The following is a 288358-nucleotide window of genomic DNA, read 5'->3' as shown; positions in this document are numbered from 1 at the left end:
TATCTATGGATAGGTCTTCAAAAATGATATTTAGGTTCCTAACATCATTTTTTTCTAAACTGAATAGTTTGCGCGAGAGACAGTTCCAAAGTGGTAAAATGTGTGTCCAAAGTGGTAAAATGTTGAACAAGATCTAGCAAGTAGATTTTTTTTTAATACGTCTTAAATGGTACGGAACCCTTCATGCGCGAGTCCGACTCGCACTTGGCCGCTTTTTAACTTAAATTGATGGTACCGACGTACAGTCAGCGTCAAAAGCCAGACTGCCATCTTCAGATACTTTTCCAACCAGAGATATATCTCGACAGTTTCCGTTCAAAAGAATCTGCTACAGTTTGATTATTCTTCATATATCACTTTTTGTTAAGTTTTTAGAAAATGGTAGATACTTTTGGTACATAGTCGGATACGCTACACTACCTACTTTTGATGTTGATTGTACCTCACCATTATTTGATTTCGAGACTTAATTGAACTCTTAATATATTTTACAGTACATATGGTGCAATTTTACCGCACTAGTGCGAGAATTAGCATATTACGTTACTATGCCGAACATTTAAAGGGCCATAAGTACTGTAGAACGTTGTACGATACATGTGCGAATAGGTAATTCGCAGCTCATGTCGATTTAAAACACTGCCTTCAACACGACCGTGTTTTAATTTATCGCCACTCGTTTCGAATTTCCTATTTTTCGCACTTGTATCGTAATGTACTATTAACCTAAATGTAGCTTTCGGCCCGATTCGAAGAATGAAATCCGATAACGATAAGTTCTGGTTTAGATAAGTTCTCTTTTGTATGACGTATAAATGACAGAAGCAGCTCGATTCGGGCAACCAATGTCACTTTGACGTTAGAATAATCGTAAATAAATCTTATTGGGATCACAGCGGAATCAGAATAAATGTCAATTTTGACACGCCGTTTAGTTATCGATCTTTTAGAGATCTTTCCAAGATCTTAAACGTGTCTTAATCATTCTTCGAAACGGGCCGTGTATTTGAATATGCACTTGAAATAATTTGAAAAAGTTCTAATTACAGCACCATCCTCCCACGTCGTAAATAAAAATATTTTTGACGAAGAAGGGTGTTGTTAAATTAATAGTATTTTTCTATTGTTAATAATTTTTCATATTTTTCACGTACGAAAACATTTGTTATGTACGAATTCATTGATTTATGAATTAAGTACAAAAAATACAGTCAGTGATATGGAAAAGCAGCACATTTAATAATTAATCCTTGATCCCTTGGAAAATATTTTTTGTATGATCATATTTTTTAGACAATTTTATTGCAAAATAAGTGTTATTTTATACCATTTAAAGAATACCCGTGGAATACAATAATCGTATACATTTGCGTACTTAAATAAATAAATATAAATTTTAAAATTACATAATAAATACCCAAATTCATAACGTAGGTTACGTTGTGTGAATTGTGTCGTATTTGAACAATTTGTCGTAAAAGGAAATACATCGTTTGTTGCGCAATTACTTTTTCTAATGTAAATCAAAAACGTAACGAAGCACATTCCGGATGTGACGGTGGGGTGAACACTCCGTTGATTGCCATTGTCTCTGCCACATTAGCATTAAATAACGTTTAAAGTTTGACAATACAATTCGAAACTGTTGCGTTACAAATCTATTGACTTTGAATGTTGTATAGCGTTTTTGTTTCAGTTCAATGCAATTACATTTTCACGCCTATTATTGAATCAAACGTGAAACGCTTTTTTTTATGATAGGTATCTACATTATTCTTTCTTATGTGACCAAACATAAGAGCGTATTTCCAATATATGTTATAGTTAAAAGTGCATTGGGAGACTATAATTAGAGATTTGCAACTTATTTTGTTATTTTGTTATCACTTACTAATAAATTTGTGGATATTGTTGTCTGAATAAATAAACGTTTATTACTATTATTCAGACACTTTTAACCAATAAGTACACCAATTGTTTGCTATAATGGTTAGTGATGGGTTGCGAAAACATTCCCGCTACCGGTAAGTTCCCATTTGGGAATATTACTAGTAAGTTACCAATGTTACCAGTAACATTCCCAAAAGATGGCAAGTTACGAAACTGATGATTTATATGAGATAAAATAACGTACAGAAGTTATTTTCTTAGTAGAACAAGTTATGTACAGTTACGGACTTTAATCTTTGAGCCATTTAGGGTGTACTTTACATTGGAGATGACATAGCGATAGTATTGACACCCAAATTAGCTTGAACCGTAAATGGGTCAACAATTAAAGTCTGTTTTAAAGTGTGCCTATATTCTATTTTATTAACACAATTAAGCATTATTTTCATCATTATTTCCAGATAATATTGTTCCCAGTAACTTTGGAAAAATACCTGGCTACTGTTTGGGAATATTACCGGTAACATTGAGGGTTTGAAGGTCCAATTTTTTTTCTATAGTATCTCTAATTTAGTCAAGTTTTTCGATATCCTGTATAGTTTTTGAGATATCCGCTCTTGAGTTTATTTAGAGCTCTCAATTTAATCTTGATATCTACATCAGTGAAGCTGCTAAGCCGTGTATGGTATCGTTTTGGTATAAATCGGGGGTGCTGATTGAAGTTACGGAGTCAAAAATTGTGTTCCAAGCATTTCCCTCTATATAATATACCTTCTTATTGCTTGTCCTAAAAGTTGAAGGTATTCGGGATCTCTCGGTCTTATGACTGTCTATGCACGTGTAGCCTCTAATACACGTGGTGCTAACGCATCGGTCTCAGCTCGTCAGTATCTTCAGTTAAGACTTTTAAACGTTATTCTCATTTTCTTGCTTTACAGACCACAATACGACATCGCTTTTGCTAATTTGAGCCGTTTTCTATGCTCTTGCGCCACAAATCTCTCAGCGTTTTAGTCTTTTTCGCGTCAGTTGATTGCGACCCTAACTAGCGATTGTATGGTGAGTAGGCGGCCACTTAACACCTTCCTTCATCCATTTTACTGTCTACTTTTCACCTGCCACGACACTTAAATTACAGTAAGTAGACTTCATAAAATCAGTGGCCGTAAATAAGCCTTTCGCAAAAGTCTTAGTATAACTTTCCGAAAAGGATTTTAGTAGCACTAGCATGTATGTGTTTAATATAGGTTAGTGTCGTGTAATATCCCATCGTAGCTTCAAAACCATTTAGTTGATTTTGATGGATGCAGTATCAATCCATTCGGAAGAATTTCAATGCAAAGGGAACCGTAATCCGATTGACGTTTTAGAAGTTTTCAGTAAGTTTAATAAGCACTTCCGGTGATGTTTTCATACTCATTTAGGAAAAATAATGTGTTTGTGGACGGTTTATTTTACAATGTTCATTTTCTCAGTGTATTGGCTTGTCTGTAATGGTGTGTGTTATATATATATATATATATATATATATATTTTTTTTTTTATACCACGTCGATGGCAAACAAGCATACGGCCTGCATGATGGTAAGCAGTAACCTAGTTGAAAATATAAATACTAGATGTATGAAAATATGTGCATAGAAAAATATAACTGAAATTTTGATACTTTTACAAGATAACCTGTTTTTTGTTATTTATCCGATCCTACAAAAATCCAATTTGAAAATGTCTTTCGGGTGGTTTGTCCATTCCTATTATTACTATGTTATACATTCTTATTTTTGTTGTAGTTACAGTGTGTTTTGCATATAAGTACATTGTGTATGAAATAATGTTCACTTCATTTTAACCGCTTGGACCATACTTACTAAATAATTATGAAACAAGACCTTAAAAATTACTGTAATCTCATACAAAAAAAGGATTTTTTCTAGGTGATAGTCAGCAAACGAACAGACAAGCCGCCGACCGCTAGGAAGCGATCACCGTTGCTCACGGACATCAGCAACAACGGAAGAACCACTTATTCGTTGCCGACCCTTGAAAACCCTGAATACCCGCTTCTTGAAGAACCCCAAGTCCTAGCGCAAAGGTATACCTCATGAGGTAATTTGCATAGCTATTCTCTAATGAAGTATTTACATAGTTAGGCATATTTTTTGTAATTACTTCCTTTATAGCAGATAGTTTCATTAGTTTCAAGATCATAAATCAATTGAAACGGTAGTGAAGAGTATTCGTGCCGAACGGGTGATGTTTAGCTTTAGACATTGACGGTTCCGGGATGCGCCTGTCATCGGCAGCTCATGACAGCTTCAGTAAAACTGTGCCACAGAGCAAATACAAACAGCTAGCTCTCTAGCTTCAATAATGCTTGGTGCTATTATATTCAATAATAAATGGCCAATGATTTATATAAAAGAGGTAACAATTATATGCCTAATTGGCATCCTTTCTTTGTTTTGCTTTTGCTTTTAATTAAATGTGAACATAAAAAAAATTAACCGCAAAATAAACCTGATGAGTACCCTGATGAGTGTGATGAGTGACCTGGTGAGTGATGTAGGTATTTTTATCAGATTTATATTTATAACAGGTGGGTTTCAAGATATTCTTGATATGATTGCTTTTATATGTAATGACCTCACAATGTTCAGGTAAAAGTATTGGATAGCTAATTAAAAATAAATAACTGCCAGATAAAACTACATTTTTATCTATCAGTTAAGCTTACTTGAGGGTTATGAAACGCCAACTATAACTTTATTCGCCAGAAAAGTGGCAAGTTACTTATATATTAGTGTATAAAAAAACCGTCTGTTAATTATGATCAATATTTTCTTAATAATCCCGGTAATTTGTTTTACATATTATTATTATTTTTTACATATTTTACTACCCTGTGTCTGTTCTATTCTGTGATTTTGTTTAGAGGAAATGACCAGTCTGTTTGTTTTGTTTTAATTAACGTTAGTCGAACGTCGGTTAAACAGCCGCTTCCAATGCCCCTGTCTCCGCAGGGAATGCCCAATGGGTTTACCTTACGAGTGGGCAACATTGGCACAATACAAATTAATGACGTATTGACGTAATGATGTATTTGTGGACCTTACCTACTTTATAATAGGGTTTAGGTTTGTGGACAATTCTACGCTAGGGATGGGAAAAGAAGCAGCAGAGCAGTTAATTTTAGTTTTCCGGTCAATGTTGTGATAGACTTGTCTAGCTGGTATAATTATAGTAATTCTTTTCTATTATTTTGAACAATCTAAGAGGTTATAGTTTGTTTTAGCTGCGTCATATTTGTTGATTGTGATTGTGGCGATAATGGATGATTATTTTTTCAGATTCTTAACAAAGAAATTGTAGCAATAGATTATACATTAACAGGTGTACCTAGTCTAATTATATAGCGTTTGTGTAGATAGCAGTCTAATTAGAAAACCTATTGTTATTGATACAATCACTAAATCTGTCTGTCTGTATGTTCGCCATAAAAAAATACTGAACGGATTTTCAAGCGGGTTTCACCTACCGATAGGTGTATAGTTTGTTAAGGTATTGTGTAACCGGTGCGAAGCCGGGGCCGGTCGCTAGTAGTTCATATAAACTAAAAACAAGGCTATAATTTCGTCCTTACAAACGAACTTTATTTACTTTGCTTTATTTTTAACAATTGGTAATTACAGAGCGATCGTGTTTCGGCCGGAAGGCGAAGCGCGTGCGCGGAAACCAAAACCTGCCACTGCGCAGTTGACTCACAATTATCGGAGGGCGCAAGTCACCAGAGCAGGCGACCTTTGCCTATGGGTAAATTATAAAAAATGAACGTAAACATACCATAAGTATATATTGCATTATATTGTTTCGTATTATATTTATTTAACTTTATTCGTTTTTATATCGCAATGGAATTAATTACCTTAAGAGTACTAGTATGCGATAAGTTTTTTGCAAGTTACTCCTATAGTACTTGTTCATGATCTGTTCCTACCAACGTCCACTTTCCTACATGCACAGCCGTGATGCTACCGGGCGGGGCCTGTAACAGGAGCGATAAATTAAACTGCATGCTGTACTCTTCAAACTGACCAACATTTGTTTAGCGACTTTTAAAAATAACTTGTGTTTTGATTTTTAGCACACTTTAAGACGCAACGTACATATTTTGTTATGTTTAAAGCGTGACAAACAACATCATTTCGTGTTACAGGCTCCACCCAGTATTATATTATTTACTTTTGGCAAATTAGAAGGGCCGAAATTTTATCCCTGATTGTAATAAATAAAACAATCATTATTGTTGATTGCAATAAAGTGACAGCATATAAGTATGAATTTAAAAAGATTTGTGCAACAACAGATAAAAGCATAGGAAGTAGTTGATAGGTATGTATTATGTTTTAATGCAAATTCTAAAACTATTAACCGCTTTGCTCTTCTACATGGAAAAACGAAACTGAACTTATGTTACTCGTAAAACGGTGGCTAGTATTTCAATAAAAAAATTAAAAACAGTTTCCGAACAGGGTCGGTGTTTTTAAACAACTCCCCAATGTGCAGATACCCGATAGGATAGGCAACGGGGCGGGAAGTCATGAAAACCGTGGAGTCGACTATAAAAAATGAATCTTGGCGTAGGAGCGTGTTCTCTCACTCTTACGTCTCTTACTGAGCGTAATGGATGTGCGTGCTCGAGACCGCGGATATCATGTTTTTTAAGTTTCAACCAAAAAATTAATGAGTTCCCTCAAAAATGAAATAGGGCATTTAAAAGCAGTTTTTCTATTTTTAGATTTGCGAATAAATTATTACATAAAGTGTGTTTTAGATGTTCGTGTGTTTTTTTTTTGCAATTCGGAGGTCGCGGGTTCAAACTTCAAACCCCAGCTCGTATGTACCAATGAATTTTTCGGAACTTATGTACGAAATATCATTTGATACTCGTATTTACCAGTCGCTTTTCGGTGAAGGAAAACATCGTGAGGAAACTGGACTAATCCCGACAAGGCCTAGTTTACCCTCTGGGTTGGAAGGTCAGATGGCAGTCGCTTTCGCAAAAAATAGTGTCTACGCCAAATCTTGGGATTAGTTGTCAAGCGGACCCCAGGCTGGCAAAATGCCGGGACAACGGGAGGAAGAAGTTCGTGTTTTTTTTCTACCAGGAGAAAGTCTAAAAGTCAGGATTAGAATCAATGAAGTCGTTAGAGAAAATCCTCAAGTTTACTAATTCATTTTTTGGCAAACTTATTGTGATCTACGCGTGGTACGATTTTGCAAATACTCCGCTCTCTGAACTGAACCTAATACGGCACCTTAATCTTTGTAAAACAGATATTTTAACATACCTAATAAGATGCATTGGTTCTGACTGACTTCGAAAACGGGGTACTTAATTCTGATAATCGCTAATACATATATTTACCTGCCTACCTGCATACTAAACAACAAGCAGTTCATATCACTTAGGTAAGAGTTACTCTAGTCTAGTACATTGCTTACCAAAGCATCTTGCTTACTGTTTTTTTTTTATATACTACGTCGGTGGCAAACTAGCATACGGCCCGCCTGATGGTAAGCAGTCTCCGTAGCCTATGTACGCCTGCAACTCCAGAGGAGTTACATGCGCGTTGCCGACCCTAAACCCGCCCCCCCTCGTTGAGCTCTGGTAACCTTACTCACTTACTGTTGGTACGGTAGAAAGAAAGTGCTTAATAGTTAAAAGTTAAAATATATTTCACAACGTATTTTATACGTAATTTATATTTCACAATTACTTTATTTTCAACGTTACCTTTTCTAACAAAATATTGTTGTTTTTTCAAATTTTTTTTGTTTTATCAAAATCAATCGGTTTCCGAAGTTAATCCAACACTGCACCCTAAGTAGGATTTAGGGTAAAAAGTATAATAGAAGTTTATGTATTGACGTATCCTATCTAAAACAGTAACTCGTAATATCAACATATTTTACTCTCATATTATTCGACTATAATTACGATTTTTGGAAATCTTGAAACATATTAAATTTTCTAAAATGCGAAAATACATTATTTCAAGGACTATTCCTTAGTTTCCCTGTTCTATACAACAAGTCGCGTCAAGCCCTAACAAGGCCTCTTTGTATTGTAATTACGGATTATTCAGACGCAATTAAAACATGCTTTAGAGCCGGTGGTCTCCTGACTCAATTGAGCTTATGTAATTTATTTTTAAATTAGGAACTAAATTTACCTTAAAGCAATTAGGTGTATCGGCTAAGAGGCAAATACTACCTGCCTATACCTATAGTTAGTCGAAAGAAATAAGTAGTGTCTGAAGTATATACATTATATAATGCATATGAGTATGTATCGTGACTTTAATTATAAGTTAACGTCCTACATTTAAAAGATGAATATACACAAAAGTTTGTAGTTCACTGTACCTCAATACGAAAAACATCTTCAGTTCTTTTTTCCAAAATATAACTGTTCAGTAAGTAAGTAACTAGGTAGGTATATACTCGTACAAAAATATGCGTAGTTTTATTCGTATAGGCGGCAATTATGAGTATATTATCAATATTCTTTCTTGCAACAAAATCCCCATCATTAATCACAACGCCGTTTTTTATCTAATATAAAATAGCGGAGAAAACGAAACACAAGACAACGTACCAAATTAAATTAACCACTTTTTCATTACACAGTCCCGAGTTGATAGAAGGCAATCTAACAGCTTAAATTTCAATTTTTTTTTTTTCGAATTTTAATTCATAAGGCAAGTGGAATCTAGGGGAAATGAATAAGTCTTTATTTTACTTTATCGCTTCCATTCATAGAAGTCGCTTAGGACGGTTAGGACCATATGTAGTAATGTATGTTATATTACTGTCTATCTATAGTACTTACTTATACTATCCATTAAAAGTGCAACGACCCACAACAAAACGCTGTTGCGGGCTTATTTTGCAATTTTTTGTCGAACACAAACCTTCAAGCTTCAAGACCATTGTTAAGCTTAGATGAGACGTTAGCTTCTCCTTTTATATCGCACTATATTTTTTTTCATGGATTAACTCGCAATAATTAGGTTTCTGTTTTTATTAAAAAGCTTTTCTCTTTTACGTTCTTTTGTATCTTTATTCTTAGAATTAAGTAACTGAATTTGGCTGTAAGTATTTAGCCGCGCTACGTGAACCTCGTAAAATATAAAGTGAAAAATATTAGAGGCTGACATTCATTTTCTCTTTCATTGAATATTTTGATTTTATTTAATTTACACTTGAGATTATTTCACCATTCCTCTCAAATATTCGCCAAATACATTCTTACCATAAATTTTCCATTATCATCATACTATGGAGATTTTCTAGAAGTAAAGCTTAAATATAATACAAAGTATCTAAATTATCGCTGAGAAAAATCCCTGAAACGTACGAGGAGAGATGCAGATTTCATAACATTATCCCACTTAGTATTCGCCGCACTGTAGCTGACATTATGTTCCTCCACGACATTCTCAGCGGCCATTTAGACTGCGTTGGATTGCTATCATAGTTAGGGCTCCGCGCTCCTTCGCTCCATACTCGTCACATCACTCTATTCCATATTCCCTTTCATCGTACCAATTATGACCAAAATTCTATCCTCACTAGAATCGCACGTACAATAATAAATCGTTTCAAAACATTGACTCTTTCTCCTCCTCCAGATGTGGTTTCAAATCTCAAATTGCAAAGCAACTTTCCTGGTAGTAGGTACGCACAGACAAACCCACTCACACACTCACTCACTCACATATTTATGCACACACAACGCAAGCAAAATAATAGGCTCGCTCGCTTATGTACTGCATGTATTCTTATTGAAACTTTTACGAAATAAATACAAATTAAAATATTTTAATTCATAAGACAAGTGGCATCTCGGGGAAATGAATAAGTCTTTATTTTACTTTATCGCTTCCATTCATAGAAGTCGCTTAGGACGGTTAGGACCATATGTAGTAGTTTATGTTATATTACTGTCTATCTATAGTACTTACTTATACTATCCATTAAAAGTGCAACAACACAGACAAACCCACTCACACACCCACTCACTCACATACACATGCACACACAACGCAAGCAAAATAATAGGCTCGCTCGCTTATGTACTGCATGTATTCTTATTGAAACTTTTACGAAATAAATACAAATTAAAATATTTTAATTCATAAGACAAGTGGCATCTCGGGGAAATGAATAAGTCTTTATTTTACTTTATCGCTTCCATTCATAGAAGTCGCTTAGGACGGTTAGGACCATATGTAGTAGTTTATGTTATATTACTGTCTATCTATAGTACTTACTTATACTATCCATTAAAAGTGCAACAACACAGACAAACCCACTCACACACCCACTCACTCACATACACATGCACACACAACGCAAGCAAAATAATAGGCTCGCTCGCTTATGTACTGCATGTATTCTTATTGATACTTTTACGAAATAAATACAAATTAAAATATTTTCATAGGAAATTTAATTTGTTCTTAGTGATACTCGCAAAATTAAAACTTTATCTACACATTTTAGGAAATTTCCCAGGTTTCAGTTACTATTTTTCTTTTCTTATTCTCTTTTTCTTTGTATCTTAAACATCTACAATTTAATTTATATTTACAAATTCTTGTACAGCACAAGTCACAAGTCTACTCATCATCATCATCATCATTTAAGAGCATGGCTCTTGTCGGTGGAGTAGACGCCAGTTTTCGCGGTCCTCGGTCTTAGTCTACTCACAAATGATTATTTATTTTCTGTAAATTCCAGGGAGTTCTGTTATTGCCTATGCTTATAAGTACTCATGTTTTTTGTATATTATAAAAAAAATAAAAATAACATATGCCAACCGCGAGATAGACTGACCTTTCTTTTTTGATTAATACAGCTAGAAAAAGCGGGTAGTATTTCGCGGGAGAGACACTAGTCACGCTTCTCCTGTACTAGGCTTACATACATGTACATTGTCCTTAAAAAGATTTTAATTAGTTTGGGACCGCTATTAAAAGGCCAACTTTATTTGCGGTTTTATGTAGAGTACGTTCACTATCCCATGGCGACAGTTTTATGGGCGGTAAAGTACCAAATTATGTTGTAACTTTTTTATATCCCTTCACCCCTTTCTACTTTTAATCATTTTTGAACTTACCAGTCAGAGATGTGTAGAAAAGTAGTAGGTTAGGTTAAGTACTTTTTAAGTAGGTAATCATGTTTTTAAGTTTTAGAAAACTGATAAAATAAAAAACATACAACGCACACCGTACACCGCAACCGCAGATCTGTAAAATATAACCCTTTTCACTTCGTTAATCGCGTAACAAAAACTAAATCTCTAAATCTGGTCTTTATAGTAATGTATGTATCTGGGGTTAGCTAAATATGAATAAAAGTCGATGTTAATTGATAGAGGCAAATGGATGGATTGTTTATAAGCACAGAATGAGATGGCGAATGAAATGGGAAATTAATTTCATTCATTCTCATCGCTTAAGGGGAATTACTCATCCCACCCATGTTCTTATTTATTTTATTAGTTGATAATTTATTATTTTTTCCCAGAGTTACTACACAACAGAGTACTAACTGTGTTGCCAGTTCTGTAACCGGTATAATATGACTCCGTGTAAGACTCCGTTTCCATAAGAGATGTGCGAGGATGTGTTGTGAGGGATGTATTGGTTAAGAACCAATCTTAACAAACACATTCCTCGCTACGCACATTCTTCGCACATCTCCGGGGGAAACTCAGTCTTAAAATTATAATTGACGACTTGTTTAAGTCAATAATGACAGTTAGTTGACCTGAGAACTTATTCCATCTAGCTTAAGAAAGTAAACGGCAAATCTTACTAACTAGGCAGCTAAATACATTTGCTAATATATAGGTTTGTTCATTCGGCCAGTCTGTGTTCCCCATTCGTACCTACTTCTAAACTCCAACTCCAAACCAAACTAAAATGCCGAATTTGAGGCTAGCTGCAGGTAAAATGTTTGAGAATTAACAACTTTGCCTAAACAAGATAGCTAACCCAAATTATATTATTTGTCCAAACAACATATTAGTGAAATTTAGTCGTAATGTTCAAGAAATCCATCCCCTTAATAAACCAATCTATCAATTGCAAAAAACGGTCCTCTGGTCTGCGAGCGCAAATCGTTGGATGTCTGCTTTCCATTCACCGTGTTCTACACGCATTGATTCAACGCCTGTTCTTTTTTTTGCTTAAATCACGTGGGTGGGGTTTGCAGCTTTTATTGTGCATTGATAGAGTTCCGTACAAAGATATGAAAGGCTTAAGAATCTACATAGCATAGCTTCGTTTTTGTGTGTCTAGAACTGTTATGGGACTTTCGATAAATATGGCCTAAAAATATAAAAGTTTTCGCGTAATATCTGATTTAGAAGCCGAAGAGCTGGTTGCACCAAACAACCTGTCACCAATGAAGCGTTCGCAAAATTAACTGATCAGTCTGTCAAAATGTCGTTGGTCCAACTGTGCCTAAGTATTAAATAATATATGAGAAAACCTAAAAGTGTCTGAAGTGGAAGTATGGGTTCATGTATAAATTTCAGTTCTAATTTGTCTTTTCTATTACCGAAAGTTATCGTAACAAAGGCCAACAATTTGTTTTCATAGGTGCAATTTTTCGGCAATTAAAGACTCAAACAAAAATTGTTGAAAGGATAAGTAAGGATACTTACTTGGCATAGAACGTGTAAAAAGCACACCCCGACAGTTTTAGTTAGAGCTAAGTATAAATGAAAAACATACTAAACTTAATCAACCCCATTTTACTCGCGGCTTTCTTCCAAGTAGGTATAACTCAGGAATCCAAGTCCCATACAAATTTCCATCTTTGCCTTCATCACATTTTGGAATGTAACATTTAACCCCGATTACATACAATACCATCTATACTTGGCTAGTTATTATGTTATTCATTTAATTAGAAGTTTGAAGCATCCATTTATCTATATTAAACTTAGGTGTAAAACAGCTCATACGTAATTTTCATTTGCATACCCACTAACTTCACCGTATCACCGCCCAGCACTTTTCAAGAACCTATCCCGCTCATTTCGGTATTATAATCCAACAGAGACCCGGGATTATTCTAATAATATCAACGATCAATCGAACTGGTGGACCGCATTATCCGAGAAACGGTTACCAAGCCTTCATTTCGCCTGCCAACATACATGCGACTCCGACCAGTTACTAAAGTCCAAAGGAATCTGTAGCGCGCATCTTTACAAATGTAAACACCCGTAAACATAAAAAGTGAGAGTGGAGTCATAATTCCCTGCCATCCACTTTTGCGGTTGTCTTTAGGTGCGCGTCGGCATCTACTGAATCTATGTTAATTATACCTAATACTTAATCGAGTTTGCGGTCTCGATTCATTAGCGAGGAATTATTGTCAGTACGAATGATAACGAATTGGCATAAACAAATGAGATTTGACTGGAATTGATTGAGTTTCGTCATATATCCGCTATAGAGCAATTAAAAATATAGACATTCAATTAATAAAATATATCTTGTTGCCATCAGATATATTCAGATACGATCTGAGCGACTAAGTTGCTCAATAAACACGACTAGCCTCTATATATAATGTAGGTATTTAGGTATTTTGGTTGTCAATTAAGTAGAATGTGTGGGTCTTTTTGAAAGGAAAGGAATGAAAATAAACGTAAGGAAGACGAAAGTAATGGTATTTGAAAAGGGACAAAGTATGACAAACTGTGAAATAGAAAGAGTGGAACAAGTGAAAGAGTTTGTGTATATGGGAACTTTGTTCGCTAGGGACAGTAAGCATGATAAAGATATTGAAAGGAGAGTGAATGCTGGAAATCGTGTGAATGGGGCATTTAACACATTTATGAATAGCCAGAAAGTGTCACAAAAAGCACGGTTGGCTGTACATAGAGGGATATTATTATTATTATTGGGGTTTCGGGCCTTTGAAGAAGAGGGATATTGGTGTTTACACTTATGTATGGTAGCGAAAGTTGGGTATGGCAGAAGACGCATCAAAGCCAAGTGAATGCAGTGGAATTGAGAGCGTTAAGAAGTGTGTGTCATGTGAGATAGAATTAGTAACAGTGTGATAAGGGAAAAGTTAAGACTGAACGAAGATGTAGTAACAAAATTTTAAAAAGGCATGTTGAGATGTTTTGGACACGCAGGAAGAATGAGCATAAGAAGGCTAACAAAGACAGTGTAGGGAGAAGTAGAAGAGGGAGCTGGAAAGGGGTAGACCTCGGCTGACTTTCTCTGATCAAATTGCGGAAATCCTGAAGAAAGGCCAGGTCAAAAGCACCCTAAACCGCGAACGTGTATGAGGAATATTATGAAAGTGAAGGAAGCGACGTATGTCAGGATCGTAGCAAGTGGAAATCCGTGGTCTCTGCCTACCCCTCCGGGAAATAGGCGTGGTTATATGTATGTATGTAATTGACTAATTCGAGCAACTTTATAGGATGTCAATAACAACGATTTCTATATGCAAGTAGCTAGTAGTAGTAACAGTAGCTATTGACGAATGCTTGTACGATAAAAGTGTATGGTGTGAAATATAACGTAAAAAAGAATTTATTATATTCTTGATTTCCGAATGATTTTTTAGTGTTGCGCCTAGGCCTCTCACGGACGACGCAGGGATAGGAATAAATAAATAATAATAATAAATAAATAAATATTATAGGACATTATTACACAAATTGACTAAGTCCCACAGTAAGCTCAATAAGGCTTGTGTTGAGGGTACTTAGACAACGATATATATAATATATAAATATTTATAAATACTTAAATACATAGAAAACACCCATGACTCAGGAACAAATATCCATGTTCATCACACGAATAAATGCCCTTACCAGGATTTGAACCCGGAACCATCTGCTTCGTAGGCAGGGTCACTACCCACTAGGCCAGACTGGTCGTCATAAAACAACAATATAAACAAATACAATATTAATACGCGTATTGAATAACTGAACCATGCGCCAGATGTCGTTGGTCAAGAATCAGCGGATAATTCCATAGAAAGTCAGCAAAATTAATCTACTAGAAATTGGTAGATGAATGGATAAATAACTTGTCCGGTGATCATCTCAGGCTGTCTCGTGATACGAGTTAAACTTAAGATTTATTGCCACTAAGTTTCTTTTGATTATAATCTCGCTATTAAAATGATGTAAAATTATATTTTTGATAACAATATTAATTTACATTTTAGAGTCGCAGGTGGTCACAAAATTATTGGAAAGATTTTGTCCGGTTTCTTGTGATAATTTGATCACATTTGATCAGTCGTTGTGGTTGTGTTTTAGTACCCATTATTGTAAAAATGCAAGTGAAATCAGCATCAATAGTAGCAGATAAGGCAACGCGCCAAAAGTATCTGCCACCCTGGAATAATTTTCCAAATAGAGATATATCTCTAGATTTCCCGTTCAATAGAATCTGTAACAGTCAAATTGTTATCTATTTGTAGACTCTATATTATAGAGACAATATGTCTTTTTGTTAAGTTATTATAGCAGGTATATTTTTGACGCGTAGTCTGATTTTGATGCTGACTGTACCTAATAGTTTACAAAAAACCTTACTGTGCTATATAATCCACACCCCTTTTGCAGGTACCTATGCAAAAAAGTTGTATGAGGATGTCCCGGGGACCTAGCAAATTGACAATCGTTTTTAGGAATAGGAAACGCCATCGCCAATTGAAATTTAATTAGTGTAGGTACGGAAATGACCTATTGTTTGGATCTGTCATCCCGATATATTCTTACTTTTCGATTAACTATTGTGATCTTGTCTACGGCTGACGGCCCCTCACATTTCAGCGGCAACCTTGTCTAGGATCCCTGTTAACACCACAACATAACACGTTTTCCCGGGTCATTTGCACGAACAGTCATTACCGTTGGAGGTGTCACGTAGTATGACACGTTAAAAGGCTCACAGTAGAATGGTTAGCCGTATTTGCTGTTGTTCTGAGAAAGCAGGAGGTAACTGAGATATTTTGTGTTTTTTTTTTTAACATTACTTACATGCTAAGTTTTGTGGGGATAGTGGATGTATAATCGATACCTCATGGATTTTTGGCACTTTTTCACTAAACATAATTTGGTGACTTTCTGAACACGCAATAGTTTACAAACTTAAATACATTAATCCCTTCAAAAAAGTTTAAATAAATACACAATTCAAGCCACATTGATAGTTCATACTCGTAGTAATCACAGTCCTAAAAATTCTGCATAGGCACAGTCAGCAAAACTATTAGCTTAGCACCCCTGCATATAAAAATGTAGTTACGGAAAAGTGCTAAGCTAATAGTATTACGGACTGTACATCCTATACAAATATGTTTTTTAGGGAATTACGTGCCTTAAGAGGAAAAGGACGATTACTTCTCCATACAAACGTAGTTTTAATTTTCCTCCCTAAATATTGACACAATGGGAAATATTTTTTTCAGTACATATTTGAATTATTTTGAACACAGCTATGCCCACCTGTTGTTTTTTTGTTGCTTTAATAATTATTATAAGAATTAGAAACAAAAAACTACTCCCATACAATTTATTAAAAGCTCCTAACTGATAATAATTTAAAAAAAAAGGTAGAGCCGGGCATACATGTGGTTGATATACATCAAATTATGTAAAATATTTTCAATAATATTAATATTCATAGAGGAAAATTGGGACTACATTTGTATGGAAAGGCAGTTTCGGGACGGTTGTCTACTTTCATCTTAAAATATAGTTGAATTGTGCTCTATAAAGGATTCAATAAGTTTAATTCAAGAAATTATCTCCTGAGAGGGTGATATGGGACGTAGCAATTTATACTGTTTACGAGTTCTACGCGGATGACTTCTTGTACAAAATCCATTCGCACCGATAATTTTAAGGGACTCGTATCAACCATAACTGTCATTTCAAATTACCCAGATGCTGTAAACGAGTAATTATCACAAGCCATGGCAATGACCTCAGCGGTAACCCTAAAGTTAACTGGCTGGAGTTACAATGTGAACAAATAAAGTTCTGTTAGTTAATTAAACATACACACAGTTTAAGTTCTCGTTAAATACGATGTCATACACTCCCTTCGTAAAAATGTTAACAATTTTTTACTTGTCGCGACTTTTTCAACGTATTATCAGTTTTTGTCTTTTAATATTTTCCTTGTTTTTTAATACCTATTTGTCTACTGTCATTGATCTGTACACCTTCGAATTTCTTTCACGATGTTTACCTTGATCGAAAGGCTAGTGGTAAATATCGAAGGATATTTCTTTTATGTGTACTTAAGTTTCCGAAAAGTCATTAATACGAGCCAGGATTACAACCCGCGATCTCCGGATTGAAAGTCGGAGTTTTATTATACCTACCACTCGGCCACCACGGCTCTTGCATTGTTCGAGACGAAGCAACCCTCAACTTTCCATGGTTAAAATGCACCTACATACCTACGTCAACCAATAAGTGATGTAACTAACGTGCTAATGACCCTGCTAAAATGGCATATCTTTAACAATCCACAACACTATAGTAATTGCCATCATCTCGCATGTTGCTCACGTAACTTCCTTAAGGCACTCCAACAACTCCTTCCCGGCGACGACTTACAAGTGAACTATTTCTATAACGTTACAAGCGACTTTTACTTCATATGCAGTTACTACGACTTTACACTGTCTATGTCAGTTGTAATGATGCCGAAATGACACAAAACATCTATCTTTTTACTGACTTAGGCTTTTATAACATTGGCTGTGTATTCTGTATAATTACCATACAATACATGCATGTGTCTGCACATCAATGTTGGACGGTCTCCATGTTTTTGTTTATTTTTTGTTCTTTGAGTGACCTGTGACTTATCGGAGGGTTTGGGTTGAACCCTAAAAAACAACTTGAATTAACAAACAATGCTACACTTCTTTTTGCCATTGTGTTCCTAAGGATAAGATAAAAAATGATAAAATAAGCAAAACCTCCCTGTTCATCATCAAACAACCGAGAAAGAAAAAAGCTTGTCGACGTTTCATGTTATAATTTATCAAAGTTGGCTAGACTGGAGTATAGCGAGCGGATTAGTCTGTTGATTTTTATTTACGATGTCGCGATGGGTATTGAATACTCATATATGTAGGTAATTACAATAATCACTTACAAAAATATTTGATTGAACAACTAACTTAACATGTTAAATATATTTTAGTGTCGTTCGCAAATATTATTCGTATCGTTTTATTCATATGTAGTTAATAGCAAATCTTGCGTAGATAAATATATTTTACTATTTTTTACTATTTAAGTTATATATTTTGTGCCAAATATTAATCTAGGCCAGAGGTCGGCAGTAGAAATTACTAGTTTAAGGAACCTCAATAAGCCGCAAACCTTTATTAACCTTGATCTAGGAACTCCAAGTGTTTATATTTTTGGAGACTTGAAGAGTCGTAACTATTCCTCCAAAAAGCCGCATGCGGGCCGCGACCCGCAGTTTGCCGACCCCTGTTACTCGTATAGGCCATGTATAAAACTTGAGTAATTAAATATGTCATCAAGAATATTAGGTGTCTACTTAAAAAGCCGCTAAGACAAGCTAATCAAAACAGTTTAATTAAAATAATATCATCACATCTTATCTCCATATCTCTATCTGGCCAGATCGCGTGGCCACCCACCGCCCGAGGGTGTATTCAGATATGTATTTTATTAAAATATTAGTGCGTTGCCTTTGTACACCATACAGATATCGAAAGATCAATATTTCACATATTTATTTAATATAATTTAACAATTATTCAATATTCATTGGTGAATAGGAATCAGCGCTTTCCATTCAAGTTTCAATTTCACAATTTAAAATTCCTTACAGCAAGCAAGCAGCTAATTAATTTACAATGTAATTATAATATAAATTATCGCATCAAGATTTGAGTGAATGTTCAAAGGCAGTTACCTATTTAGAGTAGGTATACTATGTAGAGGGGTAGCCCCGCCAGCGTCATGGGGTTGTTCATGCCGCAGACCGACGGGTTGTTCTTCATATGATTGGGATTTTAACACATTGTTACTAATAATAACAACAATGTAACTAATTACATTCTAAGTTTTCATCAACATAAATAAAAAAATAAAGGATCAGTAAAGGGCGTCGGGGAGAAAACATGACGAAAATAGTTAAACGACTTTTTTTGTAAGTAGGCACCTACACAAAAAATCTGAATCAAATTTGAAGCTTCCCAGTATCATTTCAAGAATAAGGCCCGGTCTTTCACCCTACAGTTTACTCCAAACGTAGTTCTGGGCGCCAGATGACGTTTATGACTACCTAGTCATACTTACTGAACGGCAGTTAATTCTGAGTGAAACTTACTCAATGAATAATTAGCACTTGCACAGGCAATGCATTCACTGTATGTTTGTAATGTGTATCTTAGATGTCGATATCAAGAGTTCAAGACTGCTATTTCATATTATCACAGGTAGGTTCACATGATACTTTTATAGTCTGCAAACTAATTTGTTAGAAGTAGGTAAAAAACGCGATTCCAATTGTGTGGCATGTGAGAGCGAACCTTCACACCTACATTTTGCAAATTCGTCGCCATTTTCTTCTGATATAATTGGTTTGCCTGACTATATTTTAATTACGATTGACAAATGTAGGTACATTGATTCTGATTGTGTGGGCGACTTGAAAGAATTTCGTGATGGGACTCGAAAGTTACAATTTATGATTTTTCCTAATATGAACTAAATTAAAAACTTCGTCATAGCCAGTGATCTTTTAGGAATATAAAATGATTGTCGAGCAAGTACAGTAATTACTTGTAATGATTATTTATGATTTAGGTCATGTCATGCATGAGGTCCACACACTCATTGCAGGTCGGACAAAAATACAGTGGTTGTTGACAGAATGCTTGTCTTTCCATCGACTTGCCTAACTTGAAACATTATGCCATCTTATCCTTACAGGTTTCGGAATAAAGTAAGCCGTGTAGCCCCTGGCTTTCCCGACGGATAAAGGAAGTTTCACGTTAGGTGTGTGTGGCAAAGGGTTTCGTCGCAGATCTACAAGTCAAAACATCGTTATCGCCATAAGGCTTCTGTTTATTAGCATAAAGCGACACCTATGTTATTTATCAAGACAGCGGCGTCCGCAAGTATGGCTTTTACTAATAGTTGTTTACAAAAACACATTAAAAAATAATTACTTGTCCAACAACTATTTAATCTTCATGAAATTTAAATTATAGGTGAACAGGATTGATCAAACTTCTTGGCTATAAGTAATTAAAGAGACTGCAAGCATAGGTATTGTGAATTACGACTATTCAAACACTTCTTACACATACATACAAACTGGTTTTCAGCTAATTTTTTACCTACTCGTGACAGTCTGCGATCAAAAAACACTAGCATGTTGTTTTGTTATTAAGAGCATGAAATATGTTTGTGTAAGTCTATATTTTTACTGTCTAGAAAATATTGTAGGTACCTAAATATTGGACGAAATCGACTGTTTAAGATAAATTATTCACGTACGGTAGCACATATGTTTCATATAAAATAAAATACATAGGTAAGCAAGCATTCGCATTATAAATAAACAACCGAAAAAAATACTGCAGATGAATAATAAAGTACTCAACCTCACTAACGCGACAACAAAGCAATTCACTAAACGAGCATGATTGCAGATTTTTTGTCGCAGGCGTTAATGTTCTTGCTGAATAAATAAATGTCATTTGCACTTTATCGCGTGAAGAGCTATTTTCTCGTTAGTAACTGTCGTGAGCTGGCAGGGTGCCAGAACATTTACGACCTAAAACAGCGCACAAAATATACCTATCGGGCTCAAAACACACTTAAATATAAAAATGTTAAAGAAAAACAATTCAAAGAACACATCAATTTATAATAGGTAAGGACGTAATTTAGATGAAACTTTATTTCTATATCTTTTTGCAAATATTGGCAGTCGAATGCAATTGTCTTTCCGTAGAATCAGTGCAATTTCTTAAAGGCATATGGCGCCCTCAACTCAACCCACAACATGGTTCTGGTTTTTATTTTTACCCTATCCGAATCAACTCAGGTGATGGTCTGGAGCCATTCGCTTAGCAATTTTCTTTCGTAAGTTTATGACATTTATTCAGTTTATATCTTTCCGATACCTAAAAAACGAGTACCTACTTACAAACATCAAACGCAAAGATTATTTAAATTTAGAACATCTTCATTTAAGGTATAAATTACAAAATACGTAGGTAGATACTTACTTAATTTAGAAAATGTCTCTCCGCGGAACCATTCACTTCAAAGTATACCTTTTACGTAAATCTTCCTGATTTCAAGCTTCAATTGTTTTAAATACGCAAGGTTCAGTTCACACGGTATCCTTTCTTGTGGCAGGCGGATTTTTTGACGTATTTAATCGGCATTGTATAATTTTATAACCCAATAATACAATTATATTAGCAAAACCCTACCTACCTACTTATTTATTGAAATACTTAGAACAGTGTCAAGAATTTTGAGAGTTACGCATTTTGGCTCTAAATCATTGCTTTGCTTTGTTATACCTACTCGTAATTGGATCACAAATAGTCACAAAGTCACAATACAAAAAGAGGGAACTGGTAGCGGTCTCTGATGGGTATATTGATATTTTCAGTTTGGTGTAAATCTTGTTTCAATTTTTTTTAAATAGATCTGTATATTATAAATTATAAACCTTTGACCTTTTTCTGACTTATCAGTACCCAAACATTATGTTCCCAAACAAAGACGTTTTCCCTTTAAAAAGGTTTAATTTTAGGTATTTTTTATAAATATAAACACAGTTAATTATTAACTTCCAAACAACGATGATATTTACGGAATATAGGAAAGGGCAATAGTTTCTAAAAAACCTTGAAACAGGCAACAAAATAGGCAAAGTCAAAAACACTATCAATATTTAACAACCCACTGGCTGGCCACTCGTGTTTTGAAATAAAACCACCCATTCATCACTAGATTGTCGCTTTTACAGGCCATTTGGTAAAGTATAACATTTACGGCGTCTCTTTATCTGTTTTAGTATATTTTGGTTTACGGCACCCGATCTAATCTTCTGGGATAGGAGTTTAAGTTATTAAACTTTCCAAGTCGTTCTGTAGTATTTTTAACGGATTAAGTAGATACTCGTAAGTACATAAAAATTGAAGATTTTTTTTCAAACTCATTCATATTCAATATTTTGTATAATACGTTGGTGGCAAACAAGCATACAACCTGCCTAATAGCAAGCAGTCTCCACAGCCTATGTACGCCTGCAATTCCAAAGAAGTTACATGCGCGTTGCCGACACTCGGGTGACTCCGCAGCTTCGATTAGCTCTGGCAACCATACTCACCGGCAAGAACTAGGAACACAACCATAGATATAAAACACAACACATGATTATGGTAGACCCTAATCATGTGTTGTGTTCCTAGTTGTAACACTAGTGTTATTTGGCTGCGGTTTTCTGTAAGGTGAAGTACTTCCCCAATTGGGCTCTGCTCTAGCTCTGGAATGACATCCGCTGTGCTGTGCCCTACCACACAAAGCGAGATGACATTCACAGCAGTGCCCATTCCTCTATTTAGGACGTAGTTAAAACCCGGGTCCAATTCAATTTTTTATTGCAGATAATAAATGCTCCATATTACATTAAAATTACGTACACAGTTAAAATAACAATAAACAAAAACACTTAAAAAATATTCAGTTTAAAATTAAATTTTCAGAACTTAATAAAATATTAAAATTGAAATTTCAGTCTTTAAAAAATAAAAAGGTACTTACATTTTAAAATTACAAACAATCACAAAATATTAAGTATTCATAATAGTTAAAATTCAGTCAATTTCTAGTTAAAATTCATTGTGTTGTTCCGAATAATACACAGAGGCTAAACAAAACTGGAAAATTTTATAGTAAAGTCAATATCTCCTTAATCAATATTATGAGTAAGAAACAAGAAGACTGACAATCGTAATCGACTATTTTAAGTGTGCCTGACCCGTCAAGCAGGTATCGATTTCTATGATGATATATTTCAATCTATGCCAAATAAATTCCCAGATTTCATCTATATTCACCCTGCTATCCCTCTTCACCCTGGTTGATGATATCAAAATTAGATCGAATTGGTAGCTTGGTTAGCATCTAGAAATGTACGCAAGTGCCACGCACTGTAGTCCTTGTTATATTGTCCGTTTGATTTTCTATTGGGGGACTTCATACAGTCGTGTAGGTGAACTTTAGTAATGTCACTAGTTAAAGGCCTAAATTAGCGATAATATTAAATGATTAATCTTACTCTATAGAAAATCAATTTGAAGATACAACAAATCGGCTTTCTCATAGCCTTAAATTGTTGTCGCAGAATTTAAGCCTGGGGCGTTCAGTTTGATTAATTACCATATAAGCATACACGGTAAACACCAGCTGGGACCTACGATGAAATCTATCTGGGCCCTACTACCGTGCACGATTCAATTTCGTACTTATACTATAATAACATGTTAAGGTTTTATTCTTCTGATAATTCAAATGTCTTTATAACATTTTTATCTACCAAGTATGAAAATAGTCTGCCGTTTGACTGCTATAACCTTATAAAGGCTATTCTAAATCCCTTTCTTTAGTGTTTCGCGTTATCTAGGCTGAGATCATAACTCCGTGGGTTTTAATTTCACACACAGCGGAGTCTCCAGGATCGCATCGCATCACATAAAGCTGCGCTCATGAGAGCTTTATTAAAGCACGAGCTCGCTTAAGAAATTCAATATAATTTTAGGTCAAACATTATCATCATACATAGCTATTTTCGACTCAAAGCCTGATTTTAAAGGTTGATAAATTAAAAAATAAATATAATAAAAAGATAGACATGTGCCTCATTTCCATTATAATATGTAATGTTTATAATTAACGTGATAACCCCTTATCATTGATTGGTTTCACTTATTCATTTGTACAGGTATTTACAGTATAAAACGTTGGTTTTCGAAAGGTGTAGCAAAAACTATATGATTAAAGCCACTTATATTGTGACCGAATTAATGCAGATCACATAAATTACATTGAATGAAACCCATTCCAAACCCTTCGCCTAATCAAATCATGACTTAAACGGCCTTCTCGGGTAGGCAATCTGGACAACATATATAGCCTGACCTAGCCTATCCTCAGTAAGTACTGAAGGCTGACTACATATTTAGTTTATTCATGTAATATCTGCCTCGAGTGAAGGAAATCCCAAATCGTAAGTCATCAACTAGATAGTTGCAACTTGCATGATTACCTACCAAAAACTAAATGTACATGGTGAGCATTTTCATTTTAACTTATACTTTAAATCGCGACTTAAGTCGTGTCTCAGTAACGTCTAACCGTCACATTCCTGACAAAATGTATGTGATTTGACACTGACCGTCAGTTTTGTGATGATTGCTAACCAACTGGCTGTAAATGGTACACAGTTGAGAGGGAAGTATACCACGTGACCGTCCATACAAAATGAGAAAACGTTTTTCTACATCTAAATATTAGAGGTTGTATCAAATAATATTTCCAATGTTTGTTCTTTCTAGTCACGCGAAAACCGCCGAATAGAAACCCTACCGCGAAAAACGAAAATTTATATTTCTTTATCTGTACTCGCACTCTATCGCTCTCTTTACCTACAGTTATGTATCTAATGGGCTGAAGCTGGCGAAGGGCTGTTAATAAAATTAAAATCTTAAATAATTACAAATAGGTAGCATATTGAAGTACCTGTCAACTAAGCAAATACCAACTGAACTAATTAACACGGTTGTACCAAGGACTGCAATTCAATAGAAGAAAATGCTGTTAACTAGAAATAGATGTTCATTAGCGATGAGAATCAAGCCCGAGGGTGACGTAGACTTACTTAGATACTGTATAAAGTCTGTAAGTCGATGTTTATCCATAAGATAAAGACACAAGCGATGTTTATCCATAAGATAAAGACAAACCTTTAAAATAAAGACAAATCGACTTCATAAAGGATATAATAAAATTATATTATTTTATTCTATCCTCTTTATATGCGTTTTGGATTCGGTGCAAATCTTAAAAGCATAAACACACTGTCAAACCGAATGCCCATCCTGGTCCGCTTCTATAAGGACAAAAAGCTGTCTATTAGTTGATTATATTACTATAGTATTGTATATATTATTGTCAATTATTGCAGCTTGGCATCGACTTCAACCATATAATTGCAATCTCATATAAAAAGGCAAGGTGTCCTTTTTGAATTCGATTTTATTTTTTAAGGTTGATTATAACGTCTGCAGGACTCCTCCCTGTCTGGCCAAACAGCCATGTTACTAAATATTTCGCGCTTCGGGTGCGTTTCAAGTTTCAAACTTTTCAAAGTCTGGATCTAAATCCATTAAGATTTCATGAGTTCCCTCAATTACTCATGGAACTCATCATCAGAACTGGACCATGTCCAAAATCTTTCTTAGAACCTTACTAGCTTAACAAACTTAACGAAGAAGACAAATGACCAAACGTGAAATACGCGTCGTTGAAGTGTTCCGTTCTGGTCTTCATTTGCAGTTCCACTTCACTAAATGGCACTTTTTGAATGAAATTGTTTGATTTGTTGATGAAAATGTAAAAATCGCTATACGTATGACTATCATTTGAGGAGTTCCCTCAATTCTTCATGGATAGGTACCTACCATGATCAGAACGGGATTTGACAAAAATAGGATGAACTAGAAACTATATACTTTGAACGAAAAAAATATTTTCCAAATCGGTTTTCACATGGCGGAGTTCAGAGGTAACTAACGTACAAAAAAAAACAGGTCGAATTAATAACCTCCTCCTTTATTGAAGTCGGTTAAAAAGAGCGGAAGAATAAGGCATGACAAAGCCTTGATAATGCTTTTGTGACGTTTTAATGACATGGATTAAGTGGGCGAAAGAGGATTGCAAAGCGCTCTTGGGTCCATGGCAATGCGAAAATCTTAATACCTAAATGTTCGGTTTTCCTGCGAAGTTGTTTGTGTAGGTATAACTTGTTAATGGCAGTCCCATACTTACACACTTCAAAATTGCACGTTAAAATAAAAATTCATGCCCGAGTCAGAAAATAAGACTCCTAGTTCAGTCTCTGTATATCAAATCAACTCATTGAAATCCAATCAAAACAATAAAGTTTACACAGACAGAGTTTCTTCGCATTTATTATATTAGTAGGGATATCAGGGGCCCATATCTCGAACGGTATTAGTCTAATATTATTAGTGTGTTGCCATGGTAACCTTGACAGTTCGTGGACTAATAATATTAGTCTTATACCGTTTGAGAAATGGGTATATATATATATATATATTATAAAATGGTAATACATATTTAAGGTTCCTCCTCCCGCAAAATACCGTAAGACTAAGTTACTCTGAACCATTTTTTAGGGTTCCGTACCCAAAGGGTCAAACGGGACCCTATTACTGAGACTTCGCTGTCCGTTCATCCGTCTGTCACCAGGCTGTATCTCATGAACCGTGATAGCTAGACCGTTGAAATTTTTACAGATGATGTATTTCTGTTGCCGCTATAACAACAAATACTAAAAACCGAATAAAATGAATATTTAAGGGGGGCTCCCATACAACAAACATAATTTTTTTGCCGTTTTTAGGGTTCCGTACCCAAAAGGTAAAACGGGACCCTATTACTGAGACTCCGCTGTCCGTCCGTCTGTTACCAGGCTGTATCTCATGAACCGTGATAGTTAGCCAGTTGTAGTATAAACGTAAAATGGAGTCGCTTTATGTTTACAAATTATTTTAATATTATTGTCTTTAAATAAAATTATAAAATCAGAAATAGAATTTTTTTTTTTTTTAAATAACGATTGAGATGACTAGATTGAGATAGTTGTATGAATGGTCTTTGTTTTGAATGACAACATGCAGTCTGCTATTGCCCTGCAAGAATATACTACTTTATAAGAACATTTTACTACGTACATAAATATAAAATAAAACGACTTAATAACACCTAGTTTCCTTGAAATAAATTCAATTTGTTGTATAATTGTTTTTTTGATATACATTTACTTTTGAATTTTTCTTTTTTTGCAATGTAATGTAAACGTAAGTACAGTTACATACAGCTAGGTTGGTTATTGACTTTATTACAACAATTCTATGATTGTTGTTACGTTCTTCTTCTGGTGGACATGACATAAAATGTTTACGTGCATGAATGTTTTTAATACATTAGGTGCTATTATAGAATTGTCATGGCCTATTCCCCTTCGCATGTAAAGTCTTTCTCTTAAAATATCAATAGAACCGGTAGCGGCCCGCTTTAAGGAGCGCTTGTGCAGTGCACTCCCATAAATATCATAATGAAATTATAGTACCTAATCAATGTAATAAATACTACTTAATCATAATTAATGTTTGTATCGTAAACAAGTCAATAATAGTTAAATAAGTAATTATTGTTCATTAGCATATAACTACTCGCCTACTGTTATAATTTCATACGTAACACGCGAAGCGGAGTGCTTTGGATTGCGCTCCTATGAAAAAAGATTTAGTAGATTGAATCAATAGGAAATTCCATAAGTGTAAGGCCTGAGTGGACGCTCGAGTCGGGCGTGCAGCGGGGCGGGGCGTGCGGCGTGCATGTTAAACAAATGAAACTCATACTGGTGTCCTGAGTCGACGCTGCTCAAAGCGAATGCCGAGCGGGCAAGTTTGCGGGCAATGTAGCGTCGAGCGGGGCGTCGCGGAGAGGTTCAAACCTGTTTGTGATTTGCAGCGGCGATAAGAGCGTGCAGTCATAATAGTTATTGAAATACAATATAAACCAGCATTTTGGCTATCATTACAAAAATAGACTGTTTAAATAAATGGAAGGTAAATTAAAGTATTTATTTTCACTTTTAATCCATTGCTAGGTTTCGTATAAAGTGGGAAATTCTCCAAACCGTCTTCTTTGCTTCACTACGACACTAGGACCTTGCTTTGTAGAAAAACGAAACATTTTGAGCCATGAAGTCTCTTCTAAAAAGAAATCAAGAATGTCGTCCGACGTCGATGCCATGGTGAATGCGACCGATTCACACGAGCGGTGAGCGTGCACTGAGGCCACTCGCTGGACGCTCTATCTCCCGCTCGCCCGCCCCGCTGCACGCCCCGCCGAACGCTCCGCTCCGAGCGTCCACTCAGGCCTTACACTAAGAGCGAAAGAGAAATTTCGCCACAGTTTCGCACGTGAAACAGAAGATGTTCTATGAAGAAAGACGTAAAATTGGAGCGGCGCGCCTAGCGCCTAGCCCGCTCGACGAATGCGCGCGCACTACGCGCGCCATGTTGTGTATTTTTGAAACACGCGCGGGAATGCAATTTTGACTGTTTTCATTCTAGATAATTAGACAAGAATTCAAAAAGTGAGTGTACATAATTTGTTTGTGGTAAAGTGCTTAAAAATTAATGAATATAACGTGACATTCATATAAGAATGTGAAAAAACTTTGCAAAATTGACTCGAGTTAGATACAAAAGGACGACCTTCAACTTTCGTAAAAATGTTTGGTCCGAAACTGGTGTGTTAACAATTTAGCACTTATTTCCATAAAATAAAAAAAACATTCATATATTCATTCAAGATATTCGTAAAGCATTATATTCCATTGCACATAGTAGTTACTAGTTAGAGTTAAATGACCGGGTGGACGAAAACCGATATCTATATAGGTATTTTGCGACGGTGAATAGATTTTGTAGTTTTAGTTTTTCTTTAATGTAAGTGAACACCCGTAATTTTTAGTCGCCAGCCGCCCCTGAATAGAACTCACTGAAATAAATATATGTCATCCTTTTTTCTTGCTACTATAAGCGCATTTTGTCACAGAACATTTCGTCATGTTTGACAGTTGTCGTTGTCGACGGCCGAAACGAGACTGGGAGCAAAACTTATGCTCAAGCCATTCGAGCATTACTTTTGTGGGGCCATTTTTTCGGTTGATTGTGAATCCAGTTAATTATACTTACATCAACGTTAATAATCACAAAATTAAACAGATTAGATTAATATCTAGTAGTTTTATTAAACCTGAAACTAACCTTCTCTAAACCTCAAGCGTCGAAGTGAATTAAGTCAAACAGCAGTGCACGTGTTATTTTAAAAAGCATTTTGCATTTTCTTTCTCCGAGATTTCCATTATTATCTTAATCAAGTGGAACTTATCCAGTAAAAGAAAGGCATGACTCGGGTTTGCAAATAATAAGTCTGATCACGTTTATCATTTAGTTTGAAACATGGTTTTAATTTGTATTTTTATGTGCCTGTTGTATTCATCGTTCATTTTAAGAATAATTAAAACTTTCTATAGTTAGACTATTGTACTTTCAGCATTTGACATATAATTTTATAATGTAAATAAAAAAAATCCAGACCTTAACGCCATCTATCGCAACTCCTTTAAATCGCCCAAGTATCTACATTAGATCAAATTAGATGATGTACTAACGCCTTGACAATAGATGCGTGTTCAGATATTTTTGAACACCTTGGCCGCTCCAATATTTTTGATGGCGCCTGTACATAATTGTATTATTTGTGTTAAGCTAAATAATTTCATAAAACATGTTTAATGTCCGTTTTTTGTGAGGAGCATAATATGTAGACATAGTTTAATACCTATTACTAAACTTGCACGTACAGTCAGCAAAACTTCCAAAGGGTTCCGTACCATTATCTAAAAATCACTTTTTTGTATGGGAGCCTTCAATAGTTATTTTATTCTGTTTTTAGTATTTTTTGTTATAGCCATGCAACCATATAGTCTTACCATGGCAACACACTAATATATTAGGCTAATACCGTTCGAGAAATGGGCCCCTGTACCTATTGAATTTAATAGTACCTCTGCCCTGTACATGGTAACTTATGTGCGAGTACCATACGGCTCGATTCGAATCTTAAGATACGTCAAATATTACGTTTGACGTTTGACGACACTGACATATCGTCATAAATTCATGAATGTCCAAACGAACTAAATGACTACCTACACGACGTCAGCCATCTGGTTAAACGTTGCGCTCAATGACTTGGTTGTTCTTCAGCTATTTAATTAAATGCCGGCGTTTATTGAACGGGCTAGGTGACTAATTAGATGGCTAATTTTACCAGTTGGCCACAGTTCCTATAGTATAGTTTAAACTGCGTAATTTCAACATATTACCATCAGCCCGGCTAGCTCAGTCGGTAGAGCATGAGACTCTTAATCTCAGGGTCGTGGGTTCGAGCCCCACGTTGGGCGCATCTTTTTAATTTTTTTGCATATAAAATATATTATTCTATTTTACTAAAATAAAATAATAGTGATAGTATTTTGATACATACCTGCAATTTTTCGCTCCCTCATCTTCCGCCATAGTTGTTCTGCTTTTCTCATCGGCCAGTTCTCCACTTTCGCACTGAAGCTTCTAAAGAATTTATATTCTTTGAAATGAGACATTCTTCGTTCCATTTTACTGGGAGTATGTCCCGGTGGTGGCGGGGACGGCGCCTTTGGCGTGTTTGAAGGAGACGCCATATTGGATTCCAAAATCAAATAAGAACACTAAAGTTGAACGTTTTTGACGTTGTTATTTTTTTTAATTTTGGACCCGAATTTCAAATTTGAATTCATATTTAAGACACAATTTCCTTTCTATTTTTACTTGATACATTTTTACTTCTATTGTTATATTACACGTAGATAATATTGATTTATAATGACTTTAAATTTAATTTCTAGATGTCACTAACATTTATAATAAATTCTTTCTTGTTACTTTTTAAGTTGATACTTATTTAACACCAGCAATGTAACTGTTGATATTTAACCTGAAATAAAAAAAAGTTGTTATTGAATTTACAACTGTGGCTGCATTCTTGTATAACTAATTGGATTGGTATTGGTAATGGCGCACTCGCTCCCACCATTCTCACTATTATCATAATCAAAAATCTATGCGTAAGAGCGGGATGCAAGTTATGAATTTTGACACTTTACAAATGATACAGTATAGTCACGGTAAAAAGAAAAAGTAAAAAAATCGCACTACGTCTTTGACATGTTTGTTAGCTGCTTACATTAAGAGGGGAGTATACCGCGTGATCGTCCATACAAAAAGAGAAAACGTTTTTCCACTTCTAAATATTTTCCATTCTCCATGATGTTTTAGTATGTTATTGACGCAATAAAAAACTAGGGTTACACCTATTTTGTTAGATTTGAAAAGCTATTATCCCCCCTTAAGGTCTATAGATGTTAAAACGGCAACGACATAAACCAGTTTTAATTTGGGATCGCAACGTAATTAAGCACACAGAGAAAATAACTATGGACAAAGCTATGGGTTAGCTTATACAAGTTAAACATAGAAACTTGTCTGTCTGTTTATTTGATTGAATGCAATAATAAACTTGTGGAATCCAGTCCAAATGGCAATCCGCCTATACTATTTACAATTATATTGATGGCTTCAAAAACGGAAAATTACTCACTATCTTCGCTATACCCTTAATGCTTATTTTTGTATGTTCTATCGCTAAACCGAAATTTCATTTAAATTTAATACTTGGTATAATTTATGAACGGTTGGCGATGACGGACGGCTCCGTAAACAAACGGTTTTGATACAAATAGACTGAGTTCAAAGGAATCGTGGATTGGTTTTGACATACCTAGTTACCATGAAATACTTACAGGGTAGACAAGTCAGTTAACATTTAAAATGTCACTTTGAATAACAAAACATTTGAACAGCACAAAAATATTTATTTGTAAAGAAAATGACAAAATGAGATTTTATTTTTCAAAAGCAATTAATCTAAAATATATTCTTGGTCCTCATGCAACATAAACCTGGAAATTTCGTGCACATATTCACATCTTTTTTAAATGACTTCTATGGAAATTAGATGACTAACAAAAAAAAAATATCCCCGATACGAAAAATGCATTGGGGATAAATCTGGGTCGTTAGAGGGCCAGTTAAGGTTACTTCTTTTAGAAATAAGATTTCGAGCGTTTTCGAGCGATTAGTCTGATTAGACTAGAGTAAGTGAAGGTCTTTAAATATAAAAAAAAACGATATTTATTTTTACGTCTTTCGTCAAGTAATTTATATTATTATAAGAAAGTATTCGTATTAAACCAGAAAAATATATTTCAGTGACGAATTTTGAGGTATTAGAAAAACACGTGATGATATAATTATCCCCAGGCACTCGACAACACTTAACAGGAAAGGTCACGCTTGCCGAAAATAATATATTATATTAATTTTAAATATTACGATTGCAGAGACTGCCAACAAACAACAAGTGTTAGTTATAGACCATTCTTGGTAATATATACCACAATTTCCACATTGTCTAAGGGCGATTCCTAATGGCAATTTGACGATAGACAATAAGTTAGTTGCTTTTTGCATGAAAACTGCATAGATCATTATTATGTTTCTCATTGGAAAATGAGAACAAACTATTTTTTTTATTAAATTAGATAGAACGGGCCTTAATCGCGTATTAAGTTTTAAATTGTGAATGTTTAAATCAGTGTTTTTTAATAATAATATTCAGCCTATATACGTCCCACTGCTGGGCACAGGCCTCCTCTCATGTGCGAGAGTACTCGGGCTATAGTCCCCACGCTAGCCCAATGCAGATTGGCGACTTCACATACACCTTTGAATTTCTTCGCAGATGTATGCAGGTTTCCTCACGATGTTTTCCTTCACCGAAAAGCTGGTGGTAAATATCAAATGACATTTCGTACATAAGTTCTGAAAAACTCATTGGTACGAGCGAGTATTTGTTTTTTTTTTTAATCAAATATTTTGATTTGTTTTTGAAGTAATCACTACTACATACAGATTATATACTGAAATATATGTCCTATATTAAAGAAAAAGTGACGAAGCCCTCCAGAGGTGAAGGCTTGATTTGAACGCCGGTCTTTAGCTATCCTATATAATGTACATCTATTTAGTTTATACATTTGCTACTAAACGCAAGTACTATCTCCGATGATCGACATTCGAAATGTAAAGATAACGTCTGTGTTACAACAACGCTATTAATTACTTGTTACAAAAAAAAAACCATGTTATTCAGTTTCCTTAAATGTAGTACCCCAAAGTTAACGGAGTTTAAAAAAACACCGCCTATAAAACTGCGCTTCGACAAACGGCCTCGTATGAAAATAAAATACTTAAAACAGTTTATGTATTTTTGCTTTTAAAGGGGCTTTTTTGACGAATAAGTCAATTAAAGTTGCGCATCGACCGTGAGTGATCGTACAAATACAAACGCGAATATCGGGACGGAGGCTGGAGTGGCCGAATAATTCCATACTCTGTTGCTTTTTTGTGCTGCTTTATAGAATAAACGCGTACGTATAATCTATTAAATCTTTGTAAATAATTGAAATCGCAAACGTACCTAACCACTAAATTAATGCACTTTATTTTATTTTTATTTTTTTGTCGTTGGCCACTGTCGAACTCACAATTGGTCACGTTCTCTCAATTGTAGTCTGCCTATTTTGCATTCATATGGGCTGTTCATATACGTGATGGCTTCTCTTACGAACACTGAAGTGCTAATTTTCAGCGCAAGCGAAAATCCTTGATCTATGATCCACACTGCCAGTTAACTTTTGTGGAGCAATACGTATGTACTGTATAGTGTGGATACACCTTAACAAAAACTTGCAAAACAAGATGATTCAATAAGAGGAGTTGAAAAGAGACTGCAACTAGTTAAAGTAGATAAATACTTCAACCTCTTCAGTTAGCTGCAAGAAAGAAGCTTTTTCAATTAGGCCACTGGAGGTATTAACCCATTCACTGTTAATCATGACACGTTGTCGTTTTACCTCCCCGAAGCATTTCCTCTACATACCGGGAAAGCCATGTTATCGGCTACGACGCGCTACGGCCGAGCTCAGCGGTGACTGTGTTAATACCTGGTCAAAGATTGCTCAAAACCGGGACAAGTGCACACCTAGATAGAGCGCGATTTATACTTGTTGCACGGTAATATAATCATAATTAGCATAACTACAACCCCTATTTAGGACAGAAAGCAGAATTTAATCTACATACGGATACGTAGGTATCTCAGGATTCTACGAGGCAAGGTAGGAAGCTTTGTAGAATGTAGGTAAATATTTATAGTCTCCATAAACCTGGTAAGCGGATACGGAATATTGAAATGATAAGGACTTTCCCGCATTATGAGATTTCATTAAATGAGTTTGATAAAGAGAAACTGTATTAATCAAATTAATTAATTTGATTTGACGACCGGTCTAGCCTAGTGGGTAGTGACCCTGCCTACGAAGCTGATGGTCCCGGGTTCAAATCCTGGTAAGGGCATTTATTCGTGTGATGAGCATGGATATTTGTTTCTGAGTCATGGGTGTTTTCTATGTATTTACGTATTTATATATTATATATATCGTTGTCTAAGTACCCTCAACACAAGCCTTATTGAGCTTACTGTGGGACTTAGTCAATTTGTGTAATAATGTCCTATAATATTTATTAAAAAAAAAAAATTAACGAGGGGTTTTTTTTCATTATTTTATCGTGAATATAAGCCTTTGGAAATACCAATTTATTTTAATTAGCATAATTTTTACATTATAATCAATAAGATTAAGATACAAATTCAAAAATTTTAGGGTAGAAAAGCGAGTTTCAATCCATTTGTAGAAGGGCGGCACCGTCGTCGAACCCAAGCCACCTGGCAGCTGGCATAAAGCGGTGGCGCGTGCCTCGGATGCACATGCTGGTGGCGCGTATAACGGCGATCCTACATCTCAGCCAGCCCAGTATGGTGCTTAGTGAGCGGTTCCATCGTTGAGATATTGTTTCTGTCATATGTTTGATAAAGGAGCACATTTGTGGTGCATAGACGCTGTCATATAAGTTAAGTAGTGAGGGTTGATGTTAGGTCAGTAGTCAGTTGTCTCGATATACTTAGGTCCTACTTTTGCCGGCGCTGTTAATTTTGCAAGCTCTTTGGCGCCTTCTGGATCTCAATAACGTTGTTAGACCATCGCTATGCACAATGACGTTAGCAGTGCTGGTCAACTCTACCTGGTAAAAGGATGTGATAGGGTAAGGTAGGTTAGGTCACGTTATGTTAACCTTTGGTGTGCTTTAGCACTGACCATACATTCAACTTAAGCATGTCAAAATTAAATTCATATTTTGAACAGCCATAATTTTACATTTTGCATCGGAAAGGTTAAAGCAAAGTAATCGCTTTTGCAGGCTTTTATTATCAGATTGCAGGTACGTGTATAAGCACCCTGCAATAAGAAATATTATAGTAACCTATTTGAGGAATTATGAGATATGTTATATCTATATGTTGGCGGCCAATAGTAAGATTAGGCAGATCCTGATATTTCTAGACATATCGTAAAACGTGAAAATCTTTGTTTCGTTCCCTGAGTCCTATTTCTGGACAGTTTTCTCTTCGGGCATCTGAAGCAACCTAACGAACCTATCCTACTCTATTGGATTAATGTGACTACCGTCAAAACATTACACAGGAACATTACGATCGGCCGCTGACATACATACTTATGACTAAATAGACTTTTTCTAGTCACTTCTCGAATAGAATCACGCGTTACATAGCGGAAATCCATATTAATTCCTTAATATGGATTTCCTAAAAACTAAAAAATATGACTTAGCTAATCCGCGAAAAGATAACGTGCTAGTCAATCAGTGCTAACCCGTTATACTTACTTGCATGTAAAAATACGCAAGTAAGTATAGTTAACATTGATTGACTAGCACGTTATCTTTTCGCGGATTAGCACAGTAATATTTTTTGTTTTAATTAGTCACTCCTCGCCTTGATTACATAAGATCACTTATTAAACCCAGGTTTTATGTCATTAAAATTAATCGAACAATCATTTTGTGGTAGTGGTTTGTGGTGTTTGTAGTGGTCAAATATATCGGAGCACAGTTATGCTTATTTGATGGTAGCAAGGGTGTGTTACAATATATTTGGCCACTTTGGCCGTCAGGCCGTTACTTTCTATTTGACGCTGATTATACAACAGTTATTTTAACAAATATGCTACTCTTGTCCTTGTAAATAGATTGTATTTGAGTGCTTATTTATTATTCAGTCGTCCACTTTACAATGTAAGATGTCAACGGTAAAGATTTGAGTCACATAGTTTATGATGACCCCTATGCTACTGCAGGGGTCTGTTGACATAAGCGTCCTAATCTTATGGGCACTTATTTGCAATCTTAATGGTATAAAAATATAAAAACATATTTTTTATTGAGTGCGAGTAAATACTTGTACCTATTTTTTTCTTCAGCTACCTACACGATGTTTAATTTGTTTTTAACTAATAAACAAAAAAGCGAAACAAAAAATATGTGTCCAGCTAAAGGTGAAATCTATCACACATGATACTTGCCTACAAAAATAGGCGGCACTGATTGCTAGTTTTCAGTGTCAATTATTGGGTAGTAAAGTACTTGGGTACTTAATAAATTTATAGATATTTGCGTTAAATATATAAATAAACAAATTTAGTTACTTCCGTCAAATATCCATTTATAAATGTTTTGAATAATTTTAATGTATAATTATAATAGTGGATAAATATAATCTACGAGTATTACAATTAATCAACATAATCTTACTTGAATAAACCAACCCATCAAAAACATACTATTTTTAACTAACTTACGCTACTATATCTTACCTCACTATGACGTCTTTCAGTATTTACATACACTTATCAACCTAATTACAACTATGTTATAAAACACTTAACCACTCACTACACAGCACAATTTCAAATTCGGAACACAATCTTTACAAATTCAAAAAGAGAACGACATCCGTTGCGAAAAAAAGTTACGTGCCGAGAAAATTTTCAGTAGCGTGCGAAACGTCCCAACGGTTTGCGCGAATCTACAGGTCTGCCTGCAATGCCTCACAGTTTCCCGCGCCAATGTGCGAGGGAAACGGGAAAATGAACAACATGCATGCGAGAACGGGATAGTTAGACCTTTCGCAATGCGCACGTGGGGTCGGAAAAGCGCTATAGATTATGGAAGTTGTGTAAAAAATGTATTTAGTATGGTATTGTTGCAATATTACTGCGAAGGCTTTTGAAAGGTTACATTTTATATTTAATGGTATGAGAGTGCTGTGTGGAATGACGATTAGGCACAGAAAAATGAAAATAATAGTTGTTACGGTATTCTTGATTAAGAGCATTTATATAAAATCGTGCGAAAACGGTTACGTCGGTTACCTATAATAATAAGTGCATCCCAATTTTAAACTCTGTTTTTAGTCTGTATGTTTAGATGGATTAAGATACTCTATTAGGCAAGAAAACACGTGTAGGGAAAATAAACTATAACTAAAACTTAGGTATGAATCTAAATGTAATTAACTTAAAAATAAGAATTAATTATGTAGAAGGACTTTCCTCATACGGTGTCTCTTGCCCCGAGCAGAATAAAATATGATTTTCTTATTTTTCTCGACTTCATTTAAACTGAACATCATGTGCAGTTCTGGATTTATACACATTGCCAAAATGACAATTTATTATGTATGTACCTATATCCTTGCGCATTTGACTATTTATACGCTTATTTTTGTATGCTTGTCCGAATGTACATTTTAGAACTTGACAATACTTACGCAACGTTTTTAAAGTACCCCATAATATTTAGTCTCTAGAGGAAACCTCAGCCGGGAATTCATTCCACAGCTGAGGCGTGCGCGGAGGGAAATTCCTTTGAAACCGCACAATACAGGGTGTGAGCATGAACTCCATGCCGACAGCGAGCGGTGTGACGGAAGAAATCTAACATTTTGCTTAAACACAATCCATTATACATAACAAACAAATAAAGGGTACCTAACCCTTTACCAGGCTGACAGTTCAAAAATGACAATCGAATGTCAGTCTTACTCATCGAAAATAGAACACATGTTTGAAGAGCCGCATGTGGGAAATATATATCCCTTAGCCTGGTAAAGGGCTAATAACAAATACTTAAAAAGTATAGTGTGTAAAAAATACATACCTATTTTTTTGGAGGTATGTTTTTTCTAGATTGGCCTCGAGAAGATTTAATTCTATACACAAATGAAATTGACATCCAAAAAATTTAACAAAGTACCAAATGCCAATGGCACACTGATATTATTTCCACGAAGTGGTTCGACATCTTGTAGTTCATCGCTGTGCCTACAAAAGTCGTTTGTGATTTTTAGGTTTTAATGCCATTTTGAACCTTATTTCCATGCGCATAACAAAGTGACAATAAGACACTTGGAGGTTATCTATGACTCAAACAAAAATCTAATATTTATGAAAAAGATTTTTTTCCATAATTAAAACTTAAATATATTTCAGGCAGGTATATATCCTAAATGTATCTTAAAATGCTTACTTTTGTCACAAAAATATTGATTTATGTATTTATATTCAATAATTATCGAAATAAACGGTTTTTTATGTCTCCTTTAAAGTAGGTTAAAAACACATAGCGACTTTTTACGCACATCGACGAGTCACCCTTAATAACTCATTTAAAAACCGCCCATGTAGAGATTAAATATTCACACAGGTACCTACACAACTGTGTCATGGACGGAGGGTAACTGAACGAAACAGGACAATATTAATTGTATTTTATACAATAGTTATATAATAGAGAGCTTTTCAGTCGAGTACCGTTTTTAGGCAACGAAGCTTGCTGAGTTGCCTAAGTAAGGTACGAGATTGAAAAGTTTGATTATATCACTATTGTATACAATACTTTCTCTAGCAGTCATCTAATATAGTACTTTTTTACTACAAAACCTAAATAATTCATGAAAATTGGTATCTCAGTAGACAAAAATGTAGACAAAAGACATAATAGTGCGACTCCGCGCCTCGCGCCCGTTTGTCTTATCTATGGGATGGGAGCACAGTGGCACGTTATTGGTAAAAAAAAATAGTTTTCTACAGTGTACCGAAATGATTCTTATAGTTGAGTTGGGAGCCCATACATGAAAAGTACGCAATTATAGTTTGGTATACGAAATCTTGATTCCCTACCCTACCTTTCGCGTTTGAAAAAGACTGTACTGTTGAACCGTCAAAGGCATGAAATGAAAAAAAAATAAATGTCACCCTACCCTTCGCGTTTGAAAAAGACTATGCTGTAGGTAGAGTTACGTTACGTATAGACATTTAATGTACTCTGACTGTTATACAGAATTTTGACTCTTGGAGACCCTGTACGTCTCTAAGGATAATTTGATAAACTATATAATCTTTTAGTTCTGACACTTAGAGACATTTGCACCCCTAAATAATTTTAGTGGTTTTTTATCTGTTTGTGTTTTTTCTTTATATTATTGTTTAAGTTTTTTGTAATTCGACATTAAGAGATCTTATACATCTCTAAGTAAAAACAATACTTTAGTTTACATTTATATTTTCAGTTAATTGTATTTTATAATTGTTGATATGTTTTTTTTTTCTTGTATGTAAATTCCATGTTGACGCTAAAAGTGCCCTTGCGGCCTATTTGCAGAATAAATGTTGAAGTTGAAGAAATTGACTCTTTTTCAATGACTCAAAACATGAAATACTTTAAATCTAAAAATAATAAAAACCAGCAGGAGCAGCATGCCAACCAGCAACCCTACCCCTACTACCCTATTACTGTAGGTACTGTACTGTAGCTGTAACCCCAAGATTTGTCATTTGTCAGTATACCTGTCACTTTCTAACAAGTATGTAAGTGCGAAAGTGACAGGCATAATAACAGGTGATAAAAATGGAACCATGCTGCCACCGCAGGTTGGTTGCCTGAGGTTGTGTTTAAAATTGTCAGTGCTAAATTTACCTACATCATTTAGAACCTCGTCACATGCATGGTATTAAAATAGTTGATTGTATAAATCACACATGTATTACTACATTTACCCCAGTACGTATTTCTTTTTTTTATGTAATAGGCTGCAAACGAGCAGACGAGCCGCCTGATGGGAAGCAGTCATCGCCGCCCATGGACATAAGCAACATCGGAGGAGCCACTTATGCGTTGCCAACCTTTGAGAACCCTAAATATCTTTAAATGTCTACTAATATTTATAAAATCATGGATTTTGCTTTGCCGAAGTTGATCAAAAAATTTCCCCCGGTCTATATGTATACTTCGCTCCATTATAATTTGAATAGGAACAAGCTTTTACCCGCAGCTCCACCCTCGTCGCAGCGTTTATGGCTTATCCCTCGGCAACTGTGATTTTCTGTCTGAAAGCCTCTCTCCGACCCATAATCTAACTCTCTACAAAGGTTCGAAATTTATAAAACGTATCATGATTTGACGTTATTCTTAGTGCATAAATACAAACCCCGCAACGGAGCTGGCGAACCGTGGCGTCCGTGGCATGTGATAGTTTTATGTCAGGGTTGGTAATTATGATAAACCATTTTGCTTAAACTTTATTGTACGTGGAATTAATCAAGTGAACGAGAAACTTATTGACCCTCTACTGATATATTTCGGTTTAATTTGGTATCAAAGAAAATAAATTAGCATGTCAGTATCAATTTTCAATACGTTTCAAATGTTTCAATGTGTCTGTCATTTTGTTTATTTGTGTATTCTTTTTATACATTAATATTGAATTTTTAGTGCTTGAAAACAAAAAAATAAAGTATTCTATGTACTTTAATTTGTTTGTAGTGGCGTAGGCTTGTACCTTATGTAACCTTGACGTACTACTTCTGCCACAGATTTGCCGGCTCGGTTGCGGGGTATTTGCATAATATATGTGTCAGAAGTTCGAGCGATCATTGTAAGTAATACCAAAGATCGGTTTTTAAAGTTAGGATATCACTGCTGTTGCCTAGCGGCGCCGTGAAATAACAAAAGCCACTCTTATTTAAAGTGCAAATAATGTAATTATGTATCTATATAGTCAATGTTGTTTACTAGACAATAAGAAAATTAAAGGTGTCCTAATATTTTACGTCGCATAATAATAAGGTAAACGTTGAAAATAAATGATTTTGATTTGATAATTTGGTGTGCTAGAATGGTCGGTATAGTGGTATAATTTTGGGACTAAAAAAAAAATCATTCAAATCATTTATTTCAGAATACATTAGGTTCTATATTATGGTTACTAACACTTAATAACTATGTTAGGTGTATGTGTGTAAAAAGGAGGCAAAAAAACAGTACATTACATTAACCACTCACGTGTTTTTGGCAACTGTAGTTACCAGCTGTCATCCTTATTTTATTATAATAATAGAAGTCACTAAAACATATCAAGCACGTGAGTGATTAATAAAATTAAAATACTTATAAAATTGCAGACCCCCGCCCCCCTCCACAACCTCATGAATCCCTTGACATCCTTATGACATGCAGATCCATGAAAAGGCCGAGGACGGCCCAGTCCAACCTGTCCACGATCATTTGCAAGATACTATTGCCGCTCTCTCGCACATATCGAATAACGGACGCCGACTTTTTGCGTATTATCGCATAAAAATCGTCGACGGCCGCGTCGGCTAACATGCCCTACGAGCTGCAATAGCGAGGGAGCCGCAACAGTTCCCTGAACGCGTTATTGTATTGCACTCTTAGTGCACCGTACGCCCGCTGAGTAAAACTGACCCATAGACCACTCGTGTATAAACTTTAGCAGTAAGCTCTTAAAAGTAATAGCTTTACAGGTACACTACAGCGAGAGAATCTATGAGCCAGCATATTGACAATGACCTCCGCTCACATTCCATATCCTTATCATCTTTAAGGTCTTCGGTTAGGACATGGCCCAGATATTTAAATTATGGTACACGCTTTAAACGCATACTGTTTAAAAGAAGTGGTGGAACGTGTAATGGCAACTTTTTCTTACCTTTGAAAATCAGGAACTCACTTTTTTTCTAATTATACCTTAAGGCATGCGTATCCGCATACCTTTCACATATTTTTATTAGCTAACTAAGTGTGATAAATTACACTACCGGAAACCTCGAGAATGACCTACACATTTAACCCCAAAATTATCGGCAAGTAATTTGTTTACGCTTTGTATATGTTTAATCTGATTATAATATAAATTAATGATAGTAGATTGTTAACCAAGATTTGAAATGGTGCTTTCATTCGAGTTAAATACTCGACTCGACTTGCGGTCTGCAGATAGCGAAAAACATTTATATTTCAATATATATGAAAACACACATATTTTAGGAAACTGCAGTAATTTTAAGATTATTTGTTCATTAAAGTATGAAAATCAAGGGGATTCCCTCATACTTGTTATTTCAATGTTTTGGAAAATCGTGGCATATGATATTTTATGTCAGGGTTGGTACCTAATTATAGTACTATTTTGCTCAAACTTTTATCGTATGTCGAATTAATTAAAGTGAACGAGAACCTTATTGAGACTCTACTGATATGTTTTGGTTTAATTTGCAATAAAAAAAATGCATGTCAATTTTAATGCGTCTGTTATTTTGTTTATAAAATCACATTTTTCTGTATTTATTTTAAGCATATTAAATATTAATATGTATGTGTGATATATTAAATATTAAATATTAATGTGCTTAGCAAATATAGCAACTCGGCAGCATAGCAATTCAGTGGTCCTTGATTGTCTCCCGATTTGTATAAAAATAAGGCATTGACCACTGCGTTACCACCTTTTTACTTTAATCAATATTAATATATGAATTCTGGTCAACCCATTCTCATTATATGGTTCAGGTACAATTAGAGAATACAATTTTTAAACACGAATTCAATATCTATCATATTTTTTTCTAGCAAGAGTAATATACTGTTTGAATTTGGTGCATATATACAGAGGGCCTACCGCGTAAATCGAAATTTTATAATCTGCCTATCTGCACTCTTGCGTTTTCGATCGATAGAGAGACAAATAGACGAACGAAATAAATGATTAGCAGTAGGCCCTTAGAAATGAAATGATTTGCCCAAAGAGAATGTAGGTCCCTGGATCAAGTAAGGGCCATGTACATATATAAACAAGATAATTGTTTATTTTGTTCATAAGTTTTGGATGTTTTCTCTACATAATTTTAGCTATTATATATATCGAGTCTAGTACATAACACAAGCCTTATTAAGCTTAGTATGGGACTCGATTTTTGTGTAAGAGTGTTTTATAAGTAATATTTTTTTTTATGTCCAGATGTTCTCCTGTACGAATTCTCCGACTCTCATAAAATTTGGTGACCAGATTTTATAGTCGATCCATATTTCAGAAATTATTTAAAATGCGAAATTTGCATAAAGGGCTTAAGCGTCATTAGAATCTATGGCGCTTAAGACCATTGTGAGTTCACTGTGATGATGAACGAACAAGTGTTTTTCACTTTTACAGTTTCTAAACTTATCGCGAGGTCTACAGCTCACATAGCCACTAGTTTCTTTATTTTCTTAATAGAAAGACTAACTACTTTCATTAAAGTAAGATAGAATAGAATGTTCGGTATCTATTTTTATTATACATGGTACCTAATAACTCCAAAGAGCCTTTTATAAACCATTTTCGCTGCACCTAATATCCACACTTCCTGTAAACGCAAGCGATTGTTTTTCATTGGCAATAAAATAACATTTTTCACAACGTTTGTTTTGTTTGGGTACTTTATAGTTCTGACGTAATCCGATAAAAATTAATAGGCATTCTAAAATAGAGATGAATTCTAGATATTTTATAGGATTTGAGTGGGTGTGGTGAGAAGCTAGTTGAGCGGGTACTTTTGTTTTGCAGGTAACATTGGCAGTGCGTCGAATACGTTAATTGGGCATGCCGGCGCGTATTTGAAATGTTTTTTTTTTAAACCTAAAGCTATGCTCATTAACAATGCTTGGAAATAACACGTCACTTGCAGACCTCAATACATTTATTTATGTTTTGTCAATTAAGCAAATTGGAAACTAAGTTCCTTCAAAGATTCATCGAAGTATAAAATGTGTAAAGTCTAAGAAAACCTCTTGAGAAGATGGCAATGTACGGCATTAGTAACTGATTTGATAGGTACCTAACTATAATTACCGCATAATAACTATAATTAACTAACTAACTATAATTTGCGCTATAAGCTGTCAAATTCAAAGAGCGTATTTGTCAAAGACTTAACACATTTTAGATATCCTTGCCCGTTATATGTTATATATATCGGGCATAATATCATCATATCATATCTTAAAGCAGTACTATAGGTCGTGTCATTCATGACGACGCGTGCTTTGACTCGTATTGTCATGTTATTAAAGGTTAGATTGGACAAATCTGCGCATCATCGTGGATGACACGAACTGTAAATAATTAACTATTATTAAAATTCGTTTAGTGTAAGTTTAAAATAATTCTCATGTCGTTTTATATATAGTTCACATTTCCCTGATAATTTGACATTTGAAATGGCTCCTCCACTATCACTGTTAAGTCTTAAAGTCAGTGTATAATTAGCTTAGGGCCACTTGCACCATTCCACTAACCCGGGTTAACCGGTTAAACCTGGAGTTACCATACTTACCATAGTACAATTTGACATTGGGTTAACGGTTTAACCGCTTAACCTTAACCCGGGTTATTGGGATGGTGCAAGTGGCCCGTAGAAAGCCTCTAATGGTCTCTATTCCTTAAAATGTTATAAAAAGAACTTCCTTAACTTGCATCAAACTTACAAGAACGATTACTTACAGGAAACTTATTGAACTGAAAATCAAAGCGCTTGTATTTTTTAACTTGAGTGAAATTAATTTTATATTTCAAGTGTCTTGTTACAAACTGGCTTATAAAGTAATAAAAAAACTTTACGGGGCTTTGTGAAAGTGAAGTTTTCAAAGCACTCCAATTACACTCTGTTTTAATAACCATTTGAAATTATGAGTATCTGAAATATTCCCCAGTAAGTTTTTTATTTATTGATGTTATCCGTCTTTGTAAGTTTTGAGTATAAAATCCTATAATATATATTATATAAAATATGATTATTTGTTATGTTAATCTACATTGTACACGTAATACTACATGGTTCTGGTATAGGCAAAGAAAACTTAATTTTATTTTATAGCAAATCAGATGTAACATGTTTTTTATTATTTTATCATTTAGGGAATTGCGTTTAAGTTATATTTTCAATCCTATACGCGAATTTGTAGTTGTCTATATTTGTTTTTTAGGTTAGAAACAACTCCGCAACAGTTGTTACCTAAGCACAAAGTACATCGCGTGAGTACCTAATGTCGTAAATTTAAAAAGTTTAGTTATTCAGGCTATTTGAGATTCTATGTAATTAGTATAGCGCATGAAGTACCCGATAAATACATATACTCATTCTTACTGTTCCGCAGTTTTTTCCTTTTTTTCTTTGCGTTTTTTCGGGTTGAACCCGGTTTGATAATTTTTAATGCAAACAAAATCTAGTGATCAATAATTTCATACTGAGACAATTTAGAGACAACTTTCGAATATACAAGAACGTCAAATGACATAAAAAAGTCAAACCGTCAGTTCCCACGGAACTGAGTTGTATCAGACGTCTTACCAGCGCATTTCACCGTGGGAGAGCGCAAGACTCGCCTTTTTTATAACGCATAAAAACTTCGTGCCCGTTAACAATAAGTATTGCAAATGGTTTACACTTGTTGGTTTATGTCTAATTGGCGATTGTGTGTGGGGTGTGGGATTTATATTTTGATTTTCTACCTGATTATAATAACCTAAAGTCTATATTACGGACATATTATTTAAAATAGAAATGAAATCCATAAATGCCATCTGTCTATCATCGCTATGGGGGAGTTTCATCTATCAAAATTAAATAATGAATCGTGGGTTTTTATGTTTTGATTTCCTACCTTATTATAATAACCTAAAGTCTATTTATTATATCCATACTACGATATATTATGAATATCAACTTTAGCCCGTTTATGTTAAGATAAATATTGAATCTATAAAATACATCTGTCTATCATCAGAATGGCGGAGTTTCATCTATCTAAATTAAATAATGAAAGTATGGTATGAATTTTGTTATTTAAATATGAGATTAATTTTCATTTCAAAATTTAAATCGTACTTTTATTATCTGTATGTCACGTGACCGAACCGCAGATCACTTTTTTTTCTCGTGACTATAGCAGAATCAAGTGTGTGGTAGTGTGAAAGAGCGTTTACATTATCATACAAAGATATTGCATTTAAAACTAGTCTATATTGCACGAAACCGTCTACCTAGAGTTGGTTTGCATTGACATGTATTTTCAAGTGACAACGCTACAGCCAGTCACAGCGCCTCATTTTCTAATAGACCAATCGCAGTTCGGGTGGTTTAAATTGACTAATCATGGTCAAATGAAGTTTCGTCGAAGAAAACAAGACCTGAACTTTGACGATTTGCAATTGGTCCGTTATTAGTATTGCGTGTTATAATAGTGAGGCCACTTTTACGCTGATATTTTGTTTGACGTTAGTCTTCTATGTTTTTTTCGTTCGCTGTTGGCAGGGTATTCATCCTATAGACTTACTTTACTCTTTGGTATTCATCCTAACACTCTAGAACCTATATCGTACTGTACGGTTTATTTAAAATAATAAAATTTCAGTTACTTAATATAATAAAATGCCTGGGTCCTTAATCTCCAAGTTCATCCAAACATGAACCATGAACGAAATACGATAATGTACGTTCTATGATTCACCCCTTGAACTATTTATAGCTAACGATAACCAATTGAAATCAAGTGATTATGACTAGGCCAAATGTATTTATAACTGCGTGATTCGAGTATTATTTAGACGCTTCTTTAAAACACTGGCCATCATAACCATTAGGCATGAGAAGGATTGCAAACTAAATGTTCTTTTACCTAAGTGTTTACAAATCCGAAATTCATACCTACGTTTTTTCATAAAAGTTTTTATTTTGCATTGTGTCTATGTCGGCGGCCGATCGTAAAATCAGGCCCATTGTATAGTTCCTGTGTAATGTTTTGAGGGTGGTCTCGTTCAACCAATAGATATAAGGTAGGTTCTCGGTAGGTTAGGTTCGTTAGGTCGCTTCAGATGCTCGAAGGGCAAACTGTCCAGGAATATTAGCCCCGCGGGGCTCCGTCGACTCAGAGAACGAGGCAATGATTTTCACGATTCACGATATTCTTAGGAATTTCATGATCTGCCTGATGTTATGATCGGCCGCCGATATCTATTTATACTGATTACTGAGCCAATTTATAACAATGGGCACACGGCAAGAGCAGAAATTGTCTGATGAAAGATATATGCAGAGTGTTATTAGGACTTATAGTAAAGGGAAGAAAGTATGTACCTACTACAAAAAAGGTAACGCGTTACCTACCAAAAGTTACTGCAGCACTAAATTTCTCGGTAGGGTTTATATGCGCACCGAGGTACACTTTTCAGAGATTTTTTACAAACTTTAATTAACATTACCCCCAATCCCCACTATGCTAGAGAACCAATGAATAAACACACCGATCGACGATTATTTATATCATTATTGCACACGAAAATAGTCTGTTTTGATCTATGGCCGCGGGAATACGAAACTGAGCTATTTTCATGCGAATGATATCGGAAGTTCTATTCTAAATCTATTTTAAAATCAAAGAGTTAACAAAAAGAGAATGGAAGGGCTTCTATTTAATCGTTCAGAATCAAATAACTCAAGGTAAGTACCTCTCTTTTACCTATATCAATACTTTAAATACTTTGTTCACTAGTGTTTTAATATTTTTAAGTTTTGTGCTTATTATATGGTCGAGTTCATTAATATTTTTACAAGCCAACGTTCAAAACGGGGGTTTGTATATATCTTCGTTTATTTTTTTCTGGTGAGTATCTGTAATTGGTTTTTTGTATAATATGTGTAAAACCTCTAGCAACAATAACAGCTATTGGATCTCCGAATAATAATTAGTTATTTGTTTTACAAGGGGGCAAAGTTGTTGTTTAACCGCTCGTGCTAATATTGATACTATTGCGAGGGTTAAACTAACTTTGCCTCCGAGTGAAACACAAAATTTTTCACCACACCAACGCGAGGAAAATACTAACTATGAAATACCAAACAAATCAAACCAAATCAAATCCAAATGAATATAATATAAAAAAATTACATTCAAAATCATTATTTAAAAGTAAATTCCACCAGCTAACATAAGGAAACAACTCAAAATTTGCATCTGATTATTTTGCCCCACATGTGGATAAAATGCAACTTTCTCATTAGTTTTTGAACAATCAAGAGGGCCTTTACACTTACACTTTACACAGTTGGTGTGGTGAAATAATAGTTTCCATATTTAGTAAGCATTATCTCCCTAGACGATTCTAATGTAGTTACGTGAATGTTCTAAACTATATACAATCGTCATTAAAACTAATTGTGTAGAACATTAGTCAAACATTTGCCAAACAATACGTTTGATATGAATATTAAACCTGTAACACAAAATATTGATACATTATAAAACGTAATTTTCGTCTTCCAATTACTACGCGACCTTTCCATCTACCGCCTGGAGGTACAACAATACGAGAAGTCTGGGCGGTGCCATGCTCTTATACCGCCGCGAACTGCGCAATGTCATTACCGGAAAACACATAGGAATACCGGCGAGGGGAGGCTGGGGCAACGTGAGAGGAAAAAAAATCTAAGAAAATTTATACGGCTTAGAAACCTGTTGCTTGGGAAAATTGACGCTGCTTACGAAATTGTGTTTGGAACACGTGACATGATTTCTTACAGAGTTCTAATGTATTTGTGAGAAGCAATACATATGTTGAGTTTGGGTCGAAAAGTACTTGAGGGTTGAAGAGATCACAGAGAGACGCTTTAGAGATAAGACCGCCTTTTTGTTACTTATGTTTTTTTTCTTTGCTCGCTATTTAAGCTCTGTATGAAGTGCGCAATAAAAGGAACCGTCAAACTAGCCAACTACACTAGCTATGCATCCTGGGGGTATCTCTGCCGAAAAACACATTTTAAAATATTTTTATAAAGGCTTTGTATGAAGTAATGAGCGAAGTTCGTGGTGGTGGAAATATAAGCGACTGCACCAATGCATAAACTTCCGTGAGAAGACATCATTGTAATATTTGGCTGCCAAAAGGTAGCTGCCAAGTGTCAATTAAGCTATATGTCCCACACCCGCTAGGGCAGCGCTACGCAGTCATACACGGAGCGAATAACTGTGTACCCAGTAATTTTAAGACTTATTAATGACAACATTGCCCACCTCAAAAAAACGGCTTAAGGTTATCACTTGTCACTTGCGGGTGATGGTTGCGTAACTACGTAAGTAAATGAAAGTAATGTTTGTACCTGTACAATCAAATAAAAAAATACATTGAAAACGCTACACAAAATATGGATACTATATTTATAGACTGATGATAGTATATTTCGCCGTTAAACGTAAGTTTGGCAAACCTAATATAAGTTTAAAATGTGACCCATGGACCCGGGTACGTCCTTAAACTACGTCCAAAAGAGAGGTATGGGCATTGTGAATGTCATCTCGCTTTATGTGGTAGGGCACAGCACAGCGGATGTTATCACAGATCTAGAGCAGAGCCCAACTGGGGAAGTACCTCCACCTAACAGAAAACCGCAGCCAAATAACACTAGACCCTACTCATAGTGTTGTGTTCCTGCCGGTAAGTAAGGTTGCCAGAGCTCAACGAGGGGGAGGGGGGTTCAGGGTCGGCAACGCGCATGTAACTCCCCTGGAGTTGCAGGCGTACATAGGCTACGGAAACTGCTTACCATCAGGCGGGCCGTATGCTTGTTTGCCACCGACGTAGTTTAAAAAAAATGTACCATACATTTTTGAAAATAAATGAAAAAAATAATATATATATATATATATATATATATATATATATATATATATATATATATATACGCTGCATTTCGGTTTTTATGTAATTGTCAACGATCACGACAAAAATAAAAGGTGAAAAAATAGCGAAGTATAAAATGTCATTTCAATTAGATGAGATTGAGATATGTCAAAACCCTTTACCTATAACCACCCCTATGTTTACGTCAATTATTCTAGAGAAATATCGAAGACTCCTTTCACAACAAATGCCAATCATTTTAGCTACCTACTTCGCTAAAGCTTGTTGGAAACGTGTGAATATTAATTTTGCATCGATACAGCGGTGAATTCTTGCTAAGCCGCAGACACGTTTCAATTTCAGTCTCGACGAAGGTGTAGGTATGTATGTATTGTCTTCGCAAGATAATAGACACAATGTGTAGACACACGCAACTCATATGTAGGTACTATATATTTAAGTATATCATATAAATTAGTACGATTTCAAATAGCTATTCAAAAAATTCAAAAAAAATTTCAAAATTTAATCTGTTTATTTCAATTTTTTGTTGAGGTACAGTCAGCACTCAGTTATAATCTCTATATTTGGAGATTGTGTTAACTAAGTTTAGCCTTAACTAAGTATATAATTAGTCCTGTTGGCAGTTAGTGTTTACATGTTATTATAATACTATTTGTAACAAAATTAATTCAATTAATCAGTGCTTTCTTAAGTGTACTCTTTATTTTATCAGGATGTTTTTCTAAAGCTTCTACTACTTGTTTGGGTAAGCTGTTCAGGATATTAGGCAGGTATGTTGGCCAGAGCCTTTTCCCATATTCATTGTTACTTTTAGTTATTTTAAAGTATGGTTCATTGGTTAAGGTCCGGAGGTGGGATGGTCTCCTATACCTGTCCAGCTGCCCCAGCAAGTGTTTATATTCTAATATTACAGCAAGTTTTACTTTGTCATATACACTAGATATTCTACAGTATTTAAACAATTTGTGATAATTATTTTTATATTGAAGTTTTATTTTCAAGGGAACTATAGTTTTTAGTAATCTTATTTGAATATCATATATTTTTTGTAAGTATGTTTTATATGTTCTCCCATAGCTAGAGATACCATAGTTAATTACAGAGTCTGCAAGTGCCATGTACAATAGGCGTAGTACGGAGTATGGCATTTTATGTTTCAATATACTAAGGTTACTTAAAATTGCCCTGAGTTTGTTGCACACATGTTCAACATGTGGACCCCAGTTAAATTTGGTGTCTATTTTAAGGCCTAGGTAGGTATGTTGATCAACTACTTCTAGTTTTTCACAGTTACAATATGTTGGCCCTGTGTGCATACATACATGGTCATGGGCTACAATTCTAGGGGTATATGTGGTTTTGACATAGGGTGAGTGAATATACATTATCTTGGTTTTTTTATAGTTTAAGGATAATCCTGCATCGTGTGCCCATTTACATAGAGCATCAAATTCAGTTTGCATCGGACTCTCCGCCACCTTGATATCTTTATTGGCCGTTATTAGGCATGTGTCATCTGCAAACTGGTACACAGAGGCGGTTCTGAATATATTGCACATATCATTCACATATATTAAGTATTCTGTTGGGCCAATTATTGAGCCCTGTGCGGTGCCATAATTAGATTTTTTTAGGTCGCTCAAGTCCCCGGCAATACTGACTGTGTTGTATCTATTATGGTGGTAATCTTTGAACCAGTTTAAGAATGGCCCCTGTATACCATTTTGCTCAAGTTTTTTAAATAGGGTGTCATGGTTCAAAGTGTCAAACGCCTTACTGAAATCAATCATAACCACTATAACATGATTTCTATTGTTTAAGTGTCCATTCACTTCATCTGTAAATTGAGCCAACAGCTGTGAAGTATTTTTTCCTTTTTGGAATCCAAACTGTCTTTCATGAATTATACCATTTCTCGATAAGAATCCATTTATTTGATTACCTAAGTATTTTTCTATAATTTTGTCTAAGCTTGAAAGAATTGTTATAGGTCGGTAATTGTTAGTATCAGAATAGTTACCTTTTTTATGTATAGGTCGAATTAATCCTATTTTAAGCTTGTCTGGGTATGATGAGTAGGCTATGCATTGATTTGTCAAATGGGTGAGAACCGGGGTTATTTCCTGGGTAATACATTTTATATCTTTGGCTCTTAGGTTATCATATCCAGCACTTTTATTTTCATTAATGTTTTTAATTATTGTTGACATAGACCTTTCGCTTATTTTGTTAAGCTTTAGTGTTACATTAGGAGTGTTTATGTAGGAATTTTCATCGAGCAAGGTTTAACATCGGTATGTCGATGGGTACTGATAGTAAATTCAAAATGAGACTTTTTTTCGTATGACTTCTAAAAATACTTATACGGTATTAAATAACGACACTTCATATCTTATTGCTCAGTTATGTGGGTTTATTTTTCACATAGTTATTTTGACAGATTTATCAGGGACCATAAATTTATATCCGTAACGCAGGCTTCGTCAAGTTTTGACAGATATGAGTGAATATATTTTTACTCAGTCTCCCGTTGACCTCGAACGCTGTAATTAAAGGGTTCCTAAAGTCGGGATACATTTTAAATTCATTATACGCGACATAATCCGTTAAAATAGTTTTATAATGAATAACAATCGCGGTAATCTCAGACAATATAACAATGAGATTAATGTTTACCTCTGTCAGAAAATAAATGAACATTGCTCTTTTTATTATTTATTAATTTTGATATCCCAGGTAGCGTTGCCTACGTTATATGGTTATACTTTCTGCGTGGCATGTTGTAGCGTGTAGCATCATTATTAGTTATTTCACATATTCAATTGGTTAGACATTTTTTATATTGTTTTTATACTATACACAGTTCTGAACAAATATTGTATATTCCTGTACCAACCAACCCTGCGTACCCCAGCCTCCTGTTTGAGTTGTAATCACGACCGACGGACAGACGTCAAGTGACCGCCGGAGGCATATGGCTGACTCAAGTAGCTTCACTCGGATTTTCTTGAAATAAACTGTTTGTATTCTTATAGATAATGTAATATCAATGGTGTAGTAAGTTTGGAACGATGATGATTCACGTATAAGTGAATACATATGTTCACGCCCGTACTTCCGTAGAGTACTTTCTTATAAAACATGTTTACCAAATATCACGTGAGATGGCGCTGTATAATATAAGAGTTTGGGATTATACTTTTTATATTGACTTTTTCATGACTGGTTATTAACTAAATACGTTCACAGTCAGTCCTTCGTTCGTAAAGTGCCCCCTTTTTGAACGAGTTAGGGATTACATTTATCATAGTTGAAAGCTTTTGGACTATTATTGTTAGGTGGTCATACGGTACCAGTTAATAGGTACTCTGAATTTGTTACATTACGGTTGTAATAATTTTGTAATATAAATAGTTTACAGTACATATGGCGCTACTTTACCGCACTAGTGCTATAATTAGCACATTACGTAACTATGGCGAAAATTTAAAGGGCCATATGTACTGTAAAATGTACGATACATGAACGAATAGGCAATTCGCAACTCGTGTCGATTTAAAAGACTCCCTTCGGCCGTGTTTTAACTTATCCCCACTCGTTGCGAATTTCCTATTTTTCGCACTTGTATGTACTATTATGAATGTATGTCTGTAAACCCTTTATTGTACATAAGCCAGATTACAAACACAATAAAGACAAAATATATACAATGATCAAAGGCGAACTTATCCCTATATGGGGGCCTCCTTGAGTTTATTTTTGTTTTGCCTATTTTTCACAGTATTCTTGAATAGTTTTAATTCAATTTGTCTGTTAGTGATGATATCGAGATGATCAGTGTGGCTACCACCAGTTCGGCACTGACATAAACGCTATCAAGAACGTAACCTACTTTCTATGCATCTCGCTCGTACTCGCATATAAGTTCAAGAGAGATGTATAGAAAGTAAATTACGTTATGTATGCGTTTATGTCAGTTTTGACATTGTCAGTGATACAGGTACTGATGATTGATACCTATTAATGCCAAGGCTTACTTTGAACTTACAGTCAAGTGTCTGTTAAGCCATGCATAATAATAATGTTCAAAACAATTTTTATTGAAAGTCTTAATTGAGCCATAACATCTATATATTAGGTAAATAATCAAATAATCTCGTTAAGGGGAAAGAGGACGGCCGCTTATCCATAAAAAATCTATGGCCCTACGTTTGAATTTTTTTTCGTCGTTTTGATTATCGTAAAAATTAGGAGCCAAAAACGTTTTAATACAAATTTTTAAAAGCTCTTAACTCTTCTACTTAATAATTAAAAATTACAAAAAAAAAAAAAAGTACGAGGCATAGCTGTGGTCGATAACAAATTGTGTCCAAATATTTTCAATAATGTTGATATCCAGAGAGGAAAATGAGGGCTACGTTGATATGAAAAGGCGATTTCGCGGGGGTCCTCCACTTTCGTCTTAACTGTCGAAATAAAAGTATATTCACCAATAAAACCTTTTATCAAAAAACTAATTGTCAAGAGATGTTACCACCCTAAATGTGTCCACTTAATTCGTGTCCACAGTTTAAATACAAGTTTAAGGGTCTGTCCGTGCAACTACTATAGACCAGTATCATTTCTGAGCTTGGTCGCTAAAAGTTAAACCTTAATAAACAAGAAAATAACAAATATCAAGATTAACTTTTGGAAAACTATAAAGCCTGCTACGGTATTTTTTCGCATAAAAAAAACGCCCTTCTTTTTGAAGTTGATCAAACATTTTACCTGATTCCTAATACATCAAAACGGGGCTAAACACGACTCGATAAAATTAAGCCAATTTAACTCTTTCCTTGAGCTTTCCAGTAGACGAGAAAAGGCCCAACACACATTATTCTTACTTGCCTTTGGTATTCAATCTGATGGCAGAGATCTATCAACTCTAAAAATATAAGTGCCCCTTCTCCTTTCCTTTCCTTTCCTTTGTATGGTAGTCAAAAAATTTAAATATGGAGTAGATAACTGCTTAACTACTTGACAAAATCAATAAAATTATTACATCATAATTATAAGGCTCCATACCAATACGAGTAAAGCCCCATTTACTCGGCGCGGCAGGACAAATCAGAATACACCGCGTCGATATCTTTTATTGCATTCTATTTTCCTGGCTTATCCACATATTCACACACGTGTAAAATAAAAATAAAATAGGTAACAATTATTATTAGTAGTGGTAAAAGACCATCCTACCACAATAAGAAACATTGTTATCATCTGCAACACTAACTTGAGTGCAGGGAACCCACTCGGCGGGTTCTCTGCTCGTAGTCGCTTAACAACGCGGGAAAACGCTGAGGATAGCGCTATAGAAACATTCGCAATAAATGTGTTCATATATTTAAAAAGTTTATCGTTTAATTCAAAATATCAAGGCAAAACCTTATTCATACTCATTCATTCATATTCTTACCTAAAAAATCCTAATAATATCGAACCCGCATCTTCAGCGAGGAACCCAACTTTGCTACCCACGTATGTCCAGTCCAATGTAAGAAACGTTGTTTTAATTTAATAACGGTCACACGCTCTCTTGAGAAATCCAGTGGAAAACAGAACAAATGAGATCCGCCGTGACAGCCCTCTGGGCGGCTGACTGCCCACCCCTTATAAAAGCAGCGGAGTTACCGCTGGCCCACAGAAGCACAACCCTGCTGCCAGCTACTGGACGTGGCTATGGTCCTGATTTGACGAAGTTCAAAAAATTGTAAGTACTCCCTCTTTTCGCCAACTAGTTCTAATTGAATGTCGTTTTTTAACACGCCTCACATACTAGCTATTACACACATTTAGAATTAAATTGACGAATAGATGCGCTAGTTTGATTTTATGTTACTATAATTGTTATTATAAATGCTAAAAAATGGTTAAAGTAATCGCCAAGACAGTAATGAAGGCACTTTTGGACGATTTATTTACTTTAATTGTGATATTTATAGTCAGTTTTCAAGAGAATTGGCAGATCAGACAAACAGATTACTTCAATATCCTCTTGAGTCCCAAAGGCCCTTCTAAAGCCTCTTCCTAAAATTTAATTTTAACTTTTATTAAATAAGTCAAGATTCCGAATTTTCAAATATAAAACTAAAGCATAGGGGGCTATATTATCTTCTGTTTCTTTTTTGTACATCTGGACAGTCATATAAATAATAAGTATAAAGAGCAGTTTTTAATAAAATATATTTAGGTAATGTATCAATTGACTAGAAAAAAAAGTTTTCAAGAATTTTTTTGTGGAATTTCCTAAAAACACTACTACATATACTTTCTCAATTATATTGTAAAGAGGTTATAATTTAAAATAGTTGTCTTTAAGATTGTAGGTGTGTTTAATAAATCAACAGCTTACGAGCAAGCTGCAAATGATTATAATTCATCTAACATCCGCAGATACTTAGAATGGGAATTTAGCTTTTTATATATATTTTTTTATGTTATAGAAAAGTTTATCAAAATTTGTTAAGACTTAACTACCGGTAAATTTGGTTAATATGCTATAGCATATTCAAATATGCTATAGCATATTCAAATATGCTATAGCATATTAAAAAATATATATTTTTAATTTATGGGTACATATTTTTAGAAATAACATATTCAGGAAGTACCTATATGTAATATTTTGTCTGCAAATTTATGTAAGTCACACACACAGTCAGCCAGTTTACAGTCTCAGTATATAGTTCCATGTTAATAACCAGGCCTTGGAGTATTTTTTATCACGGTAAGACTAAAGTGAACTATGGAGTCGTTGTTAACTTTAAAATTAAAGTTATACTCATACCTCATGAAATAACTCATAAAATAAATAATAACTATAAAAAATTACTAATAATACACCACCATCTTCATTGACGAATAACAAATAATATGCAGGTACTTTAATAAATCCATAGAACAATCAATATCCATAGAACACGTAGCTATAGGCATGAGTTCTTCATCTAATTTATCTTTAATTGTGTCAGGGCTAAAACATGTTAAAAATTTAGTAATGTCGTCTATTATTTGAAATACTTGCTATATTGGAATACTAATAAACTGTTATTTTGTAATAGATTCAACAATAACTTGATAATTGTCTTTAATATAAAACTAAACTCGTTTGGCATGTTCATATCCAACAATGCGGTTTGAGCGTTTGCTCTTGCGATGGCTTCTTTTCTTGGAGATTTAATATATTTTTATAATGTACAATTTAATTACATATACATAAACAGTATAACATATAAGTAGTCAGAATATTTTTAAACGATCCGGACGAACTTAATGAGGATGAGTATGAGTATGACTTTCATTTTAATACTCCATAGCTCACTTTAGTCTTACCATGCTAAAAATACTCCGAAGCCTGTTAGTAACCATTTACTCAAAACATGGAAAGTTAATTGTTTTAAGGCAAATTAAATGTGTAATAAAAATAAAGAAAATATTTTTCAGTTGCAAGCACAATGCGAAAACGGCTGCACATATCAGCCTTGATCCTGCTCATCCTGTCCAGTAATGCATTTGGCGGCGGGAATAAAACAAAAACTGCACAGAAAATACTATTTAAGGAAAAAGCAACTGATCGCATTAAAAGATTTGCCGATTATGACGAAAACGATGGGCAATTTTGGGCTAATAGGGGAAAGAGACAAGTTACTCATAAAGATTTAACTAAAGATGATATTGATCAACAAGTGAATAGAAAGTTTCCAAACATAAAAAATAAACTATATAATGAACCACCTTTTTGGGGTAACCGAGGCAGGCGTTCATCTGAAGAAAATTACAATGATCAATCGTATTTCGATCTTGTTTTTGGTGATAATGATTACTACAGTTTTAGAACAAAACAAAAGCTCAACGGACATCCAAGTTTAAAAGACAGAAGGGAAAATACGATTCCCTTTTGGGGCAATCGAGGGAGGCGGAATTCAGATGAAATACCAGTTGACAATGAAGTTAGTCCATTCTGGAGTAGCAGGGGCAGACGACAAGAAGAAGAACCATTTTGGGGTACGAGAGGACGAAGAGAAAATAATTTACCATTTTGGGGTAACAGGGGAAGACGAGACAATGAGCCATTTTGGGGAAGCCGGGGTAGAAGGGAAGAAAATGAGCCGTTTTGGGGTAACCGTGGAAGAAGACAAGATGAGGAGCCTTTTTGGGGCAACCGAGGAAAAAAAGAAGACGAAGAACCATTTTGGGGAAATCGTGGTAAAAAAGAACTTGACAGTACTGAACCTTTCTGGGGAAATAGAGGCAGGCGTAAGGATGATCTCAAAGAATCTATAATGGAAGCTATTAATAAAGTTGAAAGTGATATAGACTATTTATCAAGACTTAAAAAAGATGCAACTGAATACAACGGGCGTTTCTGGAAGAATAGAGGAAGAGAAAGCCAGTTAAAGGGTTTGTTTGATGGTAATAGATTGAAAAATCAGCATGGCGTTGAACGAATTCCTTTTGAGTTGACTGTGAAGCCGTCAGTCTCCAGTACTCTGTTAGATGATAGAATATATGCTGATCAACCACATTATATTTTAGTAGAAAGAAGCAGTCGATCATCAGCTGAATCCCTAGATCCCTATTTTATATCGAGAGGCAAAAAGAAGTACTTTAAAACATCAAGGGATAGACGCAACGCTATCGAAGAGATAGTTAAATCGGTACGAAACGATCCTTTTTATATAGCACGAGGCAAGAAGGATTCTCATAACATGAATTTAACAAATTCAAAAACTCGTGATGGGTTTTTAAAGGCTAAAGAACTCATCTGTGCGACTATTGAACTAACATTAATGAATAATGAAAACAAAGTTGTGAAAAGAGAAATAAATGAAGACAGAGACAGACGAAACATTCTGAAGAAGTTAGCAGCTCAGTTACAAAATGATCCGTATTTTGTTAGCAGAGGCAAGAAAAATGAAACCAATGAAAATGAAGTCGACGAATTCATTAGTCAAATAGCTGTTATGTGTAATTGAAATATTTTAATAGTATTTTAATAGTAGGCTCTTATTGACATAAGTGTATTATACAAAAAAGAAAAAAAAATCGAAGTGTAATGTAAAAAAAAGTAATGTTATTAATTTTCACAAAGATATACTTATGTATGTAACGGAAAGTAATTACAAAAATTTATTGTGACACGATAGTTTGAATAAAAAAAAATTAATTCTTTATTAAATTTCATCCCTTATCCTCAAAAAATAATATTACATAAATATCATCAGTCTCTTTTCTCTTTCTAATATAGTAAATTTACAGTAATTGCCCATAACGAATCATTTTAAAAAATCGGCCTAGACCATGTCGGGCCATGCTCAGTTTAGCTACCATTCTGTCAGAACATGCCAAACGGGGGCTATTATTAAGTATCATATTTACAAGCATAAGGGACTGACGGAGTTACTTCGCAGCGCTTTGGACGTCTTTTACTAAGAAGAGAAAATTTTATGCAATAACTCAAAAACGGCTGGACCGATCATGTTCGCTATAGTTTTAATTGAAATTAAGTATTTATTAAGTTTTTGTTTCATGAACTTTTTTAAATTTTACGGTCCCATTGTTCAAAAGTTAGAGCTGGGGAGTACATATTTATTTTAGGAGCGATTATTTTTGAAAATATTAACTTTGTGTTTGTGTTTGAAAATGTTTTTTGGAGAAGCTTATTCGTTTTGAAAGACCTATCCAACGATACCCCAGCACACTAAATATTGGGTCAAAACGAAGAAAAATACAATTAAAGAAATCATTTTGTATAGTGGATACCTTAATTTTGTAGTTTTTATTTTACTGTCGCCATGCATGATTAATGTATTCATGCCAAATTGCAGCTTTCTAGCACTAACGATCACGGAGCAAATCCGCGGACGGACGGACGGATATGGCGAAACTATAAGGGCTACCATCATAATTATATATCATCGACACTCAATATATGATTGTCCAGACAGATCATCTGATCTCATCTCCGGTCGTATCGGTTCTCCATTCCACTGGGTTAAGATGGGTGAAGACGAGTAAGTGCACGTTTGTGCCCTGGAATATTTCCTGCTCCCCTGCTGCTTCCGAATCTGATAGCGGTAGCATCCGTATCGGCCGTGGGGTTATTATTATATTATTATGCATCTCGCTCGTAGGTACTCGCATATAAGTGTTAACGAGATGTATACAATTTTACATTCTACAGATGCCGGGGCGAAAGGGGTTGCCGGCCGAAGCCATATAGATAGGTCTGAGGCGGGCAACCCCATATTTCCCGCCGATGTATGTATAGTGCTTTTCTCAAACATGCAATGAAATAATAATAAAAATAGGATGATGTCCTAATGTGATAGGTTATTCAGTGCGTGGGGTATTGAAGGGGAACAAACATGTGGTTATTTTGGCGCTACGACGCACGCCATGACGCTTTTTTTATTTTTTGTTTTTTTATTATTACGTTAGGATTTCCTAAACGGGATCAAACATTTGATTATTTTTGCGCTACGACGTACAGTTTAGGAGATGCCACCCTGGAAACCCTGAAATAATAATAATAAAACGCAAAAAAATAAAAGAGGACTTTGCCAGCCTAGGCTTGCAAGATTTGTATGAAATTTCATTAACGACCTCTTGTGTTCTTCTTATTATGGCAGATAAGTGCTTATGGCACACTTTCGTTTATTATCAGATCGAATTACATTGTATTTGTTTCCCCATTTTATCTAGTAACCGGTCGTAAAGGCACGTCCCTAGATCGGCTTCACCTATGTATTTGAAGTATGCCTAAATTAGGTAGGTTCTTATTATCATACACACATTTAACGCCTCTAAAATCCGTTACATCCTTGAATTTAAAAATTGCCGACACGCCGAATGTATGATGATTTCGATTATTCTTTCTAAAAATTGTAATACCATAAAGTCATAACTTCATTAACAAAAGTTGTTGGTATTGATTTGCGAATCTAAATAGGCACTGAAAATTGCTCACTGAAGCGGGTACCTATTCAAAACAGGGGTTTTATCTGTAGTTTATGGTTCATCTTCTCGCCAGCTTCAACGTGTTAACACCATAAACGAGATATTGTTTTTTTAAGTCATAATCTGGAATTCGAACTCATTGAACTTCATTTGTCAACCGGAACCTAAACGATTTCAGCGCCTGCGTTGCGTTTGTCGTATTTAACTTCATTGTATCTATCGTTTTTGTTTAACATAACTACTTAGTAGGTACAGTAACTTAGGGAGATCATAATCTGAACTATTTTACAGGAAATTAAAGACCATATTTAGTGTGGCTTTTTTATTACTGCAATATAATAATATGTGATACATCCAAACATCCTATTTTATTTAAATCTGCTCTGCAAGTAGATCCGGTAAAGTCCAAATATGTTGAGCAATCACCTCAAAATAATATCAATTCGTACTCTAAATATTTTAGAATTCCATTTGCTCACTTTTCATGAAAACAAGTAACGTTTCAAAATGGCCGGCTATCCACATTTACTATAGATAATTATTTATTTCTTGGTTCATTATGGCCGCATTTAAGGGACACTTAACACTCGTCTGATATGGCTATTACCATGTAAATAACTCTAAAAGACCTTTTTAATAACTATTATAAAATGTCTATAATAAGGTACTTAGGTCATCATTTTAAAACGATGTACGAACATAACAAATCAGATTTTTTAAATAATACTGTTAAAAATGTTAAATTACCATTGAAAATTTCGATTATTTGGTAATAAAATTTTGTATACATTTTATGGCCGCGGGATGACGGTGACATTTAATGCCTTAACTAAACGTTAATAATCTCATAATACTACATTTACCCACGCTCACAAGCGCAACACATTTTTTAACGTTTATTTATTATTTAATTTAATTAGATTAGCGTACATCAATCTAAATTATAAGCTGGAATAATAACATTCATCCGAAAACATTTTTAACATCATTAGGCTCCTTATTACGTGTCTTCAAGACTTTACGTTAAATCACATTCGAAAAACATTTGAAAACGTCAATTCCGAATTCTCCGTGACGCCATCTCGTGGGCGCACGGGTCCAAGTACAACGCCCTCTTTTAGTAGGCCTTGGAAATAATTGTAAACCCTGTAGGCCTTGAAATTCGTTCAGACTCTCCACAACAGGAGATGATTGGTTGAGTCTTCCCTGCCCGCGTCTTCGGTCATGCTCGAACTCCTGAAGTCCTCATAACCGTCACCTCCCGAAATTATTAAAGTTTCTTTGTTACTCTGTGTAGTCTCCGCCTGTTTGTGTAGTTTTTCCGCGTTGGCTGACCGCCTGGTCAAGGCTTTCGTCTTAAGGCTTGCCTGCGCGGGTTTCGCTGGTTGTTTCTGAGCTGCTGGATTTTCAACGATGGTCAGGAATCTTACATGGCCAGTATGACCGTAGGTTACACCTGTGATTAAAGAAAACATTAGGTCTAATTAATTGTAGTGTTCCGTTAGAATAAAATAGCTATGAGGGTGTATAACGTACATAAAATATTTTGAGCGTACTATTTAGGCAGCGTACGTGTAGGTTTGAGATGATGTCGCAGTCTACAGTTTGTAACATGGCAAACCTGCATGGTGCAGCCACCGCGCGCGCTGGCCGGTGACAACAAAAATGCCTATTACGCTAGTCTTTTGTTTTTCTATACCATTTTTCTCAGCATTTAAAGCGCGACTTGATTATTATTGTAATATTAGATTATAGTTATTGAATGTTCATTCCATGTTTATGGTTTTAATAATATTGCTAAATATTACTAACTAAATAAATATATGGACTGCCTTTAAAATTAGTACACTTGTACTCGTACCTGTGAGCGTAGGCACAGTGAATTGTCCAGTGCGGGCGTTGGGCGAGTTGTGCAGCGGCGCCGTCAGCAGCACCCCGGCGCTCGTGCCCACCCACAGCGTGTCTCGGTGCGCCAGCAACGCCGTCACGCGCAGGCACGCCGCCTTGTGTTGCCGGATGATGTCGTCGCAACCTGCAAATTGTGTAACAATCATCAGTAGGCCGTTTCTGGGTATATTAACCGCTCTTCAGACCATCAGATTCGGAGGAAATTCTACCATCTGGTCTCTACATACGTTTCTACAATCAGGTAACTGTAACTGCTTCCGTTCAGCTTGTGTACATATCACACACAATCTATTTATTACCCCCAAATAAATAAACAGGATAGTTCTGTGTTTTTTTTTCTACTTACATAGTCAATAATACACATACAAGAAGATAAAAACAGAAAAAAATATATACATAAAAAATAAACAGGGTTTCCTAAAACAAGGCAAGAAAATAACAAGCAGTGTGACAAAAGAGATGATCTCCGCATCCGTGATGTTCAGTGTAGACTGGCAGCCACAGCGCATTTTCAAAAAAAGGAGACAATGTCAATTCCAAACACTTTTCTATTAATTAATAACTAGTTTAACTGGCGTCGTTTTAAGCTATCTGTGATGATGATCATGCACTCACCTTGCAACATTTTGGTAACTTGTGGCGTGATATTGATCTCAGCGAGCATCTCTCTCGTGGTGGCATTGTAACACCTGAGCTGGGCGGCGTTGTCCAGCGACAGCCAGATTGAGCCGCCGGCCACCGCCATGTGACTGATCGGCTTCGTTTCAGAACTTATTTGGAATGTTTCATCGACCTGGAATGTTTTACATTAATTAAGCGTTGTAAATTGCATAAATTAAAAATTGCAAATAAACATTGTGTACAAGCCTTCTGTGACGAGTGTTTGGGCAAGACAGCTCGCCCACTGCTAGTTTGAGGATTAACACTCATTTGAATTGCTTAACACAATTACGCAAGTTTTACGCGTAGTTAAGTACGTACAGTCAGCATCGAAATGTCATTCTGAAACTTCCCCAAGGGCGTCATCTGTGTATAATTATGTACGTAATTTTATTATTACCTAATTATAAACTTTAAAAGACATCGATTTTTCCTTGTGGTCGCATCGAAAATCTAATGCAACGTTACTGCATCAACTTGATAAAATTCTACTAAATTTTAATTTGTATTAATAATAAATAAAGTAAAAAAAGTATAATGTATAATTTTATTTTTAAAAATAAATTAGATACATTTACATAAATTTTGTGGGTCACACTAGGCTAAGCACGTTTCATTCATTTTTTTCATTTCATTTATTTATTTCTTTAACAATAATATATTGTGTTAGAAAACTTACGAACTAATTACATACTTATAATTTAATTAAACTAAGTAGTGAGTGGACATGTCAGCAAATAAATAAATTTTCTATGATTAAATTAAACAATTAATTCATAAGTGAAATGTAAAAATGAAATAAAATAATGTCAAAATAAAATAATAAGTTAAAAATTCAAAATTTGTAGTAATTACAATTAAATTAATATTTGATAACATGTCAATTCATACAAAAACAAATACTTAAATAAAAAAAAAACAAATATAACTTAATTCATTAAATAATTTACAACGCACATGTCAGAATTAAATAGATTCATTATTGTATTGGAAAAACTCTTCAACTGAATAAAAACATTTTGCTAGCAGAAATGACCTCAATTTATTTTTAAATGTGAATGGGTTCGAAACAGCTTTGAGTTCTGTGGGTAGCATATTAAAAACTTTGATAGCCTGGTACCGAGCACAGTATTCGGTGACTTTTAGCCTTGGTGTAAAGGGGCGGTTCAGGTTTTTGGTCCTTGTTGCCAGTCTTATCGCCTGAGCCTCTACAGTTTCACTACTTGCCAGGGATTTTACTAAGTCCGTACAAAGTATCATAATATAAAGGCATGGTACAGTTTGCGCATTCTGTTAGATTAGAAGCGAAATGAACGTCAGGAGCTACAAACCTAATATGTATTTCTTAACTGACAGACAACAAGATCTAAATGTGAATACTTATTACTTTCAATCAAGAGATTTCCCAAAAACAAACCTGCAACGATTGCGGGTTTATGATCTTGATGGAGGAGTGCGTCGCGCACCACAGCTTGCCGCCGGACAGCAGCATGCTGGTCACCGACGTGCTACCCGTGCCCACGGGGATCGTGGAGCGCTCGGTCCAGGAACCGTCTGGAAACCAGTGATAAATCAAATCCAAAAAATATTTTTTATCAGGTTACACTATTCTGGTGGAGGATTCAGCACTTTTTCACGGAACCGAAGAAATACCACACAATTCAATCAGAAGTCCGCGCTATATACAAAATATATAATAATAATAATAATAAAATGCTTAATGCTTTTAATGCTTTAATATATAGCACATAGATACCTGTAGGGCTAAGATGGTCGGCTCAATTATCATTTGTCACTATGCCTGCCACGTTCTAACAAGTATGGAAGTGCGAAAGTGACAGGCATAGTGACAAGTGATAAAAATGGAACCATGCTGCCACCGCTGACTATTTTCACGATAAGATTTTCTGGTAAATAATAAACAACTTATTAGGACTTACCTAATTATATGGACCGAGGGCGGAACCTTGATGTATTCCATAGATAAATACTATTTTAACATTGGCATCTATAACTACAGGATATTTTTGTGTGAGTTCGTAATTTAAAGATTTTAATGTTGATTTAAATTGAGTACATGTTTTTACCTATATCTCTGCAGTATACCACGAGGTCACCGTTGCCAAGGGCAACGAACACCTTTCCCTCCATGTACCTGAAATTGTTAACATTGTTTTGATTAAAATCCTCGATTTTTTTGTACCGTTACCGTTATGAAAAACCAAGGTTATTTAAATGCTAATAAATACTGGGTATTTTTAATGTCAAAGAAAATTATTAAACATGAAATCAACCTAACTGAGGAACATTTCAACAAAACACGAGCTATGGTGTATTTAGTTACTGTAAATGATGGAATACACAGTTGTGCTGTAACTTGACTTTCTTTCTTGATGCGTTTTTTTATTTAGGCAGTTGGACTTGGATTCTGGCTGACCATGCTGAGCCGGTAGGCTATTCTCTCCAAGGATATTTAAAGAACCAGAACAAGTACACTTACACTATAGAATGCACCCCCGAGTTGTGCTGCAGCTTCACTTTGTTCTTCTTGATCCGAATATTATCTAGGCAGTTGTAGACGTGTATGCAGCCGTCCTCTGTGCCAAGCCACATAGTAGGCTGATTGGCGGTCGTGGCGCTGTCTTCTGAGGATTGGCGACTGGCGGGCGTTGACAGGGTACCTGGTTCAAACAACCAGTTGAATTACTTAATTCGTGTACTTTCGATTTGGAGTTGATGTTTGACATTTAGGTACGTTAGCGTCTACGTGAACTCGATCGCATTCCCTCTTTATCGCACCACATCAGTGCGAGCGAGATGGACGGATGGCTACTTCTAAATAAAAAATAAGTAAGCAGCAGGTAGAAATATTTCGATACCGCGGTGCAACAGATAATACCTATTTATAGTCGACTGTCTATAAGGTCGATTTGTTATTGCATCTTTATGATAATGGTGGCCTTTTGACAACGGATAAAGTAAACAATTTAGCTCTGCATTATAACAAAGTAGTGCATATTTCTAATAAGTGTCAATAACTACTAAAGCGGACGGTACTAATTAGGTTCTGGAATTAAATATTGTGCATGCAAAAGGTTTGGAAATATCATACCCAGAATGGAACGTCCTGAAACTGAGAGCCGATGTGGGGAGGTTAAAGTTACGTCAATACGATTATATCATACAATTAATACAGGTATGGTACTGGTAAATAAGGTAATACAGGTAGGGCTATAAACATTTTTGGACCAACATACACTACTACAATTGATGTGCATGTCAGTAAGTAATGTTTGTCTATCTTCAATATCATCATATCAGAATGAAATATCCACGCGAATAATCGAAAAAAAAAGCGATAATATACAATTCTAGCTGATAGAGAATGAATACTTACCTACTAATATTATTACTTACTGATATTTTATAGAATTTAAAGAGGCCAAAAGGGTAACAATTAAAAGTTTTTGGCAAAATTTTCATTTTTGGTACAAGCTTTATTTTTATCGCTGACTGTACTTTTTTTTATACAGGCAACTAATACTCATCGAGACAATTCTAAAAACCCCAAACACAATTAGGTTGCGTTGTTTTATCACAGAGTTCCTATGGCTACCTTCTGTATCCATCATCAGATCAGCTTGATGGTACCATAATATTGCACTGTCATACGACTTACGTATGTATGCAAATTTTCAGCTTCACCGAAAACCGGGAAGTGGGTCAAATTTAACTTGCAAGATTTCCCCATACATAATAAGAGGGCAAGTTAAATAATAAAATAAAAGCTTGTAAAAACATTAATTTAAACTATACAGAGTATTATTATAAGTAGCCAGGACAAAGGTGAAATTAGGCAAGGAGACTAACTATTGGTGTCATTCCATTTAAAAGGTTTTTAATAGATACATATATTGGATGTACTATTTAATTTTGGAAATCCTAAAGTACGAACCCTAAACCCATGCTTAGCGTCCGAGCTTTACCTTCCACTTACCGCATTCACTGTCAGTGTGAGCTTCGCACTATGCTTGCAGCGTTAGCGTTTTTCCGCTTTGTAGATAAAAGCGCCTACGAACGGAAAACCCGCCTACTGGGTCGCTGGCAGTGAATGTATTTCAATTCAGATGGTTGGTTAAAATGGATAAGTAGTTTAGATGGTAACTTAGTTTATATATATATATATATATATATATATTTTAATGATTACGGGCTAAACAATGATTAATATATCAATCATCAACTATAATATTTTTCTTCACTCGTCTGAATTAAGCGGAAGCTGCCCTACCTTTTTTAATTCAAATACTATTAGGCTCTCAACTCACATGTCGTGATCCCCATAGCCTGCTTGTCCACCGCTGGATTCGAATTGGACTTCATCACAGGATGCACCGGCATGTTCTGCCCCGTGTAGGGCGTGCTCAGGCTCTTGCTGTGGTTGGGGGTGAGCGTGGATCTGTGGTTGAGGGATGCTGTGAGGCTCCCGTGCAGTCGGAGGCTGGCGGATTCCTGACTTCGCTCTGATACGGCGTCTTGGTTCTCGCTGGTCGATGAACCGTCGTCATCGTCTTCGCTTGATGATGAGCTTAAAACATATTTTAATTTTTTTAATAGCTAAATTAGTACATAGCACAGTTTAAGAAATAAAATATTTGATAAAAGAGATGATGCTTTGAGTTCAGATTACGTACTAAGGTAGCAATTGTATACCTATACTTTCTATTCATTATTTTTGATTATTTAAGATAAGAGATTATAATCTTAAATATACAACCGACACTGAATATTTTTTACTGATTTATTAAACATCCACCCCTTAGTTATTCATACAATTTTACAAACCTCAATTAGTTCATTCGTGTTTTATCCTTACTTAAACATACATAAGTCAAAATGACAGATTAAGACAATCGATTAAAAGCTTATTGAGGCTTGTAGCGCGATTATGAATAACGCCGACAGTGTATGGGTTAAATATGTGTCCGTCTTTGGACCTAAGTAAAATCTGTGATGTGGAATGGCATAAGTACCTACAATTTGAATATTTTATGGGCATACCTGTCTAATCGTATGTTTTTGCAGCTGTCATCAGGGTCGGATATGCTAATGCCTGGCTTCACTGAACTCGTGCTGTTCAGGGAGCTCGAAGTTCTAAAATAATAATTCGGAATTAAGTTTAATATGAGCAAATAATGTATCAAATGCATTCATTTGATACATTACCGCATTTTCTGTACCATTGTACAGAAATAAAATCCCACCTAAATGAAAGCTACAGAAATAAAATCCAAAGAGGGATTTGAAGTCGGTATATTTGGGACAATATCTGACTAAAATATATTTATTTAATGCGACGTCTTCGATTTTGTTTTAAGTGTCAACTAGTAAAAATGATACTTAAGGTTAAATAATATAACTCACAAAATCCAATCAAATTAGCCACATACAGTATACCAACTGTCTCGTCCACAATAAGGTATGCACTCGACGTATATAAGCTCGCGATGCATACGCCATTGCCAAGACGATACTTGCAGCTTTGCACAAAGGTCAGCACGCATAAACTTGACTGAAGTTTAGGCACCAATTAATAATATGAGAAAGATACTTACGGTATTCCGATAGTCAAACAGTCATATGCCCGACAATAGGGTTGTTTCCAATTTTTTTTTTAACGCTTGTATTTGGTTCTATATTAACTAAAAGTTGCCCTAAACTTCTATACTAAAAACGGCTTTAAATATGTTAAATTAACAAAATATATTTTGACAGATGCTTTCGCGCCCAAAACGCTCATTGAAAATTGTGTGACGTCACAGTTTACGGTTTGACACATAACTACATACACACGTAGAAGATACGAACTGTCAACTGACATTTGTCATTTTTTGTTTATCGCCTAACTGTCAACAGTGTCAATCCGAGAGTTGTGACGTCATCAGAATCTTCAAAGACGTTTCGAGTTTGGTCACGTGACGTGTGCCAAAAGATATTTTAAATTCAATATTTACAAAAATATGGTTATTACAGGTCCCCTAAAAGTAGTTTAACATGTTCTTATAATCCCAAAGAATTTATTGGGATACAATTCTGCCCTAAGATTTGTAGACGGAAACAACCCTATTAGCCTCATGCATGATTTTTAAAAATCATTATTTATATCGGTTGAACATCGAAAAAAATTAAAATAATTTTATAAATCGTCAATTTTTTTTTAAATATAATAATGTTGAAAAATATTGAGCGGTTGAAACGCTCATCATTTTTGGCGTACATTCTACAGAGTCGATGACGTCACTCATCAGACACAATTATGTTCGTGTATTTCAGCTACTTGACACTAATTATTCGTTTTATTATTTTTAAATAAGTGCAGCTCACAATGTACAATAGCACTCAATATTTTTTCTAATAAAAATTAAATCAAAGTATACAAGAATAAACCAACTTTGTTTCTACAAATCAAATCTGTTAAGTTCAAATAACTCAGTAAATCATGTCTTAAAAAAGGCTAGGCGCCAATTCAAAGAAATCTTCCTAAGAAAAATCATTTTTAAGACATGATTTTCTGAGCTATTAGAACTTAACAGATTAAACATTAAAGGTACTAAATCCTGGCGTAATAAAATTATTGTACCTTAGCGTTAAAAAAGGCTAGGCGCCAATTCAAAGAAATCTTCCTAAGAAAAATCATTTTTAAGACATGATTTTCTGAGTTATTTGAACTTAACAGATGAAACATTAAAGGTACTAAATCCTGGCGTAATAAAAATAATTGTACCTTAGCGTTTTTTCTTAAAAATTAAATCGATAACTTGAAAAATTATAACGCCTGCAAAATTGTAATAGCAAGCAAAATATAAAATGAGCAAAACTTGGAAAGCACAAATAAAATGACTCATATTATAATTGAATATGAAGGTACAAAAAAGGTACAAAAATTTGGCTTTTATAGAATTTATCAATAACCACGGGAACATAGCGTAATAAAGTACACCCGCCATTCTGACTGTCAGGATGGCGGGTGACCTGTTTTTTGATGATAACTTTACGTACCGTGAGGTACAAATTATTTTAAACGAGGTACTAAATAGTACAAATTAGGTACAAAAATATGGTATGCTTTTCATTTGATTTTATTTAGGTACACCCGCCATTCTGACTCTCACATTCTGAAGTTAGCACTGTTGGCGGGTCTTTGCCTATTGGCGGGAATGCGAAAGTTAAAAAAAAGCGAAACAAAAAACCTGGGTGAAACAGAGATTGGGTGGAGAGGAAAATACTTGGATGTATTGTTATGGAATTGTAATTATTAACAATAAGTTAACTGAAGTTTTACTGATGATAGATATCTACAATAATACATGCATCTACAAACCTACAATAATGCAATAATATCCGTAATTTATCGTGTTACTAACTGCAAGCTAGTGTGTAGCTGGCGTTAAACTTTTGATCGACTTGTTATATCTATGTAAGTACGTGCAAATTTAAATAATAAGTGTATTGAAACTTGAAACTCCACCAAGTGTTTATCTTTAATTAGTCGACAATAACCGATATTTGAGATATAACTATTTTGAATTGCTAAATCGCGAGGAAAATACATTTATATACTAGATTTCTTTCAAAATCAGTGCGACGCAGAACAAAATAACAAATCTGTCTGAAGAGTGACGTCACGTGACGTTTCGACCAATGTCATTGCGTTTCGCTCATTAGCATTTCGCGTGCAATTTTTGTACCTACTTTTTATTTGTTTTAAGCAATAAAATGATAATTTGATAACTTAAATGCATTTGTTACAGGCTATAAGGGTACAATACAAATCACCCGAATAAATAATATTTAGTTCAAATTCAAACTTCATGCATGAGGCTAATTACATAGGCGACACCATGTACAAACTTGCTTGACTGAAGTTTAGCTTGGGCATTAGATTACTTATATGAGATAAATACCTACGGTATATCGACAGTCTATACTTATAGCCGGGCGCAGGTGCGACGAACAAAATATGTGCATTGCATAACGTCACGTGCGGTTTCGTTGACAGCGTTACCAAGTTCCGTGTTGTTTATATCGGCCAGTAAATTAAGCACTTACGGTATACCGAGAGTTTGTTGCCGGGTGAGCTCATGCGGTGTGCAGGCTACACAAACTTGATTAAAGTTTAAATTGAAAGACACTTAGGGAATACCGACAGCCTGTTGCCTAGTGAGCGCGGCCGCGGGTTGTATGCACGCGACGAACAAGATGCGCGCGCTGCACACGCCATTGAATGACGTCATTTATGCATTTGGCAATAGTTCTAACACGCTTAAAGTTGCGTATTGTTTATATCGGCCAAAAGAAATTGCAACACTTACGGTATATCGACAGTCTGTTGCCTGGTGAGCGCAGGCGCTGGAGGTATGCACGCCACGCACAAGATGCGCGCGTTGCACACGCCGTTGCACGACGTTACTTGCGGTTTTGGAGTTAGCGTCAGCACGCACACTTGCCCCACGTAGCCGTCGCTGTTGCATACCTGGAATCGAGAGTGAAAGATGAAGTTTTAGGCTACACACTTATATCACAAAAAAATACATTGAAATGATAAAAAAAATTTTACTTCCAAAATATAAAAAGCTTTTTCTCGTTTTCCATACTTCAAGACGCCTCAACTCAAGCGTGATGTATCATTGACGTGTAGTCTAAGTATCGATTAAAAAACTATGAACATCTGACTTTTGTATTGCTTTGATACAATGGGTCCCACATCGACATTTGATCCCCAAAACAAGCCGGATCGACGGGTACCTACCATTAATAAAAAGTTGTGACCTGCCCTATTACTAACCTATCAGTTCAAAAGCTTCGAGAGCGCACAAAGATATGACGTAATCCAAATTCACAACTTTTTTGTCGCGTTAAATGGTTCCCGGTTCATAGCTTAAAACACGTACGTCCGCATGAATCGGCTCTGCCCAATGAGAAGGAGGAGGTAAGTTTGCATTCAAAGTAAAAATTGTAGACCTACCATTCGCATAAGTCGCGTATATACGTATAAAGGTATAAACGGTGGCATCTATCCCCCTTAGACGTCTATCCCACTTTTACACTAGACAATATCATTCGTCTACAGATGGCAGTTTCTCGGTCTCGCAATAATGTACTTGTACAATAGATTACCCAAACATCAGGTGCCTGCCCTTTAGGCGGTAGAGTAGGCGCAGCGCACGTGAACTGCAGTCCTGCGCGAGTTTTCCTGATCGGCACGGGAGACAGGAACTCTGGCGCAGTTCTCTCCTGACCATATATACCTGAAAATACATTATATTTCATAATAAATTACTTACATTTACTTAAGCACATTTATTACGGACGGATTCAGAAATAGAGGCGGAAAAGAAACCAGAAAGACTACGAGTAAGGCACAGGTACAATTGAAACAAAAATGGAACGGACGTCAGAAAATTACTGCTATGTGAAACTAAAGATACACCAGATTAAAAAATACGTAGGATGTCGAGGAACAAAACAAGGGAAGAAGTATAGTTAGTAAAGACTACGTAACCTAAAAAGCGAAACGGAAATATTGACATATATTTAAAGTGACATAATGTGTTATTATTTTTATCCAGTGATCTAAGGACAGGACTAACAATCAAGACTAATTGTTGTGCAAAATACGCCGTAGGTCAGTTACTCGTACACAGTACCGTTGGTTTCCGTTAGTTGTGAATCAACCGCGAGTGAACTCATTGCTTTCCAATCAACATCCGGCTTATTGTGTTTGTTCACTTATTTCCGTTCACCCTTTTAATTTAATTACTTATAATCTGTACGCGGATTTAAGTTCGATATCGTTAACGATAAAATAAAATTGTGATATGAAATATCTGACCTAATATATACATGGTGTGGCTTGTGACAGGAGTGAATAATGAAAAGGTTTATTTGCAAAATTATCATGAATTTATTAGTTACGTATGAAATATTAAAAGAAAGTGAAAACAATGTTTTCATAGTTTTTGTTTTTATAACATTAAAAATAAAAATAAATAAATAAATATTATAGGACAGTATTACACAAATTTGACGACCGGTTTGGCCTAGTGGGTAGTGACCCTGCCTACGAAGCTGATGGTCCCGGGTTCAAATCCTGGTAAGGGCATTGTTCGTGTGATGAGCATGGATATTTGTTCCTGAGTCATGGGTGTTTTCTATGTATTTAAGTATTTACAAATAATTATATATATCGTTGTCTAAGTACCCTCAACACAAGCCTTATTGAGCTTACTGTGGGACTTAGTCAATTTGTGTAATAATGTCCTATGAATATTTATTTTATATTTATTTTTATTTAAATTGACTAAGTCCCGCACTAAGCTCAATAAGGCTTGTGTTGAGGGTACTTAGACAACGATATATATAATATATAAACATTTATAAATACTTAAATGTTTTAATTTTATACCTAGTTGGTTTTTAAAACAGTGTTTAATTAATACTGCATTTTATGAATAAAATAATTAAATGTACGCAAATTTAATGCTAAATACTTAAATACATAGAAAACACCCATGACTCAGGAACAAATATCCATGCTCATCACACGAATAAATGCCCTTACCAGGATTTGAACCCGGGACCATCAGCTTCGTGGGCAGGGTCACTTCACTACCCACTAGGCCAAACCGGTCGAATAATCTGAATTTGAAAAAAATGCAAACGAGAAATCTTGTAAAGTCTCTGAAAAAGCAACACGCATCTTAGCTGCTCAAATTGATAGACGTATTGAAAGAACATCCACTTCTTATGGATTGCCACTTTTAGGTTTACTACAAATGTACATTTGATAGAACGAAAGAAAATTTTAGAGTCTAGATGATAACTATGGATATTCTAAGGAGATAATATATTTAATTATTCTCTCCTGTTACACTTCACACCACGTATATCTACGACTACATTACTTACTTCCAACAGACTTTATAGAAAACCTAAGTGTCCGTCCTGGAAAAATGTAAAACGTTTCAAAACATCACACATTTGTCAAAAATATTATCACTACCATCCCTTCCTCATCAGTCGGGTAAAAAGAGACGAAAATTTTATAGATTTATAAAACATCCGATTCTTTCGAGACTAATGTGGTCATTTTACACCAGAGACTTGAGAAAAAAAAAATACTTACATAACTTTTGTTTGGTTTCGTTTATTAGTTCCTCCCAATTGCTTCTCTTTTCCGTCTTTGGAAATATTAAAGTAAGATTCTCTGGTCCGTTTCTGAAATTTTGCAAAATCTCATTAATATTGCGTCCAACGCAAAGTGTATCCCAGTAATTTGTCTTCATCAGCAGTAGCTTATTTGTTAAAAAAATACTCCTAATGCGTTTCGAATTTATGAAGATTTAGTTTTAATTCTGTATTATTTACAATAGGTTACATGATTTGTGCTTCTATTAAGGAGTCAAAATTTGTCGGGCTTTATTTTATTTTTATTTGACTTCTTGTGACGTATTTGTGCAGTTTTTAAGACTAGTTTCGTTAAATAAACTGCCTGATGAAATACAACAAGATACTTACGAAGTATTTAAACTAATCTCCATATAACACAGCTGCGTATCACTATTTTGTCGCTCCGACAACTGCCTGTTCATCGTGTGAAGCATATCCCTCACTATTTCCTCTAAGTGCGAGTGAGACATATGCAACGCAGCCACTTGTTCAGATATTTGTGTCAGCGTCTTTACGTCTTCTGTCAGCGTTTCCACTTCGTGCATTACCCTTCGGAGGTTTTCGTCCTTTGCTGTAATTTTCGAGGAAAAAAATTACTGAGTAAAACTTATATGTCACATTTATCGCATTTTAATTAATACTATATGATTTATGATTTCTGTAGGTTCGGATAATCAATAAGTAAATGAATGCAGGGTGCACAAACCTATAAACTTAATTTAAGAAAATCTACAATGTTTTAATTTTTTTTACGAGGTTGATATTTACTAGAAAATACCCATTATTTTAAATAAAATATAATGTTACTCACCTTTAACGATTTCGAGATCGGCTAATGGTATCCTCATCAAAAGTTTGTACTTATTACCTTCCATCTGACTTGCTATATTACTTTGGTATGTTCTGTAATATTAAATGAAACAATATAACAATATAACTTATTCAAAGTATAAAAACAATTAAACTTCAAATATGTGTTCGGGTAGAAAACTCATTGCAATATTTGTTCATGGATTCTGTCTTTTTTAAATTTAATTAATTAATTGCTCATTAACAATATAATTAATATGTAATATTTTACTCACGGAATGGGTTTCTTCATAGTCCCTGTCCTTCTCTTCACGCTCGTTATTAACAGAGTATCATTGAAAAGGAACAGGGCTCTATCTTTAATGGTCCCTTGTGCAGACAGCATCGACACCGTCTCGTGCCTCAGAAACGTCCGCTCTGCTGCTGCCAGATTATTGAGACCCTCGATCATTTGTTCCAGGTCCCTTAGAGTTTGTTGTTGTTGTTCTAACTCTAAACTTTCTCGTTCTGTACAGTTTATCAGTTCTAGCAGTTCGTGGATTTCTTTTTGAGCCTCTAGTAGCAGTTTGTGGTCGGGGTGGGACTGGTCTGTAACATTAAACATAGGCGTCATGTAAAACCTTCTTAACCCTTTGACGCGCGCGGCTACAACGTAATATCAACCATCGTGCATTTTGACAAGGTTCACGATGAGTGCGCCTTCGCACGATAGGCGTGTGGCTTTAAAAGGGGTTATTCGTGTTAAGTGTTGTTGTGTTGTGTAAGGGTTATTGGGTTGTTGTTATGTGTTGGGTTGTTACTTGGCTAAATTTTAAGCAATCTGGACTCGACTTAGTTGTTGCTCAGAGATATATTATTATACTTCGTATCCAAATCCAAGACAACAAATATAATTTACTAGCAGCAGTACACGTTATCGTGCAGTCCAAGTCACACATTTTAGAGATTATAGTATTTAAAAAACAAGTTCGCGCTGTCCCTCTCACTCGCTACGCTGCGTTCCTGCTTCGACATCGCTCTTCCAGTACTCATTACATGTTTTTGTGTTAGTCCGAGTCACACGTATTTTCGCCAAAATAGTGTTCCTCTAAATATGTGTACCTAATTGTGTTTCGATTAATGTTTATTGTGCGCTGAATAAGAAGTATAGAATCAAAACATTATTTGAACTGCCGACCGCCGTACCCTCGAACGAAAAATTGATGTTTATTCAGCTCGGCAAGTCTAGTCTCGTTTGCCATACTTACAGGGCAGTTAAACTTTCAATTTGAAATTGTAGGAATATTCGTTTAGCGTAATAAACTTATTACCTAAGAAATCAAGTAAGTAATTTTTACGTTCATACGAAATCACTTACTACAACTACCTTCTTTTTTGAATAAATAAATTACGGAAAAAATAAGTATGGGGCTACAAATAGATTACAATTTGAACTTTAAATAATTGTAATACGTACTATTATAGTATTATTTACTAATATAATATTATTTAGATTTCATTTTATGATTGCATAAAATGCAATGTTCACGACATGGTACTATATTTGCCCCACTTTAATAGTGAAGAGGCTATCATTACTCCACAATCATTGTGTCGAGGGCTCCGCTTTCACAGCGTCGAGGTTATATTTGCCCCACTTTAATAGTGAAGAGGCTATCATTACTCCACAACCATTGTGTCGAGGGCTCCGCTTTCACAGCGTCGAAGCTATATTTGCCCCACTTTAATAGTGATGAGGCTATCATTACTCCACAATCATTGTGTCGAGGGCTCCGCTTTAACAGCGTTGAAGCTATATTTGCCCCACTTTAATAGTGATGAGGCTATCATTACTCCACAATCATTGTGTCGAGGGCTCCGCTTTAACAGCGTCGAAGCTATATTTGCCCCACTTTAATAGTGATGAGGCTATCATTACTCCACAACCATTGTGTCGAGGGCTCCGCTTTAACAGCGTCGAAGCTATATTTGCCCCACTTTAATAGTGAAGAGGCTATCATTTCTCCACAATCATTGTATCGAGGGCTCCGCTTTAACAGCGTTGAAGCTATATTTGCCCCACTTTAATAGTGATGAGGCTATCATTACTCCACAACCATTGTGTCGAGGGCTCCGCTTTAACAGCGTCGAAGCTATATTTGCCCCACTTTAATAGTGATGAGGCTATCATTACTCCACAATCACTGTGTCGAGGGCTCCGCTTTAACAGCGTTGAAGCTATATTTGCCCCACTTTAATAGTGATGAGGCTATCATTACTCCACAACCATTGTGTCGAGTGCTCCGCTTTCACAGCGTCGAAGCTATATTTGCCCCACTTTAATAGTGAAGAGGCTATCATTACTCCACAGTCATTGTGTCGAGGGCTCCGCTTTCACAGCGTTGAAGCCATATTTGCCCCACTTTAATAGTGAAGAGGATATCATTACTCCACAATATTGTGTCGAGGGCTCCGCTTTCACAGCGTCGAGGCTATATGTACCCCACTTTAATAGTGAGGAGGCTATCATTACTCCACAATCATTGTGTCGTGGGCTCTGCTGTCGTAGTGTTGAGGCTAAGTTTGCCCCACGTCATAGTGAGGATGCTATCATTACTCCACGATAATTGTGTCAAGGGGTCCGCTGTCGCAGCTGTCGCAGTGACGAAGATATATGCCGCACTTTAAGTTATATGTACTATACAATTCCACAATAATCGTATCGAGGCCTCCATTTTCGCAGCGTCGAGGCTATATGTGCTTCATTTTAAGTGTCGAGGTTATAATGCTTCGGTCATTTGGTTCTTCGGTTGCTTTGCTCCTTTTGGTCGCTTCGCTCTTCGGTCGCTTCGCACTTCGGTCGCTACGCTCTTCGGTCACTTCGCTCTTCGGTCTACAGTCGGTCATTATACATATCTCAAAATGATATCGTCAAAGATATATAACGTTGCTCTACTATAACAGTGTTGATGCCAATGTAATGATTGAAGACTTTAATAGTATTGGAAGTAGCTTTACGCATGTAAATATAAGGGACTAAAGAGCAAAAATATTTAAGGTTGAGCTAAAGTTTACTGGACTTGTAAAAATAATGAAATATAAAGGAGGTTCTTGTTACGCTGAGGTAATTTAATAGGTGTTAATGCGGCCTAAAATACCTTAAACAAAATGTACGCAATGTCATTGCCCTTACAGACAAAGAAATGCTGTATGTAAACAACATATAGGAAAAAATATATCTGTAAACCCTTTAACCCAAATTTATGATTCGTACTCATATCACGCTGTTATATACTCCTAATAACTTCAAACGTCAGCTTTGATATGCTGTCAAGAATATACCATATCAACGAGCCTAATGTAATAAATCCGGTACAATTTACTTACGGATTCTCAGCTCCAAACTTCAGGGGAACATCGCCGCATCAAACAAGAGGTGAACCGCCGTTGATGCACTATCCCGCGACGCGAAATAAGTGCTGTAAATTGTGCAACCATGCAACTAGAGTTATGCTGCCACGTGTTGCAGTCGCTTGCGCTAAGTAGCTAGATTAATAATCGCAATAAAGGGTTGAAATCCTTTAACAATAACATTATTATTGTCTGAAATGTAAATGCTCGGGTTGTCATATTGTCTTGCTGTAAAAGAAAGCTTAAATAGTTTTCATTTTTCGTCGCAATGCACACTGTACAGTTTTATTGTAGGTAACGTTAAAAAATGTTACTCCTTAAAATGAAGTACAAGTTACAAGTCATGCCAGATATTTTGTTCACAAATATATCATAACTCAACACATAATCTACCTAAGTTCCTTGCCACTTGTTAGCGTAGTAGCCATCATCGTTCAGATACGCATAAGCAGATGAGATTAGCTATTTAGTTATAAATAATATCATATTACTATTTCTTGATCTGTGGTAATAACTAAAATTAGTCCATCTATATTTTCAAAGTGATAAGTTTCAAATACTTAATACCTACAGGATACTCTACTAGTAATTGTCCAGACTTAGTTTTAAAGTACTTACATATAGCCTTGATATTTATGGTAGCTTTACAATTAAGAAAATTCTCCTTTATCTACCTCACTCAAAGGCTATTTACCGAGGAAAGTATTGATTGCTGTATTCAAAATTAACTTTAAAGTGTCGTAACATAAAATTAGATTATATTTTAGGGTCAGTAACGCGCATGTAATATACCTCTGCAGTAGCGGGCATTCATAGGCTACGGTGATTGTTTACCATCAGGCAGGCCGTAAGCTTGTTTGTCTCCGTTGTAATTACATCCAGAGAATGGTTGGTAAATTCTAAATTATACAAAATGGTTTGTTTATATGGTTACAGATAGAAAATGCCCATCTAAAACTTATTTAGAGCCAACGAAAGCTTGAAAACACATTTACACTTAATGGCGTCCTGGCTTGTAAATGACATAAAAATAGTTGTACCTTGTGAATATTAAGATATATACAACTTTATCAATATGCTACAGTGAAATCAAAGAAAGTTTTATACTTTTTTAATATTAACGAAATGAAATACCAAGAGCAATTTCACTCCTTAATTTTATTATGCTATACATACATCTGACAACTGAAGACGCGGTCACTGATATTTCTTCACTTATAATAAATAAAGTAGATGCAAATAAAAAATGTATTGCAGTGTTCTTAGATCTCAAAAAGGCATTTGATACCGTTTCTGTTCCTATTCTTACTGACACGCTGGAAAGTATTGGTATAAGGGGTACCCCTCTAAACTTATTTCGCAGCTACCTCTTAAATAGAACACAAAAGGTTAAATTAGGAAATTATATAAGTGAAGAGCGCACTATTTCCTACGGTGTCCCACAAGGCAGCGTCCTAGGTCCTACTCTGTTTCTAATTTACATAAACAAACTGTGCAATATGGATATTAAAGCTGGCACAATATTTACCTATGCTGACGACACTGCCATTGTATTCTCCGGAAACACGTGGGAAGAGGTGCGCTCGTTCACAGAACAGGGACTAACAAAGGTTGCTGGGTGGCTCCACAATAACTTACTCACCCTAAACACAAGTAAGACCAACTATATCTGTTTTACAAAATACAACCGCACACAGCCAGGCATCGACTTCACAATAAGGATCCACACTTATCAAAATAGCACTCAAACTGAGTGCTCCTGTACCGCCATAGATAAAGTCGAGCGCACAAAATATTTAGGTATAATGCTGGATCAACGTTTAACTTGGTACTCTCACACAGAATGTATTATGACGAGAATAAGAAAACTTATCTGGACTTTTAAAAATTTAAGGCATGTAACTACTAAGGACATGCTAAATAAAATATACGTTTCTCTGGTTCAATCAGTTATAACATACTGTATTACTGTATGGGGTGGTGCCACAAAAACAAAATTCTTAGAACTAGAGAGAGCACAAAGGTCATTGCTTAAAGTCATGTACTTTAAACCGTACCGATTTCCTACCACTGACCTATACTTATCTTGCGATTTGTTGTCTGTCAGAAAACTCTATATCTTAAAACTAATTATAAAAACTCATAAGAAAACCCCTTACAAACCAATAATAGATTCTCGGCGTAAAAAAACAAACCAAAATAATTAACCCCCCTATTTTCAAAACAGTATTTGCAAGGAGACAGCAGTCAGCACAATCTGCTAATCTGTACAATGCGATAAACCAAAATATTGACATTTACTCTACCACTACCCACGACTGTAAAATTAAGGTTGTTAAATGGTTGAAAACAAAAAGCTATTTTGAGATAGAAAACTTGTTGCTAAATACTTAACTACCTAATCCATGCGGGTTTCAAACACTTACACGTGTAACATACGTGCACACACAAACACAAACACACGCACACTCATAAACACACAAACACACACACACACACACACACACACACACACACATACATACACAGTCGCTCACTCACGCGTTCATGCATATTTATAAGAGTATCTACTTATAGGTTAATTATAAGAAGCAATAACTCTCTGTAAGCTATGCCTTTTAGAACCAGCAAAATTGTAACAACTTAGTGAGTACCTAACTAATTTAATTTAAATTTTATATAACTTAATAGAATATTATTTTTATGGCCTGTATATGTAATGTACACACCAAAATTGTAAGCTACCACTACGGGAGAGCGGTGCTTCTTAATACAAGTATATTCATTACTTAAAAAGAGGCATCGGCACAGATGTAAAAAGCTACTTATAAGTTACGAAATAAATATTTTTCATTTTCATTTTTCATTTTTTCATACATTTTACATTTATACTATGTGGATACATAAATAATTATTTAAATTGGATATAAATTAATAACTTCTAGGTGGTACGTTGTTCTCTTTAGTCAAAATCAATAATATCAGTATGTTCGTAACATACTGATTTGATATCGATATTTTATTTTATTTTCGCATTCAGGATTTGAATTTAAATACAAAGCTCTGAACATCTGCTAGTAAATTATATTTGTTGTCTTGGATTTGGATACGAAGTATAATTAATAATCAAACGAACTTACCTGTGAAGTTTGATTACAATTATGCGAGTATCCAAATCCAAGACAACAAAGACCCGCCCCCCATCCCCAAAAATGAAAATAAAATAGTCTCTGTTAATAACACAAAAATAACTCTGAAATAATGAGTACTGGAAGAGCGATGTCGAAGCAGGAACGCAGCGTAGCGAGTGAGAGGGACAGCGCGAACTTGTTTTTTAAATACTATAATCTCTAAAATGTGTGACTTGGACTGCACTATAACGTGTACTGCTGCTAGTAAATTATATTTGTTGTCTTGGATTTGGATACTCGCATAATTGTAATCAAACTTCACAGGTAAGTTCGTTTGATTATTAATTATAAATACTCGTAGTATAGGCAAGAAATATGTTTTTATTACATTTGAGAACATATATATTTATATTAGTTAACCCATTCAGCGCTAAGCACGACACGTTGTCGTTTTGCCTTTACGAAGCATTTCCTCTATATACCGGAAAACTTATGCTATCGGCTACGACGTAGCGCTACGACCGTAGCTTAGCGGTGAACATGTTAACAGTTTTGATTTTTTTACATTGACATAATAAGCTTTTATCAATATCATACCATACGAACCTTAACTGGAAGGTATTAGGAAGTCTTGGATAATGATTGCTTTTTCGTTAATGAATACAATTTAACCAGAATATTTCAATCCATAACCAGGCAATAAGTATATCCCAATAAAACATTTGCACTTCTATTATATTAACAACAATAAATAATAATAATTTAAAATAATAATTTTAGAAATCAGCCCCCATTCGGCCCTCGTTATTCTTAAGTTTTGCCTTTTTGTTCCAAAGTTAACGTATATGCTTCGCTGCAGCCCATTTTGGAAACAACCAAATTTGTTGCTGCCTGTAGACTCCTTAGTCAAGATTAACATAGAGCGCATTCTTAATTTAAAGCTCTCCGATCAATCATGGGTACAAGCGTCTCTACCCGTTCGGTATGGCGGATTGGGGTTACGCAGAATTTCTAGCGTATCACTGCCGGCATTTCTATCATCTGTTCACAGCTCTGCTGATCTCATAGGAAAAATCCTAAGGGCTTTACCCACAAACTTTAAGATCTCAGACCTGGACGATGCTAGAAATGCCTGGCTGTCTGCCTGCCCGGGACATGACCCTCCATATAATCCAAAATCACAGAGGAGCTGGGACGATGCTTTATCGAAAATAACATATACCACATGTCTAGATAACAGTGAAGGAGCTGAACGAGCTCGTTTGATAGCAGTTGGTTGTAGGGAGGCTGGCCACTGGCTCAACGCATATCCCTCTCCCAAAACTGGCACTCATCTAGATGGAAACACCCTCCGTGTTGCAGTTGGGTTGCGCCTGGGGGTATCAATCTGTGCACCGCATAAATGCCACTGTGGGAGTGACGTGGACGAGCGGGGGCGTCATGGTCTGTCTTGCCAGCGAAGCGCGGGGCGATTGTCACGTCACGCCGCGCTCAACGACATTATCCGCAGGTCTCTTAGTCACCGTCAACGTGCCTGCGATACTTGAGCCGGCCGGTATAGCCCGGGACGATGGCAAGAGACCTGATGGTATGTCACTGATACCGTGGAGGATGGGACGAGTGTTGGTGTGGGACGCGACCTGCGTGGACACACTGGCACCGTCTCACCTTCACGGTACTACAAAGAAAGCGGGTGCGGCTGCCGAGGCTGCCGAGACCCTCAAAAGGAGGAAATACAGGGATCTCGACGCCAATTATAACTTTGCTCCTTTCGGTGTCGAGACCCTCGGTCCGTGGGGCCCGGGAGCTCAGAGCATTTTTAATGATTTGGCCAAACGGCTGGTTGACGTTACAGGGGACAAAAGAGCTGGCAGCTTCCTCGCTCAACGAATAAGCGTTGCGATTCAGCGAGGAAATGCTGCCAGTATCTTTGGCACTATGCCCCAGCGGCCCTCTTTAGATATAGATTTTTAGTTTTTAATTAGTTTAAGTTTCTATTGTACTTTTATTCACATTTTATTATCGTTATTGCTAAATTGTGTTATTTAAAGATATTTTAAATAGTCACCTGTATGTTTGATCAACCTCTGTATCAGCAGCTTATAGCTCGGAAACTTCTGCACGGGCTTGATCAGCAGGTTGTCCAACGACCACTTCCCCTTATGGTCCCTCGCCATCGCGTCCAGGAACTTGGCGAACGCTGGCCGTGACGCTGCAGCAGTCTTTATCGTCTCCTTCGCCTTCTTCAGGTTGTTGATAAAGGACATGTAGGTGTCCATGACAGTGGGTTTAGTGAACTGAAAGAAAATTTACATGTTATGTGCTGAGACTGACGTATAATACCAAAGAGAATTTGAAATAGAGGTAGATTGTATGAGGCCAAAGGTATGGCGCCATCGCTCGATAAGATGCCGCCATACCTTAGGCCTATGCTCGGTAAGATGGCGCCACTTTTTGATATTTAACAAATTTAACACATATCAGTGAAAGAATAAGGATTAAAGTCAAATGGCGTCCTAAAAGTTTTAATAATGTGTCGGAAGATGGCAGTAAATTTACTGTGGCTAAGAGAGAGATAGCAGTAAGTTTACTTTGACAATCCACCTGTATTTCAATTTCTCTTTGATAATATTTAGTGTCTTTTCTAATGACTGGTGGATTTCACAGGTTTATTGTAGATGGAGTATATCTTGGTATATATAATGTCGACTCCTGAACCTGGAGATTAATTCATAGGAACGAAAGGAAAGAGCGGTGTGACTGAGTCTCATCCTATAGAATGATTTTATTTATTATTATTGGTGTTTGTGGGCCTTTGAGTGGCCACGTCGACCAGGCAGTGGTCTATTGTAACAGCCCTTTAAAGTTCATTACTAATGCCCGTTGAATCCAGGAAATTCCAGATTATTTGGGCCGTAATGTTCTGTACCTCATAGGGTTGCAATACGTGCCGCCCTAAGTGGGTACTTCTTTTTGACATTAGTGGTCCATCAGAGCAGAGAATGTGCATTGCAGTCTCCTCTGACTCCTAGCAGAGCCTGCATGTGGCATCTTGTTTCTTTCCAATTTCAAACATTTGTTTGTTCAACATACAGTGTCCAGTCAATATTCTGGTCACCGCGCAGGCTTTATGTCTTTTGAGCCCTAGAAGCTCCTTAGCAGTTTTGCTGTTGAACCCTTTGATTAGAGCTTTCGAGTGTTCTTGTCTTTTGACGAACTTCCACCAATCTGTTTTTTCTAAGTTGCTGAGCAGAGAATATGCATCCCGTTTTGTAATTCCACAGAACGGTTCTGGGCTGACCAGAGGTGTGTCTGCGCGCTTTCTAGCAAGTTCATCCGCTTCTTCGTTTCCTTTAATGTCGGAGTGCCCTGGTACTTATCTAAGTATAACTTTGTTGGAGTTAGCCAGTGTATTTAGGTTTGTTTTACAGTTCTGGACTAGTTTTAAGTTTGACTTAAGGGATTCTAGTGCCAGCAGAGTAGCCTGGATGTCTGAGATGATGTAGATATGTTGGTGTCTTAGGTTTCTATCCAGGTTAATTTCCGCACATTTGTTGATGGCGTAGACTTCTGCCTGGAAGATTGAGGCCTGTGTGCTCATGCTGACGCTAGCTCTGAGCTTAGGTCTCTCACCATAGATCCCACATGCTACATCAATGTCTTTCTTGGAACCATCCGTGTACCAAATATGGCCTCCCTCTTCGACGTACATTTGGTCGTTGGCCCATGTGTCTCTAGGAGGTATTTCTATTGTGTACAATTTAGTAAAATGACATTCAGTGTGCGTGTGCGAAAAAAAGCGCTGGTGGCCTAACGGTAAGAGCGTGCGACTTGCAATCCGGAGGTCGAGGGTTCAAATCCCGGCTCGTTCCAATGAGTTTTTCGGAACTTATGTATCATTCACCATTTTCCAGTCGCTTTTCGGTGAAGGAAAACATTGTGAGGAAACCGGACTAATCCCAAAAAAGCCTAGTTTACCCTCTGGGTAGGAATAACAGATGGCAGTCGCTTTCGTAAAAAATAGTGCCTACGCCAAATCTTGGGATTAGTTGTCAAGCGCACCCCAGGCTCCCATGAGCCGTCGCAAAATGCCGGGACAACGCGAGGAAGAAGACATTCAGTGTGCGTGTCATCAGTGGGCATGCTAAGGATTCCATTTGCAAAAACCCAGGCCTGTAGTTTGGTTAATGCTTGAGAGCGCCATTTTGGCCTATTTAGCGTACATATTCTGTAGACGCACTGCTTGGCCTCCTTTTGCACTTGCAAGTGGTATAATGTCCAGCAGTGAGTCTAGGGCCGCTCCCGGTGTCGAGAAGGCGCCCCTGTTGCTGTTAAACAAGCCGTGCGTTGCAGGCTGTTTAGAGTTTCTATTGCCGTCTTTTGGCTGGTTTTGTTACACCAGACTGCGGAGGCGTAGGTGATAATGGGCCTCACTACCGCTGTATATGTATGTATAACCACATAGCAATTTTGGGTCTTATGCCTCATCTTGCTCCTGCCATTCGACAGCATGACCACATGGTCATTTCCGCTTTTTGTACAATATTTCTCAGGTGAGGGTTCCAAGTTAACTTTTGGTCGAAAGTGACCCCTAGATCCTTGATCTCATCTACGAATGGTATTATTTGTCCATTAAGTCTTGGTTCTGTGAGTTTTTCGAGCTTTCGTTTCCTTGTGAATGCAAACGGTATTATTACAGTCTTGCTCGGATTAATGGACAAGGCGTTTTCTCTACACCATTTGAATATTGTGTTTAGAGCTCTTTGCATTAGATTGGATATCGTGTGGAGGCAAGGGCCTTTGATAATGACTACAAGGTCGTCGGCATATCCTTGTGTGTCTTGGCCTGACATAATTGCAAGAAGTTGGTCCACTGCTACTAGCCACTCACTTGCTTCATATTTTTCAGTGACTTCTATTATTATAATAAAATAAGGGTGACAGCTGGTAACCACAGTTACCAAAAGCAAGTGAGTGGCTAGGGATAGAATGTTTTGCCACTGCATCTTATTTTTCTACGGTAATTGCCTTCATGTCACGATGACTTGTTATTTAAACGAGTGAACCATTCCAAAAGCCACCCGAGATAACACAGAAACCGAGAAACCACAGCCGTATATAGCCCATACAATCAAAAATAAAATACAATCCTTCTCTATAAACCCTAACATTAATGTTACACGTGCAAAAGTCGTTGCGAATGGGTTAAGACACAATAAAGGAGTCGTCGACCGCATATTGTCCCCGATAACAGGAACTTAGGGCTGAAGTAGTACAATTATTCTTAGATTTACGGCGATGATGTTATTAGGAAGTAGAGGAAAGGGTAGTTTGTCGTTTTGTAGGTTATCTCAGCCGCGCAGCGGTCATTGACTCTACCCCGATTTTGAAAAAGTAATTAGATGGATCTATGCGATTACTTGGGCTCCATTCATTTATTATTTAAGATGATTTAGGAGAGGGGGCAGAGGGGGGGGTCTAACATGACTTATTTTTTTCTTACAAGGGGCTGGGAGAGGGGGTTTTCAAAATTCATACGTAAGAACACAAAGAAGTGATTTTTTTAATATCTCTCTAGCTTGGACGGACGGTTTGTAGGTACAAATAAACGTCCCATTTTTTTATATAAACACTTAAACAAAACAAATGTAAATTCATATTTTCCTTTAGATTCTTAATTACGTAATATAGGAGGCAGGGGGTCAAAAACTGACAAAGATCGTGGGATGTAATAAATGAATGGCGCCTTGGCAGAATAACTATGTAAATCCTGAAATCTAAATGTTGAGATAAACTATTTTTAAACTGCGCGGCCCTCGAAACACACCTAAAGTAACCTTTTAGCATCCGATCACGCTAAATTCCCACGCCAAATGCTCACGTCAAATATGGCGCTCCCTTACTAGGTGCGCTCCCGTACTTACCCTAGTCGATGCAAACATAGCATAGATGGACCCTAGACATCAGCATACAAACATTGCGTCTTTAGATGTGACTGTAGGTGCCTTAGAGGGCGCGCAAATTACAAATGGTTTATCACTAAGAAAACCTCATTTAAAGACGCGGTATCTGTACAACAACAAATGCTTATCTGTCGCCGTTATATAATACGTACCACTTCAAGAAACACATCTCCAATTTTTTGCTGCAGGTCCCATGTCTCGAGCCGCCGCCGGAGCTGCTCCAGGAAGACCTGGTGCACGTTGAGGATGCTTGGCACTTGGTAGAAGATCTCGTCTACCAGGAACGCGTCCAGGAGCGCGGCATTCTCCGGGCTCTTGAGTGGTTGGAAATATTTCTGAAAATTAAAAATGTTTTAAAGAAAATTAAAAAAGAATCAAAGGTGCATTTTCCTACCTTTTATAAACTTAATTCATTTTACGGGATATGTAGAAATTTCAATCCTAAAGATGGACATTCTGGACTAAATTATGTATTTAAAATTATCCTCAAGAAAAATCCCTGAGGGAAATATTTAGAAACTAGTAGATAGTAGTAGAAGATGAAGTCGGAAGCCCCGACAGCCTGACTTATGACAACTAAAAACAGTGACAAAGTAACATAACACAACGATAATCGAGTCAGTGAACAAAGGCTAATTGGATTGGATTGGAGATGAAGTCAATTGAATTAATAAAAATAATTATGAATAATCTACTCATTTAATGGGCAAGAACAATCGTATGTGACATAGGTAAGCAAACTTGTGAGAAAATATGGTACATAATTTAATAGTTAGAATGAAAGATTTTCAACCTGCCATTTAATTTAAAAATTGCCGTTAAAAGCCACATGCATGATAAAAAAACGGAACTAAAAACAAAAGCTATAAATATCTATTAACACTCCACTACGTAATATGTGCTTTAATTCAGTTGTCTTACTCAGCAATAAATCATAACTTTTGGTCCGAAGACAAACTCGAAGTAAACATAACAAGATGGAAAGTAACCAAGTCGAGTTCGGGGACTGGGACACGATGGACTCCGCGCGGAACTTAGACAGTTTGGCAACCCTACTCATAAAGAAAATTGAGTTCGTGAGGAAATGTCTACGAACTTGTTTTTCAGGATTATGCGTACTTATATTTTATGGATATGAGGTGGAATAGCTTTGCCTGTCAAGCGATTTTTTCTTTTTTTTTTTCTTTTTTTTATACCTATTTTTATATAGAGCATTGAGGTCTTATAGTGCTCTCACATTTGCTATTATAAATTGTTACATAGCATTGTGTAATCTGTGTAACAGGGACAACATAATAAAACATGTTCGATACTATTATGCCGTCCCTGTCACAGGATGTTATATAACATTTTATAACAGCCAATGTGGGAGCACCATTCGTAATTATTGTACTTATAATTATTTGTGCGCTTTCTGAAAATCGTAATATTAAAACTTACAATTTATAAAATGAACAAAATTTTATCGATGGTTATCAACAGTTGATTAAAACTTAGCAATAATAAAAGGGCAATTTACTTGATTAATTTAGGAGATATACACAAACTAATGCAAAAATGACTCAACATCAAATCAAATCTTATTTTGCAATTTCCCAAATAGGTGAGTTCGTTTTCTCGCACAGATGGGTCAGTTTCTCATTAACTAAGCGGTAGAATACTATGTGTTGAGTAGTTCGGCGATATTAAATCAATTTCATGATTTTTAAGTTACGCTGGTTTCATTTATTTATCGACGACAAATTATGAAATGGTCCATGAGCAGAATTCGAGTTTTGAAAACCCAAATTTCGGACCACAAACCTCTTAAGCAAGATCACTGATTAGACTATATCAGTCGTCAATATAATATCAAAAAGATTTTCGTACGTACATGAGGAAATTAATTAAATTAATCATGATGATCGAGATAGGCATATTTTCATAATGAACAAGTATCAGACTATTTAAACTATTCACGCGGGCATTTTGTCATGAATTTAAAAGCGAACGTGCCAGACGGGCGAGGGGTGGGAGATTTATTGTCGCCCTGTGGGGGGAGTGGAAAATTTGCAAGGAAATCAGGGCTGGCGACGGAAAATTGTGGAAATTGCGGAGGTCGACGAGATGGAGATGACATCTAGTTGACGGTTCTAGGTGAACATTTATTTTTTACACTCTTATGCAAAGGACTAACGGTCCGATTCTTTTAAGATACGTCAAAAATTTCCTAAAGATACGATATGGATTGGATATGTCAGTGTCAAAAGTGACGTTTTTGTTTGAAGAAACGTTACTTTTGACACTAACCTAACTCATCCATATCGTATCTTTAGCAAATGTTTGACGTATTTCAAAGTTCGAATCGGGCCGTTTGATTAAAGTTGTGAAGTTTTGCAACTAAACCTATGTTAGTTTATTTGTGCAAATAGAGCGAAAATTGTTTTACTAATGGCTAATGATAAAATTACCGTTTGCAGGATCCCTAAACAAATAAGAAAACGTTAGGTAACGTTATTTGAACGACTAAGGCCGCGGACTAGACGCAAGCGGCGAGCGGCAAATCGAGGCCGTTCATATGCGTGCGCTCGGCCAATTGTCGTCTTATGATCATTTTTATCAAGTCCGCGATATTACCATTCAGTACGTTTAATGTCTTACGACTTACAACCTGTAATTTTAAGGGTTCCGTAGTCAACTAGAAAGCTTTATAGATTCGCCATGTCCGTTCGTGATCGTTAGTGCTAGAAGGCTGCAATTTGGCATGGATACATAAATCAATCATGACAACAAAATGATAAAATAAAAATTACAAAAAAAAATTGGAGTACCTAAGTCCCATACAATGTTTTTTTTACTTGTTTCACTTTAATTCTAATACAGAACATTTTCGGAAATATTCGCTTCAAAAGAAAAATAAAATTGAGTCCCCCACGCCCCCACCTCCTTCTACCTTTTGAGCTATTGGTCCAAAAATAATGAAAAAAAAAGAAAAACTTTTTTTCAATTAAAGCTATAGCGAACGTGATCGGTTGAGCCGTTATTTTTTTTAAATTAAGTAAGTAAATATTCTTTATTGTGCACCATACAGTTAAAAATAGACAGGAAATGAAAAAAACACGTAAAAGTTAGGTAACAACAGGCGGTATTATCGCTAAGAAGCGATCTCTTCCAGACAACCTTTGGGTAGCAGGAAACTATGAACTTACAACATTGAACGGGTAGTGCCGATATACATATTCGTATAATTCAACAAAATGAAGACGCAAACAATATAATACATACCTACATACTAATAAAATAAATACATAAATACATTATATATTATACAATCATAAATAAAGGCAAGTTAAGGCAGCGAAAGCATTTTTAAAAACGGGAAGGGATTTAGCACGTCTAATGTCTAATGGCAAAGCATTCCACAACCGAACAGCACGAAAAGAAAAGGAGTTGCTATAAAATTTTGATGATGAAGGTGGTGGAGCAAGGAGATGCTTCTCCGCACAGCGGACCGAGAGGGGTTGAAAAGAATGTTATAAAGAAGTACAAGAATATGAGAGTTACGGCGATGACGAATAGGGAGCCACTTGAGCTGGGTACGAAATTCAGAATTAAATTTTCAAAATTCAATCAAATTTATTTATACAAAACCCTTAATGTGCAATACTTTCTTTAAAGCTTCGCCAAACTGCATGACAGTTTGTAGGCGAAAAGTTACACTCTTTATATTTATTTTTTATCTTACATACTAAACTTAATTATGTTATGTTATTAACACTAAATTATCCTAGAAAAAACACCATTTGCGAGGCAATAACTGAACGAGACATATTTCTCTTTAATTAATTACATTTAGGTATTGAAGAATACATTTGTTTATGTGACCACGGCGATAACAATAGCTGCCCGATAAGCAATGAATACACGACGAGTACGTCCCGTTTAGTTTTTGCACCATTTTTTAGCACTATTGTTGACCCCGTTACCTTAAGATTATGCAAAAAGTCTTCCCTTCTTAGTAAAAGTGCTGCAAAGGCCCTTTTGCTTGTTATACACAGGATACTACCTAATAGCCCCCGTTCAAGGCAGCCTTTTTTAACAATTGGGTAACTAGTAACTACTAACGGAACACTTCACTGAGCATGGCCCAACATGATTTTGGCCGTTTTACCTTTTTAATAGGGCACACGATTTCGCGTCAAAACCTTTCTGTCTGGCTCGATTCTTGATTCATAAGAAATTTCTCGTAAAACTAAACTGGATATCAAGATAAGGGCTATAATAAACCTGAATTAAGGTTTAGATATCCAATATTATGCAGACAAACTGCTGATGACAGTGAAGTTATAACCTTATGCAAAAATGGAAAATTACCAGCAAATAAGGGTTGCCAATACTGAACATTTACACTTGAAACTTATTTATTATTACAGATCTTTACCTGTAATAATAAGTTTACTAACCTGGTACCTGGTACTATGTCCTTGACTTTTCAAGGTACCTAGTTTAGAAAAAAATGATATTAGGAACCTAAATATCATTTTTGAAGACCTATCCATAGATACCCCACACGTATGGGTTTGATGAAAAAAAAAAATTATGACATATTAAAAAAAACTACTGACTAGATCTCGTTCAAACCAATTTTCGGTGGAAGTTTGCATGGTAATGTTTATCATATATTTTTTTAGATTTTTCATTCTGTCATTTTAGAAGTTACAGGGGGGGGGGACACATTTTTTCACACAAATTTTTTTGAGTATCAGTTCTAAGTATGGGGAACCCCCATAATTTATTGTTTTTTTTTTTCTATTTTTGTGTGAACATCTTAATGCGGTACATAGAATACATCTACTTACCAAGTTTGAACAGTATAGCTCTTATAGTTTCAGAAAAAAGTGGCTGTGACATAATCGGACAGACAGACGGATATGACGAATCTATAAGGGTTCCGTTTTTTGCCATTTGGCTACGGAACCCTAAAAATGTATAAATAATAATAATTCAGCCTATATACGTCCCACTGCTGGGCACAGGCCTCCTCTCATGTGCGAGAGGGCTCGGGCTATAGTCCCCACGCTAGCCCAATGCGGATTGGGGACTTCACATACACCTTTGAATTTCTTCGCAGATGTGTGCAGGTTTCCTCACGATGTTTTCCTTCACCGAAAAGCTAGTGGTAAATATCAAATAACATAAATAACACAATATAATATGACTTTTCATTTGTATGCGCAATGATGATTATGACACAAGTTGTTATGCGTATCAAAGATATGACCTAAACTTTTATGCAACCCAATATGGACCCATCTCTTTCACTCCAATTAAGGCATAATTAGAGTGACAGCAATTGGCGAACTTCGGTGTTCGCGGTAGGCCCCCAGAAAGTAACCAACAGATGAACGAATTAATTTGATATCTAGATCATGGAATTCACGAAGACGCGTGCCGTTCGTATTGTCATGCTAATAAAGGTTAGATTTCACAGATCTGCGTGTCATCGTGGATGTCACGAACTATACAAGTCATCTATTTCACTTTCCACCGAGTCATTACAAAGTGCTTTTTAGTTGTACGGGAAACGACGATTTCATATTCTTACCAACCTTAAATTAAAATTCAAAACAACTGGTTGGTTTAAGAGTAATCAGTTGTAACAGTCATTTGCATTTTTAGAATTATTCGATTTTACAACTAATCTTATAAGTACCTATATCGAGTCAACATAATACAAGTCATCGTAACATCCCGCGCATTTGTATTTTTATTAATTAAAAAAATATTCAGTAAAAGCTTTTATATCCGTAGCCTATCTATGTCTGTCTATCCGTATGCCACCGCCATTTTTCTCTGAAACTATAAGATATATTATTTTAACAAAATTTGGAACGTAGGTGTATTTTGTGAGCCGCTCCTTAGTTTAGAATTAAAAATTAAAAAATAATTTTTTCCAATATGATTTTATCGTCAAAACGAGTGGTCAATACCACTAGATTCCTCATTTCTGTCGCTTGTATTCCAAAAATAGCATTTCGCCATTTTCAGCCAGTCATTCGTTTTGGAATAATCAAGAGAGCACGAAAACGTGCTGGTGTGGTAAAAAAATATTTTTTCACCTGAAAAATCGTTTTCTAAGCAATAAGTGGAGTTTTGTATAGAATATGGAATAAAGAAAAATTTAGTGCTTTACAATTTAATGTGGAAACACCACAACTTTACTGAACATTATGTATACAATAATATCAGACTGCAAAGAAACACCAATATTGTAGGCGATACCAACCCTAATTCCCACCTTGTTGGCTCAAGGAGAAAGTTTGCCCAGAAGCAGTAAACAACACGTACTCGTAACCTCCAGCTTATACTCCAGTGTGGTAATATTCATGTATGTTTTCAAAGGAATGCGGTCTTGTACAGTAGTAAGTAGCAAATTCGACTTCAATTAAGAGTGTAGAATAGCTTTGCGATGCTAACGAAATAAGGGTACTTTTTCTATGACATTCTATTTCGATAGAAAACAGTTTCCACTAACTAAATCTTAACAAACCATTTTGATTTTGATGTCCGCTGTATAAATTTCGCTTGAAAAAAAAGGTGGATTGAAAATTAAAAAAAAGGAAAACCTATAAACCTAGTTTTTCCAAACGTTTTCTCCTTTTCTATGGACAATCATGTGGTATACTTTCCTCCTAATGGCCAACCACGTTTGATTGTTTGGGGGCTTTAATCATTTACCCCCTTAGTCATAAACGTGTACTAAAGTTACGATGCCGCTAATCATCGTTTGTCCCTTTCCGACGTATTAGTATGATGGAAAGGGACAAACGATGATTAGCGGCATCGTAACTTTAGTACACGTTTATGAATAAGGGGGTTAAAATCCTTCTTTAAATAGTCGTTCTGCACGACCCCGCGTGACCCCTTTAGTAGAATAATATTTTTATGTTAAATATAGAGCAGGAGGCCTATTCTGATTACCATAACGGGTTATGAGTTAGATCCGGATTTCTTATGGATATGATCTATCAGTGCCAAATGCATAACCTATACTTACAAACGGAATATGCTTCCAGATAGAAAATTAAGGCCTAACGCTATTTAGAAAGATCTATGAAAAAAATATCTATGGGAATAAATACCAAAAGCTTGCTTTCAATTTGTTTGCATGTATTCTGCGATAAATTAGTCAATTTATATTGAATCTACTTATTTATAAGCGGCTTACGATGTTACATCTGACGAAAGCGAAATTAATACTTATGACATTTCAATTCGATTTCACCAGTGCGAGAATTGAATCCCAAAAATTATTATGATTTTTTTATAGGTATTTTGCATCTTGTTATTTCAGTTAAGGGTTTTTGCTAAATTTGGATATGGATCGTGTCATTCACGAAGACGCGTGTCTTGACTGGCACTGTCATGATATTAAAGGTTTGACAAATCTGCGCGTCATCTCGTGGATGACACGAACTATAATTTGTAAAGAGTGCACCTTCTGTAGGTACTATCGTACTGTGGCAAGTTTTCAACAAAGTAGTTTCAACAACATAAAGTTGTGATGCACTTCAATTAAGCTAGGCTTCGCTGTGCATTCCACTTCCTTGAAGTATCCTATTAAGTGCAAAAATGTGAAAGGTTTCTAGAGCTTTTATTGACCGTATTTTTTTTTCTTAATTCAAAAGTAATGATCTGCGAAATAAATTATTATTACCATTAACTGCCGTGCTTTTCTTCATGGTTTTTATTCGTTGTCTCTAGTCAAATTTAGTGATTTATATGGTTTTAGGAAATATTATAGCAAATCATAATATTTTGATTTGTTAATTTTGTTTTTATAAAATTTTACGTTTAAATCACGTTCAACGTTTTCTTTAAGTTTTTAAGGAAAATAGACAATAAGGAAGTAAAACTCGATATAAATATAAACCTTACAAGTGCACACTGTAAGTACAGTCATGCTATACTTCATCATATTTATCATAGCAATATTAATGGAAAAGTTATTATAACAGGACAGGAATAACTAGAAAACAGTCGAACAAAAGAGTCAACGATCCAAAATTCCAGGATTGTCAACCCTATAATCTCGCCACATGATCCAACCACAAACATAATGAATTTGTCACTCGACAGTTAATTTAGATCAGATGAACGGCCGAGCTGAGTTATTAACATAATTACAATAAATTAAGGACGTGAGCGAGTTTGTGGAAGCGGCGCCAATGAGGAAAATTAGGAGAAAAGTAACGTTATAAAGGAGCTGTAGGAACAAAAGGTTGACTCTTGCTGGATGAATGAATGAAGATCAGAAAGATTTCGTATAAAAATAATTAAGGTGTCATTAGAACAAAAGGTTTACTTTTCCGGACCATTTAAAAGAAAAGGGCCGTGATTTAAAAGATGAGTATAAAAAAGAGTTGAAAGTTTAACAAAAATAGATGACTGTCCTTTTGTTATTCAGAATTATATCAGCCGTTGCATAAAAAAGTGCTGGAGGGCGAATTACGAGATCCTTTTCAATTGTTATTGGGCACTTACACAGTCTGTTTAGAACAACTTTTTTCTTTATGTCAGGGGATCGCTTTTAAATTACTTCTGCCGTACATAAATAGCGGATCAAAAGGGATATATGAAGCAAAACTTTGTACAACATAATCAGTTAGATAAGAAAATCAGACAAGAGTATGCATGTCGGACATCCTCTGTTTAGGGTTATTACAAAAAAATAAAAATAAGTTCCCACTCTTTTGAATCCCGATTGGTTTCAATATATAGGTACCTACATATAATCATTTTGCTAAGTTCTGCCGTGCTTTTTTCACGGATTTGATAATAAGTGAACTATGGGAGTAAAACTTTAACAAAACTTGTTATGCGGACATAAAATAGTGCATACAGCCCTAAAAATATTCATGTCCATAGGGATAGGAATAGTATAGTACTTACAGCCATAAAAATATTTACATTCATAGATATTCGAATATTTTTAAGGCTATAAGCACTCTTTTTACGTCCGCTTGATAAGTTTTGTTAAAGTTTTACTCCCATAGTTCCGATCACTGATAATAACCATTGATTTTGTAGCAGGGGCTTGAGGAAAATTTACTCAAAAAGTAAATGGTGTATCTATTCGGTCTGGCGTTCCTATGTATTTTGAATTTTACACTTACGCACCCTTTCGCTATCGCGCTTAGCTTCAAAAAGTTTATGAAACTAATGCATACAACTAAAGTCTGCCAGTAACATCGTCGATTACAAAAGTAAGCTGGAGTAAGCAGAGTTAAAAAAAAAACCGGTAAATTCTATGTTTATTTTTTCTTAACACAGTGATTTGTATTAACTTGTGCAAGCCATACCTTTTATGGAAAAGATTGAAGCACTTTCAACCAAGCCCCATATAAAAACAAACCGACAAAACGAACCTTTACAACACGATTATGAACCCTTTGAAACTGTGCATACTCTTAATATCACAACGATTACCATAACAGCGTATGTAAGTATCAGATTCAGTAACATTCAGCCATTATCGGTTAACATGGGGCCTGGGTCAGTACCCTTATCAAACCTTCCTTAATTGCCCTCGGGCCACATCTTAATTAGTAACATGCCCTCGAGATGATGAACAGTAATGGTATTAATATATTCACGACGGTTTTGTATCCTTTTGGAATTACGAAAGGTGTGATATCATGTTAGTTTGAAAAGCCAAAAGAGTACGTGTCATGCATATGTCTTGGTGGGATGTAAGGACATGATTAGAAAATCTTTAAATCTGTTGAAAAAGCGGGCTTTTTGCACGTTAATATAATTCAGCGTTGATTACAATTTCGCCAGAAATATGACCACCTGATCATCGATACAAAAAGAAGAAACGTTACTCACACAATGAAAAACTAGGTTTATAGATTTTCCTTTTTTTTTAAATTAGCAAACAAATTAAAAAAAAAGTGAAACCTGTAAATCTAGAATATATTATGCTGAAGCAAAGTGATTTTGTAGTTAGTGGAAAACGTTTTCTCCCGAAATGCAATTTCATAGAAAAATCGCACAGCTATTCTTCCCTATTAAAACACCTGCCACCACGTGTTAAGGCTTGGCGATTAAAGCAAGGCTTATGCGGAAAATGAGGAGAGACAGAGACTTGTAAGGCATCGTAGTGTTTGTGTATCCTAGATATACATATACATTGTCTCATGTACACCAGTGACGAAGTAGCTGTCAGCCGTTAGTCTATGATCTGTGGCGGAAGGAGCTGGACGCGTACTTGCGTACTGGGTGTGTCCATGAGCCAGTGGTTCTCTTAGTGACTAATATACAGGAGGTATTCGTGGATAGATACTACAGCATCAAACGAAAATATGATGTAAATGTGATTTAACGCACTGACATTGAAATCAAATTAGTATCATACGTATTTTCTTTTCTGGGCATTCGATATCAATAAGAAAGCAGGGTATCGTATAAAATATAATATAATCATAAGATCTCACCTTAACTAGAATCTCCAAGGCCTCAACGTAGGATTTCTCAGTGTCGTACAACTCGACGACGACGTGTGTCCGCGTGTCCTGAAACAACATAAACCACTATTACAATCATAATAATATATGACTATTACAACTTCGTTCTTAATCATTAACATCATAAAAAATGGACTGCCACATGAAAAGTAATGCAAAATACTGGACACGCAAATTTAACAGCAGGGCCGAAGATTCGGTTGTCAAAAGGGCTATTTCCATAATTCTTCAATTTGAAATCAACCTTATCGACAGCCGACAATGTGGTACATTTTAGTTGAAAACGTCACAATTGCTTACGGTACAGCGCTCTCTACTTCAACTATGAAACTGCGACTATAATATTTTACAGTTTATATAAACAGTAATCCTGGGCTTGTACAGTTAGCATCAAATTGATAATGACGCCCAAAGTAGCCAAAGGTAGTCCGTCCTTATTTTTACAGTAACAAAAGTATGTTACGATATATTTGGCCACTTTCACCAATCAGTAATATAATACTGACTGTACTTTAAGAAGGAAAAGATATATAGGTACACATTAACTGACTAACGAAATACGTAAAAAAAAGTTTTTCTCTTCTGTTGTACCTAACTAATTTCAATTTAATTATTTTACTTTCTTCTCTCAAGAATTAGGTATGTCGATTGTTTTTAAATTTATCCCTAAATATTTATTGAACTTTTTCATTAAGTAGGTTAGTACTGCTCAGAGTTCAGCATCGCGTTTTATAAAAGGTGTAACCTGAAACCATATTAAATTTGCTAGAAACAATGGCAAAGAACGATTACAGGTTGCAAACCATTTATAAAACACGTAGATAGCAATATTCGCAGTCATTTTGGAGCTTTGGAAAGTACGTTAAACCGTTAATTAACTTGAGGGCTTTAGCCGTGAAGTCACTCATTTACACAGCCGAAGCCTAACTCATTACTGAAGAAACAAACCGAATTGGTAAGTAAATTGGCTGTTGCTTCCCCAAAGAACCAACGCTGATTGAAAACCTCGAATGACTGCCAAACAAGTAGCCACCACGTACTCGTACACCCAGCCGCAATTGCATGGCCACTTTGTGAGTTCATTCATAATGAGCCTATGCAATTGTGCACCTTGTTGTACAATTCTTCTAGGTAGGCGCCTATAATTATACAGGGCGTCCCACGGCTTTGCCACATGGAGGGGAAGTACCTTAAATACTGCAGATAGGAAAGTATACTGAAAGAAACTTCATTTTTATTTTTAAAACAATACGATCTGCATTCATAGAATTAAAAAAAAATGCCTGTCTGAACCGGGAATAGAACCCGCTAAACGTAACAAAAAACCTGTATCGCTTTTATATAGATATACAGCGATATTATCGCTGAATGTACTTTTCGCAGGCAACTAGTGTTCATCGAGACAATAGGTAATATTACGCGAAACTCTGCGTAGGGGGTGCCACTACCACAATCCATCACAATCGGCGGGTCTACCGCGAAACAAGAAAATCGAAATTTATTTATCTATCCTCTTTATCACTCTTGCAAATTCGAGCAATTCCTTTTTCGCGTTTCCCGGTAGGCCCTTTGTAAGCAAACCACCTTGATGCGTCAATGTCATATTTTATTCTCTTTGAAAACGTGTCAAAAAACAGTTTACATCAGGCACGGTATGTATAAGTTACTCTATGGTTTACGAAAGGTGCTAGTGCCGCACTCTGGCGGCAGAACATTGCAATAATACCGTAATACTCTCTATTCTAAAAACCCCAAATAAAATAGTTGTGTTGTTTTATTACAGAATTCCTAAGGCCACCTCCTGTCTTCATCGTCATGGTATGGATGGTATTATAATATTGCATTGTCATTCGACTTACATATGTGGGTATACAAATTTTCAGCTTCATTTGAAGTCGGGAAGTGGGTCAAATTTAATTTGCAAGGTTTGGCCCGTACAAACATACATAGGTACATTGCAAGTTAAATAAAAGCTTGCAAATACATAATTGCAATAATCAGCATGAAACTGATAGACACAGCCTAAACCGTTTAAGGTAGGACCTTAAAATTATTAGCATAATCTTCAAATGTTGTAATGTAATGGTTCACTATAAAAGGATATTATAAAATTAAATCAATGGGTGAACATGTTTAAGGCTTCTACGCAAAAAGTAGCGCGTGGAGGCTAGTTTAATACATATTACTATCTAGTCGTATGCAACCAAACAGGTAGTACAATTTTATTAATATCTTAATTTCCCAAATTAGTACCCAATCATTGATTAGAGTGCCTGGAACGTACTCGTTTATCGTACCTTATTTCAAGAAATTAGACGATCGATGTAGCGTGTCTAAGAATACTAACTTAATTGTCTGTGTTGGTATTTCAGAACTGGGTTGACCTTTTCTATAGTTGTGACCTAAATGTTATAATGACCAGGGCATCCAAATGTAGTAAAGTGAAGTTCAATAGAAATTTCAAATAATGTATACAAATCACTTTGGACTCATTTCTTCGTAATCGCGCACTTTTTATGGACAACCATGATTTTATCAACAGTTTATACACTTACATTTTTTATTTATATCAATTACTAGTTAAAATAAATGTTCATAATTAATATTGCATTGAAAATAACCAACGTAAAACTTTTTGGTTATACTTGTCAAATGCTAACAAAATCTGTCATATTTGTTTACATTATTTGCCATTTCTATTGACCTCCACTTTACTTAGTTTTTAGTATTCCTAGTCTTGGCACACTACGCTAAAAACGTCTGTCTCATATTTTTTTTTATTTTACGTTTTGGCACAGAATAACTAATAGCATTATTTGATAGTCTGTGTGGAAAGAGAAGAGTCGTGGAATGTAAGGGAACCCATACATTATACGACTCTTCACTTTCCGCACAGGCTCTAGTTAATTGTCGAGCTCAGTCATTCAGACAAAAATCGTCGATGCGGAACCATAGTCATGCGATATTTTTGTACTTATCAAAATCAATTGATAGTAAACATTCTACTCACAAATTCACAATCTTGACTTCTGAACAAACCTTTAAAGTAGAAAAACACAAATCCCTATTTTGGAGATCTAATGTGCTTCCAAGGCACGTGGGAAAATCATGTTATGATCGACTGCCGGTTATCAGCGGCCTCGTGCCGGATCGATAACAACTCATTACGGCTACTGGCCAGAGCTTACTATTTATTATATTTATACAATTATATACATATCGTTATGGAGTTTCTTTAAAAAAAAAATTAAGAAAATCTATGAGATTCATATCTTAGGTAAACCTACGCGTTAAGTGTTAATATTATAACTTTTCCCCAAATGATTCAGTCTGGACAGACAATCGTCATAGAAAAGGCTCTCCATACATAGCAATTCAACGCAAGAATATCGCTAGCGTTATGGGCACCTTTGCATCGTGAGCTACCAGAAGTTATATATTTGTTTTTAACATGTGTTTAAGTTGTAATGTTTTTGGATATTTTATGTGCTTAATCAGTGTTTTTCAATCAATAAAAAGTCTTCATAATAGAGTATTCAAAATGTGGTGGTGATTAATAAATGGACTACTAAACAAGTCCACTCATGTAATAATATTAATTACAGTCTTGGAAAGAATTGCGGGTAGCTGCGGGGATAAAGCTTTTATACGAAGGACGTAAATAATCGCAGGGAATTGACTAAACACAGTATATTTAATAAACACCACGTATTGACGTTTTACTAACGTCGGCCAACGTTGAACATATCTGTATCTGTATACTTCGTATCTATTTATGCACTTAACAGTACCCCTAGTGTAAATAAATTCGATTTCGAAACGTGACGTACGCGTTTGCGTTTAGTCTCATTTTGTATTGGATTTAGAAAGAGCGCGCCAAGCGGGACGTTTTGGAAACTCAAAATCCTATACAAAATGAGACTTAACGCAAACGCGTTCGTCACGTTATGATGTCGATCAAATTTATACTAGGGGTACAGATCATGACACGGGTCACACTCTTAGACATCAAGAAAGTATGGCCTTTTTTACAAGGAAGTTTCAAATATTTTTGATGTGTCGTGTATGGGTATAGATTTTTTTTAGTTTCTTTTAATGTATAGTAATAAAATCAGTTGATATTTGTGTAAGATCTAACGAGATAAAATACTGGCGTGAATAATTTATTTTGTAAGGGTGACAATGGAACTGGGTCAAGTTTTTGCCCAAATAGGGATAAATGAATATTGTTTTAGCCAAAACGATTTGGAAGTACTCGGTCCTTGTGAAAAATAATGTTTGTTTATGGCTTACGATGAAAAACGATTTATTGAAAACTTTTTAAACAGCAGCTTTATCAAAGTAATTAAATTATACCTACAGCTTACAAAATATACCAATGTTTAAAGTCCCATATAATACACCTTATAATTTTGAGTAAAATGGTTGCTACAAACGGACAGATGGACACGACGAACTATAAGGATCTCATTTTTGCCATGTTTTGAATACGGAATCCTAAAACTCAACATTGATATAACAACCTATGTTGCTTTCCCAGTAACTTAAAATCATGAAATATGACAAGAAAATGTCTTATAGCGCAAGCAAAGGAAAAAATAGAAAACGGTACATTGACATACCTGGTTTTTTTTTATATCAAAGTTATATTTGCAATTAGTAGTCATGCCGGTGTATGTGGCAGTGTGCCAGGACAACTGCAAAGTTAAGTTAGTACATTAATCGTAGCCACAATTCGCATTAGTAAATTTCAGAAAGTGCTATTTGTATTCGTATATTCGTATTCGTAAAAGTACTATTCGTTTCTTTACTAGTCTAGTCTTCTATCTACCCTCTTATAAAACGGAAGGGCTCCTCTTTTCAAATAACATACATACCAAATTCCGTACCTCAGTTTTTGATATGTCATGTCGGATGAAAAAAAGCGCACTGCTTGACTGATGGTAAGCAGATTGCGTAGCTAATGATGCAGCTTCTGCGGTGCCAAGTAGCTTTGTTTGACGTTCATAAGCGCATTGTAATATGCCTACTTAAAAAATAAACTAGGTATCTTATCTTTATCACTGGCATTTCCGGACTCTTAAAAATCTATAAAGAGCCCTTTTTTAAAGAACCCATAAAATATTTCCTCAAGAAAACCCCAGCAAAGAGTTCATTCAACTTACGTTAAGCTTATTAGTCCAGTTAGCTGTCCCTTTCACTCTTTATCACCGTCTGTCATGAGATATTATTATAAGCCATTAAAGAGAGATGAATACATTTAGTATAAAAAAAATCCATTATTTTCAATATTTCTTTCCTTTTATTTCACTTGAACAAATAAGTTAAAATGTTGACCTCGTACGAAATGTTAAAAGAAAGCTTGTGAAAAAGGTCAGTCGCTTAATTTAAGCGTTGGTAAATCCGCAATGCGAGTCTCAACATTTCCGTAAGCCTACTGAAGGTCGCATGTTTACATAAGGATCACAATTCTACCGTAACCCGAAAACTAGGCGGTGGATTAAGACTTATTTCAGGTTCTTGTCGAAATGTATTTGGGTACAGAGACGTACCGAGAGTAATATTATTTATATATAGATTGTATTCCTTGTATCTAAATATGCCTCCCAGTGACTAACCACCTGTGCCACAACCTTGTAGAGATGAAAGATTTCAAAGATTCGGTAATTTTTTACTTTTTTGCCAGTACATATGATATTGAGAACAAATATGTCAATCTATTTCGGGAATTATATAGGCGTAGATATGTTTTCGGGCAGGTTAACCAAACATAAAATTGTGCAGTGTGGTTAGTTTCGCCTTAGTAGTCTGAGTAGTAGAGTTTTAAGGATTTTACCTTTAAGTGCCTCTTGTCGTAAATCCTAAAAGTTATAGCTTTGTTGTTAATGATAATAATGGTGCAAGTGCGGTAATGTCATTTTTCACGCGAAGCGTCTCGAGAGATTCTTCACGAGCCATTAGGCGGCTGAAAACCCTCCGGGACGAATAAAACACACTTCCGCACATATATCAAACTTCATATATGTATGTAGCTATGTCATAAATATCAAATGGCATAATAAAAAACATCATCATTATTTACACTCTTCGGTATGGCTAAAAAATAAATTAACCCATTGCATTACTTGACTATTTTTATGTACATATTAATTAAAAGGCTGCCTCAAGTAGGTATCTTTTATACAAGCTGGATATCCCGTTTAACCCATACTCTTCAGGAGCAAGATTTGACAAGTGACTCGTTATCTTAGGTCCGCTTCTTTTTGCGGGTGATTCTGTTGCGAGTGACTGATAGAACGTTGTATTCCCTCGAAAGCAGCTGTTGAGGTACTTTCAGGAGAAACAATCCGTAGAAGGAGATGCAAAATAAAACAATGACATAACCGTAGCCACGAAATGGTTACGCCTCAGCTCTCAGCATGGTGCTGGAATATTTTTCCGCCGGAGCCACAGACTGTGACTGACGCACAGGCTAGGATATAGAATAAAATAATCATTCAAGGTTTTATTATTACGGCTGAGAGCAACCTAGACATATCATATCATAGACGGAAAATAAAAGCTGCTTGGTTTATCTTAAATTAAATATTTCTCCGTCATTTCCACGTTCCGGGTTATGGGTTTCGTTTATACGAATGGGTAACGACCAGGCCAAATGGTGGAACCATACTTTCCCGGACCCGTAAATGCCTCGAGGGCGCGTTTTATATAAGGGACACTGATGACAGCCGAAAGGAACCAATCCTTGCCTTGTGAATCATCGAGTTATACAAAGGGGTTTATTAAAATAGATGGAAACATTACGATGAAATATATTTTATTCATTTATTATTCACTCATATGTGGGGATTTAGCATCATGCGTTTTTTAGTTTCCATAGCAGCAATAGTAATACGAGTAAGTAGTCAATTTAAGAGTCCCCGGCAAGCTCGGCCGAATTTCACCTTCCCGTATAAACAGAGTTTCGTTCTCATTTTAAAACTACTTGTTGAATTGTAAACAAACTTTGCACATACAATGACATGAGGAGTGACATCTAGTACTGTAATTAGTTTATATAGCTCCAGTTTATAAAACAAACGAAATAGAGCAAAAATAAGTTTTGTATATAAAATATAATTTCGCTGTTTTTTTTTTAACTATGGTATCTGAAGCTACATAAACTAATTATAGGTCTAGATATGCCTTATCCTATTGTAAGTACAAAGTTTCAGAGGCAACTAGCTATTCGTTTTGTAATGAGAGCTTAACTACCTTTGTATGGTGAAACGAGCCTGCTTAAACTTTCAATCTACGTTGGATGATAGATAAAGCTCACTAAAAAATGGTGCATGGAATCGTAAAACGCTCATCCTTATCAGAAGGTCCACCCGAAGGGACATTACAATTATAACGTTAGGGTTTTTTATTTTTCACATTTGAAAATCGGTGAATGCTGGTTTCCCCGATCAATATGATTATTCTACGACGTATTTCCCACAATACAAAAGTAATGCGCATCGGTTAGTCGATGAAAGATGTACTAAGAACGAGCAATGAACCCAATACACATTGGTAACTTTAGCAAAATCTTATTTCTTGTGACATATTTATACTGAAATCCACCTTATTATAACTACGCAAGCTTTGAACTCCCAAAGATTCGTAGGAAGAGAATAGGAGGTGTAACAAAATGTTTTTGTATAACTATCGCATACTCGTATTTGATGCAGACATAATAATCCAAAAAGCACTTTATGACGATTACGTAAAGTCTTTGTTTTAGATGTGCAAATCATTATCATGCGAGTACGTGAGTGTTGCAGGCACATAATTGTATATTGTTTAGTTAGTATGGCGAAAGCTGTAGGTATTTTTGATTCAAGGGCATTGAGCAATGTTTTCAACCTTAACCGGGTTTTAAATTGACGGCTTGTTTTCTGGGTACTGTCAGTTTTTGACTAAATATGTTATTTATAGTAGAACTTCTTAACAGTATTTAGAAGTCCCTACATAACCTTTCAAAAGCCCCCAAGTGTCATGGACTTACCCAATGTACTCCTAAAGAGACTTCTGAAGTGGACTTGTTTTGACTGAAATAATCATCATCTTATTCAACCCGTTACCCGCCACTACTAAGAATTATGTTATATTGCTGGACTCCTGTTAGGTACCCACAAACGTCATCCCGAGCCGCCGCGAGCAGTCCCGCTGACAAAAGTGACCCGCACTTTTCCAAATGCCGTCAACTTCGCTGGCTGATAAATATGAGGGTGGGAGAGCAATGATATTATATAAGAATATAACTATAGATAGGTTATACTCATACATATGGAGCACAAAAAAAAACTTCCATAATTATATATATACGTACGAAAAAAAACGGCCTTTTTTCATTAATTCATCTTTGCCATACTCGTTGTTAAACATAAGCGTGTCTCTTTCTCTTTCGGTGTGCGGGGGCTTCGTAGCACGCACACATTTCCTAAGCGCGACTAAAAGCAACTTGTACAATTTGTACAAGGTAAGCACTTCAATTTTGGAACGCCTATCCTTTAGGTGTTCACTCGGACTGATTTCTTTTAAATTTGTCAAAATACCGACTAAAAACGCGCGAAGCGATAATCAATAAATCCGGTAATTTCCAGAGACATGATGACCGTTACCAACTTTACGAGTAAGTGCACCCTTGGCCTGGTTACGAAGAATTTATGCTCACACGCACATTTAAAATATTATTTCCTTTTAATCGGAATTCGTACTTGAGGAAGACTTTATGATTTTTTCTCTCTGATCGACGTTGTATGTATGTCTGTTTCTAGTTAGGCTTTGCAGCTCAACAGGCTTGTCAAATAATGGTACCTAATATACAAGATCTAACAAAAATAATAGGTATTTAATTTTAATTATTTAATAATTTTAGACGCGAAAAATTTTTTGGCCTTTGTATGAAGGGTCTGCCTTGTCAACCTGCCCCATAGATCTTGTTTTGCGTAAAAAAATGTTTTCTTTTACTTTTTCCTAATCAAAGCACGATACTGAATATGCCCCTAAATGGATCCCCACTATTTTTGTTACACCCTGTAAGTGCTGTAAGATTTATCTGAATTAGAGAAGTGACGTAACTGTATTAACATATATCGCCACTTGTCAATTTTATTGTACCTTAAAGTTTCATTAATTCTTAATCTTAAATGACATTAAAATAAAGATTCACTGACAGAAAATCGCTGCCCCTAACCTTAAGATTAATAAAACTGTATTTACCTGTTATTCTTATAGTTTACTTACATATTTCCTTTTCCAAAATGGTACCTAAATTCAATCCCAAACAACAACGGACAACGCACTGTCGGGTTCTGTGTATTCAGGACATCCTACGACATATGTTATTTATATGTCAAAGGGATCTCCATTTTTGAGAAAAGCATTACATTTAATCTTAGACGGCTTACTCGTACTTCGGTACAATCTCTGTACATTATTCACGGGTCGCATTCTCCTAAACCACCATTTGGTGCGTTTACATGAGCTTAATGCCTACTTTTAGTACTAAGCACAATCACTAATGCTACTCGTAGGTAAACAGCTAATACCTTAACTTAAGTAGTGTTTATTAGCAGTGTAACTGCTAGGGCAAGCAAGCGTCAGATGGCAAGAGGTGCTAAACTTAATACAAGTATCTATTTACTGCCATCATATTGATATATGTACTTTGTCCCAAGTATAGTAGTCTGAATTGGCTCATCAAATGTTATTAATTACAAAAGACATGTTACTAGTGTGTGAATTGCTGATTATGATTTGTAAATGTGGCCAAGTACCTACCTAAATGCCAAATGTGTAATAATCACACCAGACAAAGTGCGGCAAAATTTAAGCTAAGTAAGTAATATGACATCGACTGTGAAAACTATTGATGTGATCGACAAGGAGGGAGGTAGCACATATTAAACACTAAATATTATTAACACCAGTTTTAGAGTATGGTGCACCTTGCATTATAGTTTAATGGCGTTATAATATTAATCAGACATACTCATCTGGTGTAAACCTAGCATTAATGAAGGGATATCTGCTCATCAGCATTGGGGTCGAGCGGAACTACCGAACTGTGTAGCCCGATAGGCCTATGCTACGTGGATCGGAACATATTTAAATCCGGATGGCAAACCTCTGCACTCTGTTAAACAAAATGTGTTCGTGTCATTCATGATGACGCGCAGATTAGTCAAATCTAACAATCTAACCTTTAATAACATGACAAATCGAGTCAAGGCACGCGTCTTCGTCAATGACACGATCTTATATCTAAGCATTCACCATTGAATAAATAATGTCAGTTTCATGACATATAATTAAGTCATCCTTTACCAAGTACATGCCTGGAAACGAAATCGCAGCTCACAGCGATTCGAACGGGAATCATACCAATGGAATTTGGACGTCGGCGTTTAGGGTAATAATAAAATATTGGCAATTTTTGGAGCGTGTCGATAACCGAGCTATACGAAAAAAATCTATAAACAGCTTTTTAACGCCATATCCTCAGTTCATCTAAAGGATCGCATTCATAATTTATGGAATTCATTATCGCGGTTCTTTCTTCCACTCTGTAAATATGTAAAACAAAATTGAACTGAAATTCTGACATTATATTGATAACCAAATTAAAAAGGTTCTTATTAAAATAGGACTGAATAATAATCCCTCAAGACAGTAATTATCATGTTTAAGCGGAGTTCTGCTATAGTATTTTATGCTACAGTTGTATAAGAAGGGTCAAAAAAGGCGAGTGGCGTGAGTTACAATGTGAGCCGGAGCCGAAGGCGTAGGCGAACATTGTAAAGGAATACGCCACGAGAATTTTTTGACCTACTTATACAACGTTGCATACAATATTTTTCCTACGAGTCAACAAAAATAAATGAAATAAATCTTAATTTATGTAAACAAATTACAGCAAAAGTATATAGCCAAAACGCGCGAGCATACCTTGTTACGCGCCCGGCCCGCCCCGGGCCGCGGCCGGCCGGTCGGCGACACCTCCTCGTAACTCATGAGGCCCTGGTACTTGCTACTTGCTAAATTAATTTTTTGGACAGTTTTTTCTCAATTTTGGCCACCATAGCCTACGCAGACTAACAAGCAACGCTAAGCGGTCTTCGTAGTCTATGGGTGTTGCTATATTACGGGTGTCACATGCGTGTTTCTGACTTATGAAGTAATTATTTTTACAATGCAACCAAATGAATATTTTGTAAGTTGGCATCAATGCACTTAGTTTAAAACTGTATTCGTTTTGGTTTTGTTAGGTTGGTAGCCATTAATCGCAGTAACATTATAGCTTATAAAAGCACAAGAGCTTTTATGAGGAATAGACAATATAGACTTTTCTTGAAATCTTTTATGTATGTTCTTATATTCGTGTTAATGAATGCATAAATGACAGATAACAGTAGAGGAGTAGGAAAAAGGACTAAAAACTTACTTACTTACTTAAAAGTTACTTAAAAAAGCGGCCAAGTGCGAGTCGATATTTCTTTTAGATTTTTCATTCTGTTTCACTCGCCCATGAAGGGTTCTGTACCATTTATGACGTATTAAAAAAACTACTTACTAGGTCTCGTTCAAACCAATTTTCGGTGGAAGTTTGCATGGTAATGTACATCATATATTTTTTTTAGGTTTATCATTCTTTTATTTTAGAAGTCACAGGGGGGGGACACACACATTTTACCACTTTGGAAGTGTCTCTCGCGCAAACTATTCAGTTTAGAATAAAATGATATTAGAAACCTCAATATCATTTTTGAAGACCTATCCACAGATACCCCACACGTATGGGTTTGATGAAAAAAGATTTTTTGAGTTTCAGTTCTAAGTATGGGGAACCCCCAAAATTTATTGTTTTTTTTTTTTCTATTTTTGTGTGAAAATCTTAATGCGGTTCATAGAATACATCATCATCACATAGTTTCGGAAAAAAGTGGCTGTGACATAATCGGACAGACAGACGGACATGACGAATCTATAAGGGTTCCGTTTTTTGCCATTTGGCTACGGAACCCTAAAATACACTACACTAATATGCGAGTATGAGCAATATTCATAGAAAGTAAGTTACGCACAAGCTAGTGAATATAAAATATCAGTGTCAAACTGGTGGTAGCCGTACTTGTAATAGCAGGTAAATGATTAACGAGTGGTCTTCACAGATATCTGGAGGCATGGTAGTGCCCCCGCCAAGACGAGTCAAGTGACTACATATCTTTTCTCGAAGCTCATCGTCGTTTTTTTGAACCCTCATAACTTGGGGTTGGTTGTCCCAGATAAACAAGATTCCAACATGTCAATAGTGGACCTATTAAACTTAAAAAGTTTTAATTGCAAAGTTCTTATACTTTAGATTTTATTGATATCTAAAAAACGATTTCGTCATTGGCTCACCCACTCATTCACTGATGATCATCAAAACTCTTAAGGTATTTCCTGAAGACCCAGAAAGCTGAAATTTGGTATGTAAGTTAATATTAGTATACAAACAACAAAAAAATTCTAGAACTTAAAACTTTTACCCCCCAACCGCGGACCCCCCAAATTTGTATGAGGACTCCGCAAATTTTGATGCTAGAAGCCTGAAAATTGATATATGGACTCCTTGCTATAAATAATATAATAAATATTTCAGGATTTTTAGTAAACCACCCCTACCCTTTAAATTAGAGGCTGGAAGATTATCATAAGCAACTTACATAGAGAAGTGAAATCCCACAAAAAACATTTTCATGTAAAATGTTGCCAAGTCGAAACCATAAAGGCTCGCACTTTCAAAAAGTTATCGGTACCCCTAGTGTAACTAAATTCGATTTTGAAACTTGACGTACGCGTTTGCGTTTAGTCTCATTTTGTATTGGATTTAGGAAGAGCGCGCCAAGCGGGACGTTTTGGAACCTCAAAATCCTATACAAAATGAGACTTAACGCAAACGCGTTCGTCACGTTATGATGTCGATCAAAGTTACACTAGGGGTACAGATCTCATTTCGCTACCATCACACGGGAGTTACGTGAAAAATGTATTCACTGTTCATTACTTTTCTGTTATATTACAATAATAGTTCTTGTAGTAATGAAATGACCTAGCCACATATTTTGACTAAGGTGTAGAGTTTGTGAAGTAAGGGCTTGTAGAGTTAGAAGCTTGGCTCTACATGAGATCTGATAACTTTTTGACAGTGCAAGCCTTGTGGTTTCGACTTGGCAACATTTTACATGTTTTTGGTGGGATTAACTTTACATTAATGCAATAAAGTTAAGATAAATAATGGACACGTAGGAGATTAAGGCAAAGTGCGAAGCGTTAAGGGAAACCTTTGGCCTAACTTCGTTACTTTGTAACATTGAACCAGTTGTATAAGTATATCACCTAAGCATCGGAAGGGTCGAAAAAGATCAACGATCTGTAATACCGTTGTTGTGAATATAATTAAGACAGGACTTCGTCTGTGTTTGTAGACTTCTAGCGAATGAATCGCACTTTCACCAATATTGCGCGTTAATAGTACATGGTGCAACGAGGGGGGTAAGTGAAATTTTGGATACGAGAATTACAGACCCGAGTTTGCAATATTCTTACCCCCAAAGTTACACACAATGTTTTTCATCACACTTGGCAAGAAAAATAATAATTTTAAGCGAAATAATTCTTAAATACGGTGATATATCAAACATTCGTCCGCCATTTTGTAATTTCTTGATTGGTTAGGCATCGAAGGCACAGACCTATTCCGCATTCAGCCACGACTGAAAATTATGTAAAAAAAAATTAAACGGCTGTTAAATTACATAATTAAATAATTTTAAACATAAACAAAATTATTAAATTATAAACGTCAGTATTTTAAAAATAAACTCATTTATGCTACTTGTTTTGTATGAATAAATGACATAATTAAAATAAAAAAGCTAGAACTCCCTAGGGAGTTATAGCTTTTTTTTCACAATCCATAACTCCCGCGGGAACAAAATAGGCCTTTGTCCTTCAGTACACCTGCATGAAATAAGATCTTTTTCGAGCAAGTGTGATGAAAAGAACTTTATGTATAAAATACAGAGCATGGCAGTGTCACATCCAAAGTTAAAGTAAGCATTAATATAGGTAAGAACACGACTTAACATTATATCAATAAGGTCCTTTACACATAATAACGGGGCTTCTATCGATATCTTAAACTGTCCATTTTAATATAAATTAATATTTACCAACATAAACACTTAAAATTAAGCCTGATTGAGCGGACGCGCGCGCCCAGGTATTTTCAGGGGAACACAGGAAAACGCAGTACATGCGCTGTCTGTACAGATTTTAAATCTATGGTAACATTGTAAGTACGCTGAAACAATGTTGGCGACAAAGCGGAACTCTCATTTACGACGCCGTAATCGATCCTTTATTTTATTACAACTGTAAAATTCAGCGTCGAACGATCCGAATGAGCTCGCCGTTATTAGAGTTGTTTTGGCATAATTGGATTGTTTGTTTTGTTCTACAATATGGTTGAAAGACCTTTTCTCCTTAAATTCACACAAAGATGAATAATTGTTTTGTGGGAGAGTATCTTTTAAGGATAGCTATAGCGATTATTGTTTTACCCTTTAGCCATTAAACATATTTTGTACAAGTATGTCTTATACCTTTAAACGAGCAATTCTTGTATATATATTATATAAATATATATATTTCTGTGATCCCGGAAACGGCTCTAACGATTTCGCTGAAATTTGGTATATGGGGGTTTTTGGGGGTATACAATCTATCTAGATTAGTCTTATGTTTGGGAAAACGCGTGTTTTCGAGTTTTCATGCGTTTTTCTTTCGACGCAGAATATGGTCGCTAATTTCGTGTTGCCGGCCACTGTCCGTCTGGTCCAGCGGGTTAAGACGCGGACTGCTAAACGAGTGTTACGGGTTCGAATCTCGCCCGGTGACTAACTTTTGTTTTTTTTTTTACATGTTCAAGTTTATATATAGACAAGTTTAATTTAGTAAAAAAATGTAGTTAAGATTATCACCTATTGACCACCATATTACAATAAATAGTTATAACCGAGCAAAGCTCGGTCGCCCAGGTACTATTATTTATATTTCTTTCCTATTACGGAACAATGGTATTCCAGACCTTTGGGAGGCGTGGGAGAAACCTAAGCCAACATGTGTTTTGACATTATTGACACTTTAATGAGATACACTGAGCTTTAATGACATGATGAGGTACACTGAGCGCGGATGCTGTCGTTGCCCGTGGGTTGGGACGCACGCAGAGATAGCACCCGCCACCGCTAGGATGGAAAGACTATTGGAAGTTGATGAAATATAAAATTAACTGGGCTATTGGGTGAAAGCGATGGACTAAGTACTAGGCTATGGGATAAAGAACCGGACGCCAGCCTAAAAAAACGGTATACAATTTTAGATACTCGTAATATAATATTGTTGATAAAGTATTCGGTGAAATTATACGCGGTATAAAATGTCAAATATAATTATTACTAATAATACAATGTATTGTAGCAGATACTTTTGGTACAGGACACAAAATTGGCAAACAGAGAGACAACCTGATTAGAATATACCTATCTCGACGAGGTGAATAAATTTTCAAATCCATGCAAATAATAAATATTTTTATACATTATTTAGGTGAGTTTGCAATATTTAATGCGGGTATAACCGAGACGGGGAAAAAGCATGATTTATGAACAAACGTCAGCGGCATCGAAATAATATTAGGTATCAGCTATTTATTATTCGATGAGGAAAAGAAATACGCGTAGGGACTTTCACAAGATCGCATTTGCTCGAGTGAATTTTTGCAAAATCAGCCTTACTCTGTGCGAAATACCGACCATTTTCCAATATAAATAAATGTCGAAATGGTGAGCATCAATTTGCTCGTGCCACACCATCTTTATTAGCCATCTCAATTACGCTTTTTGTTCATGATTGTTTCTTTCGGGTACTATATATGTCCACGTGTCTTCTTTAAGGTGCAGTAGTTTCAGAAAACGGATTTTATAAAAGGTCGTAGCGGTTTTTTGGGTCAAAATACGGCTTCCATAAATTTAATTAGCGATTTTGAGGCCTTTCTCGAGTTTTTGACTTGCGCTCTATAGAAAAAAAATCACGAAAATAGGTCTAAAATGCTATTTTAGAATTTGTAAGAAATTATGCATAAAAGCTAAAAATATGAAAACTGCTTCTAAATATCTACAAAATCATGTTTAAAGGAATATATTGAATACTGTTTTTTTTATTTAAACGAACAAAAAATTCAATTAAAAACATGATATCTGCGCTTCCGGGCACGCACTTCCATCTCGCGCAAGCTTACGATCAGTCAGAGTGAAAGAACACAAACTCACTAGGCCTTAATAACGATCTCAAACTGAGGGTTACTTGCCAATGGTTGCTTTATCAAGTCCGAGTCATTTCGCTTGCTTGGGGCTTGAGTCAAGTTTTAGTGGAAATTTATGGCGTTATTGGTGGTGGTGGTGGTTACAGGTGTAAGCTCCATCCAATGTACATATAACCTAGCCCTTTAACGGTCAGACAAGTATCAGAAATTACGGAAAATTGAACCCTGTTATATTGAAATGAAGTTTAAAATCATTGTTAGGGGGTGGTCATTTTTGCCATATAAAATCGAAGCTTGCCCGTTAAAGGGTTTGTCATTAATCTGTTATTAACCGACTTCATTTTGTAACTTAAGTATTTGTAAAAATGGATTTAAAATAATTAACTAATTTAAATATGTAAAATTGTATGAATATGAAGGTTAGGCATTCAAATGCGAGATTAGTCTCTTTCCGAGACAAAGATGTCAAGTTCGGAGACAACTTGGATTTTCCGGTCACTTGGCAACCCTACTCAACGTAAAGTTTTATCTAGGTACGTGTCAAGCTCGTCTTTGTTATATTCGTGGGCGCGTGTAGACTAAAAAAGTATGCATCGCAACTGACTGGTTCTTTTATTGTTATCACCAGGCCTCGGAGTATTTTTAGCACGGTAAGACTAAGGAGAGCTATGGAGTCTTTGTTAACATTAAAATTAAATTCATACTCATACTCATCCTCATTAATTAAGTTCGTCCGAATCGTTTTATAAATACTTAGACTACTTATATGTAATTAATTCTGTTTACATATATTTAATTAAATGTTATATTATAAAAAAGTAATAATATGTATGTGTGTATGTTAATATTATTATATTACCCATATTGCAGTGTCATCGCTCCAATATTTTATTTAAGTACTTAACGTACCTACATACTATAATTACTGTTAAGATAAGGAACTATACGTTGTCACTAGCCGCTTTAGATAATGCACTTAATGACATCATATGTCATGTATCAACATATTAAGACGTATGATTTGTTACTTCAATATATTCATTTAAGGCAAATTTCGGAATAAATTGCTGATTCTATGGATATTGATTGTTAATTCTATGGGGTTGTTTACCTTCATATTATTTGTTACTCGTCAATGAAGATGGTGGTGTATTTTTTATAGCTATTATTTATTTTATGAACTAAATTAATGAGGATGAGTATGAGTATGAACTTAATTTTAATGTTAACAAAGACTCCATAGCTCTCTTTAGTCTTACCGTGCTAAAAATACTCCGAGGCCTGGTTATCACTTCGTACGTACATAAAAAAGATACTTGTCTAAAAATGTTCTAAAATACAGAAAACTATCGTTATCTATAGTAGGTCCACGGATACCTACGGAAATTGATACACAAAATAATCCTTTTCATTGCTCAGGAGTGTTTTATGTCCCGATTAATTTTCTTAAAAAATTGATTTGATGGTATGGCGTAACTTTCAAGATCATTTGAGAAGGACCGAACATTATTATTTTAACGAGTTAGAAGGGATGTAAAATCAAATCTACTGAATTCATTGATAGTAGATATTGGTTCTTAATCTATTTTTGATTTCGAAATACCTACTAAAATGTTTCTTAACTTCAGTCTCGGTAGCGACAAACATCGCTCCGGTTTCATATTTACCTTCTAAGAAACATCTGGGTTTTATAAACAGAGTTTAGTGGCACGAGTGCTGCGACATAAACATCTGTGCCCGTGACAATAAAAAGTTCTCTGATGACCTTGACACAGTGACCTATTTGGAGGTGACCGCCACTGCTGTCTATCTCTGAGCCAAATGTTGCGCGTACGCTACGAGCTTTACTGCAGTAGGTCCAGAAAAAGGATTTTCTAAAAGTCAGAGCGCTTTTTTAGATTTTAATACGGCTGTCATAAATTAATCAATTAGCAATCTTGGGGCTTTTTTGAGGGAATCCTTTTTGACGTGAGTTTTTGACTTTCGCTTGATAGAAAAAAGTCACGACCATAGGTCAAAAATGCACTTAGAAAATTTGTAACAAATTATGCACAACAGCTAAACATTTAAAAAAATTGCTTCTCAAAAGCGGCAATATCATATATATCATTTGAGGGAACATATCGATTACTTTTTATTTATTTAAATGAACAAACAATTAAAATTATAAAACATCTTGCTCACGCTTAAGCTCAGTGAGAATGAGAGAAGAACACGAACTTACTGGGCCTTAAGAAGATAGGCGATCTTCGAGCATTTAAAAATCTAGGTATGAGGTAAGGTAGTTGTAAGGTAGTGCTCGTCAGTGTCCGATCAGTAAATGAGTACATGTCATCTTTAAACTTACGTCACTGCCAATAGACGTTACAACAGGGTGTCAACAACTGGGTATTAGTATGTCGATCACTACGTTAACCTTATTTATTGATTCCAACGAGGGTGTGGGGTGTTAGGGTCGGCAACGCGCATGTAACATCTCTACGGTAACTGCTTATCATCAAGCGGGCCGTATACTTGTTTGCCACCACGTTGTATAAAAAAAATTAACTCCCTTGGCAAGGCTGGCTTCTTTACAGTACCTAACTAAGGGAAATAAAGGGAAAGATGTACTTATAGACAGACAAAGTTTGTGTGCGTTAGTGTGTACATCTATCACTCCTAAACAATGTGATCAGGTAACAGGGGATAATTTCTATATATAACAGAGGACACACATGCATTTGAAATTATATTTAGATCAAGTTCTTATATACCTATATCTCTACTAGTTACGGGAGCCACGTTGGGGCCACGAAATTTAGGGCTACGAGAGAAGATACGAAACTAAAGTACTGACATGTTTAGAGATAACCGATGCAGGTAGCTCTCTGTGGTATTTCTTTGACCACTCCGAGCTCTCGCCGTCCGAATCCAACACGTGGAAGGACGAGCTGAAGGACCCTGGACTCGAGTCGTTCAGCCTGTTTCAGACAGTCGCGTCTGATCAGATTCCTGATACCTTGTCATGGAATTCTACCGGGGAAGAAACGAAATCGATGTACAAAATACTGACCTGTTTAGAGGTAATCGCCGCAGATAGCTTCCTGTGTCTTTCCTTGACCTCTCCGAGCTTTTATAGTCCGAGTCCGACGCGTGGAACGACGAGCTGATGGAACCTGGGCTTGGGTCACTCAGCTTCAATTAAGGCAGTCGCGTCTGATCAGATTCCTGATGCTTTCTCAAGGTCTACTAGGGAAGAAACGAAATTGCAGAACAAAATACTAACCTGTTTAGAGGTAACCGCCGCAGGTAGCTCCCTGTGGTCTTTCCTTGACCGCTCCGAGCTCTCGTCGTCCGAATCCGATGCATGGAAGGACGAACTGATGGACCCTGGGCTCGGGTCGCTCAGCCTCAGTTTTAGGCAGTCTCGCCTCATTTTTACACTTCTACCACTTTTGTCGACTTGCATGGTTTCACTTTTGTACTCGAATCATAATAATATTTGGTACTTATTTGGTTAGGAATGTTATGACTAGGTTTTTGTACTTTAATTTTATTTGGTTTTAGTTGTCATAGCTGCTGGAGTAAGTGATTTTGTATTAGATATTATGGCATGGCTTGGGTTGTTTAGTTTATATGCCCTATGCATTCAGTTTAAATCGATTTTTAGAAATCCCATCGGTTTTTATGTTGTACTTAGTTAAATAAAATATTTTGCTAAAAATTTCGTTAAAGTTTCGACCAATTTCGAAACAATTTTGGAATTAAGAACCTGGATTTTGGATCATAAAGAATTTAAAACGACTTATTATAATAAAATTCATCAATCGTGTTATCAACCCTATCACCTTGTTTTCATATTTATAACTAAATTAAACAATATACTAGCATTTAAACTAGATATCTAAAATATAGAATTTCCCAGAATTGATAGCCTACCAAATTATAAATACAGTTAGTTGAGGCGCCACTCTAATAACTTTGAATAAAATTTGTATGAAGTAACAGTAGTTCCTGTTTTGACCGCCAGCAGAGATAACTTTGTTGCGTACTTGGAGCTGATCGATGCGATCCATTTAGAGATAACAGACGAAATATTGCTCAGTGTATCTTAAGTTCAATGACCGGACTTACGGCCGGATTTGTAAGTACTGATTCAGCGAGTAGGTTGTGTCACGTCTGAAAACATCGACACAATCGAAGTGCCAAAAATATGTAAACACGACCTTAGTGTATACATATTTTTGGCACTTTGTCCGTATCGATATTTTCAGACGTGACCGTACAATCAAGTTTAAGAGCCCTATTTGCCAAATATAGGTAGGTACGAGTAAACACGACGTTAATAATATGTTAATTAGGTTGTGAACTTATATTTATGTTAAATTGGTCGCATATAGTTGATGTACTGTGACAAGTGCAGGTGATTTTAATTGGATATGTAATGCACTTTGCATCCCTGTCGTATTCATTCATGAGTGCGAGGCGCGAGAAAGATTCAATGCTAGAAGAAGTCAATAGTATAATAAGTTCTCTAGTTCTGACCTCTCTGCCTCTATGGCATACAATATAAAAGAGTAGGTACAGTTCCGAGTAATTGTGAAATACTTTTTTGCAAAGTACCATTGTAGTGTTGTGCGTGAATTGTGTGCGTTATCTATAATTACTTGCGTTCAATCATGATTAAACGGAAGATGTATTTTTAATTCAAAAAAATTTTACGTATTTAACACAGGCTACTACTCTGTCTGCTTTCATAAATTGGGTAAACAGGAACACTCCAGTTTATTAACTTGGACAATTCGCAAGAGCTCACGACATGTAATAACTACTTCCGGTCTTCACCTTAACCAGAACCGCAGAATAATAGGTCTATCGTTTAACGGAGACGGTTAGTAAGAAGTTATTGTTGTTACCTACGGATTGAAAGGCATGGCTGCATGAAATGAAGCGGAATTTGTTAAGTTGTATTTTGTTAAGTGAGTAATAATGTTCTTTTGGGGTTCCTCAAGAAAGGAGTGGATAGGTTTTTAAAGGGTCGGTAATGCGCTTATAATATATCTGTTGTTGCAGGAGCTCATAGGCTACCGCGGGCGGGTCGTATCATTGTTTGCCACCGTATAAAAAATGTACCTAATAAATAAACTAGTTTTAGTCTTGAATGTAGTCAGGTGAGATTGTGCTCAAATGCTTACCTTTTTCCAATAAAAAAAAAAAACGAAAACTCAAGTACCTTCTAGTAGAAAATGATAGTGCAATTTCTTTACCAACCACCTGAGGCAAATAGTGGCCCTATCATAAAATTCTAAACAAGCAGAAACAGGAAAAAATAAAGTTTAATTTGTTCATGACCCAGATATCGAATTTGTAATACTATACATTCTGATTATTAAGAGGACTTTCAATTGTGCTGACGCATGTACGTACGAGCGGAGCCTACATTGACGTCACATTGCTGTGTCATTACATCAGGCATCACACTACAGAGTCCATATAAACAGTCTGTAGCTACGTAAAAGGTTTATATGGAAACTAGCACAACACGACGCTCTCAAGGCCTCTCCTATTCCTTACCGCACAAGAGCGAGTAGAACGCCGGGCCGGGAATATTTAGTTATACCTACATCTCGGCGGTCGATCGTAAAATCACGCAGAATGTAGGGTTCCTGTGTAATGTTTTGACGGTAGTCACATTAAACCAATAGATACGAGTAATTAGGATGGGTTCGTTAGGTTTCTTCAAATGTCCGAAGGGCAAACTATCCAGAAATAGGATCCCCGCGTAGCGGGGCTCCGTCGACTCAGGGAACGAGACAAAGATTTTCACGTTCACGATATGCCTAAGAATTTCACTTTCTGCCTGATCTTCCGATCGGCCGCCGACATACATATAATTACAAAATTAAATAATAAGCCTGCCTACACTGCCTCATTATGTGATATTTTAGAACCTAAATTCAAAATTTTATTTAGGTATGTAGGCCTCAAGGGCTCTTTTATAAGTGAATACAGGTCTACTTAAGGTCATGTTTCAGTTCACGCAGGTCCTCCCTACCCTTAATGTAACAGTGTTTCAGCAATGAATATTAAATTTACTCATAGTGCTCTCGCTCTGTATTTAATTGTTAAATGGTTTACAACGCTCGAGCTTATTGGTGGGCGCACTGAGTCTTGCATGAGGCATCTCCTTTGAACTTATTAGTGCGCGCAAGATGTATTGAGAATCGTGTCAATGTCATCAACACAACAAAATACGTTGCGATATTAAACTTAGAATCGGCTTCATAGCCACGGTCTGAAAGACAAAGATACCCAATAAATACCCGATAGAATGATATATAAGTACTCATTCAAACTGATTCGCCTGAGCATTAGATTCAGTAAGCAATTGCAATAACAGTAAAGGAGTCACGGGCACTTGACAGGTAGCCGTGTACGTGACGACCGGTCCCTGACAATGGGGGGTGTACAATGACAGCACAGGGCCGCCTCGGGTTACGTCTATGGCTGGTAAGGTTGGAGCGTAACTGAATCGTGGTTTAGATAATATGCATGTTCTGTTAGCATTTTCAGATAACTTATAAGTGTTTTTGCACCACACCAGCTGGAAAAGGCTCTATTGATTGTTCTAAAACGGATGAGAAAGTTCCATTTTATAGTTGCAAATTTTAAGTCGTTTCCTCATTTAGCAGGTAGAATTGACTTTTAAATGATGATTCTGAAAGATAAATATTTATTATCGTCTATTTGGATTTGATTTGTAATATTTTACAGTCAGTATTTTGCTCGCGTTGGTGTGGTAAAAAGTTGTGTGTTTTACTCAGTAGCAAAGTTTGCTTAACCCTCGCACTCAAGATTTTAGAATCTTTCTCTCGCTCAGGTATCAATATTAGCACGAAGTGTTGAACAAAGATTTTGCCGATCTGTAAACCAAATAACATTTTTTATTTATTTAATAAAATCGTCATCGATGATATTGTCGATATTTTTTTGCAACCGTGTGATAAGCAGGTAAAGGTACACCTACTTTATATGCAAACCTACGATCGCTTTGCGTTTTGGAACTTTGTCAAATGGTCACTCCTAAATTTAATTGTATTATCTTTATTCAAATGCAACATTTGATTAAAAACATAGGAGAGCAAGAATAGGGGTCTGCCTACACTTTTTTTTACGTTAAGTCAACCCAACGTTTTGTGCGTCTAATTACAATAAATCGCGACCATAATTATCAGTTATTTTAATAGTAACTTCATTCCTTCTATATCGTTAATGAGTCAAGTTAAAACGACACAGTTGTAAAACGTGCTAAAGTTTACTGCTGATCGAAAATAAAAGGCGACGGAGGTAAAGAGGAGTACCAAAACAAATTGCTTTGTAATGCAGAAAATAAGGATTATACGATAAGATGAGGAAGATGTTATGATTGTTATTATCCCAGGTAATTGGTTTAAAAGGAAACTGGAACAAACTCGTTATTAGGAAATTTCCCCTTTCGTAACTGCTTTATTTGAAGCTATTTCGCGTATGTCGATTAAACAAAACCAAAGTAAGAATAAAACAACAGGAAATTGTATATTAAGCTCTTTAGAATCTCTGAAAATAAATAAACTCGCTCTTTGCTGTCGCGCAACCGGGTAAAAAGCTTCCGACTGTTAATATTAGGTATTCACTTAATTTATTGTACTGCAAAGTCGAAGCTGTGACATGTTTTAATTTATGCCACATTTTTTTATAACAATTATTTTCCGATTACAATACGCGTACAGCTCGTCGAGTTGCGGAAAATCGCCCGTACTACAATACAAGCTACTATGCAATATTCGCTAAAACTAGAGCCGAATAGTGAAAACTCATCGGAGCAACAAGCAGAAACATCAAACACGTAGTTTCCGAGAATTCCTCATTACATCGTGGATCAATACGTCATTAGACAGCCAATAAACAGGGTTATGGGAATTGGGAAATTGAGGAGTTCCGGTATTGTGCACATGAATATGCGCACATGCATACATATCAAAATATGGCTAATATGGATGCAGAGCACGTTTTACAGTAGGACGATGTTACAAAGAGTTTATAATGCAGTTTAATACAGACAAGGGCCCACGAACTGGTTGTCGGCTTATAAGTCCATAATTTAGCATTTTAAAGGTTTAATTAGTCTAAAAAAATAATATAAATTCTAATTTATTGTGGTTCTATATTTATAACTCAGAAATGTTTAAAAAATAGAAAAATCACTCTATTTCTACGTTTAAATAGCATTTTAAATCGCTAGAATTTTTCATTAAAGGTTTGGTTTTTTCCAATTGCTACTTTCGCTGAGGCGGCGGAAATTGAAAAACTAAGTATACTTACTCTAAGAATAGCATCTCAATAAACCCAGTCAGCCACTCACAAAAGCTAAAGCTTTTGTAATGACCCGCACCTTTTTACATTTTATATTTAATTGCATTATTACCTTAGGAAACTTTATAGAATTCTATTATTGTGAGGTTTAAAAAAAAAATCTTAACACTCGTAACACTGGTTAGTAAACCCTGTACTATGGCAACGAGGAGCTGAAGTCCTAATCCCGCATCTGGTTATAATCTTCAGAGCTAGTTATGCCTGGGGATACCTACCAGAGCAGTGGAACAAGGTTAAGGTATTATTTATACCGAAGGCTGGGAAGAAGGATTATGCTCTGGCCAAGTCCTTCAGACAGCCTTGCTGGAGCTGGTCGACAGAGTGGAAAGGGCCTTGGAAGACAAGGAAATAGCCCTGTCGGCCTTCCTCGATATTGAGGGCGCTTTCGATAATACACTCATTCGGACACTGGTGGAGGGGCTTAGGGCCAAGGAGGTGGACCCCACCACTATCCGCTGGGAGCAAAACATGCTCTCAGGCAGAGTGGTTAGGCTAGACTTGCTTAACATCACAATCGAAGTGACCACTGTGAGAGGCTGCCCGCAAGTGGGTGTCCTATCTCCCTTGCTCTGGACTCTTGCAGTGGATGGACTTCTGCTTAAGATGGCGGAGCTCCGAATCGACACTCAGGGGTACGCAGACGACCTTGTTGTGACGGTGAGGGGCAACTGCCAAAGTACTGTATCAGACCTTATGCAGAGGGCTCTCAACCCCATAAATACATGGTGCGGTGAGAATTAATTGTCTATCAATGCAGAGAATACAACTATAGTTCCATTCACGAACAAGCGGAAACTAGATAAACTTAACCCGCTTGTCATGAATGGAAAAACTATTCTGTTCTCAACAGAGGTCAAATATCTAGGGGTATTAATGGACCAGAAACTGACCTGGAACAATCATGTGGACGGAATCATACAAAAGGCTAGATCGGCCTTGGCAATATGCTGTCGTTTAGCAGGCAATCGATGGGGTCTAAAACCCAAAATTGCCTTATGGCTGTACACATCTATAGTGAGGCCGATAGTGACTTACGCCTCTGTAGCATGGTACAGGAAAACGACGCAAACGGTAACGGTGGCGAAGCTTAGCAGTCTGCAAAGAACTGCCTGTGTTATCGTCACTGGAGCCATGTCATCCTCCCCGACGGCAGCCCTAGAGGCCATACTAAATCTGCCGCCCCTTCATCTGCATTTGGAATTGGAGGCGAAATCTAGTATGCTTAGAATAGCGGGCGCGAGGAGAGGTAACTGGTTATCGTCTGAGACTGCTAAGGTAATCAGTACACGATATTCCTGTTCTTGGAATGCCTTCCGACACGATGGCACCCAAATTGTGTCCACACAAACTTTACTCAGTGGAACTCCCCAAAAGGGAGGACTGGTCAAATAGTTAAATCAAGTGGAAAGAAGGAAACCTGAGGTGGTACACTGATGGCTCCAAATCCGGATCTGAAGTAGGCTGCGGAGTGAATGGCGAAGCGCCTAGGAAGGGCATTAGCTTAAACCTAGAACGTTACTGCTCTATATTTCAGGCAGAGGGATACGCAATCCTAGAATGTGCGTCGATCAACTTGCAATGCAACTACGGCAAAAATACAATATATATCCATCCGGAAAGCCAGGCGGCACTCTTGGCCCTAACCTCTGATGTTACTACATCAAGGCTGGTCGAGAACTGCAGGCAGCTACTGAACAACCTTGGAGCCAGGAACAAGGTTGTTCTACTTTGGGTCCCGGGGCACGCGGGTATCGCAGGAAACAAAAAGGCCGACGAACTCGCGCAAGCAGGGGCTAAGGGGAAGAATTTCAGTCCTGAGCCTTTTTGTGGTATTTCCAAAAGCCTAACGCGGCTGACCCTAAAGACCTACTGTCACTACAAAACCATTCAACTCTGGAGAGACACTACAAGCTTGAATCATTCCAAGGCGCTTATCACGGCCTTCAGCAAAAAGGCGACCTCGAACGCCTTAGTGCTGTCTAGGAACCAACTCCGAAACTTGGTAAGGGTGCTTATTGGGCAATGCGGCCTAAATAAGCACATGCTCACTATAGGGAAACGTAACATGGGGCGGTGTAGACTCTGCATGGAGGCAGAGGAGACGCCTTTGCACATCCTCGCAGAGTGCCCTTGCCTAATGCGCACTCGTGACTCAATCCTGGGCAGACACATATTACGTCCGGAGGAGTTAAGGCCTCTCGATATCAAGAAGATCCTGCAGCTGTTTGAAGTTGCAGGTTCGGATCGAGAGTTGTAGTAGGTGGCGATCACAATAGATACACAGTAGAGGCTCACATAGCCCCTGACAAAGAAGAAGAAGAAGAACACTGGTCCCGGATCTTGGACTGTCAAATCAATATCGAATCAAGATAACATGTTTTAATGTGGCAAACGTAAGAACTAAAACTAACATTATTTGCATTGGCCGACTAAAAAGCGAACCTTACCGTTTGACAATCGGACTGGCAGGTAACTATTTCCAATGGCCAAACTATCGATCAGCTGTCAGCGTGACTGAGAGGGTCCTCCGGTAGGACACCGCGGCCCGGCTAACCCAGTTTACGATGGGCAATATGAAACTTGTATCCAATATTATTTTTATCACTCTGTGAAATATAAAGTGAAAAATATCTTACAGAAATCAGGCGTCCTTATTTTTCTTTATTTTATGGTTACAACTACAAAAGCTGATGTCGATCTTTGGCGCCAGTATGTGGCGCTAGTAGGTATTTACTTTTAAGCGCTAGTAGCATAAGCATCGTTAAAATCACCGTTTTTAAACGAAAACTAATACGCCAGCGAGCGTTATTATTACATCCATAATATCATCCATCAATATATAGCTCCAGCGCCTGATTTAAATTCGATGAATAATTTTAGATATGTCGCAGTATTTAAGTTTATTTCGAGCTTCGGTATAAATAAACACAGCTAACTCAACGACACAATAACATTCTAGATATTGTCTAAAGCCAGGCTACGCTGATTGCAATTCACGAATTTAAGCTTTCCATTAAATAAAACATTTGAAAAGATTTGCAAATGCGACCGACCCTTAGTCGCCTGGACATTTAACTTATAGATTATTCTAATAACTTTTATCCATACTTTGACTGATAATTTATTAAAATATTGTTTACAAAAATTAAGTAGCCTTCTACCTAATACGAACACCAAAGAACTACATTATCAAATAGAAAATAGGTTAATCATATTATTAACAATCCTTTAATCAACAAAGCGGAGCCGCAATAATGCGAGTCAGCTACAATTAATTACCGATGAATCAATCGCAGACGTAATTAATTGGTTTGTATCGAGCTCAATTTGATTAGTAAACAAATGTAATCTCTGTTTATACTGCAGTAATTAATGACGTGCTATAAATGCAGTCAATATACAATTTAGTGGCAATCAAGATAAAGTTTATTCAAAGACTATTACATCTGTCAAGAAAGCATACAATTGCCTTACTCATTGTCCTGGTATATCTACGCAAATCAACATTGACAGCTGTCCTTTCAACCATGGGTGACATAATTATTAAATATAATGTGTAACTATGTGGTCTTCATTACTTTTTAATAAGCAGAAACGTCTGCGAACGATGCTATCTCTGGATCCAGAGGCCGTGAGTTCAAGTCTCACCCAAGACAGTAATTTTTCCACTTTTAAATTTTTTCTAAGCTTATGTGGTCTTCGTTGAGTTACGATATTACATTACCTAAGTTAATTGTTATATATTTATGTATACATAATTAGTTGCGAAACTAGTTTTGACTAAAAAACCCCCAGTTAAAACTAGTTTTCACCGAGGCCTTACGGAAAACTAGTTTTAAATAGTGAAAACGCGTTTTTACTGAGGTGATACGGAAAACTAATTTTTACTGAGGGGAACGCGTTTTCACTAAAAACGGGTTTTTACGGTAATGTTACCGTAAAAACGTTGAGTTAAAAATGTTGAGTGTAAGAAGTATATATGTATATACTTCATACACTCAAGCGCCATAAGAGGAATATTAATGAGCCGCTTTGTGTGGGAATTACCACAGAAACAAATCTGGGGGCACGGCAGTGCCCGCGCCAAGACGAGCCAAGCGTCGCGAAAGGGCACTACCTTTTCTCTAAACGCTTCGTCTTTTTTTTAACTCTCATTACTTAGGTTTGGATTATATCAGGTAAACTAAATTCTAGAGATATGATGTCAATAATGGACTCATTACACGTAACAAGTTTCGGTTTCATAACTCTTATACTTTATATTTTATTGATATCATAAAACCCTGATTTTGTCACTCACTCACTGATAATTATCTAAATTCTAGGGTACTTCCTGAAGTCATAGAAAGCTAAAATTTGGTATGTAAACTGGTACGACTATTAGGGAAACACACACAAAAAAATATTTCTAAATCTTGGCACTTTTACCCCCAGACTCCTTAAACTAGAGGATGAAAGTTTGTATGAGAGTTCCGCAAATATTGACGCTAGAGGTCTAAAAATTGCGGATCCCTTTTTTTTGGCATAATTATTTAAAGTCATAGTCATGATAGTCATATAATCATTAGTCATAACTCTGAAACCTTTAACTTTTCAGGAATTTCCTTAGGTTATCCTATAGCTAGGTTAGGTTAGGTTTGAATTAGAAATAGAAATATATTTATTTGCCATTAAATGTGGTATACAAAGGTGTGTTACATTTTTTTAGAGCCATACATACACATTTAATTGTTTTATACAAATTTAAGATTAGAGCCATACTTACACATTTAATTGTTTTATACAAATTTAAGATTAATCGACATAATTATTTTCGTCTATTACTAGCCGACAAACCAGTCTGTCCACCTAGGTGGACGGTTAGTATTTTCTTTTCGTAACCAACAACCTAGTTGGTTCGTTGTTAATTTTTTTTCCTTACTGTCTACCTGGTTGGTTGTTGATATTTTTTTTTTCTTGACTAACTACCTAGTTAGTTTTTTTAAACACTTACAAAAAACCGTTAAATTGAACATAAAAAATTAAAAAAAAAAGTTCTTAACACGTTTACAGTGACATACAAGTACATGACGTACATGATGAAGTACATCAAGACGAACTGTCTTCACAAGTCTGGGCAACATGGGTACTATAGCCGTTGTTGGGTCACTATGGAAGCAATTTGCTTGGACGTACGAGGAAATCGGAACATTTTGTATGAGGACTGTGAACTGTGAACGTGTTAAAACAAATTGAATAGAATCCCAATTTTTATGTCTTTTATGTGAGGTCTAAACGCTGATTTTTAGGAGTCTGTACTACCACTAATATGGTCACATACACATACTGAAATTAACAATTGGACTAGTGAAATTTCCAGATCATTTTGTATGTTGGTTGGTATATGCAGATTACCAACCAATCATATAAAGTTGGTCGGCTGGTACTAAAAGTTCATATTACTAACCAACCAACTAGGCAGATTGTTGGTTAAGAAAAAAAAAATACTAACCGTCCACCTAGGTGGACAGACTGGTTTGTCGGCTAGTAATAGACGATTATTTTCAACAATACATGCATTATTAAACTTGTCATAAAGCCGTTAATTCATAAACGTGGACTGTTACTGATACAAACAAATTATAAAATTTACAGTCAATTAATATAAAATGTACAGTCCGTTATCGAAAAATTCCTTCAGACTGTAGTAACACTTGTCAACAAGAAAAGAGTACAGTTTGTTTTTAAATTTATTGAAGGGTAGTTGTTTAACCTCATCAGGCAGTCTGTTAAATATTTTAACGCACATTGCGTAACAGCTTTTGTTTTTCATGACTGTATGCATTTTAGGGAGTACTAGCCTGTCAGGATATCTAGTATTAAAATTGATTATATCTCTTTTCATGACGAATATATCGGGGTGTAATTTAACAAATACACAGACTTCGTATATATAAATCGAGTGAATCGTTAACAATTTCAGTTTAATAAACGAACTTACACAAGATGTTCTTCTAGGCATGTTGCATATTGCTCTAATGCATTGTTTTTGTGCTATAAGGGCATGATTTACATATGATGAATTTCCCCAAATCAAAATACCCTACCTTCAATTGGATACAACAAAAGCATGATACGACATTATAGCGGTTTTCATATCAGTTATGCGTGTCAATCGCCATAAAACATATACAAATCTATTAATTTTTGAGCATACTTTATCCACATGCATTTTCCAAGTACATCATCCAGGGCAAACCCTAAGAACGTGTAGTGGTATCACATTCTACGAAAGTCTGTCCGTTATAAGCTATATACAATTTCTCCTTCTTACCTCTTCTATTAATAAATTGGATGTACTTTGTTTTATCAACATTAACTTATAAATTATTATGATTTAACCATTTAATTATGTCAGTAATAGCATTATTAATAACATTCTCATAATTTTGATTGTCCACAAATAAGGTACAACGGCGATTTGTAATTAGAGGCAAATCGTTACTATATAAAAGGAACAATAAAGGTCCAAGTATAGTCCCTTGAGGTACACCGACCCTATTATATAACATAGTTGATCTATAATTCTGTTGCTTTATAGCAATCCTGAAAAGTTACGCGTTTCTAAGAAAAACCAAATTATGGCTAACGAAAATGCGGACAAACAATACATTATGACTTAAAACTTTATGGGAAACAATAGAGACCCCTAAAAATTTACATAGGGACTCCTTGTTATAAATAATAAGATACATATTTCAGGATTTTTATATACCTTTAAATTAGGCGATGGAAGATTATCATAAGAAACAAAAAGAAATTAAATCTAATAAATTAAAATGGGAAAAATTCACAAAAAAACCGGTCATAAATGACGGTAGCCATGACGGTGAGATAAAAATCCCATGGGCGTAAGATAAAAAGTGTATTCACTGTTCATTATTTTTTTGTTATAAGTAGGTTTAATAGCTCTTGTAATAACGAAACGGCCAAGCCACATATTTTGACTAAGGTAGAGTTTGTGAAGTTAGGGCTTGTAGAGTTTGAAGCTTGGCTCTACATGAGATCTGATAACTTTTTTACTGTGCGAGCCTTATGGTTTCGTCTTGGCAACATTTTACATGAAAATGTTTTTAGTGGGATATAATTTTGAAGGAGTTTAATGTTATGTTGGTACTCTTTCGAGATGTGTAATATGTAATATATACCTTATATATGTATATACAATAATTAAGAAATTTATTGATAATAAACATAATGGATATATACAGATGATTACTATAACTAGCTTATTATATCTAAAATAGGCCCTTGAGGCATTGTACCAAGGATGCTGGTGGCATTTCCTCGTTGTATCGCGATACTGATACGATGTGCGAGGAAGCCGCCAGCTCTTCGGTCACCAGTTACATCAACCAGACGTTTCGAGATTTCTCCAAAAAACTTGTGCGCGCTGGGACCCCATGGACCTAGAGTTTCAACGCCAACGTTTATTATGTATATTAAGTACGTGATTTACAGCTATGTAATATTACACACGAAGAGTTAATTTCCCATTACATTAAGTGGGTAGGTGGTAGGTCATATGAAAACTGTTTGGTAAAAGGTGTCAGTAATGACAGAGTTAATCAATGATGTTCGCCATCAAAGGCACTGTTTAGAAGCCGCACACCACAGCTTCAGCTAATAATAGCAGGCTTTGACCACGAATACTTATCATCAATCTGAGCAAATCAATTCAAGTGCAACATAACCATAAACCTTCCTAACGTATAAAACATTCACTATTTGAATCACTGATAATTATGTTAAAATCGACAGAGATATGAGTGAGGATATAGAAGCAAACAAGATTTTTGTGTGGCGTAGAATAGAGATCGCAACTCTCTATCGACACGAAAGAAAAGAAAAGTTTGGACTGTAATTGGTCACGTGATACGTGTACGTACGTGTGATGTGATTTCAATACCTAGAAATACATATATACGGGTCCTAGCTGCGAGATAGACTACCCGCCTATTTTAAAGTTACAGTTAGAAAATGACGGATATCTGCTTCCGCTCCGCAATCGTACTAATACCGCTGGGGCGGCAGAAGTATCAATCGCATATGTTTTGCCGAAATCCCTTCGCCTTGACCTATTTATATGAGCTATTCTATTTCATTATATTTTAGAGTATATATGTATATACCACAGACAGTTAAAAAACTCATACGGAAAGATGAATCCGATTTTTATTGAAATTACCTGCAACGGATTGCTTCCTTTGAAACCTTTTGCGATAAATTACTTTCTTTCCCAACATTTGTATCCTACTACGTGATTTTACTGCTCTCTAGGGTCTAATACCGACACTTTAATGCTCTGTAACTGACTGTATCCATATATTTTATCAGAACAAGCAATATTTATTTGTTGGTTTGTCTGGCAAATCGATAGTGAAGTTGGTAGTGACTCCTCTACTCTGTCCAGAATGTGACATATCTGTGTTAAAATTCCTCATACATTTGAGTAATGAATGAGCACTATTATTGGTCCTTGGTTGTTTTGCTATATGTCCTTTTCTAGGTTATACATACATAACATACACATATCTATGAGAATTATATAAGAAATAATTTCCATAATTTTTGACATTTATAGTATTAGGATTTGTTTACTGTAATACCCCTATCGAATAAATGAAAATTTATCGAGAGAAGGAACTTTATATCAGTAAGTTTGAGTGCACCAATAATCAAGTAAATGTGTTGTTGTAAGAGAGCACAACTTTTAACTAACCTTGTTAAATCGATTATTTATTTATTATGCTCGAGTACTTTCTGTAAATATTAGGTGGAGGATAACAGCTATCTGGTACGAATATAGTATACCACTCTGTAACTACGACGTAATGAATAATTAAACAGTTAATTAACTACTCTTACGGTTGCTACTAAAAGCATTATTTGGGCCCAATTATAGACCAGCGGTTGAACAAAAATGGGTTTCGATAATATTAAAGTTTTTTCTTTTTTGATATGTCATTGGGAGTATGTTAAATAATACTTTGGTAAAAAGTTAGAAATTTTAAGGTTGAGCTTTCGGTTATATTTAAATATTTTAATTTTTGCTAATAACTAAGTAAATATAGAATTAAAGTTACAGAAAACTTTAGCATATCGAATAACACTTCAATTTATGTACAATTTTCAGTTTTTAGAAATCTGGAACAGCTGCTTTCTGGTAAACGTAAAAACACGAGTTATTTTGTAAATATAGAATTAGAGTTGCTGATATTGCAAAATTACGATATTATCGATCAACTTAGTATTCTAGTAAAAAGTTAGACATGTAGACAATGTGCTTGTCTAGATATTGATTTCAGGTTAAGCAGTATAGCTGATATTGAATTAAAGTTTGTAGAGTTAATAATAATCGATCATCAACAATGATCTCAGTTACTAAGCAAAAATTTAGAAATATAAAATCACGGCGACACTCATTACTGATATGTATGCATTCCTTGCTTATATAAATACGTTACGTTTCAAACGCGCGGCAAGTTTGCGCGCGCCGCGCGCTGTGGCAGGAGGCAGCGAACAACGGTAGTGGGGAGCGGGGTGCCCTTGACTGCGTCTACGGTCCATCAAAAAAATTCCTAAAGCGTGTTTTAAATTAATAGCAATGGAAAATTGTTATTTTGTTGTTACTATAATAGGTATTGCCCGCGGTTTCATTCACGTAGAATTCGTTATCGCGTTACATGAATATTATTTATTTATTTAAACTTTATTGCACAAACAAAAAAAAAAACACAAATGGCGGACTTAATGCCAAAAGGCATTCTCTACCAGTCAACCATTGGGTCAAATAGAGACAAAAAAACACATTCTCATACAGATGACCACCCTTCCTTGTACCATTTTAAAAGCCAGTTGCAGCTTTTCTTTCCCGATTTTTTTCAGATGTTTGGACTTGGTATTTTCCTCGCGATAGTTATTTGTTTTAAGGGGAATGTTGTTGTTAACCGCTAATGCTAATATTGATAACCGATAGTTATATAGAGATACGTTATAAGGTATATGCACCCTCAAGTTATTTATTTCTGATAAGAAACAAATGTGAGACAAAATTCACAGTGATACATTTCAAATAGGTTGCCTTGTAAGATTGCGTACGGATAGTTTTTTTGTTTGTTATTTCATCGTATGATATATCAAATGAAAGCTTATTTGAAAGTTGCCGTATTAAAAAAGTTGGTCCAGTTAATGGTCGCCTAGATTAACCGATTTTTATATAAAATGTAGGCAACCATGGACTGGACCAACTTGTTAAAAAGGCAACCTAGTACAGTTAGTAATATAGTACCTGGGCGACCGAGCTTTGCTCGGTTATAACTATTTATTGTAATATGGTGGTGATAATCTACATAAACTTAAAAAGTAAAATGTGAACTGACAATTATTATTATTTACAATCGATTTTAACCTTACAGCACTTGTCACAGAGTAACGCCATCTATTGTCGATTTCTCTTAATACATAGGTCATTTTTTTTTTACTAAATTAAACTTGTGTAAAACAATAAAAATTAAAAAATTATATATAAACTTGAACATATAAAAAAAAACAAAAGTTAGTCACCGGGCGAGATTCGAACCCGTAACACTCGTTTAGCAGTCCGCGTCTTAACCCGCTGGACCAGACGGACAGTGGCCGGCAACACGAAATTAGTCACCATATTCTGCGTCGAAAGAAAAACGCATGAAAACTCGAAAACACGCGTTTTCCCAAACATAAGACTAATCTAGATAGATTGTATACCCACAAAAACCCCTATATACCAAATTTCAGCGAAATCGTTAGAGCCGTTTCCGAGATCACAGAAATATATATACAAGAATTGCTCGTTTAAAGGTATAAGATAAAATAACTTTTCTTTTGATATATCATGTGACGTTTTCGTTTACACAGTAAAAGCACAGTGTAAAAAGTAACAGTGGGCCGACGCCTTTGATGTTTGCGTAAATGCCGACACCGCTCAAGGTCTCCGTACCTACCTAGGGTTATCACAGACTTACACAACTGCCCAAAAGAGGATGGAAATGTTTTTAGTTTTCATGTTGTATGATGTATGGTACTAATTTTACAAATGACGTCCATTTTGGAAATAAAGATGGCGGACGTCACTTTTTTGAAAAAGTCGTCATGGGTGTTGTTTTCTGGGTTTTTAGGGGTGTGGATTTCAAAAATGGCATCTATTTTGAAAATAAATATGGAGGACGCTACTTTTTGAAATGGGTGTCGATGTGTGTAGCCGTGATATCAACCACCTTTAATACTAAAATGGTCTCTATTTTTGAAATCTGCACCAACAAGAACCGCCAAAATTGACGTCATTTTTGTAATTGGAACCCCGAGGAACCTCGGAGATGACACCCATATCGATTTTTAAGAAAAATTAATGTCCGCCATCTTGGATTTCAAAATAGACGTCATTTTCGTAATCGGAATCCTGAGGAACCTCGGATATGACACCCATATCGACTTTTAAGAAAAAATAATTTCCGCCATCTTGGATTTCAAAATGAACGTCATTTTCGTAATCGGATCCACGAGGAACCTCGGAGATGACACCCATATCGATTTTTAAGAAAAATTAATGTCCGCCATCTTGGATTTCAAAATAGACGTCATTTTCGTAATCGGAATCCCGAGGAACCTCGGATATGACACCCATATCGACTTAAGAAAAAATAATTTCCGCCATCTTGGATTTCAAAATGAACGTCATTTTCGTAATCGGATCCCCGAGGAACCTCGGAGATGACACCCATATTGATTTTTAAGAAAAAATAATGTTCGCCATCTTGGATTGCAAAATGGACGTCATTTTCGTAATCGGTACCTCGAAGAACCTCGGAGATGACACCCATACCGATTTTTAAGAAAAATGAATGTCCGCCATCTTGGGTTCCATAATGGATGTCATTTTCGTAATCGGCACCCTGAGGACTTTCAAAAATAATGAAAACATCAAATACTACATGATACAAATACAAACAGAAGCAAGAAACAATTTCTTGCTTTTTAAAGTCTTAAACTACTCATAATTTCTTAAAATAAGTTATAAAACATGTCCGCCATTTTGAATTTGAAAATTGATATCATAATTATGTTATATTTTTGTTTACACTGAGACAAATAATTAGCACATGTCATATGAAATATTTTAATTGTGTGTGTTTTTTTTATTTATTTTTATACTACGTCGGTGGCAAACAAGCATACGGCCTGCCTGATGGTAAGCAGTATCCGTAGCCTATGTACGCCTGCAACTCCAGAGGAGTTACATGCGCGTTGCCGACCCTAACACCCTCCCACCCCTCGTTGAGCTCTGGCAACCTTACTCACCGGCAGGAACACAACACTATGAGTAGGGTCTAGTGTTATTTGGCTGCGATTTTCTGTAAGGTGGAGGTACTTCCCCAGTTGGGTTCTGCTCTAGATCTGGAATGACATCCGCTGTGCTGTGCCCTACCACACAGAGCCAGATGACATTTACAATGCCCATACCTCTCTTATAATGCCTGTGCTAAAAATGTGATTGCGAACTACCTGCAATAACTATACAGTACCTGGGCGACCGAGCTTTGCTCGGTTATAATTAACTATTTATTGTAATATGGTGGTGTATAGGTGATAATCTTAACTACATTCTTTTACTAAATTAAACTTGTCTAAAACAATAAAAATTAAAAAATTATATATAAAATTGAACATATAAAAAAAAACAAAAGTTAGTCACCAGGCGAGATTCGAACCCGTAACACTCGTTTAGCAGTCCGCATCTTAACCCGCTGGACCAGACGGACAGTGGCCGGCAACACGAAATTAGCCACCATATTCTGCGTCGAAAGAAAAACGCATGAAAACTCGAAAACACGCGTTTTCCCAAACATAAGACTAATCTAGATCGATTGTTTACCCCCAAAAACCCTCATATACCAAATTTCAGCAAAATCGTTAGAGCCGTTTCCGAGATCCCGGAAATATATCTGTGGCCCTAGTGAAAAAGAGTACAAGTCTCTGGCAGCGCAGGTGTAAAGGGGTGTAAGTTCCACGTAACACTTATGCCCTTATACACCTAAACTGCCAGAGACTTGTACCCTTTTTCACTAGGGCCACAGATATATATACAAGAATTGCTCGTTTAAAGGTATAAGATAATTAGGCATTAAAACACTCGTGTGATCTTTTTAAGAAACTCACTTCGTTCGTTTCCTAAGCCCACACTCGTGTATTTTAATGCCTTTTATTATGTAGCAGTAACATAAACTACTAATATATGTTGAAAGTAAGTACAGGCGGCTAACACAATGGTACCAAAAGACAAAAGTTTTGAAAATGTAATTTTCATCATCGTCACTTGGCTGTACATTTGAGGGCCTATCGCGAACCACGTTCGACGTGTTACCTCTCTGTCGCACTTGTAAATTCGTACGTAAGTATGACAGGGAGGCAACACGTCGAACGTGGTACGCGGTAAGCCCTCTGATGCCACCTCCATTAGTCTTTTGTACGCCGGTATAGCCTTCGACTCAATGTATAATCTACACTTTTTATGGAAACGTAGTTCCTCCTTCCCGTAGAAATATTTAACTTTCCCATCACCAAGAAAGATTATTTGCTCGCAGTTATTAACTGCTCAATTCCTCGTTTTTTCTCTGTTACTAAGTCAGTACAGTACACATATCAAACATTTTTCACTCATTTTGAAGTCATAATAACTTTTATTCTATAATTAAATTCATGTAATGTCCGCATCTAATTTATGTGCACGATAAACAAACAAATGAATGATTTTAAAGAAAAGACAAACAGCGCTTGCGAAGCTGAGCGGGGGGCGCGGGCGGGGCGAGGTATCTATCGCTCACTAGGTCGGCTACGATAGGCTCCCGCGCGCCGAGCCGACATGTTGACGGACCAGCGCGGCGTGGTTATGAATTTCGCGCCTTTTTAAGTTGATTTTACTATTACAATGCAAGCTACACACAGATATTTCTACCTTTCCATAAAATGGCTGCATATATTATTTTATAGGAATAGACTTATCTCTACGGACTTTAATTCAATATTAGATCTTACAGGACAAAAAACGCATATTAATTGTAAAGCACATATCCTACTCTTCTAATTTTTTGCCTTGCCTATTAACTTAAGAATTTAGATATGATATTGTGGATTTTTCAAACTTTAATTCAATATTGACAAAATAATAAGCTAATTTGAGTTTGACAAAGTAGCACGTTGATTTTTTTTCTAAAAATTTGATAGCATAAAGCCTCATACATATTATAAAAGACGATGCTTAAATTTTGTACTTTAATTCAATATTCAAAATTCATCAATAAAAATACATAAATACCTTATTTATATCTAACGCTCGTTCTAAATTTTCTTCATATATTACAAATATGCTTAAAAATATGTCCCATACCAGATAAACATCACTTTTCACTCTTTAGAATTATCGAAACTTATAGGGCAAAAATCCGGTCCCACTATTGGTCTATTAAACTTGTTTTAGAATAGAGATGATGACACATGCTGAATTTAATATGTAGTAAAATAGAAAGCAAATGAACAATTTATCACAATAATGTAGATAATTAAATAATACATACATATGTGCAAATCGTAAAAAAAAACCGGTCCTGAAAGTATAAAAATTTAAGATCTTTTAACTTCCAAAAAGGAATAAAGTAAGGGTACCATTCAATTCCTTACATTTTATCCAAACAAGATTGTATAGCAACTATATACATACACGCAATATTTAGGTTTAACTTTATTTCTCAAAGAAATATACACTTCACTTAATGAAAAAATTTACATAGAATACCTACGAGTATATTTATCTTGAGTTACAAGAGCATCACATATTTCACCGACAAAATCGCAATTTTCTTGTTTTCAATACTTCATGATATGGACGTCACGATCACTTTTCGTTTCGTTACGAGCATTTCGCGAGTAAAGTACGACTGTGGGACTTTGACCATCATTTCTGACTTTTGCATTGTCCCATATATGTTAACGGCACCAATCATGGGACATTTAAGAGAAAATTTGGAGTATTTTTGATATTTTACCGACTCCTGTAAAATTTATACCGCTTTAAAAGTTGTATGGCCATTTTGTCCTTTATTTTTTCTATACGAGTATATTTAATGAAAGCTACTGCAATTGGTTTCAATATTGTTAACCAATTAAAACGTGTTAAAAAGTGTTTTTTTGCTCCAGTCACGAAATGTATGGCCCCATTCATTTTCAAACGAATTAATATTATTATTAAAGAAAAATTAAACTTAATGAGCTCTTTGGCTCTTATTTATGGTAAAATGTTACCAGAGATTAAAAACTGAAGGTAAATATTTGTTTTACAGGATTTGTCTATACCATCCCATTACTGGTGCCTGTTGCATTATATGGGTGTTTACTATATACATTTAATCCTAAAAACAAACCTGATCAATTGATACTAATAAAAAATTATCATCTACATCTAGTGACATGGTATGGCCACTTTACAAAAAGAGAAGAATAATTTATTGGTATCAAATAAAATTAATAAATATTATATAAGATTTAACAAGAAATTTCATGTCCTTATTACACTACCGTTAGGGATTGCAATCCGGTCCGGCGGATCCGATAATCCGGCCGGATCCGGCACTTTTCAGGAGCTACCGGATCCGGTAAAAAAGCACCGGATCTGGACCGGATCCGATAAAATTAAAATAATGCCTAAATACGGCATGCGCTGTGCGTTTTAGAAGAAGAAAAGGCGACGGATGAGAGGTATGAAGTTGAACAGAACAGTACCCCTAGTGTAAATTTGATGGGCATCATAACGTGACGAACGCGTTTGCGTTAAGTCTCATTTTGTATAGGATTTTGAGTTTCCAAAACGTCCCGCTTCGCGCGCTCTTTCTAAATCCAATACAAAATGAGACTAAACGCAAACGCGTACGTCACGTTTCGAAATCGAATTTATTTACACTAGGGGTACATAAAACGAATGAAAAAGTTTAAATTTAGTGAGATAAAAATATATTTATTATGACGATGACTGGGAACAGGAGAGGATTTCTTCTTCTTTCATATTGGTGGCACGATATGACGATTACATAAATACTGTAATAGAAAGAAAAATTAAAGGATGGAGATGCCATGGAAGGCATTTTTAATTTATGCTAAAGAGAAGGTTAATGTTCAAAAAGATTATCTTTTGTCTTTGCAATTTCATCCAATCTTATGTAGTTTCCTTCATCTCCTGGTACGTGCTACTCTACGTCTAGCCAATTCTTTATTTGATCCATGTAACTTTTCTTAGGAAGTCCCTTTCCGCGATGGTTTTTAATCCTACACTCTATCATTTTTCGCATGAGATCGTCGTATCGCGTTTCGTTCCCTATAATTTGACCAATATACTTTTCTGTAAATTATTTTTTTTTAAATCATACAGTTTACTACTTTCTCGGACAAAAAAATTAGAACTAAGTAATATTGGAGCGCATTAAAAGTAAAATATCTTCTTTTGTTACTAGAATGGATGTCAACGATACAAAGAATTCAATCAGAGAACAGTTACGAAAACTTGTCCTTTCAAGAAGTTACATTTCCCACCCCACATCCCATCACCAGGCTTTAGAAACTAATCAAATTTATAATTGTAAACGGAAATTTGAGCACTTGCAAATAGTTAAATATAATAAAAAACCGACTTCAAATTTTATTTTTAAAGTAATATTCACATTGTAACACTTTTTACTACTCAGTTCTATTTTATTGTTAAGAAGTTATTTATTAACTTCAAATTATAGATATAGGAATACTAATTACGCAAAAAACTATAAAAATATGTTATTTAATTAACTTGAATATTCCTATACCAATCCGGATCCGGTCCGGTCGGAATCAATCCGGTTTGCAATCCCTAACTACCGTACATCAGCTACTCAATAACAATGAAACCGATTCCTTTGGTGTGAAAATCCTCAAAAACATCTTACCTTATTTAGAGTGTATTATATAATCCCTATCCAAAACACACAAAAGATAAAGGCATAAACTCTAAAAGAAAATAAATGTGAAAGGATGAGCTAAGTAAAATCCATCACCATTATCAATTTATCAGTTAGCTACGAGAGATGATTCGATCCTTCCAAAAACGCTTTTTAAAGCATCAAGTACATTACGGTAAGCAGTAAACGAAATGAAGGGCCATCACCCACCAACCCCCAAAGTGGGTATATAAAGAAGGACCTAGGGATCAGCAAAAAAATTAAAGTATCGATACTCGATGGCGCGAAGCATCGTATCTTATTTTGAAACAAAAGTATCAATTCCTACTCTGACAAAACATTACTTCTGTTACGTTTTGGGGTAATTATCCTATCGAAAGGTAAGAAACGAAACAAAACGGTGATATTGTACATAGGTCACTATAGTTCGTTTTTATTTTTGCGTTACAAAAAAGATAAACAATATTGACGTGTTTTTTTATTGAACATTATTGAAATCACTTTTTCAAGATTTGTTTATATTACTTATGAAAGCAAAAGAATGTAAATGATCGTAAATGATTGTATATGATTTATATTGTTCCATATTTGCTGTAACTTATTTTTCAAATGTGTTATTTAATAAAAATACACATGAAGATCGCTTACCTTCTTTCTAATACTAAAACAAAACGAACTATAGCTAAGTTCTGCAACAGAGAAATATGCAACAAAGAGGTGGCCTATAAAGAGAATAAGAATAAGATTTGTTTATTTAAAAGAAAACAAATCTTATTAACATTTAAAAGATATCCTGCGGCCCACACTAGGCTATGCCTGTCTCGTGGCAGCCAGATTCGGTTTGAAAAAAGAAGTTTCATAAAAAAGCTCCGGTAAAATACAGCCAAAGATAAGGTTAATTAAGAACATTATATATTACTGGTACAAAAACATGTCAGAAACAATAAATAAAAACTTAAAATTACAATGAATCTATCTAATCTATACAGACTATACAAAAATAAAACTACACTAAACTAAACAACATCTAAAAAATCGGCCAAGAGCATGTCGGGCCACGCTCAGTGTAGGGTTCAGTAGTTACTCTTCCGTCACAATAAGCTAAACTGGAGCTTAGAGTATAGTAAATTGTTAACCAAGGGATGAAACGGTACGTTTCACGCGAGTTAAACAAATAGGCTGCATAATCAGTACCTAATTAAAGTAAGTCTTTTTACTATGGGAGAAACTTTTTGCGATAACTCAAAAACAGCTAAACTGATCATGTCTGCTATAGTTTTTATTTAATGTCTTTCTTAAGCTCTACTTCCACGATTTTTTTCATATTTTTTGGACGGTTCAAAAGTTAGAGGGGGGGGGGGGGGGACACATTTTTTTCTCTTTCGGAGCGATTATCTCCGAATATATTCACTTTATCAAAAAATGTTTGTTGCAGACCCCTATTAATTTTGAAAGACCTTTCCAACGATACCCCACACTGTAGGGTTGAAGCAAAAAAAAAATTCACCCCCACCTTACGTGTAGGGGAGGTACCCTCAAAAAAATTAAATTTTTATATTTTATTGTACGACTTTTTCGGCTTTATTGATTTATATATCCGCGCCGAATTTCAGCTTTCTAGCACTAACGACCACGGAGCAAAGCCTCGGACAGACAGACAGACAGACAGACAGACAGACAGACAGACGGACATGGCGAAACTATAAGGGTTCCTAGTTGACTACGGAACCCTAAAAAGGCCCCTGCGGCAAGGTCCCTCAAGGTCTGCTGGCTGCGTTACCCCGCTGAACTGCCAGACTGATGCGTTGAGCGAGGTAACTGCCAGCTCTCCGGTCCCCAGTTGCGTCCCTGAGTCTCTTTGAAAGGTCTCTAAAGAGCCTCAGAGCGCCAGGACCCCACGGACCCAGGGTCTCGACACCGAACGGAACAAAACTGTATTCGGCACCGAGATCGCGGTATTTCCCCACCTTTGCATTTTCAGCCGCCTCCGCAGCAGCTGCCGCCCTTACCGAGGTTCCGTGGAGATGCGACGGGGCTAGCGTGTCCACGCAGGTTGCATCCCACACCAGCACCCGCCCCATACTCCTCGGAATCAAGGACATCCCGTCCCGTCAATATTTGATAATAGAGAGTGCATAATGGGGACTAATTTCGAGTAACCGGTGTGAATGATCTTAGAATTTTGATTCAGAATTTTGGATATAATCAGGAAAACTTTCCTCGAATATTGCGGATCCTAGAAGGCAAAGTGTACGTCTATCGAGAATTTTAATATTGGGTACCAGTTGATTGAACCTCTGTATCATTGATTGAACCTCTGTATCAAACTATTGATATCGACACAGGTATCTGGAAATTAAAGTTTGCATTTATCAAAATTTAACGTTAGACCGATGGATCTGAATTTGTCATTTATCAGCGAAAGGTCGGCCAGTACTGAGTCCAGGTTACCTCCTAGAGTCCCATCGTCCAAATACCACACATTGAATTTTGATGACAATTTTTGAACTAAAAATTGCCGGCCCCTGGGGATCTCCCTGCTGGCAACCGACTTCAGATGACAATTCGTTCGAACGATACATCAGCTTCGATGGATCCCCATAACAATGTAGTAAGTAATTGTATATTTCAGGAATGTGAGATTTAACCTCAGAAAGCAAAGTATCCCGGTTTAAAGAATTGAACGCATTCTTCACATCGATTTTCAGTAAAACCTCACACTGACCGGCCTCCAGATAAGACCGAAGGGCATGCACAGCAGCCTCACAACCTCCTCTGACCCCGAAACCTAATTGAACAGGTTCAAAAGCTTTTTGCAACTTTGCCAAAATGTACCGAACTGCAATTTTAGACGCAAAATGGCGGAGCGTTGAACCAACAGCGATTAGCCGTACACCTCCGTCTTTTTTAGTAAGTGCAATTAAATTTTCTCCGTATATAATGGGTACAATATCCGGGTGGATGCCGCCCGAGTACATAAAATTTATTAATTTAACAATACATGCGATGAGTTGCACGCCTGCATCTCCCACAGACGGGCCCGTCAAATCTTTTAAATGTTGAGGAGCCAGGCCGTCCAAGCCAGCTGCCGAACCAGTTTTAAAAGAAAGGATGGCGTTGTAAACATCCACGTCTTTGATGTGCAGGCATGACTCGGTCGGTACCGGAGGATCAAAGAAAAAGGGGGTTACCGGAGCAGTAGGATGCTTAGCCTGTAGGGCCAATAGAGTGTCAGGGTTTTCCGGAGACAACACATCACTAGAGAAAAGAAGGCGAGCGGTTCCCTGAAGATCACCGTCGCTGATCTTATTTTCAATATTTTTTTTCCAATTTAGGGTTGACGGACGGCCTTCTTGTACAACTGGCGGGACAGAATGGGGTGAACAATTATTTTGAATTTTTTGCGTCAATGATAGATTCTGATCGTCCTCCTCTTTGTTTCATATTTGTCTATTGCAAAACTTATCTAGTGACCTATGTAAGTACACATATATTCATAGTGCGATATATAGCTATATATGCGACATACGAAAAATACCTGCACTATGTCGGTTAATTTCTTTAACATTGTCATTGTCACTATTCTCTGGTATAAAACAACCGCTATTTAAACGGCGGATATTGGCGATCGTTATACTGGCTTGTCATTCTTTTGCAGGTTTAACTGCAATGAAATGAAATGCGGGGAAACCAGAGAGGGTTGACCAAATCACATTTACTAAAAACTGTTACTGATTTCACCAGCTAATAAAAATGATGGAGTCCATCGATAAGTATCGATACCGCTAACAGTACCTAAAAATATCGATACTTGTTGCGAATCTTAGCTTCGGGCCCTTTCGTGAAGCACGTATTGTGTTACCGGTTAATTATGTAGTTATTACTGAAAGAAACCTTCATAAATGCTTCGCAGAGCCTATCTTTCTAAGTATGCTTATTAATATAGGAAATGTGATAAGCTTGTTTTGTTTTTCGTCAAATGATATTCCCAAGAATCCGAAAATATAATAGCCGAGGTCACCTTGAAGTTAAAGTGTTATGTATTGGTAATTAAATAATTTGATGCTCGAGCAGGTTTTCGCAGTATATCAATATTCATATGATCTGATATCAATGTGTTTACAATACATATACCTAGTGTTATGTCGAATTTATACACATGACACATCTGTTCAATGACATTTTGCTATTAGTGTTGTTAAAAGACTAGTCTTGAAGACTTTGAAACCTTAAAGACTCGCAAACCTTGAAGGTTCAAGCGTTGAAGGTTTGAGCTCAAAAACGGTTCAGAACCTTAACGACTCAAGCTTTTTATGACCTTTTAAGAGTAAGTTTTTAAGACTCGGGCTTCATAGAGAGCTCAACCTTTAAAAACTCGGGCCTATTGAAAGCTCATGCCCCCCGAATGTCGAAGGCCTGAGTCGAGCGTTAAGAGCCCAAACAATGAGCGTTCTAGGCAGAAAGTATTATTGTGTTTTTTTTTTAAAGAATATAATGAACCTAACTACGTTACCAATTTGTGTAGTGATTAACAGATCGGAAAAAGACTGATGTCACTAATAAAATTGATCGCAGTCGTACTGTTTATCCACTGCGATAAAGTCCAAATATTTTTTTCTTTTTTCCCCTATTTCACAAAAAAATATATATTATTTTTTAAATTCTAATGACCTCAGGGTTACGCTGTTAAAATCGCTCGGGTCCCTCACGGGCACCCTGTATTACTATCAAATATGGCATAGTTTGATCTAATTTGTTAGAAACTTTTAAGACTTAAATGCTTCAAACCTTATAGACTTAAACCTTCAAACCTTAAGAGGCTTTAAAGCTTGAGGCCTAAAGACTCGAGGTTTCTGTGATCGTAAGCAGCAACGCGAACTTATTAATTTGAGGCTTATACGCTCGAAGCTATAAGGTTCAAGGCTTCTAGACTCAACAGTCGCGACTCGAGTCTTGTAGTTTACGCCTCGAAGCTTAAATTCACAACACTTCGCAACACATTTTGCTTATAATTTCAGAAATAAAGCCTCAAAACTATTACGATGCATATCCTCCTCCTCCTTCTCGGGTGTAAAGTGCGTTGGCGTAATTTGAAAACACAGGAAAACAAAGAATCCTCCGTAACCGTAATCCAAATCACGCGTAATATTTTTAGTGCTAGCAACTTGTTCCCACTCTGATTAATTGTGTCCCGTCGTTCAGAGGTCAATCCTCACTGGAAGTGCGAAGTCGTGTACTACGATCAATTTTGTTACTGGTCATATTATTATGATTGTTATCTTCTTGAGGATTTTCAATATTACCCCATCTCCTATAACTTCTTTTAGAAAAAGATACTATAGAAGAAGATAAGTGTTATAACTACAGATGGGTAGGAATGAGCAAAATATTATTAATATTGAGTATTTTAATTTATAAAAAAAGGTAATAATCAGTGAGGGGCAATTTGTGATAATGCGTAGTTAACAATTTTGTCTTAAATAAGAAGGTATTTACTTTAAACATATGGAACTCAAGTTCTATCGATGTTCTAGATAACTTAATTTCGCGCAAAAATGTGTGTTTACGCTGCACTTGCGAGCTTTTATTTAGGGTCTTCAAAGAAAATCCAAAAATTGCTCAACCGATCATGTTCAAAGTATTTTTAGTACTCTATTCTACGGATAATGTCCTAATATTTTTTCATATTTTTTTTACATTGGTTCCAAAGTTAAAGAGGGATTAAAGGCAAAAGCCTTTAGAAACGGTTTTTTTCCAAAAGTATTTAACCCATTTATGATGTGCAACACGTTCGTGTTTTCAGATTTTTTTTGTGACACATAGTTATATGTATAAAGTGCCCTCTCAAAATATATTTCTTACAATTTTTGTACTTAATCCAAATTTATATGCCCCTTTACTTTAACTAAATAATTTATACCCACCAATTCGTATGACGAGTAAAAACGGGTATATTGAGTAAATACTGAGTATAATACTCAGTATACCGGTGTTTATTTACTCACTACCCATCTCTAGTTATAACCGACAACAAACGTATTAATTTCAAATTTTATTTCGTTTATTTAATCAAAGTAGGACTGTTTTTCTCGCCTTAGGATTTACAACACGTTTCCATTCCATCTTACCCCAACGCACACATTATGCATTATGTTTATATAGATTAACATAATAAATAATAAGTTTAAAATTCTCAAAGTTTCTAAATCCTAATTTTAATCATAACAAAAAAACTGGTCATGATAAAAATTGACTTAAAAATATTTTCAAAAAAAGGACCTTAAATTTTTGCAAGGGCTCTTTTTATGTTTTTTTTTAAGTTGACGCTCCTCCGCTTGTATTTTTTTAATAATTAACGTAATGTTACAGTGAGTGGTTAATGAAGGTCTGATTTCTCTGGATGTCACGGGGTCAGTAAGGTCGGGCAGTTCACGTTAAAATGTAATTTTCCTCGGTTCAAATTGGGTTTAGCGACGGCCGTTCCTGTGTCATTTTACTACCCTCGCCTCGGTCTATTTACACTGTCATCCGTGCTAATTCAGAACATATTAAATCAATTCAGAAAAGGGTTTTGGTTTGGTGTGTAAATCACATAATACAATGAGTTTCTGGGATTTCGATGGAATGGAGGATTTTTCTACTTTGATCTTTTGATTAATTTTTGCATTTTTTAGAAACAAAATATTCCTATCTTCACCACCATGTAAACTGTCACTAAAACTGTTGAATTGAGCATCAAAATTACTTTAACCTAAACACTCTTATGTTCGATACTCTTGTTTACAGCTTGTGTGATGCACACACTTCAAAGTAGATAATACTTTCAATTTCAAAAGAAGTCAGAATATGCTAAAATCCAAAATAAAATGCATCATAAAGGTATAGTGTGTAACGTCAATTTGTATTAAATAGAACTTCTATATTACCAACATACATGTTTTAACTCTTCTCTGTCACAACGTTGCCGTTAAAGGAGTAGCGGGTGTCATTAAAATAACACTTTCAGTACAATCTTCACTAATCTACGTCAAGGTTCAGAATTAGACCGGCCGTGCCGATTAATTACCTTTTATTTCTAGAAGTCCGCGTTTTAACAACGTCGGGACAAGTAACTGAAGTTTGAAACTAAATTTAAGCGTGTTTAAGATGACAATGCAATGATTGGCATGCCGAACCACCTCCCAATATAATCGTGATGAGAGATCGTAGCACCATTAGAGCGTAGCTATTAAACCGTAGGCATCGTAGCGTCGTAGCAGTAAATTCGCAAGGTTGGGCTAAATTTATCCAGTCACATCTGCTACAATTTCGTTTAAATAGTGAATCTATTGTTTTAAAATTAGAAAACAACAAGTAACATAATGACTTGTCTCCATTGTAGTCTTTATGCAGTTTAATTTATGGGCGGAATTCGAATAAACTATCAGTTGAGTATAGTACACTTTTGTTTTAGACTTGTGTTATTGGCTATTCGATCGTCTCGTGTTGCCAGAATTTGCAACGTTTGTTTGTATGTAAACAAAAAGACAAGTTAAATGAATAAAAGATACAGAGCCAATAGCAACATAAAGCTTGTCAAACGTATTTTCGTCAGCAAGAGGTATTTTTGTTCTTTTTCTTTTGTGTTTATTATTTAGTACTACGGTGTAGGTGCTGACCACCTACATTAGTTTGTTAAATTTTCTTCTACATTTTGCGTGGGCACAAAATAATCTGCCACACTTTAATTCTTTTGCAAATAAACACATATCTTAAGTGTAAATCTAAACGATGCTTGGTCTTATCCAAATAAGACCACGCGTCAGTATCTTCACTCTTACTACTACTATACTCGATTCTAGGTACTATTGTAGCTGACTGTACTTTGTACAATATCTAAAATAAACTCACGATGCGGCTATCGGGAAGATTTACATGAAACTAAACAATGCAATGCAATGTAAGCAAGTTCCACTCAGTATCTCGGCGCAAGCGCATAACATAATACTCATATAAATAATTTTAAGATAGTTTCGAACACCTCTCGCTTCACTACGTTATCAAAATACTAATATGTTCAGTCGCTTCTGAATTTGACCATTCGTCCAAATCTTGATAAAACATAAAATCGAACGCCGTTGTTGTACAGTCAAGGTAATAAATATCGACACGGACTAAGTACCAAAAATATGTATACACGACCTCATTGCCTATACATTAGTGTGTACATATTTTTGGCACTTTGTCCATGTGGATATTTAATTCCTTGACTGTACTGAAGAATGATTCAAAAGAGATGTCGGCGAATGACTAACGAATCAGTACAAATAGCTACATATATGTTACGCCACACTGAAATAATTGTTTGCATATTATTAATAAAATTGTAACTATTTACCTACACAAAACTTGGGACATATAAACTAGTATTACACGTTACACCAAAATATCGCTATACAAAATACAACAACTAGGTAACATCAAAATTGGTTTTCAGATATTGATCATATTTATTTATTAGGTTCAGTCGTTTTTTGAATTGCTCAATGAGTTCGGCTAATTGTTTCTTTACTTATTATTACTCATACCTTAATTAAAAAACAACAAACAACTATTGTTCTTGAGTGAGACTAAATTGAAATCTTTTTGGGTTTCGTTTTATAAGTTTACCCAAAAACTTTTCTAAATAATATAAAACTTATTCCGATATTCTATTATTGGAGTCCATGGCATTTGGCGTGTAGAAAATTTCAGCCGTTCTGCTCGTAAATGTCGTATTTTGCACGCGATTTCTACACCTGAAAATCTGGAGAATTCGCACGCAATATTAGAATTTCAAATATGACTGTGCTCCATATGTTTAAGGCTTTCATTCATTCATTATTATGTTTTAGTCTTTACATCTTCCGCTCCTTAAAATAAAATATTTTTGTAAGCGAGTTCTAAGTATCACTTTAAGAGAAAGTGTACCTAATTATGTGATGATGCAAGTATTAAGAGAGTATTTTTTTTAAATGATGTTGATTTGTGGGTTCTAGAAATAAACACATAAAATAATGGGATGCAAATTACCTTTCAAAACAAAATATCTGTTATTCCGAAACGATAAGGTAGTATCGTTTCAACATACCTGACCTTCAACTAAAAATAAAACGAGGGTATTTTTTATTATTATTTTTATCCTGTAAAAGTTTTAAACACAATTAATTCAAATTCCCCGCTTTCAAATGTATGAAACAGTATATTTTCTGGCGGCAATAATTCTCAATACTTCAAATACTCTCCAAGTAAACACGCAACCATTCTACCTACATCAAAAGTAAGAATTCGGCGAAAAGCATTATTAAACAAAATACAGATCCGCTAAATCTGACTTCCAATTACGGCAAACCCATTGAAAAACAAACGTACCGGTATACCTAACAATTTTCAGTGTAAGAACCCGCCACGCCATACCGTAAAATACATATTAACACTATTTTTGTATCATTATTTGTAAACGCAACACCACAAATCACAAATAGACCTTTGTATTTTTAAATCCATCACGCACTTTTAGAATCGAAATAAATTCGAATTTGGAACACGGCATTCAAATTATGAATGGTTTTTTTTTTATTGTGTAAAAAAAGACGCGGAGGTTTTCCTTGGTAGCGTCACGACGCCCACCGTGCACAGTGGCGCCGTGCGCGGCACTGACTGAAAACCAATGCTACGGGCTTTCGCTACAGGAACGTTCCACATGGATGTACAAAGTTAAATGTTCGAGTCGCTACACCCTTATTATTTGTTAAGAAGATTGATTTTAGCTTGTTGCCAACTCTTTTTACAGAAGCGTCGCGTCTGGATTTACAAAGTTACAGGTTCGTTTTCCATCAGCCGTATTGTTTGCATATTATGGTTTGTTTTTGTTTGTTTTATAATATGTGGGTCGTCGTAAATAGCTGCCTATGGATTGATGTCCCTTTTGTTCGGGCAGTTCGAGTGGATTCCTTCATTAGGTTTTGATCGGCTCTGGTAATTACTAAATAGTAACTGTTGCTATTCAAGCATATTTCGAGCTTTAATAAAATAATATCTTCTAGTAATAAGTGAGGCGAATTTATTTCGATATAATATCAAATCGTAAAGGTCAAATCTTTGTAACATAATAATAAAAGAGACAAAAGTTCATGATTGGAAAACTAAGATAAATCATGTAAATTATTCTTAAGGATGAACTTATAGCATGCCTTACGGTGTATGGTTTGAAGGCTTCTGAGAAAAATGCCTCATCTATTTTGTTTTCAATAATCTAATATATTTTGCAAAGTGTAGATACTATCTAGTTAAGTAACTAACGTAGGTATAAATATCAAATAATAATTGTATGGATCTGAAACAAACGATTATTAATAATAATGAAACAAAGTGAACGTCTGTTTCATGTATTCTCAATATCGGGTCGGGCTGCAACCATCGAAATGACGATCGATAAAAGAGAAAAATCATTCTATCAATATAAGTATTTCTTAAAATATCTACTATTTTTAATAAGCGGAGAAATTTAAATGGCAAAGTTAAAGACAATTCTGGTATAAAATTCAGCAAGACATGTGGCGCGAACGCGGATGTAAAGATATCTAGAACTCTGTTGAGTATATCGAATATAACGTCATTAAACGAACTCTTAATTAATACATTCAATGCATTTCATTTAGTAACATGCAGTTAAAATAGTCTAATGGGCGTTTAACAAGGAAAAAAACACGGATCAAATAAATAAGTCGGGCAAATAACGGTAAATATCACTAAAATTGAAAATTTCAACACCGGATCCTGGGCCCTGTTCAGTTTGTCAAATCAGTCGCCAGTCCCCTCACACAAAACAAAATATTATTATACTACGGTTTGGTAAATGTTGCTTGCCGTCATCCAAGCCTGCTACGGAAACATTTGAAGTTTTTACAAGTAGCGCCAGGCCACGGTGACCCATACCGTGCGCCATGTCAATAACTTCTAATATGGATTTTTCTGTTTGCTTTTTTTTATACCACGTCGATAGCAAACAAGCATACGGCCCGCCTGATAGTAAGCAATCACCGTAGCCTATGGACGCCTGCAACACCAGAGGTATTCAATGCGCGTTGCCGACCCTCTAAAAACCTGTACATTCCTTTTTTGAAGAACCCCATACTGTAGCCCCTCGGGAAAAGCTCGGCAGGAAGCTCATTCCACAGCCGAAGCGTTCGCGGTTGGAAATCCTCTTAAACCGCACAGTACGTGACCATTTAGGTTCTAGGGTGTGAGGATGAACACCCTGCCGACGGCGAGCGGTAACACGTATGTATCTAGAATTTCAGTATAATTGCTATATTGCACTGATCCATGAGGCACTGTTTTAATTAAAAATACTTCTTTATATTTTTTTTATCGTAATATACCCTATATAAATGTTTGATACGTACGTTATTACGTCAAATTATGTTTCGTTTATGTTTAAATCAGAATTTCTTCAGGACTCACATGTAAGTCACTATTAGGCCTGCGGAAATGTTGGAGCATGACCCATAAGCTGAGTTGCTGGCCCTGAATGGGTTAAATATGACTCGTAAAAGTTCTAGTTCTTGATTATATAGTTAAAATCACTTATCAAATAGAAGAATGAGTATGAATATGACTTGAATTTTATTGCTAATGACTACTCCATAGCTCTACTGTTACATCCTGTATGTAACAGTCGAGTGTTTTGTTTTTATAATAAATTTACTTTTTTAATTGCTTAGATCGATTTTGCATACGTACCTACAATTACTTCATAACATTTGAAGGGCAGCATATTTACGGCACCGTAATGATTACCGTCAGTCTGATGTCTTCAAACATCTGTACCTATATGTATTGAACATCATTAGTGTCACGCACAGTTTTTACTGCGTACATAGGTATAAATTATATTATATTAATATATGTTGCCACGGGTCACGGTATGCTACGCTATAACGGCGCTGATTTTTAAAGTCCATTAGTAAAAAAATAACAGTTGCCCACGAAAATATACAGTAGTCCACAGTTGGATTTTTTTTTGGATTAAGCACAGTAAATAATGTAAATAACATTACTTAAATAAAATAAATATTACGTGACTATCGCACTGCTAGCCGGTTTCCGCGGATTAACCCTCAATGCAAAGTAAGCTTTAACCATAATTAATATATATCTTGCAGTAAATCCATTTCATACTAACTACAGTTTAAATTGACTGCAAGATAAATGCAGGATTTATGTTTGAAACATTTAGCGATATAAGACCGCCGGTTGTCTGGTTGTACTTTTAATACGTACTATATTATTTTATTAAGGTGTGGGAGGAACAACTAGTGGATTTATTACCTACTTAGTAACAATAGTACAAATATTAATAAAACATAAAACACATTTATATTGTATTAAAATTTTGCGGTAAATATATCGGTGTAGATTTTCAACATTTTGCCGTATATTGGTGATTGTTAAGAACTTGAGTTTTGCACAAAATCAATTTACTGTTTGTAATACTAGCACTGTGGTGTCATAATCTTTGAATACCCTGTCTTATAACGGTATTCATTATTACGATAAATAGGGCTCAAGCCGAACTGAATTTAATAAAATACCCAGTTCTGGATTAAGCCAACAATAATCTGTTTCATGAACAGATTGTTTTGAATAGCTCATTTAACTACACATATTTTAATACTAGTAGTCATTGTTGTGGTAAATGAAGTTTAAGGCCAGCTAAGTTTTTTATTCGATTTCCGATTTCCTAAGGAATATAATGCATTTAAAAGCAAATTGTTCTAAATGCTGCTAGATTACTTAAGTTTTGTACTAAAATAGTGAAACCTAGCTATTTCGACTCTGATGACTATCAGATGACTAATATTGTAACGTGACTGTCTATCTATACAATAATGCGGAGTTAGAAGATTCAATGTAAGACGGCATAAACAAACAACAAACTTACATATATGTGAAACTGAGCGGAACATGTATGCAGACAAAGTGAACTTCTTGCTGATAACTAATTAAATTAAGTAAAGTTTTTTATGTAAGATAGATCGATATCTCTAATTTAGTTAGGATATAGCTGTTGACCAAGTTAATATCAGTACCTAAAAGTAGTGCAGCTAGACCTAAATGTAGGGCTTCCCAAACTGGGCTTCGTTACGTCACGTAGTCTGATACCCTTAAACGCGAACCGTCCACTTAGTACCTAAGTACAGTCAGCAGTCAACAGTGAAGTTACTAAGCAGACCAAGTGTTTAAAATGAACTACACACTTTCTTTCTTATTTCGATAACTGATTTATATATTTTGAACCTAAGGCTCTTTTTAAAATAATATCAATGAAAAGACACACAAAGTGGCAGTGAATTATATAATTAATAGTATTTTTTTGTTACTAATTATGGAGCAGTTTATTTTTTTTTTTCAGCAATCTGTAGATAAAATACTATATAATAACAATAAAATCATATTGAGAAATATCAGATTGTTTGAGTTTTCTCATTTTTGTTGCAATGTACATTTGTAACTTTTTGTACAACACAATTTGACAATCTTCACCTGCCGTTTTCCACAATGCCACACTTGAATTTCAATTTTCACAACTAGTTGTATGCTTTTAGGAATATCATCTTAACAGTAAATTATACCAATAAACTGAAGTTCATCTTTGGTAGTCAGGAAGTCTCTCCAATCTAACTTCTGACAGAGGTTTTTCTATGGGAGACAAATTTCTGTAAAATTCGCAATTACACAAAAATGGAAATTCCATGTCACTAGCTCAAAGTGAAGTCAAATAAAAAAAGTGTAATATCGAACAAAGAAAAAACTAAGTACGTTTATGAGAAACACCTCATAAATTCTCTCAGAAGACGCTGTTCAAAAAGTCTTAGGAAACACTTCAATTCACCCTTTTATTTTAAATACGATTGTATTTAATTGTATGTACAGTCAGCATCAAAAGTAGCGGATCAAATAACGTTTCATAAGTATCTACCATTCTGTAATAGCTTAACAAAAAGTGGTATCTTTAATATAGAACAACTAAGACTGTAAAAGATATACTTTTGAACGCGAATTTTAACAATTTATCTATATTTGGAAAAGTTATCCGGAATATCATATACTTTTGGCGCGTTGTTTCATCCGCTACTATTGATGCTAACTGTACAAAAATGCGCTACTTAAAAATTATCACGAAATAAAATGAAAAATCCACATAATGTGCTGCTATTTTTATTGCTCCTCATGTAAGATTGTCTTTATGTTTATTTATTAAATTCCTCACAGGTATTTATAGTCTGTAAACAACCGATCATAAAATGTGACATCGGCATGTAACATCATTTGTTCTAGTTCACGTAATTATGAATATTCAAAACCACACGCCGCGAAGCGGGCCGTTATAAATAGACCTTTATCGAACGGCGTCAATACGTTATGGATTCATTGTCTGTCATTTTATGAAGTCCCAGGTGGAAGAGACAAGTTATACGAGATGAGGTACAACCTTACTAACATCACTAACGGAGTCAATAGCAGCATTGACTGTCCTATTCATTTTAGTAAGGTTGCCAGATCTCCCGAGGATGTGCCGTGTTGAGGGAAACTATCAGGCAAATCAGGAAACTTGAATACACGTACAGACAAGTACGAGCAAAATGCGCGATAACTAAATAACATGATTCAAATGTCATTCTAATGTCAGTGTACGTTCGAATTGGCCTGTATGTCAACCTAGTGAATAATTTGTACCATTTTATTAGGCAGGCGTATTTAGTCCATCGATTTCACCCAATAGTACATTTTAGATTCCATCAACTCTCAATAGTCTTTACTATAGGCTGGTTTTAGTATCGCGCTGACCATCAGATCGCTCCGCACCGGACCAATATGTATTAAGTTTAGGGAGAGTGCTAGAGTAAAGCTGGCTGGTCCGCGAGGACGGGTTGTCCGCACGAACATGAATTTCATACAAATAGTCGGTGCTGATCGCTCCGCACCGACGGTCAGCGCGACACTAAAACCAGCCTTCGTGCTGCCTCTGCGTGCGTCCCATGACACGGGCAAGCATCCACAGTTTTTTATACAGGGCCGTGTACCCCTTACATTTCCTTAAAGTGGCAAACCCTCTACGTCTTGGCTACTGCTCCGCGCACGCCTCCCAAATGTCCGGAATACCATTTTCCCAGGGTAAAGGCATTAATTTAACTTTGACGAATTACTTATTTCAAATTAGTTTGTTTCGGAGTGGTAGACCTTGTTTATGTATTCATTAAGATTGCATTGGATCATCAGTATGCATGTCCAGAACTGCTTTGCCTCCTAAATAGGAATGCCTCCCTTCCTTCCGCAAGGTCAGGAAAACTTTTACATCGTAATAGATCCTTTCGATTGATTTCATACATTACTGTCATATTTCATATTGTACATACACTCATCTGCAATAATATTATACTCTTCGAAGGCCGCAAAAATATGTGACACGCTCTTATGGCTCTACAAATAAGATCGTGTCAGATATTTTTGCGGCCTTCGTTGTGTAACATATTATTGCAGGTGACTGTACATAGGTATAGTCAGGTATAGACAATATAGTCAGGTCTACGAGTCAAAACTGTATATTATATGATTATTATGTATCTATATACCAAACAATTAGACTGTTACAAATACTTTATTGCAGCCCAAAAAAAAATTAAAAACAGATTGACCTTTTAAATAAGTGTAACTGGCGGCCTTATCGCTGCAAGCTATTTCTTCCAGACAACCTTAGGGTAGCAGGATAAAAAGAATGAAAGTAGAGATATGTCTCTATTTGGAAAAGTATTTCAGGGTGGTTAATAAATTTGGCGCTTCATTTCATCCGCTACTATTGATGCTGACTGTACAGAAAATAATTATTTGGAGATAAATCACAAATCGAAACTCTAACCTAAGCTTGGACCATGAATATTATAAGTTGATGAGAATTTGAAGTAAAGTTTTAAAGACACTTGTTACAGAATAATCGTTACATGAACGTTGTTGGATAGATGGGACTCCCCTCTGCTGCAACAGTGGACAAAATTCCACACTGTAGAAAAATAAATATGTAGGTTAGAATTAGTTTTGTAATTCCACTAACACTATTTTATAAGTTAAATGTAAATGTAACTAACAACTATGGATTTATGTCCGAAATAATTTTAATTTATTTATTTATAAACAATAAAACCCAACGGAAAATGAATGATAGAGAACTTAGGCCAGTTCCAGTCTTAGTTATTCGATCTGTTTCCGATATGATACTGGTTTGTCAGTGGCAAATGTGACTTTTATTCAACGTCACTTTTGACACTGACAGATCATTATCATATCGGAAACAGATCAAAGAACTAAAACTCTAATTGGCCTGTATATTTACTGAAATAAAAGTAGTGAGATAAACCTACCAGGATCGTACTCTAGTATAAATAAATAACCGGCCAAGAGCATGTCGGGCCACGCTCAGTGTAGGGTTCCGTAGTTACTCTTCCGTCACAATAAGCTAAACTGGAGCTTAAAGTATAGTAAATTGTTAACCAAGGGATGAAACGCTACCTTTCACCTGAGATAAACAAATAGGCAAATTTGCATAATCAGTACCTAATTAAAACAAGGCTTTTTACTATGAAGGGAAAACTTTTTGCGATAACTCAAAAACAGCTAAACTGATCATGTCCGCTATAGTTTTCATTTAATGTCTTTCTTAAGTTCTACTTCCACGATTTTTTTCATATTTTTTGGACCTATGGTTCAAAAGTTAGAGGGGGGGACACATTTTTTTTTCTTTCGGAGCGATTATCTCCGAATATATTCACTTTATCAAAAAATGTTTCTTGAAAACCCCTATTAGTTTTGAAAGACCTTTCCAACGATACCCCACACTCTAGAGTTGAAGCGAAAAAAAAATTTCACCCCCACTTTACGTGTAGGGGAGGTACCCTAAAAAAAATTAAATTTTTAGATTTTATTGTACGACTTTGTCGGCTTTATTGATTTATATATCCATGCCAAATTTCAGCTTTCTAGCACTAACGACCACGGAGCAAAGCCTCGGACAGACAGACAGACAGACGGACATGGCGAAACTATAAGGGTTCCGTTTTATGCCATTTGGCTACGGAACCCTAACAAGGCTTTTTACTATGAAGGGAAAACTTTTTGCGATAACTCAAAAACAGCTAAACTTATCATGTCCGCTATAGTTTTCATTTAATGTCTTTCTTAAGTTCTACTTCCACGATTTTTTTCATATTTTTTGGACCTATGGTTCAAAAGTTAGAGGGGGGAGGGGCACATTTTTTTGTCTTTCGGAGCGATTATCTCCGAATATATTCACTTTATCAAAAAATGTTTCTTGAAAACCCCTATTAGTTTTGAAAGACCTGTCCAACGATACCCCACACTCTAGAGTTGAAGCGAAAAAAAAATTTCACCCCCACTTTACGTGTAGGGGAGGTACCCTAAAAAAAATTAAATTTTTAGATTTTATTGTACGACTTTGTCGGCTTTATTGATTTATATATCCATGCCAAATTTCAGCTTTCTAGCACTAACGACCACGGAGAAAAGCCTCGGACAGACAGACAGACAGACAGACAGACAGACAGACAGACGGACATGGCGAAACTATAAGGGTTCCATTTTATGCCATTTGGCTACGGAACCCTAAAAAACGAGCTTATTTTTTTTGTGTATTTCTAATTCTGGCATCTATAAGGTTTTATATTACCTATATTATATAAAGCTGCAGCCCGAACGTTAATCGACACGAATTGTTCTCCCGGAAGGAGGCGCGGGGGGGATTCGAGTTTGGTACGGTCGTACAGGGGGCGGTCCGGTGACCTCCGGAAAAATCCGACATCCGGTCTACCGGATCGGGACAGAAAAATGTTTGACGGCCCGGCTAAACGGTGGGAGATAGTGGGGGGGTGCTCGACCAAATGTCACAGAGGACCCCGGGCAGTTTCGGAGGCCGCCATTTTTTTTTCAAAATGGCGGATTCAAAATGGCGGCCGATTTTCAAGTCGGTCCCGGCGCGCTCAAATTTCGGTCACGGAATCTCGGGGCCCTCTAGATCGGTATGGAAAAAAAAAATTTGGAAAAAATCCAAGATGGCGGACACCATGGCCACTTTTATTTTGTATGGCAACTTTTAAACGGTGACAGATAGGTGGGGGGTGCTCGACCAAATGTCATAGAGGGCCCCGAGACGAATGAAATGGCATTTAAAAAAATTCAAAATGGCCGACTCAAAATGGCGCCGAAATTTCAAAACGGTCCGAGAGCGCCGAGAACCGGTACGTGGGTACATATGGGCCCCCGCGTTCGAAAAAAATTTTTTTTTTTTTTTTAGCTTGAAAAAAAATTTGTATGGGATTTTTTTTCGAATCCCCCACATGCTAAACGGTGAGAGATAGGTCGGGGGAGCTCGACCAAATGTCATAGAGGGCTCCGAGTGGAATCTGAATAAGAAAAAAAAAATTCAAAATGGCCGACTTTTTTTTTTCTAAAACTTCAAAAAGGTCCGAGCGCTCTGAAATTTCGGTCGCGGTATCTCGGAGCCCCAATGACTCCTATGGAAAAAAAAATTTTTGGAAAAAATCCAAGATGGCGGAAAAATGGCCAGTTTACTTTTGTATGGCAACTCTCAAACGGTGCGTGATAGGTGGGGGGTGCTCGACCAAATGTCATAGAGGGCCTCGAGACAAATAAAACTGCATCAAAAAAAATTTCAAAATGGCCGACTTTTTTTTTTTCTTTTTTTAATGTTGGTCCGAGCGCGCTGAGATTTTGCATGCGGCGAGCCTGGGGGCCAAGATTACCATATGAAAAAAAGTTTTTTGGAAAAATCCAAAATGGCGGCGGACAGGGGCAAAGTCAAATTTCCAAGTAGGTTAAGCGAGCCCGAAGGGCGAGCTTCAGGCTGGGAGGCCGAAGGCCGACCCCGGCGGAGGGCCGAAGGCCCGGAGCCTTCACCCCGACCCCCAAGCGTGCAACCCCCAGTAACTAAAAGCGAGGCCGAAGGCCGAGCTGCGTGCGTACGGTGCTCCCAAGCGTTCTACCAAGTCGACTGTCTTGATAAGCGGAGCCGGGGGGCCTACGGCCCGACGGCGACGCGTCGAGGCCAGCGAAGGCCGAAGGCCGAGCTCCGCGTAGGGCCGAAGGCCCGAAGCGTCACCTGAGAGGGGGAAGTTGGAGCTTAAACACGACCCAATAGGAAAAGTGTCTTAGACAAGCGAAACGGCGGGCCGAAGGCCAAAGGCCGTAGGCCCGACGTGAGCTTGTCAAGACACTTTTACTATTGGGTCGTGTTTAAGCTCCAACTTCCCGCACTACTCCGGAAGCGAAACCAACCCTCCCCGAGTGTCTTAATAAGCGAAGCGGCGGGCCGAAGGCCCGACGCTGAGCTTCGAAACCCAGCGAAGGCCGAAGGCCGAGCTCCGCGTAGGGCCGAAGGCCCGGAGCGTCCCACTGGATGGGCCAAGCACGCGAGGCCGAAGGCCGAGCTGCGAGAGTGCGGCCCAAAGCGGAAGTACAACCGCATTACATTTCACCTTTGGAAAACAAATATTCTTTATACTAAAAATAACGGGAAAAATGCATTTATAGAACGAACCGGTTACAAGTTAAGTGTTTTAATAAGCGAAGCGGCGGGCCGAAGGCCCGACGCTGAGCTTCGAAACCCAGCGAAGGCCGAAGGCCGAGCTCCGCGTAGGGCCGAAGGCACGGAGCGTCCCATTGGATCGCCCAAGCACGCGAGGCCGAAGGCCGAGCTGCGAGAGTGCGGCCCAAAGCGGAAGTACAACCGCATTAACTTTCCCCTTTGGAAAACAAATCTTATTTATATTAATGACAACAAAAATTACGGGAAAAGTTATAAAGCGAACCGGCAACAAGTCAACTGTCTTAATAAGCGTAGCCGGCGGGCCGAAGGCCCGACGGCGAAGCGTCGAGGCTAGCGAAGGCCGAAGGCCGAGCTCCGCGTAGGGCCGAAGGCCCGGAGCGTCCCACTGGATCGCCCAAGCACGCGAGGCCGAAGGCCGAGCTGCGGGAGTGCGTGCTCGCACGCGGACCATTCCTTGCAAGCAAAAGTACAACTGCTTTACCTTTTCCCTTTGGAAAACACAAACTTTTACACCTAAACAACAGCAACAACAACAAACACTACAACAACAACACATAAACAACAATATTAATAACAACATACGCGAGGCCGAGTGCATGCTCGCACGCGCAGCAAAAGTACAACTGCACCACTTCTTCCCTTTGGAAAACAAACTTTTTCACTCAAACAACGGCACCTACAACAATAACTCATCAATAACAACATCAACAACAGCACCAACTACAAAAACAACAATACTAACAACAGCACCATGCACACCGCGGGGCCCCCGGGCCCCGCGCACCAAGCAAAACTCTAGGTTAGAATTAGTTTTGTAATTCCACTAACACTATTTTATAAGTTAAATGTAAATGTAACTAACAACTATGGATTTATGTCCGAAATAATTTTAATTTATTTATTTATAAACAATAAAACCCAACGGAAAATGAATGATAGAGAACTTAGGCCAGTTCCAGTCTTAGTTATTCGATCTGTTTCCGATATGATACTGGTTTGTCAGTGGCAAATGTGACTTTTATTCAACGTCACTTTTGACACTGACAGATCATTATCATATCGGAAACAGATCAAAGAACTAAAACTCTAATTGGCCTGTATATTTACTGAAATAAAAGTAGTGAGATAAACCTACCAGGATCGTACTCTAGTATAAATAAATAACCGGCCAAGAGCATGTCGGGCCACGCTCAGTGTAGGGTTCCGTAGTTACTCTTCCGTCACAATAAGCTAAACTGGAGCTTAAAGTATAGTAAATTGTTAACCAAGGGATGAAACGCTACCTTTCACCTGAGATAAACAAATAGGCAAATTTGCATAATCAGTACCTAATTAAAACAAGGCTTTTTACTATGAAGGGAAAACTTTTTGCGATAACTCAAAAACAGCTAAACTGATCATGTCCGCTATAGTTTTCATTTAATGTCTTTCTTAAGTTCTACTTCCACGATTTTTTTCATATTTTTTGGACCTATGGTTCAAAAGTTAGAGGGGGGGACACATTTTTTTTTCTTTCGGAGCGATTATCTCCGAATATATTCACTTTATCAAAAAATGTTTCTTGAAAACCCCTATTAGTTTTGAAAGACCTTTCCAACGATACCCCACACTCTAGAGTTGAAGCGAAAAAAAAATTTCACCCCCACTTTACGTGTAGGGGAGGTACCCTAAAAAAAATTAAATTTTTAGATTTTATTGTACGACTTTGTCGGCTTTATTGATTTATATATCCATGCCAAATTTCAGCTTTCTAGCACTAACGACCACGGAGCAAAGCCTCGGACAGACAGACAGACAGACGGACATGGCGAAACTATAAGGGTTCCGTTTTATGCCATTTGGCTACGGAACCCTAACAAGGCTTTTTACTATGAAGGGAAAACTTTTTGCGATAACTCAAAAACAGCTAAACTTATCATGTCCGCTATAGTTTTCATTTAATGTCTTTCTTAAGTTCTACTTCCACGATTTTTTTCATATTTTTTGGACCTATGGTTCAAAAGTTAGAGGGGGGAGGGGCACATTTTTTTGTCTTTCGGAGCGATTATCTCCGAATATATTCACTTTATCAAAAAATGTTTCTTGAAAACCCCTATTAGTTTTGAAAGACCTGTCCAACGATACCCCACACTCTAGAGTTGAAGCGAAAAAAAAATTTCACCCCCACTTTACGTGTAGGGGAGGTACCCTAAAAAAAATTAAATTTTTAGATTTTATTGTACGACTTTGTCGGCTTTATTGATTTATATATCCATGCCAAATTTCAGCTTTCTAGCACTAACGACCACGGAGAAAAGCCTCGGACAGACAGACAGACAGACAGACAGACAGACAGACAGACGGACATGGCGAAACTATAAGGGTTCCATTTTATGCCATTTGGCTACGGAACCCTAAAAAACGAGCTTATTTTTTTTGTGTATTTCTAATTCTGGCATCTATAAGGTTTTATATTACCTAACTAGAGTTTTGCTTGGTGCGCGGGGCCCGGGGGCCCCGCGGTGTGCATGGTGCTGTTGTTAGTATTGTTGTTTTTGTAGTTGGTGCTGTTGTTGATGTTGTTATTGATGAGTTATTGTTGTAGGTGCCGTTGTTTGAGTGAAAAAGTTTGTTTTCCAAAGGGAAGAAGTGGTGCAGTTGTACTTTTGCTGCGCGTGCGAGCATGCACTCGGCCTCGCGTATGTTGTTATTAATATTGTTGTTTATGTGTTGTTGTTGTAGTGTTTGTTGTTGTTGCTGTTGTTTAGGTGTAAAAGTTTGTGTTTTCCAAAGGGAAAAGGTAAAGCAGTTGTACTTTTGCTTGCAAGGAATGGTCCGCGTGCGAGCACGCACTCCCGCAGCTCGGCCTTCGGCCTCGCGTGCTTGGGCGATCCAGTGGGACGCTCCGGGCCTTCGGCCCTACGCGGAGCTCGGCCTTCGGCCTTCGCTAGCCTCGACGCTTCGCCGTCGGGCCTTCGGCCCGCCGGCTACGCTTATTAAGACAGTTGACTTGTTGCCGGTTCGCTTTATAACTTTTCCCGTAATTTTTGTTGTCATTAATATAAATAAGATTTGTTTTCCAAAGGGGAAAGTTAATGCGGTTGTACTTCCGCTTTGGGCCGCACTCTCGCAGCTCGGCCTTCGGCCTCGCGTGCTTGGGCGATCCAATGGGACGCTCCGTGCCTTCGGCCCTACGCGGAGCTCGGCCTTCGGCCTTCGCTGGGTTTCGAAGCTCAGCGTCGGGCCTTCGGCCCGCCGCTTCGCTTATTAAAACACTTAACTTGTAACCGGTTCGTTCTATAAATGCATTTTTCCCGTTATTTTTAGTATAAAGAATATTTGTTTTCCAAAGGTGAAATGTAATGCGGTTGTACTTCCGCTTTGGGCCGCACTCTCGCAGCTCGGCCTTCGGCCTCGCGTGCTTGGCCCATCCAGTGGGACGCTCCGGGCCTTCGGCCCTACGCGGAGCTCGGCCTTCGGCCTTCGCTGGGTTTCGAAGCTCAGCGTCGGGCCTTCGGCCCGCCGCTTCGCTTATTAAGACACTCGGGGAGGGTTGGTTTCGCTTCCGGAGTAGTGCGGGAAGTTGGAGCTTAAACACGACCCAATAGTAAAAGTGTCTTGACAAGCTCACGTCGGGCCTACGGCCTTTGGCCTTCGGCCCGCCGTTTCGCTTGTCTAAGACACTTTTCCTATTGGGTCGTGTTTAAGCTCCAACTTCCCCCTCTCAGGTGACGCTTCGGGCCTTCGGCCCTACGCGGAGCTCGGCCTTCGGCCTTCGCTGGCCTCGACGCGTCGCCGTCGGGCCTTCGGCCCGCCGGCTCCGCTTATCAAGACAGTCGACTTGGTAGAACGCTTGGGAGCACCGTACGCACGCAGCTCGGCCTTCGGCCTCGCTTTTAGTTACTGGGGGTTGCACGCTTGGGGGTCGGGGTGAAGGCTCCGGGCCTTCGGCCCTCCGCCGGGGTCGGCCTTCGGCCTCCCAGCCTGAAGCTCGCCCTTCGGGCTCGCTTAACCTACTTGGAAATTTGACTTTGCCCCTGTCCGCCGCCATTTTGGATTTTTCCAAAAAACTTTTTTTCATATGGTAATCTTGGCCCCCAGGCTCGCCGCATGCAAAATCTCAGCGCGCTCGGACCAACATTAAAAAAAGAAAAAAAAAAAGTCGGCCATTTTGAAATTTTTTTTGATGCAGTTTTATTTGTCTCGAGGCCCTCTATGACATTTGGTCGAGCACCCCCCACCTATCACGCACCGTTTGAGAGTTGCCATACAAAAGTAAACTGGCCATTTTTCCGCCATCTTGGATTTTTTCCAAAAATTTTTTTTTCCATAGGAGTCATTGGGGCTCCGAGATACCGCGACCGAAATTTCAGAGCGCTCGGACCTTTTTGAAGTTTTAGAAAAAAAAAAGTCGGCCATTTTGAATTTTTTTTTTCTTATTCAGATTCCACTCGGAGCCCTCTATGACATTTGGTCGAGCTCCCCCGACCTATCTCTCACCGTTTAGCATGTGGGGGATTCGAAAAAAAATCCCATACAAATTTTTTTTCAAGCTAAAAAAAAAAAAAAAATTTTTTTCGAACGCGGGGGCCCATATGTACCCACGTACCGGTTCTCGGCGCTCTCGGACCGTTTTGAAATTTCGGCGCCATTTTGAGTCGGCCATTTTGAATTTTTTTAAATGCCATTTCATTCGTCTCGGGGCCCTCTATGACATTTGGTCGAGCACCCCCCACCTATCTGTCACCGTTTAAAAGTTGCCATACAAAATAAAAGTGGCCATGGTGTCCGCCATCTTGGATTTTTTCCAAATTTTTTTTTTCCATACCGATCTAGAGGGCCCCGAGATTCCGTGACCGAAATTTGAGCGCGCCGGGACCGACTTGAAAATCGGCCGCCATTTTGAATCCGCCATTTTGAAAAAAAAATGGCGGCCTCCGAAACTGCCCGGGGTCCTCTGTGACATTTGGTCGAGCACCCCCCCACTATCTCCCACCGTTTAGCCGGGCCGTCAAACATTTTTCTGTCCCGATCCGGTAGACCGGATGTCGGATTTTTCCGGAGGTCACCGGACCGCCCCCTGTACGACCGTACCAAACTCGAATCCCCCCCGCGCCTCCTTCCGGGAGAACAATTCGTGTCGATTAACGTTCGGGCTGCAGCTTTATATAATATAGACTAGAGTTTTGCTTGGTGCGCGGGGCCCGAGGGCCCCGCGGTGTGCGTGGTGCTGTTGTTTGGTTGTTTGTCATGTTGTTTATGTTGTTGTTAATGAGTTGTTGTAGTTGGTGCTGTTGTTTTTGCTGTTGTTTAGGTGTAAAAGTTTGTGTTTTCCAAAGGGAAAAGGTAAAGCAGTTGTACTTTTGCTTGCAAGGAATGGTCCGCGTGCGAGCACGCACTCCCGCAGCTCGGCCTTTGGCCTCGCGTGCTTGGGCGATCCAATGGGACGCTCCGGGCCTTCGGCCCTACGCGGAGCTCGGCCTTCGGCAATATAGTTACTTTGGGGGTTGAAGGGAAGTTGGAGCGTAAACACGACCCAATAGTAAAAGTGTCTTGACAAGCTCAGCCGTTTCGCTTGTCTAAGACACTTTTACTATTGGGTCGTGTTTAAGCTCCAACTTCCCCGCTGGCGAGCTTCGAAGGGGACGCTTCGGGCCTTCGGCCCTACGCGGAGCTCGGCCTTCGATCTTCGCTAGCCTCGACGCTTCGCCGTCGGGCCTTCGGCCCGCCGGCTCCGCTTATTAAGACAGTTGACTTGTTGCCGGTTCGCTTTATAACTTTTCCCGTTATTTTTGTTGTTATTAATATAAAGAAGATTTGTTTTCCAAAGGGGAAAGTTAATGCGGTTGTACTTCCGCTTTGGGCCGCACTCTCGCAGCTCGGCCTTCGGCCTCGCGTGCTTGGGCGATCCAATGGGACGCTCCGTGCCTTCGGCCCTACGCGGAGCTCGGCCTTCGGCCTTCGCTGGGTTTGGAAGCTCAGCGTCGGGCCTTCGGCCCGCCGCTTCGCTTATTAAAACAGTTAACTTGTAACCGGTTCGCTCTATAAGTGCATTTTTCCCGTTATTTTTAGTATAAAGAATATTTGTTTTCCAAAGGTGAAATGTAATGCGGTTGTACTTCCGCTTTGGGCCGCACTCTCGCAGCTCGGCCTTCGGCCTCGCGTGCTTGGCCGAACCAGTGGGACGCTCCGGGCCTTCGGCCCTACGCGGAGCTCGGCCTTCGGCCTTCGCTGGGTTTCGAAGCTCAGCGTCGGGCCTTTGGCCCGCCGCTTCGCTTATTAAGACACTCGGGGAGGGTTGGTTTCGCTTCGGGATTAGTGCGGGAAGTTGGAGCTTAAACACGACCCAATAGTAAAAGTGTCTTGACAAGCTCACGTCGGGCCTACGGCCTTTGGCCTTCGGCCCGCCGTTTCGCTTGTCTAAGACACTTTTCCTATTGGGTCGTGTTTAAGCTCCAACTTCCCCCTCTCAGGTGACGCTTCGGGCCTTCGGCCCTACGCGGAGCTCGGCCTTCGGCCTTCGCTGGCCTCGACGCGTCGCCGTCGGGCCTTCGGCCCGCCGGCTCCGCTTATCAAGACAGTCGACTTGGTAGAACGCTTGGGAGCACCGTACGCACGCAGCTCGGCCTTCGGCCTCGCTTTTAGTTACTGGGGGTTGCACGCTTGGGGGTCGGGGTGAAGGCTCCGGGCCTTCGGCCCTCCGCCGGGGTCGGCCTTCGGCCTCCCAGCCTGAAGCTCGCCCTTCGGGCTCGCTTAACCTACTTGGAAATTTTACTTTGCCCCTGTCCGCCGCCATTTTGGATTTTTCCAAAAAACTTTTTTTCATATGGTAATCTTGGCCCCCCAGGCTCGCCGCATGCAAAATCTCAGCGCGCTCGGACCAACATTAAAAAAAGAAAAAAAAAAAGTCGGCCATTTTGAATTTTTTTTTGATGCAGTTTTATTTGTCTCGGGGCCCTCTATGACATTTGGTCGAGCACCCCCCACCTATCACGCACCGTTTGAGAGTTGCCATACAAAAGTAAACTGGCCATTATTCCGCCATCTTGGATTTTTTCCAAAATTTTTTTTTTCCATAGGAGTCGTTGGGGCTCCGAGATACCGCGACCAAAATTTCAGAGCGCTCGGACCTTTTTGAAGTTTTAGAAAAAAAAAAAAGTCGGCCATTTTGAATTTTTTTTTTCTTATTCAGATTCCACTCGGAGCCCTCTATGACATTTGGTCGAGCTCCCTTGACCTATCTCTCACCGTTTAGCATGTGGGGGATTCGAAAAAAAATCCCATACAAATTTTTTTTCGAGCTAAAAAAAAAAAAAAATTTTTTTTCGAACGCGGGGGCCCATATGTACCCACATACCGGTTCTCGGCGCTCTCGGACCGTTTTGAAATTTCGGCGCCATTTTGAGTCGGCCATTTTGAATTTTTTTAAATGCCATTCTATTTGTCTCGGGGCCCTCTATGACATTTGGTCGAGCACCCCCCACCTATCTGTCACCGTTTAAAAGTTGCCATACAAAATAAAAGTGGCCATGGTGTCCGCCATCTTGGATTTTTTCCAAATTTTTTTTTTCCATACCGATCTAGAGGGCCCCGAGATTCCGTGACCGAAATTTGAGCGCGCCGGGACCGACATGAAAATCGGCCGCCGTTTTGAATCCGCCATTTTGAAAAAAAAATGGCGGCCTCCGAAACCGCCCAAGGTCCTCTGTGACATTCGGTCGAGCACCCCCCCACTATCTCCCACCGTTTAGCCGGGCCGTCAAACATTTTTCTGTCCCGATCCGGTAGACCGAATGTCGGATTTTTCCGGAGGTCACCGGACCGCCCCCTGTACGGCCGTACCAAACTCGAATCCCCCCCGCGCCTCCTTCCGGGAGAACAATTCGTGTCGATTCACGTTCGGGCTGCAGCTTTATATAATATAGACTAGAGTTTTGCTTGGTGCGCGGGGCCCGAGGGCCCCGCGGTAGTCGTGTAGTTTGTTGTTTTTGTTGTTGTTAGTGTTGTTGTTAATGTTGTTGTTGATGAGTTGTTGTTGTAGGTGTCGTTTTTTGAGTGAAAAAGTTTGTTTTCCAAAGGGAAGAAGTGGTGCAGTTGTACTTTTGCTGCGCGTGCGAGCATGCACTCGGCCTCGCGTATGTTGTTATTAATGTTGTTGTATATGTTGTTGTTGTAGTGTTTGTTGTTGTTGCTGTTGTTTAGGTGTAAAAGTTTGTGTTTTCCAAAGGGAAATTGTAAAGCAGTTGTACTTTTGCTTGCAAGGAATGGTCCGCGTGCGAGCACGCACTCCCGCAGCTCGGCCTTCGGCCTCGCGTGCTTGGGCGATCCAATGGGACGCTCCGGGCCTTCGGCCCTACGCGGAGCTCGGCCTTCGGCCTTCGCAGGGTTTCGAAGCTCAGCGTCGGGCCTTCGGCCCGCCGCTTCGCTTATTAAGACAGTTAACTTGTAACCGGTTCGCTCTATAAATGCACTTTTCCCGTTATTTTTAGTATAAAGAATATTTGTTTTCCAAAGGGGAAAAGTAATGCGGTTGTACTTCCGATTTGGGCCGCACTCTCGCAGCTCGGCCTTCGGCCTCGCGTGCTTGGGCGGTCCAATGGGACGCTCCGGGCCTTCGGCCCTACGCGGAGCTCGGCCTTCGGCCTTCGCTGGGTTTCGAAGCTCAGCGTCGGGCCTTCGGCCCGCCGCTTCGCTTATTAAGACAGTTAACTTGTAACCGGTTCGCTCTATAAATGCTCTTTTCCCGTTATTTTTAGTATAAAGAATATTTGTTTTCCAAAGGGGAAAAGTAATGCGGTTGTACTTCCGATTTGGGCCGCACTCTCGCAGCTCGGCCTTCGGTCTCGCGTGCTTGGGCGGTCCAATGGGACGCTCCGGGCCTTCGGCCCTACGCGGAGCTCGGCCTTCGGCCTTTGCTGGGTTTCGAAGCTCAGCGTCGGGCCTTCGGCCCGCCGCTTCGCTTATTAAGACAGTTAACTTGTAACCAGTTCGCTCTATAAATGCACTTTTCCCGTTATTTTTAGTATAAAGAATATTTGTTTTCCAAAGGGGAAAGGTAATGCGATTGTACTTCCGCTTTGGGCCGCACTCTCGCAGCTCGGCCTTCGGCCTCGCGTGCCTGGGCGATCCAGTGGGACGCTCCGGGCCTTCGGCCCTACGCGGAGCTCGGCCTTCGGCCTTCGCTGGGTTTCGAAGCTCAGCGTCGGGCCTTCGGCCCGCCGCTTCGCTTATTAAGATACTCGGGGAGGGTTGGTTTCGCTTCGGGAGTAGTGCGGGAAGTTGGAGCTTAAACACGGCCCAATAGTAAAAGTGTCTTGACAAGCTCACGTCGGGCCTTCGGCCCGCCGTTTCGCTTGTCTAAGACACTTTTCCTATTGGGTCGTGTTTAAGCTCCAACTTCCCCCTCTCAGGTGACGCTTCGGGCCTTCGGCCCTACGCGGAGCTCGGCCTTCGGCCTTCGCTAGCCTCGACGCGTCGCCGTCGGGCCTTCGGCCCGCCGGCTCCGCTTATCAAGACAGTTGACTTGGTAGAACGCTTGGGAGCACCTTGTGCACGCAGCTCGGCCTTCGGCCTCGCTTTAAATTACTGGGAGTTGCACGCTTGGGGGTCGGGGAGAAGGCTCCGGGCCTTCGGCCCTCCGCCGGGGTCGGCCTTCGGCCTCCCGGCCTGAAGCTCGCCCGTCGGGCTCGCTTAACACAGTTTTATATAGGATTTCGCTTTGTTCCTCACGCCCGCAGCTCGGCCTTCGGCCTCGCCCAAAATTACTGGGAGTAGGACACGCTTGGCCGCTCGGGGTGAAGCTCCGGGCCTGGCGGCCCTCCGCGGGGTCGGCCTTCGGCCTCCCAGCCTGAAGCTCGCCCTTCGGGCTCGCTCAACCTACTTGAAAATTTGACTTTGCCCCTGTCCGCCGCCATTTTGGATTTTTCCAAAAAACTTTTTTTCATATGGTAATCTTGGCCCCCAGACTCAGCCGCATGCAAAATCTCAGCGCGCTCGGACCAACATAAAAAAAAGAAAAAAAAAAAGTCGGCCATTTTGAATTTTTTTTTGATGCAGTTTTATTTGTCTCGGGGCCCTCTATGACATTTGGTCGAGCACCCCCCACCTATCACGCACCGTTTGAGAGTTGCCATACAAAAGTAAACTGGCCATTTTTCCGCCATCTTGGATTTTTTCCAAATTTTTTTTTTTCCGTACGAGTCACTGGGGCTCCGAGATACCGCGACCAAAATTTCAGAGCGCTCGGACCTTTTTGAAGTTTTAGAAAAAAAAAAAGTCGGCCATTTTGAATTTTTTTTTTCTTATTCAGATTCCACTCGGAGCCCTCTATGACATTTGGTCGAGCTCCCCCGACCTATCTCTCACCGTTTAGCATGTGGGGGATTCGAAAAAAAATCCCATACAAATTTTTTTTCGAGCTAAAAAAAAAAAAAAAATTTTTTTTCGAACGCGGGGGCCCATATGTACCCACGTACCGGTTCTCGGCGCTCTCGGACCGTTTTGAAATTTCGGCGCCATTTTGAGTCGGCCATTTTGAATTTTTTTTAAATGCCATTCCATTTGTCTCGGGGCCCTCTATGACATTTGGTCGAGCACCCCCCACCTATCTGTCACCGTTTAAAGTTGCCATACAAAATAAAAGTGGCCACGGTGTCCGCCATCTTGGATTTTTTCCAAATTTTTTTTTTCCATACCGATCTAGAGGGCCCCGAGATTCCGTGACCGAAATTTGAGCGCGCCGGGACCGACTTGAAAATCGGCCGCCATTTTGAATCCGCCATTTTGAAAAAAAAATGGCGGCCTCCGAAACTGCCCAGGGTCCTCTGTGACATTTGGTCGAGCACCCCCCCCACTATCTCCCACCGTTTAGCCGGGCCGTCAAACATTTTTCTGTCCCGATCCGGTAGACCGAATGTCGGATTTTTCCGGAGGTCACCGGACCGCCCCCTGTACGGCCGTACCAAACTCGAATCCCCCCCGCGCCTCCTTCCGGGAGAACAATTCGTGTCGATTAATGTTCGGGCTGCAGCTTTATATAATATAGATATATTTTATTTTTCGAACCCCTTACTCATCCTTAATGCAAGAAAAGCCGAATTCCTATCGCCTGTTTTCCTGAAATGAGAACCAATACTGCCTACATTTTGCAGGCCAATCAGGCCATATTCGACGTCTGACGAACTCGACGATTGGACGGACGTCAAACGGAAATTAGGCCTCGCGTTCCATCCGCATCAGCTCGCAGTGACAATATCAGCCATATCTTTTTCATTATCTTCAATTTATAATACCGCTACGCGCTACTGAGCGGAGACTTCATCTCATGGACTGGAGGGATTTGGCTATATGTAGACCCTAATTAGATTAGTTGGGTCCTTGAGTCAATTTTAGAACACCCGTTACGCAGGGTCTCTGTAAGTGACGAGCCATCCCTGGCTTTATTCCCTAATCTAGATATAGCCAATATTCCCGTTATGTCTCCTGGATAAGTTGGAAATTGAACGCAACAAAATGAGCAATTTCTAAGCCACATGCTAATGTAATCAACTTTGTACGGCATAAAGACAATATAAATAAACAGAAACGCGATGCATAATTTTTTTACTAACCCAAAAAAATACGACTTTGTGTAAATTATTATTATGGGGTTCTATGTCACCGTTTAGCTCTGCATTATAGATGAGATCACAATGACATACAACAAATATTCTGAATTTACGGCAAAACAAATATTTCTGTCAACGTTTTGTCATTTTTAACAGTGGTGATGAAAATGTAATTTATTAGTCGGTGATAACTTCAGCCAAGTGCTAATAGAGCACATGTGACGAAATTTATTTTTCTACACTTTATTTGCCTCCTCCTGTCCCGATATCTATCTGTATAATTAAATGTTGCAAGTTAAATACTCGCTTTTTGTTTAAGGGTATGCTGAAATTTAGCATACCCACGTAAGTCACAAATGCAATACCTATATGGGGTACCAAAACCTGTTACATAATGATTATATTTGGATTTTAGCAACGCTCTTAGGATACGAGTAGGACCTATGTAGCGTAAGATATATAATTATTTGGTAGGTATACAAAAATGTATTGAAATATGAATACTAATACTATGTATGGATATATGGTTGTAATTTCACTTCCACCTAAGAGTTTTTATTTTATCTTGCCTAATAATTTCACACGATAATAAAAAATAAGTTTATGACAAAAATTTAATTTTTGGTACGAGCTTTTATTGCTGACTGTACTTTTCTTTCCACAGGCAACTAAAACTCATCGAGACAATTATAACGACCCTAAACACAATTATTTTTCGTTGTTTTATCACAGAGTTCCCATGGCCACCTCCTGTCTCCATCATCAAATCAGCTCCATGTCATCATAATATTGCATTGCATGTCGATTTACATATGTACGCAAGATTTAACTCACCTACTAACAGGGCAAGTTTAATAAAAGCTTGTAAAGCAGAGAATTTCAACACCGGTTACGGGTAACGCTAAAAAAACTTGAACAGCGTTTTTCAACCTGTAAGTACAACTCTATAAATTGGTACTTAGTCCACATTACCCTTAATAACATTAAAAACAATGCCCAAACGCTTTCCACACATGCTTGTCTCCACGTAAAAAGGAACCTCAAACGCACTCAACTGTACCGGTAAATGAAACCGTCTCGAGCTTAACCGCTCGTTCATGACCCAAAAACGTTGGCAGGCGGTCAAACGATACAGTAAACACGCACTTTCAGAATCACAAGGTTATAAAAGCCCTTTTGTTTGAATGTCGTGTTTGAGCGGATGTGATGTAAACAGGCATCATTATTGTGTCAATATTACGGAATATGGACAGGCGAGGTCAGACGAGAGCTATCGCGCTTCTTTTTCAGTGAATATTTTCTGAACTCGTAAGTACTGGCTTTCATAACTATGGCTGATTAAATTCCAGTCGTTACGGTTTCTGTTAGCTTCGTTCTAATTTTCGTCTTGCATAAGATTTTTTCTCCTCTGTTGAGTTGAATGCAATAAAAATGTAACATGTCAAGATCTCAAGATGATATAATATACCATTCTGTGTTTGTAAAACTGGGATCATATATGTAAGTATGTACATTGTACGTACAATGAAATCAAACACATCAGAGTCAGGGTCTCAGAGTGTTTACAGAAATTGTTGTTTTTTTTTTTAATCAAATGAAGATTACAAAAAGCCTTAAACTACTGATTTGCCAAATTGCAGTACAGTTTTCCACCTTGTCTAGGTATTCTTAAACAAATACCAAGAGATTTTAACAGGGTTGAGACTCAAGAATCCTGTCATTTTGACCACTACGCCCGTTGGTAGGTACACCTTGGCGAGCGCACCGGGTTTCGGGTACGGGGTAAAAAAAAAGGTTCTTGGCTTTTTTTCTTCGGCCATAGGTCTTACGCGCAAAGTAACCCACCCACTGTCAAAAGTCTAGCAGCTCTCGAATAGAATCTATGTCAACGACCTTGTCTCCTAATAAAACACTGAGATACCTCCTCAAATCACGAAGCACTTTTTAATTTTTAGACTGATCCTAGTGACGGCAGGTATACGCTCTTCGCTTAATCATACACTGTATAATTATTCGCGAGAATGACCTGCACCCATACATGAGATCATCTCGCAAATCATTGCCTCATCAGTCAACAAACTAAAATAATACTTTCGGACATTGTTTAAACTGCTCAAAACATGACCACATTTAGGAATTCCGTGCGTTCGGGAAGACTTTAAATTCTTCTCGTAAATGATTCATCGAATTGTTTATAAAATAAGTGCATTTGTGATTGTATTTTACTTAGAATTGTATTGGCATTCCGGAGTACAGTTCCGGTCAATACGAATAACTATTTTATGCTCGAATGATGCCTAAGATGTCTAATATAGGTAAGTACCTTACCTTGTAACTACTGCTAGCCAAAATCCTGTTAATATTAGGAGCATTCGTCTATTTTTTAAACACGCATAGTGTTGTGTCTTTTAGATTTTATAAATTATGTGTCAAGTATGCATATCATCATTTCTGAGCCATCTCTGATTCTCTTTTTATATAGGAAGCCCTTTAAATTCCACAGATTTTTACAATACACTTTGTTTGGTAAATTATTATGAAAAGTTACTAGAAAGCTCTTATATAAATAACAACATGAAAGTGACATTCACGTGTGTAAATAATATTAGCCGGTTTGTAGCTAAAATGCAAAAACACACTAAAAACTCGAAAAGCGAGTGTAACAGATGTGCATCCCAGCGCAGAAGTTTGTTTTTTTTAAATTTAATTTATACAAATTTTAGTCAAAGGCAAATGCTATGAAAAAATCACATGGACCCTAGACTATATTTGCAAGGACAGTCTCCAACTAAAACCTAAAGGTTTATTGTTGGCTCAATCGTATCAAATCACGAATACATGTCTAGTTTCCATTTATTTTTAGTGGCCTGCATACCAAAACTAGATAATTTTAGTATAAAATAGCTAGTGATATAGCCGAGGAATTTGACGAGCAAAATGTTATTCAGAGGTATACTATATTTCCAGAGTAATTAAGATAATAGCTAAAAAAACCCGCGCGACGCCCATATCTTTCGCCGCAAGTTTTAACCGGCAACCGGCGCCCATAGTTAATTTCTAATTTTCTGGTTTTACACCCCATCTTGACAGTAGCAGAAGCGTCCTTAAAACTGCGGGATCATCAGTTGGCCTAATATGAACAACTTAGCACAGGTATTTCAAAGAAAAAACCAGCAAATTAGATCCTACTTGCCCATTGGGCTATGTCTGACCTTTCCTCCTGGTATGCGATCACGTCCGCCATTGATTGATATAAATCATGACAAATATTTATACAAATGTCGTCAGATGTGAAAATTATGAACCTTTTAACGACCGATATTTAAATCCCTGAAAATAATTTTTAGGATTCCGTACCAAAAAGGAACCCTCATGTTGCGACTCTGTCCGTCCGTTTGTCTATCTGTCTGTCACATCGCTAAATATCTCGAGAACCACTTAAGCTATTGAAATTTGGAATAGTTTTGAACAACACTAACCCACATATATTGAAAGTATTATTTTTTTATTCTATTTTTATTAACTATGGAAAATGTCCAATATGAAGAGGGGGCAAAATTTCAGTCTAGTTACTAGGTCAAATGGGGGTCTCATTTGAAAGAGCTGAAATTGTACATTACAAAATAAATTTAACTTTATTTTATAGTGAAAAATAGTTGTTTTCACGTCAGCAGCTTGAACAAGGGTAATTTGCTGCTTAAAAACAGTGAGCAAAATCGCATTTTGCTCACCGAGTGAGACAAAATAACATTCAAGTGACCTTTAGATTCCAATGTCATTTCAACGTGCGGGGCCTAATACAAGTTCGAACTGTTCGAAGTATTTGGATTCTATTATCTTTATCCCTTTCAGGTCATTAGCAAAAAGAAAGAGACAAAAAAGTGCATAAGTAATTCAACGGTATATTGACGGTTTATAATAGACCCCCGAAATAAGTCAGACCGCATCGTTCCAAACCACTCTACGAGTCTTCATTCGTAATAATTAATTAATGAAATAAAAGTTTAAAATTTAATAAAAACACCATATTTTTTGTATTTTATTATACAATCAAAACAATGAAGTTATACAAATTTACGCAATTGTTACACAGTAAATAATTCTACTTAACTACTTTTAACGACCTCTACTATTGTTGACAAATAGTAGTATCCGCAATTCGGACCGTATTTTACAAAGTTTTTTTTTTACATAAAAAAAGTTGTCGATTGAACTGTCAATTGATGTTCGTTAATTCATTTTTTTCGTATTAGTTTATTTAAATTTCTTTCGTTTTGTTTTATTGCGGTAATTAAAGTTAATTGTGAGAATACCTGCAGAAAACATGAGTGAAATTGTGATGAAGACGGATTACATTTTTTCAGGTTGTATTTTTTGATGGCTGACTGACGTGAAAATTTTTGTGTACTACACGAGATCAAAGTTATTTACATCTCATGCGCTTTTGAGTCCCTTACTACGCTCTAGATTCTAAATTAGATTCACTCGCTACTCTCGTGAATATATTATAGAATCTTTCGCTTGCACGGGACTCAAAACAAGCACTCGAAGAAATATCAAACTTTGCTCTCTTGTTGTACAAATAACTATTAAATAAAGAACCTGAAAAAATTTAATCCGTCTTCATCACAATTTCACTCATGTTTTCTGCAGGTATTCTTACAATTAACTTTAATTACCGCAATAAACAAAACGAAAGAAATTTAAATAAACTAATACGAAAATAATGAATTAACGAACATCAATTGACAGTTCAACCGACAACTTTTTTATGTAAAAAAAAAAACTTTGTAAAATACGGTCCGAATTGCAGATACTACTATTTGTCAACTATAGTAGAGATAGTTAAAAGTAGTTAAGTAGAATTATTTACTGCGTAACAATTGCGTAAATTTGTATAAGTTCATTGTTTTGATTGTATATCAACTTTACGTGTGTTAATTACACTTGAAATTTCTATGAGATTACATTACAGACACCTTATTTTCAAATAAAAGAAAACTTTTGAAATGGTTCACATGATAGAGAATTATCCTCGAACAACCAACATACGTGCAAACATCGCGCAAATTAGTACGATTATTTGCCGATAGATGGCGCTGTACACAATGATACTTAGTATAGATGCTTCTGATCAAGTCTTTCGCGTTTATAGTTACACGAGATAATTCAAAGTTTGTACGGAACACTCCGGTCACCAGTAAAACTCGCACTAGAACTCGCACTTGACGGTTTTATTTAAATATTGGCACATAACAAGGTTACGGGAAAGTCAAATAACGTCTATAAAAACAATTGCTAGATGTCCTGTCTAAACCACAAAATTAAGAGGAAATACCAGCTGAGGAAATATCCCTTCTTAGATTTGAGAATTTGAATAATACCTATCTCTGTAGCGCTAACGGGGGCGGGGCGGCGACAACTGCAGCTTAGGCGAAAAACCCTGCATAAAATCTCGGAAATTGAGGTTTGTTTCTCGTCATTTTCCTCCTCCAAAACTGAATCAATCATAGGTAACGAAATTTTAGTAACGGAATATGAAAGAAATTTCGAAATGTATGCTAGGCGTCTGTTTACGGCGTATAATTTTGCCGTTGTTAGGGCTGTTTGAAGTAACCTAATTCTTATAAAAACCAGAATATCAAAAAAGCAAAACGTATTTACAGACACAGGACAACGGTCATATTGAACTCATATAAAAATATTAATCTAGGGCCAAAATCCAGAGACGAAAATGTCGTGAACGTTTTTATGGAAAAATTACTTCTTATGTTTCCTCTTAATCAAAGCGACTATTTATACTAAACCCTAAATAAATTCCTACAAATTCGTCCCAAATGACTCACTAACAGAGTAGACAAACGTATTTTAGATTTTCATTCACTTATACATGTATATTGCGCAATTATCGCTACGAATTCCTTGGCATTGGCATAGGAATGGTCTAAAAGTGGACAGCCGCTTGTGGGAGCCAGCAATAATAAATATTTGGAAATTAATCACTTTAATAATACACTAACATTACTTAAATGTAAATTGTACATGTAATGTAGACAATATAAGGTGTATTGCGTCAAAAACCTTGTTTAAAACCAACACAATGTTTTAAGGTCTTATTTCCGTCAACAGCATAATCGACTCTTACTTACTCGGTTGTTTATGTTATAGCAAAACCTTGGACGGTTTATTAAAAAAAGCTAATACTCCGATTATGATTTCAAAACAGCTTCATAACCATTTTACTAATCGTTTTCCATCGTTGAAAAATGTTTATTCAACTAAACTTTGTGTTACTCTTTCTTTAACGCAAAACGGTCGAATGGATTTGAATGAAGACATAGAAATTGGAATACTTTGTATTCCAGAATTCATCCCATCCAATAAGAAGTTTCCATCGCATTTCTATTACCGAGTCCTACGCGGACATAATCTTTAGCAAAATTAGTAGGACGACGAAATAAATATTTCCAAATACACACTTGAAATCAGTGTTGATAAGACTCGCAGACATTAAGACTCGCAATAAAAATAACTGGATCCAAACAGGCTGTCTATTTGCGAAGTGAACGGACGCCAGCTGATTCTGACTGATGACGTCCAGACAGCCATCTGAAAGAATGCCAGGAATGTCGGTTAGTATGGTGAGACTACTCCCGCGACTTTTCGACCCACAGTCCTTATTGAGCTTAATGTGGGACTAAATCTTAATCCATAATTCGGCGAACTAGATGGAGAAGCCAATATTCACAAAATATGTTGCTACAGTTTGGTCGGTGTTGCTCATATCGATATTATTTAAAAAGTTTACAATGGGGACTACCGTGAGAATTTGCCACTAGGGGCAACATCAAAGACATACTTAAATAGAAATATTTGTAAGCCAACTATATCAGTAGAAAAAAAGGAACTACATTTTAACATTCGGAGCGATTTTCTGACAATATTCTCATTATCAAAAATCGTTAAACCACGTTTCTGTGATGTTCATAAATCGAAATCTTAAATTATTCTCATAGAAGAGTCTTATACATTTGTAGACACTTTTATAGAACACGACAAGCTCGATAAAGGAATTACATGGATAGAGTGCAAAATCATACTTATCGATATAATTTTATCTACATATATGCCGTGACTATTTTTATTTGCTAATATTCCTGGTGTCATTTTACCTGTCAAACTAGTCAGCGGAATTATGGATTCGATTTGTGTAAGATTATCTCATTATATCCTTATTCATTTATTAGTCTTTAGATAGGACATGACATAAAGGTGGTACAGCCATCTAAAAAAAATAGCGATACAACTATACTATAAGAGTTTCCCACCGGGCCCCCAATGAAACGCACCCATGCCACGTAAAAAGCGTACAAAAAGTCCAGGAATTTTGCAGGATGTGTTTAGTTTTTGGAATAAAAACAACGTGTCCGATTCCTGTGTTTTCCGTAACAAATATAAATAAGCAAACAGAGTTGTAAAACCGTAATTAGATAACACATCAATCCAAATTAATCCTATACGATAGCTACCTTGCAAGTTACGAGTACCTAAGTAGAAACTATTACTAATTATGATTTGGCTCTCAAAATAAGGAAAAACGCGATGACGGTAACCAATTAGGCTATCGGTGTTTTGAAATCTTCCCTCTAAACATACTGTATACGAGTAGTATATAGTAAGTATACTGATGGTACATTTAATTTAAACTGCTCAGTGTAAGGTAATGTAAGGTAAATAGTAATGTGGAAATTTTGCTGCTACATTGACGTCTAACATTGCAACTCCTTATTGACGTTTAGACTAGTCGTAAGTTCAGGAATGTATAGAATTCAAATTTATTTCAAATTAACGTCCGTTTAAAATGAAGTACGCCGTGTCATTGTTTGTGTGACGCCACTGGCAAAACCATGCATAACTGGCGTGATAGTCTAAAACCCAAGACGTATTCAGACTTTACAAATACGATACCAAATTGAGTTTAATCTCAGCGCGTCCCTCCTCGTGCCACAGTTTCATTAGTAAGCAGAGTGCACGGTGAATAAAGAAAAATAAGTAATATATTATATTTTGGAAATCTGAAGGTTCTCCCCTATCCTTAAGGCCGTGTATGCCGCCGCCATGGATGCTCTCTTTTTCGCATAAAATGGATTGTCATATTTTTACATGGCATAACACGATTGGCATACCGCTATTTCGCATAAATGGCAATATATTAATTCTTCAAATCGCCTAAATAGCTGTGTTTCTAATAAATTATAAGCATAATATTCTTTGGCCGTATATAAATATTACTAATGTCGGATTTTTATAACTTCAAATTTCATAATATATTATGCGCATAATATTCTTTGGCCGTATATAAAAATGAATAATGTCTGATTTTTATAACCCATCCTCACAAAGATGAACTGTTGTCATAAAAGCAGGTTAATTTAGGTTAGAACTGCGACTCCCACAAAGACGAACTGTTGCCAGAAATGCAGGTTAGGTTAGGTTATAACTACGACCCTCACAAAGACGAACTGTTGCCTAAAAAGAAGTTTAGGCTAGATTAGAACTGCGGCTCCCACAAAGACAAACTGTTGCCAGAAATGCAGGTTAGGTTAGAACTTCGACCCTCACAAAGACGAACTGTTGTCATAAAAGCAGGAAGCAGGTTAGGTTATAATTGCGACCGCTGTCGCGAACGTATTGCGAACCAGCTAATATTTGCCAACGTCATGGAGTAGATGGCGCTAGTAGTCACGTTTAACTTAAGTAACCGCTTCTAGGTTATTGGGATTTTTTGAGGGAAGTTGAGAGGGTAGATGAGAACGACAGTAGGAAAAAGGAGGTTGTGTGCGGACAGATCGACGCGGCAGTGATACTTGCTTTTAGATCAAGTCAAGAACGTTCTTATGGTGTTATTAGAATAATGATATGTCTCTGGTATATTGTGACCAACGTTATCAGTACTCAGAGTGAACAGTGATCCAGTGAGGCTAATATGAACTTAAGGTAAACTTTGTGTGAGGAATGGGGTCGCTATAAGGGGAGGTTTGGAGGCGACTATTAAGCTCAAGAAACCAGGTGGATAATCATGTGATACTCATGTTATATGTAGGTAATAAAGTCGGACACCAGCACAACTCATATCGTCATCTCACTAACATCCAGGCCTCGTATAGGTATGTAGTACATTTACATTATATCGCTTTCCAGTATCCGTAAAACCATTAGCTCATTCGATAGGTTAATAAGTATGGTGAGCTTGACGACAACCGCCACAAGATGGACGTTGTTAGAAAATCAGGTTAGGTTAGGTTAGGCTTGTAGTATCAGTTTTAGTATATTTGGATTTAGGCTATACGGGTTATGCGTATAGAAGGATTGGACATAAGAATCTTATGACATTTCACCGTTAGGATGGAAATGTATTAGACAAGTGTATGCGCATAAAAAATAGGATATTCGAATTTAGGCTGTACGGGTTTTTTTTAATATTACGTCGGTGGCAAACAAGCATACGGCCCGCCTGATGGTAAGCAGTCTCCGTAGCCTATATACGCCTGCAACTCCAGAGGAGTTACATGCGCGTTGCCGACTCTATACCCCCCCCCCCCCCCCCCCGTTGAGCTCTGGCAACCTTACTCACCGGCAGGAACACAACACTACGAGTAGGGTCTAGTGTTATTTGGCTGCTGTTTTCTGTAAGGTGGAGATACTTCCCCAGTTGGGCTCTGCTCTGGATCTGGAATGACATCCACTGGCTGTGCCCTATCACACATGTTACCTGTAGGGCGGAAATATTTTAAGCAGGGCAAGTTTATGCACATAAAAATTAGGATGATCGATTTATTCGAATTAATAGTTATGCCAATAGTTATTATGCGAAGTGAAATTAGGCAAGAAAAATTTATGCGTTCCAATATAGACCCCGCCGCTATACAATCCAAGTTACTTGCTGGCTACGTTTTAATTATTACTTGTTGCGATATCATTAGTTCTTATTCAGTAGTATTACTACAATTCGCCCAAATAAAACGATAATGTCGATTGGAGTTGAGAATGTTACCCCAGGATGTTATAGATGCTCGCGTAATATTCGGAAACACGTACGTTATCGAAGGCCACGTTATACATACCAAATTAGCTGTAAAATTTGTTTACTTGTTTGATGCTGATAAATTTCTCTCCAAAATCCGCGGGGACCATTTTGATTCAGTTAAAAAAACACACTCGATGAGGTACCCTAATATTTAGAATATTGGTATGCATGTTTATATGCAACATGAGATTAAAACAGTGTTTAATGTACTGTTAGTAGTAGGAAACAGAGGGTTCCATATAATTGAGATACGGAACATTACCAGAACCTCGCAAATCTTTCCATTCCTTCCCTTATGTATACACGCCTTTTAGTTGGTGTAAAGCGACCTCTTCCTAAAGACGATTACATATTTTAACGTATTGAGAATTCACAAGTAACATGTGATAACCTCTGTGAGCGATACTACAAATTTTCACAATACGTCATACGTAATTACATCACGTCAGATATCGAATATATATTATATAGCCAAGTAATTTAAAGTAATAGTTTATAGTCAAATTCATCACCATGATAGCAAGGGTTGTTATTTGTATACGCGCCAACGGTACAAGCAATGAATAACTGCATATTAATTATATACTCAGTTTTGGAAAACGCCTTGCACAAAAATTAAGTAAAAATTTTAACAATGACAATAACCTTCCCAGCTGTAAAATATCACTCACAGTGACACGCAATTTACGATTAAGGATTTCGTGCGCGTAAAAAACGAGCCGAGTAACTCAATTTACATTGGCGATGAAACATTGTCGCATTCTTGCTTTTACAAGTCCCGAACGAGTTCATTTGACTGACCTTTATTTCAACCTTTATGTCGGTCGATGTAGTGTAGATAATTAAAAACAGAAAATATTCGGTTTTATTGTATAGCAATCTTCGAAAAAAACATTTTTTAAATATTTCATTTATAAGTAGTTAGTTTAGTAGTAGTATTTCATTGTAGGTATATGTTGAAAATTAAATTAACAAGATCGTACTTCCTAGGACCATAAAGTGGCCATGCATTTTTCAGATGTGTGTATCTACGAGTTAGGTGTCTAAGGGTTCACAGTTTAAAAGATTGCTCCGTATATGACGTATTGCCTTTTTATAATAAAACCGCCAAGTGAATACGGTACATTGAATTGATTTAACATTATTGAAAATCATTAAATATTCATACAAGAATGACGCATCGTTATCTCCATAATAATAGGTATACTCGTAACTACTTGGGCACGTGAACGGGCAGCGCTAAAATCGTGCTTTATAGTCTCACATGGGCTGACTTAAAAATATAATTTAAGTTGACGAAGCCTGTTGCAGATTTTACCGCTGTATTGTTTTGTGTCGAAGTCTGTAGCTAAATGTGAGTTTGTGTTCACCCGAAGGTCCCTGATTTCAGTGAAATGTTACTTCAGATCATTGAAGTAGTTTTTTTTTAGATAACAGAGTCATTTATTTTTCGGCTTGAAATCTGGAAAAATATTGACATTAATAATTAAAACTAGTGTATCATAATAGTTTCAATAAAACTGTATAAACTATACAAAAATTAAGAATCCGAATACACAGTTAAAAGACCAAAGAAGAAGAAGAAGAAGAGAGAATAGAAGTTATGTCAATCCTTTTACCTGTTATCAAGAGGAAGATTATTTAATATCGAATACAAATCAGCCGTGTTTCTGTTCCCAATATGTAACAGTTCTAGCCATTCTCGAGCACCATTTTAGCTGCCCACGATACTCCAAGAAACGGAACCAAAGGTATACGACCAATGAATTAACGAACCTAATCATAGCTAAACAGAAATTAACGTATTCAAATATTGTAACTGTATTGTCGAGGCAATTAATATCGATTGATGTACTGCTAATGACCAGCTTTGTTATTTGAAGTGTTTTGTTATAAAAACGCTTAATCATTATTCATTAGTCATCTGATGAGACCACCTGGACAGGTGCCCGAGAGTTTTGCATCTAATTTTTCTTACAAGGCTCGGATAACCTAAGAAAATGTTGACTGAAGTACAAATCTTGTATCAGTACTTGGGTGCATCCACTTTAAGACCGACACTTTTCACGTCTCAGGCGTTAACAAATGTCTCTGGAGTTACCAAGAAATCCCGATTCTATTTTAATATTTGTCTAAATTTTAGATCTATCAGAAAGCAAATCGCTTGTTTTAACGTGTGACATAAAAATATATAATAATCGTAAGCGAAATTCTCGATTGAAGTTTCAATATCTTGGACAGATTAGTGTCGGTCTAAAAGTTGATTCGCTCACTTATGAATCTACTTGTATTTTTAGAAATAAAAATAAAGTTCACGCTATAAAATTAAAATACTTAGCAAAAAAGAAAACAAATTTCTGCAAAATGATCAAAGTAAATCTTAAATTAATACAGATACAAAAACCACTTATTAGAAGTTATCCAGAATTTAGAAGAAATGCATTTAAAGATTGTATAAATAGCCTGTAAACTGCCAAAAATTGAACAAGTCAAATCTGTAAAAAATGGAGCTTCGTTGTTTAATGAAAATTATACACATGAATGATTCCTGCATCTAACATTTCATACTTTTTTCTTAGTTACAACATTTTTGGTAAGACAGAAGCAAAACAGTAAGCCGCAACTTATGCCCTTTTTGCCGCCCTATTCATAGAAGAGTATTAGTGGGCGCCTGCCACTATCTTCTGGTCATGGCTAGCGCTCCGATGTTTTGTGGAATCCATTGTTAGGCGCTCCCTTTGTTTTGTTTTTACGTGCATTCAGCTTCCGACCGTATTCGGGGATTAAAAGCTGATGCCAGTCGGCAGAGTAACACATTACACTTTGAATTATTTAAATGCTTTCACGCAATCGAATGATTCGAAAGACGCACTTTTTTATATTAACGGGCGCACATTAGATGTAAAATAAGTAATTACCGGTTAGTTACATAAAAATTAAGGAATATTCTCAGAATATGGGCAGCAAAATTGACAATTGGGATTTCAACGTCTTTTATTTTGGTCACATTTACTGCGTCAGATGAATAAAAGAAATAATCCGTCCGTTTTTTCACAATTGACGGAAGAATATGGGAAAAATTATTATATTTTTTGCAACGTGGTATTCGCAACCATGTAGTTAAGCCCGCCTTTAAGAGGGAGTTCTTCATATTATGGTTTAATTTCTAATATGTCACTGGGATAACAACGTCGAAAAGATAAGGAATCAAAGGAACCACTGACCTACATTTCGTTTGCATTAATCTGGCATTAATATGTAGGGCATGCAACTCAAGTAATCAATATGCATATGCAGGAAGCCGAAGCTGTGGTGCATTACGCATGTGATGTGACTTCTCCTTAAAAAAAAAATCGGTCTAAATTATACACATGCAAGCCAATATTTTCTTTATAAAATATATGACGTGTATCTGCCTACATGTAACCTTATTTCGCACTATGATGTATCATACAAGGATATACTAAAAGAACCATAATTGTTTAATCCTGGTTTGTAGAGGCCAACTATCTATATTATTCATTTATTGCGCGGTTTTTAGGGTTCCGTAGCCAAATGGCAAAAAACGGAACCCTTATAGATTCGTCATGTCCGTCTGTCTGTCCGATTCTGTCACAGCCACTTTTTTCCGAAACTATAAAAGCTATACTGTTCAAACTTGGTAAGTAGATGTATTCTACGAACCGCATTATGATGTTTATACAAAAATAGAAAAAAAACAATAAACTTTGGGGGTTCGCCATACTTAGAACTGAAACTCAAAAAATCTTTTTTCATCAAACCCATACGTGTGGGGTATCTATGGATAGGTCTTTGAAAATGATATTGAGGTTTCTAATATCATTTTTTTCTAAACTGAATTGTTTGCGCGAGAGACACTTCCAAAGTGGTAAAAAGTGTGTCCCCCCCCCACCCCCGTAACTTCTAAAATAACAGAATGAAAAATCTAAAAAAAAATATATGATATACATTGCCATGCAAACTTCCATCGAAAATTGGTTCGAACGAGATCTAGTAAGTAGTTTTTTTTTAATACGTCATTAAAATAAAATAAAGAAATGTTTTTCATCAAACCCATACGTGTGGGGTATCTAGGGATAGGTCTTAAAAAATGATATTTAGGTTTCTAATATCATTTTTTTCTAAACTGAATAGTTTGCGCGAGAGACACTTCCAAAGTGAAAAAATGTGTCCCCCCCCCCCCCCCTGTAACTTCTAAAATAACAGAATGAAAAATCTAAAAAAAATATATGATATACATTACCATGCAAACTTCCAACGAAAATTGGTTTGAACCAGATCTAGTAAGTAGTTTTTTTTAATACGTCATAAATGGTACGGAACCCTTCATGGGCGAGTCCGACTCGCACTTGGCCGCTTTTTTTCTATATCACGTTTCGTTAGCCAAACCCTATCTACGCAAGTTGTTGCGTCAAAAGTGACGAGTATTTACATTCATGTTCTCATGTTGGCCAACATTTTTTTCTGAACACCTGCTTTGTGTTGCTAGTGTTTTGGCATTAGGATTTAAAAAATCTTAGCCAAAAAACTGATCTATACAGAACTGTTCTTTACTCGAAAGAAGTAAGCATTCGTTTTTAATCGGGCATTTTATAGTGTTCAGTAGGAACCTCATGCTACTCTTGTGGTCTTTAGTGCAAAAAATGTAGTAACGTGGTTAACATTTATAAACCAAATACGTAGTCTATTTGAATATGCTACGTATCGAATATGTCTGTATATTTTGCGCCGAATATGTAATATTCGCGCAATTAAACGATACTATTCTAAGATCTTACTCTAAATCGTCCAGCACCGTAAAACGAAATCAAAGGAAGTATTTTTTTACAAGTAATTGCGTTTTAAATAGTTATTGTTGATTACACGTGAACTAATATACCTGATGTCAAATTCAAAGTGTAATTTTGAAGGGTTTCGTAGTTAAAACGTAAACGTGTAGATTAATAGGTAGGTACTGTTTAACATATCTAACGCCCAGTGTTGAGCAAAAAGAAGTTGGATTACAGATTAACGATTATGATTACAAAATGTAATTTTAACTACAAATTATAATTACTAAGAAAAAGTAGTTCAGCCTTTGATTAACGATTAATAACTACATTTTGTAGTTAGTAATATAACTAATAACTGCATTTTGTAGTTGTAATCTGTAATAAATTAGTTTAAGGTAGATATGGTGCTACTTTATAGCACTAGTGCGAAAATTAGCATATTACGTTACTATGTCGAACATTTAAAGGGCCATATGTACTGTAAAACATTGTACGATACATGTGCGAATAGGTAATTCGCAGCTCGTGTCTATTTAAAACACTCCCTTCGGTCGTGTTTTAATTTATCGCCACTCGTTTCGAATTTCAAATTTACGTACTTGTCTCGTAATGTACTATTATGCGATTACTAATTACTTTTACTCAAAAAAATGTTTTCGATTACCTTTGTATCCCTAATCAGGTTAAAAAAAATTAACGAATTTTAAGTTGATGTTAACATACCAAGTTTGACTTTACATTTAAAAAAAGGAATGTTAGTTTTACAAGATTTTTTACAAAGGGACCTATTAAAAAATATGAACATTTTAGGGCAAAAAGGAGTTTTTGTCACGTGGTCAGTTCAATGAAGCGACACCCGAGCATTTTTTTTAAATTTATATTGCATGAGGCTAAGTAAATGTATGAAAAAAATATAGAAAAAATATTATCCTTCTAAGGACCACGGGCCTACCCATAGGACTAATTAGTTCAATGCAATTTAAACTTTTTACATTTAGAAAAGACTTGCATTTCTTATGTTTCATTTCATTTTAAAACAAAAGAAACTCAAACTTATTCCCTACACTATTGATTTGAAATTCAGATAGCAATTTTTTTGTATGGTGGGCCGCAGGTGGTTATTACTTTTGTTTACTGATAGAGTAGATACTAAATTTGCTCATCTTTGCCTATCAAGATGTAATAGAGTAATTTTTATTATAAATTAATGTTATTTCGATTAAAAATTTCAAAGTAATCTTAATTACAAGTAGTTGTAACTACATGTAATCAACTACAAATAATTCAACTACATGTAATCTAATTTGTAGTTAAAATTACAATTGATTACGCCCAACACTGGCAACGCCAACGCGAGCTACGCGCCATGAACGTAGCCGATAACACGGTAAAAACAATATGTAGTGAAAAGCGCCTGTGAACAGAGAATCCACCTAGCGGTGAATGTGTTAACTAAAGCATAGTTCATATAGAATTGGCACATAATTAGCAATGTTTAAAAATAATAATTACATGGCGGGAAAAAAATTGACAATTACATTTCAATCACCAACCTTCAAAGTAGTAATGGTGAAAATATTATTTTCCTAGCTTTATGCATTTTAAAGTTTTCGACCATGAAAATTGAGAACAGGGGATTGATCGTGCACAAATACTTCGAAAATTCTTATCGATCCCGGACAAAGACTAAGTCGCTTAAGATGCTAAAAGCTAGTATTTGTAGGGTCATAAAACGTTACAAGGAGACTCTATCTGCCGACAGGAAAACACAAACTAATCGGAGGTCTGGGACAAACAACAAGATTTTGGGAAAAAAGTCCCAAGGTCACTCAAACAAAATTCAGGACGGTCTAATTACGATTTATCCCAAAAATTCAAAGAAACTTCTAGAAAGATAAAGATGATTCACCTCCGATGTGGCTATAAGAGCTATCGAGCAATAAAACAGCCAAATCGGACTGTTAAACAGATCCGACAAGCTAAAACACTAGCTCGACTATTGTACGACCCAGTATTGACAAAATTCGAAGGTTGCTTGTTGTTGGACGACAAGACGTATGTAAAACTCGATTTTAATCAACTACTCGGTTCGAAGTTTTATATGGCCAATAATAGAAGTAATTTACCCGAAAAATATAAGTTCGTGAAACTTGACAAGTTCGCAAAAAAAACATATGATATGGCAAGGAATTTATAATTGCGGCTGTAAGACGAAAAGTTTTATAACATAGTCAACAATGAAGTCGGACCTTTATATTAAAGAGTGCTTAGAGAAATGAGTATTGGCATTTATTAGAACCCATAACGGTCCTGTGAAATGTTGGCCAGATTTAGCCAGCTGCCACTACTCAAAAAAAGTTTTGGCATGGTATACTAATAATCAGGCCAATTACATACCCCGCGAGATGAATCCTTCGAATTGTCCCCAATTTCCATCTATCAAAAACTACTGTGCAAACTACTGTGTAAAGTGTTGTGCAGAAAATGACGGGGGTATTTGAAAGCTAAATACATTACTATTTAAAATTCACCATTCATAACTTTCTTATTTTATTTACTTAAAAAAATAACAATCTTCTAGTGCGTACCAATTCTATATGAACTATGCTTTACCATTAAACACCCCAGCAATGAACAATGGCTTTAATGACCTAAGTAATAGTTTTGATACAAAATAATTAGTTACTTTATTTTTTGGACGGAAGTTGTTTTTGAGTACAAGTTTACAAACGGCAGTCAACTCATCGAAATGCTACTCTGTTTAGCAATTCCATAGTGGCAGCACTCCCATGAATCAATCAATCATTTATAATTGCAAACTTGCTTTGATTTATGTAGGCATTGTAGGTGCGCGATAGAACATCATTTTTGGAATTTTTTTGCTATTTTAATATTGTAATTATAACAAGATCAAACCTAGGTGACAAGTCAAAAATGAGAATAAATAAAAATCGGACGTATTTTTTTTTAATGTCATAAGAGTTAAAAGCTTGTTAAAATGTGTATGGAATTTGTTTTCGAATCTAAACAAAGTGAAATGAAGGGACATACATAGCTACACACATACGATAGTTTGTGTATAAATATTTTCCATTATGTCAATATCCAGGGAGGAAAATGGGGACTACGTTTGTACGGAGAAGCGCGGTCGTTCACTACCGTCTTAACATTTTTTAACAAAATTATGTTATAGAATTCGGCAAGTATCAACAACCCTAATGCAGAGGCGATAGCAAAGCCAAGGTTCTGTTTTGATTGTACCACATACAAACTTACAATTCGGACTCAATTTTATTGCATTAGCTGAAAATACTTCCTATCCGTTGACAAATCAAAAGAAATCAAAATTAAACCCTATTCTGAGCGTATCAAGATTGGTTATCTCTTAACGTTCCTGCGACTTGCATTTGATTATAGGCATAAAAACTGCCAAGATCGCCGTATCTTCCTCTATATATTTAAAAAGACGTATGTTCAATAAGAGTCCGGTCGCTAATAACTTTTCATATGGGACGACAGTTGGCAGTGTGCCAGAGACGTTTCCGCTGAGGTTCGAAGATATGGACGAAATATAAAATTATTGATGATAGTTTGAAGATAGTTGAGCTTCTCAATTCAATAGTTATTCAGTAACATGAGAGTTAACCTTAGCCGATTATGACAGGTAAAAATGTTCCCCGTTTATGTAACTATGCAAAAGTGTTGTGGAATAAAAGGAAAAATGAAAATGAACGGACGTCAAGTTTAGTGATTCTAGTAAAGGTAGGTACTAGGTATACCTAGAGTCACAAGCAGAATATTTATATATATGACAGGAACATCTTTTCCAATGCGCGTGTGTCAAAAGGATTTCCACAAAAGATATTTTTACTGACTCACGGAAAGAAAGACGGTCGCAATAGATTAATCGAATTCAAAACTCTTTTTACATTCAAGGTCATATACATTTGGCCCAGATGTGTTGCAAAGCGAAAAATCGGTTTCTGTATTTTTAAGTAGGTATTTAGTCGGTTGTGGTACGAGTAATAAGTGTATCACTACACCTTATAAAACAAAGTCCCCCGTCGCGTCTGTCTATATGTATGTTCGCGATAAGCTTAAAAACTACGGGACAGATTTTCATGCTGTTTTTACTTATAAATATGTAATTGAGTGATTCTTGAAGAAGGTTAGTTTCAGTGTATAATTTGTTAAGTTTTTGTGTAAATTGGTTAATATATATTACGATGTTGGCTAATACCAGCGCAAAGCCGGGGCGGGTGGCTAGTATTAATAAATATTGATAATTAATCATCTTGTTTGAAAGTTATTTCATTTCGTTAAACTCATTAGATATTAAAAACAAATCACTAATAAACATTAAATCTGAAATAATAACGTTCTAACACTTCACTTAATACCGTAACTGCACCTTAACAAAACTATATCAATTAATGTTTCTCGGTATCGGTAAATTTCCATTTAATTACGAAAGAAAGTTGCCAATATAGCCCGCAAATTAGACCATAAATCTCGACTAACATCGCCAAGGTGTTGCCACTGCCTTCTACGGCTTGCCATGGTACCGTTTGTAAGGGCATATGTTCTTTAAAAAGTTATGTAAATACGCCTTTATACGTAACCGTACGAGAAATTATGGTGAGTGATACGTGGATTTATATATGGCCGCTGCTACTCGATTTATGATATTTATTGTATCTCTCCTCAAGCTTGAGTTTCTTTTCTACATAATATAATGTTTTGGAATATAACCTGTAAAGTAGGATTAAATTATTTAAATTATATATACATATGTGTAAAAAATTATCGAATTATTTCGACTGATGATCTTAATCGACTGAGGCCAAAAGATTTCATGACTTGAATTTGCATCAATCTTGATTCAGCATTTGCGCGCCACTTTGCATATATGTAGTGTACCTAGTTTGCAATAGTTTACATAAATTATATATCGTATATATTAACACATTATCGATTTATGTTTTCTACCCAGTAAGTACTACTTTACGAATTTAACAAAACTACCATTATGTTTGCAAATAACAAGGTTCAAACATGTTATTACCGTCTTCAACATTGACAGTTAAGGATTTATTGGCCTGTCAAAGCGGCGCAGTAATTTATTTCTGTCTAATTACCCTAAAAGAACCACCGGGCTGGCAAATCCAAAATTCGTTTTTAAACGGGGTATAATTACGGTTAAAAGGACGGTTAAGGTATCGGGCGATTAAACATTCTGATTACCCCTTCCTGTCTTTATTAAGTTTATTTATGTATAGATGTTTATATCTTTACCTACTCATTAAGCCATTAGCACCTATCTTTTGGGTAGCTACGTATAAAACATTCTTAATCCTTACGAATCAACATTACCTATACAAGGGGTGTTGTATGTAAACAAGTCAGGGACAGAGGCGTGTCAGTGATGTTTTTATTTATGACACAGTGTTTATAAATTAATGGGCCCTGGAGGGAAAGTGCCTGAAAGGAAAAGAGGGAAAACCTTAATAAGCGCATTTTAATTAAAGAAAACATTAGTTTTAAAAATAATCAAAACCGCCTTCAAAGTTTTTATTTTTACAATTTGCTTGTCTCGCACGGAAATCGAACCGACTAAAAATTCAAAACATAAATTGTAATTACAACAGACGAGTGTATGAACTCATATTTCTTGGAGAAACTTGCAAATGTTTTTTTTTTTTTTTAACTTTAGGCGATTCAATTCCTGGGCGAGACAAGCGAACTGTAAAAAATAGTTGAATGCAGATTTGTTTTTCTTTAATAACATAATGTTTACTTTAAGTAAAATGAGCTAACTTTCCCTCTAAGGCCTATTAATTCTTAGAGTTCCGTAACTCAAAAGGAAAAATGGAACCGTCCGTTGTCCGTCCATCCCATGTCTGTCTAGACCCTCTATCTCGGGAATGCGTGGAGATATCGAGTTGAAATGAAATTAGATCTACAGTAACTTAAACCTGTGAAAAAAATCAGTTTTACAAAAGATGGCTGCTTATGCCGCAAAAAACGTATATTTCGACACTCTCAAGGAAAGGAAAAAATGTATGGGGTACTTCCCGTTGACTTAGAACTATGTCATTTGGCAAGTAATATCGTCATACAGTACTACAAGTACAGGGAAAAATTAGAAAACTATACATTTGTAAAAAAAATAAGACGGAGCCCCCGGTAGGCGAGTCCGAATCGCACTTGTCCAGTTTTTTCCACAGTGTATACACGATTACATATTAAAAAACCGAGTAGCGTTTTATACACGCCTATAAGCTCATTTTTATATAATTTGCCAATGATGCCGACGCGTATAATATAGACCAAATGTAGTAAAAGCGCGTTACGCCGAACCGACCGTACACGCGCAAAAAAAACGTAGTCCTGAAATCGCCCTTAATCTCTGTTGAAAAAAAAAACATTGCTCTAGGGTTAAAAACCGCAGAGAAAATTAAGGAGAAAATTAGGAGTACGTTTGTATGGCAAAATAACCCTTCCCGTTGTCTTTTAAGACCTCAATTTACGTTCAGTAGGTAATTTACGCCTAAACTTTAGTAGATAGGTAGTATAGAAAGACTATCTGTCATTATTTAATATATTCAGCAGATCGTTGCAAACCCATTTAATATCACTTCACAAAAAATATCGTCAAAGATTTTCGCCTATAACATTTAAAACAAATCATTTAACACCCAAAGGGAAACTTGGCAAGAAAAAAGCTGTCAGAAGCAATTTAACGCGAAATTAAATAAACCAACCGTTAGTCGCTGCCATAAATTCAATCGGAAACTCCTAATTCCCTCTGTGTCTCCTAGGCCCGATGACACCGGTGATTACTTAAGTGGCGCCTGGTCTAAAATAGACCGAGCGCCGCTTTAGACCGGTAATCGATTCGTTTATTTGAAAAAATACGCTGATGATGTAATTTTGAGAAATAATTTAGACTTGTTCTTGGCATCAAAGCGCTCTAAAGAGATATGCCTTAATGATTTTTTACTCATCTACAAAGCCAAAAGGAAAAGTTATAGTTTAAAATGTTTGTATATATAGAATGCATTTTTAAATATATTATTATTATTCTTGTTAATAATCTGACATTGTATGATTAATTTGTATTTATAATGGTATATTTTATTAATAATGATCTAAAAGTGTTAATCTTATCTTTATTATGTATTAACGTATAATGTATCATGCATATACGAAATAAATATGAATATGAATATTAGGTAAGTATCTTGAACCGCAGACTAGTCGAAACTGCTCAATTTAATTTCGATGAATGAAAATGAAATAGTTCCGTTTTATTGGCCTAATTGACAGCCTTATTACATTATTTGAGTGACTTCTAAAACGGAGAATGGTGCTATGATAAAATCTGGAGTCAGGTCTAGATTTTGTAACCATCTTGCTGGTATTATTGGCTAATTACATGTTTGTTTTTTCAGGGTGGATAACGTTTTGTTTGTTGTTAATTAAGTTTATATATTGTATGAAGCTGACAGCTGTCACCGTACCCAAGCTATGTGAAGAGTACTATAATATGCTAAGTAGATGACCAATTATGGGCTTATAACTGTTATTATAATACAGTTATGTTTGATTATTTAAATACCGTAAAACAAGTGGTTGTAAAAGTGACCCAGGCGACCGTAACCATAGCAATGAGTGACAAGAAAAAGTTGAATCAACCATTTATTACCTTTTAGTAATAGCAAGTTTAGACACTAAGAAATGAACCTTATTCACTTGGGCAAATGATTTAGCAAATCGTAAAGGGTTATTCAAACTTTATATGAAAACTACCAAGACAAACGAAGGTTGGTAGGTACTTAATAGGTAAAACAACAAGCCTATTTTGGGCCATTTACACTTTTACCAATAATAAACTTATGCAGGAATAAGATTTTCCTCAATCTCTCTCACGTGACTCACTATAAACTAGGTCGCTGTGAAGTTGGTATATTGTACCTATAGTATTTTCATGCCATCATCGTCGACTCAGTTACTGAGCATGCGTAAACCTTAGTGCACCTAGATAAAGTCTACCAATGTTCAATTAAATTTGTTGTCGTGAGTACAAACGAAGACACGCAGAAATGATCAAGAGAAGAAAGTTTAGGTGGCAAGTCTATTTGTACAGTTCTTATGGCTCTACAAATAAGATCTTGTCAGATATTTTTGCGGCCTTTATTGTGTAACATATAATTGCAGGTTGTTTACAAGCTCTTTATGGCTCCTCTACACGATGGCCCAGCGCTGGACCAGGGAGGTGGCCATGCAATGGTTCAGAGCACATATTATGGAATGGGCCACGTATAGATGCGTACGCACCATCGCTGGCCCACTCATTGCCTTTGATGTGCGGGCGAAAAATCGACACCGTGGCCTTCCCATCGCCATCCCGCCGCGCCATAAGCCATCCGACACCCCTACCCCCTCTGCACCCTGGCCCATCTTAGTGGGCCAGTATGATAGCCTATCGTGTAGAGCAATTAAACTTCGGATTTGTTGGCTATACGGTTTATTGGGTTACGATGTGGATGTGGGAATAGCCGAAAGCAATAGTTTCAATGGTACTTCTTAGAAGATTGATCCAATAACGTTTGAACAGGTTCTATGACACAATACACACATGTATATTACTTCAGATTAGATCGCAAAGTAACTGCTCTAAGGCGGTATTTTACTTATAAAATACTACGTGGAGATCATCGACTAGGCGGTCAGATGATATCTGCCGAACGACCAATATAGGTATGTACTTTGGATGAGATTAGTAGCCCTATTAACTGAGGAGAATGGCGTCATAAAGAAGAGTCCTATACTCAACAGTGGGTGGATAAGGGCTGATTCGAATAGATAGATGCACAACAGCATGTGAATTAAGTACTACAGTGCAAGTTTTATTTAATATCCCTCTAAAACAAATTTTTGTTGATATTTGTAATTTATATTTATTGAGCGCAGCGAAGTGAAGTTCTTAGAATCAACTTGGAACTTAGCTGACTAGGAGCACCTCCCGGTATTTCGAAGTTTAGAAGCAGAACTATTCGCAATTAACGGTGTGATTTAGTGAGCTCCAAAAATACAAAGTAATGCCATCGTTCTTGGTTTGAAAGCGCTCTTTATAATAATTTACTCATTTACTTGTATAACAGATTTATTATTATGTGGGTACCTACCAGTAGACTATTATTTCGGGCATGAAAATGGATCAATTCACATCATCAGGTTAAACATAAACACAAATACACCTCCGTCAGCCAAAACCAACAGTGAACTAGAATAGTTAAAACTGGAAAAACGCACTTCCTACCGCGAACGACGTTTTCGGGGAAACTTTATTGTGGAAGCGATGGCGGAAATAAACAACTGTTTTTATTTTAGTTTGTAGTGCCACAAGCAGTGGGTTTAATTACCTAATGTCATTAAAAATAACTGATTAACGTTTAGTGCGGATGCTTTACCATTAAGAAGGTATACTTTTTTTGCTTTGTAAGTTTTAAGAAGTCATATGTCAGGCCTCTTCTAAAACCGTGCCATATTTCCTCACGCCTGTATAACATGTAGTGCTTGCTGGTCGGGGGCTTTTCTACCACTTTACAAGTTACAACCACTTTTATCTAAAGTATAAACTCACTACCTAAATAAATTTTACTCCCTTTGGGGAAGAATTCTGTAATGCCTCAAAATTCATTAATTTCATACTGGCGGCGGATAGATAGATAAAGCAGGACTTTATTTCTGTTTTTGATATTTTGGTTACACAACTAGAATAAATGGACGCGCCCTTTGGTTTATTCGACGACGACGACGACGACGACTAATATTACATCTGACTGGCACTACATATTAAGAGAATTTTTTTATTTTAACCTTTTCTTAAGCGTGAACAACAAAACGAACTTAGGTATATATGTATCTAACATCGCTACTATTATTCATCGTAAAAAATGGCGTACGCGCACAAAAATAGACGTATCAATTCTACATAGTGACAGTCCCAGAGTGTTTATTGCAGGGGCTATGTAAAGCTGGTGTCTTGACCTAGTGACTCATCAGTACGATGAAAGGATTATTGTCAGTGATCTCTATCGACGGGCCAGAACACGATCGTAGAGGCGTATTTTGATTGTAATATTACGTTATGAGTTTGATCTGGATTTATTATGGATACGATCTATCAAAAGTGACATTGACTCTTAAGGATGACACACGCCAGAACGGTCCGTGGCCGGGCCGAGGCTTCCGACACTTCGTTTTCTATGGAAAGTATCACATGATCACCGATCACCCGTCATAGAAAACGAAATGATGGACACCTCAGCCCAGACCCGGACTGTTCTCGAGTTCTAGTGTGAGTGAAGTGTTGCCAGGTGCGCGGAAGAAAATTATCGTACTTTATTGTCAAAATTATCGTACCGATGAAAAAATTATCGTACGCCTATCAAAAATGCACTACTCCCAAAATTTATTGCAAAATAGCCTACATGTCTAATGTGTAATCAAACAAAAACGCAATTTTCGTCTGAATTGCGCAAAAATCTGTTTTATATTTATGTGATATAGATCCAAACTGTTTACATGAAGTTTCGACATTTTTGACGTAAACCAAGGAGCCGAACACCTACAAGGTGCTAATTGTAGCCTATTTCTCAAAGAAAGTCTCATGTTTTGCTTCAAAAACTAGACTTTTTTAATGACAGAGCGGAAATTAACGTACTTTTGCGTACGATAATGCTCTTTGGAACCTACATCGTACCGTAAGCCAAATTATCGTACGTGTACGACAATTATCGTACGCCAGGCAACACTGTGATCCTTTTATCTCTGTTTGAATCATAACAGGTTATGAATTTGATCTGGATTCTAGATCTGGATTTGTCAGTGTCAAAAGTGATATTGACTGTGGCAGACCATATCCATGGGTAACAACAAATCCAGATAAAATGTTTAGCCTGTTATTACAATCAAAATACGCCTCCGTGTCATTGAGTAACATAAAAATATCTGTAAAGTGTGTGTCTCGCGATAAATGACTTTTATCGTAGTCACGTTAACGCGATATAATCGCGCTATATTACAATTTTAGACGTGATAAATTAAACGCTTACTCAAAGATAGTGCCAAGCGCACTCGACACTTCTTCTGTAAGTTCCAGACACGAATTACACAAAATAATGCAAAAATTTACTGCCAATGAAAGATGAAGGTAGGTATGAGGTAGGTACGCCTTTGTGGACACATACATGTCATCGTCAGAAATCAGCTGGTTACTGGTACAGATTATACATGTTATACTGAATCAAGGTTTTAATTTAAAGGTTTTAGTTTAAATAATTACTTTGTATTTTTGTAATTGCGTTTTCTAAATCAATATCTGTATTTTAGCATCCTGTCTCATAGATCCCTGCGTGCAAACTTTACTGCTAATATTGCTGCATGACACAAATAAGTTGCTCCTATACCGCTACCACCAGTTTTGACATTGACATAACTCACGTCTTCGAAACTTTCTTTCTAAACATCTCGCTCGTACTCGCATATTAGTGCAAGCGAGATGTATTGAAAGTAATTCACGTAGACGTGAGCGAATACGTCAATGTCAAAACTGGTGGTAGCCGCGGCGCACTCATATTATAAACACGTACTTTGGATTGAGCATCGACCGACTAAGATTGGTATGATACGTACGAAATGTATCTATCTTTTAGGTTTTACAATTTTACTTAAGAAGGAAGAATAGCTTTTCGAATCTGTAATTTTTCTATGAAATTCCATTTCGGGAGAAAACGTTTTCCACTAACTAAATCTTAACAAATCACTTTGATTTTGATGTCGATCACTTCAGCATATTAATATTCAAGGTTTATATAAGTTTCGCTTTTTTTGAAAATTTTGAAAAAAGGAAAACCTATAAACCTAGTTTTTCATTGTGTCAATAACATGCTAAAAATTCATGGAAAATATTTAGAGGTGGAAAAACGGTTTCTCTTTTTGTATGGACGATCGCGTTCTATACTTCCCTCTTAACCATGCTGAAGTGAAGAGACGGATTAGTTAACTAACTAACTAACTGCTTTGGCTCAGCGATCCAAAAAGAATCTTGGCCTCCGAAACGAGAGAACGCCACCTGTCCCGATCCAGCGCAGTTTCCTGCCATGAATTGGCATTCAGCCGACACACCCAACGAAAACGAACGAAAAAACGATTCGAAGGGTCATAATAAAAATAGTAGATTGTTAACAAGGGATGAAAAGGTACCTTTCGCCCAAGTCGAACACTCTACTTTTCATTTCGAATACGAGGAAAGTTAAATACATGTGAAATTAAAAAAAAACACCGCTATTTCTTGAGGGTAAGTAATTTACGTAAAAATATTAGTATTAATGGAATGGGGAGTTAATTATCAGAATAGAAATTGTACAAAAAATCCATTTATAAGTAAAATTTTCATTGCTTATCGTCAAAAAAAGAAAAAAAAACGTACTTAGAAAGTACAGTAATCTAGAGCAGAAACGTATCATTTTCTGCACACTTTTGACTTTCAACAAAAACCACCCACTTTCAGAGGATGAGAAATGAAAATGTATGAGTATGTATGTTGTATGTCATTATGTGGATTTTTCATTTTATTTAGTGATATTTTTTAAGTAGCGCATTTTTGTAGTAATACTTTTATATTACATGTCTCCTAAGACTTTTTGAACAGCTTCTTCTGAGAGAATTTATGAGGTGTTTCTCATAAACATAGTTTTTTCTTTAAGTTTGATAAGCTACTTAATACATTATTAAATTGTCTTATGTTCGATATTGCACTATTTTGATTTGACTGTACTTTGACGTGGAATTTCCATTTTTGTGTATTTGCGATTTTTACAGAAATTTGTCCCCCATAGAAAAACCTCTGTCAGAGGTTAGATTGGATAGACTTCCTGACTACCGAAGATGAACTCCAGTTTATTGGTATAATTTACTCTTTAGATGATATTCCTAAAAGCATACACCTAGTTGTGAAAATTGAAATTCAAGTGTGGCATTGTGGAAAACGACAGAATTGTCACATTGTGTTGTACAAAAACTTACAAATGTAAATTGCAATAAAAATGAGAAAACTCAAACAATCTGATATTTCTCAATATGATTTTATTGTTATTGTATAGTATTTTATCTGCAGATTACTGAAAAAAATAAACTGCTTCATAATTAGTAAATAATAAAAAAATATACTAGATAATTCACTGTCACTTTTTTTACTGAACCACTCCTTATGTATATCTACCTAGTTGGTTACTAAATTCTGTTACTGCAATAATCTTTATCTACATAAAATATACGAACGAAAGTTGAATAAACTATATACGAGTATTTAAATGAAGTACACAAAATCAGGAATTACACATGACAATATCATTCAAAATGGCCTCCTCTGGCCTTGACACAGACCCTCAAACGACGAGGCCAGTCATCAAAGCGGCACGCACGATTTTTATGTCTAATTCCGTCACTGTCTTAAGTATGGCCCGCTTGAGGGAGTCAAGATTTGTGTAGGGTTTAGCACAGGCTTTATGACATAATCCAGGGGGTTAAGGTCCGGGCTGGAGGACGGCCAGTCTTCGTCGGCAATAAAGTCAATTTTGTTCCTTCGAAACCAGGCTTGAGTTGTTTTTGCCTTATGTGCAGGAGCTGAGTCCTGTTGAAAGACCCATGGCTGGTTCTGAAATAGGGTGTGGCTTAAGGGCTTCACTATTGGTTCGAGAACGGACTTCTGGTAATCTTTGGCCCCAGTTTTCACACCTTTTTCACAGAAATGAACCCGTGTTAGCCCTGAGTATTATACACCCAGCCAAATGATGATGGCCTCGTTGCACTCTCGGAACAGCCGCAATCGCCTCTTGACTGTTTTTTGCATACACTCTGTCATTCTGGCGGTTACAACATTATTCAATGGTAAAAAATTTTTCATCTGTAAATAGTATTTTTTGGTGGCCATTTTGTGCGTACCGCTTCAATAGCACGCGACTTCTCTCTAGCCTCATAGTCTTTAATCGTCCATTAAGCAAATGACCTTTTTGTCTGCGGTAAACGTGTAGTCCAAGGGCTTCATTGATAACTTTTTTTAGGGAGCTTCTCTTCACAGACATCTGTATTACAAACAACTTTTGCTTCCGGACGGGGTTTCTTGCAATTCTCGCCTTCACTGCCTTTATTAGAGCTGGGGTCCGAACGCTGCGTGGTCTTCCAGACCTCTTGCGGTCATCGAAGCTCTGAGTACTATTGTATCTATTAATTGTGCGATAAACAAATTGTTTGTTGATTTTTAGGTTTCCAAGCAACTTCAAAATCATGTTTGGCGGGTGCCCACATTTGTGCAACGCAATTACTGCGATACGATTCTCTTTTAGGCCCCAATTCATTATAGATACGACGAGATAAGTGATAACGCTTATCTACACATAAGTGTAGTATATAATTATGGGTCACAAATCCACCAAATTATGTCATTTTTTATTTTTCCGGTAGCATTTGTTTTAACGGAAATAAAGAGGTTGTAAATCGAGTAACAGAACTTAGTAACCAACTAGGTACAACACAACATTAAAAAAAACACACAACTGCGTGTGGAGACTACTCTTTAATTTACTTTAGATATCTCTGGCACCACTAAATGCACCGGATCGTTTTGTAATTGTCGCATATTGACACGACCGTGAACACTGCAATTTATTGACGCACGAATGCACATCTTTAAACCGAAGCATATTACATCGGAGATAAAAAAAGCAACTTGAGTCTTATTATGCCACGCATTAGGTCTAAAATAAGTAAGCGCTATTGAGTGACTTCTATTTCTGATTTTGAGCGACGTAACCGCCAAAAGAATAATCGTCGTAGGCGACCATCTCATGCTTTAAAAATACAAAGGTATAGGTACTCTTATGAAAAATGTTAAAATATTTCTAAAGAAATCACCCACTGCTGAGCACAGGATGCTTAGCCAAGGTGCCAATCGTTAACGCTCCGTGGCGTAGCGTAGTCATCTCTCTCTATCACTCTTTCTTATTAGTACGACAGAGACAGTTGCATTTCGTTCGCTACGGAGCGTTAACGATTGGCATCTTGGCTACTCGGGCAGTGCCACTTGGTACCTAGACAGAGAATGTGAATGTGTTATGTTAAAATAAGTTATTATGTCATATCCAAGTTCTAATGTAAGTTAACTTAAAAAAAGATATGGCTGTTTTGCCGCAAAAATGTTTATTTTGACACTCTTAAGCTACTCAAAATTCATATTGTACCTACTTCCCGTTAACCTAGAACTATGAAATTTGACTTGTAATATCTTCTTACACTACAAATGCAGGGAAAAATCTCAAAACTATAAATTTGCAAAAAATAAGTTAAATTTGTACGGGATCCTCGGTGCGCGAGCCCGACTCGCACTTGTCCGGTGTTTTAATGATTGTAATGTAAGTGTTAATAGCGACAAAAAATAAGAATATATTTTTGTAAACTCCTAACAGGCCAATTCGAACTGGCATCGGAATTATATATGAATCATATTATTTAGTAATCGTGAATGAATACATGTAATGTAAGGATAAGTAAGAACGAAATGCACGATCACTAAATAACATACTTGAAATATCATTCTGATGCCAGGGTACGTTCGAATTAGCATGTAAGTGTTATAATAAATTAATTGCATTTTTAACGCAAGTCACTTTTTCACATCCTCTTTTAATTAAAACACCGCTCTAATATGTAATTTCATTATTAAATATTTTGCGTAAAAATATGCGACACGAGTATAAAATATTATTGACGCTTGCCCAACTCTAGTTATTACAGCTGATGTAATTATTTAAAAAAAAAACTTTTAGAACAGTTTTTAAATATTGGCAACAAAACTCGACATCCATTTATCGGGCATTTTTTGCCTATTGATAAATACTATAGCATAGCTGCTGTTCATTTCAAACAGAATGTTTCTTGTCTAATACACAACACTTTACAGTCAAAACATTGTTGTATTGCACAGAATCAATCTGCTATATTTACGAGATATGAGAAATTTCGATCGAATAGTGACGATTGCAAAATTATATTTTGGCATGACACAAGCAACGAATATAATCATTGTTGCTACGTTATCTAATGTGAAAATCTGTCCATTATGTAGGCATGTACTTGTAAATAAACTAGCCTGGCTTCCCCGGTATGTAGCGGAAATGCGTCGTAGAGGTAAAACGACAACGTGTCCTTATTAGCGCTGAAAGTATCTGTATCCTCGACTGTAAATATAAGAGCCTCGGTAAAGAGTGCCATTTTGTACTATTTGGCATTGAAACTCTAGATCCATGAGGCCCCAGCGCGCATAAAATTTTTGCAGACATCGCGAAACGTCTGGTTGGCGCAACTGGTGACCGAAGAGTTGGAGGCTTCCTCGCACAACGTATCAATCAACATTGCGATACAACGAGGAAATGCCGTGAGAACCTACTTAATTATCAGTTTTTAATGTTATCGACCAACATTTATTACATAATATTTTTAAACGTGATTCATTAGACGAAAGTTTAAGAGTCCGCCTTACTACATAGAGTACCTACCTCGACCAAACCGTAGAATGCCAAATATGATTATTAAGTCCTTAGGTAATCCTTATTAACTAACAAACATCATAGTATGGAAGGTAGAGGTCAGGAATGGAATCTCCATGTACCAAAAAGTGTTATCAAAAAACCTTAAATAGGTGGCGCTACAATACCTAGAATACTTGAAAAAAAACAAAAAACAAATCATAGACAGCGCACTTCATTCCGTCAATAACGCCTAGGTTCTTACTGTTAGCTACTCTAGCGCTACTCTGGAGATATTTGGAACTCTTAGTTATAGCTGAAAGCTGGACACTTTTGCAACAGTAACCATAATAGATTTCACTTCTTTTAATTCCACACTCCATACTTTTAAGTTTGAAAATAGTGAGGTCACTGAAGTTACTGTAACGAGTTTGAATAAAAGTGTTCAAAAATTATAATCGGTTTGTTATTCTAACACCAATGATCGGCTCCCGGTAGCAATTTTTATTTAAATTTATTAACACATTGAGTACTGGGAATCCGCTCGGCGGGTTCTCTGTTAGTAGTCGCTTTCCTCTGCAAAGCGCATGTGCATGAAATTTAAATAGAATCATATAAATATAAGTTTTTTATCAGCGAATTATTATTTTACTAAAAATGTATTAGAAGCTTGAATAAAAAGGTTGATGTTGAAAGGTCATTCTCTTTTTTTTTTTTTTTTTTAAGGTCGCTCAAACAGCTAAGGTCATTAGCGACCACTATAAATATACAATTATATCAAATCAAGTCATAATAGTTAACTAGTTTAAGAAATTTTACAGTACATTCTGAGGCAATCAAACAATCTTTTAAACATTTGGGCAGGTTACCAACTAATCTTTCTGTATTATACATCGGGCAATCAATTAAATAACAAGTGTTTGATAGATATATCACTTACACCTTAAGCACTTCTTTTTAGTTTCCTTGGTTATAAGATATAAATGAGTCACATTGCAATGTCCTATTCTTAATCTATTCATAACCACATCCCTTCTATTATTTACATACAATGTACTCTTTTTGAAAACTGATTTCCTTATCTCATATAAGGCGCTATTGTTATTATTTACCCAATGGCTGTTCCATAATCTTTTAATATTTAATTTAAGGAATTTTTTGAGGTCTTGGTGGTTAGAAGTAGTGTAATTGCATTGTTCATTCCTCAAGGCCTCTTTAGCAGCGGTATCGGCCCTTTCATTTCCAGGAATACCTTGATGACTAGATATCCAGAATAATTCCACAACGAATTGCTTATCTATTAGGTTAAGTAGATTTTCTCGTATTAAATTTATCAAAGGATCTTTGTTACTAATATTTGAAAGTGCCTTTAGTGTTGACATTGAATCAGAAAAAAATGTGTTTTTTAACACTCGAGTTTTCGTTTATTACTTCTAGGCATTTAAGGATAGCAACTGCTTCGCATGTGAATATAGATGTATAGTTTTGTAATCTGTACTTATAACTACCGTTCATTGTTACGATCGCGCAACCGGTTCTACCCGGAACCATCGGTATAGTAGAACATAAAATCTGGGTAGTTATTTTTAATTTCATAAAAAAGGTTCCTATAGTTAGGAGTCTCTTTATATAAATGGATCCTCAATTTTAAAAGGAATTTATACTTAAGTAATAGATTAAATTTAGCGAGTTTTTAACAAAACATACAAGTAAGGTTTTAATTTTAACAACACAGACTTATCCATAATCGTCTTTACGTTTGACGTTAAAGTGATATAAAATGCTACCGGTTGCCGATCACTGTTTATGACAGTTGATTTACGGTAATATGCGTTATATTCGCGAAACATATTTCCGTGAATAATTCAATCAAAAATAACCGCCAATTAAAAATCACTTAGAATTCCTCAACATCAAAAAAGTTAACGAAACGTACAAAATAAATCTCATTTTTACAACTACATGAATCCTAAGTTCAGTGTCAGTGTTATTAATACGGTTGCCCTTAAGATTTTTAATGCTTCTGGAACAGCTGCGCGTGACTCACACGACATTGGACCGAGTAAACGGAAAATCCAAGAAAAATAGCGCTCACAACGACGTAAGGACATTACCGACACGTCGGCGCTTACACCATTATTAGTTTTTGCGAAATATCAACGTATAATGTAACCAAACCTGAATATGATCGCGAAAACCACAAATAAACTACTTATTTAATTATCACAACTCGAAACTGAAAGTAGTTATGTCTATGTAGTTTATAAATTTAAATGTACATACTTTGGCAATAATACAAGATCGTTTGTTTTAGGCTATTCTCTGCTGGGATAAACATCATAACAATATCCTCAGCTCCGGCTTTGTTATTTCTTGAGCTTATATCGGGGTCAATCGGTACAATGTAAGGTAATAAAAACAATGCAGTGTACTCACGTTGTGTTGATGCATGATCAGGATGACGTTGTCGAAGGTGGCCGTGTTGGACAGGGCTTCAGAACTTCCCCGAAGCAACTCGGCCAAGAGGTCAGCTCCTGGCCTCACTCCAGCCAACTTGGAAGGCGATGAAGTAGCTCTGACGTGCGTTGGCCCTTTAGGCCGTGTACCAACGGTCGGTGCTGCTCCAACACTTATCTTTCGACCAGCAGTAACAGTAGCATCGGAGAAACTACGCCGGCCGACTTCAACAGACCGCGTCGACGGAGGCTCCAAATTTCTGCCATAAGGCCCTTTTGAAAATTGTTGTCGCTTACCCTCGACATCAGAATTGTCAGAAGGGCTGAAAGGAGACGGCGAAGCGGTTCTATCTCGAGAACATGAATCGCTTTCGGCTTCGGATGGAGAGTCACCTCGCGACGTGACTCCGTATTTACGCCTCATTCTAAAAGTATCGTCGTCTCGTTCGTCTGAACTTTGTTGTGAAAATCTTGCCCTTCTTGTTCGTAGGTCTTCAGTTCTAGGCCACATCTGGACGGGAGCCTCGCAAGGACTAGGGGGACCATTAGCAGAAGAATCGTCAGATTTATCTCCCAGTAAGGATGAAGTTCGTGTCTCAGCCGATAATCGCATCTCCTGAAGAGACACGTCGCTGTTCTCACGCTTACAACCATTTACTGGAGGAGACTCTTCACCCCCGTCATCGCTAGCTGTCGTGATGTATATTCCTTTTCTTCTTTTCTTATCGTGTAACGGCCGACGTCGTTCTCTAATACCTATTGGAGCTGGCGTGTTAGTATTCTTAACCGCTTCTAACAAATGAGCAACTTTTTCACTCGTGATGGTCTCATCTTCTTTTTCTTTATCCAAAGAACCGTCAGAAGCAGCATCCAACCGAGATGGCTCATCCGGCGGTAACTCTTTTGACCACTGTTTCACTATACACTCATACACTGGCACTGGTAAAGTACTCGCAATTTTGTTAGCGGGCTCTTCCCATAGACCGATGAGAAAGTTTTCACATTCACAGTCTACATTAATACATGCGTTTGGCGGAGGGTCTGGGAGTGGTGGGAAAGCAAAAGGTTGGGCTGGTTCGAGGGGAGATGTTCCTTCACTGTGAGCCTGAGCACTGTCGGCTTGCGAGCCGTCACTTTCTTCACGTAGTTCATGTAGAACGCGTGGCGCCATCAACACGGGCAGACTGCCACCAGCGACTGTCGAGCCTTCCTCCCGCACAGGAGGCACACGACGCGGTAACGGGTGTGTTAGCGAACGCGTCCCGAGTTGCTTATGAGGTGCATCGGGTGGAGGCGACCGAGGTGCCGGTGAGGCATGCGCCAATAGACCTTCATCCGATCCCACGGCTGAATCAACAGACGCAACCGACCCCCCCTCGGTTACAGTTTCTTCCGTCGCAAGACTAGCCGACTCATCGTTCCGCGTGCACGACGAGCCAGCACGTTCCAACCCTGTTTTTTCGCTCTTATTACCGAAATCGAAGATCGAAGGCAACCGGTTGGTAGCTCGGTAGTACTTCTCTTGAGTACAATCACCGTGAGAAAATGAAGCACTGCGATATGGTATAGTTTTTTGAGCATACGAGCCGACAATCAATCGGGACTCAACACGCGGTAGGGTAATTTTCTCCGTATCAAAAATGTCATTTTCGTAACGGTCGACGGAGACACCGCGAGTAGGGCTATGACGGTGCCGTGAGCGGGGAGGTGGTACTGGAGGTAAGACGGGTGCAGAGTGTGGTGGAGGCGGAGGAGGCGGAGGCGGTGGTTGAGGAGATACTGGAGGAGTACTGTTGCCACGCGGCAACAACCGCTTCGTGAGATCTTGGAGGCGCTGATGACGCGAGGGCCGCTCGTCGCGCGCGCCGCGACCCATGCGGGGCCTTAAGCGCTCCAGCGTGCGGCGGTCCGGCTTGACGCGGCCGAGGCAAGCCGCCACCGCCTCCTCGGAGCAGCAGCGGCAGGGGCAGACCCGCGGCGGCGGCGCTCGGCGGACCGCGTACCGTACCGCTCCCAGCGTCACGTACGGAGACCTGCGCACACGATCCTATATTTAGAGAAGACAGTGGCAGTGCGCGCGGCTCGCCGAAGAGCTTGGCGGCGAGTGCGACGGATTTAGAGCGGGCAAGCGTCCCCCGCTACTTGCCGATGAATTCCGGGAGGATTCCCCGCGACCCACTCCGCTACGGTTCAAGAGTTATATTGGAACAGATGATTCGAATCCAAATTAAATTTAGTTAAAGTTTGCTTTTGACGGCGTAAAGTCATTAAGATCCAAGTATTGGTTTATAATATGAGTATAGTCAATATTGGGAAGATATTTACGTTCAAGAGCAAACATTCGAGCGTTCCTAAAGACAGCAGGTGGCAGTCAGACAGACGGAAGACGTTGGCTAAAAATACGGGAACACTGGCGATTTAGCGACAGCGCGACCTCGTAACAATGTTTACAATTTCACTGAGACTTTGCAGAGCTAGTACATGCCAGAATTAATACTGTACACGTAACAGCCGTATTTTTGATCAGCGGAGACATGACTGTTGTAAGCACAAATTTCAATAAAAAAATTATAGTGATACGACAATGCGCTTTTATACATTGGCATAAGACGTTCTATACAAAGTGCTCAGAGATTATGTTTTACATATATAGCGAATATATCGATTACACATGCATCGCTTAAAATGTTTTATAAGGCTTCTACACTCCTAGAACATCTTGAATATTTCTTTATAACAGCATTAATAAGAAAAGAGACAGGTAATAGTCTAACGCACAGCCGCATATAATATAGGGCTGCTAGACAAGTAGGTACTTAACCATAGATAGGCTTAGCCATTTACGGGATTACGTAATACCCATATACTGCGCAACTTTTACTAGGTATGGGACCAACACCGAAACCGCGAAATAACGTTGGCTCTCCCAAAGAAAACATAGAAATCTGACCTGCCAAAATGTATTAAACAGCAAACATTCTCCGCGATTTCGGGGTTGTATTGCTCCAATAAGGAAAAAAACTCTAAGTACTCATAACCTATTTATTCGCAAAATACGTTACGATTACGTAATACCCATATACTGCGCAACTTTTACTAGGTATGGGACCAACACCGAAACCCCGAAATAATGTTGGCTCTCCCAAAGAAAACAGAAATCTGACCTGCCAAAATGTATTAAACAGTAAACATTCTCCGCGATTTCGGGGTTGTATTGCTTCAATAAGAAAAAAAACTCTAAGTACTCATAACCTATTTATTCGCAAAATATAGCTAAGTGTTGAAAATACATCCAGTATACAGGGAACGGATAAAAAACTGGCGTGCTGGCGCTGAGGTTGCGCCCCATTGCCCCCAAGCATTGCGTGTTGACGCTATATCTATACGTCGCGTATAGAGAACAGAGGGCCTACCGCCAAAATTCGTCAATCGCCTTATGGTGGTAAGCCATTACCGTCGCCCATAGACACCCGCAATACCAGGGCAATCTCTTAAGAGCAATCTCTATTGCTCAAATATGCAAGGGCAGATAACAATTTCAGATTTTTCGATGTTAGTCCCTCTGATAAAAACGAAAAGACAAGCTTACAGGGGGCCTGGCGTACTGGCGCCGGGCTCGCGCGCCATCTTGCGGCTGGCACGCGGAGCACGCCATCTACGTCACGTAACGCCGCGCATGGCGCGTCAACGCCGGGTCTGTAAACAAGAGAATACGGTTATTAGAGGAAAAAAGTATTTTCGCCAGCGTAATATATTTATAAAAATCTACAGATAAAAAAAAACTAATAAGCATAAATGCAGATACAAATTCGACGGCAGATCAACTACGATTCATATTAGTAATATGTGGCTCTTTGAACTTCCAGACCAGAATCTGGTATTTTTTGCGCTAGTTGACTCTTTTTCTTAAAAGTTCGCCGACCCCTGGCCTAAGATGTCACTCTGCCAACCGTGAAAAAATTGAAAAACTAACGACAACTAAAAGTCAACATTTGCAAAAATAATAATATTTTTTCAGTAACGAAGCAAATCGGCTACAACGACTACAACTTTAATAATTATGTAGTATTTTAAGTAAGTAAAAAATTTGTTTCAACTAAATTTTTTTACGATATAATTTTAATGCTATGACAGGTAATGGAAGATACCTATTCTTAGTACCTGTGATCGCATTAAAATTATAAGCGGCATGATTATATTGGTGCGAAACAAATATATTAAAAGTTTAATCGACTAAGAAGAATGATCACATATCCCGTCGCACGACATAATATCATAAAGTCTTAGAAAGCTGTCCGAAATAACTACTGCCATCTACCGAGATTCGCGAACACTTGTTAGGTACGTTCAGCTGTAATGCTTGCGCGGTGTTTGGGCGGGCAGATATTAACTAGGGCGGGCGGCAGCAGGAGGTAACGGATAGATGTCACTATTTTCAATCTGAACAGTCAGCATCAATAGTAGCGTATGATACAATTCATGCAATGCGCCAAAAGTATCTGCCACTTTCGATGACTTTTCAAAATAGTGTAAAATACCCCAAATAAATTTGCGTTTAAGAGAAGAATCGGTACGGTCTTTCTTTGCTAGTAGTATGAAGGATTCCTAGTTTCTATTATTTATAGTAGTTTATATAATTTATATATGTATTTATATATTGTATGTATTATTTGTATTACGTATATATGTATTTTGTTGGTTATGTATGTTGAATCGTAGGTAAGCTTCTGTGTTATTTTGTTAATAGTATAGTACCTAGTCATAGCTAATAGCACCGCCCACAATCTCTCTGCTTTACCTTAAGGTTGACTGGTAGAGAATGCCTTTTGGCATTAAGGACGCCTTTTGTACGATAAGTTTTCTGTTGCGCAATAAAGTTTAAATTAATAATTAATAAATAAATATTTCTCGACAGTTCGCTTTCAAAAGTATTTGCAACAGTTTAATTGAATATATAGAGACATATCTCTTTTTGTTGCGTTATATGAGTGTAAGGTAGATACTACTACGTTTTACATTTGACAGACTGATCAATATCACTTAGCAACTGCTACTAAAACTACTCGTACAATAAGATTTAGCGATCATTATATAGATGACAAACGATTGGTGCAACCGACTCCATGTAAAATTTTAATCAGTACTAAATAAATAATGTTCTATATTAATCAAGTTATTCCTAATAGATTCGAAATAATACCGAAGTAGAACAACTAATAGTAATAGCTGTGCCGAATATAATAGGTGAGACCAAAGCACATCGTCTCCTGGCACTGGCTTGGCAACCTCAAAAGGATGGGTGACAATCGGGCTGTCAAGAGGGCTTACTTAGGTCGAACTACTGGACGCCGTCCTGTTGGTCATCCTAAATATTGTTGGGCGGATAGAGTAGAGGCAGATCTCCGTGAGCTCGGCGTCAGCAAAAGCTGGCGCGTATCTACTCTGGGCCGAGCAAAGTGGCGTTCTCTTCTATTGGAGGCCAAGACTCATTTTGGGTCATCACGCTAGCCAAGACAGCCAAGTAAGTAAGTATTCCCAATATTAGTACCTCAACCTAAGAGTGAAATAGTTTCAGGGAGTTTGCGAGCGTCTTTAGCTTACTAAAATCGAAATAAAACCCCCAGCAGACTGTATGTACGTTTGTTTGCCACTAACATGATAAAAATATAATTTGGCAAGCCATTTCCGTCTGTAACAAAGGCAGTAAATTAAAAAAATGCATGCGCGAAGGGTTGTCCTAGCATATAAAATTTGAATTTCGTGCATTTTTCTACTGACAAAGGGGGTTGCAAGCAGAGTATATGTAAACACTGAGAATATTTTGTCAGACCATAAAAATCTCCACCCAATTAAAGTTTAACAGTAAATATAAATCCGGTAAGCCGACTTGTCCCCAATAAACAAGGATGTTCATAAAATTAAGGAAACACTCATTTTAACCATCTTAACGTCGCTTTAGGATCTTCCTTGATGTAAGTTTGCGCTGTAAACGTATGAAACGAGGTAGTTACTGCGTCAACTCAACGCGGAAATTATTTTAAACCTTTAAGCGCGTCCAAATATGGATGAGCCTTAAATAATAAAACGAAAATAATACGCAATGAATAATATAAATCATAGAGCACCTTTGCTTCAGGAGCAGCCCGTGGTAAGGACAGACAGTATACAGTAGGGTACAGTAGGTAAGTACGAGTATGTAGATATTTTACTTATGTTTACTTTATATTATGATAAAAATATTTATTGACAATAACAATATACATAATCGATATATACAGATGATTACTATAACTAGCTTATATCTAAAATAGGCCCTTGAGGCATTGTACCAAGGATACTGGCGGCATTTCCTCGTTGTATCGCAATACTGATACGTTGTGCGAGGAAGCCGCCAGCTCTTCGGTCACCAGTTACATCAACCAGACGTTTCGCGATCTCTCCAAAAAAACTTGTACGCGCTGGGACCCCATGGACCTAGAGTTTCAACGCCAAATGGTACAAAATGGTACTCTCTACCGAGGCTCTTATATTTATTACGTTTCAAAATTTCGGCGCTTTCCGCCGCTGCGCCCGCTTTTACATTGGTCCGTTGGAGGTGGGACGGTGCCAGTGTCTACGCAGGTAACATCCCACACTAACATCCGTCCCAAGCTCCAAGGAACCAAGGACACCCCATCAGGCCTCTTGCCATCATCCCTGATAATGCCAGTTGGCTCAAGAAGAGCAGGCACATTGATGGTGGCAAGAGATCGACGGATTATGTCATTAAGCGACGCATTTCTTGAAAAACGACCTGCACTTTTTTGACAAGATAATCCATGGTGTCCCAGTCAATATTTATATGTATATTGAAGTTTAGATATAGTTTAGTTTATAATATAATATTGTATTCAAGAAGAGGCCATTCATCCAGACCACCGCCATCCAGCGACCTTTCATGTGTGTGTTTTTATTTTTTATTTTTTTTTCTTCATTTAGTTAGCACATATATTAAATAATTGTAATGTATTTTGCGTATCTATAATTTATGTAATAAATACTAATTATTGTAAAAAATAACCTGAAAATATTGTTTTCATTTAGTTTCATGTTTTATTATACCTATAATATTGTATAGTATTAAACACATTAAAAAAAATATATCACATTTGACGAACATTTAATGTCGAAAGTGATATATGTATTTAGTACCAAACTATGTACGATTTAGTTCACAAACATCTTTACAAGGCAAAGTTCCCAAATATTTACAAGGTATAACTAAAATAGTGAGGATCCGTTTAAGAGCATATTCGGTATCGTGTTCAGTACCCCTAGTGTAAATAAATTCGATTTCCAAACGTGACGTACGCGTTTGCGTATAGTCTCATTTTGTATTGGATTTCGAAAGAGCGCGCCAAGCGGGACGTTTTGGAACCTCAAAATCCTATACAAAATGAGACTTAACGCAAACGCGTTCGTCACGTTATGATGTCGATCAAAGTTACACTAGGGGTACTGATTAGGAAAACGTAGAAGAAAATTTTGTATTTTCTCACCTCTAAGACACTGACAATAAGGTCGTGTAAATATGTTTTTGGAACGTTGGCTCGCAAAGATGTTTCTGAACTAAACCGTATCTACGAATATTTTTCGTATATGCATCCAGTCGAATTAATTTTGAGAATAAATTCAATTAATTAATTAACCTTTGGAACAAAAAGTACGAGTATGTTACCTTACAGTGTTTTTAGACAATCATATGACGGCCAGGAGCTTGCAAAGTTTTCTACACATATTTTATTTCTTTCAGGGCGAATATTTCCAAAAATATTTACTTTCTCTAAAAATAGATGTATCAGATCCCTATTCGTTTTAGAAGATCTATCCAATGAGATTCCACACAAAAGAGATGATGTGAAGAAAAAAAAATCCCCACTTTAAGGTGCAGTAAGTTCAGGAAACGGAGTTTTAAAAAAATCGTAGCGCTTTTTACACGTGTAGACGGACAGACAGACGGACATAGCTAACTATACGAGTTCCTACTGTTCCTAGTTGACTACGTAACCCTAAAAAAGTACTTGGTCTTGTGAATTATAGCGCCGCTTTATGTCACTAAGACATAAAGCGGCGATTCAAATTACTAAGGACAAAAATACAACACAAATCCTCGTTATTGCACAACCTCAGAATAAAAATAAAAAGTCCTGTAAGCTTCAGGAGAAATGCATCATCTCGGTGTATTGGCTTGTCTGTAATGCCGTGTAAATATAATAATATTGTTGTTAATAAATAATTCAGTTAAAAACACGAAACTTTTCCCAGATCTCCTTTCACTGTTATTTTATTGACCTGCTTGATCCTACCATTGTTTAGTACCGGGATCAAACGCGTGTTTATGCTTGAAACGTGAATTCTTTGTTACGGTTTTGGGTGTTTTGATAGGATTACGAAACTTGTTTAGTGTTAGAAACTTTATCACAACTACAAAAATGGGCATAGAAATAGAAATTAAGCTAGTAATCAACGTCGGTTATTTTTGTTATTCAAAATGCTGCAAGTTTTATGTACGGTTCCTGATAGTGTCAAGTACTTGTTCTTTGTCTTTTATTCATAAACGACATTTCGGGATCCGTACAAATGACATTTCACGCATTTGCATCAAAATGTACATAATGTATGTTGCAAGCGCCCATAGCAGCTATAAGCTTTTTTTTTAATGACACGACGATGGCAAGCAATCGTGCGGCCCGCCTAATGCCACAACGCCGGTTATGGCTCCCTTCACGCGAAACTTACGCACGAAAAAATATAACACTGATTTCTATTACTCTATTAATCCTGATTAGGGGATAGTTCTAAATTCAAACAATGTACAAGGTAATTGGACCTTACTGCATTTGTTAGTTACGCACTATGTCAGGGACGTTATGTCATTTGCACTCGATCGTCTGATCCCTATTATTATTAGCACGAGTGACTATTTTGTTTTAATTTTGTGTATACTCGTATATCCCACTTAGTATCCAGAATAAAGTATTATAAGGATCTCGCAATTGTAGAACATGTCAATTTGACAGGTTGGTAAGTTGCACAATATGGATACGAATCGAATGCAGCGTGTGGCTTGTGGCGGATCGGCCACAACGCAAGGCCACGTCTCTGGTTACTTTATCAATATCAATAATGTACCAGTAGTTGAAAAGTCAGCTATTATTATATGAAATCATTAATATTCAATGTCTTCTGATAACCGTGCCAAGCTATCACCATAGCCAGTAGAGGTGGGATTATTTAACCCTTACAAAATTATCACTTTATACATCTTTTTTTGTTTAGGAAACCCCAAACGTTGTTTAAAAACCACAACCAAATTTGCAATATTCTTAATTTCCAACGATCACTCTTACCATGGAGATAAAGGTAAACGAACCGTAAATTTTATTCAACATTGAATTTTACAATTATGTCGATATTTGCAGTCTATCTGGTTGGAATGGTCACCAACAGTTAACAGTCTAACGGAGACCCGCACACGGCGAAGCTTACAAGGGCTTAATAGAGTTAACCCAAAAAAATCAACGATCATAATATATAGAAAAGTATGCACATTGAATACATCTATAGATAACTGCTGCGGTAAGAGGTCAACAACATTTTTATGTCTCCGCGTTTGAAGATGGTTTGACGATTGATTTACAGGCGCGCGTATTTTTGGCTGCGAGCATATAAATTAGAAGTTTAGAACCACTGGCGTAGTAAAAATAAAAAAGGCTAATCACAACTACTACATCAAGTTGTATTGTTTCTTACAGGACCAGTAAATGTGTTTAAATACGTTTCATAATAAACATTTACCTTTTCGATCGAATGCGTGTTACCAAAAACAAAACCTTAAAATGAAATTAAAGCTCCGATTGGGTGCAATTTATTAACGATTTACGATCATGTGACATCTACTATATCTGTATCTACTTACTGGGATGGTATGTACGTATCTCTTAAGAGGGAAGTCTCTTAAGAAAACACGTGATCGTCAATACAAAAAGAGAAAATGTTTTTCCACTTCTAAATATTATCCATTCTCCATGATTTTTTAGTATGTTATTGACACAATGTAAAACTAGGCTTATAGGCGTCACACACAGAACTGATAAACGTCAATTTTTGATAACCAGAGTTACCACATACTGAGCGTGAGACCTACAATATCATTTCTTAATGATTTTTCCATAACAGCTTAAGGTGTTTCATTCCAACGGGAATAGAACTTAAAATACAAGTTGTTTATTTAGTCAACTGCATTAATTTACGGGGTGAATATATGTATAGGTCATACTGAGCAACTTTTACTATGGGACCAACCACGAAATCGCGAAAAAAATTGGCTGTTCGATACATTTGGCTGTCTGACCTTGACATTTTCCATGAAGATTTTTTTTTCGGGATTTCGGGGTTGATCCCATAGTAAAAGTTGCTCAAATGACCTACAAATTCAGCCCGTAAATTATTGCAGGTGACTAAATAAACACCCTGTATTGACGTCGTCACCAGCACGATAAATGAGTCTCCTAGGAAAAAATGAGATAAGAAAATTTAAGTAGGTACCAAAAACCACACCGCTACGGTGCAAGGGCTTCCAAGTATGGTCCAATACTAACTTGAATATATTCGTTAGATGTGAATAATATTACTATTGCAATTTGAAGGCAAAACGCAATCACAAAAGGAAAACAAAATCACAAAATTTTATTTGTAATATCTGTTAGCTTGTAACTTGCATTGAGAGATATATCAATATTAATACTTATACTATTAATGCTAAAACTTATTATTTGGATAGTTTACTAAGAACTGCGCACGCGTTGTTCGTGTAACACGATCGCTGACGTCAGCAGGGATCGTGTTTCAGCTGGATTGGTAATCCAAACACCTACCTTGCACTCGCCTCCAAATAACCAGAACAAGCGTGCAATAGAGATCCGAAATAGCGGAGATAATACGTAAGTTGGTTCCTCAGAAGCAAGAACTCTGTAGGCATTGGGAAGACGTCTTGAACTAGACTGATAATTGGAAGCTTATGGTAACCATGGCATTATACGGATTATACCTAATGTTTCTTATTTGTTTGTTATTATAGCATTTGAACAGGACTAATAATAGTTAACATAGTTAATAGTTGTAATATCAGTTTTCAAAATTGAGATTTCTGGTTGAAAGATTAATATTTCACGTACTATCTGAATAGTCCTCCTGTTTGTTTCATAAGGGACGATGCACTCGACCAACTATTTTTCAGTGGTATTGAAGAGTTTTATGTAGTTTTACAAAAAAAAAAGTAAACTAATATTCGCATGGTAACTATATGAATGAATCCCTACTAATATTATAAATACGATTGTAACTCTGTCTGTTGCTTCTTCACGCTTAAACCGCTGAACCGATTTAGGTGAAATTTGGCAAGGAGATACTTTAAGGCTCGGGAAAGGCTATATAATAGCTTTTATCAACCATCATCATCATTCCACACAAACGAAGAAGCTATTTACTACTTACTGAGTACTATTAGGATTAAAAATAATTTATTCGTAAGCACAAACACAATATAGAAAATAATACAAAACAGAAAAAACATAAAGGAGAAAGTGCCACGAAATGGTCTGATCTCAGCATGTTGTGGGCGACTACTAGCGGGCATTCATTAATTTGCAGTTCCCTGTTGTACACAGGTACATACAATTGCTATAATGATATGATATCGGTAATTAACAAAACTTAACCATCATGTCCGTGTGCTTTGCTAGTCTTTGGTATTTCCCTAAATACATTTTTATTTATAAATACCGTTGCGAAAGTCGCCGGTATTTATACGCTCACTGAAGCTCCGAAGATACGGTAATGTAAACAAACATTTTCAGTCGTTACTGTGAAATTAACCGTACGATTGAGTTTCGTCATTTACTTACTAAAACGGCCCGATTTCGAACTTTAAGATATGGCAGACATTTGCTAAAGATACGATATGGATTAGATATGTCAGTGACAAAAGGTGACGTTTCTTCAAACAAAATCGTCACTTATGACACTGAGGTATCCAATCCATATCGTATATTGAGAAATTTTTCACGTATCTTAAAGTTCGAATACGGCCGACAGTCTCTTGTGACTCTTGTGAGCTAGTTGCATATCTTTTTTTTTTAGTTAGTTTTTTTATTTAAAACTATTCCATCCCATTAAGCAGGTAACCGATATCGTAGATACTGTAGTTAGCCTTAAAATTTGCTTCTATCTTTTATTATCAAAAATATCTTTTGAATTCTTTTTGTGAATTATATGAAATAGCAGGTACCTTTGTAGGTACATATTACATTTCATTTGATTTAAGTACACGTTATATAAAATTAGCATATGTGAGTATTAAATTACTCGTAATATACTACTGTTGTGTACTAGATAAGTTTTGTCATAGACAAATATGAAACAAAGAGGTTGCCTATCACATATACTTTTTAAAACTATATTCCCATAGACAATGATTGGGCGGAAAACATTTGCTTAATTTTTAAATTTACTTATTAAAAATCTAAACTTTGTATGAAATAAAAATATTGTATAAAATACGCGTAAATCGTCCTTAGCCCACGCCGACGTTTTTAAAGTTTAAATCTATTTTTTAATAAGTATATCAGTTCTCCTATCTATTGATCTAAAAGTGCATTCTGGTACATATGGTTTGTTACAATATTTCCCGTATAATAAAGTTAAAATAAATATATAACTTCAGTATAGTAACTTATCATAATATAGCTTAAAAGTAGCGTAAGGTTTAACACATTGTGACTTGCGACAAAAAAAACTTTAATTCTATTATTGTAAGACTAAATATTTTAGGAAAATCTTTATGTTTCTTGTACATAAGTATTATGCTTAATTTTAGCTCTAAGTTTATTGTGCTATAAAATATGTCTGGCCCTGACTGCCATAATTTTAGTTTGAAATCTCTACTAAACTCTACCTGGATGTGAAAAAGAGATATTTATCTAGTTATTCTATGAACTCATATTGCAATTTGTCAATCGTATAGATGTGCATCATATTGAACACTAAATAGCTATTTCTGAATATGTCGTTGCTCACAAGTATAAGTAATAAAAGTATTTCATTCCATAAAACTACTGAATTTATTACTAACTAAATTGAATTATTTGATTCTGCTACTGTTACGTACCTACTTCAATATATTCCTCTCTTTCGCAGTGAAACCGCTCTTCACAAAATAAATATGTTACAAGTGTTTAAAAAAATAACCAACTAAGATAATATTACTTAAAAGCTAAAGACATGACATGTTGTACTGTCTCATAAAACCAATAAATCATAAATTGTCGCAAAAAAAACATTTGAAGGGTCAATGTATCACTTTAAATATAATGTTCCTAATTTAGAGCACTCGTTTCAAATTAAGACTACTTTATTAGTTTTATAATGCAAAAAATTGCAACTGTCTCATAAAGTTTAATACCCGGAAAATTAGAATTGGCACGAAGCCACCACATACTCTTACTGGGTACAGTCAGTATAAGATATAGCTAGGTACTTTATAACTATCAAGAGACAACATACCTACTTGTCAGCTATGTGTCCGTAAGTATAATAATATTATCGGCTAATCAATAACGCCTCCTAACCGAGTTGGCAGTGGTACTGCCTGCGAAGAGGAGGTCCCCAGTTCGAATCCTGCTAAGAGCATTTACTTATGTGTGTGTTTATCACTGGTATTTTTTCCTGTTACGGATATTTCTACGTATAGGTATTTTAGGTATTTTCTGTAGCATTCGTTTATGAGACTGCTAGTGCTAGCTTAACAGACGCGATTTATTTATTTAGTATAAATTTTATTTTGACACTTGGAGACACTTTACACCTCCAAATCTTATTAGTATTAGTACTCTGACATTAGGGACCTTTTACATCTCCAGATTTAATGTATTTTTAACCATAGGGACTATACATATCTATTGTATTGTAGTAATTTTTTATTTTAAGATTATTATAATATAATGTTTACCCAGTTATTGGCTGTTGTATTTATAAATGTTGTTATGTATTTTTCATGTCACTATAAATGTTGTATTAATTTGTAAAAGAGCCCTTGAGGACTTGCAGAATACATTTTTGAATTTTGAATTTAGTATTTATCGTTGTCCATTTTTTGAATTCAATTTTATTAATTTTTTTATTCATTAATGGGGAGGTACGACCACACATTGCCCGTATAAAATAATATTTGCCAACTTTTATAACAAAAAAGTTGTTGCTAATTGTTACTTCACAATGAAGAAGAAATGTCTGAAATAAACTTTAGAACTATCTAAAGTTTATTTCAGACATTTCTTAAGATTAGTAGTCATAAATGTCAATATATCATTTGAATCCAATTATGTTAATGTTTTGTTCATACTGTACAGTCGGAATCAATTGTAACGTACGATACAACGCTCCAATCTGAATCTGATATCTGTCATCTTGGAATTTTTGCGTTCTATCTAAAGTATCTGTCACGGTCCAATTGTTATACATACAGGAACTTATTACATATTTTTAAAGCTACTAATGGTGGACTGTATACAAGCCTATCTAAGAAAGTTTTCTACAATTTATAACACGAATATATTATGACGTCACCGTATAGCCGTGTGCAACATGACTAGTCCTAGCACATATCCAATAAAATGTACGTCTAAGTCTATTTCTAGCCAGTAAAAAAACGGAATGCGACCACACATCGCCGACAGGTGACATCGGCGCAAACAGAAGGCGAAGTGGAAAATTATAATAAGTTTCAATTCACGATAATGTGAGGATGAAGTGAAGGCATTTTTTTTTTCAAATGGGTGTTTAATTAATTAACTAATTAATATATGTTATATGTATTTATTTCATTAGCACGCCTTAGAGCTCAAACGGTAGAAAGGATTTTTACGTAGTATGTGTAAGTTTTACGTAATTTGACATCATGTTATTTACTTTATATCTACATTCGGCAGGCAAATTCATAGCACGGATAAAATACAGGAGTAGATTAGTCGACCTATTACATTCACTGTGAATTTCTCCTTTTCTGGATTGCTTCTCCTTATACTGGGGGAAAAGAAGTATAAGTAAAGAAGGAAAAGATGTATCTAATAGGTTAAAGTTTGACTAGTGAAAGAACACCCACAGACCAACATAGAGACTACCACACAAATACAGTATTATGTATATGAAACTGCGGAATAAAAGAGTAGCACGAGTTTGCCGCGACAGTAGCATGCGTGCGAGATAATACAATTAGAAAAAGACAGGTAGTTCATCTAAATACATTTAAAGTTATCCTCTAACTAACCTTTTAAAGAGTCATTTTCAACAACACCTCGCTCAAATTCTTAGCAAAAAATATAAAAAACAACGAAAATTATTATTGGCTTCCAATCTATGTCGTAGTGAAGTATGCGAATGTATTTAGATCCATTGTCTGGCTATAGGTGTCCGAAAGCATGCGCGTGCGACTGTGCGTCGGTGAAGTATTTTTGTTTTCACGCTTTTGTTCCGTCGTATTTCGGGACGATAAACGCTCTACACCATAATTATACAGCTATGTCACTTTTATTACGAACGCAAGATTTCTTTTGATTTATAAAAAAAATATTTTTGAGAACATTAACATCGTTTAATATTTTAGTACCTGGGCGACCGAGCTTTGCTCGGTTATAACTATAAAAATTAAAAAATAAACTTGAACATATAAAAAAAAAACAAAAGTTAGTGTAACCGGGCGAGATTCGAACCCGTAACACTCGTTTAGCAGTCCGCGTCTTAACCCGTTGGACCAGACGGACAGTGGCCGGCAACACGAAATTAGCGACCATATTCTGCGACGAAAGAAAAACGCATGAAAACTCGAAAACACGCGTTTTCCCAAACATAAGAATAATCTAGATAGATTGTATACCCCCAAAAACCCCCATATACCAAATTTCAGGGAAATCGTTAGAGCCGTTTCCGAGATCACAGAAATATATATATATATATATATATACAAGAATTGCTCGTTTAAAGGTATAAGATATAGAAAGGTAATTGTATTTTTATTGACATATTTTAAAAAATCTAAGTAGGTTATAATGACGCTTTTTCGGCCAGACCTGATGGAGTGAAGTAAGCTCAACTACATTCATCTCTATTGAATTATACTATACGGTAATTTATGTTTGTTGTCGACTTGCAAAACTTTCTTGTTATTTCATATACATAAAACCCAAGCATATCATCGATCTATCGTATGTGAATTTATCAAATGGTTCCAAGTGATCTCGACCACATCGTTGCGCATCGCAAATGTTGCCCAACTGTGTTACAAAACTTACTTCGAATTAAATCAAACAAATGAATTATCCATTTCAGTAATTTGTAATCACTTTGGCCAAACTCAGCACACGTGGGCGTAAGCAATACTCTTCTTTCAAAATAGACTAAGCTACTTATCCAATTAACTTTCAAAAGCTCGTATTTAAACTAATTGTGTCACAGTAAAATCGACTTCAGGCCGGGCATTTTAAGATTTCATTTTGGCTAAAAGCAACTAACCAAAACTAAAATTGCGAAAATAACCAGTTCTTCAGTCTCATAATCACCAACAAGCGGTTTTAACCCCAAAGATTGAATAGTAGAGTTCAAAATAAAGAAGTTAAGCAGAAGTGGATTTCGTAATCATTAACTTTTATGAATACAAAATAAGTCTGGTGTTAAATTGGATTTAAAAACAATTCACATGTAGTGCAAATGTATGCAGGATTTATTCGCCAAATACAGTTAATATAATGATTATGTAATTATTAGTTTGGTAATCAATGTAGGTGTTCAAGGAGTTTCCAAATTCCCGATGATATAAATAATTATCATCATGCAGCATGCAGCTGCTTCCCATTTTTACAGGACCATAGGTACTAGGTTAGGGCACTAGCGGCCCGATTCGAACTTCAAGATACGTTAAATATTAGGTCTATTAGATACGATACGGATCGGATATGTCAGTGACAAAAGTGACGTTTTTGTTTGAAGAAAATTCGAATCTGGCCGTATTTTACTGACTGTGATCTTGCGGCACAGCTTAGTGCACGTAAAGGTGGAGAAAAGAAAAAAGCTCGCAAAACAGGTACCCAGCCACATAAGGACTACTATAAAAGCTTACGGAACTATACCACTGGAGCCTTAGAGCGTGAAAAAAAACCTACTTCACCCATTTTATTAATAAAATAAAAACCATCCGAAATATATGTCGACACATTATCTTAGAAGTTACTCGCTAATAGGAGATAAAGATAAACCGCAGATACCGAAGCATTTATGTAATCCCAACGGGCTAAATGATTTCTTTTTAGAGGTACCAGGAAGTGCAGCAACAGACCACAAGACGCAGACATTTTTCGAAAATAACAGGAGCAGTAGTCAAATATTCAACATTGAAAGGGCTACGGAGAATCAAGTCCTCAAAATTTTAGAGTCGGTTGAAACAAAAGCAAGTGGACAGGACGATATATCAATCGACATGATACGCCTGACCTTGAGCGTTACACTCCCGATAATAACACAGATTGTTAACGCGTCAATTGAGTCAGGCATCTTTCCAGAAGCCTGGAAAATAGCAAAAATACGGCCAATAACAAAAAAAATTAAGTTGAAGAATATAAAGATCTGAGGCCGGTCAGCATTATTCCAGTTCTGTCGAAAATTATAGAAAAATGGGTATGTGAACAACTAAAGAAACACTTAGAGGAAAATTAACTCTTACCGCAAATACAGTCAGGCTTCCGCAGTAAGCATGGTACAGCAACAGCACTTGCAAAAGTAACCGATGACTTAGTGGCAGCCTCGGATGAAGGTAAAGGTTCGATTTGGGAGGTTGAAGGTAAGGGTTTGCTGGACTTTTCTCGCGCGTTTGATTGCATTAACCCGTCACTATTACTCGCGAAAATGGCGTATTATGGAGTAGCGGAATCAGCGCGAAAGTGGTTTCAATCGTTCCTTGCAAGCAGACAGCAGTACGTAGAATTGCAACTGGAGCAGGGAGAGAAGGCTATATCGCAAATTCGTAAAATTAGGCGAGGAACTCCACAATGATCAGTACTAAGCCCTTTGTTGTTTATAATGTACACGGCTGACATAGTGGCTGAGCTAAAGCACTGTGAAGTGCACCTCTATGCAGATGATACGCAGATTTATCATTCATTCAAACCACAAGAACTTATGCCAGCTATGGGCTGAAGAAACCTACATCTCGCTTATACGCTACGTAAAATAATTGAATTTGAAAAACCGCCATATCTTTACGAAAAATTAAAATGGGTACAGGATGCACATATACTCGTGAGAAGACATCGACAAAACGTCTTACTTATCCCAAAACATAAGACCAAGTTTTTCAAGGGTGGTTTCAAATATGCAGCAACGAAAATTTGGAATGACTTACCGCCACCGTTAAGGAGTCCGATGCCATTACCTAAGTTCAAGAAACTGGCTATAGCGCACTTTTTCGACTTGCAAAAGGAATATAGGGACCAGGCTGAAAATCAGCGCTGGATATCACATATCTGGCACAGGCTGAGACTGGTACCCATTGCCTTAACGATATGAATTATGTAATTATGTAGGTACCTATTATGTTATGTTTAATGTCTTGTTTTTTTTTTTCACTTTTTTTATAATTTGTAATGTTTAAGGAATGATGCTTTCTAGTTTTGGCAATAAACTTTTTTTAGTTTTACTTTACTTTTAAATACGGGTAAAGGTGGCTTAGGCCGCGGACTGGATGCACGCGGCGCGCTGCGCGGCAAGAGCGGCAAAATGTTGGTCGTGCCGCGCGAACTACCACTCGCGTCGCTCTCACCGACCGCCCAGTTCCGAGCGACACGATCAAAGTGTATAGACTTCAATGAACCTGTTTTAGATGACAGCGGGCACAGCGGTGGCATCTTGCCGCGCCGCGCGCGTCCAGTCCGCGGCTTTATTACGCTCGAGGCTTACTTACGTTACGCTGTTATTATCGACGCTCCAATAGTAATGCGGTGCTACACGCCGTAAGCGCTAACCACATAATAAACGCGCGCTTTGCCCGTGGAATATATGCGCAAGCATTATTATTCTTGATCTATGAGTACGCAGGCAATCCATACAATGAAAGTACACCGGCAAAGGTAGACAGACGTAACTGGCAAGTTTCTGTCGCCGTCATCGTCAGACGGTGACCGTTGACAAATTGCCAGCGATAATGAATGAGCGGTATGGTCAATAGTCTCTCACCTTTGCGCTATTTATAGTTTCGGTGTATGAGTTGTATCGTGTAACACCCCTGACTATTCTAATGTATATTCAGTTATCTACGTCGTGTTGTCAGTGGGGGGAAACTGCAGCGTTCGGGCATTCTCTGCTCCGTTCGGCTCAGCATTGCTACGAGCAATTAATAGAGTTGGCAGAACTTGGCGTTTCCCTGCGTACACAACCACAGATAAGATAATCACTTACATTGTGACAACCCTAAATAACCGAAAGGACCCATACAGGAAAAAGCCATACAATCAACTTTACGCTCTAATTTTAAAACGACATTCTGAAATAACATGCAATTTGACATGAAAATTCAATCGATTTCGTTGCTAGAAATTGTAACACAAATTAGAGCGAGTAAAAGTTTTAAATATTAAATGAAAATTTGCATTCTGAAATAAAATGCAATTTGACATGAAAATTCAATCGATTTCGTTGCTAGAAATTGTAATACAATTGAGAGCGAGCAAAAGTTTTAAATATTAAATGAGAATTTGCATTAAAAATTAAGAGGGAATACTCGTCCGTGCAAAAAAGAGAAAATCTTTTTCCACTTCTAAATATTTTCCATTCTCCTTGATTTTTAGTACGTTATTGCAAAATTTGCAAAACATTTTTTTTTTTTTCAAAAAAGCGAGACCTTTAAACCTGGAATATACAGGATGGTTATACACCGTGTTTTTATTGAATTCCGTCAACTCCGGGGTATGGGTAAGTTCGTTTAAGGAAACTGAATGGCATAGTTAATTCTCAAAAAAAAAAAAAATATTTTATAAAAAGTACCTAATTAAATGTTGCATATAGCGTTTTTGTAACACGGGCATTACATTTAATTAAACCAAACAATTGAATACGGTGACATCAATGTCATTTCGAACATCAACCCTCCCAGATAGTATTTACGTTTAGTAGCAAATGTACACACTCGTACTAAACACTAATCAATAATGTAAACAGGCCTTAGGGCAAGTGCATACGCTCGTAAGGGCCTTATAAGATAAAAATAAATTATTGATTATCTCCGAAATGGAGTTATAATACAGGTGTCTTTGAGAAAGTGACTTAATTTAAGTTAGTTATTTAAGCTCAGGAATGCACCCTTGAAATTAACGGAAAACAAAAAACACGGTGTACCTGCAATAATATACGGGGTGAATATATACTCGTAGCTCATACTGAACAACTTTTACAACTGGACCAACCATGAAATCGCGGAAAAATATTTGGCAGTTTCATATTCGCATATTTTGGCTGTCTGACCTTGACATTCTCTAGAGAGAGTAATTTTTTTTTCATAATTTCGGGTTTGGTCCCATAGTAAAAGTTGCTCAGTATGACCTATATATTCACCCCGTAAATGGAGATGTCATTCGATACCTCCCTCACGGGAGGTATGAGTGGCCGCTTCCGTCTTTGGGCTGTGGCGGGTCGCTCCCCACCAATCGGTGGGGAGGTCATTTGGCCGTCGTGTGGGGGACGGTGTGTGCTACTGGTGCAGGCCAGCTCGTCGCTACCGATCGTTATCCAACCCCGCGACCCTTAGCCTGGTGATACCGTTTGAGCGGGGCCAGGTTTCGGGACCGCGGTGAAGGCGACCGGTAGCTTAGCTGGCGAGTGTGGCGTGCTGGTGAACCCCGTAAATTATTGCAAGTGACTAAATAAGCACCCCGTATTATGCTGCAGCGATTGACATCAAAATCAAAGTGATTTGTTAAGATTTAGTTGGTGGAAACCGTTTTCTCCCGAATGGAATTTCATACAAAAAGTACCGTTATTTCGTTAGGACCGCAAAGCTATAGGTATTCTTCCCTCTCCAATGAGAGCGTAGCTTAATAGTGTAATAACACTAATGTAACTAGTCGCTCCTTTGTCTTAAAACATGTAATGCCTGAACTTTTGTCACATATGTGTTAAGGCATCGATAATGTTAAGACATGTATTGACCATTGTAGCTTTTCGGTTAAGGAAAATATCAAAAGGAAATCTGCATAGCCCCAATAAAAACCAGTTTCTTGCCTTACAAGCCAAATTTTGCGTTTAACACACCAAGTAGACTCGAAATCCTTTAAGAGGGAGCTAACGGGATACAGTTTGGACCGTGGACGATGACAGCGCCACACAGCAGTTGCCACAATAGGTGTATTTTGTCACAAGTATTAAGCGAGAAGTCAGAAAACATCGTAATAATGTCAACGGATTTTTATGCGCTTTTCACTTATGAATAGAGTGATTCTTGAGGAAGGTTAAGGCGTATAATTTGTTGAGGTTTTGTGTAAACTGGTTGAAATATGACGATATTTGCTAATAAAGTCGGAAAAAAACACGCTGACCTACCTTAGCCAAAAGCTTTTAAGCTTTAATCGCCCAATTAGTTTGAGATATAACAACACAAAGTATGGTGGAATTGTCTCTTTCATTAGTCTACAAAAATGTCCGGGATGGTATTTGTCTATCTATTCAGCATAACTTTCTATACACATTCTTATCTTCTACAAAAAGATCTCGTAATATGTGGTATTTGCAAAGCGATTTACACGGATTAAGTATTAATATTTATGAAATTAAAAACGTTAGTTAAATTAAACATTTCATACAGATTACAATGATCTCTTACAGCATACAATTTAAATAAATATTTCAGGAGCAATCGTAAATTAAAGTTCCGTTTCGAGCCATCAGTGCCATTTTTTACCACCTTATGCGCTGCAATCGCTTTATTACTTCTTACTTCACTTCGCACGGTGTCATTTTTACACATTATCAAGGGCAAATAGCATGAAAAAATGCACACGAAAACGTGACTACATTTGCAAGGGCAGACTCCAACCAAATCCTAAATAGTTTTAGTCACGTTTCCGTGTGCATTTTTAAGTTAAAGGTTAAAGTTGGCTCGGTAGAATAAAAACATAAAAGACGCATAACTTTATTTATTTCCAGTTTTAGTTTGAAGAAACGTCGCTTTCGACACATATATCCAATTCATATCATATCTAGACCTAATATCGTTATCCTAATTCACAGTCGTACTACTATTAAACGCGGAAAATTTGGTTGTAATAACAACGTTATGTTGGGGCACTATGGTACTAATTACAACAAAATTTTCTTCGTAATTAGTATGATTGTATACTAGGGTATCGATATTTGACGTATCTTAAAGTTCGAATCGGGCCGTATCTTGCTACGGAAGACATACGTGTCTTCCGTAGCAAGATTCGCGCGGTGCTCCATATCCTTTGTCTCCTTCTAGTCGCCTCTGAAGAAGCTACCGGGAAAGCTCCAAGATGAAATGATCGACTTGACAAACACACTAATCCATTCATAGTCAAAGTAAGGCACAGTGGGTAGCGCGTGGGCAGGGTTGTCAAAAACACCATTAATCTTACCGTTGTCCCGCGACAAACTATCGCTCACTATGATAAATGGTTACAATAAATAAAAGTAATATAAAGAGGTGTTTGGATAATTTGGGATTTTAAGAGAAAAATGCGATGATTTAAGTACGTGTCAACCCTAATCCTTTGACAAAAAAAAGACATATATAGTAAGAATAAAACTTTTGATAAATAAAAAGTTTATTTAATTGGTTCATTAGAATACGTTTAAACGCATAAATTGCAAGTACTGTAAAAATGAAAAAAAAAACAGAATGCGTAGATAGATACATATAAACCTCACCAGTTGTTGCATACGGCACTGAAAAAAGCGCCATAAGACTAAAAGCTCAAATGTTCGTCACGCAAAGTTCTCACGGTAATAAGTCCTGTTATCTGCATTCTTATCGATTATCTAAATCGTGTTCACACTTGGTTCTATAGAAACCGGTTGTAACTCAGAAGCGCCGATCTTTAATTGAATTTCAAGTGTAGAAATAAAATTTATACTATCCGTATGTTTATTGCTTTCATTTTGTTTATTGCCGTTTGAAAATAGTAGACAAATTGTGAGGTTGAAAGACACTTTATAAGATCTTCCGAAATAGATACTTTAATTCGTATAGTAGATGCATCAATCATGAAACATGTAAGAGAGTATTTGGAGTATTTTTGAGTTTTCATTAATACCTTTATAATTTGTACCACTTTCAGCGTTAAAAGTTGATTGTAATATTCGTCTTGTTATATATGTCGACGTGTTAAATGAAAAATACTGCAATTGGTATTTATTATATTGCAACTATGAAAATCGAGTTTTAAGCACACAAAGCAATCCTCCTATTTAAAAAATAACAGCCTAAGCAAATAAAGATAGTAACAATATTTCATTACTCTAGCTAAGTAACTCGAAGCGCCGCCAAATGAAGCCAATAGTGTATCTTTAAGAGATTTAATCGCTAATTTATTCAACACTATAGCTTCCAGCTACCGATTTATCATCGAAATCCAATCATTACCCGACTGACATCCTTATTAGCGATGCTAATGGTTTAATCCACGAATTTGGGGGGTCTCGTATTGATTTAGAAATTAAATAAATTAAAACATTGTTTTTATAATCCTATTGGAATGCAAATTCTGATTTATAGCTGATTTAATTAAGTTATTAAATCTGATAGGATGAGGATTTGTTTTCCAGTTATGTCTCACAGCGGAACGGGATTTCTTTGTTGACTTGATTGGAATTGGTGTAGATGGCGTTTTTATGGTGTCGAAGAATTTAATGTCTTCATTTAAAAGAAATCGAAGTATATTTTTTGACTAACCGGTTCTCCTCATGAACCACTGTGTAAAGTAATAGTTTTCGAATTAAAAATAATAAATTCCCGTGGCGTGTTAAAAATTGATGATCTAATAGCGTTATCCAATTTGTCGTTTTATGTTCGATGCACATTTTATTTGCAAATTTGCTTTCACTGTTTTAAACTGCCATCATGACCGAAATGCAAATACATAATAGTAACAAAACTTTCTTATCAAATTTGTATTCATTTTAAATTTTATCGATCAACAAAGGTGTGGCGTCGTAAATTTTCAAAACTATAGCCTTTCAAACGGTAGCTGACTGGCATATATAATGTGACCGAGATTTACGAGTAAACCACTAACGGGGAATTCAGTGTTTCGCACTTAATAAATACCACAAAGTTTATTTACAGGGCTGTGTTAGACAAACTTTTGATAACATATGGGACACACAGTTATTTAATTCGTATGAATAAACTCATGAGATTTATACCATTTTTAAGGCGACATACGGTTGCATCAGTAGGTAGCGTTACAATAGTAGTCATCAAACGTGGTGGTAGAAATGTCACACCCTTAAAGGGTTTATTGAATGAGTTACAATTTTAGCAACCCAGTTTGCAACGAGTTAAAGAATAGTAGAATGGATGAAAATGAGCTTTTCACCCAAGTTATACACTGTACTTTCCATTTCAAATATGATGAACCCTAACAGTAATTTGTCATAGTTAGATACACTTACAGGTATAGTTACCAACTTCGCGAGTGTCACGAGAGACAAAACCTGGGATGAATAAAAAGGACACTTTCGCTCGTGTGCAACACACGATATTATGTATACCCGTACCTAACAAAAATTTGCCAATAAAGCAACTAATAGACCTCAGACTTTGTCTTCAGGACTTCTTGAAATAAGCAGAACTTGCATCTCTGAATATGTATAAAACACAAATGTTTTTAGAATACACTAAATTATTTGTTAATTAAGGTATAAAATCAGCTGGATTAATTCCCTATTAAATAATTTTCATTTATGTAAAGTTAGCAGTTTTTAACATTTTTTAAAAATAATGTTAAAAACATTTAATGGTATGTTTTGGTCGTTGCTCAACTACGCAAGTTAAGGTTAAAAGAAAATATTTTTGGTGTATTTCTTTTGGTTCGCGCCTTATGAGCTCGCCCTGGATCCATATAGGTAGTTCAACAAAAACATCTAGAAAAATTTGTTTGAACTAAGTACTTGTTTAAATCGTTTTATCATAAAATTTATCCAATGCAGGTACGAGTAAAATTATAACAATTTCGAATTATTGCGGAAAAGGATATAAAATTCTCTCCGCTCGAGCGTCAAATTACCTCGTCAGAAATGGGTACGGGTACCTTTTATCTCTTGGTAAACCATCTACTATTCTATTTGTTTCCAGTTCCACCTGTTTCATTGCTGATTGGATGAAGGCATAGAGGAGTGCTCGATTTTTTAACTCTGGGGCCGAAACGTATCACTTTCTGGCTCTTAGCCCGCTTCATGGATAAACAATGACCCAGTTTCAGGACGAAAAATTAAAAAATACTTGTCACATTTGTATAAACAAAAACGAAATTCCTTTTAAGAGGGACTAATAATTTTTCACATCTCGAATTAACAAATAACTGTCCATAGTAAAATATGGATTGTGTTTTAAAGTCGATCCTAAAATCACATATTCAACAACAATGACGCGTCATAAAATACCAATAAAAGTATAACTGTCTCCCTCGCTCTTACTTGAAGGACTACTTAACCGTACGTTTCGTTTTTTGTCGACACGGCCTTTAGAGTTAAATGAACTTGCGCCGAAGTGACCTTTGTGAGTCGAGTGCTTGAAGAAGTTGAATAATACCAGTCCATGACTTAGGCATCTTGTGTCGGGAATTATAATCATAATAGAAGTTTAAATCTAGGACATAAAGAGGTGATTAATTTTGCTCACCTATCTGGATAAGAGGCCGTTATCGATTTTTGTCGCAAAAATGTCAAATTGATAAATTTAGGCGATGAAATTTTACACCTTTTGTTAACTATTAGAAATAACAAGTATTGGTATCTATTAGCACGTCTTGTTATCTTTCATTTTAATATATCATTTTTTTGAAAACAGACTCACTTTGAGTAGTAATGATTTTATTTTCTGATGGACGTTTAGGTAAACTCGCGTAAAGCACTGATTTTGTCGATCTAATTTGTAAATTCCGTAAAGTTTGGACTGCTAAAAATGGTAATTTTGTATTACACATATCCTTTACTTCAACTGTAATAAATTATGTTATTATAAATTTGAAGTAGTGTAAATGAAAGTTAGACGAAATCAATTTTCTCCGGAAATTACTTCAAAACAAGTGACAATTTCTCTGAAAATCGACTTAATTTCAACGTAATTTTGATACTCAAACAATCTACAACATTTGCTGTTTTATACTTACATCATTTTGTATAATTTACCACCATGTTTTTATGAATTTCTAAAAACTGTCCCTTCTCGTCATATTTCCGGCGACACACGCTTGCGACCTCATTATGGCAAGATGTGAAGACGTGCTAATAGAAACCAATACTTGTTATTTAGATATTACGTAACAAAAGGTGTATAATTTCAACAACTAAATCTAATAAAGAGTATCTATCTAAATCTATCAATTTTCAATTTTTGTTCTAAAATCGTTACCGGGCTCTTAAAACTCTTTTGTCACCACACCAACTGGTAAAGGCCCTCTTGGTTGTTCAAAAACTATTGATCCACATGTGAGACAAAGTAATCAAATGCAAATTTTGAGTTATTTCCTTATGTTGGCTGGTAGAATTGACTTTTAAATGATGGTTTTGAATGATATTTGATTTTTTTGATATTTCATAGTTACCTAGTATTTTTATCGCTTTGGTGTGATTTTTTTTGTGTTGGGGTGAAATTTTTGTGTTTCACTCGGAGGCAAAGTTTGTTTAACCCTAGTGCATTGAAACCCTCGCAACGCTCAAGATTCCACTTCTCGAACCTCTCACTACGCTCGTGGTTCAATTTTGGAGTCTTTCGCTTGCTCGGGTATCAATATTAGTACGAGCCGTTAAACAACAAATTTGCCCCCTTGTAAAACAAATAACTTTTATTAGGTCCAGAATTCTGCATATTGTATGTAAATCCTAGGAAATGTTTACAATTCCAAGGCCATTTAGGAAATATATGAAATATTTATGACATTAGAAATGTCTTTTCGTTCGCTCCAGTGTAGGCTCCAATTTCATGAAAAAGTGCGATCCCCTTATATCTTGGAGAGTTCCAAAGATATGATATTCAAAAAAAGGTTCAAAATACGCATATTTACAAGAGCTGTAAGGTGCAAAAATAATTATTAGAGAAAGTCAATAACGAAAATAGTTATGGCCGAAATAGTGAAAAAACATTAAATTTTTTCCGAATTTTTGATTTTTGCGCTCGATATTTTGAAAATGAAGAATTATTTATATCAATAATTTGAGAAAAACTCCTCTGGACAATTAAGTCAGCTACAATTTGAGCCTAAAACAAAGACGATCGGGTGAAGGTCTTGCCCTGTAGCCTAACCTTTTTGATTTGAAAAAAGACCTACCTTTTCTCGAAGCGCTTCGTCGTTTTTTGAACCCTCATCAATTACTTTGGTTTGGATTAGACAAGATAAACAAAATTCCCGGGATATAATTATGGCTTGCAATTATCCGCCCAGTTTTGTATCCGGATAGTTCGAATACTTGTTATTTTACTATCTGGATATCCGGATAAAACGAATAATTCGAATACTTACTATTTATTTAAAAGAACTCACATTCTATTTATCTACTATTTATTTAAATAAAAAGAACTCAAAGGTGGTTCTCAGTTTGACCCGTATGTTTGTATGTATGTATGTATGTTTGTCTGCGATTATCTCGCGTTTGGCTGAACAAATTTTGATGCCGTTTTCTGAAAAGTGTTTGTTACATTCTGGAGAAGGTTTTAGTATACATGGATGGTTTGAATTGGACCCGGTAGGTGGCGCTATTATCGGTATATCGTCGAATTTTATTTGCTTGATACAATTTAGATGAAATTTTGTGTGTATATTTCAACGCGTTCCTGGATGGTTTGGAAACACTATTGGACCCGGTAGGTGGCGCTGCTGTCGGTATATTTTTTATTCTGGAAACTTTTGAACGACCTAATGTAATAGACTAGACATTGATTTAGGCATGTTTTTTTCTTGGAAATTCGATTCTTTTTTAACCGCCTACAAAGAAGGTTCTCAGTTTGACCTGTATGTATGTATGTATGTTTGTTAGTTCGCGATAATTTCATGTTTGTTTTTTTGTTTTTTGATCCGCTACTTTTGACTGTACCTACTCCTATACTTATATTTCATTTTGGTAAAATATATGAATAAATAGTGTGTTTACATGTTTAAAGAGACACGATTATTATAAGACATTGAAATACTGCTTTAGGTAGGTAGATATAAATAAATCTTCTTAATTCAATATTTGACAGAGTGTCTTTATAATTAAGGCGTTTCATTGATTTATAACAGTCTAGGCTCTATAATTACGAAGTTGGTCCATTATTATGTTTAAGCTTCGATCGGCATGGGTGGCATTCGTAAATGAGGTTCTTGACATTTGTGATATGAAATTAAGAGGAGGTCAAGGAGCCCTCTGACCAGCACAGTTAGCAAACCTTGTCGCAACTCACGTGAACTTCATATGTCGTGCAGTCAGCGTGCAGTTCCAATACAAATTGCAGTCGGGTTGCAGTCCGGCTCTATCGGCCCTAAGACGGCCTTGCTACCGTGCTACCTTTATTTACATTGTAAATATGTTTGATTTTTTTGTCTTTTGTAGTGCAAAAAAGAATATTTACTAACTTCTAAACAGGAGGAAAAAAATATGTCTTGTCGAGATTTTTCTGCTTTCCCCATGCTTGCCCCATAATGTTTAATTAATACGCCAAGTCCGACTAATGACAACGAACAATTAGTACAATTGTGTATTGAAAAATGATCTTTTGGTAAATAAGTCATTTGTTAAGTTGAATGAAAATAAAGAAATGGGAAATGATGATGACAATGAAAAAGGTCCAGTGCCACCAAAAATATTAAAAAAAAAAATGAAATTGAAGTAAAATTTAAAACATCCAATTAAAAGTGCCGTGATATTATAATTGGTAGTTATTACTAGTAACTATAGTTAATAATATAATAATACGAATTAGGTTACTCTCTCTGCAGCCCTGATCACCGGCAGCTTGGGCCCTGCCCCGCTGCTGGCGGTTAGGGTTTTTTTTAATGTGTTTATGTTTATTTTGTCTTGTTTTGTAAGTGTTTTTATAATTTACTTTTATATTCATATTATAAAAGCCTAACCTAATAATTTAAATGAATAAAGAGAATAATAATAAATATAAGTTTTTGGCAAAAATTTCAGTTTTGTACAAGCTTTTATCGCTGACTCTACTTTTTTCCCACAGGCAACTAACACTCATCGGGACAATTCTAAAAACCCCAAACACAATAAGGTTGCGTTGTTTTATCACAGAGTTCCTATGGCTACCTCCTGCCTCCATCATCAGATCAGCTTGACGTTACCACAATATTACATTGTCACCCGACTTACATATGTATGCAAATTTTCAGCTTCATTGGAAACCGGGAAGTGGGTCAAATTTAACTTGCAAGATTTTGTCCCATACATACTAACAGGGCAAGTTAAATAAAAGCTTGTAATTATAGGCCATTCTTAATTATTACACAAATTGAAGTCCCACAGCAAGCTCAATAAGCTAATGTGTTGACGGTATATAAAAGTGAGTAAATACTTAAATACACAGAAAACATCCATGATTCAGGAACAAATATCCATGCTCATCACACGAATAAACGCCCTTAGCAGGATTTGAAACCGGGACCATCGGCTTCATAGGCAGGGTCACTACCTACTAGGCCAGACCGGTCGTCAAAGTTATAATAGTGACATCCTCTAATTTCTGAGTATGTGTTTTTATTTACAAATATCGATGTATGTATGTATATATCTTATAAATAAATATCTTTGACGCGGTCTACAGGTGAAACGGTTTTCAATTCGTAAGGTGTCACTTGTTTAAGTTAGATTTACCTACAAATAAACGTTTACAAATTGCTGTCGCAGACATTGACGAATGCATGTTCATCTGTTTCGCTTGTCTATATATTTCTAATAGTTAAAAAAAAGGATCGGCACCACAAAAGAGCGTACAATCGAACCAGTTCCAATTCAATCGAATACATTAGTTCCGAATGATGAATCGAATCGGCGATAACATCTAGTCGATGATTTGTACGAGCCGGGAATTGTTTCTAATCATTATTGTTCTATAAATAAAACATGGCGTAGTTATAAAACATGTAAACATACCGATTGAAAATTATTATAAACTATTAAAATGTTGATCAGATGCGGTTCATTTCGTAGACGTAGATTTTTAATTAACCCTATCCAGGATCATGGTTAGGGATATTTTAACAAAGAAAATACTTAGTTAACTTACACTGATTTTTTGTACACTGTAGTACCTAATATGTATGCTCAGCAATGAAGGACCGAGGAAGAATAAGATTTAATATACATTACGTTTATTACTTTTCATATTAATTTTATTTCACACAATGTGCATTTGCAACACCTACTGACATACCTATGTAAATTTATTAATTTTCGTTACCCAAAGGTTTTCTAGAAGAGATCGCTTTTTAGCGATAAGACCGTCTGTTCTTTACCTCTGCTACAGTTTCTGTTTTCTTGTATTGAGGTGTGCAATAAAGATTATTTGTGTTGTATGGATTAAATGAATGAATGAATTGTACGCGGCCTGAAGAAACCGGCTAAGTGCGAGTCTCGCGCACGAAGGGTATTACAGTATTACATCGGAGTCGTAGACTCGTAGCATACCAAAAAGAACCGAAACACGCCGTTTATTTTTTTAAACACGCAAACGCGGAAGCTTCCCGCCACAACATTAAGAAATATAATTTTAAATACGAAATACTGTAAATAAATTTCCAACAAGTTGATCTATGGCCTAAGATGGTGCCATTAAGCTTTCGTGTAACCATTACCATAATCGGGCGAGGAAGAAGGTCATATGGACAGTCTAGTATTTATTAACATATGTCGTTTTGGTGGGATTAATGCGTGCTGACCGGTACGTTTTGATAAATGCCATCGTTTATTGGTTTTAATGATTTAGGACTTCATTTAGGTGGCACTTGTTAAGTGACCAACTTAAGTTGGCCCGTAGCTTCAGGATCTTTAATAAATTTGCAGCCTGCAATTGTGAATCACATTAAAAGTGAAATCCTAATGTATATGTACTCAGATTTCATTCTGACTTCATAAATTGTAAAATATATAAGTAGTGCTATTCCGAGTAAATATCCTCAATCACGCAATCAAGATTTTTCTTGAGATAACTATTCCAGCAACGCTCAACGAGAGTGCAGAGTGTTAGGGTCGGCAACGCGCATGTGACTCCTCTAGAGGCGTACATAGGCAACGGAGACTGCTTACCATCAGGAGAGTCGTATGCTTGTTTGCCACCGACTTAGTATATATTATATGTTTATAACCATACCAAAATATGATTTTTTCCCAGTGCCTACACGAGTGTGATTTGGGCATTACCCACCTACGAGTCGTAGCAATGCGACCGTTCGGAACGTGTTTCTATTACCATGAGATGGCTAGCTACAGGACAAACGGACATGTTGCCCGTAGGGGATATCAAGAAGTACAGAGGGCAAATGCAGGTAGGTGAGTAGAATACACCCTAACAGATACCCACCCATAGCAGAACCGAGAAACCTACACTACGAATACCAGCCGAGGTCCCAAATAGCCCACATCGATACTAGTCTACTGGTGTGTTGTGCTGTAAGTACTGAATATAAAATGGTTCAACTTACACTGTGATACAAAAGTTTTGTCGAATTCCACAGGAACCAGCAGGAACATTATTCAACATCTACCTACTGGTGTGGTAAAACCTAAGTTTGACCAAGCCAAAGTCAGTAAAAGTACGACATTCACGAGTGATTCACGATAATAAATAACAATTCGTGTTTTTACCGATACACGTTGGTAAAAATAAGTTTTACGGTAAATCCTAGGTTTCACCGTACTTCGGGCTTCTACAGTAGGTATCATAATAATAGGTATACAACACACCTTGGAAAATATTCACCATTCCTTTCACTAACGTTTCGAGTCTATTGGTTCATACATATACATATGTGTACAGTCATGATTATTCATACATATATTTACCGTTGACGCAATTTATGTTTGACACGCGTTAATTTATATTTTGATGTCCGCGTGTTTTATTTATGTACGTTTTTGTATAGTTTTTTTCTATGAGAGTTGACATTTTTTATTATCAATTTCCTAGTGTTAATTTATAACACGTAAGATTGTTATGGATGTGTTTGACCAATTAAAAAGCCTTAATGGGTTCTGGGCACCTTATTTATAGGTGTAACGAGGTTATTTAATATATTCGGTAGAACCAGATTTGCATTTACATGAATGGCTTGGCATGTTACGAGTATTTATGTTTATTGAAGAAACTACAAAAAGATGAGGATTCGGCTGGTATTAATTTAGGGGATTTAAATCGAAACTGACATATAACTATGTTTTAACAAGTGGGCCTTTTACTTAAAGTTGTACACTAATTTGTTTTAAGGTTTGGGAATTTGATATTTTATTTCTACTAAGAATTACGAGCCAATTCGATCCTGGTAAGGGATAAAATCATCCCAAGATTTTTATTTTATTATGTTGCCTCATAGACTTTGTATGACGGTAACGGAATGAAAGGAACGAAATATATATGAAAATTGTAGGACCCTCTTTTTCTTCACGATTTTGAGTAGAAATAATATAAAAAATCCTGCATCTGAAAAAAAAGTACAGAGTACAACTTTAAGCAAAATGGCCCACGAACGCCTGTTCAGTTCAATGTTCTTTAAGATGCTTACAAGGTTATTCATTAAAATGTATTAATTATATTTCATAGCTGCATACCATACGTGATTATTCCCGTTCCGTGCATTAGTTACAAAATTTGCTGTCACTACGGTATTCTATAAAAATATATTCTACGGTATACGGGAAAAATTAACGCCGCGTGAACCTACCCTTGCCTTTTACCACTCACGGCTACCCTACTAAATCACGTCGTCCTAAATAGGACATATAACGTTGCGTAAATCAACTTTAGACAGGAAATCCACGTTAATTCCAACGATCCGCAAACGGATGGGCGATATAAAAGCCAATGTTGATTAGCGGTGGCAAAAAATTAAACAAACCACCGGTTAACGAGGCTCTTAACGCGGCGACAAGATTGATAACCCTGCTGCCAGAATAAAACTGTTTTACGCCTATCGCAGAGGTTTTTACTACAAGTATCTATTTTGCTGCTACGCAACGTTAATAGTACATTACGATACAAGTGCGAAAAATAGGAAATTCGAAACGAGTGGCGATAAATTAAAACACGACCGAAGGGAGTGTTTTAAATCGACACGAGTTGCGAATTACCTATTCGCACATGTATTACGATACATACAAAGTTTTGCAGTACATATGGCCCTTTAAATGTTCGACACAGTAACGTAATATGCTAATATTCGCACTAGTGCGGTAAAGTAGCACCATATATGTACTGTAAAACCATAAAAGATGCCATTAGGGTCATGCCGAATTGAAAATACAAAACTTTTTTCCTCTACACAGGCACATAGTATGTATGTGTAGTGTATTATGAAACGTATTTATCGGACATACCTATAGAGAAAATGGCGTTTATGATGATTGTAACTAATCCAAAAAAACGGCCAAGTGCGAGTCGGATTCGCACACGAAGGGTTCCGTAACCTTACGCAAAAAAATCGGCCAAGAGCATATCGGGCCATGCTCAGTGTAGGGTTTCGTAGGTACCATTCTGTCAAAACGAGGGCTAATAATTAGTATGTATCACGTACGTTTATTAAGAAGAGAAGATTTTTGCAATAACTAAAAAACGGCTAGACCGATCATGTTCGCTATAGTTTTCATTGAAAGTATTAACTAAGCTTTTGTTTCACGATATTTTTTTTCATATTTTTTGGACCCATGGTTCAATAGTTAGAGGGAAGGGACACATAGCTTTGTTTTTCTTTGGGAGTGATTATTTTAATTATTTCCTAAAATATTAACTTTATCAAAAAATGGTTGTTGATGACCCATAATATTCGTTTTAAAAGACCTATCCAACGATACTTTTATAAATGCGAAATCTAACCCTGTCTGTCGACCCGATTCCAACTTTACGTCAAAAATTTTCTAAAGATACGATATGGATCGGATATGTCAATGTCAAACGTGACGTTTTTGTTTGAAGAAATGTGACTTTTGACACTTACAAATCCGATCCATATTATACAATATGGATCGGATTTGTCAGTACTTTAGATATTTTTTTTACGTACATATTCTAAAGTTCGAATCTGGCCGTGTCTGTTTGTTTACCGCGTCACCCTTAAACCACTGAACAGATTTAAATGAAATTTGGTATGTAGATTGTGTAAAGGCCTGGGGAAGGTCGTTACTTATTTATAGGAATTTGGAGACCCCTGAACCCCTAGTGTACATTTATTCGATAGCTAAACGTGACGTACGCGTTTGCGTTAAGTCTCATTTTGTATGTGATTTAAAAACAGCGCGCTAAGCGGGACGTTTTAGAAACTCAAAATCCCATACAAAATGAGACTTAACGCAAACGCGTATGTCACGTTTCGCTATCGAATAAATGTACACTAGGAGTACTGTATAGAATGGCTATCACACAGTAACAAGTGACATTACTTACGTTTAATCCATTCGTGCCAGCTCTTATGAACTTCCTATAAATCAGTGAGAAAGGCAACACTGAAGACAGCTCACTGTAACCTATCATTGTCACTAAGTTGTTTACAAAAATGTTGTCTTGTTAACACTATCTATTGCATAAGACTTATGCATTTATATGTATATTATTAATAATCCATTTCAGCCCTGATCGTGTCCCAGATCCGTCTTGTCTTTATAAGATTTACATACAAGCAACAAATTGCACTTGCATACCTTCCACACCCAAAAATAATGCCCCGAAAACATGTTACGTGGAATATTGTCCAGTGACATTTAATTCTTTCAACTCCAAACTGCATCAAGTCTATTTCCCAGGCAATTGTAAACTTGAACCGTAGTACAAGTTGCACAGAGTCTATAATTTAATGATCCCTTAGTTCGTCTTGCTGCTATATGGTGTTAAACTAGTGATTTGCGGAGTATGCGCGTGAGTTGCCAAGACCCTGTACGCGGGTGACACGGCAAAATTGCGTGTCAATCTGCGTTAATAAACGATTGATATTGTCTTGGCATCTGGTTTATGTAAGATAATAAGAATTAAATGTGCATAAATCGCACGAAGAGTGCCATACACCAAAATTCAAAATACATCTTCCTTATCGTAAAAGCCTAAGCTTATCTTCTTTATTATCCTGGAGGATAGTGCACCAGTCATTTGGTAGTGACAATTTCCCAATTGATATCACCAAACTTTCATCGATCCTTCCAACTCCTTCCCCTGAACCTCTCCTAAAATATAAACTACAATCAGCGGACAGCCTGTGTTCGCGTGATTTTTTTTTTAACTCCTGTGGGATCTATCCAAAACTGCAAAAATCATAAGCTTCTTCAAACGAATGAAAAGGTATAATACACTAATTTAGTACTCGTAAGATACAATGTTAAAGCTCACGTAAAGATACAATGTCATGCGAGCGCATAGACAACAGCTACAAGGATCGGCGGTTATATAGTTTTGAACACTCGAGTTCACAAACATATTTCCAAAAATATGCACGCCTCTAAGACACTACCAATAAGGTCGTGTAAATATGTTTTGGAAGGTTGGCTTATAAATTAGATATTTGGAAACTCGACCGTACAAATTTAGGCTTAATTAATTCCTAAGAATTGTTGAATAATTTGCATTTTTAGTGATTTAACAAAAAATCATATTAAAACTTAATTACTGTAAATAAATTATTTAACATCAGCTATATACACACAAAATTCCAATAAGGAAACGTTATCTTACAACTAAACATCTAAAACAATAAACGAAACTAACCGTAAACTAACGACACATCTGAAATGGTTTAAAAATTAAACATCCTACGACCTAATGTTTCTTATATTGAGTTACACAACAAAATGAACAATAAATGAAAGTCAAAACAAACGCAGGTTAATTACAGCCGCTCAATGTGAAGAAAGGCTCGTATTAATAAAAGACAATGCATGCTAATAGTAAGGCATTATACTTAAAATAAAAATATGCTAGTCATTGAATTCTATTCACTCGGGGCAGCAGACTTTTTCAGAGTAGATGAGATGAAATGTGTAGGTAGGCACGTTTTTTTTTATATTTATCGGATGCCCTCCTTTCACAAAGTGGGCAGTGTATTCATTTCAGAAGGGTGAAAGATATCCACACTTTGAAGGAATCATTATAATAACATTCCGCGTAGGTACACGCGCATAAAGTAAAAAATAGATAGATATCATCATATAGGATTTTTACATCACATATGTTGCAGTATGTCAGCAACTCAGCACTGAATTGATTTTTGATTTCCTCAAATGCAAAATGTGACTATTAATTCCTCCAAATTCATTTATATTTAAATTAAGTAGAGGCAGTATATGAACATGCAATTACAAATTACTAACAAATGCGTTCCTATGATAATTGCTCTATTCACATTCGTGTTAACGAACAAGGGATGAAAGAACAGGCTTCATAATTATGTTGTCAATTCCAAGAGTAATTATTAATCATTATCGTAATTCTGATGACAAGGAATGGCAGACAGGCTGGCGTAATAATGAAGGATAAGTTTTGTTTCTTAAAGGATTCTTGCAATCCAACATACTTAAAAGGACGGAAATGTGTTATTAGCAGGGTATTAAAAATTCCTAAAGCAGTACCCGGAAGCTAGACCTTAATGTTATATATAATGTATCTTTTAAACGGCTGTACAGTTGATGCAATTTCCATCCGTAGTATAGGTACCAGAAACATACGTATGTTTGTATCTTGCTGGACAAAAAAATAAAGCTACGTGTTTTAAATACCATCGACAACACAATTAAGTAACTGAAAATTGGGAACATGCATTATTTCTATTCATGAATGTGACATTAAAATGTTTATATAAAACCTGGAATTTCCAAAAAGCCAAAGGCGTCGCCACCGGGGGGGGGGGGGGGGCAGTTGATATAGCCGATGGCCAAGAGGGAGGCAGTTGATATGGCCTATGTCCAAAGGGAGGGGGAGGGTATGTATTGTCAATCTTAACTACTGAATGATACTAGTGCCACCCCGGACCGTAGCTGGCCCAAACGTCCCCATGGCACTAGCAGCATTGCCCCGTGGAATGTCTGGTACGATCTGGAGCGAAGATCGCAACCCTAAGCCACCGACCCAAAATTCGCACCGCAAGATCCTGCAGTCTCTATCACCACTTGTATGAAGTCATACATTGGCTCCAAGGCAATGTACTTTGATAGTAATAAATAAATAAATAAATATTACACGGAAATTTTTACACAAATTGACTGAGTCCTACGGTAACCCAAGAAGGCTTGTATTGTGTGACTATATATAATATACAAATACTTAAATAAAAAATAATTAAATAACAAATGCAGCGCTGTACCTCGCAAACCTTGGAACCCGAAATTGAGAGCAGCAATATAAGAAAACTAGACGAAAACCCGGCTTTGCTCGGGTAAAATATTAAATAATAACTCTGGCACACTTAGTTAGTCAGTAGAAAAATGCGGCTATAAAATGTAGGCGTGAAGGGTTGTCCTCCCATAGAAAATTTTATTTACCGCGCCTTACTTTATACATCATTTACACACAGTGACATACATAGTCATTCTTTAAAAAAAGTTTGTGCATCTACACACTGGGTGCCAACCAACATGCCGTCGCACACGTATTCACAATTTCCGAACGCACCCGTCGCTGTCATTTTCCAAATTTAATATGGCCTACCTTTCGTCATGTGTTTGTCATTAAATTAACACTTTTAAATGCAAAATACGCGATAATCCGAATTTTGCCAATATATGTAGTCGATTCAAAACTCTTATTTTTTAACGCTCTTTCATTTGAGTATAATTTTATTCGGGTCTACCGTAAACCTCGACGGAATTATTAATATAGATAATTTTCATACAGGTTCCTAATTCTTAACATTTATTACAAATAATATCATTTAAATCTGTCGTTGTGAAATGGCTGATAAGTACAACGTCATAACCACAGTCACCATTGTCTAATGTACTGTACCTAAGCACATATTTGTTATTTGGTTCAAGGACACATCTAGCGCGCTAGATATATTTGTTATCAGTGAATAGATATGCTTAACTGCCTTCTTGCTAGTTTAGATGAAACATCTTATTTACGTACATATGAAGGAGTATGGCGCATATGGCGTTTTTAATTGTGTGTGTGTGTGTGTGTGTGTGTGTGTGTGTGTGTGTGTGTTATGTTCAGTGTCAACAAACGCATTCCTAGTAAAGGAAATGTAGACTGCGGATTCTTCAACGGGGATTCTTAAGCGAGATAAGGCTGGAACAATTTTAAGATATATTCAAGATCATTTATATGTGTTATGTTTAGTATAAAGGAATTTTAAAGAATTATACAATTGAAATGAGAGGAAAGGCTTAAAAACAACAGATAGTGTTTATTTACTAAGACAGAAAAGAAATTTTTCAGGGCAAACAATAGTCGCATACTTGTAATATAAAACAGCGCTACTATATTTATATTTAGTTTTACTATTTTTTTGTCTATGGTCATTATTTTCTAAATGCAAATGACTGAAATAATGTTTAGACTTTAGAAATCTCACACGTCTGACGATGAGACGTATTTTATGTATATTTTGTGTTGTTTATATTGCCGAAGTGACATATTCTTATGATCTGTTGATGTTTAATGCTTTTAATATTAGATAAAATAGTGTATGTAACTGTACATAATTAGGCATTAAAACACTCGTGTGATCCTATAAGGAACTCACTTCGTTCGTTTCTTAAACTTACACTCGTGTATTTTAATGCCTTTTATTATGGAGCCGTCACATAAAGTACTATAGTAGTAAAGATAGTAAGTATCAAATGTAGTCGTGAACACAACCAGTGAATGTCTTAGACGCAAATAATCACACGTTGTTATTATCTCGCACGGACGCCGCTCACGAAGTTGGTAAACAAACAGCATTCTTAACACGGGAAATGTTGACATTGCAAATTATTTTCTGACTAGGTCATTCGTTTCATATAATATTTTAATTACTAATACAGACGCGGCTCCATTTAAATTCGCTGTAGGCCAAAGTTCAACACAAGGTATTGATAATCTTTTAATTGTAACTTGAATGTGAAACGAACTTCAACTCTTTATTTCTCATATACTTAAATCCAACTAGAAAGTATTGTAATAAAGAAGTAGTCTAAGAAAAAAACGTGCCCCTTAGTTTGACATCCAAAATAGATTGCGCTGTATTGCGTCATGCTTTGCGGTCACTGAGTTCTTCTTCTTCTTTTAAAATATGGCTTCCATCAAATCTATGATGATTTTGCCAATGTCAAGTTATGTTGTAAGTTTTAAGTGTGCTCGTAGAGCATGACGTTGTTCGGTAGTTGCTTTTAGTAAAGAGATAGCTGGACTTTACTAAAAGCCACGATGGATTGCCGGGTGTTGATTAAAATATGGTTAAACGCGTTTCAAGATTAGTTTTTCATTAGCTGCACACTTCTACGATAGTTCACTGCATAATAAGCTATCAATATTACACTTTAAACTACATGAATGAGCAAAACACAAAAAAATATTCGAGAGACGTGTTCGCCATCTTGAATCTCAACGACAACCCCCGGTCACTGAGTTGTCAAACGTCAATTTTTGACAATCAGAGTTACCGCAAAATCTATGGTGCTGTACAGCGTCATCTCGTTTTCCTGTCAAAGTCGAAGCACGCAATTGTCTTAGATTTTACACATCTTCCTTAATGTATCTTTGATAGTATCGCTGTAGCGTATGATCTCTAAGACTTTAACTATAGTTAGAAAAATAAAGTTGTCTCAAAAATAACCGCAAAATACTAACTTTTACCTCTATTAGGAGTTATTGACTCGTCAAGCCCGCCCACAGGTTTAAAAAAATACGTGCAAAATCAATGTTTGCGAATTATATTTGCCTTAGCCCATACGGGCATGCAGAATTTCGCATGACCATAAACACGGCTTTAGTGCCGCGGTAATTAACGACACCCTGTATATGAACACGTACGGTACGTATTATGTGACAACAAATGGGGCTTTAGGGATAATATATATATACACACACATTTCATAAATATATAATAATCTAAATTCTTCAAGAAACTGTGATTTACGTTTTTTTAAGTAGGTAGGTACCTAGGTACTACATGAAATAGTGGAGCAGCAGGTATAAGTAAGACGGGTTGGTATAGCCTGACGGATTTGTAAGATCAACTTCGCCATACATTTACTATGGAAAACTTAAGAGTCCTTATTCCTACAGACGAGCGTATTTTGTAAAATGCTTCCTTTTTCATTCAAGATTACGACGTAACTATTAGTATTTATTCAAAAACTGATAACGTACTTAAATAATCGTTTCCTAAACTAGGGGCTCCAACAGTTCAAATTTTCATTTTCTCTTTTAAACCTCTTTTTTAATGAGGTTTTTTGGGAGTCTTTTCCAAATTTTGCAGTGAGATGTGGCGTTTCGGTTCTCAATTTTGCTATAAAAAAGAATCATTTGGTACATGAATGACTACAATTTGATTCAACATATCTCGTACGAGGGGCTGGAATGATTAACAATCGAAAATTCATTTGAAAAAACTGATAAAATACCTTCCGAGTTTTCTTCATTTTTTTGGCGAAAACAGGGTTTTATTATATTTTATTTCCGCAAATTGTACGCATATTTTGCTTTAAAAATAATATTGTAGCAAACTGTAACTTTATGTTAACCTATAAAAAAAAAATCGTAACTATGGGACCTACATTGCCGTAAATTTATATTTTTTTAAAACACGTATAAATCACGCAGCAGCGACGCCCCGCTCTCAGTCCGCGCGGAGCGCGCTTAGAGGACGGACCTGTGCTCGATTGTCAGGCATTCGTTGCGATCGTAATCAGCTACGGAGTTCCGAGAAGTGCTATATACTGCGATTAGAAAATCTTAATAAAAGTTCATTTTTTACAGTATGCCAAACAGACTCGCTTATTGATGGATTTTCAGTGTTACTTTTTTTTAATACTAAGTCGGTGGCAAACAAGCATACGGCCCGCATATGTACGCCTGCAACTCCAGAGGAGTTACATGCGCGTTGCCGACCATAACCCCCTCCCGCCCCTCGTTGAGCTCTGGCAACCTTACTCACCGGCAGGAACACAACACTATGAGTAAGGTCTAGTGTTATTTGGCTGCGATTTTCTGAAAAACGCATTTTCACTTGAAATTACGTTAGGGTTTGCATTATTATTTTTGACCCGGATGAAGTCCAAGTTCTCATGATGGAGTCAGGAGTTGGTCACCAGAACTCCTAATCTACTAATTATAATCCCATCGTGTTTGGGCTCAAAAGATTTGCCCTGACGAACACCATCGATCTAGATGAGGTCCAGGGTCTCATGATGGAGTCAGGAGTTGGTCACTAGAACTCCTAATCTACTCATTATAATTCCATCGTGTTTGGGCTCAACAGAGTTGCCCTGACGAGCACCTTCAATCTAGATGAGGTCCAGGGTCTCATGATGGAGTCAGGAGCTGGTCACCAGAACTCCTAATGTACTCATCATAACTCCATCGTGTTTGGGTTCAATAGAGTTGCCCTGACGAGCACCATCAATCTAGATGAGGTCCAGGGTCTCATGATGGAGTCAGGAGCTGGTCACCAGAACTCCTAATCTACTCATCATAACTCCATCGTGTTTGGGCTCAATAGATTTGCCCTGATGAACACCATCGATCTAGATGAGGCCCAGGGTCTCATGATGGAGTCAGGAGTTGGTCACCAGAACTCCTAAACTACTCATCATAACCTCATCGTGTTCGGGCTCAATAGATTTGCCCTGACGAGCATCATCAATCTAGATAAAGTCCAGGGTCTCATGATGGAGTCAGGAGTTGGTCACTAGAACTCCTAATCTACTCATTATAATTCCAACGTGTTTGGGCTCAAAAGATTTGCCCTGATGAGCACCATCGATCTAGATGAGGTCCAGGATCTCATGATGGAGTCAGGAGTAGGTCACCAGAACTCCTACTCTACTCATCATAACTCCATCGTGTTTGGGCTCAATAGAGTTGCCCTGACGAGCACCTTCAATCTAGATGAGGTCCAGGGTCTCATGATGGAGTCAGGAGCTGGTCACCAGAACTCCTAATCTACTCATCATAACTCCATCGTGTTTGGGTTCAATAGAGTTGCCCTGACGAGCACCATCAATCTAGATGAGGTCCAGGGTCTCATGATGGAGTCAGGAGCTGGTCACCAGAACTCCTACTCTACTCATCATAACCTCATCGTGTTTGGGCTCAATAGATTTGCCCTGACGAGCATCATCAATCTAGATAAAGTCCAGGGTCTCATGATGGAGTCAGGAGTTGGTCACTAGAACTCCTAATCTACTCATTATAATTCCAACGTGTTTGGGCTCAAAAGATTTGCCCTGACGAGCACCATCAATCTAGATGAGGTCCAGGGTCTCATGATGGAGTCAGGAGTTGGTCACCAGAACTCCTAATCTACTCATCATAACTCCATCGTGTTTGGGCTCAATAGATTTGCCCTGATGAACACCATCGATCTAGATGAGGTCCAGGGTCTCATGATGGAGTCAGGAGTTGATCACCAGAACTCCTAGTCTATTCATCATAACTCCATCGTGTTTGGGCTCAAAAGATTTGCCCTGACGAGTACCATCGATCTAGATTAAGTCGAGGGTCTCATGATGGACTCAGTAGTTGGTCACCAGAACTCCTAATCTATTCATCATAATGGTAATTTGATGGTGCTTGTCGGAGTAAATCTATTGAGCACAAACACGATGGAGTTATGATAAATAGATTACGAGTTCTGGTGACAAACTCCTGACTCCATCATGAGACCCTGGACTTCATCTAGATCGATGGTACTCGTCAGGGCAAATCTTTTGAGCCCAAACACGATGGAATTATAATGAGTAGATTAGGAGTTCTAGTGACCAACTCCTGACTCCATCATGAGACCCTGGACTTTATCTAGATTGATGATGCTCGTCAGGGCAAATCTATTGAGCCCAAACACGATGAGGTTATGATGAGTAGTTTAGGAGTTCTGGTGACCAGCTCCTGACTCCATCATGAGACCCTGGACCTCATCTAGATTGATGGTGCTCGTCAGGGCAACTCTATTGAACCCAAACACGATGGAGTTATGATAAATAGATTACGAGTTCTGGTGACCAACTCCTGACTCCATCATGAGACCCTGGACTTCATCTAGATCGATGGTACTCGTCAGGGCAAATCTTTTGAGCCCAAACACGATGGAATTATAATGAGTAGATTAGGAGTTCTGGTGACCAACTCCTGACTCCATCATGAGACCCTGGACTTCATCTAGATCGATGGTACTCGTCAGGGCAAATCTTTTGAGCCCAAACACGATGGAATTATAATGAGTAGATTAGGAGTTCTAGTGACCAACTCCTGACTCCATCATGAGACCCTGAACATCATCTAGATTGATGGTGCTCGTGAGGGCAAATCTATTGAGCCCAAACACGATGGAGTTATGATGAGTAGATTAGGAATTATGGTGACCAACTCCTGACTCCATCATGAGACCCTGGACTTCATCTAGATCGATGGTACTCGTCAGGGCAAATCTTTTGAGCCCAAACACGATGGAATTATAATGAGTAGATTAGGAGTTCTAGTGACCTACTCCTGACTCCATCATGAGACCTTGGCTAGTCACTATCATGGGTGCGTAGCCAACATGCCAATCGTTTACGATACGACAACGAAACACTACTCTCTCTCTATCGCACTAATATACGCAAACGATTGGTATTTTGGCTAGGCACTAAGCAAGTGTGTGGCCAACATGCCAATCGTTTACGATACGACAACGAAACACTATCTGTCTCTCTATCGCACTAATATACTTTATTTATACCTGCAGTCATTTACTAACTTCTTCATTTTCCATTGGTGTGAAAGAGACAGAATAAAGAGCAAGGGTTATAGTACACTCTGTAGTCTGTACACTTAGTAGTAGTGTACATAAAAAAAACTACTGTGCTTAAACAATAAAATAAAGAGTGCCCATATGATATCATATGACACTAAAATTAATGTTGCTTGAAATTATATTGACAACTATCAAGATTATTCTAGTCTGCATTGAAACGCGCGTCGCGTTGCCGGCGCTCGCGTACCGAGCGCCAACGCCATCTATCGAGCGTTATTTCGTGAAATCGGAGAACGCTCCAAGGATTAAGGGCTCTTAATCTTAGAAAAACGGACAGACTACATGTTGGATGAAACTACCAGCCTTATAAAAAAAAAACGCGCCAGTACTTCTTTGGGGGCAATCAATTATAGATACAGATTTCACTAATTGGATCCAAATGGATCTAATGCGATATCAATAATAATATATCCATGTGTCGCACCTGAATTCTTAGTATCACGTCAGACACACATGAAAAAACCGTAACCATATCTCTGCCGTGTCCCATCCATTCCGATCCATCAAAATGCAAGATGTTTATCTTAAATGATTGTAATAGCTTATAATTTATTCTGTAAATTCAGCAAAAAAGCCTTAGACCCGGTACATGGAACTAATGACTGTTTTTGCGCACCGTACCTTGTCCACGTAAACTTCTAATCTACATACCTACATATTTTATTATATCTGCCTGTAGAGTTAATAAGAATAGAACTGGCCATTTTAATATTTACAACATTCCAATTCCTGTCTATCTGTTGGCATTACCTTTGCCGACGCTTACGACCTTAATGTAAAAATGTCACACACAATATGTAGGATATTATTGAGTCCTGAGAAATTTTTAACAGGGCTAGATCGTAAAATTCGATACGAATTTCGTATAATCGGATTGATTATCGTATCTATTATATGTAGGTAGTCGTCCGGTATAATTTTTTTAATAGCCTGTTTGAGTGTCCCACTGCTGGGCAAATGCCTCTCCCCTTGATTTCCCCGATTCCCAATTTGGTGTTTCCTCCGGCCAGTTGTTCAGGAAGCAGGTCATCGCGCCATCTCCGCCTGGCCTGTCCTGTCCACGTCCCTCTACCGGTATAATTGGATACGAAAAAAATGGTTGTCTGTAAAGTCGGTTTACGGAAGATAATTTTGCGTGATAACGTCATAAGAAAATATTGATGAAAAATTGCACTTTTATTTATGAATTCAATTGAATTATTATCACTAAATTATCATTATTTTGTTTAATACAAAGAAGGAGTTACCATAGAGATCTGTCCACAACGTGACACTTTTTCGTGCATGCTACCGGTGTTCATCAATTTATAAGAATATAATATAAGAAGACGTGATAACGACGTCAAAAATACGAATGGTTATTTTGCATTTCTATTTTAGCACGGGATTAACAGAGACGGATTGCTAACTTGATAATACGATACCGTGACGGTTTGAGTGGTTTTTCTCTTTAGACTCACCATTTGATCGGTTTGGTGTTCTATATAAATAAAATAAATAAATAAATTACTAAATACAAGTCGGTTTTTGAAGTAAGTAAAAAAAATCGGGTATAATCGTATCCGTATAATGCAATCGAATTTCGTATAATTGTTGACGTTGGACTGTATAATCAAGATTTATGTACTGGCAGCCCTAATTTTTAATGATGATGATGATGATAAACATGATGAAATCTCACGTGGCTTTCTGAAATGATTCCCATTCGGCTCGATCCTAGATTCTACTCGGCAACCTCAAACACGTTTTATTTTTATTACCCGACGGGTTACAATTTCAGCAGTCTCCGTAGGGATTTATGTATACATATATGAGGGTGTTTGTGTTATGAGTTCCAATGTGCCAAAACTAGTCATACGTTTTGGTTACTGAGGTGGCATGTGTCAAATGTCAATCGATTCACTTTATCACCGACTTGGAAAGAGGCGGAGGTTCTTTTTGTGATAAAACGTAGTCGGGTTTTTAGTGGGTGTAAAACTCACATAATATAAGCAACTGAACATTGGACTCGATAAGAATGCATTAACACGTTACGAGGTGTTTAGATGAACAGCAATGTTATCTTATCTCACGTAGGTATTTAATTACGTGCTTCGCTCTGCACTCCAGGTTGTTTAGACGCATGCCATGCGTTATACGCTTCAACTAAGACGAAAGTAATATAACTTATTATTCAAAAGTTCGTTATTTTACAACGACAATTATGTAAAAACAAACTATAAAGGTAAAGCTTTGAAGAGGATGTTTGAAAGTCCTGAGATTATTTGGAATTTTTAATATCATAAGGTTCTACTTCGTGTTTCCAAATAACCTCACACATTGGTCCGTACTGGTTTTCCGCTGTATGTATCCACGATTTTACTCATAATCTTAAGATGTCCTTGCTCATTAATGATGTATGACGTTCATGTATAGACGTTCGACAAGAGGAATTCACACATGTATTGGGGTTACAAGTTAATCTTAGCTAGAGCTACTGAATTACTGATACACTTTTGGATACACAAAGCCATATTTAACACATTATGTACTTATGTAACTTTGTCTCAAATAAACTTGGATAGAAAATTTATATAATGGGTCAATTTGTATTGTCATTCTACACAAAGTGACGCATTTCTCTTGATTGTAATTAGGATCTAGAAGCTATCGTACTAACAGAGCTCGGTAGTAACAAAAACTGCTGAGAAGTTAGTTTTCCTTACCTATAAAAGGGTTTTAACTAAATTTGTGCCGTGTCTGCTTCTTCCTAACTCTACACGTAAATTTATCAGCCGTTGCTGTCGATATGCGATTATTGACAGTAATTATTTTGACAGTTCTGAGGTAGTATTCTAATCGCTCAAGAGTCGCCCAAGAGAGTTCATCTTTCGCGCTCACAAGCAATGGGAATTGCAATCAACCTTAGAAAATTGATCTCACCTAGTAGGCCTCCTTCCCAGGTCTGAAGCTGAGCGAAGAAGTCTGAGCGAGATGAAATATCATATCAATGTCTAACATGATCAGATTTGAAGTTCTAATACCGCTCCTGGACACTTTCTTAGGGCCCGTTGCAACAACCATAATTACTTAATTAGTGAATCGAAAGATGGTTGCACCCAACCCTCAGTATAGAATCGTAAACGCTGAAAGATAAAATAATTGTTAAGGTAGTTACCCTGATTCTGACTTAAGCCTTTATTTATTTTATACGTTAGTTTTTAGTTTTTCTTCTTTTCCTGGTGCGTGCCATCTCATATATAGGTATACCTATTTATAGTTTGTCACCCACTTCTCAGTATTCGACTACGCTTAAATTTGTCATATCATCATAGTTAGATATACTTGGGTAATTGTGTATCATGTCACCTTTTTAGGGTTCCGTAGCCAACTATTTCTATATTTTCGCCATCTCCGTCAGTCCATCCGTCCGCCGCTTTGGCCCGTGATAGTTAGTACTAGAAAGCTGCAATTTGGCACAGATACATAAGTCATACATGGCAACAGAACGCTAGAACAAAACCTACAAAATAAAAATTTTGGGGTACCTCCCGTACAAAATATGATTTGTTCTTTTTTTTGCTTTAACCCAATGGTGTGGGGTATCGTTGGATTGCTCTTTTAAAATGAATAAGGATCTTCCAGAACAATTTTGTGAGAAAGTCAATATTTGTGGAAATAATCGCCCGGAAAGAAAAAAAAAAGTTAAACAAAAGCGGAATAAATGCGTTCAACGAAAACTAAGCGAACATGGTCGGTCCAGCCGTTTTTTAATTATTGCTAAAAGTATTTTCAGTAAAAAGACATACAAAGCGGTTTCTGAAATCAACAACAAGCATTAGGTAGCTTGTAATGTACATGATACTTACTAATAGTTCCTGTTTATTTATTTGAACTGCCATTAAAAGTGCCATTTAATGAAGTGGAACAGCTAATGATGACCAGAACGGAACTCTTCAACGACACATATTTCAGGTTTGGCGATTAATCCTCTTCGCTTTGTTTTCTAAGCAAGTAAGGTTTTTAAGGAACAATTATATCAAGATGCAGTTCTGATTATGGGTTCGATGAGAAATTGAAGGAACTCCTTAAATCTTGATGGGTTCAGATCCAGCCCTTGAAACTTGAAACGTACCCGAGCGCAAAACTGTTTAGTTATATGACTCTTTGGCCAGACAGAAACGAGTCTTGCAGAATGCTACCTGCATCACCCATAACAAAAACTTAAAACTAAAAGTAGAAAAAAAAAAAATTAAAAAAAAAGGAAAAACCACGGAAAAACCGACTTCCCGAAGGATATAATAAACCCTCTTATATGCACTAATGCGCTAGCAACTAATATGTTTGAAGTCGGTGCCAAGCCGAATAGTTACGTACGTAACTGGTAAATTATAATCCCAAGCAACTAACATGAACAGCTTTCTTTCATACCGTAATGCTCCAGGTTGGCATTCGGTTCGACCAGACACCATCAGAATTCAGAACGTCAACATCTCCAGCATCTCCTCGTATAGAGGCGAAACACATAGGTATCGAGTTTTCTACTTATGGTGGTGGATTTTTATATTTATTTGTCACGTCAGCAGCTCGAACAAGGGCACTTTGCTGCTTATAAACAGTGAGTAAAATCGTATTTTGCTCACTGAGTGAGACAAAATAACATTCAAGTCACCTTTATATTCAAATGTCATTTCAACGTGCGGGGCCTAATACAAGTTCGAAGTATTTGGATTCTATTGTCTTTGTCCCTTTCACGTCATTAGCAAAAAGAAAGAGACAAAAAAGTGCATACATAATTCAACGGTATATTGACGGTTTATAATAGACCCCCGAAATAAGTCAGACTGCATCGTTCCAAAACATCCTACGAGTCTTTATTCGTAATAATTAATAAATGAAATAAAAGTTTAAAATTGTATAAAAACACTATATTTTACGTATTTTATTATACAATCAAAACAATGAACTTATACAAATTTACGCAATTGTTACGCAGTAAATAATTCGACTTAATTACTTTTAACGATCTCTATTATAGTTGACAAATAGTAGTATCCGCAGACCGGACCGTATCTTACAAAGTTTTTTTTTTACAAAAAAAAGTCGTCGATTGAACTGTCAATTGATGTTCGTTAATTCATTATTTTCGTATTATTTTATTGAAATTTCTTTCGTTTTGTTATATTGCGGTAATTAAAGTTAATTGTTAGAATACCTTCAGAAAACATGAGTGAAATAGTGATCCGTCCGTCTGGATTAAATTTTTTCAGGTTGTATTTTTTGATGGCTGACTGACGTGAAATATTTTGTGTACTACACGAGATCAAAGTTATTTACATCTCGTGCGCTTTTGAGTCCCTTACTACTCTCAAGATTCTATAGAGAATCTTTCGCTTGCACGGGACTCAGAACAAGCACTCAAAGATATATCAAACTTTGCTCTCTTGTTGTACAAATAACTATTCACGGGCACAAAGTAAAATTTTTGTTTTAATTAATATAGATTTCCGCAAAGTAACGCCAGATTCCATGACTTATTCCTATATAAAGCGAGAAAGATGGTGCTGCCATCTCTAAAACTTTGGGAACAAATCAAATTATTTAATTTAAAATATAAAGATAAACACTTTTTGTTTCATAAATGATATTTATTAGTGTTAATAATTTATATTTAGTAGTGTAACTACTTAAAAAACATAAATCAAAATATTTAATTTATTCCGAAATGTATCTGAAACATGACACCTCCGACATCATTCCATTCCATGCAAAAAATTAACAGATTTATTGCAGTAATAAAGACATAAACTTGGTATTAATGGGAGAATGTGATAGTAGTTTTTTGGTGTCATAAATTAATACACTTTTGCTGTCTGACATCTTAAATTTTGATTTACGAAAAGTGGCTTTCACGTATCTTTCACTGCATAAAAACCTCGATTAATATTTACATACCTATACAGTAGACAATAGTAAGCAAATCCGATTTCCGATGCTAATTGATAAAAAATGTATTGTTTTAAGTGTAATATCTTTATTTGTAATTGTTTAGTTAATTTAAGATTTATTTAAGACTGTCCTGTATAACAAGTAAATAAATTTTATTCATAAAATGGAGTTTTCAAAACTAGGAATCATTAAGGACCATTAGGTACCGACGAGGACCAATCAGGCTTCTCAGAATTCGGAATGTTTTTTTTTTTGTAATAGTAAGGTGTACTACCTACTGTGTAAATATATATACGAACACGTCTCACTTTGCCTCATTGCTTGGAAATCATCAGAAAAATAGTAATCTTAATTAGCCACCCTTCAATTCCCTTCCTTTTCAAATTCCCTTCATGTTATCGGCAAAAAAATGCGTACCTTATGATATCGATCATCCTTGCATTAAATCAATAATCCTGAGTGGGTTTAAAAAATGTTTAACCATCTTTAAGTGGTCCGGGACACTATAAATCTTTCATGAATTTATTTATAAGCTCAATATTATGTGCATCGTAAATCGTTTAGAGTTTTGTTTTCAAGAAAAACGAATTTATGGCCTTATGATCGTTTTAGCATAGTCTATAAATACTTATAAAATTTCATGATTACTTATCTATTTACTAACTACACTGTTTCTAGGAACTTCCTACTCCCCAGCTCCCACCTCTGTAGCTATGTCAGGGATAAAAAGTAGCTCCTATAGTGGGTAAATATTAACCCAGGTGTTAGGTCGAATCACGGACACTGGCACGGTATGAAAATTTTACATTTCATTAAGTACAAATCTCGATCCTCGGCTCGACTCTCAAATTCATAGACGATCTAGGGACCGATTTTTGTATCCGACCGAGAAATATATTTTGCGAATAGTATGGCCAGAGGAATGGGCTTACTTAGGGCCACTTGCACCAAAACACTAACCCGGGGTTAACCGGTTAAACCTGAAGTTACCATGGTTATCTGTACAATTTAACGCTGGGTTAACGGTTAATATCAAAGCCGCTGCAGATCTGATACTATTGACACTGTGACTTGGTACGAAATGGTACTTAATCATAAAATTATATTCCTTGACCATGTCTCACTGTATCCACTCATCATGGCAGTCATAAACAAATGCATAACATGATTACACAAACTACACCCATCTACCTTCTAAGGTACACCGAAATAGAAGTTACCGAAAGTTTTCTTCGTTACCGAAAGATGGATTTATAGATCAGTGCGTCAAGATAAGGTACCTATGTATCTCTTTAGGAAGCTCGTGCGACACAATCATATTTTAATGTATAATGTATAGGTAGGCACAATTAGGGTTGTCAAATCGAAAAATTGAATATCCTGAGAAAGGTCCGCTGATCAGCCTAAAAAACTTGGCCTTTTACTGGACGGTTAAATTTCCAAGAACTCCTGGTGATTAGTTAAGGTTTCTGAAAACTCAGGAACTTACTCCATGACTCAGTAACAAATATCTGTGCATCACACAAATTAATGCCCTTACTGGGATTCGAACCCAGAACCATCGGCTTCATAGGCAGGGTAATGAACCCACTATGCAATAGGCCAGACGCCAGGTCGTCAAATACCTATACCTAAGCTATCCCTTTTGTTATTGGTAAGCAATAAAGAATATTTTGATTGTACCTACAATACAATCGTAATATCTACTTACTCAAAATTGCATTTGAAAAAAAAAAATTATATTCAGTTTAAAAATCGAACTAATTTTACCAATCGTTTTTGTGTCAACGTGCTAATTAGAATTTTGGAAAAATAAAGGAGACTGCTAAAAGACCACTGAGGTACCTTGATCTCCTGCATAAAGAAATTCAGTAATGTACAAAGTAACTAGGAACCCTGGCTCTTATCTACTTGGTAGGTGACTCACAAACAAAAAAGCTTTAAAAATATATTAGATTTTGAAATGTACTGCCCCAAGTTGCTAAAAACTGCAGACCCAGTTTTTTATCAATATATATCAAATTGTTTATCTAAATTAACAATATAACAGTACTAACAGTACTGCTGATAGCCAGATAAGAGAATGAAAGTGTGCAAAATCTTTCACTTCGGTGCTAACCAAAGAAAATACCTATTTGCCAATGCAAAAACATTATTGTAAAAACTTATCCAGAACATGACTTACGCTCTCTCCAACGAGTGTTCTTTATAAAATGTATATCACATAACATAAAGTATGCTAAAGCACCTAACATTTGCAAGACAATAAAGAAAGCGTAAACACTTTAAAACACTTACCACTTTCATGACAAGACAAACGAAATGACAATGAACTTCACTTGCCGAACTAATTGGTACCGGATACCACACGATACCGGTACCGATACCAATTTCACTAACACAACACAAGATGCAAAAGTTGATGCAAAAACTGCACAAAAAAACACGGCTTTCTTTCCAGAATTTGCGAACACTTCTACGGTCCTTTTGATGTTTGAAACTGGCTAGAGGGGAGCTATTTTCATAGATGTTAAAAAGTTTAAAAGAAGAAAAAGCTGCGTTTGAGTTTGCTTGAAACGACGGGACGTCGGCTGCGGCAGCGCTCGCGCAGGCCCATCTAAAACTGATCCAACCGGTGTGAAGTTGTGCAGGCGATCGTGACCGGCCGCGATCAAGCGAGATATCGTGGCTCACTTCGTGTTGGTTGTCTTTTTGCTCTGGAGTTGAAGGGATTATACCCTACCCACGGATGTTGGAAATCCGATCCTAATATTACTAGGAATGATACTCGTAGGCGTAAAATATTACTTGATTCTAATAACAATCTAATAAGACGGTAAGTTGCGGTCACCTCTGCCATTTCGCATCAATTTATAGATGTAGGTATGATACATTGAGTATGATAAAGAATTACCTATTACCTAAGTACTATATCCATTTATCATTTCCTGTCCCTCCCTCCAGAGGGTGGATTTCCAAAACTAACTTAGCTTATGCTTATGCCCATCGCCCATCAATTTGCTTGAAATTTCTCCAAATCAAATTTCATTAAAACAGCATTGAAATGATTCAGTAAGTACATATCTATAACCATTCAGATGGCCATACGTACAAGTAATATGCCAATTATCTAACCGTTATTGCGTTAATTAACATAGTTGTCTTTAATATGTTGGTTATTAGCTTACTAGAGTAGGAATCAAAGCACTTGTCGGTTTATAAAAAGATGAAACATTAGGGATGATCAAAAAGATGTATGTACTTACCTAGTAGACAACGAAAATTTATGAGACAATACTTACGCGAAATAAAATATGTTTATACCCTTTGAACAATAAAGCAAAATTCTGACAACGCTAAGGACTGACGAAGCGAAGCCTTCGGAAGCACACGAGAAGTAGATAACCCTGTAGTTTGTGTGACAATACCATCCCAAAATGAGTCCAAATTTAAAAATAACAGATTAGTTTGAAAAGCAAAACGAAAGGCTTTCAGAGATACCCGAGATACCTTGAGTAACGAAATATACGTCGAGAAATAATGTAGCGGTAATATATTTACGGCCAAAACCGCCTGTGGAAAATTCAGTGTTTTTTTTTATTGTTATAAACCTGCAGGGCTACAGATGCTTTCAACTGCTTGAACTAAAAGCAATCTCTGCTTATCGAAGCCAACAATAATGTACCGACCTACCTACTAATAATGTTTGAAACATGCGTTCGTGTACCAAATTTCCCCCAGACAGATTTCGCCACAATTCCCTACAATGTCATATTATTTATATCAAATATCATTATAGGAGACAAACAAATTGTTTACTGTTAATATTATTTATCGGAAACTGAAACATTCAGTGCTAAGCTCTTGTTACTCAATCTGTGATTGGTACAGCACCAACTTAATAATTAATTATTGCTACGTAGACTAATGGGACCAAACGAGGAAATATTAACTAAATCCCGATCTTAAACTACAAAGCAGTTTACGAAACAAGCCTGTCGTGAAATTGACGCATTCATCATCTGCGGCCACCAATCACCGTCACAATTTAATTAAGCCGGAGATACTAAATAACGTTTGCCTTAATATAGCATTCAGTATTTAACAAAGCATATTTATTATAGTACTAGTACTAGAGAAGAAAGTAGTTTTCATGCGTAATTTTAAAGGCACTCGGCCCGATTCGAAGAACGATTAAGACAAGTTAAAGATCTTGGAAAGATCGATAACTAAACGACATCTCGAAATTAACGTTTATTTCGATTCCGCTGAAATCCCAATAAGATCTATGTACGATATTTCTAACGTCAAAGTGACATTCGTTTCCCGGATCGAGCTGCTTCTGTCAATTAATACGACATACAAACGATATCTAAATGAGAACTTATCTAAACCAGAACTTTTCGTTATCGTATTTCATTCTTCGAATCGGGCCGACTGTCAATAATGTTTTCATAACATGATTTTTAATTTTTCAATACTTATTAGTTCCAATTATCCGCGTTATCGCTGTCCACATACGAATCGTTAACGTGTAATATTTATTTTAAGGTTTTAAATTACCTAAAGATACAGAGTATAAAACATAAAAATTAGACTAATTCACACCAATTTATTACTTATTGCATGGTCATATTAAATAAATAGTAACATTTATATAGGATGGATTTTTTTTTATAGGGCACTGAAGGCAGCTGATGGAGATATACGATGATAAATATCTACCTTCTACCCTTGTACAACATAGTAGCTTGTTAGTCCTAAAATCAACCCATTCAGACAGTAGTAATGCAACATATGATACATATTTTATCAACATTTTTCGAGAAGTGCTTGATTATCTTTGCATTTGCGGTGAATGTTTGATAGCACTACAATACAATGTCAATATCTGATAGCACGATAGCGAATAACCATGGAAAACTCTTATGTCTCTTACGTTCGCATCAAATTAACCCTTAAATGTATCAGCCACAGAATAAATTATTGAAGGGCTAGGGAAACTACGATACGAGGTTGTGGAAATGCCTTTTGGATAACAATGGGTTTTTGAACTAAGAAAATTGAAGGTGAAAATAATATGATCAATATCAACATTAATATGGGATAGACACCAGATAAACACTATCTACCGTGAAAGGTTGTCACTGTCTAACTAGATGATTTATAAATCCATGCACTTAAGTACAGAACTCTGAAATCCGACATTGCAAGCCTATTTCCACTTTCATCCAGGTCGTCGTCAGGTCGTAGTAAACATGTGCAGCTCCTTAGTATCAGTAACCTAGATTAATTTTGAACCAAGGAATGAAATGAATGGCATCAATCATTTCAGTCGAGGTAGTTTGGCGCCCGAACACAGTGAAAGCGGCAATAGTACTTTACATTTGGAATACAAGGAAACCGAATAATCACAAATGACCAAAATGAGTAATTTTTCATTGTTAGGTAGGGGAGGGCGTGACTAAAAGTGCCGGGGGTAGCCACTGTAGTCAACCAGGTTCAGTTGCAATGACAAAACTATTTGAATTAAACTATTTACATATTATATGTACCTACAATATTTTATATAATAGGGCATGAGAAATGAAAAATAAATAAATAACTAATAACGTTAGCAGCAACGATTGGTCGCTCAATAACTATTGGCTTGGGTTGTGTGAATTATAATTCAGAACCATTATCTTTAAGGCATTGTTGCATTTGACGACCGGTTTGGCCTAGTGGGTAGTGACCCTGCCTACGAAGCTGATGGTCCCGGGTTCAAATCCTGGTAAGGGCATGTATTCGTGTGATGAGCATGGATATTTGTTCCTGAGTCATGGGTGTTTTCTATGTATTTAAGTATTTATAAATATTTATATATTATATATATCGTTGTCTAAGTACCCTCAACACAAGCCTTATTGAGCTTACTGTGGGACTTAGTCAATTTATGTAATAATGTCCTATAATATATATTTTTTGTCCTATAATAATATATTTAATTTTTTTTTTACTATTATGTATAAATTTATAAATAAATTGTTAACACTTTTTTATGCAAGCAGCTAAAAAAAGTTAAACTACCTAAACTTATTTACTTACTGCTGTGGCGCAGCGACCCGAAGTGGATCTTGGCCTCCAAACTACCTAAAGATTAATTTATAAATCTAAATACACCGAATATGTACTTATAAAAACCCAGATGATAGAGGAAAAAGATCATAATAACTAAACTCGCTCAAATTAGGCCAGGAGAATCAGCGACCACTCAATTCACATCGCTACCATTTCTTAGAAGAACTTAGGAGATGCGATGTGTTGTTCAGATCGAAATTTACACGGGTAGTAAGTTTGGCGGTTTGAATTGATTGGTATCGGTCTGCGATTTCGGAGTAACCCTTGGTTTCCAAGTAAACAGATTTGGCACGGAGCCTTGTTAGGCTTGTTAAAGTGTAATTAGATGGCAGATTCTAATCGCAATGGTGAAGTCGAAAAAAGCACGGCATTGAATTTTATACTTTAAGATGATATGCGGATGTCAGCTGCGGCTGCATTATATACTATTCCTACATTACTGCGTTGATGTCGCTGCCGCATTACTGCCCCGATTATAACTTTTCAATCTGTCACTCATTTTATCAAGGACAGTTGACGGATACAGAAGCGGCATCAACGCTGTCGCAGTAATGTCACAACAGTAATGCAGCTGCAGTTGGTATCCGAAGGTCACCTTAATTTTGTTCAAATTATGCAGTTGATTTCGTGTCTGTCTCGCCTAATGTGTATATGAAGTGCATGATAATTTTCGTTTATTTTAAATTTTTAGTGCTCCGTGCAAAACTTTGTTCACGGAGCAACTACCATTGATAAGTCCATATTACTTTGTACTTAAGCCTACAGTCGTGGAGGTCTATTGCTCCAGGGCTATTTATTTATTGATATTTGGCAATAAAAGAGCCATAAGCTTGAGCCCCAATGTTCCATCGTAATCGTTAGACTAAGTTTTTTTATGACAGTATAAAATATTTTTTCCATTCCAACAATTACGATCGCATAAAATATTATTCAGATTTGATTATTATGAGTTATGATTATAACTCCCATATTTTTAAATATCTCTGGGATAAGTATTATGTTCTGACCCACATCTCCGTTGTAGTTTCATTTCCATGACCAATCGTATACCTACCTACTGCGAGTTTGCGAGAGGGCGGTCAACGGAATACTTAACACAAAAAATTAAATCGCCTAATACTAGATCAAACAGGTACAAAAAAAAAGCGGCCAAGTGCGAGTCGGAACCGCCCATGAAGGGTTCCGTACCATTTACTTCTTACTAGATCTCATTCAAAACAATTTTCTGTGGAAGTTTGCATGGTAATATCATATATATTTTTAGTTTTTATTAGAAGCTCAATATCATTTTTTTTTGAGTGTCAGTTCTAAGTATGGAGAACACCCAACATTTTTTTTTTGTAAAACTACTTACTAGATCTCGTTAAAACCAATTTTCGGTGGAAGTTTATTGCATGGTAATGTACATCATATATTTTTTTTTAGTTTTATCAATCTCTTATTTTAGAAGTTACACGGGGGGGGGGGACACATTTTTTATAAGTGTCGCGCAAACTATTCAGTTTAGAAAAAAATTATTGAATTCTAAGTATGGGGAACCCCCAAAATTTATTGTTTTTTTTTTCTATTTGTGTGTGAAAATCTTAATGTGGTTCACAGAATACATACATCTACTTACCAAGTTTCAACAGTATAGTTCTTATAGTTTCGGAAAAAGTCGCTGTGACATACGGACGGACAGACAGACAGACATGACGAATCCATAAGGGTTCCGTTTTTTGCCTTTGGCTACGGAACCCTAAAAATACCATCACTGATTACAAGCCCTCAAGACATCATCATTCTGCAGTTATCAGAGGCACAAAGAGTGTGTGTGACACTAAATAAAACATTCAAAGTATTCAAACGTAGATAAACTCTATAAAGCATAAAGCATAAAGCAAATATTATTAAGTTGAAATGTAACCTATAGTCATTATGAATGTGGCTGTCGTCTCTTTTGGCCTCGCTTCACAATGATTGGCAGCTGATATGGGCTGTATTAAATTGATCGCGAGAAGATTGAAATCAACGTCAAAGTAATTCATTGAAGCCATTGTAAAACTCTACACCTGACAAGGGTTACTATTACGAGGTTTCGCACGTGATGGGTCACCCTGCAAGGTCAGATCAAAACTTTTGCCAACACATCAGTCGTAGGGAACCAACCTAATGCAACGCTAAGAAGTCATAACAAAATGAATGGTAATAGTCATTCATGATGATAATCTGATGTCAGTAATTGGTATATTTTGCAATTATTGGCATCATGGACCTTAAAGGAATTAGGGCCGAAATAGATGGGACTACCTTTCCGACCGACCGGGTTAGCATCTAGTGTTATGATATGATGAGCTGCGTAATTGCACGCAGAAATTATGAATTCATTGATAAAGTCGCTTTTCCGGCTGATGGTGCATACAAGATTTGCTTAGTTTGGGACTAGGTTCATCAGAGTAAGATCATCTTCACATGTGTATATTCTTTGCTGTGATGGTGTAATTATTAGGTACTAAGTTGTGAATGTGCATATTTATAACCGTCGTAAATCTTTCCCGTCTATTACCGGTTAGATTACCGACTATCGAATTCGATAATTACCTACCTGAATGAGCAAAAGGAAAAAAAACTTAGCAATATCGTAAAGTCTCATTAAGTTGTAACTGTTGTACCAAAGTCGACATTGGGCGGAAGTGATAATCGAATACCAGTCAATAATTCAGTGACAAAACTGTTTCTGTACCAGTTCAGTTATCCTGATTGGATTCGGGCCAATCTGTTATTGCGTTTTACGTAGCTGGACTCTCGAGCGTATTTTGCATAATACCGGTCTTATCTTATCTCTCTTCCTAGGAAACAAAACATTGCGTGTAGAGGTTGGCGCCATTACGCATAACAACCGTAAATGACATTCGAAATCTCATTCATTTGCTTTGCATGTTTTGACACAACTTTGAAATATCACCCGTAGTTGATAGTTGGGTATGCGTGAAAGGATTAGATGATAAACAAGTATGTGCGTATCAAATCTATTTAATAAGCGTTTTTCAGAATATGCGAACCTAAATAGTTTTACGAGACGGTACGCGGTTTTGAGATTAATTAGTACGTAATGAAAATCACCTACATTGAAAATTCCAAGCACCTAATACACTCAAGTGTCTATTACCTAAACTAAATTAAAATTCCAACTTAAATATAACCTTGTAAGTCAGGAAGGTCCCTAAATAGGAAAGATAGGTAGTTATCAGCAGGGTACCGACGTAATGTCTTACTACCAGCGATAAAATAGTAATTTGTTTCACTCTTATTCCACGAAATTATCCGTTTCGCCTACGCATCATCTCGCCTCAACGGTGAGTGCCGGTGAACAAGCCCCTTAAAATAATACATACTTAAATTTTATTGCAAATCCAAGATAGTGATATAGAATATTTGTGAGGAAGAAGTGTTTTTACTCTTATTCCAATATTTTTTGGAAGGGAGACAAAAAATGTGTGAGTGAATATCCACTAATTACGTCACACTTTTGGACTACCTCTACCCTGCTTTTAAGGGTTTCGACATTAGGAACCCTTGTAGTTTCGTCATGTCCGTCCGTCTGTCTGCCCGCGGCTTTGCTCCGTGATCGTTGAGTGCTACGAGTAGAAAGCTGCAATTTGGCATGGATATATAAATCATGCATGTCTACAGAATGATAAAATAAAACTACTAGAATTTTGTTAGTGTATGAGAGGTCATACAAAATGTTTTAAATATTTTATCGCTTTAACACAATGGTGTGGGGTGTCGTTGGATAGGTTTTTCAAAACGAATACGGATCTCCAACAATATTTTTGATAAAGTCATCGTTTTCGTAAATAATTGCTCCGAAAGAGAAAACATGTGCTCCCCCCCCCCCCCCCTCTAACTTTTGAACCATGGATCCAAAAAATACGAAAACATTAGTTCAAAAACTTAATAAATAGTTTCAAGAAAAAACTAGTACCAAGCGCTGCGAAGGTACTCCCTTATAAATAATAATAATAATAAATATTATAGGACATTATTACACAAATTGACTAAGTCCCAAAGTAAGCTCAATAAGGCTTGTGTTGAGGGTACTTAGACAACGATATATATAATATATAAATACTTAAATACATAGAAAACACCCATGACTCAGGAACAAATATCCATGCTCATCACACAAATACATGCCCTTACCAGGATTTGAACCCGGGACCATCAGCTTCGTAGGCAGGGTCACTACCCACTAGGCCAAACCGGTCGCCGGTATGCTTATAAGTACCTATAATGTACATGATACCTACTTACTAATAGCCCTTACGTTTAGCCTATACTGACAGAATGGTAACTACGGATCTCTACACTGAGCATGGCCCACCATGCTCTTGGCCCATTTTTTTTTCTCTTCTTCTTATAGAAAAAATATATATACTTAATTGCCTCTCTTTTCCCTAAGCGTACTTCTTGGCTTTTGGATGATTGGATGACTCCTAATGTACAGTTACATTATTGTAACCAAATATTGTTTTAATGTCAAGTACAAGTAACTAATCATGGGTCGGATAAATACTGTCTGGTTCTTCTGATATAAATATATAGGTAGTTATAATTTAACAGGCTGGCTTTACAAAGTAAACTTTTCCGGACTCTGACTCCACGGCCTCTCAGAACGCCTAGTCATTGTTATTGGAAATTTGTTTGTTTTGCTTAACGCCTTGTTTGAGTCCATTGATGAACCGTGGATTAACTGGCCAAGCATTCTTATTGGAGGCGCGACCGCGGGTACGTTAATTTTCGGACGAGCCAGTGTAAAACTAGAGACATAATATTGATTATAAGTTAATTTTTCGGTTTAAAAAAAATTCAATATTACAAAAGGCCGGCAACGTATTTACAACCCCTCTGGTGTTACGGTGTCCATGGGCGGCGGTAATCGCTTCCCATCAGTTGATTCGTCTGCTCGCTTGCCTCCTCTATCATAAAATAAAACTCACGTATTATTAGTCAATCGCGCGACACGTTTCGGAGAGCCTCCATTTTCAAGTACTAACAGTGTCACGCAACGCAAGTGTCTTAAACGGTTTAATTAGCTTTAGTGTTAGTATGATTCACGAGTAAGGTTTGCAATCCTGATCCGAAATGTATGAAATTATCCGAATCTGGATTTCGATCAACAGATCTTCCCATACATTTCAGATCCGTCGTGCAAACCCTACTCCCGAGTCACGACAGTTTAAATTCGACGACCTCTCGATTCATCACAAGAACGCATCGTACGAGTTCCATAAGATCTATACGTACCTACTTACTTGGAAAATGGCTCTCACTGACTTGTCTTTTTAATTTTTTTTATTATTAGCTAGATGTAATTGTTCCATCCTAAATCACACAATCAAAATTCTTGTCATAATGCCTGAGAAACGTACAGTTTTTAATTAAGAAACCTTTTCACATTAAGAGTGCTTATGGTTTTTACTTATTTACAAAATCTGTAACGGAGGGAGAATAGGAAAACTAACCGCGTTGACTATACAAAACGCATGGCGTGGAAAATTGTAACCTTCCATCAGTTTAAATTTTAATACTATTTGACTTGGGGTACGTGGTTAGTAAATCACCAAAGACGCCAGGTACCCGCCGCATTCGCGTATTAGCTTATATTAAGTTATTAACCCGAGCTCGGTAACTGATTGGAATGCTCCCTGATGCCAATCAAATTCGTGTTACGTGTTGTATCAATCGATGTGCACAGACCGATAACTGCTTTATAGTATGGAATTCCTATGAATTGACGGACGGGTTGTACTTATATTTTGAACTGAAAATTATCCGAGTTATGACTTACTAGCTCTTGCCTGTGACTTAGTTAGAGTAGAATAACATAATCGCACTCCCATACAACTTCAAGCCCCTTTTCATTCGCATAGGGAAAGATTTTCTGGATAAAAATAGATATTAGATACAAGTTATCATTTATTTCAATCCACATTGTCCACATGTATAAAATTATTTGCAGTCTTTGTTACATATCGTACATCTGTAGATGTAGACAGGTCAGGAAGCACAAAATTTTCTTATAGACTTACGCAATTAGATAATGAATATTTTTCTAAGCCAGTACTTAAATGGTCGGAAGCCCGCATGTGTCAAACCTGGAATGACTTAAGTGGATTCAACCAAAAAATTGAAAACTGCGACATATCAACGTCCGCGTCATTGCTAAGTCTTCGATCGTCCGAGATAGTACTTACGTTTAGTAGCAAATGTTTACACTCGTATTTAACACTAATCAATATGTAAACAGGCCCTAAGGCAAGTGTATATGCTCGTAAGGGCCTTATAGGATAAAAATATAAATTATTATCTCCGTAATGGAGTTAATTAGAATACCAACCGGTGTCTTTGAAAAAGTTACTTAATTTAAGCTCAGCAATGCACCCCTGATATTAACGGAAATAAAAATAACACGGTGTATAGTTATTGTACACAACGTTTTCACTAGCTTGTCATCTTACTGTCGATTAGAAACTTCTACACTCGTTATTCCTAACTTTCTAACTGTTAACTATTTATGCCGTCACGATTAGTTCCATTATATGCTAATTTATTAAAATCTGCTGATGCCGATTAGACCTCTAGAGCATTAAGCCATCTAATTTACAAAAGCATTCGACGAACGTTTAATAGCACCCAATTAAAAAATTCTAATTGATTTAGTTTACTCGGACAAAATGCCTCTAATTATTCTAATTAGATAATTTTTTTAACTAAAACCATTTGGTGCTTGCTATTTCTTGTTCTTCATATCCTGCTACCCTCAAGTTGTCTGGAAGAGATTACAGTGACAAGACTGGCTGTTACTACCTTTATTTATATTGTAAATCTTTTTTAGGGTTCCGTGCCTAAAGAGTAAAACGGGACTTTTTTTCTTTTTGGTATTCAGGATCGCAAATTTTATTGTGTTGACAAAAAGTCTTCCAGCATGCTTCCTTTTTTGTTGTAGGTTACTCATAATACGTTTTTTTTTTTGTAGAACAGCAACACCCAATGTGCACTACGAGCCTACATAATCTTACGATTAAGAAATAAAAGTAGTTATTAGTGCCTTTGTAAACAAAACATTACAGCACGTTTCAATAAAACAAACATTTAAGGTAATTTTTAAGTCACTCTCAAAACGAAAATAGCCATGATTCATTTCATAAATTAAGATTATATACCCATGTGTCGTGCGTGATGGCGGCATATTTTAATAATAGCAGATATAGAACACGCTTGTCTATGAATATCTATCAAACGTCAGCTGTCAAAATAGTAGCCAATGAATCGACCATTCACGACCTCTAGGTGAATTCCAATTAAGCGGGAAAATTTAAAATTGACATCTGATAAACTTTTATGTATATCGAATTGTACACTGGGCGTTTAGCTCTGAATTTAATTTCTAAAGTCCGAGCTGTTGTCACTTTGTACAATGTATACATTGGGCGGCACGAGGATAATTTTACTTCGTAGAGGCGGACCTACGGGCACTACGAAGTAGGCCAGAAAATTGGTGCGCTAATAGCGTTTGTAAACATTTCGTTGGGGGCCGAGCGAACATGCGCAGTCCGCTCGGCGTTATATGAACGGGCCTATCTTTACTTTTGAAATCTTTGTGTCAAGTGTCAATGGAAGTACCTTCTACGTTTTTGGTACATTCAAGCCGGCCGCTATGAAGCTCAAAAGTGATGGCATTTTTTTGTAGTCTGCCTCTTCAACACTCATGAAATGAATATACTTGATGGCTTCTTTTTGCAAACTTCAATTATATTGAGGTAATGCGTCATTCTAGATATGTGGTTAAAGTTAAATGCAATCGCTAGATGGCGCTGTTCCTTGTAATAAAAATACTGAATCACGATCTCTATACCGAACACGAACACCGTAAGACGAGATAGAGTGCATCTATGGAGATACGTATGTAGACAAGACCACAAGACACTCTTTGAGAGGTAGGGCACAGCACAGCGGATGTCATTCCAGATCTAGAGCAGAGCCCAACTGGGGAAGTACCTCCACCTTACTGAAAACCGCAGCCAAATAACACTAGACCCTACATTTTTTAAATTTGCCGCTTTTTCCTACTGATGGAAATGACTTGACAGGCTATATTTAATTTGTACCCGTTACTTCATTTTGTAACTGATATTAAAGGAGAATGCGTATAACGAAATGAACTTATGCCTACGTTTCGATCCAAGCACGCCAACAAGTTCATTAAAATTTATCTTATCCATGTTATATTTATGTAATTTCTGAAGTGTTTGCATTATTTCTTATATAGCTTATATGTTGACTATGTTGAAAACCTTTTATAATAATAACTATAAAAAAATATTAATTTCAGTCCTATTTCCAATACGTATTTATTTAGAATAAATAACGGTCTAATAGGAAATAAGCAAAACGAAACGTACAAAAACTCGATCTGTCAATTAAAGAGCTTGTGTTGGAAGCTTTTAATAACTTTCTAAGTCCTTTTCTATGTTAAATACAAGGTAATAGTGTGTGTTTTTGTAACATACCAGTTTTAAAATAGTACAACACCTACTTCAACATAAATACATGAGGCTTTTCATTTATAAGAGATTAAAATTGAATGTTATTTGTCCAACAAGGTGTGGTCAAGTCAATTGTTTACTAAATTTTTGTACGCGTTTTATCATTTCAGAAGCCTGATAACTCACCACAAACTATTTGATATCAATTTGGATTAGAATAGTCCAAGTCAGACGCTTAAACAGAAAACATGGTTGTGTTAGAATCTTGTTGGTCGCCCTGCATTTGGTCTTCTAACGTGAAGACTGGCAGCCGGGCGGTGGCGGTGTACACGGCAGCGATGAGTGTAGTTCTAATCACATTCATCAGTTACCAGCTAGCAGGTGGTGACTCTACACAACTATGGAACCCTCTGTTTGAAGCTGATGTCCGGGGATGTAAGTACTTTTGCAAATCTCTTTTTGTATATGTGTAATATACTACTGCTCTGAGATTCTTGGGATTATTTATTTGTTTACAAATTATATCAAACATGGTAAAAAGTCACAGATAATTAAAGCTACCAGCTAGCAAGTGGTGACTCTACACAACTATGAAACCCTCTGTTCAAAGTTGATGTCCAGGGATGTGAATACTGTTACAAATCTCTTTATACACGTATAGCATTTATACAATAAATTATGTTTCACTATGTTTCATGTTTGCCATTTGGCATACAAATTCTAAATTCAAGAAGAGATGGAGCATGCATTAATTGTAACATAATGTTACACAAAAATGATATGTTAAATGTCAAACAATAATAAGAGTGTACTTAAAACTAAACTAAATTAACTTGAAATCAAAATATGTCCAGTAAATATTCCATTATCAAATAGTATGCCTTTTGTACCAAAAATCCATACAAGCATTTCTTAAATTCATTCTTTTCTTTGGTGCCATCTCAAAAATACTTTTTGCAAGCAAAGCCGAATTCACAGATTGGATGTAAATTTTTTCGCATCGGCGAGCACTCTTGAACGTTGAAAATTGATGCATGTTGTTTTTAATGTAAACCTCAGTTTCAAAAATGTATAGACATGGCAAGGTTAGTATATTGAGCCTAATGAATAGTGGTTTATAGGTTTCCATTGATTAATTTTTATAGCTGATAATAATAATAATAATAAAATTCTTTATTGCACACTACATAAAAAACAGATACAGAATTGATAAAATATACACATTGGTAGGTAACAACAGGCGGACTTATCGCTAAACAGCGATCTCTTCCAGACAACCTTCAGATAGTAAGATGGATGATAATTCCATTTTTAAAATCATCTATTATTGAGATAGCGCTATTTGGCTTAGGAAGGCATAATAATTGCTGACAAATAATATGGATTTTACAGTTTCGCATTAATTTTGAGTTGCTGAACATGTTTCTTCAATAAACATTATAATTTTTATTTTGGTAGGGGTAGTTACCACAAAAAGCTAGGGTACTTCATTTGTCAACTTTGCTGTAACAAATTTATGCTTATCTTAACCAAATTATGCAAAATATTATTGGTTTTCTTATTTTGTCAGATCTCAAACAAGTGCATGTTTTGTTTCAGCAATGAAAGTTTTTGGAGGCATTTTCATCTGCATTCTCGGACTCCTGATAATATCTTCAATTTGGATGGTATGTGTTAATTTAAACAATAAATAGGTAAACAAGGGTGGATCCAGCTTTAAGGTCAGAACTAGAAACTGACCAGCATGACAGAGTCAAATTCAGTTCAAAATAATCCTATGAAACTTATTTACGTAGACCCAGCCCAGGGCTCTGAATTCACATATGTAGCCAAATATTAAATATTTATTAGGTGGTTTATAGTGAATTTGCATTGTGAGAAAATGGGACTAATTCTGTAAAGCATATTTCCTCCCTTAGTAGGAAGGTCCAAGGGATGTAAAAAACTAGTACCCGCATTAATTTTCGAGATAAAGTTATTAACTTAATGGACAAATAATACCATTCGCAGATGAGGTCAGGTACCTAGGGGTCACTTTCAACCAAAAGTTAACTTGGAACCCTCACCTGAGAAATATTACACAAAAAGCAATAATGGCCATGTGGTCATGCTGTCGAATGGCAGGAGCAAGATGGGGCATATGACTCAAAATTGCTATGTGGTTATACACAGCGGTAGTGAGGCCTACCTACGCCTGTGTAGACTACTGTAGCAAAACCTGCATGTTGCATCTTGTATCTTTCCGAGGACCACCAATGTCAAAAAGAAGTACATACTTAGCGCGGCAAGTATTGCAACCCTATGAGGTACAGAACATTACAGCCCAAACGATCTGGAATGAACTGAAATGAACTTTACAGTACATATGGGGCTACTTTATAGCACTAGTGCGAGAAGTAGCATATTATGTTACTGTGTCGAACATTTAAAGGGCCATATGTACTGTAAAACGTTGTACGATACATGTGCGAATAGGTAATTCGCTATTCGCAACTCGTGTCGATTTAAAACACTCCCTTCGGTCGTGTTTTAATTTATCGCCACTCGTTTCGAATTTCCTATTTTTCGCACTTGTATCGTAATGTACTATTAAATGGCCGTCACAATAGATCACTGATTGGTTGAAATGGCACTCATAGCAAAGGCCCGCAGCACTCCCAAATAATAATAAGGTTATTAAAGTGAACCTGGGCTAATCCAAAATGCAACATGTCAAGTGTTAACATGATTTACAGAGGTACATGGTAAGGAGCAATAATGTCAAAAATAAAAGTAACAGGCAACTGGCTTTCATATTTACCCTGGGTCACCTTAATGTTTCTAGTAAGTAATTATAATAAGATAAAAAAACATTTTGTAATATATTTTCAGGTGATAGGCATTAATATATGGATGCGCGGTCTCATACTGCCCTGGCTGATCATCATGGGTCTCATCATTTGCTTCCAATTTATCTTCGGGTTGTGGCTAATAGGGGGCTACTACATTTATGTAAGTTAATTATTGTAAAAGGGTGAATCAAGTTTTTCTTATCGCTTGATGCCATGGTTACGGTTGCTTGGGTCACTCTTAGAACCCTAGTTTTGTGGTATTTAAGATAATATAACGTGGTACAAGCTAACTGTGCTAGTTGCCTAGCAGTAAGAGCGTGCGACTTGCTATCTGAAGGTCGCGGACGAAATATCATTTGATATTGACCAGTCGCTTTTCGGTGAAGGAAAACATCTTGAGAAAACTGGACTAATCCCAATAAGGCCTATGTCATCCTCTGGCTTGAAAGCTCAGATGGCAGTCGCTTTCGTACAAACTAGTGCCTACGCCAATTCGTGGTACAAGATTAGTTCTTCTAACAAACTGTGCTACTATTGTCACCTGACTGACTGGACAGTAAGACAAAATAACAACATAAAATAGTTCATCTACCTAAAAACGTGTCTGTTGCTTCCCTTCTGGCGAAAACTATAGACCATTTTTTCTAGTATCTGTCATCTTGTGTAAAAATACAGATTTTTTGTGTGCAACATTTATTTTTTATGAACATTATTGGTCCTTTATGTTACAGCTGGATGCAACATTTGCAGCCCTGGTTGATTTCCTGTTTATGGCTTACAATGTAAGTAAGAGAGTCACTTTATACATTTGTACAAGTTGCATGCTACGATGAAATGATTTAAATATCACTGTCCCATCTTCTACGAAAAAACTATTACTTATTAGCTATTTTCTCGCTCAAGAAAATAACATGTAGATGCAGATACTGTGTTAATATAAGAAATCTATTGTTTATATTTGGTGACGGTTTTCCAAAGCCAGTCAGTTCTTAAAATATGGTTTGGCAAAACACGTACCCAAAATGATATCATAATTTCACAATAAGTTGGATTTGGAACAAGTTTTAGTATTATTTTTAACCAACTTAAAAAAAGGAGGTTCTCAGTGTAACCTGTATGTTTAGATGTATGTGTGTTTGTTAATCCGCGATTATCTCGCGTTTGGCGAACCGATTTTGATGCGGATTTCAGAAAAGTATTTGTTACATTCTGGAAAAGGTTTTGGTATACAAAAAATACTGTATGTCTGTTACCTCTTCATGCTTAAACCGCTGAACCGACTTAGTTGAAACTTGATATAGAGACATTAGAGATAGTTTGAGATTGAGGTAGGAGAGAGGAAGGGATGGGAGTAGGAGTGGGAAAAGCTTAAGCTTAAGTGGGACTGGGCTGGACATGTCTGCCGCATGCACCCTGAACGGTAGGCCAATAAAGTTACCAAGTGGGACCCACGGAACACCAGAGATGGAAGCGGTTCCCTTTTTTTAAAATGAACTTATGTTATCATGATAAATCAATACTTAGGCGAGTTTAGGACCTTGACATCAACTAATCCAAAATAAAATGTGCTATATTATTTTCATATCGTCATTTCAGATCTACTGTTGGCTGTGTGTCTTCTCGCAGTATCAAATTATCTTAGAAATGCAGTCACCTAATATAGAAATGTTGATCGAAGAATAACTCTTAGTTTGGCACAAAACTAAAATATTTAGGTAATGTATTTCCAATATGTAGGTATCAAAGGTCTTCATTCTTATAAATATTTTGATATTTTAAACAGTTTTTGGAATTGCCGCTAGATGGCGTTAGTAGTATCGAATACATTTTAGCATTTCAAAACTACATCATTAAAAAAAAGCCTTATGTTTTTCAAAGATATATTTTAACCCGATTTCTACGTAACCTGCATTGTTTAAAATATTTTTTCATGGTTTATAACAATCTGGCGAGTGGCTGGCTATTTTAGTTCTTAATATGACTGTTTAAAAAAGTTCGCAATAAGACTTCTGAGTCCGTCCTTTAATATTACTTAAATATTGTATTTATTCATATGTGGAAGATTAAATTACCTATCAGAATTTTATTAAAAATATACATAATAAGTAAAATAGTTAGGTAAGGCATTTAGACTTGACAATATTCAGCATTTAGATAATAGTAATCTATGTAGACATATTTACTTGATTCACTATTATCACTACGATTGAATTGAACTGACTGATCATTTTTCATGTGCCTGACAACTAATTTTACTGTAAAAAGACGTAGATCTAAGGGTGTTAAATTAGTGTAAGAAAAATTATAGAATTCCGTCCCGACGCAATGTTCTTTACTTATGTTCATGAATCTCATATTTCTTTGTCTATTGTTATTTTTTAAGTAACTTGACATAGGTACACATAAAATACATTATGTTTTAGTATTTTACATCATTATAGACTTTTGATATTTGGATATTTATGTAGTGTAAACAAATCCATAACAAATCATTAAAAGTTTAAATAAATCTGTAGAATAGATATTAAATAGTTTTTCATGTCCCCTCGCCATCTCGCTCGTCAATAGAGTCTGGCTAGCCAAATATTGTTGACAGATATTTTCATGTTGTAGTCTGGCTAGCCAAATATTGTTGACAGATATTTTCATGTTGTATTACCAATTGTCTATGATAAAAAAAAGCTAAAAGTCTGTTGTCAATTTATGTCATTCATTCAAATTGTTCGCGGTTTATAAGGGGGTTATTTTAATTAATATTAATAATGACTATACCGAGTGACCAGCCCAAGATTTTATGAATTTCCCGCCAAAATATTGTGTAATATTTCAGTATCCAGACTCTAGCCACTGCGTCCCTTTCAGACGTTTCTATAAGAAGACACAAGAAATAGTTATTTATTTTACAAGGGGGCAAAGTTGTTGTTTAACCTCTCGTGCTATAGCAAGCGAAAGATTTCAAAATTGAACCACAAGCGTAGCGAGTGGTTCGATAAATGGAATCTTGGGCGTTGTGAGGGTTTCCAAGCACGAGGGTTAAACAAATTTAGCCACCGAGTGAAAAACAATATTTTTCACCACACCACCACCCACACAAGGAAAATACTAACTGTAAAATATCAAACAAAATCAGAGCAAATGAATTCAAAATGAATATTATTAAATAATTAACATTCAAAGTCATCATTTAGAAGTCAATTTTACCAGCCAACATAAGGAAAAAACTTAAAATTTGCATCTGATAACTTTGCCCCACATGTGGATAAAATGCAACTTTCTCATTAGTTTTTGAACAATCAAGAGGCCCTTTACCAGTTGTTGTGGTGAAAATACGTAAGGACTTATTATCTATACAATACAACGATGAGGGTTTCATCGGTGTTGTAGTTGGTGCTATTTATTACATCTGCATTCTAACTTGTGTCATTACATTCATAACTTATACTAATTCCGGATAACATTAGACTCTAGAAGATCACAGTATTAGAGATTCTAAAACTTTTCTGTGAAGTTGTAGCAGCACGCCACAGCAAACAACTTCGACTTCGACATGTCGGCGGCCGATCGGATCGATTTTACGGTAGTCACGTTAAACCAATAGATAGGATAGGTTGGTTCAGTTGATTCAGATGCCTGAAGGGGAAACTGTCCAGAAATAGGCCCCGCGTCGACTGAGGGAACGAGGTAATTACTTTCACGTTTCACGATAAGCCTAGGAATTTTATGAGCTGGTGGATATTACAATCGGCCGCCGACAGATAAAACATGAACGAATACAAAAGCAAACTGTAGGCAGTGACAGAAATGACACCTGACATCGTTTTGACCTCTGCCTATTTAGGTGTTTTATACGCAAACTTTATTAATTGTAAACAACGATTAGAATATTGTCTTCTTACAAATTATAATATGACAGTCGCTAAAATGATTGGTGGATAAATTGGTTGGAAATATTTCCATCGATATTTTATTTAGAACTATGTTCGGAGCGTATACTTAAGAAATACAAATATAATACAAATCCTCTTTATTGCACAACCTCAGAATAAACGTACATGGAAACACATATAATACATGAAGATGGAGGTATACAACAGGCGGCCTTATCGCTACAGAGCGATCTCTTCCAGACAAACTATAAGTAGTGGAGAAATTAAACTCTGAATTGAACTAATTAAGAGGTGCAAAAAAACTCAATTAAAACTTAATAGCAGTAGCGAAAATACCTACATCTTTAAATTTCACTATAAAGAATCATTTTTTAGACAGAAGGCTAATCTTATCTGCCCGCGTAGCCAACATGTCAATTGTTAACGCTCCGTAGCGAACGAAACGCAACTGTCACTGTCGTAGTCGCACTAATACGGGAGAGTGATAGAGAGAAATTACTACGCTACGCTACGGACCCTTAACTTTTGGCATTTTGGCTACGCGGGCTGGAAAGGCCGTGCGTGTTGAAGGGTCTGCCATCTCGTGACCTGAATCGAAATGATAATTCACGCTTCCAAGCAGGTGCCCTGCCCTACACTCTATTTCGCAAGGTAGGGTCTGCCATCTAGTGACTTAAATCTGATATGGATACTTGACATAATGCTTCGCGCCAATTAATAGGGGGCTTTTGTGCCACAGTCTACAGTTCATGTACCCTCCCTACAAAAACGTAAAACGACTTGCCTACTCGCTGTCACTGGGAATAAACCACAAACAATGAAACTATAGTGATGGATGGCATTTTAGGTAAGAAATGTTTTGTCCCCTTTGTTAGGGTAACTCATTATAATTTGTATCAGTACGAGCCATGTACAGGCTACTTCCACGGGATGATGCGTTTTGCCAAGTTTCATTTCTTGATAAGTTGAAGTACAGCGCCATCTAGTTATGTATTTGAGAAGGTGGATACCATCCGAATACTATTTCAAGGTTGTATCACTACGGTAAGACTTCGTAGTGATGATGTAGTTCGTGCTATACAAAACAGATGGCGCTAGTATTTACGTATTCCATTGAAAAAAAAGTATAATCATAAAAATCCAATATAATTCTTAAATATGGGAAGATTGTTGATAATCATTTTATACCTGTACATTTCATAAAATTTAGCCTACGGTTTGTATACATAGTATGAACTCTTTCCCTTTACTGTGCTCCTAGTTCTTAGGTATCGCAGGGTTACGTCATTGATACACTGTCACACCCATCACCGCTTTCGTTTTATAATGTCCTGGTACATTCAACATAACATTGTTGCTCTGATTGAGTTTGTTTACGATGTCACAACATTGCAATGAGGTTTTGTGAGTTTTGTCACTCAACGTAGTTAAATTAAATATGCCCACAGAAATTACGGGCTTTTTCACAAAAATTGTTTGTGCAACTTCTGCGCTCCTAGTGCTTCTCCGCGACTGGTTCAAACTTTTCGGGGTTTTTTGCGAAAATAAATGTGAAAGAATAGTTCAACATTTTCCAACCGACTTTTAACCGATGTCGGGCCCGTTGCAACGTGTGGATCTAATTGGCCCTATTTCCTTCTTATCCCGAGTTTACGGAGCCCCGCTTATTTCTGGGCGGTTGCTCTTCGGGCATCTAAAGTTGCCTAACTGACCTAACCTTAGCTATCGACTTAGCGTTAGCGCTACTTGCACCATCCTACTAATCAGGAGTTAACCGGTGACCATGGTTACTAGCACAATTTGACACTGTGTTAGCGGTTTAACCGGTTAACTATGGAAGGTAGAGGTACCTCCACCTTCCATAACCCTGGGTTAATGTGATGGTGCAAGTGGAGCTCTATCGTGCAACTTGGAGAAAAAACCGACTGGGACATATACCTGCAATCAAATGAACTACTGTAAAAATAAACGATTGGTTAAAAAGCAGAATGGATCAAAAAATATCGGGGAACAAAATTTACAGTACATATGGGGCTACTTTATAGCACTAGTGCGAGAAGTAGCATATTACGTTACTGTGTCGAACATTTAAAGGGCCATATGTACTGTAAAACGTTGTACGATACATGTGCGAATAGGTAATTCGCAACTCGTGTCGATTTAAAACACTCCCTTCGGTCGTGTTTTAATTTATCGCCACTCGTTTCGAATTTCCTATTTTTCGCACTTGTATCGTAATGTACTATTTTGGGTAGGTAACCGAAACACTCATTTTAAATTAAAGTCAAATAAACGTCAGACAAATGTCGTTATGAATTTTACATTTTAAACTTAGATCAACTGGACGTAGGAAAAAAGTCATTAGATCCTGCAATAGCAGTTTTGTACTTTAGACATTTATAAAATAGGTAGGTTGATTAACCGTAGGAAATGCATCTTTAGGAATTTCGTACATTAGACATTTTGATGTTCTGTCTTTAGGAATTTCGTACTTAGGATATTTGATTTTAGTTAGACTTCATGCTACGGACCCGTTTTTTCGTGGCTGAATCGACAATTCTTCGACAACATGTAGAGCAAAACGCGAGTGACTGTTTGCCGTTTACAATGTAACTTCTACGCGCCTAGTATTTCTCCCCGTCCGTAACGACAACATTGCAGAAGTGACAGAGGCCTGCCGCTAACCACTTCGTTCGTTGATTTGCTTCCCTACCGCTTCAATATGGATAGTGAAAGAGACGCAAAGGCCTAGCCTAATCTTTACTCCCTATTGTTGATGTTGATATCGAGCTTTAGAGCATGCGGAGATTACGGAGAAATTCAGTCGCGGTGAAATACTTACTAGGAGCGCAGAAGTAACACAATATACTCGGTAGATGGCACAATAACCAAGGGAAGGTTGTGCGTGTCTTGTGTACCGCTTTTGATTGTCGAGACAGTTTTAATTCAGTCGCAGAGAGAAACTAGGCCTACAGAAATGGTTTACAATGAGTTGGAAAATGCCGCGAAACGACTGTAACATTCAGACCAAGACAAGTCTGCATGATTTTGATAGCACCAAAGAGTAAAGTAAGTATATGATAGCACCCACAGCTCAAGTGTTATTTATACGTCATAATGTCATAAAAGTTTGACGTTTAAAATAACACTTGAACTGCGAGTGCTATCAAAATCGTTGCACACTTGTCTTGGTCTGAGTCTACTGCAATGTTCTGCCGCCAGCACTAACACATATTGTAAATCATAGAGTAACTTACACATTCTTAGTATGCGTTAAACAGTTTTTGTTGAGAAGTTTTCAGTCAAAATCAGACCAATAGAAATCGCCTCCATCTTTACTTTTCTAAGTGTCACCCCCTGGCTAGCTAGGAGGCCGTTTGTCCGACCGGACACTTCATTACACTTCTGCGCTCCTAGTACTTCTCCGCGACTGAATCGACAATATATCGACAAGACGGTGCAACTCAATTAACCCGTGACTCGGGCATGTGCCGCTATAACCGTGAAAATCGAAGTTCGTCAATTGCGGGCATTTTTCTCTGTCAGTTTAATAAGAGTGAGAGTATACGAGGGCGGTTTGAGAAGTCAGTGACTTTATGTAAAACAAAAATCATTTAAACATATACATTTTTTAATTACAATTCTGTACTCCTTGGTAGCTGGCAGTTTTATTTATTTTTTAAAAGGCGGGGCAATAAAAAAGTTGTTGAGGCATATGTCAAATACGATCGGAAAATTGTTGGAAAATGGAGAAAAGCGAATTTCGTGTAATTAACACACGAAATTCGCTTTTCTCCAAACATTACTTTTTACGTGGAAAAACTATTAAAGAGACTGAAAACTGTTTAAAAAAATATGGGGAATCTGCTCCTTCTCATGGAATGGTACATAAGTGGTTTACAGAATTTCGTTCTGGACGTACCACTACCAATGACGCAGAACGCTCTGGAAGGCCGATTGAAGTGACCACTGATGAAGTCGTGAATAAAGTTCACGATATTGTTTTGGATGACCGTCGAGTGAAGATTCGTGAGATAGCTGAGACTGTACACATTTTATCTGAACGAGTTTTTCATATCTTGCATAATATTTTGAATATGAAAAAGCTTTCCGCAAGATGGGTGCCGCGTTTGCTGACAGCCGATCAAAAACGGAGATAATAAAATCTAACCAAGCGCTAAGCTGATAAATTTAATAAATTATTTTTTCATATCTTTCATAATATTTTGAATATGAAAAAGCTTTCCGCAAGATGGGTGCCGCGTTTTCTGACAGCCGATCAAAAACGACTCCGTGACACAACTTCCGAGCAATGCTTAGCCAAATTCAAGCGTAATCCTAATGAATTTTTACGTCGATTTGTGACGGTAGATGAAACGTGGATCCACCATTATACGCCAGAGACGAAAAATCAGTCAAAACAGTGGACTTCTACTAACGAACGGGCCCCAAAGAAAGCGAAAACCGTTAATTCGGCAGGAAAGGTAATAGCCACTGTTTTTGGGACAGCCAAGGGGTTATTTATATAGATTATTCAGAGAAAGGTAAAACAATAAATGGCCCTTATTATGCTACTTTGTTGGAAAAATTTAACGCAGAAATTGTGAAAAAACGGCAAAGAAGAAAATCCTTTTTCACCACGACAATGGCCCTGCACACTCGTCAGCAGTCGCAACAGCCAAATTAGTAGAATTGCGTTACGAAATACTGCCCCACCCACCTTATTCTCCAGATTTGGCCCCATGTGATTTTTTTTATTCCGAAACATGAAGAAATGGCTACGTGGGAAAAGATTTTCATCAAATGAGGAAGTTATAGCTGAAAGCTGAAACTGAAGCATATTTTTCAGGGTTTGACAAAAAATATTTTTTGGAGGGGTTGAAAAAACTGGAACATCGTTGGATGAAGTGTATGGAGTTGAAAGGAGATTATAAGATAAGGGTTCCGTTTTTTGCCATTTGGCTACGGAACCCTAAAAAAGGTGAAAAAGTTTTTTTTTTGCAAAAAATCATGACTTATCAAACCAAAAACCCTCATAAGAGAAAGATTCCCGCAATTTGCGAATTTTGGTTTTCACGGTAGGCCCCCAGCAGTCTACAGGTAGGTACTGGCTGGTAACGATTGGCACGTTGGTTATGCGCCCTGTGCACAACCCCTAGTATTTCTCTGCGACTGAATCGACAATTTCTCAACAATACGTTAGCATGTCACACGCGATTTTCGGATGGGACCGTGCGAAGTGCATGGTGGGGGTAAATAAAGCGATACCAGCGCAAAAATTAGAACTAACTGCGGATAGCGTCTTTAACATTTCGTACAAGTTATATGTCTCGAAATGAAACTTTAATTAACGATTACTCCTGAAATATTCATTTAAATTGTATGGTGTAAGGGTAAGGGACCATTTTAATCTGTATGAAATTCTTAATATAACTATAGGTAAAAAACTTAAGTCACCTGTTGTATGTAGTTGTGATGTGTTCGAATAGACAATACATGTTTAAAAGACACACACAAACAAAACAAATGTCTATTCGAACACGTCACAACTACATACAACAGGTGACTTACTTAAGTTTTTTACCTATAACGTATTTAATTTGATAATTATGAACACTGTTTCCGTGTAAATAGCTTTGCAAATGCCACATATTATGTGATCTTTTTCTAGAAGTTAAAAATGGGTATAGTAAGTTATCCTTAAAAGATCGCAGACTTTCAACATCGCAGACTTTTTTGTAGACCCATGAAAGGGAGACAACCCCACCATACATTGTGTTGTTATAGTACAAACGGATTAGGCAGCGTTTTCGATTAAAGCTCCTAGCCAGTGTGTTTTTTTCCGACAACATCGTTATATTTCAATCAATTTACACAAAACCTTAACAAGTTATATACCTAAACCTTCCTCAAGAATAATTCTATTGATAGATGAAAGTCGTATGAAAAACCGTTCAGTAGTTTTTGGTTTTGGAGTAGTTTTATAAGATGTAGTGAATTGACGTTTTCCCCTAGATTTGCGGCTGCTAGGTTGCGTGACAGTCGTGCACGTAGCGATATTAGCAGTTTGAAACAGGGATTACGCAAAACTATGCGTAGAGAGCGCCACTACCACATACTGAGGGCCTACCGCAAAAAACAAAAATCGAAACTTCGTTATTTGCCTCTTCATCACTCTTGCACATTCGAGCTATAGAGTCAGACCAAGCTAAGTTGGCAGCGATTTTGATAGCCCAGACGGTGTAAGGTAAACGTCATAATTTCATAGAAGTTTAATGTTTAAAATAACACTTGCATCGTCGAGAGTCGAGACGCAGCCGAGAAATTGTAGATTCACTCGCTCAGATATACTAGGAGCATAGAAGTTGAGCTCACTAATGGAAGACGACAAACGTCGCGTGACAGCCGTACTCGAATCGCGCTCTCTGTTGCCGAGAAATTCCCGATTCAGTCCGGAGAAATACTAGGCAAGGGGAAGTTGCACACAGTTGTACACGGCAGCCGCTGCTGAAAATATCGATATGGACAAAGTGCCAAAAATATGTATACACTACCCTAATATATGGGCCATAAAGTCGTGTACACATATTTTTTGGCACATCGATCGTTTCGATGTTTTCAGACGTGAGTGTACTTGAAACGTTCTTATCGAGAAACAGTCGAACCAGTCGCAAAGAACTACTAGGCGCGCAGAACTTGCGGGAGCCGCAAGAACGCACCAGTCGCGCACGAACTAATATGATATGAGAACATCGACAAACGTTTCTAGGCCTAGCTCAGGAGCGACGACGCGTTCTTTAATTATGCAGGCCATATGTTAGGTCTGCCCAATATACTTATGAACTGCCACAACTGCACTCAACTTTGTCACAAAATAAAAAATAAACAGAAGGTCCGTTCTCGCCGTTCTTAAAAATACATACCTAAACTTGGCCGACTCACTAGGGTTGCTTCTGTATTAATTTCGAATTTTAAAAAGGAGTAGCTAATACATCGATTCGTTTATACCTACATCTTATCATGTTTACATTCCTTAGAGACTGCATTTTGACGTACATGACAGTAGGTACGTAGCGGCGGGGACGTCAAGTGAGCAACGCGCGCACAGGCCGACTAAGCTCTGCCCGAGAGTGCCCGAGAATGCCTGTAAATGTAACGTCTGTGTGCGTAAATGTCACGTCTGTGTGCGTGCCGCGAAAATGGCACTTTGTACTGAGCGGACTCTGCTCCGACGCGCGGCGCCGCTATTTACTTTGTGACTTTGTACACACCAGGTTTTTCCAGAGGAAAATTGTCTTTAGGTGACCGCAAAAATTGTGCAATTTTCCTTTTCGGGATGAATATAATTTCCACAGAGTAATTATTGAGTATTTTTGAGATCTTACACGCCCTTGACGTACGGCATAAACGCTGGCTATCTCTCAACGTGATAAGTGAGGCGCTTGGTTTTTGTGTCAGCTTTTTTTTTAAATCTTTATTTATTAATTGAGGGTTTTTTATACAAATGCCACCCTCATAGTAGCTCTCTAACAAAACTAAACCAGTCTAACTTTCACTATTTCTGCGTGCTATAATGTCCATGACCATATTATAAAGGAGCCCGCCTCTTCCGAGGCTGGGGATTCTAGGATGCTATTGATTCTGCAGAGGTCATAGAAGCTGACATTAAGCAAACGACGCTGTGCGGCACCTCGGCGACATTCCATTGTTATATGAAACACGTCTTCAACTACTCCGCATAAATTACAATTGGGCGAGTCAACTTTACGCATCAAAAACGCAAAACTATTCAAAAGAATGTGTCCAGATCGCAATCTAAAGGCAACAATTAGATCCTGCCTGTTCAACTTACAAAAAGAAAACCTTACAAAAAGTGCGGGTTGGATCGTTTTGTACCATATGCCCTTTGTGCGAGATCTTTCATCGAAATATTCAGAACACCTGTTAAAGCACATATTCTTGACTTTGTACAGAACATCAGAAAACCAAGGAACATTATGGCATGAATCACCCATTTCAGATGCTTCCAACCAGCCAACTGATCCACCACCTCGTTCCCCACAACACCGCGGTGAGAGGAAATCCACTGTAAAATAACTTTTTTTTTGGCTACATTCTGTTTAAGTACTAGACGAATTATTGAGTAAGCCAATTATCCCAATCCGTTTGACTTGTATTTATTTTACTAGGACAATAAATTGCAACAATGTTTTCAACTACTCGGCATTTCAAAACCTTAACCTTCAGAAATTCGATACCTGCATTACCGATGACAACATTTGATATTAGAGATTGAATCGAGTTGTGAACGAGAATCATAACAATTACACCCCCGTTACCATCATGTCTATCCTTTCTGTAAACCTGATAACCATTAACTCTAAAGCTATAATCTTTTGATAACCATGTTTCACTTACCACAGCAATATGAACTTTTTGTAATCTTGACAATTCTTGAAATGATTTAAGTTTGCCTAACAGACTGGACATTCCATTGGATAATATTTAAACTATTGGATTTACTAGAAATAGCCATAATTACAAACTGTAAAAAACCTTTAACAATACTTGAGTCTGAAAATAATCCTGCCGCCGAATCACCAGCCATTCCACACACAATTTAATTACGCCTTGGATTTTATCTTGGATACTGATACTGTTTAGGAAAATCACCTACAGCTCGTTAAATGTCGTTTTCCGATCGTTCCCGTCTTCATTCTCGAGGGATCCATTGTCACTTTGAGCGTTAAATTCTGTATTCCAATCCATCTTGGGTGGATCAACAGCGGTTTTCTTCCTTTTCTCGTTTTTGATTTGAATTTTTATTTTTTGTTCCGACGATCCAAGCTTGGAAGTACCAGGTACTGGATCCTGCACTTTTCGGGTCAGAATAGGTTTATCTCTTCCTTCTGAAAGAACATTACTGTACGATGCAAAACATGGCGATTTATCAGAGACTGGTTGTGGGCTATGCTTCAATGGAGGGAATGACTGACTATTCGTGCAAGGTATTTCTTCCTCCAGTGGTGTTGATAATGGGGCTGCTTAAAGGGTCAATGCCTTTCTGTATGTACAGTTGAATTCGGACATTAACTCCTGTAGTTTCCTCTTTTTGGTATACTGCGCAGATCTTCGCCATCGATATGTGGTTACCATGGCACTTGACGCTGTAGTGTGGAGTATGTTGCCGTCGGGCTTGCGCGCGGGCTGGGTCACCGGGTGAACATAGGGCTCTACTTTAATTCGTAAGCCGTCAACGCAGACGAAAGGTGGCAGCCTTGAGCACTGGAAGGATAGCCGTGCCATCTCACTCGGGGTTCAACGACCATCGCCTTTATCTCGACGGTTTAATCTTTTGACTGAAATTACTTTCTCAGTGCAAGTCACTAATTTTAATATAACTTCCTCGCAAAGATTTAGATCTACGTTTCTGATGATGCCATAGCTCAGTCCAATCTCCATTGGCTTGTGTAAAACCCAATCTTGTTTAGAAATGTTTTCACATTGAAATAGTTGGTCCATATTATCCTTGTTATTAAATTCCAGTCGAACTTTATAAGGGTTTAAATATTTTACTGCACAAATACCTTTAATGTTATTGTCTTTTAAAAATCGAGCCATGGCAAATTGTTTGGGTAATTTTTCTTTATTCGAGATATACACTTGAAGGCAAACTTTATCACTGTTATCTGGGGCCAAAGGGAGGTTTCTCTCCTTTTTCCTTTTCCTTTCCACTGTATTCCACTCCCGCTCTCCGTTCTCACTCCCATTTCCTTCTTCTCTATGTCTTTTAATAGTTTGCCTGCTCACCTCCATCAAATGCTGCCAGCTCACCTCCATCAAATGCATCAGTCGGAATCATCATCGGAATCAGTCGGCAGTCTTACCTCCTTTCCCTGTGCTATATTTTTAACGTTAAGGCTATACGACGAAATAGACTTTGTCTTTGGGAATTCGTCTGGCAAAATATTACTAGGGGAAGCATCTTGCCATTTCAGTGTTTGGCCGAGGGCCAACTCAGAATCTTGCGAGTCAGTCTGTGGTAAACTAGAAAATGAATTGTTAAGGGCAATTCCCGCTTCCATATAAGCTCCAGTAATCTTGCCACCTGAACTAAACTGCGAGGGACGTGATCGAGAGTTTGACCGGGATCTAGACATCACTTTTACCTTATGTTCGCTAATGGGGATGCGGGATCTAGTCTTAAGGACAATGCCGGATTTAAAGGTCTGGAGGCCTTGGGGAATAAAGTAGTGGAGGCCCCCTGGCCCCAAATTATTTTCCAAATAAAATGGTAAATTTTCCGAAGTCTCTATTGTGGGGGCCCCCCTTTTGTGGAGGCCCCGGGGCTGTAGCCCCGGTTGCCCTCCCCTAAATCCGGCCCTGCTTAAGGGCGATATCTTGCCTACGTCTGCGGGCTGAAATGTCGCGGCAGGTGTCATTCCGAATAGTTAGAAATGCAGCGGGAGACGGCGGGGTCTGAACTGAAGGATCTGTTGTCCCTCCCGGGTCGCCGAGAGAATAATTCTCCATTTATTAAATTTTAGGTTCCGTAGAATACCTACACAAAGGAGATAATAAATCTAACCAAGCGCTAAGCTGATAAATTTAATAAATTATTTTTTCATATCTTTCATAATATTTTGAATATAAAAAAGCTTTCCGCAAGATGGGTGCCGCGTTTTCTGACAGCCGATCAAAAACGACTCCGTGACACAACTTCCGAGCAATGCTTAGCCAAATTCAAGCGTAATCCTAATGAATTTTTCGTCGATTTGTGACGGTAGATGAAACGTGGATCCACCATTATACGCCAGAGACGAAAAATCAGTCAAAACAGTGGACTTCTGCTAACGAACGGGCCCCAAAGAAAGCGAAAACCGTTAATTCGTCAGGAAAGGTAATGGCCACTGGTTCTTGGAACAG

At 36.7% G+C, this 288358-nt stretch overlaps 4 protein-coding genes, 1 long non-coding RNA gene and 1 other non-coding gene across 9 annotated transcripts in view; 3 read left to right on the top strand and 3 right to left on the bottom strand.

The window, feature by feature from the left end:
* The window catches only part of LOC133534403 (rho GTPase-activating protein 7), a 345027-nt gene extending 314269 nt beyond the window's left edge, over positions 1–30758 (bottom strand). Inside the window, exon 1 of one of the 2 annotated variants that reach the window (XM_061873497.1) lies at positions 30416–30758. In XM_061873497.1, coding sequence (XP_061729481.1) covers positions 30416–30608 — 193 coding nt within the window. In that variant the 5' untranslated portion in view covers positions 30609–30758. The remainder of the gene's footprint in view (positions 1–30415) is intronic. The other variant, XM_061873495.1, reaches the window with a different exon arrangement.
* Positions 30260–30332, top strand: Trnak-cuu (transfer RNA lysine (anticodon CUU)). The gene has a single exon. It is a non-coding gene; the product is annotated as a tRNA-Lys (tRNA).
* A 24350-nt stretch (positions 30759–55108) lies between the features above and the next one.
* LOC133534397 (uncharacterized) lies at positions 55109–59109 on the top strand. Its single transcript, XM_061873489.1, has 2 exons — positions 55109–55790; positions 57524–59109. Exon 2 carries the CDS (start codon positions 57535–57537, stop codon positions 59053–59055), a length of 1521 nt encoding a protein of 506 aa, XP_061729473.1. The 5' UTR covers positions 55109–55790; positions 57524–57534; the 3' UTR covers positions 59056–59109.
* A 2237-nt stretch (positions 59110–61346) lies between these two features.
* LOC133534402 (rho guanine nucleotide exchange factor 17) lies at positions 61347–258704 on the bottom strand. Of its 3 annotated transcripts, XM_061873491.1 has the most exons (21): positions 258362–258702; positions 209236–209342; positions 205627–207679; positions 98609–98686; positions 88283–88465; positions 84236–84464; positions 75922–76234; positions 75648–75739; positions 75185–75407; positions 74793–74884; positions 72785–72915; positions 71980–72140; positions 68669–68761; positions 67936–68195; positions 66720–66740; positions 66108–66288; positions 65695–65762; positions 65025–65161; positions 63563–63740; positions 62901–63071; positions 61347–62495 (listed from the first exon to the last, which is right to left on the bottom strand). In XM_061873491.1, the coding sequence occupies exons 2-21, from the start codon at positions 209271–209273 to the stop codon at positions 62206–62208; spliced, it is 4992 nt and encodes a 1663-aa protein (XP_061729475.1). In that variant the 5' UTR covers positions 209274–209342; positions 258362–258702; the 3' UTR covers positions 61347–62205. The 3 variants fall into 3 exon arrangements, with proteins under 3 accessions (XP_061729475.1, XP_061729478.1, XP_061729477.1); XM_061873494.1 differs by lacking the exon at positions 68669–68761 and having other exon boundaries at positions 258362–258704; XM_061873493.1 differs by lacking the exon at positions 66720–66740 and having other exon boundaries at positions 258362–258700.
* On the bottom strand, positions 132625–159572 carry LOC133534408 (uncharacterized). The gene is made up of 2 exons (XR_009802017.1): positions 158238–159572; positions 132625–135468 (listed from the first exon to the last, which is right to left on the bottom strand). It is a non-coding gene; the product is annotated as an uncharacterized LOC133534408 (long non-coding RNA).
* An 11817-nt stretch (positions 258705–270521) lies between the features above and the next one.
* Positions 270522–276067, top strand: LOC133534390 (uncharacterized). The gene is made up of 6 exons (XM_061873482.1): positions 270522–270711; positions 270885–271149; positions 272314–272381; positions 273586–273705; positions 274277–274327; positions 275142–276067. The coding sequence occupies exons 2-6, from the start codon at positions 270963–270965 to the stop codon at positions 275226–275228; spliced, it is 513 nt and encodes a 170-aa protein (XP_061729466.1). The 5' UTR covers positions 270522–270711; positions 270885–270962; the 3' UTR covers positions 275229–276067.
* The last annotated feature ends 12291 nt before the right edge of the window (positions 276068–288358 follow it).

The sequence above is a fragment of the Cydia pomonella genome, chromosome 2, assembly GCF_033807575.1.
Source record: "Cydia pomonella isolate Wapato2018A chromosome 2, ilCydPomo1, whole genome shotgun sequence".
NCBI classification, from domain to species: Eukaryota; Metazoa; Arthropoda; class Insecta; order Lepidoptera; family Tortricidae; genus Cydia; species Cydia pomonella.
The sequence above is the reverse complement of the archived record's forward strand: the minus strand, read 5'-3'. Positions and strand labels throughout refer to the sequence as shown.

Coding starts and splice junctions, on each gene's coding strand:
- LOC133534390 (XM_061873482.1), top strand. CDS start 270,963: ATGGTTGTGTTAGAATCTTGTTGGTCGCCCTGCATTTGGTCTTCTAAC. Junction 273,706..274,276: donor TAGGGGGCTACTACATTTAT/GTAAGTTAATTA, acceptor TTTATGTTACAG/CTGGATGCAACATTTGCAGC. Junction 274,328..275,141: donor TCCTGTTTATGGCTTACAAT/GTAAGTAAGAGA, acceptor TCGTCATTTCAG/ATCTACTGTTGGCTGTGTGT.
- LOC133534397 (XM_061873489.1), top strand. CDS start 57,535: ATGCGAAAACGGCTGCACATATCAGCCTTGATCCTGCTCATCCTGTCC.
- LOC133534402 (XM_061873491.1), bottom strand. CDS start 209,273: ATGGCGCGCGAGCCCGGCGCCAGTACGCCAGGCCCCCT. Junction 76,235..84,235: donor GAGGTTGATCAAACATACAG/GTGACTATTTAA, acceptor TTAATGTTACAG/ACCAGTCCCACCCCGACCAC. Junction 65,162..65,694: donor GGTATACTGCAGAGATATAG/GTAAAAACATGT, acceptor ACTGGTTTCCAG/ACGGTTCCTGGACCGAGCGC.